Below are 288,358 nucleotides of genomic sequence, written 5' to 3' on the forward strand. Positions count from 1 at the left end.
CCATGTGGAGAAGTCTCTAGGGACAGTATTAGACTATATCATTTATTTTATGCCCTGACTTATGATTCCAAGACAGGAATTGGTTCTAGGCCAGCTGTACTCACATAGCACAGCCCCACTGAAGAATTCACCCTGTTGGCTACTTCAAGAGTCACACTCAAAAGAAATGGTCCCTTCACAGATGACTACTTTTTTCCAACAGGATAAAAATGGTTGCCTTTTAACTTGTTTTTAATGTGTACCATTTGTGCATAGCTTGAATGTAATAAATAAAAGAAAAAAAATTCTTTAATGTGTAAACACTATGACTGATTTGAGCTCAAACCAAAAGTGCCTTTAAAGACAACTGACCCTACCCTACCCAGTTTGGCTCAGTCGATAGAGCAGCAACCTGCCTGCGGACTGAAGAGTCCCAGGTTTAACGCACCTCAGTTGCAGGCTCAACCCCAGAGACAAGCAATCAATGTGCTGCTCTCACATCGATATTTCTTTCTCTGTGCCTCTCCCCCTCCCTTTCACTCTCCAAAAAATCAATGGAAAGATATCCTTGGGTGAGGATTAAAAAATATATAATAATAAAATAAATGAATAAATAAATAAAAATAAAAGCAACTGACCCTACTCCCTAATTATTTAAGTACTATAGATGAATTATTCTGAAGCAAAGTTAGTAATCATGGAAGTCTATCCCAATAGGTACCAATTTTAAAATAACAATCCTGCAACCGTAACCAGTTTGGATAGAGCGTCGGCCTGTGGACTGAAGAGTCCCAGGTTCGATTCTGGTCAAGGGCATGTACCTTGGTTGTGGGCACATCCCCAGTGCGGGGTGTGCAGGAGGCAGCTGATTGATGTTTCTCTCTCATTGATGTTTCTAACTCTCTTTCCCTCTCCCTTTCTCTCTGCAAAAAATCAATAAAAAATATATATTTTTTAAATCCTGCAAAAGTTAATATATTCAGTTACCTGGAAGTTCATTATACAAGTTTGACCTTGAAAAATTCACCCAAAAGTAACATAGCTTAAAGCTAGGTGTTCTTTCTGTATATTTTAAGGGATGAAAAAAACTTTTATTTTACTTTTTGGCTTATTTGTTTCATGACTAAAGCAGGTACCTGGTTTTACTGCCTTAAAAATATTCAGACTACTTTGGCCTGGTGGCTCAGTTGGTTGGAGCATCATCATATACACAAAAACATGGCTGGTTTGATTCCCAGTCAGGGCACAAACCCAGGTTGCAGGTTTGACCCCTGTTCTAAAATCAATTACAAAAAATAAAACACACACAGTAAAAATATTCAAATTAAATATATAGTAGCCATTAATAAATAATAAAACCTGGGACCAAAGATCACCCTTTTATCACTGTGTTAAAGAGACCCAAAACTCTATGTAAGCCAAAATTTAAACATATGAATAATCTATAGCCACATAATTCTCCACAGAAACAAATTTGTCAAAATTAGAAACAAAATCAGTTTATAACATTCACCATTATTATTTAACATTGAATTACAATTGTGGCAATGCAGACAGTACATAAAATGAGATCTAAATTTTGGAGAAGAGGAAACAATTATCATTACTTATAAATGATATTCTGCATGAGAAACACTATGATAATAAAAATGAAATTTCTGGAATTATTTAAAGCTCACTAAGGTAATAGACTGACATAAAATAGATATGCAACTGGCTCTGTTATTAGACAACATTTTTGCTTGTTCTTAATACAGCAGCAGTTACAAAACAATCAAATACAATGGAAAGATTCTATTTGCAATGGATTCTAACATCCTAGGGAACGTAAAGGGCTATATTACAAAACTGCTGAGACATAAAAGGAGAGGTATGTTCTTTGATGGAGAGACCAAATTTTGCAAATGTGTTAGTCTATCATTTTACATGTATAATTCAACGCCAAATAAAGACACCTTTTTTTTCCCCTAAAAATAATTATAAAGTTTGGGAAAATAAATGACTATGTTAATGGGGAGTAGACTTGCCTAAAGCCATAATAAATTAAGATATCCAGTACAGACATAGGAGTAGGTAAACACACGCAGAAAACAGATTCTACTTTATGCAAGAATTTAACGTGATCAATAGAACTTTGTAAGCTAATAACAAAAAGAAAGATTATTTAATAAATCGTTTGGAAAACACTCATTAGGTATGTTGAGAAAAATCAATTTAGATAATCACCTCATATTTTGGATGAACTAAAAGATATAAGTAAAATAGGTCAAACCATTTAAAAATATCTTGACAAAAATTGAAGTAAATATTTAATTTCTCAAGCAGGGAAAGGTATATACCTAAAAAAAAAGATTAAATAATTCAGATAAAAGTTCCCAGTACACTCAAGTTTTAAGTTGAAAATTAAAACTAAATTCGAATGAAAAGATAAACTATAAACTGGAGGCAACATTTGCAGGAATGCCACAAGTTAAAAAAAAAAAAAAAAGAAGAAGAAGAAGAAGAAGAAGAATGTTGTTCTTTATACTGAACTTGCAAATATTCTGTAAGTTTATGATTATTTTAGAATTTAAATACATTTATGAATACCCTTGACATATGAAGAATTATTACAACTTGCTCCTTCCCAACTGCCCTCCCTTGCTGGCCATCTTGTGTCCCATGGGGGTGGCCATCTTGTATATTGGAGTGATGGTCAATTTGCATATTACCTCTTTATTATATAGAATTCTTTTAAAATAATTTTTTTATGTTGAAAGTATTACATATGTTCCCCCTTTTCCCCTCATTGGCCCTTTCCTGCCCCCCACCCTATTGTCTGTGTCCATGGGTGACACATGTATGCAACCAAAGTCTTTGTTGATTACCTCCCACCCACCCACCCCCACCCTCTTAGTCAGATAAGATGTTTTCTTTTATAATATTAATATATTCAGCTTTATACCAATACAATTATAAAACATAATTCTTCACATTTGCTTATAAAGGGAGGGAAGGGCACACGGAAGTCATAACACAGCCTTGCCTGACCCTCAAAAGATGTCTTGCAAAGGGAACACTAAACATTTTAGATCTAACATCTTTATTGTCCTCCTGGAAATTCATAATTAAAGATTCATAGGAACCCTGCAACACACAAAAACAAAACAACAACAAACTATGAAACTTTGCTGCAGGTTCTCCAGGCTCACTTGATCCTGGAACATTTCCCCCCACATAATAGCCTCTGTCTTCCCTCAGAACTAGTGGTCCATGGAGGCATGTGGAAAATACTTAACTTTCTATTATATTGGGATTCATCATTGACCAAGAGAATCTAAGCTGAAATCTCTCAACCATCTTTTCTTTTTAGAAGAGCCTAAAGGATTAATCTTTGTTTTATGTAAAGGGAATTAAAATGCATCCCAGATGCTAGCCACACAGCCCTACCTATCCACTTAGCAGGCCACTGTTATCGAGGGCCAAGATTCAGATTCATGCAGCACAGCTCACTGAGACCCATTTCAATTCGGTTTTCTTGATAGGCTTGCTGCCACAGTGAGGAGGAAAGGAATTCCCCAGTGGTAAGGATGGGCAAAAAGCTGGTCTCCTGGATCCTAGAACATGTTATTCCTTCACCTCTCAGACCTTATTAAGAGTGACTTAAAATCTGTCAGCTCTCAAAAGGTTTCTCTAGTAATAGATTTCTTGGTTCCATCTCAGTTCCTGCTGTTCCCATAACCACAACCTATTCAATTCAGCAGTGCGCGGCTGCATGAATGCTGAAATTAAAATGTGCTTTCAAAAGTCAATCCGTAGCAAAACTCACCTAACTTAGAAGCATCTCTAGGGTCAGATTTAATTAAAAATAAAAAAGACATGAGTCAGAGGCAGAAGGCCGAAGGAGGATAAATTCCTCTGAGGAATAAAATGAAAGTGGACAGTTTTTCTTTTTAAAGTTTGTGCTGACTAATGTTTCTAAAAGTCAGTTTTCTGTTTAACAGAAAAAGCCAAAGACCCTAGGGCCCCTCTCGTCAGCTTTCAGCAGGCTTGTTCATTACAGAGATGATCTCTCTTATTTTTCAGGAAGCAGACACATTTGTCTGCCCGTAGCGCTTAAAAATATACATATTTCTCATCTAGGAGAAATTCACAAGCCTTTTGGTTAAAAGAAAATTATTGAATCTAGGTGATCATAATATATATATTATTTTACAATCAGGAAACAAAACTTAAGGAAAATGTCTGCTCATTTGCTCATTTAACTATAGACCTGACTTAAAGAAAGTAGAGAATTGACTTAATTCTCTGAACACATTGTACTTAGCAAAACAAACAACAACAGTAACAACCAAAACACCAGTTGTACACCTTTTATCACAGCTAATGCACTTCACTGAAAATACTTGTAGGTCTGTCTGCCTTTGTTAAAGCAGAAAAGACCTTGAAGATAGAGAAGTTGTGATATTTGACTCAGTCTTTCAACTGCCTACCACAGTGTCTAGCATACATTAGGAGATTAATGCAGATTGTGGAATGAAGATTTAAAAATGTAGTGCCTTTTTGACAGTGCAATTTATTGTAAATTTTCAATATGGCCATGACTTAGTTATATAGTTATTGCTCATCCTGAATAGCAATACTGAACAAGCATATATGGGGAAATCTCCCAAGAACTAGTGTTTAGGCAAAATTGAATTTTACAGGATCTCACTTCTGTGAGAGAGAGAGAGAGCAAGGGGAGAGAAGGGGAAGGGATGGAATGGGAGGAAAAGGAAGGGGAGGGGAGGAGAAGGGAAAAGAGACCCTTTTGGCTGGCAGAGGGGATAAAGGTCTGGTAAAACTGCTTACACTGATTTTATTTACTATTAAAGCCTTACCTGGGCTCCTTATTTTTGAATCAATAGAGATATCTATGACCTTTCCCCAAAGAATCTTTAATGCTAATAAAATAGTAACAAAAGCAAAAGTTATTTGAAAGGCAAATCGCTTTGATAATCTTTAACTTAACTGGAGTAATTGGAAGGATGGTTAATTTATATATCAACTAGCCAACAAATATTTAATGAGTGCTTCCTGGACACTCTTCTATATGCTAGGTGTTCGGTGGAGGGAGCACAAAGGTAATATAGTTGACATTTGGTCACTAATCTTAAAGGGCTCATGAACTGGTTGGGGATCTGATACTAACGGACCTAAAACAAAATATCTCACAGAAAACAGGAGCAGAGCAGTGATTTTCCCACAGTTCAGCGCTGTTCTAGAAACAGTGCTGTCCTCCTGACAGAAATGAATAATGGCAGCCTGTTTCTCGGTTTATGAACTGATAAAGAAAAAAAAATGGTTATTAGAAAAAAATCTCTGCTTTAGATTTTTATTCTATACATCTTCCTTACCCATTGGTGTTTACTACCATTCATCTCTTAAATAAGATGGTAAAAAATATCTAAAGCTGTACGAAACACATATGGAAGGAAACGTTTCTGAAGTTGCTGAGCACTCAATTTCCATAGCTTCTTATTTTCAAGGATATATACTCCTGGTTGTAAATGCTCCTGGTTGTAATGTTATGTTTTATAAGAAGCAGTGATTGTCTCTTCTGGGAAAACGGTTTCTAGTTTGTACAGTGAATGAAATATATCAGTATTTATGGTGTCCTTCCCTGATGACCATAATTTTCGATTCTTTCACTACTGAAATAAATTGGGAAAACAAGCAAGTGTATAAGCACATGTTAAACAGAATGAGCAAACAATTTTACCAATTCTGTCTAGTTATAGCCTGATGTTGCATAGAGGCTGTAAGGCTGCTAATGCTGCAAACAAACGCTCAGACAATAGGTACATCAATGAGAGCAACACGGTCTGAAAATGTTTTCTTGACGTATACGGTACCTGAAATAGTCTGGAAGGATAAGCCAAATCTGGGGAAAGTACTTTGAAAATGCAGTGGTGGTAATATTAAATGTACAGCCGTATTTTAAATAATTTTGTTTTTTTCAAGTTGGTAAGGTAATATATATGTACATTGCAAAAATGAATAAATAAACAAATAAACTACTAAGACATAGAAAGAGGAAAACAACCCTACTACTTGAGTGGAATATTACTAACATTTTGATGTATTTTTTTTCTGAGCATTTTTTAACAGCTATGATCAACTGCCTATATATAATTTCGTATCCAGATTTTTTCAGTTGAGAATTTAATTTTTTTTTCATGTTAATAAAATCTGTGGATGTGGTATCTTTAATGGCTGCATAATATACCACTGTAAAGATATAGCAATCTATATGCCAATTTCCTTATTACTGTACATTTAGGTACAAGTTTCTCATTTTTCACTATAATGAGCCTGAGGTAAACAGGGTAGTGGAACCACGTTTTTTTTTTTTTTTAAGTATATTTTTATTGATTTCAGAGAAGAAGGGAAAAGTAGAGAGCTAGAAACATCAATGATGAGAGATAACCATCATTGATTGGATGTGCCCTGACTGGGAATCAAACCGTGACCTCCTGGTTCATGGGTCAATGCTCAACCACTGAACCACACCAGCCAGGCTGAAACCACTCTTTGTGGCTCTTAGGTCTTGACCTCTCCTCGGTCAGTCATGTGGTTGGGGAGGCCTGACCCTGTGCCAGGAGTGGGAGCCATGCCACTGGCCATCCAGGTTGCTTCAGGGGTGGGCAAATAACCATTTAAAAAAGTTAGTATGACACTCCTCCCTAGGAAGTTTCCTTTCAGAGGTGGATTTTGCTATATGCGGCACCAGAATGCTTCCCAGTGTGTCAGGTAAACATAGCACGGTACAGTATTCTGGTTGGAATCATTCAAGGGCACAAGGAATGGGACTCAACAAAAAGAGAGAGAGAGAGCCTGATCTGTTCAGAGAATAGAAATGAAAAAGAAAGGATCTATCTGAAGCCAGGACAGAGTTTATGTCTGGAGAAAAAGCTGGTAAAATAAGAATCCGCAGAGAAAAATAAATGTATTTTAGGATAGGAACATTTCATAATTGTTTATTTTGTTGATACATTTTATATCCTGTGATAAAATGTATAGATTAGAAAGGTTGCTGGGTCACCCAATATTAGCTGAACCGAAATCCTCAAGAAAAAACCTCACTACCTGAAGGTTTTTGAGCGTTCTGCCTGCATACAACCTCCACTCACACGTCTAAATGCAAGGACCAAGAGGGAAAGAAGGCAACCAACCTCTAAGGAATTTGAAATCAAGGAAAAGTACTTACTGCTATCAGAAGAGACAAGCCCAGTTTGGGTTGTCCTGAATCCTGTGAAAGGCTGAAAAATATGGTCATACTCTCATGAAGTTTGAATGAATTTAGTGAATTCTGGAATCTTCGGTACTTTACTGACAAAGATAAGCCTAAACGAATAAAAGTTCATGGATCCCTGCTATCTTTCCAAGTGACCAACAGTGCTTGTACCAGTGAGATAAACTTGGAGGAAGGAGCCAAAACCGGTTTGGCTCAGTGAATAGAGCATCGGCCTGCGGACTGAAAGGTCCCGGGTTTGATTCCGGTCAAGGGCACGTACCTTGGTTGCGGTCACATGCCAGTAGGGGGTGTACAAGAGGCAGCTGATTGATGTTTCTCTCTCACCGATGTTTCTAACTCTCTATCCCTCTCTCTTCCTCTCTGTAAAAAATCAATAAAATATATTAATAAAAAAATAAAAAAACTTGGAGGAAGGAATTTGGAACTCAGAGATCACACTGAAGGAACTTCTCTCTGGGCCCATGGGAGACAGACTTGAGTCTGCCTGTCGTATGAGGCTCCTAACGGGACAGCACAGAGACATCTGATGCACACGCAGTGCTGAACCAGGCTTTAATTTAAAGCGAAGTCCCTGGGCACATCGCCTGTAGCATTGTTACCCGGTCCAATGGCTGGCAGGTTGCCGGTATTTTATATACCACTGCTGAAACACCAGAAAGTAGTTTGACTCTTCTTTAAAAAAGAAAAAAAGTGAGTGGATACAAATATTTTTAAAAAATATATTTTATTGATTTTTTACAGAGAGGGATAGAGAGTTAGAAACATCAATGAGAGAGAATCATTGATCAGCTGCCTCCTGCACACTCCCCACTGGGGATGTGCCCGAAACCAAGGTACATGCCCTTGACCAGAATCAAACCCGAGACCTTTCAGTCCGCAGGCTGATGCTCTATCCACTGAGCAAAACCAGTTTCGGCTTTGAAGTGGCTATAAGAATACCTGCAATAAAAAACAAACAAAAAAACAATAAAGCAGGCACAGGAAAATGAATGATAGAAGAACAAGGTCAAAGGAAGAGCTAAGATATAGAAATGAATGCCATGTGGACCCACCCACTTCCTACAATGATCTGCAAATGTGGCTTTGAGTTTCCTGTGGGCCAAGGCACTACTAGCAGCATGAGCTCTTACGACAACAATTCATACTGTTTATGAGGCAGAGGGATATCTGGGGGTTAGTGAGGAGGGTGGGGGAAGGAGGAAGGAGGGAATTTCCCAGATATGAATATTTAGTAACTAATTTCGTTTTGGATGTCTCTAAGCTGCTATTATAACAATTATTACTTTTCTTTATAAGGCACTTAATACTTTGCAGAGTAATTTCACATACTTTCTTTAATTGGCACAAAAATCCTATGCTGCAAGATTTGAGGGGAAGGTGTTATTAAAGCAGTAATGTAACTTTCATTCATGCATCAAGGAATGTTGCCACGCTGGAAGCACAGCGCAGAAGCAGAAAGCACGCAGGAAGATCTCTGAGACAAACAACTCCAAGTGCATACACAGGAAAGCACCTCTCTCAGAACCTATACTCCCTATGGAACCTGACATTCTAACGAGGTTAAGAGCCACAGCAGATGAAAACTAACAGAATAGGGGCCATTACAGAGAAACACTCTGAAAGCCCTCCAAAATGGTAAGTACGGAAGCAGAGGCAAGAACTAAAAAGAAAAGAAAAAAAAGCAAAGGAGCAGGTCATGTAGAAACTAAAAACGCTGAACCCTCACCAACTAGCACAGGCAGGGATGTGTCCTGGGCTCAGTCTCTCTGGTCTACACCCTGCCCTTCCTGATTTTTTTTTAAATTTATTTTTATTTTTATTTTTTTCTTATTTTTTTTTTAAATTTCTTTATTGATTATGGTATCACATAATTGTCCTCATCCCCTCATTCCCATCCCAAACCCCTCCCCACATATGCCCACCCCCGTTGTCCATGACCACCCGTTAGGCTTATATGCATGCACACAAGTCCTTTGGTTGATCTCTTCCCTTTGCCCCCACCCTCCCCTACCTTCCCTCTGAGGCCTGACAGTCTGATTGCTGCTTCTCTGTCTCCAGGTCTATTTCTGTTCATCAATTTGTGTTGTTCATTATTTCTCCTAGATGCATCAGATCGCTGTCCACAGGACTCTGAGAAGTTGTAGGAATATGCAGGCGCAGACTCAAGGCCCGACTTTCTCTCCAACGTTGTGGAAAGGGACTGTCCATCATGGGGCAGAGCCCTTTGCTCCCATACGCCACCTGGACAGAGCCCGGGGAGGGTGACCTCCCGGGGCATCCACGTTGGGCTTCCTGAGTTTCTTACATAGCCACCTCCCGGGCATTGCAGACACTGACGTGATCAGGACCACCCGCCAGCTCCCAGCTGCTATGGCCTTCAGTGACCTTCCAAGGCGTGTACTCTAAGAATTAAAAATCCTGACTTAAAACGGCCCACAGGGTCCTGCAAGCTCTGGCGGCTGCCCACTACCTCTCCCGCCCATCGCACACTTGCTGTCTTGAGCCCCACCTGGTGGGCTTCCGCACATTTTCTTCTCTCTCCTGAGCAGCCTGAAATGGCATTTCCTTGGAAAGCCTTACCTAACCCCCGAGTCCAGATTGGGTTTCCTGGGGAAGCCTTACCACCTTTGCAATGGAGAATTTATCGTGGCCGCACTTAGCCTGATTGGTTAATGCCTGCTTCCTCCAGGGCACTGTGGGCTCTGGGAGAGCAGGGACTGTCTCTGGAGTACATGCCTACTAAATATTTACTGAAAAAATGGATATCACAGGACAAGCATGATACATCTGCCTAAAATAGAATCGTTCAACTTTACCAAAAGATCTTTTGGGAGAAGGGGAAGCTGTTGTGTGTGTGTTTTTGTTTTTTCCTTATTGGAGAAGAAAAAAAGATTTATTATGGAGTACAATGCAAAATTCATACGAATTTTAAGGCTATATATATGACTTTGAGGATGCTTAAGTACAATGCCCCCGATTTTTCTGGAGGCATTGTGCTTAAAGTAATATGGAAAGACGGTCTGGTAAAAGATCCATTTCCAACGGAATCTGGATCATCAAGGCTCATCTTCATTTTACTAAGAGTATGTACATGAAGAGGGCTTTGCAAAGTATAAGGCTTTGTGCAAATATACTAGTAACTTTTTATTACTGAGAAACCTGTGTCCTGACGGGGAAGGGAGGAGGGGGTAGTGATTTGGCTCCCATTACCCCGCCAATGACAGGGGAGGCTGGCGCCAGAACCCAGGTCTCCCGTGGCCTGTCCAGCGCACTGCTCTTCATGAAGGCACAGACAGCACCTGCCACCTGCTCCCTGCTGCAAAGGTCCCCTCCCTCCCTCTCAGCTCCATCGAGGGCTGATGCCCTGAGCCAGGCTCACATGCACGTTAAGTCCTGATCTACCAGAACGGAGAAGTGGGCAGAAAAATCAAGCCGAGCTCCCCCTCCCCCCTCCCACCCCCGCCTCATCATCCAGAAGCTCTCCCTGCTTTGCCTGCAAAGACTGGGCAGTTCCCCACCCACCAAGGCTGAAAACGCTACCAGCGCGGCTCCGGGCCAAACCCGAGCGGCTCGCCCCCTAGCGGCGGAGGCGCGCACTGCAGCAGGGCCTCCCCGCGACCACGTCCACCCCCGGTTCGGAGGGTGCCCCCGGGGCCGCGGGCCGGGAGGTGCGGGCGGCGTGTGAGGAGCCCGGGAGCGGCGGGAAAGCTCCAAGTCACTGAGGGCTGAGAACACCCCCAGGAGCCCACGCGGCCGCCCTGCTCCGTGGTCCTGCAGCGCGCTCTGTCCCTGCGCTCAGAGGTTGGCCACCGCTGCTGCTGCTTCAGAAACCGGGGATCCCCCTTAGGCTGCGGCCGAGGAGGGTGGAGGTCCCCGTCCATCCCCTCGGGCGGGGGATGCGGCCGCCTTTCCCGCAGCGTGCTCCCCAGCCTGGGGCTGGAAGAGGGATTGGGGGGGAGCGCAGGCGACAGGCAGGGTGCGAGGGGGCGGCGAGAGGGACCCGCGCCCCACACGCCCACCCGCACCCGCACCGGGGCCGGGGCTCCGCGGGGGACCCCGCCCCGCCGCCTCGGGCTCGCGCCGCGCGCGCACGCGGGTGGGCGTGGGCGGCGGGGGCGCCGCGGGCCCCGGGCGTGTGCGCGCCCCCTCCCCCCCGCGCCTCCCCCCGGAGCCGGAGCGGGCGGGCCGGCTCGCCGGGTGCGCGTCACGCGCGGGGCGGGCGGGCGGGCGGGCGGGCTGGGAGCCGGGGGTGGGGCCCGGGACCGACCGGAGGGGCCGGCGCGGCGGCGGCGGCGGAGCCCGGGCCGGCGCGGGGCGAGGGCGGCGGCGGCAGGAGCGGCTTTGGCGGAAGATGGTGGCGCTGGAGGTAGGCGCTCCCGGAGCGGGGCTCCATTCCCGGTAGCGCCGCCTGCTCCCGCGGACCCAGCTGTCAGGCCAGGTACCACCGCCGCGGGGTGGGGTGGGGGGGAATGGGGGTGCCCGGCCGTGATGCCGCCGCCCCCGACGGAACCCGGATCCTCTCCGAAGCGCGCCCATGGGTGCAGAGAGGGGCCGCGTGGAACAATAGTGCCCGCGAGCGAGCGGGGGCAGCCGGCGGCGGCATCCAGGGGGCAGCGCTTTGGCCGTCGAGCCGGCGGGGGAAGGGGCAGCCGGAGGTGGGAACGCCTGGGGTTCCTGGAGACGCGGGGCTTTAGGGGCAACGGGCAGGCAGGCTGGCAGACAGACGTGGCAGGACTCTGTGTGCGTGTGTGTGTGTGTGTGTGTGTGTGTGTGTGTGTAAGGTGCAGCCAAAGGGATTGGGGAGGGGGGACCCAAGGTGCTGGAGGGCGGGCATGGCATGTCAGGCATCCCTGCTAGGACCCCGCATCCCTCCGCTGGCTCTCCGGGAGCCAGAGTGCGTGCTGGCAGGGATGGAGTGGGCAGGAGGCACTGGGCGTGTGAGTGCAGGGCGAGCCCGTCCGGCAGAGGCGGGTTTGTAAAACCCCGTGTGTGTGTGTGTGTGTGTGTGTGTGTGTGTGTGTGTGTATGTGTGTGTGTGCACGCACTCGTGTGGTTGCAGCCACGCTGCTCCGCGAACTGCGCTCCGAGCCCAGCGGGCGTGCGTGCTGGAGCCCCGGCTCGCGGTCCCCGCCGCCGGCTGTGGGACAGCGGTCTGTCATTCCGACCCTGCAACTCGGAGCTCCGGCTCTGCTCTGCTCCGGGCGTGTGCATGGCCGGGCGGAAAAGGATTCTCTCTTGCCTTTTCTCTGGCCTCTCGACTCGGGGATGTGGAAGTGTGCATGTGGCGTTGGGCGCATGGCAGGGAGACGGGATCGTGGTTACTCACCCCTGTCTGGGCTTGCAGGTGTCCCTGGTTTTGCAGGGACCCTCCATCCTGGGGCACGTCTCATCCTCAGCCCCTGCTCCGTGAGGGTCTCCGCCGCCCTGACTCTGCAGTTTCTATTGTTTATCTTGTGTCTGAGCTGGAGGAGAAGGGTCTGGAATGGCCACAGTCCTCTCTCTTCATCCCCACAACTTTCAATGTCAGCTAGACCTTCCCACTCCACATGCGAACGCTGGGAAACCCAATATCTGAAGCAGGGGTGGGTCTTTTTGTTGGTCCTTGTAGAATGAACTCTGGAGGAGAGAGATTTGGTCAGGGTGGAGGTGTTAAAAAGAATAAAAAGGTCGTACTGAGTAATGTGTGGTACCCCATCTGTCATCGTCACCTAGGCAGGGCATCTTCCTCAGGAAAGGGGATACTTTATTCCTATTGCTTGAGACACCCACGCTCCCAGCTTTCACGGTGCCACATATCATTCGGGAACTGAAATCCCCCAAGACCCAAGGTGATGGGGTCCCGGTTGAGTGAACCATCCGGGGAGCCTGTGAATAGGGGGATTTTGGCAAACGGCAGGCCAGCAATAAGTCACTCCGTGGGAACCAGGACCAAGTACGGAATCCAGATCCTGTAGCTGTTGGATGGTCTTTGCGTAATAAAGATAGGCTTGGGTGGGTTTGGGAGACAGGAAAGGAGAGAGCATATTCCTATGTGTGCCCCACTGCAGTTGGACTTCCCGGCGCCTGTAGGTCTCCTGTGGTGTCTGTGGGAATGGATGCAGCTCTAATTTAATATATCAATACTTCCTTATTAAAATGCGGTGTGACTAGATGAACCCGTGTGGCACCTATTTGAACTCCAACGTCGGAAATTCCACTGCATTGCTGTCAGAATCCAAAGTGGCGGCTGCCCGGGTCCTATTTGGTAGCACTCAGAGCCACACGGATAAATACCCAACACATTAGTATCAGAGGCTCCTTTCTTTTTCTTAGAAAAAAAAAATTTGTTTCATGTTAGCAAAAGTTACATGATATCATTGTTACCTTGAACATAATAAAAGTAGGTCTGCCCACATGTGTTTCATTCTTCCCCGTTATCTTCCCTTTATTAATGATGATCGATAGGCCAGGTGCTCTTGAAACCGTGAACATTAAACATCCCTCTGTCCTTCACGTCAAACCTTCTACAATTTTAATGTGAGATTGTTGGAGCTCCTCCAGGATTTAAGGATAGATTTATTTAAAAAATGAGTTTTGAATCTTAGTCCTTTACCTTATTTGTTCTGCCAATTTCTTTCTGAGAAAAGTACTTAAGGAATTTAAAAGGCATTCTAAGAGGTTGACGCTTTTTTTTTTTTTTTTAAGTTATTGTGTTTATATTTGCATGGAAAATCCAGCGATGTAAATGCTGGACAAGAAAGCTTAAGAATATTAGACATTGCCAAGGTAAATAAGCTGGATAGAAAAAGAATTATACAACAGCATAAAAACGGATGACTCAGGAATTAGTGATTTCCTTTCTCATGCAAATGTGATGATTGTCAAAGGCACTGCCTGGCTTTTCTAGAGGTTGCACTGGCGAGGTTATTGCGGCAGCCTGGATCCTGTAATTCAGTCTAGGACACAGGGGTACCTTGTGCTGTAGCCTGCAGCCAGCCATTTGCTTTAGATGGATGTGTTCTCTCTACCTACAGCAACACTAATGCTTTCCCTTTTCATTATTACATCTCTTAAAGAAGTTTGTTCTTCAGAAGACTTGGAAATAAAAGACATTAGGAAACTGTCCTGTGCGGCCAAAAGGAATAAACTATGGGGGGAGATGGGACTTGTATTCTAAGGGAAACGTGATTGTTGCTAAACTTGAGATAATTTCAAGCCTAAAAAATCCATAGTTAACCCTTTGGGTTACCATCATGAACTCACAAATATCTGTGAATTGCCTACTACATCTCAGGCACTGTGTACCTTTGGAAAGGGTTTGGGAGATGTTAGGAGAGCTGGGGATTTGAAGGATAACTTAGATCCTGCTCAGAGGGAGTTCATGGTCTGGAAGGGGAGAGAGGGCATGTTGCATATAACTATCTATAAAAATGTTAGAAAAAGCTTAAGAAGCCATATTTCTGCAGTGCTGTGGGAGTTCACAAGATACACCAATCACTTCAAATGGAAGAATCAGGGAAGCTTACGTGGAAGAGATAGAAGCTGAGCTGGATTTACACAAGTGGCGTTTGGGGTGGCAGGGAAGGACGGGGAGGCACCTGTAGCACAGCCTCGTGGTGGAAGGTGTGTGCCTGCACAGAGAACAAAGAATGGTGTGCTTGGGCTGAGCACAGGAAATATCCAGAGATGGAATGAGAGAGGTAATGAGGTGAGAAAGAGAGGTTCTTTCAAGATTGTGGAGCAACTTGCATGCAGATTTTATTCAGTAAGTACCAGGGAGCCATGGAAGGTTTATGAGGAGGAGAAGAAGGAGGGTTAACAGGATCAGATCTGTGCTTTAGAGCGATGAACTTACAGCATTGTGTTGGGTGTAATGAAATGGGAAAAGACTGGAAAGAGCGAGACCAGATAGACTGCAGTCAACTAGGTATAAGAGGAAAGCAGTGGGGGTAAAGGGAAAGAGACAAACAGACTCAAGAGACAGGGAGCAGGAATACTCTGAGCACTTAGCAGGGAAGTCAAAGGTCATTGTCAGGCTCAGTTGAGAGCATGATGGGGTCACTGTCAGCAGGTTCAAAGGAGGGTGAGAAAGAGAGGCAAAAAGAAATTTCATTTTAGGCATGGCAGGTTTGTCCAAGGGAAGGGACTAGAATACAGGTGTTGGTCTTTGGAGAGAGGTAGAGTTACAAAGAGAGGTTAGTAAGTCATCACTTAAGAGCAATTTTGATGTCTCAGGAATGGCCAGTAAAGGAAGGAAATGGAGTGAGAAGAAGCAAAGAGTAAAAGTGGGGTCCTTGGGGGATGTCTGCATGTTAGAGGGAAAGAGAGGAAGAGAGCAATATTAAACAAGGGGCAGCTGGGGGAAAATGGTGGGCGTAGTATGTTGTCATGGAAGCTAGGAAAGGTGAGGGGAGCTACTGATAGGAGCAGAAGGGAGGCCAGCATTATAGGCATTTCATTTGGGCAGCTTCAGCAGGAGGCTGCAGTTTTGCACTCCTCAGGGAACTACTGGCCCATTCCCCTAAGATCACTGGAGGAAAGGGTCCAACAAAGGGAAGGTATATGCAAGCACAGTGAAGTTGGGGTGACCAGGCAAGGTGCCTGTCAGTCAAATCTGGGAACAGAGCTCATTGGCCAGAGTAGGTGGAGCCACTGCAAGTGCATGAAAATTTGGGAATATGTAATCCCCTAAACAAAGGAGTTCGAATTCTTGTTCCACTTGACTCTTGGCTCATGGGGACCTTTTGTTCCTGCTTCCTTGCATTTTCCGATGTTTCCTCCATAGCCATGTGGCCCTGCGGACTGACATGCAAGGTGGACTGCAGTGGGGAACACAAACTATGCTAGCCTGATGCTAGACTGGACTCCAAATTGGAACGGAAGCTCTGGACACTAGCTTTTATTCTAGCTATTGAAGGCCCAGCTACACTTCTTCCTTGGCAGAACAAGGGGAAATGGGACCTTGGAAATGCAGGGACATAATTCCACAGGAATAAAACCATCTACAAAACCTCATCCTTTTGTGGGGTCCTTTGGAAATTCTTATTCCAGCGGTACACCAAGAACCTCACTCCCACCATCATTCATCACTCATACAGTGGGGGCAAGGCCACAACAAAGGAAAAACCATTGGCTCTGATCCCTGGCTTTCCCCCATTATCTTTGAGGGAGGTGGGAGTGGCAGCCAAGCCACAAGAGATGATGTACATGGACAACAGTAAAGACAAACATTTTTTTTAAAAAAAAATTAGTTAAATGGAGTGGGGGAAGGAGAGTTTGATGTGTCGAAGCAATGGCATATGGAGGGAAAGGAGCGTTTTTAGTATAGGAAGACTTGAGTCTACATTACAAGTAGAGGAGAAGAACCTATCGAAGGGAAGAGAGATTGAAAATGTAAGGGAGAAGCTCACCTGATGAAGTGGAATCTTCAAGAAGATGGGAGAAGCACAGTGGGTAAAGACAAAGGAAAGACTCTTGAGACAGAAGCATGGGATTTTTGAGGTGGAACTAAAGGAATGTGGCCATAGTATTCTAAGTATAATGTGGGCAAAAGAAAAGTGGGCAGATGAGGAGAATCTCAAAGACTGTGGAAGTGCAGCAGTGAGTCAGTCAAGGGTGAATTAAAGATTATCACCCAACAATGAGGACCTCCTGCACTTGGAGAGCATGAGTTTAATTAGAGTTTGTAATTAGAGTTTGTCTCCTTCTGATGTAATTGTTGTGATAGTGAGCATTAAGTGTTCAGTACATTTGTAGCTCCTCCTTCCCTTAAATTTAATGAAAAGAAAAATATTTACCTTTAAAATGAGCCGAATAAAAGACTTTTCGCTGTGGAGCATTCCCTGTGACTATTCTCTCTCCGGAGTTGCTGACCTAAATAAACGAAGCTTATGGTAAAATAATGGAGAAAGCATACGTGTGTTTAAAAAGATGAGCTTTCCCTATTTATAACAGCAGGATATAGCTTTACAGTGAAGTATAAAGTCAATTTTTCAAAAGAAAAATCAAATATAATGCCTCACCCAACAACATATCCATCAATAAATATTTGTCACATAAATACATAAATAAATTCATTTTTTAGTAAGGTAGGTATAGTAGCTAAGATCTAAAATTTCAGGATTTCTTATTAAAATATATTTTATTGATTTTTTACAGAGAGGAAGAGAGATAGAGAGTTAGAAACATTGATAAGAGAGAATCATCGATCAGTTGCCTCTTGCACGCCCCCCACCAAGGATGTGTCCGCAACCAAGGTACATGCCCCCTGACCGGAATCGAACCTGGGACCCTTCAGCCCCCAACCCAACACTCTATCCTCTGAGCCAAACCAGTTTCGGCAAATTTCAGGATTTCTTATTTACACCGTGGACAGAAAATGAATTCCATCCTATGGCCTACACATGGGATGATAGGATTACATGATTTTATTTTTTTCATACCCGCTACGTATGTTGTAGTTTTACCAAAACCATTTTTTCTCATAAAACAACCCTTGAGTTAGGGGCTGTGTCATGATTCCAGATGAGTTTTAGGAACTTCAGCTATGGTGAATGATGATTTTGAGGGTCTAAATGATGAAGTCATTTACTCATTCTTCCAACAAATGTCCACTCAACACCTTCTCTGGGCCAGATACCCTTTTAGGTGCAAGGGATGCAGTAAGGTGCAAAGGGCATGCAAGAGAGGGTAAGTCCCTGCTGTTGCCCATCTCTTAGTGGGAGGAGATTTGAAAATAAATAAGCAAATATATTAATATGTCAGGTGGTGGTAAGTGCTCTGAAGAATAAAGCAGGGAAGACAATAGAATGCAACAACGTAGGAGGTGATGCTACTTTACATGGGGCAATAAGGGAAGGCCCGGAGCAGAGAGCCGAAAGGTCCGAAGGGGTGAGCCATGCGGATAACGGGGGAAGGGCCTTCTAGACAGAATGTCAAGAGCCAAGGGCCTCGGGTGGGAATGTGCTTGCCATAATCCAGGAACAGCAGAGGAGCCTCAGCAGTCCCTTGTGTCACCTGGCTATGCACCTGACAGGTGGAGCGGTCCCTGAGGGACCCTGCAATGAGATGCTTTGCCCTTTGGTTCTGAATCAGCGGTCCACAAAGCTGTATCACCGTGTGCCATTTTGGGGCTGACCTGTGTGTGCTGGGCGTGAGTCAGTGCTGCCTTTATAAAAAGATGCTCTCCTCAATCAGACATTTAGATTAGAAAGCTTGAAGAGTGGCTCTGTCTGGGTGGTGATGGAATACCAGGCAGCTGGAAGTGCCACACCCTCTTCTGCTATCTGCGTCTCCTTTAGTTACAGGGCTCCTTCTCTTCCTCCATGTCTCATGTCCCATTCTAACGAGTCCCATTCTGAGGCACTGTTTTTTTGTTCATCTGGGTATACCCGACAACAGAAAGGCTTTTTGCATTCCTATGGGATCATCGAACACTCACTGAAAGGAATGCATGAGACATTTCCAAAGATCCATGTACTTCGGGTGTAAAGAATGTGTGTAAAGCTCTTTTACTTTGATTTCTATGGACAGTCGTTTTTCAAAGAGAACACAACAGAGCCACAGGATGCTGAAATAATAAATGCATGCAGCGCCCCAGACAAGTAGTTTACTAGTATTTGGGAGGTGATCCTAAGAAGCATAAGTGATAAGGTAGAAAAATTAAACACATTTTTGAAGGAAAGAAAGCCAATGATAGGTAGGCTTGCTCAGTTGACGTAGCTCAGTGGTTGAGCATTGACCAATGAACAAGGAGGTCACAGTTCTATTCCCAGTCAGGGCACTTGCCTGAGTTGTGGGGGGATGTGTAGGAGACAGTTTACCAATGATACTCTGTCATCATTGATGTTTCTATCTCTCTCTCTTCCTTCCTCTCTAAAATATATTGTATATTAGAGGCCCAGTGCACAAAATTTGTGCACTGAGAGGGGGGCCCTCAGCCCAGTCTGTGCCTTTTCTCAGTCCGGGACCCCTCCTGGGATGGGCCTAAACAGGCAGTTGGACATCCCCCTCACAGTCTGGGACTCCTTGCTCCTTACCGCCTGCCTGCTCGCTGCTCCTTACCACTCAGCTGGCTGCTCCTTAGTGCTGCCAGGGAGGCAGCAGAGGCTCCTGCCACTGCTGCTGCGCTTGCAGGCCATGAACTCGGCTTCTGGCTGAGCAGCACTCCCCCAATGGGAGCATACTGACCACCAGGGGCAGCTCCTGCATTGAGCTTCTGCCCCCTGGTAGTCAGGGCACATCATAGCAACCGGTTGTTCTGGTCATTTCACCATAACAGTCGCTTAGGCTTTTATTATATAGATATTTTAAAAAGAGGTAAGCTAATGAGCAGATTACCACTGTGGGCAAATGAGGCCTCCGTTCTGCTGGTCTTGTGTAGAATGAACTTATGATTGTGCACCAAGTTGTAGGCAACCTGGGATGTTTATCCACCCTTTAACATGGGGGCAGAAATTCCAAGCACTTGAAAGCTGCCATTAGGCCAGGCTCGTTCCAGGGGCATCAGAGAAAGCCCCTGGGCAGTTCAGCAGAGAGGCAGAGTGGGCTGGGGGCAGGGAGCTGTTGGTGTGTAGGGGAGCTGTCCACCAACTGTACTTAGAAGTGGGCTGAGGAGATATGAGGCAGGGCAGCACCAGCCTCTGTTTCACATGGCACAGAGAGAACAGAAGGAATTTTTGGATGGATGAGAATTGGCTCGATAGCAGCTATTGGTATTTTAATTTGGGAATTGTAATGTAGTGCAATAGAGACCTACAGTTCAGTTCACTCAAGCCAACTATCGACAATCCTCAGTGATCTAGGATACAGATGACCATGCATGTACATGTATAAAATACCCTCGGTTATAAAGTGGCCCCCACTTTTCCCAGGAGAAGGCTTTTAAAAAGATCTTATACCAACTAGGATAGACACATTTCCTCTTCAGCCTCCTCCTTGACTACTCCATGTGGACTGGTTAATGTGAAAAACACAGCAGTGGTTTATTTCATAAAGAAAATGGTTAGCCCATCATTCTGAACACTGTAATCATTTCTGTTTCTGACTTTTGGTAAATTTTGTAATTGGAGACCAATTCTGTATTAATGAACAGGGACACCTACTTTTAAAGAAGCGGTTCAGTCTCTGTTTTGGACACGGTTAGACTTCATGATCCCTAGGGAGAATACAATTTACACCATGTCCTAGCAATATGGGTAAGTGTATGCAAACAAACACACGTGCACATTTACGCATGCACAAATCACTGAAACAAAAGTTTTGAAAATACATGTCCTTCATTATATGTAATACACTCTGATATTTTCTATTCTCCTAGAGGCCCAGTGCATTAAAATCGTGCAAGAGTAGGCCTTCCTTTCCCCGGCTGCCGGCACTGGCTCCCCTCTGGCACCCAGGACCTGGGCTTCTCTCCAGCTGCCGGCAGGCACCTGGCACCTGGGCTTCCCTGGAAGCCTTGGCTTTGTCTGGAAGGTCACCCGGTCTAATTAGCATATTACACTTTTATTATTATAGATGTGGTTGTGGGTCCACTCAGCTGATTTCAGCATGAATGAACGAGTCCTGACACGCAGTTTAAAAGCACTGTTCTCTTGTGTCACATCCACCAGAAGAGGGCTTATTTCCATAAAGTGTGAAGTAATTTCATGTCAGAAGGGCTCCCCTCTCCCCCATTTGTCTCAGATTGTTAGCACACTTGGATATTCCGCAGTGTGGGTGTACAATGTCACAATAATCCTAAAGGGAAAAACGTTGTTTTTGAGTAAATATTTTCTTTCCAAAAGAAGAAATTATTAGTGTGGAAAGTGGGAAGTAGAGTAAGATGAATGGATCAGTTCTTGAATCTGGTGGCTTTGTTCCCAGAACCCGAATGTTTCCCCTTGGGTCTGCCTGCCTGCGCACACTGGCCCGAAGAAATGCACAGGAGGGAGTATGCAGTCAAATGGATTAACAGATCAATAACATTGGCCTCCTAAGCAGGGGTATATGTACAATATTCTTGTTGGATTTGGGACATGTGGTCTCCTGAATGTGGAGTGGAGGAGAGGAACCCCAACTTACCTTTGGTGACTTGCTCCATCCATCGCTCCCAGTCTGAGATGTTGAATATGTGTCTGACCCAAGGCATGCCTTCCGCACTAGACCCAGGCAATAGCCAATAGACCCCGCCGTCAGACTGGTTATGTATTTCTGCGAAGGCGGTGGCCCACGGCAGGGAGGCCTCGCCTGTAACAGGTGGAAATTGAAATGAGAAAGTTAGAGATTAGGAAAAAAAAAAAAATCAACTTGGATCGCAGCCAGAGGGTTTTCTTTACTTTGGTGAAGTCTAGCTCGGGTTTGCCGATGTTCACCTTCTGAAGAGCTTCCTACAGTCTGCAATGGGCTTGCAAGAACCCTCAGGTGGCTGAGCGGTGGTTTCTGATGATACGGTCACTTGGGTGGTAGGTGGTAAGTCTGGAGCCTGCTTAACTTGAGCTTGGTGAAGCCAGGGCGTGGCTCCTAGTTTCACAGAAGAATTAGGGGTTAGTAACATGTGATAAGGGCTCACCCACATGGGTTTAAGTTGGTCATTAGGACATTTGTTTTTCCAGGATTTTAAAGTTACTCCATCTCTGGGGTTGGAATGTTGTAATGGGACAACTGTGGGTACTTCATCCTGTTAAACAGCAGTTAAAGTTAATCCCAAGGATTACTTTAGAGTGTCTAATTCTTTCGTCTTTGGGTCATGAACATTTCAAAGATTTTTCTCTAAGACAGGAAGAGAATTCCATATGATATTTCATAAGGACTCCGTTGGGTCCTGCTCCTGGGGGCTACTCCAATCCTGAGCAGGGCAACAGCCAATGCCATTTTATGCGAGTTCTTGGCAAAGTCTAGCAAAGGCATAAAGTGTGGTGCACCTTCTCTGATTTTCCAGTACATTGTGGCCTCCAGGAGGCGTGAAATTTCTTTTGTATTCCTGAACTTTCTGTGTCACCATGGCAATAAAGGCACTTCCATTGTCACTTTGAATAGAAGAGGACAGTCCAAACTAGGAGTGATTTCTTTTAATACGGCTTTTACTGCGTCCGAGGTCTTCTCTGATACGCACATCATGGCTTTGCAACCACGCCGAAGTTAGGAACCCCGATCTTACAAAAGCCAGCCATTTCCTGGGAATCCCCTGAGCTGTTGGCAGAGGGTGGCATTGCCACCCTAGCTACGGCTTCCTGCCTGCCTGTCAGCAAATTTCTTTGTCCTGGAGATAATTCGAATCCAAAACCATCCCAGAGGGCTAGGATATGTAGGCTTTCTTTTGGGAACTGTCACCTCTGTCCAACCAGAGAGTAAAGGTATTTTTTTCAGGGGGTTCTTTTGCTGAGACCGGTGAAGGTCATCAACAGACTGGAGTGGCTTGTCATTATGCAGCTGAAGGGTAGGGGCATTCTGAGAAGTCTTCAGCAGTACTGTCTTTACCTTTAAAGTCTGGGTCCTCCCATTCAAGTGCAAACAGCTCCTGAGACTAGGGGCTCAGAGGTACTCAAAAGAATGCGTCTTTTAAATCCAGCATAGAAACCAACAGAATTCCCTAGACAAGGTGGTTAGCAAGGTGTAGGAGTTAGGGACCACCAGGTGGATGAGGTGATGATGTCCACCATTTGGTTAATGGCCCACAAGTCCTGGACAAATCATTATTTATTAGTGCCTGCTTCTGCACCAGTAAGATGGGAGCTAGAATTTAAAACTAAATATAATTAGTTGTATAGACCCTCGGTTTCAGCTTTGCTGGGGCCGTGTAAACTGTGCCCACTTGCAGGCCCTTACCTCATGGCTGGACTGATTACTCACTGGCCTGGCTAATCTTTCCTCACAATTCTTTCCTGTTCTTTTCCCTTCCTGCCTCTTTCCCAGGACGCCACCCCCCAAACCCTGCGAGTGTTAGACATTCCGTTCAGTTACTTAATTCTCCATTTTAACCTAATGTATTTCTCCCCAAATGTGAAAATAGTTTTTACACCCAATTAACAATTTTCATTCCAAATAACTTGAGCCTACAAGTATCTTTTTTTTCCTGAGCCTAATACGTAGGGGAATTTTGTGCTAAAGGAGTTAGAATTTGTTTCACAGATGGTATGTCTTCATAGCATTAGTATGACAGTCTAACGAATCTTGTGTTCAGGTATGTGTGCATCCTTTATGCCTTGCAGGTTGTCTAAGATAAATACATATATATATCAGTTCCTGTTTTAAAACCTCAGCAGGTTCCCAATCCAGTGAATGAAAAACAAGTTAACATCACAACCACAAAGCACCGGGCACTTTGCTAAGTACCATACACAGTTAACTCATTTGCTTCTCATAACGCCCCTACTTCCTCTTCAAACTCCTATCAGGAACAGATACTCTCAGAGACTAGAGGAAGCATAGGTGTGACTTACTTCAGGCCCAGAAATAGGAACAGGTCCCACAGTTCCAATCCTCGGTTTACTTTGTCCTGGGCCCCTACCCCACCTGCCCAGCTTGTTTGTGGTGCCCCTGTCCCATGGGGGACACGTGTGTGTGTGTGTGTGTGTGTGTTACTGTTGCACTGACATCTTTCTAATCTCTACCCCATCAGGTGCAGGCTCAGGACAGCTGTAATTGGGGGCTGCCATTGCTTAGCTGCCATCCTTGAGCAAGCATCTGGATTTGGCGGAGCCTCAGTTTCCCCAGCTATAAAAGGGGGGATGATGAAACCTGCTCTTTCTCTCTCTCTTCCCACAGAGAGCTGCTGGGAGGGCCGAACGCGCTATAAAGGGTTACAGAGAAGTGAGATAGACGTGTCACTTCTTCACCGTGAGCTTGGGCAGAGGCGACGTCTCCCTCCTCTCACCAGGGGTCAGCAAACTTGGTCTGTATCACAACTCTGAGCTCTGCCCTTGGGGCACAGAAATAGCCACAGACATTACGTAAGCCAGTGAAGGTGGCTGCGTTTCAATAAAACTTTATTTATGGACACCTATGTGTCCACTGACATTTGAATTTCATAGGACTTTCTTGTGTCACAAATTTTGATTCCTCTCTTGCTCTCCCCCCGCCAACCATCTATCTATAAAAGTAAAAGCAAGCCTCTCCAAACTTCCAGCTGCATAAAACCAGGTGGTGGGCCAGATTGTCTCACGGACCTGAGTTTGCGGACTCCAGGGTAAATGCTCACAGCACCCTGCACCACCGGTTAGCAAGCAACCGCAGTTCACTTTGGACTACAGCAGTGCTGCCCCCTTTATTCCATCTCTCTCTTCCAAAATATACACCCCACATACATACCTTTCAAAAATCTCCTTCAGCACTGGAAAGGATAGTAGCATAGAGCTAGAATCCACCTGCACACGTATGTATATATAGTATAACGGAATACATATTTATTAAATTAATGGAGATAATAAAATCTGTTGCTTTCTGTTATTTCTGTTATTTCTCCATCTTTAACATAAATTCTGCCTGTTCTTCAGTAAACCTTAGGGGATTATTTGAGTTAACTTTTTGTTATTAAATGTAAGGGCTTTCAGATTTATGCTTTCAAGTCCCCCATCACCTCATCAACCCAACCTCAGCCCCACCCACCTATTAACCAAAAAAGGAAAAGAATTGCATGGAAGGAAGAAGGGGAAAACAAAACCAACATTTCAGCATTAAAAAAAGTGATTAGAGAATAACGGAAGTGGGCAAACATTTAGCCTTGGCCCCTGGGGCTTTCCGTCGCTGTAGGAATGTTGAGGCTGAGTGCTTTTCAGCTGCCAGCAACCCCGCTATTTGCTGTGCTTTCCCAAAGATTGAACTTGGGGGCAGAACTCTGTGCATTTGGCTATAAAATAAAGAGGACCTGGAAAACTGAATTTCATCTTTGCACCGCATCTTTTTATATTGTTATTAATCCTCACTGGAGAGTATCTTTCCACTCATTTTTAGAGACAGTGTAAGATAGGGAGGGCAAGAGAGAGAGAAAAACACATCAGTGTGAGAGAGACACATTGATTGGTTGCCTCCTGCATATGCCCCGACCAAGGCTGGGGATCGAGCCTACAACTGAGGTATGTGCCCTTGACCGGAAGTGAACCCAGGACCCTTCAATCAGAGGGTTGACCCTCTACCCACTGAGCAAACCAGCTAGGGCTGCACCATCTCGTTACCTGTGGTGCACATATTTCCCCAACACGTGTCAAGAAATCACCTCCATCTCTGAAAAGCAAAGCCTCGATCACAGCTCCTGTTTTACTTCTGAATAAATATAAGCTGGGAATAGAATTATCAGGAAATACGTAAATTGAAAATGCTCTTCTCAAAACGAGGTGGACACAGTTGGATGGTGGAATCACAGCAGTGTGTGTACGTGTGTTATTTTTCTAAACATTCTGAGACAAATATGTTTCTCTGCACTCTATCATGTGGAAATTATATATGTGGATGCACATGTGTGTGTTTCTAAGGGGTGGGAGGAAAGGAATATGCTAAAAAAAAATGGAACCAAAAATCATTGTTAGTTTATAATCCTTATTAAAATTGTGAAGAAAGGGAGCAATTCAGTCAGCTTTCGAACAAGCGCTTGACTTTTTTAGTCTGCCAACATATATTCATTTGCTGCAACGTGGAAAACAAGATGCACAGCTGGTGTAAAATAAATTTATAAAGTGTGCTTTCAACTTGGCATAAATGGTTAGCGCTCTGGTAGATGCTGTCTAGCCTGGAAGATGGACTGCCAAGCCCGTTTAGAAGTGCGCTTTACATTTAAGTCCTGAGAGGTCTTTGAGGCCTGTCTGGGGAGGAGTGGAGGCGGAGGGGCTCAGGATTTCGTGCCTTATTATGTCTGAGCGGCTCCAGGTGAGACACAACGCATTAGCTGGGGATGAAAGACTGTTTCCAAAATTGCCCTTACGGGACGGAGGCAGAGGGAGCAGGATGGGGGTCAAGAATGGGGGGTGGGGAGAGGCAGGCTTCACCAAGAACTGCAAGGTGGTGGGAGGTAATGAACCATCTGTCTGCAGTTTCTCACGTGGGATGAGAAACTCCCCTGGAAGCTGAGAGGCTGAGCTTATGAAGAAGCAGGGTGAAAGTTCCGTTCACTATGTTAGCTGCATGGTGAGTCTGACCTTTGCTTCTTTCTGTTGTAACCTTCCCCTTTCTTACCCGCCCCCACCTGCTGTCTTGCCCCTGGGGGGTTACAGTGAAGCCCGGCTTGTCCCATCAGTGGCCAGGTGGATGGCTCTCTTCCACGCTGGAGCTTTGCAGCACACGCCTGGTCTCCGTTGGCTGTCCGTTGGCGTGTCGGGCTCTGACACCGGTGCCGCCCGGAGGTCTGCCTCTGTTGGCACGGCTCCTAGAGGTCTGGTTGGGCGCACCGAGCAGACGCTGCGAAGAGGGTTGGAGAGGAGGGCTCTGCTTTAGTGAAAAGCTGCTGCCGGGGCGTGTGGGAAGCCCTCAAACCTGGTGTGATCTCCAAGTCCCGAGTGGGAGCTCTGGGCTGTACGTGGGCCTCAGGGTTGTCCCCACCTGAGTCAGTGGGGTCGGTGTTTCATGCTTCCTGCCTGTCAGTTATTGGCTGAGGGCCTGGGGGTGAAAGGGATTGTGTGTGTGTGTGTGGGGGGGGGGGGGCGGCGGAGGGTGGGGTAAATTTGTAGGTGTCTGGCTCTTCCCATGAAAGGGCAAAGCTAGTGCTGCTGTTGGCTCAGTGAGGCTCTGGGCAGGACCCTGACATTGTCCACCAGCTACCCAGAGGCTTCTCTCTGGGGCGGACAGGCAGAGAGCCATCCATCAGCTTCACTGGGACTCCCCAGATGCCAGTCTTCTCTCCCCCTACCCCGCCTCCACCCCAGGAGGACTGCTGGCTCCTGGGGATGTGTGTGTTGCATGGAGCAGAGGGCTGGGATCCAATTTTCCAGTTACAATGAATCTCCTGTTTCCAGAGCCTTCTCCACCCATCGTTTGTTAGAGCTGCGTGCCTGGGGTTTCTCAGTCCAGTCAGTTCCAAAGAGATGTGTGGAAATCTGTAGTTGGTGGATCATCTCTGTGTGGATTTATACCCTAGCTATGCCTTTTTATGCACTTAAGTGGGGTCTTGAGAGTAAAAGGATACACATACATGTGGTCATTTTACCACCTTTAACCATGCAAAAGAAAAGCTAACGTAGAATCTTTGAAGGAATTCACACACACACACACACACACACACACACGCTTAAATAATTATATTCTTGCAACTTCATGGAAATAGGCTAATAGTTGAGAATTAGCTGATCTAAGTATTATCTAGCCGAAGTGTTATATTAGTTAAAAGCGTTCCCATGTTATCACACAAGAATTAATCTGGACAATTGACTAGTAAGCAGAAACCTAAGTAAAAACTTTGGCAAACTCCAAAACACTGTCTCCTTTAGGAATCTCAAAATAAAGAAACTGCCCTCAGTGTGTAGCAGGTTTATTGATGGATGAGGCTCAACCCTGGAAATAGCTCAGCAAATAGCACTCATCCCCAGTTCTTCTCATGTGCAGTCTTCCTAACACCTAGCAATCTTGTCTTCCCCATTAGAATAAAAAATTCTTGGGCAGGTCTCTTAGATTTTTTAGGTACTCTTAAATGGTGAAATGTTCAACCCAGTCTATTAATCACATAATGCAGTCCAGAGTAATATAAAAATTTCACATTTCCACCTAATTTTTGATTTTTCAAAATTATAATATCACTTGAGCATAGTGAAGAGCAGAAATCTCAAGTGTGCAGTTACTGGATTTTCACATATCTGATAAACCAGAGAGCTAGCACATGGATATAGAACATTTCCTGCCCCTGCCTGTCCTCCACCCCACCCCCCCCCCCCAGCACAAATTTCATGCATTGGGCCTCTAGTGTCCCTTCCCAGTCACTGTTAACCAGCAAGCACCCTGAGAGGTAACCACTACCCCGACCTCTGTCACCTTGCAGCAGTTTTGCTGTTGTTTAGCTTTATGAAGATGGGATCCATAGAGCATTTAACCTTCGTGTCAGACTTTTTTTGTTTAATATTATTTTTTAAAAGTTATCTTTATTGTCGAAAGTATTACAGATGTCGCCTTGACCGCCTCATCCCCATTCCCCCCTCCTCCACAGGCCTTCACTGCACTATTATCTGTGTCCATGGGTTTTGCATATATACTAGTACATATAAGTGCTTTGGTTATATCCTTCCTGCCCCCTACCCCTACTTCTTTCCTCTGAGAATCATTAGTCTTGTTGCATGCTCCCATGTCTCTGGATCTATTTTGTTTGTTCAATACTATTTCCAGAGATTTGTCCATATTGTATTTATCAGTCGTTCATTCCTTTGTATTGCTATTGAGGAATTCATGGCGTGACTATCCTGCATTTATTTATCCACCTTTCTGTTGAAAGACGTTTAGGTTGTTTCACTGTGAACATTCTCGTACATTTATTTTGGTGCACATAGGCACTCATTTCCGTAGGAATGGAATTGCTGAGTCATAGGACAGGTGCATGGTTAGGCTAGCAATACTGCCGAAGAGTTTAGTTTTTCAAAGTAGTTTTACCAATTTACACTCCCTACAGCAGGTTACCAAGTAGTGGTGCTTCTGCATCCATGTCAGTACTGGTATCATCCATTCAGCTCAAGTCATGTTGGTGAGTGTAGAATGGTGTTAAACACATCTAGTTTTAAATTTCCACTCCAGCAGGCTGCCTCTGTGGAACCCACATTATGACCACAGGAAACACCCCCGCCCCCATTCCATTGGCAATAGAAGTGCCTTTTGCTGCAAACACATTCCCCCCTGTCTTTGACTTGGTAGCACTGACTAGCTTTTATATTTTTCGCAACAAGATAGCAATACCTGGGTCCAATGAACTCCTGAGGACCTGTGTCAAGCTCCTGGAAAGTTGCTGAAGACTTCTTTATTTGGTGTATTAGTTTGCTAAGTCTACCGTCCAAAATACACCCAGACTGAGTGGCTTATCCAACAGAAATTTATATTTTCACAGTTCTGGAGGCTGGAAGGCCAGGATCAAGGTGTTGGCAGGTTTGATTTCTCCCGAGGCCTCTCTTGGCTTGCAGATGGCCACCTAATGGCTCTGTCCTCACATGGTCTTTTCTCATGGGTGCATGTTCTTGTTGTCTCTTCCTCTTCTTAAAAAGACATCAATCATATTGGATTTGAGTTCCATCTTTATGACCTCACTTCACCTGAATTACTTCATTAAAGACCCTGTCTTCAAATACAGTCATATTAGGGATTAGGGTTCAACATATGAATGGGGTGTGTGTATGTGGAAGGGTCGGGGGAAAATACACTATTCAGTCCATATACTTGGTTTGGTGTGTGTCCACTTTTCAACAACACATGAAGTACTCAAATGGCAATCAATTTTGTTATATAATATTCTTTCTTTTTCAATTATAGTTGACATACAATATTATATTGGTTTCAGGTGTGCAACATAGTGATTAGACATTTATATAACTTATAAAGTGATCACTCTAATAAGTCTAGTACCCATATAACATCATACATAGTTATTACAATATTACTGACTATATTTCCTGTTGTACTTCACATCTCTGTTATTGTTTTTATAACTGGCAATTTGCATATCTTTATCCCTTCTCCATTTTCACCGTTCCTCCAAAACCCCTCTCATCTGGAAACCATCAAAATGTTCTCTGTATCTATGAGTTCATTGCTGTTTAGTTTATTCATTTATTTTGAGTTTTAGATTTCACATTTAAGTGAGATAATATGATATTTATCTTCATATAACTTATTTCACTTCACATAATACCTTTTAGGTTCATCCATGTTATTGCAAATGGCAAGATTTCACTTTTTTTTATGGTTGAGTAATATTTCATCATATATATGTATGTGTGTATATATATATATACACACACACACTAGAGGCCCAATGCATGAAATTTGTGCATGGGTAGGGTCCCTAGGCCTGGCTGGAGATCAGGGTTGATCTGTGGGGCTACTGGCAGGGCAATTAGCCCCCACCCCCTGGCATCTGCCTTGGCCCATCCAGGGTCTATGGGCTGGGGGCAGCCCCTATGTTGATGGTCAGTGCACATCATAGTGACTGGTCATTCCACCATTCAGTCGATTTGCATATTAGGCTTTTATTATATAGGATATATATGCTTTTTTTCATTTCCATTTGCATGAAATATCTCTTCATCCCTTTATTTTCAGTCTGTGTGTGTCTTTTGATTTGAAGTGGGTCTTTTTTAGGCAACATATGTATGGTCTTGTTTTCTTATCCATCCAACCACCCTGTGTCTTCTGATTAGTGCATTTAATCCATTTACACTTAAAGTAATTATTGATAGGTATGTAGTTATTACCATTTTATTCTTGTTTTTTAAATCTTTCTTCTTCTTAAAGACTCTTTTAACATTTCTTGTAATACTGGTTTGTTTTTGATGAACTCCTTTAGCTTTTTCTTGTCTGAGACAGGTTTGATGATTCTTGAACTTAATATAAAGAGAATCGCATATGTATGTGATTTAAATAATTCTTTTATTTAAATGTATGATATATATCCATGTTATTGTAGAATTAGTAGATCTTCTCAATGCCGTGTAGTATTCAATTGTATACAGACATGATGATTTGTTTATCCAATCTTCTGTTGATGGACATCGAAGTCATTTTCAGTTCTTGGCTATATAAACAATGCTGCTATGAACATTCTTGTAGTATCTTTCTGTCTTCATTTATACTTCTTGGGTATATACTTAGGAGTGGAATTTCTTGGTCATGAGATAGTTTATGTCTAGTTGAAAACATTTTAATCAGTTTTGTAAGTACCTTTCTGTTTGATGTCATCTTAATGTATACCCTTGACAACTCAAGGGTGGATATGGGTAAACATGTATCACACAGAGGTATTTTTTTGTTGATTTTTTTCTGATTAATTTTATTGTCTAGGCCAGTTAATGGAATGTAATTTTGTTACTTTATATATCAAAAGTAAATGAGGCACATGCTTGTGAATTCACTGGGTGTGGAACAGATTATTCATGCATGTTTGAGGCCTGTTTTTGTCACACTCTGTTAAGAAGCCAACAACCGTCCAATAGTAGGCATTTTGTCTTATCCGAATCAACAAGGTTATGAATTCAGAATATTTTCATTAAAATAGTTTGATGTACAACAAAACAAGCCAGTGCATATTTTAACTTTGAAAGTCATCGTTTTAAACATTAATTTAGTCTTATTTGAACCAAAATTTATCAGTTAATATATTAGCTAGAATTTTATAAAGCAACTTTAAAAAACACCTAGTAACAATAAAATGACAAATATTTTTAAAATATATTTTATTGATTTTTTTTACAGAGAGGAAGGGAGAGGGATAGAGTCAGAAACATAAATGAGAGAGGAACATTGATCAGCTGCCTCCTGCACACCTCCCACTGGGGATGTGCCCGCAACCAAGGCACACACCCTTGACCGGAATCAAACCTGGGACCCTTCAGTTCGCAGGCTGACGCTCTATCCACTGAGCTAAACCGGTCAGGGCATGACAAATAATTTTATATTGTTCATTATAAGTAATATAAAACATGGCTCAAAGCACTTAACATACATTAATTCATTTAATCCTCACAACAACACTACAATGTATGCTAATAGCATCTTCATTTCACAGATGAGGACACTGAGGCACACAGAGAGGTCCAGTGACTTAACTAAGATCACAAAGTCAGCAGATAGCCAGGGTCCAAACTCTGTGCCCATCAAACTACTATATCACATGCCTTTTGCCCCTGTTTTTCATCTTTCTAATTTTTCATGGTGGGGAACTGTGGGAAGGTGCATGCCTGATTCTCAATTCCCAGACATTTTCTCAGTTTAGATTAGGGGTGTCGAACTCAATCAGAGAAGGGGCCAAAATCTAAAATCCAGCCTAAATCGCGGGCCGAATGGTTTACTGAACAGTCATAAACTGACAATATCATAAACTGACAGCGGAGTGCAGTGATGACAGCACAGTGTGGGCCACATTGCAAGGCCTGGCCGGCTGGATTTGGCCCGCGGGCTTTGTGTTTGACACATGTGGTTTAGATGGAAACTGTAGCAGTTAAAATCCTTTAACAGATTTCACTAATCAGATGCCTAAAGGATGCTAACCTGCTGTCACTGTCTTTAAAAAAAAAAAAAAAATCACATTAAAAGAATACCTCATGCCGAAACCGATTTGACTCAGTGGATAGAGCGTCGGCCTGCAGACTGAAAGGTCCCAGGTTCGATTCCAGTCAAGGGCATGTACATTGGTTGCAGGCATATCCCCAACTGGGATGGGGGGGCGTGCAGGAGGCAGTTGGTCAATGTTTCTCTCTCATCGACGTTTCTAGCTCTCTGTCCTTCTCCTTTCCTCTCTGTGGAAAATCAATAAAATATATTTAAAAAAAAATGAATACCTCGTTTCTCCCTTTTTAAGCCCCAAGGTCATACTGGGGAGATCTGTCGGGGACTGGGGGGTCCTGTATGTCCTTCCATGTCTTCTGAGGCCCTGAAACACTGACCCTTGTATGATAAGAGAATGATCCTAAGTGAGACCCACCTTCACCATTGTGATCTGAGCACTAACTCCTTTCTCAGGGTTCACCCTCGGTTGTGTTTATTTCTCCACACACGTGCTAGGCATGGACAGTGTGCCAATCCTGTGCAGGCCTGAGGGTGAATGGGGGGTGGAGCCCTTATAGCTCTTTCTTCAGGGACTCACACAAATGTCATTTCAACGGGTATGTGCTGTGCAGGAAGTGAGGGGGCATGCGTGTGAGGGGAAACCTGCTTCCCTCGGGCCCCTCAGGAGGGGCTTCTCCGTGTGAGGGAGTAATTGAGGTGAAATCACTCAGGGAAGAAGGGAGAGAGTGGGCCAAAGCCCTCTTGAGGGGAGGACTTGTCTGGAGGGGGCCGTGGGGGCCAGCTGGTTGACCACGGAGCCAGAGCCAGGCCGGACAGGAGCTCCAGGCTACTCTTTATTCTGAGGACAATAGGAAGCCATTTAGTGTTCCCAATAGAGGAAAGACATGATCAGATTTGTGGTTTTCTATGGCAGCGGATTGGAGAGGGAGCAGAGGGAAAGCACATTTGTAATCATTTTGCAAATTGGAAGGTGGTTCGCCCTCCAGGCCGCTGCAGAGCTCCCAGAGGGAGGTGGTGAGTTGGAATACCGCTGGCAGGAGACCTGGGAGAAGTGGATGGGCTGGGAACCTGTTTCGCAGGTAAAGCCATCAGTGGTTGGGGGTGGGTTGGGGGTGAGAGGTGCAGAAACAACAGGCATCATAGCTGACTCTCAGGGTTCATTTTGTGCTGCTGGAGGGATGGGGTTTCCAGTCACTGAAATAAGGGATGGAAATGGAAGATGACTTGGTCGGAGGTGACTGGGGCAGAGGGGTGGGCAGTGAGCGGTGGAATCACTGACTTCAGTGTGCCTGTGAGACCTGTGTGTGAGGTGGGCACTTGGACATAGGCATTCAGAACTCTAAGGGGAGGTGTGGACTGGAGGTGATGCTAACCAAGCACCACGGCTTCAGAACCCAGACTCACTAACCCACAGGGACGCCTTGAGTGTTGGTCCATCAAGAACTTCGGAAAGGCAGCATGGGTGAGGAATACACTGGTTGGCCAGATTATTATGATCTCTAAATACATAATAATCTGGCCACTCAGTGTATATCCTATATAATAAAAGGCTAATATACAAATTGTCTTCTCGACCAGGAGTTCGACCAGCAGGCTGGCCAGTCAACCACCCATGTCCTCTCCCCCTGGCCAGGCTGGCCGGACCCCACCCACAAATTCATGCACAGGGCCTCTAATATATCTATCTATATCTATATCTATATCTATATCTATATCTATATCTATATCTATATATCTATCGCTATAGCTATAGCTATAGCTATATCATCTATAGCTATATCTATATAATCTATATCTATATCTATATATACTGAGTGGACAGATTATTACTCATTCAGAGATCATAATAATCTGGCCCCTCAGTGTAGAACAGAGATCCTGGAGTTAGGCCAGTTGAGAAGCTTTCCCAAAGCTCCAGACCTCTCTGAACTGCCTCTGGAGCTCCTCTGCTGGGGTCCAAAAACCATATGGCTCGGTGCTCCTAAAAGGAAAACTTCTCTATGGCATTAAAAATAATTTTTACCACCGTTAAATGGACAAATCTGTCGAAAGAACAATGCCTCAGCAGATATGGCTTACAAATTCCGAAGTACTATTTGATCAGTCTTTGTCTTTACAACGGATGCATAGTCTGTGGAGAAATGTTTATAAATATGTCTGCATGTAAACTTGGCTAATTAGTAAAGGTGACAGTATCAACGGCTGATGAAATGGAAGAGTTACTTCCAGCTCCTGAGCTTTCAATGTATCAGGGCCGACTATGTACAGGCTTCTTGTAACTTCATTGTGAAGGGAAAGCCATTTCTATGTCCTGACCCAGGCCCTGGTTTAGCTTTGCTCCTGTCCTTGTTCTCACCTCCCTTTAGCGTTGCTCTTGGTGAGAAATGGTGAGGTCAGGGTTCTAATGGCCAGACCATGAGGAACCAGCACACAGAGGACTGTCACCCGAGCTCTTCACTTCCTGGCAGGTGACTAGCCTCTCACCTGTCCAGACACCCCAAACAAGGACCTCTGAGGTGACTTCCAGCTCTGACTCAGTGCGTAGAGACGCGTGCGCTGCAGGATTCAGGCCCACACGGCAGCCGGCAAGGCAGCCCAGCCTGGGCAGCAGCAGCCGAAACCCACTGGCCACACAGCCCTGACCTTCAGGCCTTATCATCTGCTTGTCCCAGCCCCTGAGAGGCCAGCCACCAAAACCGCACTCAGCAGCCTGCCCATTCTATGAAAAAGGACTGATAATGAGCCTCATTGGTTATCTAAGCACCTTTGGTTTGATCTCCTAGAAAATAATGCTGTCAGAAGCATTTTACCTGAAGATTTTTAGACACCCAGTAGCATTTCTCTACCTATTTTTGTTTATTTGTGTGTATTCAGATCTTTACATTTTGATAATGTATGTTCTGGTGCATTAAGGAAGCAACTCTTAAGGCAGGGTTAATGGAGGTTTGCTTTTCTGCGTATCCGAAATTGTTTCTTTCACGACCTTGAATGATAACGTAGCATAAATTTGAGGAAAAAATTGCCAGGAAACCTGAGAAGGGATAGATTTTGGCTGTTGTTTACCCTGAAAGCTGTCAGATAGAGATTACATGTAATATTTGGAAGTTGGCTGGCTACTTCACTGGGACTTTCCATGAAAATGCACTTGCCATATCCAGCACTTTGCAAAGTGCTGATAAACTCAGGGAAGATGGGCGTGTTTTTCTATGACTTGATTTTAAGAGTAATGACTTATGGAATTTAGACATTTTATCTGAGGGAGGCAAGGAATAATAAAATAGCCGAAGAAGAACTGCAGACTTGAGATTCCACGACTTGCTTCCTTTCACATACTTTGTGAAGGAAACGGTTAAGATCGGTGGATAAGTCTCCAACAGACCCAGCTTTCTGAGCACAAAGAGCTGTAATCCCATTAAATGTCTTGCTGCTAATGAAACCTCAGGACTCAGCTTCAGACATTTTATTTGATGACACGGGTTTTATCCTCCGTTACTAAGCCACTGAATCCTATCCGGGGTTCTGAATATTATTTAAGTAATGATGCATTTCCTGGCAAAGCAGCACAATGGGGGTTGGGGGTGGGCTGCAGGCCGGATTGGCACAGCATTAGGGGTGGGGTGTGTTCCCCCGGTTACAGGTGATTCAGAGGAGCTGGCCACCTCCCTGTGTCCCAGGATTGGGGCCTGGAAAGCACTGAGAAGCCTGGAGAAGTTCATCAAAGGTCCCTGGGTGCCTGGCTGTAGCTGCAGCCACTAAATCACAGCCCTGTGTTCCCCTCCCAACTTGGGAACCGGACACAGAAGCAAAAGGCAGGAGACAAACGGAACTCTGTTACTGATGAAGCTCATTGGAAACTGTGCCTTAGGTGTGCGGCTGCCAAGGACTGTCTGGAATCTGCCTCCCTCACTCCCAGCCCTGCCACAGGAGGGGCAGGGAGCCCGGTAAGCTCACCTGTGGGCAGAGAGCAGACCAAGATGCATCCCTTGTGGGCAAACAGAGGAGGGAGGGAGGAGTGGTGGGAGCTGGGCATGCTCAGGACTTCCTCCCAACTCTCTCCCACACTGGACACCCTCCCTCCCAGTCATTGTTGAGGAGTGAGGTGGGGAGAGAGGCCAGGAGAGTGAACTGCAAATCCCGAATCCAGGAATCCTTGTGGGAATATCAGACCAAAGGAAGGGAGTTGTTCCTAGGACATTCCAATGGAGGTGGAAGGTAAAGACCAGCATTCCTGCAGAAAGTAACCAGACACGTATATGTGTGTTTTAAATAACTTTTTATTGTGCAAGAATTACATGTGCCTGGGGAAGAACTTACAAACCGTATCTAAGAAAAATGAAGGAAATCAATAGCACCCAGTCCACGAGCCCAAGATAATGGCGGTTAGTATTTTGGTATAATCTTTTCTTGTGCGTGTAACAAAAACACAGCATCTGTACTATTTTATAGCCTGCCTCTTTTCACTTAACAATATCATAAACAAGTTTTAATAAATCTAGAAAATGATGCCTAGAAGCACATCAAATAAAACTTGTTCTGTTTTCAGCTTGCCGATAAGTTAGAGGACTTGCTTTCAATTGGTTGTAAGAGTGGCAAATGGGTAGTAAAGTAAAATAAAATATTTACAGTATCAATGTGCAACTGTCAGGATTCTTAGATTAAAGCAACAGAAAGCAACTCTGAGTGACCAAGCAGCAATGTGACCGGGTAGCTCCTGGAATTGTTGGGAGAACTGGGAAGCTGGGATGAAGGTTGAGCTTCCTGGAATGGTATCCAACACCAAGCCTCAGAGCTGGTCTGGCCAGAAAATGCCACCTCTCCTCAGCTCCAATGACACGTGACTTCTGGGCCAGAATCTTTTTATTTTATTTTTATTGATTTCAGGGAGGAAGGGAAAGGGAGAGAGAGATAAACATTAATGATGAGAAAGAATCACTGATTGGCTGCCTCCTGCACACCTCACACTGGTGATCGAGCCCACAATCTGGGCATGTACTCTGACTAGGAATCAAACCGTGACCTCCTGGTTCATAGGTTGATATTCAAACACTGAGCCATGCTGGCTGTGCCAGATCTTCTCTCTCCCCCAATTTTATTTTTTAATTGTAGTTTAGATTTAATATTATTTTGTATTAGTTTCAGGTATACAGTATAATGTTTAGACAACCATCTACTTTACAAAGTGTTCCCCCCTGATTTTCCAATACCCGCATGGCACATTCTACAGTTACGATATTTTGACTATATTCCCTATGCTGTTCTTTAAATCCCCATGACTATTTTGTGATTACTAATTTGTACTTCTTAATCCCTTCATCTTTTTCACCCAGTTCTCCAAACCCCCACCCTTCTGGCAACCATCAATTGTTTGTTCATTTATTTTGTTCTTTAGATTCCACATATAGGTTAAATCATATGATATTTGTCTTTCTCTGACTGACTTATTTTACTAAACATAATTTCCTCTGGGTTCATCTATGCTGTTTCAAATGGTCAGATTTCATTCTTTTTTAGGGCTGAGTAATATTCTGTTGTATATATGCACCACAGCTTTTTTATCTACTTGTCTCTTTGTTGTTTTTTGGGGGGATGGGCACTTGGGTTGCTTCCATTTCTTGGCTATTGTAAATAAGGCTGCAGTGAACACAGGGGTGTACATATTCTTTAAAATTACTGTTTGGGGGGGCGGGGTTTCTTTGGATATATTCCCAAAGTGGAATTGCTGGGACATAGGCAGTTCCATGTTTAATTTTTTGAGGACCCTCCTTGCTGTTAGTGGCTGCACCAACCTGCATTCCCACCAACAGTGCACCAGCGTTCCCTGTTTGGACCAGGATCTTACCTTTAATGTAACTGCGGGCCCTGTCATCACTGAAGCTCTCTCTGGGCCAGGTATTCCGCTTCCACCTCTCCTGCCACCACTGAGGAGAGAGTGAGCCTTCCTTCTTCCCCTTTTGCATCACGAGGGCCTGCGCCTGCAGGGTTGTGTGGTTGGCAGAGCCCAGGTCAGATGCCTTTTCTTGAGATACAAGAGGAACTGGCCAAGCAGGTCTCTAGTGTTTTCTCTGGTGCTATGGGAGGCAATCTTGCTTTCTCTAACCTGAGCTCAAAAAATAGCTAACTCATCAAACAACACAGAATGCAATTCAGGCAGGGTATAGCCAATGGAAAGAGAAATGTTTGGCTTCTGTCATGTTCCTGTGAGTCCTTGATTGAACTGGTGTTTTCAAATAATTAACCAACTTCCCATCCGGATCATGTTAGAGAAATTGACTTCCATACTGTTGGCTCATGTGGCTTGGGCAAGTTACAGTCTTTCTCGTCTGTTCATCCCACAGCTCAACGAGGATCAAATACAGTGAAAAATGCTTTGGAAACAATAAAGAACATAGAAACTATAGTTATCCCATCCCTTAACCAGTTTCTTTATATTTCCTTGGCAATCCAATCTCCATCGGAAACTGTTGTCTTGACCATTACCGTGCGTCTCCTAATACACAACCTAGTAACTTCTAGCTTGATTCTTTGGCAGCATCTGATGCCTTCCCCACCCCCACACCTAGTTCCATCCCATCACGTCTAATCACTTGCCAATCCACATAGATTCCACCCCCCACACTCTTTGCCATATTATTTTCTAGGGGTCCATTTTTAGAGCTTTATTTAGGTCTTCTCATCTTCCACCCAAAACAATCAGACATTATCATTCTACTTATTGCTACCAGATGTCTTCTTAAAGCACAGATTTCATTACTTACCCCTGCTCCCTACTACACACAGAAACATTTTATTTCCAAGAGACTTCCACATTAGGACCCTGACTCTCATTCAGCATTATTCCATAGTTCTCAACAGACATCCCCAATATCCTATACTCAGACCCATTACTTGTCTCCCAAACAAGCCTGCCACTAGGCTTCATTCAGTGTGCCTTCCCCTATCTCCATCTGTCAAAACATTGTCTACACTTTTATTTCTAAATCTCTGTTGTTTCTGTAGTAATTTCTCCTTTTTCATTTTTAAAAATGTCTTAATTTCCTGGTTAGTCTTAGCAGATGTCTGTGTTATCAAATCGTTTTAAAGAATCATCTTTTGGTTTTGTTACTTTTTTATTTTGTTTTTGTATCTTAATTATTTCCTTCTTTTTATTAATTGGAGTTTGATGTGGGTTTTCCCTCAACTTTTCAATTTGAATACTTTGTTCATTTATTTTTAAATTTTGTTTCCTAATAAATGTATTTAAACATATAAAATTTCCTTTAACTACTGTTTTAGCCACACCTCCATATATATATATATATATATATATATATATATATATATATATATATATATATTGCATATAATGTTTACATTGTAATTCAGTTTAAATATTTCTCCTCTCCATTCTTCAGGCCTTTTTTTTTTTTTTTTTTTTTTTTTTCATGCTACATCCTCCATCACACATCCAGAATCTGTTTTATTCTACTTTCCTTGAAGATTTTTTTCCCCCTCCTAGGTCCCTTCATATAATTTGCCTTATTAATTATCTGTGTGGATGTTTTAATCCCTACAATGAACAGTCTGTCCCTTGACAGTTCGTTTCTTCTGGCTTTAGCCCCAGTGCAGTGCAACAATAGTATGTATTTATTATTATTAAATTGTCTGGTACAAAGGCTCTTATTGTTAGCTCCCATGCACTGAATGATCATTCAGGAGTGCCAAGCCACACGTCACTGAAAAGTCCTATGGTGAGTTTAAACAAGGTGAAACTCTTGAGGTTCCATCTAAGACATATCCTAGGTGGAAAGAGAAGAACCGGATGTCTGGACCTCTAGAGACAGACCTCTGTAGTGACAGCAATATGATTAAATGGCTAAAGAGGAACTGAGCTGAGTCTCTGATTGAGACAGAATTTCTTTTTGTTGTTGTTGTTGCATTGGCTAGGACCATCAATACTGAATAAAAGTGGGGATAGAAGTGTCTTTCATCACTAATTGTAATGTTAGATGTAGGCTTTTCAGAAATGCCCTTTATCAAATCCCCTTCTCTTTCTAGTTTGCTGAGAGTTCTTTTTATTATGAATGGGAGTTTAATTTTGTGAAAAGCTTTTTCTACATATATTAAAATGATTATATAGCTTTGATTTGTTAGTCCATTGGTATGGTAAATTATGTCAATTGGTTTGTGAATTTTCAAACAGCCTTGCATTCTTGGAATAAACCCTATTTGGTCATGATGCATTATCCTTCTTTTATATTGCTAGTTTTGGGTTGATAATATTTTGTTTAGGATTTTTATATCTGTTGATGAGGGATATTGGTCTGTGATTTTGTAGGTTTTCCTGTTTTGGTATAATATCGTTGTCTTGTTAAATATCGGGATAATACTAGCTTCATATGAGTTCTACTCTTCTATGTTATGGAGGAGATTGTATAAAATCAATATTGCCTCTGCCTTAAAATGTTCAGTAAAATTAACCAGTGAAGCCACTTGGATCAAGAGTTTTCTTTGTAGGTAAGTTTTAAACTATGACTTCAATTTCTTTAATAGCCAGAGGGATGCTCAGGTTATCTATTTCTTCTTGAGTAAGTTTGGGCAGATTGTATGTCTTCCAAGTAATTTGTCTATTTTATTTACATTATCAAATTTATTGGCATAGAGTTGTTGACAATATTTCCTTATTACCTTTGTAATGTCTGCAGGATTTGTCTCATAATTTCTGACAGTGGTAATTTATGTTTTCTCTTTCTCTTTTTTGATCAGGTTAGCTAGAGGTTAATGAATTCTATTCATTTTAAAAAACCAAACAACACACAACCTTTTGGTTTAATTGATTTTTCTCCTGTTAAGCTTTAATGCTCTGTTTCATCACCTCTTAAAATCTATGCCCTAGCTCTAACCAGTTTGGCTCAGTGGATAGAGCATTGGCCTGCGAACTCAAGGGTCCCAAGTTTGATTCCGGTCTAGAGCATGTACCTTGATTTTGGGCACATCCCCAGTAGGGAGTATACAGGAGGCAGTTGATGGATGTTTCTCACTCATTGATATTTCTAACTCTCTCTCCCTCTCCTTTCCTCTCTGTAAAAAAAATATATATATATATATATATATATATATATATATATATATATATATATATATATTTTAAATCTATGCCCTAATATGAATAACATAAAATCTCATTTTCCCCAGGAGATTCCCAGAATGCTTCTAAATGACTTTTTTTTTTTCATCACCTAAACACTCTATACCAAATTCTGGGTAAATAGAATATGTATATTCTATTTACATGTATACCCAGAATCCAACATAAGTTGATCCAGCTTTTTCTTCGGGCAGAAGGTGATGTAGCTAGCTAAAAAAAATCACACAATTTTTGGAATCATATATTGAAGCTACCACTTACTAGCTATATAGCCATGGGCAAGTTACTGCCTCTCTTCTGAGAAATAGGGATAATAATTATTTTCTCATGGTTATTATGCAATACAATATATACAAAATGTTCAGCATGGAACCTGGCATTTGTTGAGAAATCAATAAATAGTGACTCTTTATAATATTATATGCATTAAGTATTTTCAATTTTTCAAATATAAAACTCACATTATTAATGTAATTTGCAAGCATCCATAGGGGTTTGTACCTCAGATACGGATTACTTAAATTTGTTGTAAGTTTTCCAAATTTGCTTTATTTCCCAAGTGTGAGGGCTCACACTTAGTTTTATGGTTACCCAATCAAAAATAGTATAGTCGCCAAAACAAGTTTGGCTCAGTGGTAGAGCATCGGTCTGCGGATTGGAAGTCCAGGTTCAATTCCGGTCAAGGGCATGTACCTTGGTTGTGGGCACATCCTCGGTGGAGGGTGTGCAAGAGGCAGCTGGTCGATGTTTCTCTCTCATCGATGTTTCTAGCTCTCTATCTATCTCCCTTCCTCTCTGTAAAAAATCAATAAAATATATTAAAAAAAAATAGTATAGTCTACAGTTATAATAATTTCCTAGAAATTTTTAAAGCAAATTTTTGTTTATGTATGCATATAGTATATGTGTGTGTATACATGTAATGGTTGTAGAAGTAGTACAAATATATACTGTACAAAATAGAGTGGCATCAAATCTGAAAAAAGTTTGCTATCATTAATATTTTCTGTTCTGTCTCTTTTCTCTTTGTTATTTTCTTGTTGAAAAAACAATCAGGTGAACTTTCCTGTAGGATGTCCAGAGTCTGAAATTTATTAACTGTTTCTTGTGGTGTCATTTAATATGCTCTAGTCAGAACTGGATGCTTCATTAAACTCAGTTTCAAATTATTTATTGCAAAGCTGTTTCATGAATGGCTTTCCTACATGTATTAATCTATTGGGCATTGTAAAACGCTGGCATTTTAATTTTACCATTCTCTCATTTATTAGGTGGATGTTCTCTATAAAGAGAAATTTCTCATCAACTGTCAGATAGCTTTGATTGTCTATACTGACAAGGCAAGATAATTGCTTGATACTTTTTCTTGTTTATCAGTTTTCAAACTAAGGAGTTGGTTTGTTAATACCTGTCAGGGATAACCAGTGAAGAGAAGTTTTTATTGTTCCTGTTGACTTTAGTGCCATGAATTTAAATACATTTGATGTGTTTTAATTCATTACAGCTTGGCTGATAGGAATGCATTTAAGTTGGCTCCTGAGTTCTTTTCATATAATCCTAGTGGCCTTTGATGGTTCCTTTGCTTCTGGTATAATAATATGTTCCAGGTTCATCTTTTACATTTTCTGCTCCAGATCTGAAATCATTATTTCTCCTAAGAATCCTGGCTTCTTTTAATGAGAAATGGGAAAGATCACAATCCACACTCATTACTACTGGGTGACTCAATTTTTTAGGCCAACTTAATGGACAGAGTTGGGAACATATTTTTTTAAAAGACAAAAAACATTATAAATTCATGCTGATCCTTCCCATTCAAATTCAGCACCACAGGATTACAACTCCCTTTTAAAAGAGAAACGGTTGCATAGAATCACACAATTTTAGTGAGCTCCAAACCTCATTTAAGGATAGACAGATGAAAATGCTATAAAAATGTCTTTTAATTACAGACTGTCAGTGCAAAGTAGAAGGTTTTTACGTTCATACGTAATAATTTAGTGCAAGTGATGGGAAAGAAGATTGGATTATCATAGAAATTAAAACCTCTATAAATTCTCTGAGAATGGGGCATGGACCCCCCTGCTTGAGAATGCCTATCCTATGCCTAACACAGAGAATATCTCTGTTATGCTCTATGGCTTCATTAAAGTTTACACGTTTTATCTTTTTTTTCCATTAACTTGAAGAGCACCGAGGCATCTGCAGTAAAAGATTTTTCATATCGTGACTTAGACTGATTCTAAGATTATTTTTTCTAAGTAAATGGGAGTTTTAATCATGTCAGAGTCTTTTGCTGACTTGAAACCGGGGATTTAAAAAAAATGATCTAAACAGAGAGGCACACATACCCACACAAGCACATACACAAACCAACTTTTAACCTGAGACACATAAATGAAGAGTCGGCCACGGGCGAGGGCTTGACTCGCTTTACCGTGTATTCATTTGAGAGTGTTGTCCCTACAGCTAGATCCCTGAGCTCATTGGAAAGCTGGTTCTCTGTGCAGAAGTCTGGGTCGGTATTCAGCTCCTTGAGTTCCTAGAACTGCAGCTCACCAGTTGTGTTGTGCTTTGGAAGAAACAACAGCATCTTCCGAGGTTGCTAATGCCGCTCGGCGGTGGGTTTTGCAGGAAGGCATTCGTGGCGATGTCCTGATTCCTGAAATACATGTCACGCTCAAACAGTACAGTCAGCCTGCTTTTCCTGAATTTTCTTCTTTCTCTGTGTCCTGTGTCCTGGCTCCCTTTCTCCTGTGTTGAATTCCTCTTCTCCGGCTCTGTTACCTATCTTTTTTTTTTCCTCCTGCCCCACGCCGCCTCTCACTCAGCAGCCAAACCACATAAAGTAAATACACAGGGGGAGAGGCTGCAGTGCTCAGTAATGACTAATGTGTGCTTTCAGTTGACTAATATTGGGTACAGGCTAACATTAACATCAGCTGTTTAATCATAATAGGTAGTCAAAGCTCAACCAATTACCAAATATTCCAAATATTTAGCCAGATAACCTTGTTATAAACCCAAATACTTGACATTGACAGTAAATAAGTGAAGGAGAGAAATCCTGAGGGAAGCCTGAACATATATTGGATATACCTAAGAGTGATGGGCACACAATGTAAATCATGTTCATAGAAATGTACACTTGAAACCTAAAATATCTTATAACCAATGTCACCCTATAAATTTAATTGAAAATTAAAATAAAATAAGTAAGAAAAGAGCTACACATGATTGGTTTCCATTCAGACTTTAGATGTACTTTTAGCATTTATGCTCCATATTCTGAAAATTACCTTGTATATAATTTTATATAAGCAACCTCATGTGGTTTGTTTTTTAAATTTTCATCCTATAAAAAAAAGGGGGAAGAGAGAAAAGCCAACACTAACTTGTCTGAGGTGGAGTCACTGCTAACGACCCACAAACGAATGAACTTTGCCTTATAAAGCCATGAAGAAATTACAAAAAGTCTAAGAAATGTAATTAAAATGAACATAGGTGGAGATTAACACGTGACGTTTTATGGCCCTGTAAACACAAAGTAGAAGAGGGCCACATTAGGCATTCTTTCCTTTTAATTCACTTTTATTCTAGAGCGGTGATGTGAGCTCACAGGTGTAGAGATCTAATGGAAACTTATTTGCAAAAACATGAGCTACAGGCAGATGTAGAAAAATGGACTACGTCTCCAGTTCTGCACTTCCAGGAATTTTAAGTAAAGCTCCTTAGAAGCTCCCTATATAGTATAATAAGATTTTAGAACTTGTCTCTGTACTCTTTTATTTTATTTTATTGTATGCTTAAGAAGCTTCTCTGCTTAATAAGCTTTGCATTGCAGACCGAGGACATCTAAGAAGCTAACAGGTACGCTTTGGAGTAGTTGACGTACCCTTGGCTAGCTCTCTCTGGCACTCAGTGTTTCTTCTGGTGATTGTCTGCAGAGAAGGTGCATTAGCAGAGAGCTCTGTAGCCAGACTTAGAATGAACCTTATTCCTTTTCAGGATTGGCAGAAGAGGACTTGTGACCCTCATTTCTTATCTCAGTGAATTACTTTTCTATTTCTGACTAACAGATTACCATACACTTAGCAACTGGAAACAATATACATTTCTTATCTCATGGTTTCCACGGGTCAGGAGTCTGGGAATAGCCTTGCTTGGTCCTTTGTTCATGGTCTCTCAAGACAGCAATCAAGGGTGTGTTCTCATCTGGAGGACTGAGTGGGGAAGAATGTGCTTCCCTGCCCCTGTTAAGTCTTGGTAGAATTGATTTCCTTGGTGCTGTATGACTGAGGGCCCAGCTTAGTTGCAGACTAGACATCTCCCCACAACTCTTTGCCATGAGGATTTCTCATCGAAGCTGCTTGCTTTATTAAGCCAACCAAGACAATCTCTCACTGTATAATAAAGTCATGGGTGTGACCTTGCTATGTTCTGTTGGTCAGGAGCAAGTCACAGGTCATGTCTGCCCTCAAAGGGAGGGAATTTCACAAAAGCATGAACAGGAGGAGGCAGGGTCACTGGGGTCACTGTAGGTAGGGTCTGTCCACCGAGCTCAGGTATCTCATTCTGACGTTGGTCCTTTTGCTTTTTAGCCATCATGGCATGTCTTTCGCTGAAGTGAGTGGTGGCATAAAATGAAGGGATTTAGACTTTATTTTTCCTAATTGTGGGGCTAATTTGTGTTCCTTTCTCAAGCATCTTCTGTGTTGTGGGATCTCTCTCAGTTACTTCGGGTGAGGGGCGAGTCCCTGAAGATAATGGAAAGAAAACAGAATTTGCCCCTGAGAAAGGGAACATTTGGTTCCAGAAGAGCATTGGTGCCTCTATCATCCATGTTTCACGAGGCACTAAGACGATCTTCACTTGGTTTTTCATTGCTTCACCCAGGAAAGTCCTCTGGGTTATAACAATGACTTAACACCCTGGTGGCACATGTACTGTCAAGGGAATTCTCATCAGGCTGGGAGCTGGTCCAGGTGAACTCAGGGAGCATGTCCCACCCACAAAGACTCTGTATTTGCTATAAAGTTAGAAAGTCTGCCCTTCCCATGCAGGCCAGTTAAGGAAGGGCATATTCCCCAGAGAGCTAGTTAGCAGAAGAAATGTTTTTTCAAAATCTGATGACTGAGAGAGAAAGGAACAATAAAAACCCCAGGGTGAGTCTGACTGCATTGAACTATAATGAACCTAAGGACAGTGTGATCTGATAACAACAACAACAACAACAACAAAGGCCCTTCAGTTTTTAAAAAAAAGGAGTAATTTTGAGATATTTAAAAAAATTCTCTCTCACATTGGAAGTGCCCATATTTTTGGTAATTATAATGTAGCTTATTTCTGTTTACATTTTTACTAATGACTTGGCGTTTGAAGTGCTTTAAGAAAGACCCACGGAGTGCATTAGCTGGATTCAGAATAAAGACCAGGTCAGCAGTGTGCAGCACTGCATGGAGGGTTTGGAACAGTGACTTCCAGGCACTTTTAAGTACTGACAGGCAGAATTACTGAGGGAGAAGTCTATAAAGCAAAAGCACTATTTAAAATAATAATTCTGAATTCATCCAAGGTTTTTTATTTTTCCATTTCCCGTAAGTGCTGTTTTTCTCCCACAATGCCCTCAGGGTTATAAACTTTGGGGACTTAATGGCTGACATTAGCAGGTAACAAAATATGAGACGAGAAGTCATTGGCTTTTATGGATATTGGTGTGCCTTAGGACATGAACAGAAAATCAGAATATTTCTTTATTTTCTTTCGTTTTTTTTAGGCTTTGAAAGCTTATGTTTCTATTCTGTTCTCTCATAGAGTTTTGCCACATCTTAAAGAGTAAGTTCGCCCAAACCAGTTTTGCTCAGTGGATAGAGCATCAGCCTTCGGACTGAAAAGTCCCAGGTTCGATTCCAGTTGGGGGCATGTGCCTTGGTTGCGGGCACATCTCCAGTGGGGGGTGTGGAGGAGGCGGCTGGTTGATGTTTCTCTCTCATCCGTGTTTCTGACTCTCTATCCCTCTCTCTTCCTCTAAAAATCAATAATATATCTATATATTTTTAAAAAAGAGTAAATTCATGTAAGTGGCCCAAAGTGCCAGGTACTTCTCAGAAATCAGGTGACAGAGAAAGAGGGCTGCAGGTGTCATCTTTCCCAGTCCACATATGTGAGGAGGTGCTTGTTTATGCAGTGTAGTGGACAGCACTTCCTTGCTCTCTTGTGTGTTATAATGACATCTGTGTCTCCAACATATTAGATCGTAGAAATAGTGACTTGAGTTTTACTTACTGGATCCCCACGGTTGCCTTTTACATCATCCTTTAAAAGTACTCACAGATCCTAAGGTACATTGGTCAAAGAACAGTTTCCATGCAACCGAAAAGCCTCCATGGCCAAAATCTGGGCCAGGACATCCGCTCTTCACCTTTTGGTAGACACTATGGCTGAAGCTCAGTTTGTCACCCACATAGCCACCTATATCACCAGTATGCTTGCTGCCCTTCACTGGCCTTACAAGCTTGGGAACTGTATTTAGAATCTACCAATTGGTTCTAGAAAAATAGGAACCCCATTGGAAGGCTTGAACAAAAATTCAGCATAGCCTGTACTTAGCAAATTGCTTCTTACCTAGAATCACACTTACATGGTAATGTTTGAATCCCCATCCCTTAGTATCCAAGTTAATCCCCTTACCAAATAACTCGGGTAAAACCTTTTCAGATGATCTAGGTATATGATTGGGTTATACTATCCCAATTATGTTCTTAAGAATGAATCTGCTGAATTTATTTACAGAGAGTAATTTAGGCTGTGATGAAATTCAAGCCTAGTGACATATGTTGCACTCTTGTGTAGTCAAGGTCATGGTTGTGCATTGAGTCAAAATCTCTTAGAGTTGTTGGGATATGCTTCAGACTTTCATAGCACATCTCTAATAATAATTATGGTTAATATTAAATTTAAAAAACAACAAAAAGTCTGAATTATGTTTTTTAAAAGTTTATTTTATTGTTTAAAGCATTACAAATAGTAATACATATGTCTCCTTTTTACATAGAAGCACAATTTTCAATAGCTAAAATTTGGAAACAGCCTAAATGCCCATCAGCAGATGAATTATGTTTTAACTAAATTAGTTCCAGCATAGGACAGCAATTTAAACTAATTTGGGTCTATGAGTGACACATCTCTAAGTCCAGTTAATATGCTGAGCCCTAAAGTCAGGCAGCCTCACCATTTGCCATATTTACTTATCCAAGAAATATTTGTGGGCCTACTCTGTGCCAGGAACAGTTCTAGGTATTGGGGATATCATAGTGGTCAATACAGACAAGATCTCTGCTCTTATAAAGTTTACAATCCATTGGAGGAAGAAGACAATAAGCAGAAATAGAAATGTTCTAGAAAAATATCAGCTGGAGAAAAGTACTATGCAAAGAATTAAGTAATGTATTATGAAAAAGAGTGATTAGACAGCTACATTACAATGGACGTTCATGGGCAGTCTCACTGAAAAATACAGACTTTAAAAGATGATCCCAGTGTTATAAAGGAGTGTCCTGGGAAAGATGAGGGGAGAAAGCATGAGAGAAGGAAGAGCTGGTGGGCTTAGGCTGGGTAAATGCCTTTGTGGCAGCCTGGTGGGCTTAGGCTGGGGAAAGGCTTTTGTGGCAATAGTACAGCATGGCCCGGTAGCAGAGGGTCCTGACTGGACTGAGCCCCATAAGGCAGAGAAAGGAATGTGAATTCATTTTAAGCACAGATAGAACCTAGAGATCCCTGGAATGTGACCTTCATAAAGGTTGTATGACGGCAAGAGACCCGCTAGGAGACAAGCGCTGTGATTTGGTTGTTAGCAATTACTTATCTGTAACAAGAGCTGGCCGTGACCTATTTTTCCTTTGAAAAATAGGAAGAGAATTTGGAAAAATATGTCCCAGTTTTACAGCCAAGAATTTGAAGCATTAAATTTATTGTTGATATCTATTTAAACTCAACTTCACATCGATATTTCTCTACATGTATGAAAACTTAAACTGTGTAGATTTTGCTTCATTTTAAAAATATATGTTTTTATTGATTTCAGAGAGGAAAGGAGAAGGAGAGAGGATTGAAACATCAATGATGAGAGAGAGTCATTGATTGGTTGCTTCCTGCAGGCCCCCCACTGGGGACTGAGCCCACAACCTAGGCATGTGCCCTGACTGGGAATCAAACCATGGCCTCCTTGTTCATAGGTCAACACTCAACCACTGAGCCATGCTGGCTGGGTGACTATGCTTCATTTTAAAACCCTTGCTCAAGAACCAAGTTTTGGTCACACCCTTTTAATTTTGTTGGGAAGATTAATGTAACTTCTTGGAAATCTGACGTCAGTGGGTCACTCTGTAGAATTTAGAACACATTTATCCTTCCACTGAGGCAGGTCTAGTTCAAGTGAGAATGTGAGACCAAGTCTTTTGACCTGCTGGGCACTTCCCCTGAGCTCTGTGGGGTGGGGGTGGGGTTCCACTTTCCATTCTAGTGAGAACATCAGCAGGACTGAAGAAGGACCCTCCAGCTCTCAAAGGAAAATGCTGTTCTGTGGGTATTTTCCTTAGTAATTTATAAGAGAAGAGAATTAAAGAAATTATTGGAACTATAAAAATTGTTTCAAAATTGACTGTGTCTTGACCCCGTCTGAGAAAATTGATCGGTTCAGTAAGAATGAGCATTATTTGCTCTGTAAGAACATGGGATGTTCCTCCCCATTCATACTTATGCAAAGCAGATGCTATTTAAAATTCATTGTCTTGTAAATCTATGTTGCTCTTTCTTATATTTAGAGACCATTTGATTTTTGCTGAAAACTGGCTCAGACTTCACAGCACCCTAATTTGGGTCCCCAGGAGCTTTCTGTTTCATATCTGGAATCCCTCAAAAGCAGTTCTGCCAGCATGTTCCAAATATGGACTATAAATGAGTGAGAATGAAAGAAATGGATTATGATGATTTATGTATTACATTTCTGTTGCTTTACATTTCTAAAAATACAATCACATCTACTTCATGTCATACACAGGATACCACATGGGAGAGTATTATAACACATGAAGGGAGAACCAGAAACATTAAGGGGACCAACCCAAGGTCACAAAGCTAGCAACAACAACACTGTCCACCATTTTGCTTTTCATATTGTGAAGGGGGTCAGGCTGTGCCACCCACCCCCCCCCAGTGTTGGCACCAATCACATGTATCTGGATGGCCAGGGAGCCTTGTAGTATGCAGGTACCAGGGCCCAAACCCAAATCTGAGTCTTATTCTTTAAGTTTGGAGTCTAGGAATCTGCATTTTTAAAGCACCCACCCCAGTTTAATTTCATATGCAATAAAGTTAAGAACAGTAGCAAATCTAGCCAGGGTCAGCCCTTGGCAAAATATGAGGTTGGGAAAATTATCTTTGACCCATCTACTTCCTGCTCTAAACCTTGGTCTTCCCTTCAGTACTTCAAACTTCCTATTTTCTTTGATCAAACCCCCTCTGAGAAGATGTGCAGGAGTTAGAAGCACCACTCCTTCATAGGATTTCTGCCTTTCAACAGATACCAAGTCTTAAGGGGATAGGAAAGAAAGAAAGGAAGAAAGAAAGAAAGGAAGGAAGGAAGGAAGGAAGGAAGGAAGGAAGGAAGGAAGGAAGGAAGGAAGGAAGGAAGGAAGGAAAAACAAAAAACACCCAAATCTATTGAAGAAGTAGAGGAAGCAGGTGAGAATAAAGGAAAATGAGGCCCTCCTGGCACCCATAGAACCACCTCTATGTCACCTCTTTCATTGCAGCCTCAGGACAGCTCTGAGTATAGCATGCACCTACAAGATGAACATTTCAAAACAACTACAAATTGAAAATGTAGGTTTTGGGTGGGGTGCCTGGGAGCCTCTCTTGAATTTGTTTTCTAACTCTTCAAGTACAGCTTGACTATGTGAGCCAAAGATCATGTCAGACATTGGCCCTTTAGTGTTAAAGCTTGGCATTCTCTTTCTAGGGGGACCCCCTTGGGGAGTCTTCAGAGAGACCCCTGGCTTTGCCAAGGGTGTAGACACTTGAGTCCTGAGGTCATTGTTTCCGATTCTGTTGCCATGTGCTGGGGTTGCCAGAATCACAGCTGACCATGAGCTACTTCCCAAACATTAGAGGGGTTGTCATGAGCAGTTAGGAAATAATGTCTTGAATCCCTTGTGAAGCTAACAGGGAGAAGTCTTTAGCTTGGCAGGCATTTAATTCCTGGGTTCTGGATAGGTTGTTCCCGGATGTAGAGAAGAACCTGTCTCAAGAGGATTCTGAAAGGCTGCATGGTATAAAAAAGGTATAAAAACAGGGTTTGATTTCATTTGCACTGGCCATAGATGCTACTGTTACTAAATGGCTTCACATGACCGAATCAACCGTTGCTTGTACTTCTCTCTGCACATGGAAGACTCGTGAAAACCTAGCCATACCTACCTCCCCTTGTAAAGAACTAGACACAGACATGCTTAACTGTGTTTAGAGATTAAGCCTTCAGTGTATGATTCATTTCCTTGTTTCATTTTCTAGAGGTGATTTGGCTGAGACACATGTAAGCCTTGCAATGCCTCTTACTCTGGGAGGTAGGAGTAATGGGCTAATTCAGCTGGGTCTTCGTTTCATCCTTGACAGGAAGGATACTGACTGATGTAGTGGATCCCCAAGTGGATGACATCCCTGATGTCTGAGACAGTCCCAGACTAATGGAACAGAGTCTCAGCATCTGGGCCATGGGAATGTGTGTTTTCTGAAAAGCTCCCCAGGTGGCTCCCTGCTCCTCAGGATGAGCAGTGACTGTACCAGGTGATATTTAAGGACCCTCTGGCTCTGATAGAGTAGGAGGAAGCATTTATCTTATTTGTGAGGTTGCCATTTGGGACAGAAGAATATGGTTTAGTGCTAATCATAGCCAACATTGGTGTTCCTATTGCTTTGTTTCTGCCAAACACCATGGTTTATTCATTAGTAGAAAGCAGATTAAAGATCATAAAACATTTGCCTGCAAAGCCTGCTGAGCCTAACTCACTAAAATTTCCTTATTATATTCATGAAGAATAGTTGTAATGATGGCCAATACTCATTTGTGTGCCAGGTATGCTTCCAAATACTTGAGATATGTAAACTCATTTGATCCTCACAATCACTCTCTACTGTGGGACTATTTTTATACCTTTGTGCAGATGTGGAAACTGAGATGCAGGAAGAATAACTTCCCATGGTCCTTCAGCTAATAAGCAGTGGGGCCAGGAATTGAACCTGAACAGTCTGACTCAATACACTGGGCCACTGTGCTACACAGCCTCCCCTTGGATGCGTGTTCATCACTGCTTATCTGCTTTTACTCAGGATGTCTAGGCTGGTTGGTCGGGCATTACTCTAGATAGGGCAGCAAAGGGGTCACTGGTTTCCTTTGAAAGTTCTGTTTGGCAAATTGAGTTTGAGGAATGTCATGAACATTAGGCAAATTTGGGTCTTATGCTCAAAAGAGGAGACATGGTTCAAAAAAACCAAGTGGGGAAATACCAGAATAGGCACGGATGCTACCGGCAAGGAGCAGGAGGCCAGGGAGACAGCTAAGGGCAGAGGAGCAGTCAGCGGTAACAGGAGAAACAGGAGGCTGTGGGTTCAGAGAACCAAGAGAACAGATTTTCTCAAATTAAGGATAAACAGGGCCAAGTGATGTAGTGTCAAATAAATGGAAACCTAGAGAGAAACAGTAGACTGGGCCACTAGGACCTCATTGGAACCTTTCAGAAAGAAATTTTAGTGGTGTTAAAGACCAGACAAGGTCATGTGATGTGAAGCAGTGTTAATGTGCTGTGTTTAATTGAACTAATTTGTGGAAATCTACACGAAGCTTTCCTTATCTGTAATTAAGCCCTCCTTGCTGGTCATGATGATAACTACCATTTGGTGAATGCTTATTCTGTGCCAAACACTGATCATTACCAAACATCCTACCCACCCCCATCTCACAGAGCAGCATGAGGGGTTATAGATACATCTCACAGTTAGTACCAGGCAGGGTTCACATACCCGTTACACCCCAGCAATCCAACCTCATTCTGCCACCTGTGCCCTCCTGCTCCTTCAGCCTGCCTCTTCCTTTCCGGAACCTCACTGCTGTTTGCCTGTGCAGCTCCTTGGTGTGGCCGGGCTGCCTGAGCCTGCACAGTTTCACCCCTCCCCTGGGCATTGCCCCGTGAAGACGGAGTGGGGATAAAGGACCGCACAGGGCCCCTCAGCCACTCTCTGACCCTGGCTTGTCTCCTGGCCAGCCCTGGAAGGAAGAGGTGGTGCGTGGTCTCGCTTACAGTCTCTAGGGACAGACTCTCAATCTCACCCATCTTCTCCACATTGCATGTACCTTACAGCCTCTCACTTTCTTCCTGAGGTCTGCTAATACCCATGTACAGGGGGAAAGGGAACTAGAATTTATGCCAGGCTTTGCCCTGGCTTACAGGATCATTTTTTTTTAAACCCAGGAGACCATCCTCAGGGGAAGTTGCAAGCCACCAGTGCTAATGGCCAGATCTAATTTGGGGAGATAGAGGAGGAGGCCATGCTAGTTATGAGGAGCTGGTTTTGCAGAAGACAGACAGGGCTTTGAGACCAAGAAGTCAAAGGAAGACTGTTTTCAGCTCAGTATTTAATTGCTTGTTTTTGAGTGTTTGGGTCTTTTTTATTTTTTTCCTAATGTTCTAGAGATTTCATGTCACTTTTGACACAGAAATCCAAAATAAGAATTTTTTATTTTTGCCACGGAATTCTGTGGGCTGTGCAAACAAGGAACAGAAACATTGCTATTTGTGTCATTAAGCAGAACAGTGTGGTGTGTGTGAGTGTGTGTGTGTGTGTGTGTGTGTCACACTGCAGGGCAGTCTGAGTACCTCTGTCAGTGTGAGTAATTAGGTCAGAACACATCCATAAAAGCCCAGAACTTAAGAGAGCAGTGTGTGTCAGGCTCAAACTTTCTCCCTAAAGCCAGTTTCTATTTCGTAAGCAGGTAAAATTTCCTCTTGGCTTTTCTGTTTGTCCTCATTTGAGCACAGGGGAGATGGGAGGAGGCCTGGGCTCTAATAGCTGAGAGATTGCATTGTGCTCTCCGAGATGATGGCAGGAAAGACGCCGTGCCTTTGTATGGCTCCTGACGGTCGACAGGGCTTGCCCATGTTCATTATTTTGTTTGAGCCTCATGACACCCAAGTGAGATAGGTAAGAGAGATATTCATCTGCCCTTCACGGTTGAGGGAGTAGGGATTCAGAGAGGTTAAGCAATTTGTGTAAGGTCACCCAGCTAGTAAGCCGTAGGGCTGACGTAGCAAATGTGTCTGCCATGTTTATGAGCCTCCGGTTTCCTTCCCTCACTTGTAGAGCGCTCTCCAGGTCCTTGGCTGGCCCTCTCAGCCTCCACACGCAACTCGGAGGGTTTGCTTCTGAAGTGATACATGGGTACCTTCATGAATGTCATTTCTTTTCTTCTGGCTCTTTAAGATATGCTTTTCCTTTTCTTTACCCCTAGAGTGGGGACCTTCAAGACTTCAATTTCTTTTGAATTGCCTCAAAGCAACAAATACTGTGTTTGTTTCTGTAAATGGCGACCCACACAGTTTTGAAGTCCAGTACGCTACCCAGGACCCTGAGGTACAAGGGAGCCAAATGCATCCACTACCAGCCACGTGCTGAATGCTTTGCCAGCTGCTCTACCAGCAGCATCTCAGTCCCAAGCCCATCATGAGAAACACTATTATCCTCATTTTGTAGATACGACAATCCAAGAAGCTTGAGGCCTCACCTAAGGTCCCCCAGCTAATTAGGATTTGAATCCAGATCTCCCTGGTACCAACGTGTTTGTACATAATTTCGTCTATCCTTATAAACAAAGGTTGAAAATATTTGCTAGAAACGTCTGATGACAAATCTTGAGCCTTCGCCTCTCTTTGTGTCAGTGGATCTGCCCTCAGCGTAGGCCTTTTTCTGCCCGGAGCCATGGGTCACATGTCTCCTTCCACCTGAGTCTATTCTGTCTCTCAGCCTGCCTGGTTCTACCTGCCCCAGATCAGCCTCAGTCAAATATAACTGGTGATCTTTTTTTTTTTTTAATTTTATTGTTTAAAATCTTATATATATTAGTACATATATCTTCTTTTCCCCCCCAATTGACCTTCCCCCAGCTCCCCTACTCCCTGTCGCATGCCCTCATCCCACCCCACCCCCAGTGTCTTGTGTCCATTGGTGTGTTTATATGCATGCATCCAAGTCCTTTGGTTGATCTACCGTGTTTCCCCGAAAATAAGACATCCTCCGAAAATAAGACCTGGTGCATGGAAAGATAAGACATCCCTTGAAAATAAGACCTAGCGCAACTTTGGGAGAAAAAAATTAATATAAGACACTGTCTTATTTTCAGGGAATCAGGGTATTTCCCTCCTTCCCCAACACTCCCCAGCCTTCCCACTGTAATTTGACAGTCTGTTTGGTGCTTTACTGCCTCTGTATCTATCTTTTTATTCATCAGGTTATAATGTTCTTTATTTGTCATAAATGAGTGAGATCATGTGATATTTTTCTTTCATTGCCTGGCTTATTTCACTTAACATAATGCTCTCCAGGTCCATCCATGCTGCTGCAAATGGTAAGAATTCCTTCTTTTTTATAGCAGCGTAGTATTCCATTGTGTAGATGTACCATAGTTTTCTAATCCACCCATCTGCTGATGGGCACTTAGGCTGTTTCCAAATCTTAGCTATGGTGAATTGTGCTGCTATGAACATAGGGAGCATATATCCTTTCTGATTGGTGTTTCTAGTTTCTTGGGATATATTCCTAGGAGTGGGATTACTGGATCAAATGGAAGCTCTATTTTTAGTTTTTTGAGGAAACTCCATACTGTTCTCCACAGTGGCTGCACCAGCCTGCATTCCCACCAGCAGTGCACTAGGGTTCCTTTTTCTCCGCATCCTCGCCAGCACTTGTCGTTTGTTGATTTGTTGATGATAGCCATTCTGACAGGTGTGAGGTGATATCTCATTGCCATTTTGATTTGCATCTCTCAGATGATTAGTGACTTTGAGCATGTTTTCATGTGCCTCTTGGCCTTCCTTCTGTCTTCTTCCTAAAAGATTCTATTTAGGTCCGTTGCCCATTTTTTTTTTTATTGGATTAACTGGTGATCTTGACCTCCTTCCTACCTCCATTTTTGTTTGTCTGTTTCCATGGAATGGTTCATATCCTTCCTCTCATAATAGTTATTCAAGTCCCTGCCTTAACCTCCTCCTACATTATAAGCTTCTAGAGGTTTGGAACATATCCCACTTACCATTCATCATTACAGCATCTGGAACTCTGCCTCTCACACACAGCGATATTATACTGTATCTTGAGAGAATTAAACTGAATCAAGAGAAGCTTGGTGGTTCCTGGAGAAGAAGCTGGTTCCAGGCCAGCTGCTTCTGCCGGCCGCCGTGGAAGAGAAGGGCTGGGGATGCTGCACCAAGCTCAGGGATGGGACTGTGTGCTGGTCAGAGAACTAAAATGGCCAGTCCGGGGATGATCAATATGCAGCACACACGCTGCCATTTCTGCCTCCCAGGCTTCCTGTAGACACTACCAAGCAATGGATAGCATTTAAGAAAATGAACTTGCTGCTTCTGTGCTGGTCTACATAGGTAAATGGGTGTGTGCCTCTATTAAGCTTGAGAGTAAAACATCAGGAGGTTAGAGCCCTAGTATTGCCTGTTTTAAGTATGTCAGTATGCACCCAGATACAATCTTCTAATTGGCAAGAAAGCAGGATTCAAAAGGAAGGATAGTTGCACAATAGTGTAAATGTACTTAATATCACTGAATCACATACCCCGAAGTGGTTGAAATGGTAAGTTTTATATTATATATTATACCAAAGTCAAGATAAAAAGACTGTAAGGCTCAAATATTTGGTGTTGACAGTTGAGTGGCTGAGTAATAGGAGTGGGTAGAGTTTTGGAGAGAGTAGAGGCATAATCCCATTTCTTCTCCATTATGCTCTCATAGTCTCAACAATTCCCTAAGCCTACAGCAAATATGTATCATAATCTGGGTTGAGTTGATTATTAAACCATATTGCTGACTTTTAAAGTGGGGCTGGGGTATAACCAACATGTATATGTTGATACTAAATATTTGAATCTAGGAGGGATATACTCGCTAGATTAGATCCCTTTCTTGGTTATCCAGTGTAAATATAGTTCTCAGCCGGTTTCTCCAGTATGGCCTATTGGTGGTATGTCTCCTCCTCTCCCTCAGCTTTAGGCTCTCTACAGTCAGGATATATCTGTTGCTAGAATAAGAACCTATGAGGCATGAATTATTGTTACTTTTTGTTACTTCATTCAACATCATTTTTTTCCCACTCCTCAGGACAGTGCCCAGCAAGAAATAAGCATAAACATTAAAAAAAACCCAAAAAACACCATACCAACAAAAAGATATTGTTGACTGAAGAAATAGAATTGTCAGCTGATTTGTTTTTATATTCATTATAGTGCCCGGCTTAGTCTATCACACATATAGTACATGTTTATAGGTTAAACTAATGCTTTGATTAAAAGCAGATTTCACCCTCATTGGTGTGGTTCACTGGTGGAGGGTTTCTGGTTTGATTTTCAGTCAAGGGCATGTATCTGGGTTTCAAGTTCATTACTTGACCCCAGTTGGAACATGTGCAGAAGGCAACCAATTGATGTGTCTTTCTCGCGTCAGTATCTCTCTCTCTCTCTCTCTCTCTCTCTCTCTCTCTCTCTCTCTCTCTCTCTTTCACTCTCTCTCTCTCTCTCTCCCCCTCCTCCTCTCCCTCTCTCCCTCCTTTTCACTGTCTAAAAATCAATGGAAAATATATCCTCAGGTGAGGAGTAATAACAAAAAAAAACACACAAAAAAACAAAAAAGCAGATTGCAAACCAGAGTGGGTGTCACCTATTCGCACACAAAAAGAGCTAAGTGAATATTAGTTATTAGATTATATTGAGAAAATATTAAAATGAACAAAGAGGCACACGGTACAGAAAAGCCACATCTATGGAGGAGGAACAAAAGAAGATGGAAACAATAGATAATTGGGGCGCAGAGGTGGGAAAGTGTATGTAATGGGAATATGACCCAAACCCAGTGTGGGTGCTCTTTCATTCAGTTTGCTCTGGGTAACTGCATGTAATTATCCTCTGGGTCTGCGTTACTGCTTCCGAGAAGGAAAAGACCTAACGGGCCTCTTGAGGATAATGTCATTTACATGTTCCTCTGTGCCTTCTTTTCCTGCGTATGATGAAGTAGCATGTTGGAAATACTATCGCTACGGAAACCAGTGCCTTAAATAAGACTCGCCCAAGTACTCGTCCACCTTCCCTTCTCAACCTGTCATTAGTCCTCACCTCTGAATTTTCCTTTTAGCCCTTTGAATATCTTGACGTTAGCTGTGAATATTGGTTGTAGTACTCTCTCTGATCCACCTTCCCTACCTTTCCTTTTGAGTAATTTGTTGGTGCTATAAATTCAACAAATTACTGACCTGGGGGAGGGGACATGGGCGGTTGGCCAACCTTGTGCTGGTCGAACTCCTAGTCGAGGGGAAAATTTGCATATTAGCCTTATATTGTATAGGATATACATTGAGTGGCCAGATTATTATGAGTTCAGAGATCATAATAATCTGGTTACTCAGTGTATATCATGAGTGCTTACTATGTACTTTGGTAAGTGCTGGGAACACCACAGTCCACAAAGAAGCCCCAAGTCCCCGATCTCATGGAGCTTGCAATTCTAGTGAAATTCATTTTGATTATAATTTCAAAAAAGGTAAGCATGTTCTACACTCTGTGGGCGACCACCTTGCAACTAAATGCTGATGAGCTGTCCCAGGGCCCACATAGGCGTGTGTGTTATTAGTGCCCTTGCACCCAGGGGTTTTCTTTAATAGAGGCACAAAGGATGGAGGTGAGTTAATTACAGATGCAGGCGCAGCAAGGCCAGTTGACAATGTGGGGCAGTGTTTGTGACAGTGAGAGCTGCATGAATAGGAAGCAGTGGTTGGAGAATTGAGTCATCATATAATTGACAAAAAAACGGGGAGGCCAAACGTGAAGGAACCAGACCACAGTAGAGAAATGTAATTTTAGTAATAAGTGTCAAGTTAATTAATGTGATTCATTTGGATTTTATTAGCCTTGTGCATTTGTTTGTATTATCGGTTATAAATTTGTTCTGATTTTATAGCTATGTAAGAGCTTAAAACATAAGGAATTTATAGCCTTATAATAATTTTTTTTTTTTTTACTTAGCCTGAGGGAGGCCTGAGATAATGCTTTTATTGTAAAGGAGGTCAGTTCCATTATTCAGGTGCAGAAACATTGTTATGGGAAAAGCTTCTCTGCAGGTGAAATTCTTCAGAAATATGAACAGTTTAGAAAAACTAGTTATACCCTTGATTTATTTAAAAAAAGAAAAAAAAGAAAAGGGCTGTGAAGAAAGGTTATTGTTTTTACCAAAAAACAAACAAAAACCAAAACACAAAACAACCCTTCTGTATTCTGTTTTGCAATTGTGAGCTATTGTTTTGTGTTAGTCATGACTGAGTTGTCATAGTTTAAAGTATTTCTCATTAATTCTTTTTGGAAAATACATTTTTATTGATTTCAGAGAGGAAGGAAGAGGGAGAGGAAGAGAAAGAGATAGAAACATCAATAATGAGAATCATTGATCAGCTGCCTCCTGCATGCCCCCTACTAGGGATCAAGCCTGCAGTCTGGGCACGTGGCCTGACCAGGAATGGAACTGTGACCTCTGGTTCATAGTTCGATGCTCAACCACTGAGCCACACCAGTTGGACTCGTTAATTCTTTAAAAAAAAAAAATTACACCAATGTCTTTCTTCCTCCCTGTGCACCACCACTTCATCTACTTACACACACAAATGGTGACCTGTAACACCTGACTAACCTACACTTACCACTTGTTTACTTCAGATCCCAAGGCAACTTGAGTCTCTCTGAGGAGCATTACGGAGCCATCATAAGAGATTATCTCTTTATATTCATTAGCACTTTCTGACATATAATACGATGTGTCCGACCTTTTCTTCCAGAGTCCAGGCTTGGGGACGGGGCTGGGAAGGTTCTCAATTAGGACCTGGCACGACGCCCACACATGGAGTGACTGCGTGTCGATCCCCATTTGTGTGGTACTGTCCAGACTCCCTCCCGCTGTCTCAGCTCGTTAAATGTGCCCCTTTTCACTCTCACAAGTGTTTCATTTGGATGATAAATTATGAGGTCACTCCAATTACACGAAACACTTTGGCCTCGTGGCCCAATTAGATCCAAACAAAAAGGCCATTTCATAGGCTCAATCTAGTCACTAACTCTCTTTCTTCACTTTCACTTAACTATGTTTGAGTTTACACAACTGGGGAATGTTTATGTATAAAGAAATGGCGATGTGTGTGTACCTGTGGGTAATGTCTCTTTCAGGAATTACAGCATGTTGATGATGGAAATGGCAGGGATCGGTCAGTTTGGAGCAGTGATTGAGCTTCAGCAAAACTTTTTGGAATGCGAGCTGGTCGGGACATTTCCCATCCAGGAGGTCCAATCCTGCAAATCCTGTGAGCTGTGAACTTCTGGGACCTAAGCACACCCTGCCTTCAAAAATTACAAGTGAAATGGCTTCATTGTGTTCTGCCTGACACAGAGCTCTCATCACGTGGGTGGGGTCCAGAAGTTCTGGTTGGAACCTGCCATTTTGGAGGCCGATTTTGCCTTTGTCAGAAGCTTATTATTTGGGGGTTAAAGCTGAGGTCTGACGCCAGTGATTAGGCTCAGATGGAGGATTGTGGAAGGAGGCACGTGAACTCAAGAGCAGGAAAGAAGCTAAGTCTAACCATGGCCCAGGCCGTGCTTCAAGTCCTGCCTCTGGCTCTTCAGCTCTGTGGTGTGATTCTTGCAACACTCCCAGAGGAGCAGGAGCAGGAAAGAAGGGGAATTCCTCACACATCAGTTTTCTAGAAAAAGTCATTTGATAAGGAAGATGGTTGAGTGGGTTTCGCGTATTTGATGGTGTGTGTGTCTGGGTTCTCCTATTTGCCAGGCTAAGCATATTGCATTTTCTGGCATGTGTTTCCTTCTCGCGGAATATACAAGTTGGGGCAAATGCAGGTTTACGGTTGTGAGTACGCGAAACACAGAGTTTATTCTTGTTTTATTCTTTATTAATGTTTGCATCAGTTTCCTTGTGAAGAACTGTTAATCTACTTTTGACCCACCCTGTATATTATTTTTATTTTTATTTATTTTAAATATATATATATATAATTGATTTTTTTTTTACAGAGAGAAAGGGGGAGAGATAGAGTTAGAAACATAGATGAGAGAGAATCATCAATCAGCTGCCTCCTGCACACCTCCTACTGGGGATGTGCCCACAACCCAGGTACCTGCCCTTGACTGAAATCACACCTGGGACCTTTCAGTCCACAGGCCAATGTTCTATCCACTGAGCCTAACTGGTCAGGGCTGTCTATTATTTTTAATTCAGTGAAGTGCGTAGTCACTAGAAGAAAAGCTCCATCGGGAGAGCCTGTTTTGTCCACCTGTCTGTCCCTTGTGCCTACAATGCCTGGTGCTGAGAAGGTGCCCCAAAAGAACAGAGTGAATGAATGCCACAGAGACAGAAAGTCGGTTAGTTTGTGTCAGGGGCTAGGGTGGGGGTGGTGGGGAGAGAAATGTGAGTGACTGCTAATGGGTACATGGTTTCTTCTGGGCACAATAAAAACGTACTGGAATTAGTGGTGATAGTTGTACAACTTTGTGAACATAAAAACCACAAAATTATTCACTAGAAAAGACTGATTTTATGGAACATTAACCACATTTCATTTGTTATTAAAAAATAAAAAATGAATAAATTATGTGTCTTGTGAATAGTCATAGTTGGTGCTTAATCAGTATAACTTTTGGATAAATGAATGATAGTTTTCAATGCCAAAATAGTCTAAGTATTTCACTTCAAGTGTGGTGTGGGTGTAGTCTCATGGCTTTGGTAATTACCAGCTAAAGTCATCTGAGCTTAGGAAGTTTGCAGCTGACTGTGGCACCTGGGAGTAGAGGGAAATGGAACAAAGTTTGGAAAATGTGGTCGACTCTCTCTGAAATGTAGTTTGGTTTGTGAGTCAGAGATCAAAGTAATTGCCTGTCTGGTGAGGTGTTTTCATTCAAGCACTGCCAAGGAAGACTGCCGGGTAATGGTTTTTTAATATTGTTTAATATCGGAGGAGAAAGACCTCTGTCAGAGGCACTTACAGTTCAAATCTTTCCAACTCTTGCATTCTTTGTTCTTGTTAAGTCCGTTTAAAGTTCCTATGACTCTGCGACTCCTCAGAGAGGGAAATTGTTCAAAACAGATTAATGCTTTCACCCCAAACGTGTGGCTCTACAGTGACAACTAATCTGGGAGGATTGACCAGAATTGGTGTAATTCAGCCCCTTACTAGTAGCCAGCAGGTGAGTTTTGGGTCATTCAAGCCAGCAAATGCAGGTATGGCGGTGGGATGGTTGCAGATCCCCCTTAGCACAAGGTCAGAGAGAATTCTAAAAATCACACCGGCCGTGTTTCAGGGGATGTCCTTGTATTATCTTTGCTCTGAGGCAATAGATATGAAATGTTAAAAGAGTGTTTACTGTTGCGTGAATATTAAGTAGTATCTTTTATTCCGTCTGAAAAACTATGTTCAGAGACTCTGATCTCCTTACAAAAAAAAAAAAAAAAAAAAAAAAAAAAAAAAAAGTCTGAGACGCTTTGGGTTTGGAATATATTAATGTTTTGCGTTTGAAACCTGTTCTGAAAGGTGAACATTCTCTCTTGTTCACATTAATGAGCTCAGTAGCTCGCATCTCTTTTGTTGTTAGAATATGTGATGCAGCTGCACGTAGTTATTAATTTTTCCTTTTCTTTGAGCTCTGAAATTATACTAAGGATACCTGATTAGCTATAAGCTTTCCTATTACTACTCTTATCCAACATTTATGATTTCTAAATAATTTTTAGGAAATGTGCTATGCCCTTTATTTATATTACCTCATTCAATCCTCCCAACTGCCTTCTGAGAAGGGAGATGGGTTGGCATCCCTATTTTAAAGTCACACGTAGCTGATACATATGTGGTAGAGCTGAATTCTGACTTTTCTCAGTACGGCTTTCACTCACCTCTCTTTGGATTCCAACAAGAACCCTGCCGCCCCCATGTTACAGGTGGGGGACCTGAGGCACACAGCTAGGAAGAGAACACCCAAACCAGGGTCTTCCACCCCTAGAACCTGGTGCTGTCTCTAGTAGGGGTGTCGAACTCAATCAGAGAAGGGGCCAAAATCTAAAATCCAGCCTAAATCGCGGGCCGAATGGTTTACTGAACAGTCATAAACTGACAATGTCATAAACTGACAGCGGAGTGCAGTGATGACAGCGCGGTGCGGGCCACATTGCAAGGCCTGGTGGGCTGGATTTGGCCCGCGGGCCTTGTGTTTGACACATGTGCTAGAGAGTCACTTTAACCACAGTCAGTGGCAATTCTAGGCAGCTACGGCTGCATCCTCCGGCCCAATGCGATTTCCCCGCCTCTCCTGCCAGGCGAATCTTGCTCTTTGCTCTTACAAGAATCCTGTAGCTTTGAAAGCCACCACCCCCCCCCCCCCCCCCCCCCCCCGGTAGAGCTGAGTCTCAGGCCCCCAAGCTGGTCCATTCATGCGTTCAGCACATACGGCGTGCCAGGCCCTGTTCAGGATTCAGGGACCTAGAGGGGAGCCAGTGCTCTCCGTTTCCCTGTCCCCACGCTTCCCCACTCTCAACACACACCACAGCTTCCCTCAGAGGCCTGTAATACTCAGAGAGTGAGAGAGCTGCACCAGGCAGATTTCCCCCGTCGCCAAGCTCATGACTTTAAATATCTTTAAAGACTTTTAACCATGTTGATGGGACTCTTTCCACAGTGTATCAGTCCTTCCGTGCCTTAGGTGGAATAGGCCAAACATAATTTCTCCTTTCCCCACAACCCAGGTCCTTGTTGGCCTGTAAATATTGATTCGCTCCCCTGGTAAATGGCTCTGAGCTGCTGCGTGTTCTTCAGCAGCCTCTGCTGTTTCAGCTGCCATTTTTCAAGCTGCCTTTATAGCCCTTTCTAATCTACTAGCTCTGGGGAGATCTAAGGAGAAAATCAGGTATTCTAAGCTTTGAACCCAGGCTAACTGTGCTGAAGATGGAGTGTCACAAGAGAGAAACGTTTGCCCTTCAGTCTCTCTCTCCTTCTAGATGTCTTGAAGTCCCCATAGTTAGCTGGGCCGCACGGCCACCAGAAAGGGGAAGCCCGCATTTTGCAGCCTCCCTTGCAGATATGAGTAGCCAGCATGACCGAGTGTTAGCCAATGAGATGCCAACAGAACACAACTTCTGGGGAGGGGTGTTCTGAAAGGGTGCAGCGTACCCTTCCTTGTAATACACTTGAGCACGGATGTGGCAGCCATAGCTCCAGCTTGAACCATGAGGAAAAGGAAAACAATTTGGGGGAGACGGAGCAGGATACTTGACACTGGGTCTCAAGTAACAGGTACAGTCATGCAGCCACATCTGGACTTGACGTGAAATAGAAATAAACTTCTGTTCTTGTTCATTCACCCTTAGCTGGTGTCTCTGTTACTGGTAGCTAAACTCCATTGTAACTCATATACAGACATATTTAATGAAGGGATCTGGATGCCTGGAAAATAAAAAAGTTTCACATTAATGGTTAGAAAATTGTTGGCAGAACCCCAACATATAAATAGATAAAAGGGAAGTGGTTCTGCTTGGGTGGAGATATCCACAGTCCCACTGGCTTGGTTTTCCTTCCTCTCTGCTGGGCTCTGAGGCAGTTCCAATCATGAGTTGCTGCAGAACACAGTTTGAAAACTGGTGTGCATGACATTCAGGTCCCTTCTCAAACTCAGATTCTGGGAGGAAACTAGAGCCATCCCCAAGACCACTCTCACTGTTGAATTCGACGTGGGATGTCTCCTTATGTGTCCTAGTATCGTTAGTTACCACCAGCCTGAGGATCCTGAGGGTCTCAACTCAGTGAGGATCTGGCTCGATTTAGCCACAGGCTGGTGAACTTTTAGCAACTTCAACCATCTGGAAATGATGTGGGAACCTATAAATAAACTACACGTACCCTTGCATATGAAGGGAAACCGTTATCATCCAGCCATACCCTTTATTGCGTAAGAGTCAGGGAGCTACCCTCAGACTGCTGGCAATGGACACAGAGTGGTGTTTGAATTGGAGAGCCACTGGAATAATTTATTTTATTTTTCTAAAGTATATTTTATTGATTTTTTTACAGAGAGAAAGGGAGAGGGATAGAAAGTTAGAAACATCTTTGAGAGAGAATCATCGATTAGCTGCCTTACAGAGAGGAAGAGAGAGGGATAGAGAGTTGGAAACATCGATGAGAGAGAAACATCCATCAGCTGCCTCCTATACACCCCTCACCGGGGATGTGCCCGCAACCAATGTACATGCCCTTGACCGGAACCGAACCTGGGACCCTTCAGTCTGCAGGCTGACGCTCCATCCACTGAGTCAAACCGGTTTCCATGAGCCACTGAAATATTTATTGAAAGAGCGACATCGCCCCATGCTCTAGGGAACAGGTTGGACTAGACAGTCTCAGAGGTCTCTGCCATTTTATCAAACCAAGATGTTATTAATAAGCAGAAGCTGGGACGAGGTGGATGTCCTTTAGCATGCTTCAAAGTTCCCCCTAGCACAGATTCCCATGGAAACCAAACCAGAAGGGAAGAGAAAGGAGAATTCAGATATTAAATATTTAACTATGAAAATATTCATGGAAAATATTTATTTAAATATGTCTTTAAACCTATTAAATATTGGATAAGCGTTCTCTTGACTTACTGCCTGCTCGGTGGATGTTAGACCTCAGGCCAAAGGCAACAGTACAGACCTTTCCTGGGCGCTCAGAGGCAGCTTTTGTACATAGATTATCTGAGCCTTAGTTTTTCATCTCGTTGCCCAGATTCTTACCTCAAGAGTGAACTGTAACAACATATGTACATAGAACTTATATTTTTATTATTAATGGTGTTTATAATAGTTGCCATGAATCGTGTTTAATTTATGCCTGCCTTTGTATTCAGCACTTCATACAATATTTCTCATTTAATTCTTACAATTAAATTATAGGTGTTAATAGCTTATTTGGCAGGTGAGGAAATTTATGTGAAGAAGGGTTAGGTCACTTGCCTGACTAGTAACAGCAAAACATGATTCTGGCTTGTCAGACTCCATGGCAGTGCTCTGAACCTTCGTGTCCCCGCTAGAAAGCATTACATGGTGGGTTTGGGTAACACCTGGCCATCAGAAAAGAGTCAAAAATGTCAGGTGGGAAGCATCTCAGAACTCTTTGGGCTGTCAGTTCGATGAGCCTGTCCTATTGGTGTTTTGCTCACCAACAATCCCCAACATATATATATATATTTATATATATATATATATTTATATATATATATATATTTATATATATATATATATATATATATTGATTTGAGGGAGAGACAGAAACATTGATTTGTTTCACTTATTTATGTATTCATTAATTGATTCTTATATGTGCCCTGACCCAGACATAATCTTAGGGTATTGGAGACAGTGCTATAACCAACTGAGCTACGCGACCAGAGCCTATTTTTATATGTTATTATAAGCCCCATTCATATCATAATACTATCCCAATGACATCATATTTACCACAATCACCCTCCCTTCATAATCTCATCCAGATAACTTTGTCATTCTTCTTCCCTCCTCTCACTCCTTAATTCCTCTGACATTCCTTGGTGTGTCTTCATCTGATTACCTCTTTCATGGAAAATAATTCATGGACATCAGGACTGTTCATTCAAGGGTTGGCTTGACACTGGCTCCCCAGGGGAGTTGGGGACTGGAGACCTTGACTGTGCCCAGGTTCCCGTGACTCAGTGTGGTTTGTGGATCAGCAGCAGCAACAGCAGCACCTGGGAACTTACTAGAAATGCAGGTTCTTGGGCCCCGCCCAAACCTACTGCATAAGAATGGGCATTTTATTCTTTAATATGTTTTTATTGGCTTGAAAGAGAGAGAGGAAGGGAGATGGATAGAGATATAGAAACATCAATCAACTCCTACACATTCCCTACTGGAGATCAAGTCAGCAACCTGGGCATGTGCCCTCATGGTGAACCGAACTGGTGATCTCTTGGTTTATGGGTTGAAACTCAACCACTGAGCCACACCAACCAGGCAGAATGGACATTTTTATGATAATTTTAGGCAAGTTGAAGTGTGAGAAGCACTTCCCTTATCCATTGCTGCAGCCATAATAGGACCTAGATAGTCCCAGAAGCTGTTTACAAGGGCAAAGAATAGGAAGAACCAATAGGAAAAAGACCCAAAGCCTGTGCCCCAGCTTAGGGCAGAAGAGAGCTGAGGCCTCCTCAGTATAAATAAGGAACATCAATGGATTTAATACCAGAAGAGCCAACACTTATATTTTGCATAAATGCACTAAAAACTTTCAGCCCAACTTGGAAACTACTGAGAGTTATGTAAGAGTTGAATGTTCAAGGTCATGGAAGTCATTCAAGAGAGCTTCACTGAACAAAATTTCTTTTCCTAAGTAATGAGTCCTTCAGGGATAAAAAGAGCTGATGAAACAAAATATTTCCATTTCGAAAAGAAAGTGTATACTTTGTTTACTTGCTTAATATGTTTTATTTTAATCCTTGCCCTCTTATCTACTTTGGCTTTTGTGGGAGCCAATAGGAGTGTGAAAGAATTGACCTCATTTGAAATTTCCTTTCAGCAAATGGCCAAAGCTTTGTTTTCTACGCCATTGTCTTCTAAACTGGTGCATCAAATAATGCTTGTGCTTCAGGCATGTGCTTAAAAGGTTAACTTCCTATAATTTCTCCAAACACATATTTCATCTATTCTCTGCTTACACTTGAAGAACCTCAGCTCATCACTGCTTCAGGGTCTCTTGCATGTTTGGTTTTTCACCCCCTTGTTGATGATTGTTGGATAACTCTTATGTTTATAATTCTTTAAATATTTTTTTTGGCGATAGTTGGATGAGATCTAAGCAAGAGACTTATCACACTCCATTTTTTTTTTCCTATCCAAGCAACTGCATGTCATATATGCATGAAAGTCTGTTTGCTGATTTAAAAACCAAGTCTAGAAGGAAAGATTAAAAATGACAAAACAAAGATAAGCACAGGTATGTTTACATCAACTTCCAAATGTTGTGATAAGGACTTTCAGTGGGTAAATTTAAAAAATGTAATAGAAATTCAGACTCTTGGCTTTGTATTGTAAATACTTTAACTTCACAAAATACTATGCTACTATGCGAAGTAGACACTGCAGGGCTAAAGGTTAGGGTCTTCTGACAGAGATAATTACTCTGCAGCATTTGAATGACTAGTAAGCTTCATGTATGGCATTTCATAACACTTCTGGGTTGCAGGTAAAATGATATAACATTCCCATGTATATAGAAACCTTCAGGCCCTACTAAGAACTATAGCCATATTTACAGTTTGGTTTTTTAGGTTCAAGACAACTATAGCCTTAACAGTAAAAAGAAAATCTTAATTTAAGAGACCACTTTCTTTGCCACAGAAATAGTCAGCTTTGTGGATTCCTATGAATGATTCTATCATAAAACACTGTAGGATATGGAGGGACTCTAGTTTCCTGTTCAGCATTCTAAAAAGGGGTAATTTAGGTAAATGGCTTTCTAATTATTGAAAATGACAAATGGACAAAAAAAAAATCACTCTTATAAGCAAGAAAATGTAAGCTAGTTAGAATTAATTCTGCAGTTAATTTCAGCATTGATTCAGTAAGGTGAGGACCGGTCACTAGCACTAAAATCCCCATCCCATCAAAGTCAGCTGGGAGACATGAACGCACATTACAGACCAGGCTTATTGGCACTGGGCGCGTAGTGTTGTTGGCAAGCATGGCCCTCAGCTTTGAGGAGCGCACTTAATTAAAGAGACTGGGCGTTTTACACATGAAGGCCTTTAAGAATGTGAGCCATCCACATTTGAAAGTATAAAATGTTATTTCACTGGAATATCTTTTTATTAATTGTGGATTCAGGAGAAGCACGAAAGCAGAAAGACGGTAATAAAGAAAAGGAAGACCCACAAGTGGAGGGAGGGGAGAGGCAGTCAACCAGGAGGCATCAGGACTTCAAATCAGAAGCATTCCCTCCTCACCCAGGCCTGCTTGGCCGCAGGAGGGAAGCATCACATGAAAGTTGTCACCTCCTCTCAGTTTGGGACAGAGGTACCTGGACCCTCCTGGAGCCCTGGTAATGATGGGAACGGATTTTCTTCAAGGGTGTGTTCAGATTTGGGTTTGGCCCTGGCATTCTTTAGGATTTTAGTCTTAATGAGGAGTTTAGAACCAGATTTGGAGATTAAAACGTGCAGAATATTCTCTGCGCTGTTTAGCTGTCTGCAGTGCATGCCAGGGAGCAGAACCCCACTTTCCCCAGTACCCAGGCATGTCCCCTGCCCACTGCACCTTGGAAAAGCGAGGGTGGGCGGGCAAGCCTGTGTATGCTCTTGGCTACGAAAGGACTGGCACAATTAGTAGACATTAGAACATGGTTCTCTGTCTGGAAATTGAGGGTGATTATTTCTCCTTCATTGTGTGCGGCATCCTTTCGCGATCGTTTGGGGAGGGATTTTGTCAAACTGGAGAATTGTGATTAATGGTGAAGGCCTTGCAGAGCCAGCTGTGTGAATGCATTATCCTCACTCGCTTTCCCATCTGTGCATACAACACCGCTCGGTTCCAGAGCTGCGAGGCCTTCAGAGCTGAGCCGGTTCAGCCCCATTGTTTTTCGCTGATGAACAAAGACCCGGAGAGGGTACAGAGCTTACTCAGCAGCACACGGGGAGCCAGGCCAAAGCCAGGGCTAGCACCACGTTTCCTGTGTCCACAGGTTCCAATTCTCCTGGCAACCCAATGCTAGTCTGTCCACCATTCAGAGCAACAGCTCTCCCTGGAACCTCACTGTATCTCACCGAACTGGGCTCATCCCAGGGTGATTCTAAGATGGGTGAGAAGTGAGCCTCTCCAGGAGGAGCTCATAGTCTGTGAGGGAGAGAGAAAGATTGATGGCATATCTCATCATTTAAAAAAAATAAAATAAAAAACAAGACAGGAATGAGCATAAGCTCAGAAACACAGCAGAGGAGCCCTTGAGCCATCCAACTGAGCTGAGGCTTAAGGGATTGGCAAGTCGGAGTCCCTGGAAGGAAGGAGAGAGGCCCATTCAGAAAGCGAGCAGCATGAGCCTCTCTGGGCCTCCCCGCCAAACCACTTTATGGGGAAGCAGTATGATCTTCGTTTTCGATTCTGGAACCTCATTTCTCTTAAAATTGAAGGGAGCATACGGGGAGTGTTTTTGAATTACACTTTCCCTAGTTCATCAAGTGGAAGATTGGCTTTAAGTGTTTGGCAGGAGAGAAATAGAAAAGCCAATCCCAGTTTGAATTGTTTGAGTCTGATCCAATTAGGATCTCAGATTTTCTTGCTTTTTTTTTTTTTTTTTAGTTCTTTTTGGAAACTATTTGAGTTTGGTGGGGATGGGCACAGGATGAGTTTTAATTTGAATGAACTAAAGACTGTCCCAGTAACCTGAAGGCCTGATTGAAAACCAGTAACCAAATGAGCTACAAAATGAAAGCTGTATGCTAAGGCCACCCCACTTCCTTTTCTGATGACTTTGTGCCCTGAATCGTATCATGATGTACTTTACATACCCGTCTGTAGTGTGTCCTAAATGCCCGAGAAAGAGGAGGGTGAGCCAGTGGGTTGGAATCCCCTTGTTACATTGAGCTAAGGAATGAGGAAGTGAAAGAGCAGAGACAAGCAAACTAGAGTGGGAACCTTCTTTGTTTGGATCTACTGAGCATTTTCTTAATATTGTACAAAGCATTGGGCTAAGTGCTTTGAGAATTTAAAAAGTGAAAAGATACTGCCCTTCCCTGAAGCATCTCATATTCTAGTTTAAGAGACATGACCCACTTTGCGACAAGATCTCATACCATATATACCGTGTTTCCCCGAAAATAAGACATCCTCCGAAAATAAGACCTAGCGCATGGAAAGATAAGAAATCCCCTGAAAATAAGACCTAGCGCAACTTTGGGAGAAAAAATTAATATAAGACACTGTCTTATTTTCAGGGAAAAAGGGTAGTAGAACTCTACTATTTATTTATTTAGTAGCCATGCTACTGTTAACAAGGTGCCTTACCAAATCTAAGCCTCATCTTCCTCATCTGTGAAAATGGGAGGGCTAGCTTAGAGGGATGTGGTGACATGACATGAGATGATCTTTGTAAAGCACCTCACACAATGCCTGGCAAATAATACATGCTCGGAAAACAGTAGCTGCCGTCATCATCACCATCTTCATGGTTTAGATGAACTAAGATCTGATGCCTACATTGACCTTTCCACATATATTTTTTTTAAATATGTTTTTATTGATTTTTAGAGAGAGAGGAATGAGTACAAACACAAAAATCAGTCTGCTGCTTCCTGCACACCCTCTACTTGGGATTGAGCCTGCAACTCAGGCATGTGCCCTGATGGGAATTGAACCAACAACCTTGTGGTGCATGGGTCAAGAGTCCACACTCAACTGTTGAGCCACACGGGCCAGGCTCCACATAGATCTTTAATAGGCAGGTCAAACTTAACATTTCAAAAAAAACACACACAATTTGGTTATTTTCTCATCTCACTATCTGATTAAATGGCATCACCATCTAACCAGTTGTTCAAGCCTCAAACTTAGGAGATATCATTGATTTTTCTCCCTTTTTGTCTTCCTTATTTCCAACCAACTGGCATGTTTTGTCTGTAATACTTCCAAAAGTATCATGAATTTGCCAACTTTTCCCCATCTCCTTTGCTACCACTTTGGTCCAAAGCATCATTATTTCTTGCTTCAACTACTGGCCCCTCCTAAACTACAGAATCCCTGCTGTCAATAAGCTCCAGTGCCACTGGCTGCCTTTCTGTCCCTCCAGTATGCCTAGTCTTTTCTTTGCACTAGTTTTTTTTTTTTTTTTTTTTTAATCTACTGGGAATGTCCTTTCTTCCTCCCTGTCCCCAGTAGCCTTTTCACTTGCTTACTTTTACAAATTAGGCCTGTCCCAATGTCATTTTCTCAGTGGTCTTCCTTGATAGTGTCTCCGACTTTACCCTTCACCCTGGTTCTTATATCACAATACTCTGTTTTGCACGTTCTGGGACATCTCCAAGAGTGCTATGGAAGCACAGGGGAAGGGTGTAAGGGGGAAGGCGAGAGGGCAGGGACGCCAGGGAGGAAGTACTAGATGAGCTAACAGGAAGTTTTTAGGAAATGGCTTGGAAGTGGCTTCTATCATTTCTGCACGTATTTCTTTAGCCTGAGTTTGGTCTCACAGACCCCACAAGGGAGGGTGAGAAATGTAGTCTTCTTGTGTGCTCAGGAAGAGGAAACAGTGTGGGGACCTATGTCACTGACTGTCACACCTCATGTAACTGAGTCCACGTGTGCAGTTGCATTTAGATACTCAACAACACCGGAGTCCCTTTGTCCTCTCTCCATCACTGGATTCTTCTTCAGTTTGGCCACATTCTCAGGCAGGCTCTCCCTTACTGAAGTAAGATGCATGCAGAAGCACCACATCTTGCCAACTACAGTGTTAAGCAGTGAGAGTCTTTCCTGCAAGCCCAACAGAAGTTGCACTGACTCTGACTGGGTCACCTTCCTATCATGTTACCAATTATGATGATGAAGGGAATGTGGCCTCAAAACAATGATGTGTTCTTGCCTGAATTTGGGGGATCAGGGAGGCAGTTGAACCCCAGTGAATCAGAGGAGAGATGGATATTGAAAGGTCTCTAATGGGACACAGGATGAATAGATGCCCTTGGCAAATAAAAATAAATAAATATCAAGCATCCACTATAGCAGCCAATACTTACAATTCTAAATACTCCTCAAATTAATCATAGGATCATACTCCTCAAATTAATCATAGGATCAATGGACCACATTTTTCATTTTTAAAAAGATGTTTCTTCTTAAATTACCTCTGGCAGCAATGGCCTCTACTAGAAGCATATTATACAGCCCAATACTTATGAAAGTACATGGAAACTCCTGGTTCTTTCATTTCTCTTACTTTAGCCTGAATTTTTTTGTTGACTACAGATAAACCTAAATGATTTCATTCTAATTAAATAAGTGTTCTTTAATTATTAGTTGAAATTGGCAGCGGGGACTTCCGTTAAATCACCCACCTCTTCTGAGTTCACAGACAATGCAGTTATAACTCATGACGAGGTTGAAGGTAATATTGAGTGGATGAAGTGAGGCAAGAACAGATCATCAGAGAACAGGAACTTGGAGTGACAGTGTTAGTAGGATTATCTACATATATACTGAAACCTTCCAGGATTATGATGACAAGGGAAGACCCAGAACCCAAGGAATGAAGCTAAGAGATTCTTGAATGATTGAAACAATGAGTTGTAGTGGACAATATATAGTTAATAATATGAGTTTCAAAGCTGAGAGAGTTTAGGGAGCAAGGAGAGAATGGTCTGGAAGCAACTTTGAGAAGTAAAGATATCTACTGCTCTTCCTTGTCCAGGCAAATGAGGCTGCAGTAAAGAAAGCTAGCCACATTTGAGAACCTTACAGGGACAGCAGTGCCCTCATCAGATGACCAGGTTGTGACTAGAAAAAGAAAATGAAAAAGAATATTCAGCAAGAGGTTGACATTGAGGTCCTCTGCCCTGAAGCCAGTTTATTATGATTTCAGCTCATGGATGGGCTGAATCAAGGCTGACCTTGGATCAGTCAACCAGAAACCCCCTTCTGTTGATGATCCAACTCTCCACTTGATTTAGTAGATACAGACTGAGCAAAGCAGATGTATCCCCTGCCTCATGGAGGTTGCAGTCAAGTAGAGGAGATAGACATTAGTCAAATAATCATATAAATATCAAAACGTAAGCTTTGATAATAGAGACGTGCAAATGTTTGGAGCATAATACAGGGAGATCTGATTCTCAGTGGATTCTATGCAGAGGGGACAGAAAGACTCTAGTTGTCAATCTTGATACAACACCTTGGTGCTTGGTGTTAACCACTGCAACAGAGCCCTAGAAGTGTACTGATCTGCCTCTTTAATGGTTGTAATATGCAGGTGAGGTGTTGAGTGGTGGTTCCCACTGCTTGCTCCAGGAGAGATCCTGTTGAGCAGACACAATGAGATTTCAGGAGCTCCATGGCAACAGAGCAAAACTCAAGGGCCAGGCAATCAGTCATTATGGCAGGGTTCCAACAGGAAGGCAGGCATATACCTCAGTAAGCCGTCCAGAAACTGGCCCAACTTGAAAAGGCGGGCAGCAGTTGCCTGTCAGTACCATGGTTTAACCCAAACTATGAAATGAGCAGGAGTCACATAGTCCCCTTTCCAAGGAGTACTAGAGTACCTAGCAGGTGACCAGAACGGGCTTCGGTACAGAGATTACTAATAAACCAGGAATCTTGTCGCCAGAAATGTGTCCTTGGTTGGGAACCAAGTCTCATGAACAGGGGTGAAGCCTGATTTTCAGAGCATGAGTTTATGTCAGAAATGGTCAAGAGGTCTGGGTACTGGGGTCTGGATGTCATATCAAAGCTCTAGAAATCCCACAACCATCAGGACAGGACTGAGCTGTAGGGATCTGGTTGGGCTGTGCCTGCTGTCGTAGGTCAGGTGGTGTCACTAGGGCCTGGGAAGAGATTCGGAGGAGGGGAACCAAAGCCAGGGCTGGTTCAGTCTCTGAAGTGCTTCCTCTCTCTCCAGGGTTCTTGGCTAAGGCCAGCCTCCTGCCCTGGCAGGGATGGAGAAAGCTGGCACACATTCCCTCCACTGTGCCCAAGGCCCTTCTCTTCACCTCTTCTGCTTTCATTCAGAGGATTCTGGCAGAGGACTGGGGTCAACTAGCTAAGTGAGCCGATCTAATGTGTTATTATGGTCCAGCAGCTGTTATAATCTTTCCCCTCTACTTTCAGTATTTTCTGGAGCAGGTAATTTTGCAAATGCAAATTTGCTAATTAGATTTGGTATTATCACTACCTGACCTGACATGTTGTGTGCTTTTCTGCTTGTTGCCTACCTCACCTGAAAGAGTGCACATTCCCAGGAGCAGGGACTTTGTTTTGTTCACCAGCGGGTCCTCCAGTGCCATGATCAATGTGTGTCACAGAGTAGATGCTCCACATGTTTGTGGAGTGAACAAATGTGAATACATTCCCTTCTAAGAGGCATGGCTAGCTCAATTCTATTCGTAGACACATTATACCCAAAGGAGATCATTCATAAGTTTGAGCTAGTTATCAAAGGGATCTCTGGATATCACAGTTGAATGACAACGAATTCATCCTAGACAATAAATGACCATTCCTTTGTTTTCCTGGCTACTCCAACAGTAATTCAGGTTTTTATGTCAATTCAAACTTTGACCCGTCCCCCCCCCCCCCCCCATTTTACTACAAGAAAAGTGAGCTTTCCTTATTTGTATTTATAACCAATGAAATGGATTTTACTTCATAGGAAGAGTATTTTTTTATTTTTAAATGGACTCATGATAAATATTGCTAAAATTTATTGAATGTGTACTGTGTGCTTGGCACTCTTCTTGCCATTTACATGTGCCAGTTAATCTTGATAGTAGTTGCACATGTTGTAGTTATTATTCCCATTTTGTATATGGAGAGTAACTTTTCTAAAGTCATATTCCTAATAAGGAGCCAGGAGTATTCTTACCCCCTAGACTATCCAACCATGATGGTACATCAATAAACATCACTTACTGAGTGAACAGAGGTTAAAAAGAAACACGTGTCGACTGGCTTCTTATGAAGATAAAATGAGTTAGTACATGCAAAGCACTTAGAACAGTGTCTGCCACATGGTAAGCACTCAGTGGATTTTTAGCTATTATCATCCATCACCACCCGCTAGGGCAGCGTTTTTCAACCGCTGTTCCGAGGCACACTAGTGTGCCGCGAGATGTTGCCTGGTGTGCCGTAGGTGCAGACAAGACAAGAATTTTATAATTTTTCACTATTTTGTTTACTTAATATTTCATAATAAAGTAATTATAAAATACTTTCTTTGTGTTTATTTGATTCCTATTCAAGAGAATTACTTTATATATAGTCAATGTAGGCACAGAGTTAAATTTTTTAACATTTTCTAATGGTGGTGTGCCTCGTGATTTTTTTCATGAAACAAGTGTGCCTTTGCCCAAAAAAGGTTGAAAAACACTGCGCTAGGGTCTCACAATATTGCATGAATATTTTTTTTATAAATATCTCTATGTGCACATTGTTTTACATATATAAGTATAAAGAAGTAGGTTTACATAATACAAAAAATAATACAATAATCAATAAATAATAATACAAGAATAAACTCTCATGTACTCATAACTGTAAACCTACTCATTTTATATATATATATATATATATATATATATATATATATATATATACTTTATAAACATATATCTATATCCCATCTAACAAAGAGGGAATATGCTAATTGCACATCATGCCCTTGCAAAGATGGTGGCACCCACAGCCAATAAGGAGGGAATATGCTAATTGACTGCCATGCCCTCAAATATGGCTGTGCTCATAGCCACAAGATGGTGGTACCCAGTCCCCTAAGCCCCACCAGGGCAGCAGGCATGTGGCACAGCTGAGCCCACCCCCAGGCTCTGCACCTGCCTCTGGAGTCCCCAGTCTCCTCAGCACCCCAGCCACCGAGGGCTGGCCTGAGGCACAGGCAAGCCCCAGATAGTGGCTGAACAGCCACCCAGGGATGGCCTGAGGCATAGGTAACCAGAGCCAGCTGAGGCTTGCGCTGCTGGCAGTGGCAGTAGCAGAGGTGTAATGGGGGCGTTGCCTTCCCCTGATCACGGGGTCGCCTCCTGCCCCTGAGGGCTCCCAAACTATGAGAGGGGGCAGGCCGGGTTGAGGAACGCCCCCCCCCCCTTCCAGTGCATGATTTTTTATGCACTGGGCCTCTAGTGTATATATAATAAATTTTCATTTGGGGTTGGTCAATATTTTCTTTCTCTGGCAGAAGTTGGGAGAGGAGAGCCAGTAACATTACATGACATTTATTTAGCAAACACTCAAGAAGGGAACATGACTCACTGCTGGAGAGATGACAAATCTTAGCCACTCTTCACGTGACCTGATAGAGAAGCATTTTACAGTGAAAAGAAAGTGGTTGACATTTATTCAATGCTCACTATGCGCTGGGCACTATGGATCCTCACCATGTCCCTTCGAATTAGCTATTATGCACATTTGGGAGATGAAGAGAGGGAAGCCTGGAGAGGCGAAGTACTTGCCTAACCCCCACTCTCACCCCCACACCCAGCTGATGAGCACAGACTATAGAGCCGGTGCTTTTAATGATTCTGCAACACCACACATTATAGCATTGGGAGAGAAGAGGTCAGTGGTCATGAAAGCTGCCGCTATCTGAGGCTTTTTATGAAACTCAGGGCGTAGGTGGGATGGAAACCCTGGTAATTTTTTTAAAACTGTGTAATTAGAAATCTCTTTAAAAATGATTTTTTTCCTTTTAAATCCCATTCATTTGCTGGGTAATTTTCTTGAGCTAGCTCTAATAACACCATTTTAGTATAATTACTTGAGATACAGGCGCTCAAGATAGAATTCTTCAGAACAGTGTCTGATTGATGAAGGGTAATTTTGTAGTGCAGTAATAGGTTTAAAATTAATCCCAGTTGTCAAAACCATTAACGCCCAAGATTTCTATACAGGCTGGTTGTATGCATGTGTCTTCAATGCGTTTGCTTCACTCTTTCATTCATTCATCCATTCACCCAGCTAATATATATTGTGAGCCTACGTAGGATCTGTTCTAAGTGAACATGAAAGATTCCCTTGCACAGACCTTAACTCTTATTGATAAAAGCTAAGGAAACAATCTAAGGCAGGAAATTTGAGTGTTGGAGGAGCTTAAGTCCCCAGTTACAAGAAGGAGCCCCTAGAGGTAGGGCTGGTGAAATGAGGTCAAATGGGAATAGCTAGAATAGGAAGAAAAAGCCGAGAGGGCAGAAATAGAGAGGGTTTCAGAGGAGAGAGTGGGATGCATCAGTCGTATTTGCCCCATTTTCCCGGGGGGGTGGGGGGTGGGGGTGGGGGACTGGGTTGAAGAGACTGGGGAGATGGGATGAGAAAGCAACATGATCCTGAGGAGAGTAACAGGTGGCTTCCTTGAAATCTGCAAAAAACCCCAGTTTACATATTTATCTCAAAGTCTGTGGTTCAGTTGATGGGCTGATGCTTTTACCAACTCATTGTCTGACTGTCCAGGATGGAGCACCACCAGTCCTGAGTGTGGGAGGGCTGTTTCAGTGCACTAGCAGCAGGTTGGGAAGTACAAGAATTCACTGCTATATCGTACACTTAAAACGTGCTGAAGAAGGTGGATGTCATGTTAAATGTTCTCACCACCATTAACAACCAAAACATGTGACTTCCCTTCTTTGTTTGGACCAAGCCGGTGGTATCTAAAAGCAGAGCCTCGTGATTGAAGAGCCTCGCACAGTTGGTTTGCCTTTCTTTGTATCTGATGCAGAGTGTGGTTTTCCTTGGTCTGTTAGGTGCTAGGTTTTATAGCTGCCCAAGATCACTTACAATATGCACATATCTGTTGCTAAAAATGTAGCTTCTTCATTTCCTCTTGTGCAAATAACTTGATAACCATGAAAGGAAGGGCCTCACACCTTTTATAAAGGTCACACAGAGAGGCAGCATGTTTTATCTGCAGTAAAGAATGCTTGTAGCTGAAACCGATTTGGCTCAGCGGTGGAGCGTCGGTCTGCGGACTGAAGGGTCCCAGGTTCGATTCCGGTCAAGGGCATGTACATTGGTTGCGGGCACATCCCCGGTAGGGGGTGTGCAAGAGGCAGCTGGTCGATGTTTCTCTCTCATCAACGTTTCTAGCTCTCTATATCTCTCCCTTCCTCTCTGTAAAAAAAAAAAAAAAAAAAAAAAAAAAAAAAAAAAAAAAAAAAAAATCAATAAAATATATTTTTTTTTTAAAGAAAAAGAATGCTTGTAGTCTATCTAATGAGGACACCTAACATAGACCCTGAAGCCAGGACTCCCTTTTTCAACCAACAAGACCCTACCTGGTACATCCCAATTTCACAGGTGATCCCCTGCATTTCTGAGAAGCCAGGCCCTGTCCTTACTCTCAAATTGCCCTCAAGGAAACAAAGTCGCAGTGAGTGAGGTGACTTGACTCCAGCGAGGCAGTAAGAGGTGGGGTTTGCATTCAGAGCTGCTGGTCCTCTCTCTACCCTGGTTATTTCCTAGGACACTGTCAGGAATATTCTTGTGCTAGAGGCCTTTCTCCATATATTTAATATTTATTGAGTGCCTACTGTTGTGGTGGTGCAAATTCGAGTAAAGACCACTGGAGTCCAGACCAAATTAAAGTTTAGGGAGCCTTTATTGCTGGCGGTGGCTGTTCTGCCTTCCAGACAGGGAGGTCAGAGAGCAGCCCTGACCCTTTGTGCGGGACCACCTTTTAAGCACATGAACTACATCCTGTGTTTGCAGGGTAAGCAACCCAAGACAAAACAGTTTTTTCCCAAATAATGTCAGGGCCATGCTATTGATGACCATGTTATTTACAGGGTCATCCTGTTCTTTGGAAAGCTGACAGTGTTCTATTTTGCAAGGCTATTTGGTAAGGTGCAAGGGGGAGGCGCCATGAGACCCTATCTCAAGGCCTGGCCTGGTGTCAGCACTGGCAACCCTGTCCGGGACATAGTCCACGGCCTCTCTGTGGTGTCAAAAATTCTTACTCTCTAATATTGCATGCTGGGAACTGTTCTAGCCAGTCACGCCTCTGCCTTCTTGTTCAGAAAGCAGACTCCAAAGGGTAAACTATGAGTCTCGAAGTATGGAAGTTCCATGCAGTCAGTCCTCGCCCTCACCCTCACCCCACACACACCTGAAGACAGTCTATTTTCCTAACAAAATGATTTTTCCCCTTGCCTCCTGTAACTTCTTTGAAGGAATCAGGACTCTTTTCTTTTTTTCTGCCCTCACGGAAGTGTGGCAAGCTAAGCTTTCTGGAAGCACGAAGGTAAATGTCAGGGATGTTTTCTCAGGGAATCTGACTGGCTGATCGTATTTTTACTTGCAAGAGAAATAATAACCATGGCCATGCTAACGTATAATCCCAAGGTGAGGAAATTGCAGGGCAGTGTGAGAGGGAAATGCATTTTGACACTCTTCCTTTGGCTGATGCCATTTATGTGGCCTGTTGTGAGCCTGGATTTGATTTAGGTCAGATGTACCAGGAAATTACAATGCCAGAACGGGGGTGGGGGATGGGAAGTTGGGGAGAGGAGGGCCTGGAGATGACGCCATTCACAGGGTAGTTCAGCTGTGTCACTGATGGGAGCCATCTTTGATCTCTGTCACCTGCTGCTCAGGAAATGGGTGACTATCAATTATGTAAGCTCTCAGAGGCTTGTAGAGGCATGTCAAAGAGGGATCCAGGTCAGAATACCCATCAGGAGACTAGAAAAGCAACTCAGCTTTCCAGTTTAAGGACAACTCGTCAGCTCCTAATGGGTCTTCATTCTCACTTAACTGTTTGAGAACAACCCCAGGATGCTGCCAAGGTGACAGGGAGAGGGAGGTCTATGCGAGGCATATGCAGTGGGAAGCGGAAGTACTTTATATAGCCCACAGGAGTCTGTAGGCTCAGTCAGGATGTGTCATGTGGATCCAGTTCCTGTGGAGTGAAAAGCATCTCACGCTTTTTGGTTTTGAAAGGAGGCCCGTCAGCAAGTTTCCTAAGGCAGAAAATAACTGCCATGTTGGACTTCACTGAGAGTCCTACCCAATCAGGGAGTGTCATACCACTATGAGGAGGAATTTAGAGCTTCGCTAGAATAATAGGATATTAATTGCTGCCAATAGGACTTGTTGCCTCAGGGTTGGTCTTGACCACTGGCTATCGATTTTCACCCACCAGGCAAAGTCCTTCTTTTATCAATGCCTGTTGTCTAGCCTCAGGTCTTTGTCTTTCCAGATAATGGTGTCATGTCATAATGGTGTCGTGAGGAAAACATTGAGCTTTGGTGCTCTAGTCAACATGAAGGTTGCTAGGGCTTAATTCACAGTAAAGGAAACAATACTTGTTGAATATACACCCAGTGTAGGCATTGAGCTAGAAGCTCCCCCACCAGGCACCCTTAGTTGACATTGGTGACGGACAACACTCGCCTATTATTCAGCCTGGATTCAGGCATAGAATCCATAGCAAAGGGCTCTGGCAGCCACATCAATCAATGGGGTTTGGGCAGGCAAGATAACTCCCTTGTGCCATCTGGGTATTAAAATTAATTTCTCAAGGTCAGAGACCCAAGCTTCCCATCTCCTTTCCTGTGCTGGCCTGTATCTGCTATCCAGTAAAGTTCTGTTGTTAAACTGGGACTTGCATTTTGAGACTAGTACCCACAGGTGGGGTTATGTGTGTTTTTTTATTTTATGGAAGTGAGGAAAAACTCCATGTAGGGCTACAGAAAGCCCAACTCTGGGTCACAGGCTGCTGATATAATTGGGCATACACAGCTATAAAAACCACTCTGGCTAATTGGCCTTTGAAAAATGGGTTAGAATGAGTAAGAATCAAATTAGATCTCCTCCAAAATTGTCCTTTTTCCGTGTGTTTTTTTTCTCCCTCCCTCCTTTCCTTCCTCCTTTCCTACCACTCACTTACCTCTTCCTTTCCATCTTATTCTGGTTATCTACAGGACTCGGGTAACATCATTGATAGAGATCTATAGCTCTGCCGTAAGCGCGGCAACAGGTTTGGGGAGATGCTTAAGAGCAGTGGCTTGAAAATCATATCTGAGTCCACCCTCTCCTCTCATTAGCGGCGTGACCTCAGCCAATTAACTTCTTAGAACCTCAACATCCTCAGCAGTAACATAGGACTCATAGCAGCATTGTTTTATTGTGAGGAAGAAAGGTTATTTTACTATTACGTAGATGATTATAAAATATAGCCCCTGCTTAGGGTCTAATATGGGAATTGTTCCAATTCCCAGAAGAACATGCTGCTGCAGGTGCAGCCAGTGGCACTCCTCATGCGGCTTTGTACATTATCGCCACAGCGTGGAGATGAAGCTGGGCTGACGTTGGTCCCAGCATCATGAGTGGGAGCCGGTGGTAGTAATATTGAGCTGCATGTTAACAAAACACTGAATTTTCTTAGTGAAGCTTGGGATTTCTTTTAGCTGTACCCTTTTCTCTACAAAAAGCACATTGAAGCAAATAAAATTCAGTTATTGCTAGAACTCGGTTCTCTAATTCTCTTTAAACCATTGAAAGTATGGCTTTCTGTAAAGTACTTTGACAGCCAATGTGTCTCATTCATTCATTGATTCATCCATCTATCCATGCATTCATTTACTCATCCAACAAATAGTTAGTGCCTATGATGTGCTAACCTGGTTCTAGGTGCTGGGTATAATCGTGTATACACAAACAGAGTCCCTGTCCTCATGGAGCTGTATGTATATATATATATATATATATATATATATATATATATATATATATATATATATATGTAAATATTGAAGTTCTGATAAAATTGCATTTGTTAACATGAAAATATCCCATGGTAGCAGACAGACCCTATGGGAAGCCTGGAAGGAAAAGATCAGAGAGGGTGCCAGTGGTGGCCAGGGCCGGGGGCTCCCTGCTCCCACAAAATCCATCACATCTTCCACATAATAACATGGACAGTTGTTAGAGACAATTATAGACAACTGATTTCTCAAGCTTTGTAAAGTTTTTTTTAGAAACTTTACAAAAATGTTTTTAAAGCATATAAACTAAAAAGAAAGAAAAGAAAAAAGAAATGAAAAATCAATGTGCTTCCTTTCCAGAAAGCCCCTTCTATCTAGAAATTCTGGGTAAAATTTTGATAACGGAGACATCAATGAAGGTGAGAAGATTCAGAAAACCTTGGGCAGGGGATGGTCTGTGAAATGGGCCTGAAGAGGTGATTAAAAACTTTCACCCTAGATGCCCTAAGCTTCTCAAGCATAATCAGCCCTAGCTCCAGAGAAAACCACTGTGTGGCTAGGTGTGCTCTGGCTTGGGCGGCAGTGTCTGTGAGGACCAAGGAAACGTTTCGGGGTTGGGCTCTGTGTTTCTGTGTACAGGGCCGACTCTGCTTCTCACGCTGTGCTGGGCCTTGCTGTGGGCTCCCTTGACGCTGCAGCTGGGATATTCTAATTTTGCTCGGTTGATTTAATTTCTCACTCTGGAGGAAGAAAGTGCAATCGATGTTTTATAATTTGCCTCTAGACTCCTTTAACAGTTACCTTCAGCACAGCAAATGGGAGGCACTTTACATCAGCTAAGAGTTGCAGGGAGAGTGTTTGCACAGTCACTTGAGAGAAAAGGATTTTTCCAGCTGGGCCAGTTTTGGTGATTGTCTGAGTTGTTGCCACACAGGGATGTCATGGTGAACAAGTTCAGAGATGTGGATTCCACTGTGTGACTATGGGCAAGTCACTTAACCTCTTTAGACATTTTTCTTAAGTTTTAATAATTTTTTAAATATATATATATATATATATATATATATATATATATATATATATATATTTAATTGAAGGGAGAGGGAGACAGGGAGATAGAAACATCAATGATGAGAGACAATCATTGATCGGTTGCCTCCTGCATGCTCTCCACTGGGGATGGAGCCTGCAACCCGGGCATGTGCCCTTAACCGGAATCGAACTTAGGACCCTTCACTCCGCAGGCCGACACTCTGCCCACTGAGCCAAACCAGCTAGAGAAAGACCTTATTTTGATAATCTAAAATATGAACAGCTTAAATTCAAATTTCCTTAGCTGTGATCATTCAAGTGGCAAAAGGATGATCATTGTTGAACTATTCAGACATGTTCATGGCCTATTCCATTTCTGTCAAGGGGTACTAAGTTTTCATAATTATGATAATCATGTCTTCAAAATAATTTTATTTAGGAAACATTTTCCTCATGTTGATCAAAGGGAATGAACTTCCAGCTGTAAGATGAGTGAGGTCTGGGGATCTTGTATGGTGACTCGAGTCAACAATATTATTACAGTGGTGCCTCGCATAACGAACGCCTCGCACAGCGAACTTTGGACAGGTTTTTCATGAAACCATCGGCCAAAAAGCAGAAAATGGATGAAGATGTGCAAGATTCGGTAGACTCTACTTAGTCTGTCTTAAAATTAAAAAAAATGTGTGTTTTTTTTTAAAAAAAAATTATGTTTTTAGATGTATCTAAATAAAAATATGTCATCTTAGCATATTTTTTTTTATGTCATCTTAGCATATTTTATGCTACAGAACGAATTATTTTTTTTAACATGTATTGTTATGGGAAAACACGTTTCACATAACGAACTTTTCGCATAACAAGCTTGCTCCTGGAACGAATTAAGTTCGTTGTGTGAGGCATCCTTGAAAGTTGCTGAGAGAGTAATGCTCTCATGTTCTCCCTGTAACAATAACAACAAAACCATGATGAAGAGAGGTAATGTTTTGAAGTTCTCCTCCTGCAGATAAAAGCTTACCATGTTGCCGAGGCCGGTTTGGCTCAATGGATAGAGCGTCGGCTTGAGGACTGAAAGGTCCCGGGTTCGATTCCGGTCAAGGGCATGTACCTTGGTTGCGGGCATATCCCCAGTAGGGGGTGTGCAAGAGGCAGCTGATCGATGACTCTCTCTCATCGATGTTTCTAACTCTCTATCTCTCTCCCTTCCTCTCTGTAAAAAATCAATAAAATATATTAAAAAAAAAAGCTTACCATGTTAAACATATTTGGTGAGGGAAGAATTGTGTTTTATCACTAGGACATTTATTTGGAGATATATATATATATATATATATATATATATATATATGTATATATATATATATATATATATATATTTACATGTATACACACACATATACAGGAATTGCTATTTTTTTGTAGGAAGAAATATTTGAATCTCACCAATTTTGTATTACAGAATAAAATAAAATTTGAAAGAAAGTGTCATAATCAGGGTCAGGGGAGAAAAGCCATCACTGAGCATAAACACAGTGATAGCAAAATGTTTCTGAGTCTTTGTGCTGAGCTGTAAGAACTCCAGGTCACAGTCACCTGTCACCTGGCTGTTCCTTTCCCCTTCCTCAGGCCTCGTGGCAGAGGGGGCCCCTCCAGGTGTCGTGTGTGTGTGTGTGTGTGTGTGTGTGTGTGTGTGTGTGTGTGTGAGAGAGAGAGAGAGAGAGAGAGAGAGAGAGAGAGAGAGAGAGAGAGGTGAAGGCCAAGGCTGGGCACACTGGAAATATTAGAAACGCTGAGCTTCTTCAGCAATAATGCCATTTACAGGCAAAAAGTTATCCCGAGCAATTGAGTTGATTCGTTCAGAGGACAGCATTATAGACACGTGGGACTGAGACTGGAGCCTAGAGATAGGAAGCCTCCACACACAATGATAATCAAAGCTTCGAGATGTCCAAAACCAATAATTCTCCACCTTAAATTTTATTCTTTTAAAAAATAAGATTTACATACTAGGATGTTTCCTGTCAATTATATACATTCCCAGATCAAAGGGCAACTATACAACAAAGGGAACAGTTAAATAGATTTTAGAACCTATATCACAATAAAATATTATATAACCATTAAAAGCATATTGTTGAAGACGGGTGACTGGGTAAGAAGCCACTCAGGCCACCACCATCCTGAAAATCTACTGTGTGTTCAACCCCGTGCTCAAGGCGTGGGATAGACATCTCAGCTCTGACCTGGAGACAGAAATAAGCAGGAAAACATGTGGCAAATGTTCACGTGGTGGTGGTACTTCTCGGGGCCTCTGGGACACCCTCCCCAAAGAGGGGCCACTAACCCAGACAAGGAGTCCCAGAAAGGTCACAAGAGTTTGGACTCTTGGACTGTGTGGGAATGAGTTGGCCCCAGTTAGAGATGAAGTTGAGAGGCTTTCTAGAATGAAACCAACACACACAAAGGGAGCAGAAGCTTGGGGGTGGTGTGTTCGGGCCAATTGGAATGATTCCTTCCAGCTGGAGCTAAATTTAGGGAAAGGATGGGAATGGGGGCAAAGGTAATAATCGCACCACCCTCCTCTGAGTGCCTTCAATCTGCCAGGAACTGCAGATCCATCATCGCACCTTATTGAATCTGTGACCATGCTATGAAGAAGTGGCAGAGAACGATTCTGCCCAGATCATCCCCCTGCATGCTGTGCTCTCAGCGCCGCCCTGAGGCTGCAGCAGTGGGCAGAGGTGAGAGCACCAAGGCCTTGGTTTCCACATAAAGTTGCTTGGCTGTGGGGCCAGGAGAAATTCAAAACTTGAGTCATAGCAGCCACAAATGGGAAATGACCTCCATGTCCTCACAAGAAAAGAATTAGGGAAAAAAACTATGTCCATTCAATGGAGTATTGTGTCAGCATCAGAAAGATAGTTGTCAACACTAGGAACATGGGAAAATTTTAATGTAATATTTATAACTTTTTCCAATGTAAAACTGACAGATGTTCATTGTAGAAACAGAATAATTTAGAACAGTGCTAAAACAAAACAACAACAAAAAACCACCACACTAATCTGCCATCCCCAAGTAACTTACCCCTGTGAACATTTTGGTACACTTCTTTCCATCTAGGTGTGTGAGTATGTATGCACCTATGCGGAGATTAGGGTTGTAAATTGTATTGTTTTTTATTTATTATTTAACATTTTCCCACGCATGGCATCAAGTATTCTCAGAAAAGCGTAGATTTTAATGCCCGTATAATTCATTTTATAGACAAGTAATTCTTTAAATGCATAAAAGATGAGAATAAAAATTAGTATGGACTTGTGCTTAGAGCTATATAAAATGGGCCTAGGAAAACAGATAAACAATGCTGGGTGTATGAGCTATTCCTCCTTTCATTTTCTCTAATGTGGTTATTTCTGTGACTTCGTTTTAAATTTTTTTTTTTTCAGTTCTTGGCATTAATGTACTCAACAGTGAAAATTTTTTCATCCTTTTATAGTTGAAAAAATTACCAATTAATAAAAAAAAAATGTGCTTCTGCTTGACATCCGGTCCTGGGATTGTGTGGGGGGGACAATGCCCTCGGTGGGCCGCTTGGGAAGGCACTGAGTGGCTGGCGCTGTGGCCCAAGAGCTGCCTGCAGCGCCCATGGTCTCACTCCCACCTGGGAGTCAGAGGATTACTCTCTCAGCACAAAAAAACAGTACAACCCTGAAGACACCTGTTTGATTAGGCTGCTTTTGTTCGTGTTGATTTATTGTCTAATGGGCTTTTTCCCTCAGAACACAGTCACAGACAAACCAAGAGGGAAAACTGCGATTCTAATCAGAGGCCCTGGCAAGCCGGAGCTCTGAGAGGGAAATGTTCCTTGATCGATCGCCTGATCGTGTCGGTAGATGGCCCTTACCACGCTGTGCAGGGAGAGAAATACAGACTCTGGCCCAAAGCACCACGGGTAAAGCTTGCTCCCTGGGTGAGAGGGGTTGGCACAGGGGGAACCGGGCTGCTCTCTCGGAGCCTCTCCGGAAGTACCCTGAGGCTGCACACTGATGGGAAGGTAGGTTCCTGCCTATTACAGAGGAATTTACGTACGCCCCTTCTGGAAGCCATTCTCCAACACGTTATATCTGCTTACACATCTCTAAATGCCAGAGAAACAGGTGTTTAAAGGGGGCCAAAAATATCTTTAGGAAGTCACTTCAACTTCAGAGGGCAGACTATAATATTATAAACTGCCTTAAAATCATCCCACATGACAGTGAGAAAGCTCTGTACCATCAAAATTATATGTATTTGTCAGACCCCACCCATATTTCCAGCAACAACCCCACAGTCTCTCCTCCCCTCAGACCAGTGCACTCTGCCAGCTCCAGAGCACACGGAGCCCCTGGACACTGAGTGCCTGGCGCAGCCATTGCCCCACGTGTGTGTCCTCCCCCCCACCCCCCCCTGCCCCGCCACCAAATACATCTGGAAAATAGTCTTCATCCTTCACAACCCAAGGAAGATCGCCACTCTTCCAGGACGCCTTCCTTTACCCCAGATAATCTTTTTTTTTTTTTTAATTATTGTTTAAGGTATTACAAATAGTAGCACATGTCTCTCTTTTTCCCCCCCACTGACCTCCCCCCTGCCTCCCCTACCCCCTGCACTTGCCCTCGTCTCCCCACCCCCAGTGTCTGGCCTATGTTGGTTGTGCTCATATGCATGCATGCAAGTTCTTTGGTTGATCTCTTACACCCGCCTAACCCTCCTACCTTCCTGCTGTGGTTTGACAGTCTGTTCGATGCTTCTTTGCCTCTATTTTTGTTCAACAGTTTATAATGTTCCTTATTATCCATAAATGAGTGAGATCATGTGGTATGATCATGTGGTAGGATCCTGACGGGCTTACTATGTCCTTTGCATTTCATCAGGGATTCTTTGAACTCTTGCCCTTGTGACATGACCTTGTTGTTCTTTTTGTTCTTCTGCTGTGCCCCTCTCCAGCAGGAGCCACCAGAGGTCAGGGCTTGGGTGTCCCTCTCATTTGTGTCCTCGCTGCCTGGCACAGAGTAGGTACTCAGCACATCTTATAGTAAATGCTTCCATCTCCTAAAGCAAGCAAGCACCTCTTATTAGAATGTGCTAAGGAGTCTTTCGGTCCTGAAACCTCGGCAGGTTCCCACTGGTCTGGATGCCTGCCCCACCCCCTTCTTGCTAGAAGGAGAGGCAGTGAGTTAAGTGCCTTCTCAGAACCCTGATTAATATTCGCCGATTCTCTGTCTGAGAATACATTTAAACCTCTCCCTCCGTTCTGACCTACCTGGCAGGGGGACAAGAATTTGGTGTCTCTCGCCCACAATGAAGATTGCACGGCTGGTAATGGGGCTTAATTATTTCTGGAGCTTGATCCAGGCTGTTCTTATCTGCCTCAGAAATAAAAAGGAGTCTGGTAGGTTTCTTGGGCGCCTTGGAATCAGTGTTATCCCGGAAGAAAGCAGGCTAATTGCGTCTCCATTGTCAGCCTGGCATTCACCTCTGAAGCAGAGTTTTACTTCACGAGAAGAATGTTAAGTCTGTGGGCCAAGCTTCCTGGTCCTCCATGTTAATAGGATTTCTAGTGTTGCCTCAGTGTCCCTCCATAAGATTAGAGATACATGTCAGTATTTGTTCAGCGTTTTTTAAATCTCGGCACTGTTGGGATTTGGGGGCTGGGTAATTCTTTCCATGGGGTCTGTCCTGTGCATTGTAGGATGTTTTATAGCCTCCCTGGCTTCTACCCACTAGATGCCAGTAATGCCCCAATGCACACACTTACAACAGTAAAACATGCCTCCATATATTGACAAATGTCACAAGAAACGAGTGAGGACAGAATCATCCCCAGTTGAGAACCGTGGACATACACACACACATACACACACAGAGATATGCCCATATAGCACACGTTCTCACACTCCCATATAGTCCTATCACTTGGCAAATTCTGTTTACCTTTCATTTCTTAGATGAAAGTCACCTTTTTAAGAAACGCTTCTCCGGTTTGGGGGTGTGATGTGGTGCCATGGTTGCAGGGTGGTGTGGTAAGCCCCATCGGGATGAAAAAGGTAGTCTCCATGGAAAGGTGACCCAGTCAAACTTCCTTTTCAGGGGCAAGCGCCACAGGAGGTAGACAGATGCGACAGGATGTCGGTTCCATCGCTGAGTAATAGAGGAGGGAGCGCTCCATGTTGGCTCTTTCCCGTTGGCTCTCCTTGGCTATGAGCGTTCTTTTCCGAGGCCAGACTTGGGGGACGGGCATGTCGTAGAGACGGAGCCTCCCTGGAAGCCCAGTTCTTGGTCTGCACCGGCTCCCACAACCCTCTCACCTGCTTCGCGGGAGGTGATAGAGCTCCTGGCGTTGCACTGCTGGCTGCACACCAGACTCCATCCTAAGCCCTCCGCCCATGTGATTAGTCCTTGCGATCATTCTGTGACTAATATCAGCGTTCGACTCTTGAGGAAACTGGCATAGAACGTCGAACACTCACAGCTGTTAAAGGTGTTCAATGGCAGATTTCACTCTTGACCACCACGCTGTGCTGCCTTCCAAAGGATTCGTGGGTTTGCTTGTCGAGAAGCTCAGCTGACCACATCATGAAGTATTTAGATACATGCCTTTTACATCCTCTATGTGACCTCTTCTATTTCTGGTGGGAAACAAGAGGGGCTGGAGAAAGCGAGGATGCACTTAAAATCCAGGTAGAAGTGACCAGAAACACGCTCAGAGAAGGCTGGTTCTCCTACTGACTGCATGTGGTACAGTGCGTGCGTCCTGGCTGCATTTTCATATTAACAAGTAGAACTTGTAATTGGTTTTCTTCCATTTTGAATAGCACAGTAAAGGTCTAAAGCTCAGCACACCCAGTAAGATTATTTCTCTCCCAATTTAACTTTGCAAAGGAGAGAGCGATTCCCCTGAGGCTCTGCTCCCCGTGAGGCGTTTCCCGCCCTCTGTGGAAGTGTCATCACAGGCTGCTCTGACATGAGGAATGAGCACTTTCTCTGGGGGCACGTGAGCCATTCTCGGGGAACCCCAGTGACCTGCTGCTCCGTGTCAGGGAGAAGCCTTCCTGTCTCTCCCACTCAGACAGTCTGTCCCCCACCCTGCACGCACATGTCATCTCTTACTTAGTGTGGTTGTTCAGCACTTTTGGCAAAAAGGTATAAAACTACTCTTATGGGGGCGAGGGGGATTTCTGAAGGAGATGAGGTGTGGAAGGAGCAGGAGGCCAGTCCTCCCCGGATTCTCCACACAAGCCCAAGGTCTCATGCCCTCTCTGGCCTCCCTTTGCTGAGCATGCATCTCCCCTGCAGGCTCCCGGGGCAGAGCGGCTCAGGGTGGAGGAGGTGGAGGTGGTGGAGGTGAGCAGCTCATTCTGACAAGCCCGCCTGTTAGGGATCCCTGCATTAGTCAGGCAGACACTGGGGGATGGAGTTCAAACCCAAATTCCAAGTTAAGGAGGAATGTTGAAAACTCAAAAGTTAGCAGCTTTAATTAAGTGAATGACTAAGTGGGGATGGAGGTGGGGGTGAGAGGGGGGAGGTGGCAGGAATTGCCTTAGTGTTGGAAGAGCGTGGCCTTCCCCTTTGCAGGTGCCAGTCTCTCTGGGGGGGCCCTTCTCTATCTGGCAGAGGTCTGCTCCTCCTTCCAGAGCCCACTCCAGTCATGTTTCTTCCGTGGCTGATCCCTCCTATGGGCTCGACTGCTGTGTATGGAATCCAATAAATACTTCCGTTGAATCAATGGATAATTCCATAAAGGGATTTACACCTTGTTAATATTATAGCAAATGATCATTATAAAAGAATTCAGAAAGTACTACTGCACATAAGCCCTTCAGTACTGAGATTTATCCATTCATCGTTCATTCAGCAAATATTTCTTGTGCTCCTACTAGGCGCCGGGCATTGATCAAGCAGCTGGCAATGCAGGCAGGAACCACATGGACCGTTTCAGCCCTCGCCAGCCTTACACTCCATACAGTGAGGCAGACAGAAAACGCAAAGCAAATGCCTGATGGCAGATAGTAACGCGCCATAAGAAGCAGTAAGGAGGGAAGGAAGGTTTCGAGTGATGGTGGGCGAGGGGGACCTGGTGGTGGTTGAGCCAGGCTGGGGCAGAAAAACATCTGAGCAGAGGCCTGAACGTAGCTGGGAGCCGGCCATGGAGTTCTACAGGTAATGGTCCAGGTAGGAAACAGCGGGGGCAAAGGCCCTGATGTTGGGAATGAGAGTGGCGTGTTTGAGAAACAGAAAGGACAGTTGTAGATGAGGTCAGACAGGTAGTAGGGACCAAAATCATGCAAAGCTTCATTGGCCATGAAGAGGACTGAAATTTCTTTCAAGAAAGACGTGTACAGCTAGTGGACAGGAAAGTGACATGATCAGATTTCTATTTCTAAGAATTGCCTTCAGAGCATGTTCATCATCCTTCATTCATGCAGCACTCTTGATGTGAATATAGCTAATTCACATTAGCTATATTTCCGGGGCAGGACGGGTGAAGGTGGTCAAAAGGTATAAAGTTTCAATCACCAATGTGTGCTAGGCACTGCCCCACATACTGGCGAGTGGCAGGTAAAGACACAGTATGTGCCTTCAAGGGTGTGTACTCTGCTGTGGAAGCCACTAGACAAACGGACAGTTGCATTGCACTGAGTTGATATGATGACCCAAAGGGTGGATGGCTGCAGACCCAGGATGATGAGAACTAGGACGAGGGCACAGGGCATCTCCCAGATGAGGTCATGTCAGTGACGTCCCTGCCCTGTGTTAGAGAAGCAGAAGTGTGTTGTGAGGAGGATAGATAACAGGAGGCCCACTGCATCTGGGGAAATAAGGGAAGAGTCTTTCTGGAAAGGATTTTTAGGTTGCATTCTGAAGGATGAGCAGTAGCTGGTCAGGCTAAGCGTGGGGTAGAGTCTAGATAAGTGCTCAGCACAGGGGCAGGGAGAGGGGAGCAGGAATGGAAGGAGGAGCATGATGAGAGATGGGGCTGGGCTGATTGGTAGAGGTCCACCTGTGCAGCCTTGAGGTCATGGCCAAGGCTTGGCTCTTTACTCAGGGAGCAATGGAGGAAGAAGCATTTTGAAGAAAGGAGGGACAGATCTGAGTTGTGTTTTAGAAAGATCAGGCTGGCTGCATGGTGGAAAACATTTTGGACCAGAATAAGGACAGGAGGAGAGCTAAGTAATTCGTAGCCTGGATGAGAGTGGGCATTGTGGGTACAGGACTCAGGGGTGGATTTGAATCCTCTGTAGAATATGGAGGGTGAGGGAAAACGATGAGCCATTGAGAAATGCCAGGGTGCTGCTTTGGAATGGCAGGTATCAGAGCTATTTGTCGAGATAAATAAGTAGTATAATATGGAAGAACTGCGATGGGAGAGAAAGGTGATGCGTTCATCTCTGAGCAGTTTGAGACAGCTGCAAGGAGATATCCAGCAGGCAGTTGGGTACCAGGATATGAAACTCCACTGAGAAATGTAAAGAGGGATATATCTTTGGCAGAATTAGCGTGCAGGTCATTAAGATCATGGGGCTGGATACCATCACCCAGGGAGAGTGTGCAGAGCGGGATAAGGGAGGAGCACCCATACTTCAGATGGCCTAAGATCTCTCCTGATGTGTATTTAAATCTCAGGCCCATCACAACTCTTGGAGTGACTGTGGGTGAAGTGGAGGCAGCCTGCTTACAGGTGGTCCCTGTAAAGGCGGCCTCCAGGATGACCTGTGAGCGTGGGCCTCTGCCTGCCAGGTATTTCTGGTCACCTTTGCCTTTCAGTTGTTTGGAGGCTTTTGCAAGCGAGGAATCAATCTTGTGTTCTGTTTCTTCCTTCGGGATTAGAAAGAGTGTTTTACAGAGTTTTCTTCTCTTGGCTTTATGCCCGTACTGTACAAGGAGCAACAAAGGAAGATGTGTGTTTTTTTCTTACCGACTTGGGCTGCAGTCTTTCCACTAAATTCACATTAGCTATATTTCCAGGGCAGGACGGGTGAAGGTGGTCAAAAGGTATAAAGTTATAGTTCCAAGGTGAACAGTTCTGGGAATGTAAGGTATAGCATGGTGACCCTAGTGAATAATACTGTATGTCTGAAAGTTGGGGAGAGTACATCTGAAAGGTTCTTACCACACATACACACAAACTGTAACTTTGTGAGATGATGGATGTGTTAACTAACCTGGTTACGGTGATCATTTTTGCAATATATACATATATCAAATTGCTATATTGTACACCTTAAACTTATACGACATTACCTGTCAGTTATGTCTCAATAAAGCTGGAGTTAAGAAGAAATATTTCATATGCCTGGGAGAAAAGCAGACATCTAGGGAATCAGACCTGGCCACAGCAGAATTGATCATTTTTCGAAAGACTTGATTGTGGTAATATTACCTATTCTGATTGCTCAGAATGAGAATCGACTTCGCTTTGCCTTCCTACCGCCACTGAAGTCCGTATGGACTGTCACAGTATCCCATACAGTGCCAGGCACATTATAGTAAATACTTACTAAATCGCATTCACCACTATTTTATTGTTTTTTGTTATTATTACTCTACTTGCATGTTTGGCCTAAGGAAAGGCTCTTTTTATGTCCTTGGGACCAGCAGAGTCCTTGGCACAGGGTAGAAATGAAGTATTTTATATTGGAGTCTAATCGATCCTGTCAGTACTCTCTTCACAATTTGAGTGCAAGCTCCTTGAAGACAGGAAGAATGTCTCCTACTCCCCCTGCGCCCCCCCCCCAAAAAAATAAATCTAGCCTTGTTCTGAATATGTGGTAGTTATTTACTTCTATTTGTTTAAAACCGGACAGATTGCAGTCATGACCTTAACTTTTGTCAGCTGGAGAAGAGTGTAGAGATGATACAAATCCATCCCAGCAGCCGAAGCAAAGTCAGACCCATCGTATTGAAATGCACATCCGTAATTGTTGAATCTGATGAGAAAATGGGCCTTTCAAATGTTGCTGTCGAACACAAAGGCATACTCTTTGTTTTTAAATATTAATCTTTGATCAGGGTATTCATATTCATAAAACATTCTTGAAAGGAGGTTGTCATTCGGCGTTAACATCATCTCAGTTGTTGGTGGGTTTCAAAGCGTTGCCACGGGGACAGAATTGTGCTTCCACTGCTCTTTTGATGAACTGCACTCGGGTATGAGTTCCATCGTTCTGCCGCAGGCCGTGCTCCTGGAGCTGAGAGGTGGCTGTTGGCAGTACAGAAGGCAGGAGCGGGTGCTTGGAAGGGAGACTCTGGAATCCAGAGCTTGGGGTGTTGCATCTGATGTGCACTTTGTGTGGATAATGTCACTAGGAATGGAACACCACCACCAGAAAACACTCCCTTGCTATCCAGCGAATGCCACCACACACACTTCATTGAGATTTGACTTTGAGGCAAGGCTGTACTATTTATTTCCAAAGTGGGTAGCTTGTGTTCCTGGACATTTTATCCCGGTGACTTTTACATTCACAAAAGTCAGTGGGTGCTATGGAGATAATCAGTCTCTGGCAGAGCTAGAGACCTACTGTTCTCTCATGTTGGAGAATGCTGTCCACCTGAGTGTCAGGAACCACAGGCCCCCACGCTGTGCATGTAGAAAGCCTTGATTTCTTCAGAATAGTCCAAAAGTTAATGGATGGATAGACAAAGTCTCTCTAGCAATTTTTTAAAAAATTAGAACCAAATAATCAGTGAACTCAAAATGATAGGAGCCAGTATATTTCTACCAATATTAGCCAAGCACAGTAGAAAAGGTTAATATATGGGTTGTTGGGTGTCATATTTGCTACCTTGCAACTCAAATATTGGCCAATATATTAACCTTTTCAATTTTTTGGATTTAAGAATGTTTTTTTAATTTCAGAAAGGAGAAAGTGGATCTTCAGTTGGCTCTTGATGAAAACTGTGCTAATACAGAGACAGCTTTTCATGTGGAATCATTTAAGAAAAGGACTTTTGATAACATCTCCTTTGTGGTGATAGTGAAAGAGAAATTTAATAGTAAAATCTTTTTAATTTCCAAGTCTATTTTGAATGCTTGGGGAAAACAAGTCATTTCTAACTGAAAAATCACAAGCTAGATAGAGATATACTTTTTCTTAAACGTATAAAAAAAAAGGTTTGTAGCCAAAGTGTAAGAATTTATAATCCAGATTTTAAGAATCTTGCAAATTTACATGACTCATGTGTACAGGATAAATAGGCTGGAGACTTGTGGGTGGAAGGGATTCAACTGACAAATAGACAGGCCCAGGCTATGGGCCCCACTGAAGCCCAGAGGGAAGAACAGCTGAAAACTTTAGTATAGCGAAGTGACTAAATCCTGCTTAAAATCTAAAAACAGTCACTTTCCAAGTAGCAAGGGAAACTTTGAATTTCAAAATAAATTTCTATGGTGTTCAAGTCTATTAAGACTCTTTTATCAGAGTAATTGCTTTTAACCTTATCATTTTTAATTTGGTGGTTTAAAAGATCATTATATTATACTATAGGCCCAGTGCATGAAAATTCATGCATTGGAAAGGGGGTCCCTCAGCCAGGCCTGTCCCCTCTCACAGTCTGGGAACCCTCAGGGCAGGAGGCAACCTGGCAATCAGGGGAAGGCAATGCCCCCATCACACCTCTGCTGCTGCCATTGCCATCAGCGCAAGCCTCTGCTGGCCCTGGTTACCTGAGCCTTGGGTGGCCCTGGATAGCTGGGCAGCTGCCATCTGAGGCTTGCCTGCACCTCAGGCCAGCCCTGGGTGGTTGGTGGGTTGAGGGGACTGGGGGATTCTGGAGGTAGGTGTGCCGCAGGGTTGAGGAGACTGTGCCCATCTTGTGGCTGTGGGTGCTGCCATCTTTGAGGGCGTGGCAGTCAATTAGCATATTCCCTCTATATTAGATAGGATTTTAAAGGCCAAAATTAAACTTTACTATTTGAGCAGATCTAGTGTATTCTCTTTGCAATAGGCCAGGCATACAAAATGGTGTTAGAGGTTTTTTGTTTTTGTTTTTTTGCAGTCCTTAAATTAATTTTCAAATGTTTTGGCTAAAATTCAAATAGAATCAACAAAATCTGGGATGTTTTTAGTGTCAGTAATATTTACACTCTTAGGTTTCATTTTCTCGCTGTACCATCTCAAGCCTTAAAAAATTGCTTCTGAATTAAATTTAATGCTCAATTTGACCTTACAGTAGCAAGCCAATTTCTTTTGACAATTCACAGAAAATACTATTAGATCTACTTTGGAAGTACAAGAAATTGGTCCAACCACTGTTTTTGGGGGAAATAATGGGAGGGGGGGGAACTAATTGAGAAAAATTATCACTTCCTACCAAAACAGTTGTTAGAGGCCAAATAGTATAAATAAAAATTGTGGTGATCATGGTCACCTTACCAGATCCTCTAGACCACAAATGATAAATGAGCAGATCCACCTACATCCCAAACTCAGCTATAGTAAAGACTCCAGTGTATCTCTGGACAACACAGCAAATGGTGATTGGTTCATTATAAACCAATAATAAACTTTATGTATTATGTAGCATAAGTAGCTTTGTTCTCTACGTGAGCTGATATTTAACTCAGGCCCCCAGCATCCTTTCATGAAGAAAAGGCACTTTCCTTTTTATGTAACAATAACCCTACTTTTAGGATAGTACTAAAATGTCCCTAACGCCGTGCTATTCAAAGTGTGATCCTCAGACCCAGTCAGTGGGCTGCTTCTTACTGGTCTGCAGCAAGTTAAAGGAGCTCACACATCTTCACTGTGTAAACCAGCCCCATCACTAAGCACGCTGCTCATCTGTTTGTCACGGCAGCTTACTCCACAAAGGAAGCCAGAGCTTGGACATACGTTCTGGGAGAAGCAAAATGACAGAATTCTCTCTCAATGTTCTCTCTCTGACTTCCCAGGATTTTCTCTAAACTTTGGAAAGTTCTGCTCAGAGTGTATAAAATGTGAGAATGTGGCATTTTTGCTGAGCACTATTTTTAAAGAATAACATTATATATCCCATCTATGCCAACCAAACGACTGCTCAACTGGTCGCTATAATGCACACTGACTACAAGGGGGTAGATGCTCAACACAAGAGTTGCCTCCTGGTGGTGAGTGCAATCCTACAGCCAATGTACCATGACCGGCCAACCTCCCGTGGCCCCTACATCCCCCCACCCCGGCCATCCCGATTGACCTGGATGAGGACTGGGTGAGATGGCCCCAATTGGCCCTGATCACTAGTCAGACTGAGGGACCCCACCCATGCACAAATTCATGGCACCAGGCCTCTAGTATTATCATATTTAGTTATTACTCAGTTTAATTCTTTCTCATGAAAGATACGTTCCTTTTTCTATGTAGCATCAAGGTATAGGCAAATTAATAAGTTTAATAACATCATTATGCAGTGCTTCATAATGTTAATGATTATTGATGAGTGCTTACTGAGGAACTGTGCCAAGTGCTTTATTCTTATTAGCATATTTTAACCTATTGCAGGAAGAATTTTTATCATCCTCTTTTTTGGAGATGAGGAAACTGAGGCTCAGGAAAGTTAGACAACCTACACCCAGTATCAAACAGTGAGCCAGTAGTTAAGGCAGTGATTCCAAATCAGATCCATTCCCTCCAGAGCTCTGGCTCTTAGCCACTCAAAAGCCCAAAAGGGCCAATCCGATAAATGATTAAAAAGTGAATTACCTTCAGATTCTGGCAACATGGTGAGCAAAACCCCTACAGAGTTACCTTTAACTATAGATAAATAGGAAGGTTGGCTAAAGTATATATATTTTTAAATGTCATCCTAATTGAAATAAAAAGAAACAGAATCACCAGCTTTGGGAAAGGAAGTGAAAGCTCAAAAGAATCAGATAAGACCCAGCTGGCATGGCTCAGTGGTTGAGCATTGACCTGGAACCAGGAAGTCACAGTTTGATTTCTGTGTGCCCAGACTGTGGGCTGATCCCCAGTGGGGAGCGGAAGGGGGTGGAAGGGAGGCAGCCCATCAGGGGTTCTCTCTCATCATTGATGTGTACACCTCTCTTTTCCTCTTTGAAATCAATAGATATATATATATATATATATATATATATATATATATATATATATATATATATATATATATTTTAAAGGAGCCAGGTAAAAAGCTGTGAGTAGGGCCCAAGCAGTTACTGGGTCTGGAAGGAGACCCCGAGCTAATTCTCATGCATGTAGAGACAGAGGATGGGATCAGTCAGACCTGTGCAAGCAGGAAGCTAAAACTTAAACCTCGTAGAAAGCTGAGATCCTCAAAAGCCACCCTTTTTTCAAAAAGGAGACTTGAAAACCTTCATCCATCTAACCCATTTCATGTCCCGGGGTGGGGTCCAGATCTAACCCGAAGCGTGACAGGCCCTCAGACCATGAGGCCTTTTGACTTTTGTCCATTCTCTTAGCATTGCCCAATGCAAATCCTCATCTCGATAAAAAACACATGGAAATTTTAGAACCAAGAGAAAAAGAGCATTTTAAATAAAACCGGAAGAGGGAAAAGTAAAAAACAGAGAAAAGGTCAAATGGGCAGCAAAGAAAATAACTACTCATCTGGCAGCAAACTTCTTTCTTGCAACATAAAGATGAAAAGACATTGAAATATCTTCAAAAGCGGAGAAAAAATAACTATCAACCTGGATTCTGTCCCCTGTAAACCATCACTTAAGGGTGATAATGGCGTAGAGTACACAGTGAGAGGAAAACTACTGATCAAAACAGTAATCTCACAAACATTACGCTGGGTGAAAAAAGCCAGGCACCAAAGAGCATAGCGCCTGCTGTACGATTTCCATTTGTGTGAAATTCAAAAAATAGGGTAAATTAATCAGGAGTGAAAATGTCTGAATAGTGGGGATGAGGGGGATGGGAGACACTCTGGTGAGATAGAAATATTACAGTTCTTGATCTTTAGGGGTGTCGAACTCAATCAGAGAAGGGGCCAAAATCTAAAATCCAGCCTAACTCGCGGGCCGAATGGTTTACTGAACAGTCATAAACTGACAATGTCATAAACTGACAGCAGAGTGCAGTGATGACAGCGCGGTGCGGGCCACATTGCAAGGCCTGGCGGGCTGGATTTGGCCCGCGGGCCTTGTGTTTGACACATGTGATCTAGGTGGTTATTTGCTTGGGTGTCTGCAAAAATTCATCAAGCTAAACCCTTTGCATGCATGCACATTGTGTACCTCACTGTATTATTTTGATCCCCCAGAAAATAATACTAATACAAAAACAACAACAACAACAAAACAAATCAGAGGGCATAGCTCTGGCTGGCGTGCTCAGTGGTTAGAGCGTTTGCCTGAACACTGAAGGATTTCAGGTTTGATTCCCTGTCAAGGGCACATACCTGGGTTGTGGTTTCTATCCCTGGCCCTCGTCAGGAATTGTGCAGGAGGCAACCAATTGATGTGTCATTCTCACATCAATGTTTCTTTCTCTCTTGTCCTCCCTCCCTTCCACTCTCTCTAAAAATCAATGGAAAAAGTATCCTTGGGTGAAGATTAACAACAAAAACCACACACACACACACACACACACACACACACACACACACACACGGGGGGGGGGACATAATACAGATTCTTCAAGTTTGCTTTTAATAAATATTCACTAGAGAATTGAGTTAGAACCCAGAGGATCAGAGTGGGTTATAATAATGAACAGTGTGAAAAGAAAGTGGTAAATAAGAGGTTTCATTTAAACAAACATTGACTAACAACAATAATCATGTCTCTGGGAGATGGGGGTTAAAAGCAAGATGGAATTAAAACACTAGATAACAACCAGTGAGTGTGGTAAGTGCGGTAGGTGGTAATTGAAGTTAAAACATTCTAAGATCCTTGCTTTTTTCTGAAGGAGGGTAGAAATGTTGATTATATTTGAGTGAATCTTAACAATTTAATGTAGTCACAAAAATCACAAAAACAGAACATCTAACTTTCATATTAGTTGATTGTAAAATAAGAATTAAGGCATTCAATCTAATAGTAAGCAAGAAAGAATAACACCAAAACAAGATAGAAAAAAATAATGGAAGAAATGGGTCCAATTAAATTAGTAATTTTATATAATAAAAGCCTAATATGCAAAGTGTCCCCTCAACTGGAAGTTCCACCTGGAATTCGACCAGGGCCCTCCCCCCTGCTGGCCCTGCCCAATAGTGATAGCAGGTGGCCCAGAGGAAGGGAGGCCCCAGCAGGCAGCTGGAAGCCAGTAGGGACCCTACCCATGCAGGAATTTTGTGCACTGAGCCTCTAGTTATAGTATAGTTGTAATTTGTTAACAGTGTACTTTAAAAAAAAAAAAATTTATTGCGTTCAGAGAGGAAGGGATAGGGAGAGAGAGATAGAAACATTAATGATGAGAGAGAATCATTGATCGGCTGCCTCCTGCACACCTCCCTACTGGGGGTCAAGCCAAAACCCAGGCATGTGTCTTTGACCAGAATCTAACCTGGGACCTTCAGTCCATAGGCTGACACTCTATCCACTGAGCCAAACCAGCAAGGGCAATGACATACTTTTAACTGTTAGAAGATAAAGATTCTACCTATTATTTATAAGAGGGACTCCCAAACCAATTTACAGAAAGCCAAGGGATATAAAATGATAAATCAGGAAGATATTTTTAAAATGAGAGTCAATGTAACCACATTAATATCATGCAAATCAGACTTTAAGGCAAAACTATATTTTTAGGAATAATTCATCAGGAAGATATAAAAATTCTGAGCCTGAACCCTCAAGGTAAATAAAGCCAAATTTGATTAAATGACAAGGAGAAATAGACAAATTCAGAATTACAATGGGAGTATTAACACACATCCCTCAGAAAAGTGATACCTTAGGAAAACAAAAAGACCAAAGATGTGGAAGAGTTGACCAATACTATCAATGAATTTGATATTTTGAGTACCAAAAAAACCCCAAAAAACAGGTTTCATTTAAACAAACATTGACTAACAATAATAGGCAATAGTTAGGCAATAGATAGTCTATGCACTTCATTTTCAAAATTGCAATGTATTAGGCCACACAAGGATGACCAATAAAGGGTAAACCAGACAAAGTATAAGACAATGGTTGGCAAACTCATTAGTCAACAGAGCCAAATATCAACAGTACAATGATTGAAATTTCTTTTGAGAGCCGAAAACCGACTTCTGCAAATGGGCCATGAAGTTTCAATCGCACTGTACATGCACACCTGCACATGATATTTTGTGGAAGAACCACACTCAAGGGGCCAAAGAGTCGCATGTGCCTCTTGAGCCGCAGTTTGTGAAGCACTGGTATAAGACAACTGGGAGTGTTGAGGCTTGTGGCAGAAAGAAGAAAATGTGCCTTCTTAGTAAAATAAAACAAATGTGCTCTTGCAGTACATAGCCTCTGGCCTGAAACTTCTAAGTGACTGAAACCATCCGAGACAAACATCTGCTGCTGCCTTTCGGCCTAGTTGCCCACCGACTGATCTCTGACGATTCACAGACAGTTGTACTCATGGAAGAAATAGCTGTTATCAGTGAAAAAGACTGTCCCCCCATCAGTCATTTTTAGAGTTGTAAACACTTCTCATCGGGGATGACAGGGCATGGGGGCACTGGGGTGGGGGGCAATTGTTTTAAATTAGGTTTAAGGATTCTGTGACGAATTTTGGGTTATTCATTGTTCCTTATCCTCAGACGTTCACCTCAAAGAGAGGCTAAATGAAGTCTTTCTCTGAAGATGTTGAAGAACAGACCAAATAATTCTCTTCCTGGATATAGTTAAGTCTTGACTTCTCTACTGAATGCATTTAGTAGCTCACACGTTGTGGCTGAGAGACTATGGGAGCCTGAGGAGACGTGGACATAGATTGTCCTAGTGACCTGGGTGAGCACAGGACTTATCAGGAACAGAATAGGACTCCGCTGGCACATCTAATTGTCTCACCTCATTTTTCCATGGTTTACCATCGATACTGCTCAATATCATGGACATAATGCCCCACGTTTTACGTATCCTGCTAATGTGTTAGCATGGTTAACGCTTCATAATTCTGTGGCGTTCTTATCCCTTCATAAATGATTCAGGATAGCCTCTCATTTTGTTAGAGTTTAGCATCGCCTCTGTATTATCCTGTGCTGACCTAGAAATGCTACAGGCAGCTCCATTTTTAGGCAGCGATCCCTGAAGCGATCTGTGCGGTCTCCCACAGGTAGCCTCCTTCAAGCTTGAAATGATTCCGTTTATTTCTGCAAATCCCTGCCCCTGAGAGCATTTTAGCTGAATGTTTGCTAATTTCCTTCTCTGCTCAGCCTTTGCACACTAGATATCAGTCTGTCTCCAAAAACCCCCTTCACTTTTTTAAGTTAAGGTGTTGATCACCGAATGTGCTTGGGGTTGCCACAAGAGGAATAAAACAACTAGTCACAGTTAACTTTACAGTGTAACTGGAGAACTAAGTCAACTATTGAGAGTGGCCATCACCCCTAGCTCTAAGGACTAAATAATACTCACGTTTGTATTTTTCTAAAAGTGCTAAGTATCGGCCCTTCTGCACAGAGTAATAACCTACAACTGCGCTTGGTCGCAGGTACATCAGAATTCTTACCACAGTGGAAATTGTTGTGATTGTATTTACATACAATCTGACAGGCCATCCACCACAGTCATGCCCACAAACCCCTCATCTTGCATCTGTGTCCAGCATCTCTCTGGTTTCCCATATTTCCCCTAAGATTTCAGGCTTCTGCATGTGGACTGAACAAAGATGTAAACAAGCTTTGGCTTGTTCTTGCCGACCAAAGAAGACCTGGTTTTGTTTCAGATCCAGATATATTTGAACCGATTTGGTATATTCCACTGGCAACAGACTTCTGTGGATTGTGTGCGTTAATGGCTGCGTTGTAGGGGTTCCTATAAAAGACTTCATTCACTTCATTCTTCCAAGTTGGAGAATTACGTATCTAAATGCTTTTCTGACTTAGACTCAAGTGGCAATTTATGTTGAGCTATAAATATGAAAGTATTTTGGCTTTTCTTCTTCTTCTTCTTTCTCTTTTTCTTTTTCCACTTGACTGCTTCCTTGTTTTGGTCTCCTCCTTTAATTTTAGATTGAAACAGGCACCCAAGTCATGAAGTTTGACAATTAAATGGGTAGTACCCTCATTACATAAATAATGTGTGTAATTTTAAAAAAATAACACTAAGAACACACTAGATAATTGGGCAGAGGGCATGAACAATTTCCTAAAGAGAAAATCCAGATGATCTGTATGCATTTTAAAAACTGGTCAGCTCATTAGTCATCACAGAAATGTCAATTAAAACAGCCATGAAGTATCCCTTCTCACCTTTGAAATTCTATTCTGGTAGGTTACTTAAACTGCTTCTCAAAATTTTAATTATAAAAAGGCATGAAGGACTTGGACGTTATCTTATTAAATTTCGACATATATTGCAAAGTGTTTACTGAATTGTTGCACCAACTATCTTCTCACACATGCCCACGTAGGGAGGAGATGCGGGTCTCTCTGCACTCCTGGTTACACAGACATGATCCCCTCCTAAAGTGTTGCCAGCGATTGAACAGATCACTGCACAGCTATACAATGTAACCTTCAGACATGAAATGTATGTTTTGAAAATGTCACATAATACAGAAGAGATGCTTATGAAAAGGACAAGTGGCATGGTGAGTCGCCCCAGTCCCCACACTTCATGTAATCAAATAGGGTGTCAGGGAGAATGAAGGGTGTGTATCTAGCACCCCTTAATAGCCAGAGCGATCATCCATTTCTTCTATTTCCATTTCATACAGCCTAAGGAATCTTTAAAACTTGGGTGAAACAGTGCAGGAGAATAGCTTGTTTTCTGTACACTGGAAAACAGTTGTGCAAATATTAAAACTTGCATCCTTGCCCTGGCCAGTTTGGCTCCTGGGTTTGATTCTGGCCAAGGGCATGTACCTTGGTTGCAGGCTTCATCTCTGGTCCCAGTTAGGGCGTGTGCGAGAGGCAACCAATCGATGTATCTCTCTCACATCAATGTTTCTCTGTGTGTGTGTCTCTCCCCCTCCTTTCCACTCTCTCTAAAAATCAATGGGAGAAATGTTCTCAGGTGAGGATTAATAGCCACAACAAAAAAACCACTGCTGCCTGGAAGAAACCTAGCTTGTCTCCACGCAGCATGAGTTTCTGATGTTGAAATGTTCTTGTTGGCAGTGGCTCCCTTAGTTGTGAATATGTATTTCGATGATGGAGGTGTCTCCTCAGGGCACGTGCAAAGCATCAGAGTCACCAGTCGTTCTTCAGATCTCTTGGTCACCCTCTGTCCTGGCATCTGTTTATGCCTGTGACGAATTCACAAGAAACTGCCTCGGGAAGAGAAATGATTTTTCTGCAGGTGTCCTTACTACTGAATCCAGATGACTACAGAAAGCTGTCTTTGGGATCAGATTATCCCCGTGTGTGTGTGTGTGTGTGTGTGTGTGTGTGTGTGTGTGTGTGTGTACCTAAAAATATCTGCTCTTCTCTGCTATTTTTAAAGGGTGTGCCTTATTTGAGAGGCAGTAGCGAAACCTCACAATTTTATTTTTAAGGTAGAAAAAATTAGACATGATGAAGTGTTTTGATGGCTGCACACGGAAGCACCGAGGGAAGCTGTTCCTATGAGCACAGCAGATCCGTCTCTGCTGTATGTTTACTAATAAGCTCCCGCAGGTGCTGGGTGCTGATGGGAGCTTTGGGTCAGTGTCTGTGCCAGTGCCTTTGATGAGATGTAAGAGGTTTAGATTCCTCCTAATCAAAAATTGTGGATGGATCACATGGAAGCCAGTTGCATCTATATCCAATTCCTTAAGTTTGAAAGTTATGGTGCCTACTAGTGTTATAAAGACGAGTGAGTGCAGAGATGACTGAGTGCAAAGAGGATGGATGGGCTTTTGAATGGGACACCCTGAGGTCAAGTTCTGGCTCTGTTAGATGCTCACCACATGGCCTGAATCTACTGAGTTTGTTTCTTCACCTGAAATGTGGGGAAAACAACAGCCACTCGGCGGAGTTGTGAGGATGAAAGGTGAGCAAAAGTAGGTTTACTGTTGTGAGTATGCAAAGCAGTTTATTCTTGTATTAGTACTTATCAATTATTCTATTATTTATTTGTATTACAACTGTTAACTTACTTTTGCCCACACCTGTATATGTCATATATATGGATCAACATGTGTTAATTTCCCTCAGCATTTTATCAATACTGGATAAGTAGGTACTTGAATAAGTTGTTTTTCAAAGGACTTTATAATTCACCCAAATTGATCATGATGCACTTGGGGCTGCACTGCTAGGTGGGATGAGCTTTTCCAGATGAACCTTCCCACTACCCCTGGGCTCCTCAGCACACACTGGTGAGCAGCTCGGGGGTCCTATTGTTTCCTGAGACCTGGGAACGGAGCTCTTTGCACCAGAAAAACTAACGACCTCACATAGGATCCATTCCACACTTTCGTATTCATTAGCACCACGATGAACCAAATATTTTTAATTGGAGGCTTAAAAAATCTGAGTCAGACACTTTATCGAGTATGAGAAAGATTTGTTCTTTTCTACCAGGAACTTGCAATGTACAGTATCCAAAACAATCTATATATTTTTTAAAAATCTGTGCTTATAACTTAGAATTCTCAGTCAATTTTTTATGCCTCTCTAGTCAAGTCTTAAACCCCAGGAAGATCTGGCAAAAACATTGTCTGAGATGGAAACAACCAAAATATTCATCATTAAGAGAATAGATGAACCGATGTGGTATATTCATATAATGGAATACTTCTCATCAATAAACAATTCTGAGTCCTTGAAAGGTACAACAATAGAGCCGAACTTTAAACAAATGATGTTGAACCAAGGAAGCCAGACACAAATGAATATATGCTGTGGGATTTCATTTTTGTGAAGTCCAAGAAGAGGACTAATCTAATCCATGATGGTAAAAGGCACAACAATGGTTAATTCTGGGGATATTGTCTGGGAAGGGGCAAATAAGAAATTTCTAGGGTGATGGAAATGTCCTGTATGTTATAGATACAAGATATGTATGTACACCCACACCCACACACACATACCTGGTCATCAGGCACTTAAAACCTGTACATATACAGTTTATAAGTTATACCTCCATTGAAAAAAACAAAGTGCCACGATCAGGCACCATTTAGTTTGGAAAGAGAAAGTAAGGTGAGAATAATAAGAGGTTAACTTTTAAAATATCAGTGTTTCTAGGGTTCCATTTTTATAAGCTCTATTTCTATAAAAATAAATTTACCATTGAACTTTGATTTTAAAACTAAATAAAATTGGTCAACTCCCAGTAGACAAATGAATTCGATCCCAACTTTTTTAAAGTTTTAGCTCTGAAGCTGTTTATTATTTACTTATCCAGTGTTAACAAAATGCTGAACATATTCATGGAATTGAACACATATTGATTCTTTTTAAATTTTTATTGTATTGTTTAAAGTATTACAAATATTAGTACATATGTCTCCTTTTCCTCCCCATTGACTCTTATATATTACATATCCTGGCATAAACAGCACTTGCTTTAATAGTGAGTTCTAGCTCTAACATGCTGGGAAGTTTTGAATGTAGAGGTGACATTGATTTTAAATGTCTTTTTGGATGTATCAATATCTCAGTTCAGATAAAAGACCAAGTTGTGTTGTAAATTCATCTCCCCACCTTGGTTTTTGTTAAACTCTTCCATGGGTGAAGCAGCAGGATCCGTTAGTCAGAGTTGAATATGAGTGTGTGTTTTAACTCAATGTAAATTAATTTTCCTGCAGGACCTTCTAATTTTAGGTATAAAGGATGAGACATTTGTTGTTTCTCTGTTTGCTCTGTGGTATAGTTCTTTGTCCAGGACTAGAAGAGAAAAACAGCGAATCAGGCAAAGTGGGGGTGAAGGTGGGGAATATCTAAGTGAGGTCTAAATAATATAATAAACATCCAACTTACAGAAATCACCTGAAAGGCAAACACCAATTCTATCACTTCACTTTTTTCCTTAAAAACCTTCATGAGGGTTGTGATATATGTAAACAATCTCCTCTGTTGTACTATTCACAACCTTTCATGATATTTTTTCCTTATTCTTTCTAGACATTTTCTCCCACATTTCTGCAGGAATCCCCATCCAGAGCTGTCTATCCACATGAGCTATGTGATCTTCCTTCCTTCTTTCCTTCACTCTTTCCTTCCTTCCCTCCTTCATTCCTTTCTTTTTTTACACTTTTAGATTTTTTTCAGTTACAGTTTATATTCAATATTATTTCATATCAGTTTCAGCTGTGGGTGGTGGAAATATCAGGGGAAAGACATTGCAAAGTGCATTTTTGTCTGAACTATGTGATATTTCTTAAAATCTTTCTTAACAGTTCCACTCTGGCCTCTCAGCATAGGTCATTTCTCCTCATGCCCTTGCCGCCCCATCTCTCTTCCACAAAGCCATGGCTTACACAGAGCAGGCATTCAAAGTTTAGAGAATTAAACAGGTGAAGAAAGAGAAAGCCGACACCTGTCTAAACAGCAAAGATTAAAAGAAAAATTGAAATATCTCAAATTTATCATTTCACTGTACATAGGTTTTGCACTAATAAAAATTTCATGGAATTTTTCAAAAGCCTTGTCTCTCCCTGCCTTAAAATTTTCATAATAGCACATAATTAAGATTTTTGTTCCAGGAACAAAAAGGTCACCCAGACTTATTTACATAACAAAATAGTTTGATAGTTGGAGGGGGGGAAAAAAAAACAGAAAAAAGATTGATTCTGAAACTCTATAAGCTAAAATAGAAAAGTACACAGATTATATTACATTATGTTTAAAATATTAATACTCAGTTTGAAAGTCCCAGGATCTGCTGGGAGCCACTGTGTGGCAGCGTTACAAGCAGCTGTAACCTTGTCCCCTAAAATCTGTCACCAAGATCTAATAGCTGATCATAGATCCAGCGGATTATTTTTCCAAACATACTTTCTTTTCTCACAAAGCTGTTTGTTTAATGAACATTATCTGAAGCCAGAATATGTCAACACTAATCTTCTCATAGCTGAGGATTTAACATTACTTGTGATCAGGTTTTAAGATAATCACGTCCGTAATTATATATATTTATACATATATGTGTATGTCATATCTATAGGATACGTGTATGTGCACATAAATATGCATCCACAGCAGTAGAGTATAGCCACACATCTGTGAGGTGTCCAATAAAGCATTGCCTCCTGGTGGGCGGCAGCAAAACCTTCCTCCTTCCTCCTGCCTCAGCACCTTTGAACTTGCTGTTGACTCTGTCTACAATGCTTTCCCCAGGTAACAGATGCTCACTTGCCTATCTCCTCTGTCTTCACTCTTGCTCCCTTTAACAGCCTTCACAGTACTCATCGTATTATTGGGGTCACTTGTCTTGTAAACTCCTCAGTGAGATCCACAAGGGCAAAGATTTTTCTCTTTTTTATATATAAAATATATTTTATTGATTCTTTTACGGAGAGGAAGGGCGAGGGATAGAGAGTTAGAAACATTGATTAGCTGCCTCCTGCACATACTGGGGATGTGCCCGCTACCAAGTTACATGCCCTGACCAGAATCAAACCTGGGACCCTTCAGTCCGTAGGCCAACATTCTATCCACTATCAAGATGTATGAACTTGAGCCAAACCAGGGAGGGAGACCTCATCTTTTTTATTCATGCTATTTCCCTAGTGCTTACCACAATGCCACACATATAACTGGAGTTCCATAAATATTTGCAAAATGAATGAATGAATGGAGAGTAACTTAAAGTTTATCCAATCTTCTGCCATAAACATGAATTCCCTTTGTATCATTTCTAATAGGAACCAACATTCGTGAATTAATTGAAGGGCACTTGTAGCACAATATAGGGACAAAGTGAGTACAGAAGAGCTAAGCAAATAAAATAAGGAAAAAAAATGATCCAAGGTGAATTGGAGGCAGAGGAGAAGGACAATTGCAGAGAACGATTGAAAGGAAGGGAAGAAGAAGAAATCAGTCTGACCTGTAGGAAAAAATGGCTGGTGTCTAGGTGCTGCACCATTTGTCACAGAACTTGTTATTTTTATTCCTTAGAAATTAATATTTGTGTATCACTCTTTTGTTTTAAATTATTTTTATTGATTTCAGAGAGGAAGGAAGAGGGAAAGATAGAAACATCAATGATGAGAGGGAATCATTGATCAGCTGCCTCATGCACACCCCACACTAGGGATGGAGCCTGCACTCCGGGCATGTGCCCTGACCTGGAATTGAACCATAACCTCCTGGTTCATAGGCCAACACTCAACCACTGGCCACATTGGCCGGGCTCTGTGCAGCACTTTTGGTTACAAGTACTGTGTATGACATTTTGAAATAACTAAATAAATGGTTAGATTCATCAAAGCAGACCAGGTGAGGACTGAGGACTGAGGACGAGCCTGTACCATAACCCAAAGATGATTTGGTCCAATATAGACAACACCATACACACCTCACCTAGTTTGTACCTTGTAAGAACCATATCAGCAGGAGAGGTTTAGTTATTATATTCCCATTTTTCAGATAAGAAGACTGAGTCTCAGAGCCTTTAAGTGGCATGCCTCAAGTTCATACATCTTATGTATACCAGATTCCAGATTTGGTGCCGGCTCTTTAGAATCCAAAGCCTATAATAATAATACATGGTGGGAAAACTCAGTTCCAATTTTTGCAGCAATCCTGGGAAGCAAGGCACACAAAAGAAATTAGAAAATATATCTTCTTTGTCCTAATGTAAGCCTCCTTTCCATGTTGATATCCTCATCAAAGTGTTTCCTTTAAAAAAAAAAAAATTACACACGTACGTATTTGAAACGTCCTCTTGGTCTCTCTTCTTCCCACAGATACTGTGCTTATTGGTTGGTTAGGATTCGAAAGGTACTTAGCCCTGCATTTACCCCCTTTTGAAAATAATATATTTTATTGATTTTTTTACAGAGAGGAAGGGAGAGAGATAGAGAGCTAGAAACATCGATAAGAGAGAGACATCGACCAGCTGCCTCCTGCACACCCCTTACCGGAGATGTGCCCACACTCAAGGTACATGCCCTTGACCGGAATCGAACTTGGGACCCTGCAGTCCGCAGGCCGACACTCTATCCACTGAGCAAAACCGGTTTCGGCTGCATTTACCCCCTTTTACCACACCATGAGAGCTCACTTACAGGCCAGGGAGGCCACGGCCACGGAGGGGTTTGAGAAGCTGTGGAAGAGCTCAGAAATTAAAACATACAGACCAGGTCCTGCTGCCTGACAAACGTGGAGGTGATGACTCACTGGACCACGGTGGCAGGGAGAGACTCTTTGTGGGGTTTAGACACCCTTGGACAAGAGAGGGGCAGAGTTCGAGAGGACAAACAGTGCAGAAGCCTGGCTGAGAGTCCGACTCTCCACAGGAGTGTGTACTTCAGCGAACACTGCCCTGCACACCGACAGGGCCCCTGGTCCTGTGCTGGGCGGTTGGACATTGACAGGAACGGCCTCGCCCCGTCTTCCCCAAAGCTGCCACCGTCTAGCAAGGCGGCGGACCGCTGCCTTCACGAATACTCTCTGTGCTCCTCCTTAACGACGAGATTGCAAGCAGCCTGCGATGGCCTGCAGTGGGTTGGGTAGGTGTCGGCCTACAGGTTACTCTGGAACTTAGAATTTGCTGTTTTTGTACACCTACCTGGGTAATGTAGACATTGGAGTCTTCTCCCTGTGATGCCCCTGTCTGCCCTCCTTCACCTTGCCCCTGTCAGTCTACCTCTGTGCTTCTGTTTTGAGAGCTCTGGCCACCCCTGCCCACACCCCCACCCCCTTGAGCGCTTCAGAGCTACAGACACCGCTGTCCTGCCTCACCAGCTCCTGTAACAAAGGAGATGACAGCTACTTCAACTACTTCTCCCGTGAGATCTGAAGTGGCCTTGTTTGCCCCAGAGAAAAGAGCCAGTGGGCTTTGAGGAGGTTGGGGGTGCCAGGGAGCAGGATGGTCGGAGCACCTCACACAAGGCTGGCCAAATGGTGGTGGTACCCACAGCCTCATCCGCACACACCCTGTCCTTTCTCTGCCAGGGCTTCATTTCTTCCTCATCCTTTCCTTCATCTTTCCTGGTTCATCCACTTTCCCCTTTTACCCATGTCTTCCCACATGTTCTTCTCACAGGTTTCTGCGCCCTCTGGTGGTCCTAACAGGAACTGGGGGTGATACAGGGGCAGAATTTGTACCTTAAGCAGGTGTTGCTTGACTAGTGCTTGTTTTAACTCAGATTGCATTCGAAGGTCTTTGAACCTGGCCTGCGCTGTCCTGTCCCATTCGTGCCGCGATCCCGCCGCTGAGCTGTCGCACCTACAGCCGCATTCATTCACTTAACTTGCCTGCCTGGCGACCCGGCTGAGCTATCTGATGATTAAAATGTGGCCCTGATAATCCTGGGAGCTCATGCATCCCGACTGCCTTTCACCCTTTCGTGGCTCCCACCTGTTAGTCCGTCAAATGCTGCTCCTGTGCAAGTAAGCAGACAGTCACTGATAAGCTTGCTTAAAACACGAAAAAACAGTAAGAAGGGCTTGCAACCTCTGTCAATCTGCTTGCAGCAGTTCGCTGCTGCTGATTCAATGGATGCATGCCCTTTCTTGCTCTCTGCCCTGCTCCCTCTGCTTGCCTGGAACACAGACATGATGGCAGGTGCTCAGGCTGCCGCTGGAAAGTGTGAAGATGAGGATCAAGCCCTCAGCACGGCAGAGTGGAAAGCTGGAAAGAGCCAGCCTTGTGGGTAGACATTCCAGCCCGGGACTCCCTGCTCCTGGGTTTCTTTTATGTGAGAGAAAAGCATGCCAAAGTGGGCTTGGAGAGGGGTGGAGGCAGGGGGTGCTCTGTTGCTAAGCATCTGAATTTAACTCCCCATGGGTTTCTGTGCTCTAACGACTGGTTCTTACCCCAGAGACTCTCACAGGATTCAGAAGTGTCTTCTGGGAAATGAATATAAAAAAATATATAACTTTTACTTGATAATGAATTTAACTCTATCAAGTGATTTAAAAAAAATAACTTCTAAATTGCAATCTCTTCCACATACTTCATATCATTTTTTTAATCAGAACAATCCTATGAAGCCAGGGGTCAGATAGTGGCACTGCCTTCATTCAGAGCTCAGGAAGCCGAGGCACCAATAGCTCTAGCAGCCTCTTACGGAGCCCAGGTTCTTATTGATGGCTTTTAAGTCTAAGCCATTTGCTCTCTCCTGATCCTCACTGTAATTCCTCAATGTTGTATTTTAAGAGAACCAATGGTTTCTGATGCTTATTTTTTTTTTCCTTTTGCCTATTACGATGTGAATTTAATATGGAAAAACTCTAAGGTTATTCTTCTCAAGGCTCCCTCTCCCCAGCCCACTGAAGCTCGTGCTCCTGAAGGAGGCCTTGGTCGTACCCACCGAGGATCCTCTCTCCGGGGAGGAGGCCCTGCCCTGGGAAAGGCTCTGTGAGCCTGGAAGCCACCACTGAGCTCTCCCTCTGGGTTCTCTCCCTCCCTTCTGCTCTCTCCCTCAGTCTCCTTCCCTGTCCCTTCAGCAGCATCCCTGGGTGGGAACAATTCCTAGAGAAACCGAAGTGAGGACAGAAAAGGCAACCCACCACCTGTCTCTGCAGCTGCTTCATGGCCCCGAGGTAGATGGAGCCCTGTCTAAGAATATCGCACTCTATCCTGCTGCTGCAGTGAACCAGCTGGTCAGAGAGGTTGCCGGGTCTACGTCTTGCGGGTTAACCTGAGACAAAGGCAAAATGGTGGTTTTTATGAGGATGACACGGAATCCAGGCCACGCACAAAAGACAGCTCAGCACAAAGGACACCCTCGCATTCAGATTGCTTTGTCTACCCAGAGGATTGAAGGAGTCTCCGTCCAGATTGTGAACTTAGAAAGGCTCACAGTTATCTTGTATAACTTCAAGGATCATAATACTTGAGAGAATGTGTAGACTGCTGAGGAGGGAGGGAGAGTGTGTCCCACCAGCCGGAGCAGGAGAGCGCTTCAAAGGCCTGCCTTTTCTCTGAAGCCGTGACAACTTTGACCCGCATCTTCAACATGTAGAGGCCTCTTTGTTGAAGGTCATTCATTGGTAAATTGACTTAAATATCCCATTTTCAAACTGGGTCTCTTTTAGCATTGAAGATAATGTCACATCTGAGTCCAAATGGTAAGATCCAGGACATTGAAAAATCTCCATCATGAATGCAAATTGGCAGAGGGCTTCCTATGTTATTCAAGGCACCCTGAGGATTACCAACTATAGTGGAAGCTCGGTTCCTGCCATGATTGTGTTTAGGATCTAAGGGGAGAAACAGAGTAAACACCTAATTTATACAATAAAAGGGTAGCATGTTATTAGACCAGATGTGTTCCAGACAACCATCCAGATGTCCTTATGGACAAAGCCACAATGGCTGCCTGAGTCTTAGGCAAGCCGCCGAAGGCAGCTGCCACTGCCCAGGACTGGCCTGAGGCTCAGGGAAGCCAGCCCAAGTGTCAGGCAAACAGAGCCAGCAAAGGCTTGTGCAGCCGGCAGTGGCAGCAGCAGAGGCATGTTGGGGGCATCACCTTCCCCTAATCACCAGATTGCCTCCCTCAGAGGGAGGCCAGAGGCAGCAGCAGCGAGGTGATAATGGGGGCAATGTCTTCCCTTGATGGGCCCATCACTTCCCACAGAGGGATGTCAGACTGTGGCTTAGGTCTGCTCCCCCTGAGTAGGCCTAAGCCATCAGTAGGACATTCCCCGAGGGCTCCCGGACTGTGAGAGGGGGCAGGCTGGGCTGAGGGACCCCCCCCCCACCCCCATCCCTAATAAATAATAATTATTTAAAAAAAAAAAAAAGGCTCATGCTCTATGGCTCTTTGCAAGCATGTTATTTGAGTTAGCAGATGTCTCCTGCCCAACATGGTCCTGTGTTCTTGTTTGGATTGGTTAGAATGATTGGTTGTAAGTAACTCAAGCTAGCTTAAGGAGGGAAGAAAGTGGAGGCAAGAAGTATTAACAGAATATGTAAGTGTCTTATGGATCTCAGGAACATGCATCCAGTCATAGAAGGAACGGGGAAGCTAGCAAGCATCCAGGCCAGTGATTGTTTATTTTTGCCGTACTCTCTATCATCCACCCTTTGTTTCTCTGTGTCAGCCGCCCTGTGCCAGTTAGCCCATCTCCCACCAAGCCCATTTGTGCAAGCTGGCGAGGGTGATTTTTGATTCTCCACATGAAGCCAACCCAAATTAGAATGGAAATCTTAGTCCGATTTCTACATTTCTGCGAAGAAAACTGTACCTTATCATGGGTCAGGGGGATAACCCGACGATCGTGTGGATGATAGAAAAGCAATTCCAGGGAAAGGAGAACTGTGAGAAGCCGCCCAGAGACCCCAAAGGTGTCTCCCAGTCTGACTGGAGAACAGACCATGGGTTTCACTGTGGGCCAAGGCCCTGGGTGGGCAGTGGCAGGTGGGAAAGCAGAGACTCCTCTCTATTGAGGGCCCATCCTTGAAACCATCCACACAGATAACAAGCATTCTCCACAGACTGAATACACAGTTTCTCCTGAGCATATGGCCTTTGGTGTTTCCCAGCTGTGTGTAGCTGCTCATATAATTAACACAATTTAATTTTTAAAATGTGTCTCTGAACTAATTCTATCTTTTAGTAATCCCATGTCTTTTGCCATCACTGGGCACTGATAGTAAAGCTACCCTGTGTGAGAGTTGCCTTCATGCACAGTAATGGGAGACCCTGTGTGTATGTGAGCTGTGGACTGGGAGCCCTGGTGAGCAGCTGGGAGTGTTGGCTGGGATGTTCAACAGGGAATTCTACACATGAATTTTACCTTATTAGTTCCCGCTCCGTTTTTTTTTTTTGTTTTTTTTTGTAATATCATCAATTTTTCCACAGCTGCCTTCCTGCATGGAAGTATATGTATAAGTGTAATAAATTGTTAGAGAGCCAACTTATTATATTTGTATTACTTTCAAATCCTTGTAATAACAGGAACTGAGCCAACAAAGAGTTGATAAGGTCCTGTGCAGTGTGCCATAAGGAATTTTAATGCATGACTTGTAATTTGCATGGTGATTATTGACACATGAACAAATGCTTTTAAAGTATTTGAAATATCCCTTAAAGGTGCCCTAAGTACGGAAAGTACTGTTTGCACCATTTTATAAATCCGTCATGGATACTGCCAAGGGCAAGTTCCATTCCAGCCTAATAATAGTCGTAGAAGCTAGTATGATGATGGCAGGTTCTTGACACAAAGGCTCCACACTTTATAACATTTTTTTTATTCTTGCAGCAGATGTCGATACTATACCCACCCCTGTTATAGGGAAGGAAATGGAGTTGGGGAGGCCTGCAATTTTTGTCAGGTTATTTAGATCCAAATTAATGTGCTTTAACTGTTTGCAAAATACTCCCTTAAGTGGGAGAAATGATGACAGAGCGATCCAATGAACCTGGGGAAAATTCAGACATTGCTGGCCCATTGAAGAGACCAGATCCATAGCTTCGTCATTAGGACCAGATCCTGGGGGGAAAACAAAACAAAACAAAACAACAACAACAAAAAAGGTTGCAAGTTCAAATCCCAGCCCCTCTGCTATCTGCTCTGTGACCCTGGGAAAGGCTCCCAGGTTTCCTCCACTTAAAGCTGAAGACGCCTACTTCCATAGCATTTGGTGTAGGGAATAAATAATATTTAAGTGAGTAGAAGAATCCCTGAAATATAGGAAATGCCTTCCGAGTGCTTTTGATTGGCCTGGGGCCTGGGTACTTGGTGTGTTAGCCATGGGATGTTGCCAGTGCTAATTCTGTGAGGCCGGCAGCTGCACCTGTGGGGCAGTCTGGAAAGGCAGCAGGCCACAGCCTCAAGCACTGCCTCAGCCCCATAATCATCACTTTCTAGTGGTTTCCAGACCTCTGTGTTCTGCCCTGAGTGGGGAACCAAAGCAACTGCTCTGGGAACCCAGGCACAGTGCAGGCTGCAGAGGGCAGGCCAGGCGAAGAACCCCGGCACAGCCCAGGCTGGGACAACTGTCAGGGGCGTCCCTCCAATTAGCGGCCACCGCCCCTCTCAGGACCGACGCTTCCATGTAAAACCCATCAAGGGCCATTCTTAGAAACTAAAGAACCCTAACTAATTGGGCAGTGCGAGAAGATTTTGGTCCAGGGACGATGGCACGTTCAATGGAGTTTGCAGAGATCTGATTGCACTCCTGCTGTGCAGAGGGCTGCCGGGCCTGCAGAGCCTCTTCACCTCCTTGTGCTGATTTCCCTGCAAGAACAAGGGAGCTGGTTCAATTGCCCTCTCCTTCTGCCCCAGCAGTCCTCACGAGCTCAGGACTATTTGTGATTCATTTTGATTTGGTTCAAAGAAACACAGCTACAGAATTGTGAGGGTGACATACTGTTTTTCTGTAATTCCAGGAGAGATTATCTGTCTTAAGTAGAGTGACCATTCAATTTGTCACCCAAACTGGAAATAATTTTGAGAATAAAAGGAGAATAAAAGGAAATAAAAGGAGAATTTTGAGAATAATTTTGAGAATAAAAGGAAATACAAAGCCTATTAAAATTGCATAAATTGCATGGCTCAGTGGTTGAGCGTTTGACCTATGAACCAAGAGGTCACAGTTCTATTCCTGGTTAGGGCACATGCCCAAATTACAAGCTTGGTCCCCAATGGGGATGTGGGGAGTGTGTGTGCAGGAGGCATACAATCGATGATTCTCTCTCATCATTGATGTTTCTGCCTCTCTCTCCCTCTCCCTGCCTCTCTGAAATTAGTAAAAATGTATTTTAAAATTATATAAATTTTCTTAGAAGTCGGTTCAGCAGTTTCTTAACAAAACTAAACATACTCTTTGCAAACATAGGATCCAGCAATTGTGTTTCTTGATATTTACTAAAAGGAGTTTAAAACTTGTGTCTACATAAAAACATGAACATGGATGTCTATAGCAACTTTATTCATAATTGCCAAAACCTTGAAGCAATGGATAAATAAACAGTGCTATATCCAGACAATGGAATATTTCTTAGCACTAAAAAAAGAAAGAGATATCTAACCATGAAAAGACTTGAAGGAAACTTAAATACATACCACTAAGTGAAAGAAGCCAATCATACTGTATGATTCCAATTCTATGCCATTCTACAAAAGGCAGAACTGTGGGGACGGTGATAAGATCAGTTATTGCTAAGAGTTAGGGGAGGGAGAGGATGAAAAGGTGGAACTCAGGGGGATTTTAGGGCAGTGAAACTATCCTGTATGGTTCTATAATGGAAGATACAGGTTGTTATACATTTATCAAAATAAGCACATCAAAATGTACAACACAAAAAATAAGCCCTAATGTAAACTATGGCCTTTGATGACAATGATGTCTCAAGGTAGATTCGTCTGCTGTAACAAAGTACCACTCTGGTGGGAGATGTCATAGTGTGGCAGGGGAGGAGGGAGGTTTATTTACTCTATCTACTTTCTGCTCAATTTTGCTGTGAACCTAAAACTGTTTTAAAAAGTAAAACCTACTTTTAAAAATTACATAATTTTCAGGCATATTTATTTATTAATTAGTTTTATCATGAATAGATATATTTTGTTACTATGTCAAAAATAAAGTTAGTTTTTATAAAAGTAAAAAAATAATTAAATATAAACTGGGATTGTCCCAGGAATCAGGTCTTACATTAGTCTCAAGCAACATATTCTGATTTGAAACGAAAAAGAAAAAGTTAGCATGTTTTTTTGTAAACTAGAGGCCCAGTGCATGAAATTCAGGCATGGGGGGGGTGTCTCTCAGCCCATCCTGCACCTTCTCATAATCTGGGACACTTCGGGGGCCTAAACTGGCAGTTGGATATCCCCTGAGGCATCCGGATTACAAGAGAGATGTCCAACTGCCGGTTTAGGCCCGGTGCCTGCAGGCCTGTGGGAGCACACTGACCACCAGGGAGCAGCTCCTGCCTTGAACGTCTGCCTCCCGGTGGTCAGTGCGCATCATAGTGATTGGTCAACTGGTCATTCTAGTCATTCTGTCAGAATGGTCACTTAGGCTTTTATATATATATTAATATATATATATATATATATATATATATATATATATATATATAGAGAGAGAGAGAGAGAGAGAGAGAGAGAGAGAGAGAGAGAGAGATTGCTTTTCTATCATATATTTCTCCTTCTTTGGGGCACATGTGCTATCAAGCTTTCCCCTTTTTTTCTAGGGTTTTATTGAGTAACTCATACTATACGCATACTCTACTAAGTGTTTTACAAACATCAGGTTAGTCCGTACTAAGTAGAGGCTTGCTCTTCCATTCACTCAAACACCTGTATAGGGCACTTGTTATTTGTCACACGCTATTCCAGACCCTGGGAACGCAGCAGTGGTGGGGGAGGAAGGCAATAAATAAGTAGGTAATATGTCAGGTGAAAAGTGCTATGAAGAAATTAGAAAAAGGTAAGAAATCTAGAAATATTAAAATGAAGAAAAAGAAAATAGAAAGGTAAACAGATGGTGATGGGGACTGCTATTTTAGATTGTCAGAGAGAACTGCTCTTCAAGGTGGCACTGAGGAGGAACATGAGGAAATGACAGGAATAAGCCATGTGACCATCTGGGGGAAGGTCATTCTAGACAGAGAGAACAGAAACTGCAAAGGCATTTTTGGAATAGCAAGGACACCAGTGTGGCTGAGCAAAGGTTAGCTGAGAGGGGCGTGGGATTCGAGGTCAGGGAGGCAGTGGTCAGGGTGACCCGATTGGATGAGGACCATAGATCATGGTAAGCATTTGGGATTTTGCTCAGTGGAAGACAGGAAACCACTGGAGGAGTTACATGATGTAATTTGCATTTTGGCGAGATTGTGGAGCCTGCAGACAGGCGAGGGAGCTGTTGAAATAGGCCAGGTAAGACTGGCAGGAGTTGCAGCGGAGAGTATGAGAAGTGCTTGGTTGATTCTTGATCTGTTTTGAAAGCAGAAAGGACAAGAATTGCTGACTGATCTGATATAGGATCTGAGAGAACGGATTTAGAAATGACACCAAGGTTTTGCCTAGGCAACTGCAGGAAGGGCAGTGAGGAGGACAGTGGAAGGAACAGGTTTAGAGGAAATGTCAGAAGTTCACTCTTAGGCATGATATTAAGGCGCTTGGCAGGCATCCAGGAGAAGAGGGCAAGGAGGCAGGTCGACAAGAGTTCAGGGGAAAGCCCTGAACTGGGACTATAAATGGGAGGACTGTCATTATGTAGGGCGTTTATAAGCTGAGAATCTGCCTGAGATCACCTGAGGGACAGGGTAGATGGTAAAAAGAAGGGTTGGAGGACTGAGCTCTTCAATGGGAAGAGGCCTGGGAGATAAAGAGGAGCAGCAGGTGGGGAACCAGAGAAATGGTGTCTTGATGCCAGGAGAGAGAGAGGGTGTGATCAGCGGCATCAAATCTGCCCACGGTCAAAGCCAATGACTGCCAAATTTTGCAAGATGGCACTAGGTGGTGATCTAGACAAAACCTGATTCAGTGGAGTGGTTGGGGGTGAAAGCCCAACTGGGATGGCCTTCAGGCATAACAGAAGAGAAAGGAGAAACCAAGAGATAGGGTGAGGCATGTTAATAACCTCGTGCGTGGGGGCCCATCTTGTATGTGGCAGAGCCCGGATTCTAACTCCGATCTTTCCTGTTCCAAATTTTGGTCATTTTATATAAGAGGAGAGAGAGTCCTGGGTCAGGAGACAAGGCATCTTTGACCCTAACTAGCTATGTAACCTTGAGAAATTCATCATTCAACAAATGTATGTGAGGTCCTACTGGGTGCCAGGCACCATGCTGGGTGTGAGGGACTACAAGGATGGATAACCCAGACCCCTGGGCTCCGGCTGCACCCAGAGGGGTGGGAAAGGAAGTTAAGGATGGCTCTGAGAAAGGTGAAACACTCTAGTTCTTCTCATAAAACAAATGGGCAGGTTGGGTCAGGAAAGCCCTAAGTTCTTTCTTTTTGTTATTTATTTATTTATTTATTTATTTATTTATTTATTTATTGTTGATGGTCTACATGCTTTTTTTAATCCTTGAATTCCATAGATGAGGGATATAAGTGAATCCTTTCACCTACAGATTAGGAAGGGGAAACCAGCCTAGAATTCCCAACTTCTCCAGGGTATACCGCCGAAGTATTTTAAAAATGCCATCTGCTAATTAGAATTTTTAATTGAGAGAAATGTGTGCAGGCACTTAGTGTGCCATTAGAGCAGCAGATTAAAATCATTGGAAGTGGCCTCATTCACTTCCCAAACTGTTCAAATTGATTTTATAATTTTCTGCCCATGTAAGTGACCAGATCCTATCCGGATAAGCTGGGGAATTACTGGTAGATTTTAAGGAGATTACCCTCGTCAACCAAGGAGAAAGGTAAAAAACCTTTCATAGGAAAAATATAGCCGTGGCTACATGTAGAGAAATAGAAATTCCTTGCAGTTGAAGGGAATTACCAAGATTGGTAAGGAGGCACCTGGAAGTAGCTGCTAAAATCTGAACTTAAAAAAATAAAAATAAAATAAAATCTGAACTTGTATTAATTCGGATGACAAGACTTGGGGTGTGGCATCTGCTTCAACATAATCTAAGAGGAGGGCGCAGTGGGTCAGGGCATGGAGGCTCAGGACTGGCCTTCAATCGCATGCATAAGGCTTGCAGCCTCTCTGTCAAATGAAGAGAATAATTATTCTATTCCCTTTTGCTCTCCATATGTTTGACATTTTCCATAATAAAAATCGTTATATCATGTGTATTTCTTTCAACCAGCCATCTCAACTTTTAGGAATTTATTCCACAGAAATAATTGTATCAGCCCATATGGGTATGTATCTCTGAGGGTGTTTATTGAAACACTGTATTGAAAAGCATGGAAATAACTTAATAATCGTTAATACGAAAATGGTTATGTAAACCATATATATGTTGACATCATTAAACAGAGTAAATTAGGGAAAACAATCTTATACAATATCAAGGAAAACTCACACCATCCACCTAATTCTTTATTCTTTTTTTTTTAAATATATTTTATTGATTTTGTACAGAGAGGAAGGGAGAGAGATAGAGAGTTAGAAACATCGATGAGAGAGAGTCATAATCGATCAGCTGCCTCTTGCACACCCCCTACTGGGGATATGCCCGCAACCAAGGTACATGCCCTTGACTGGAATCGAACCCGGGACCTTTCAGTCCCCAAGCCGACGCTCTATCCATTGAGCCAAACCAGTTTCGGCAATTCTTTATTCTTAAGTATGGATAAGAATCACCAAATACATGGATAAAACTTGCAGCACAGAACAGAAAAAGCCAGCCCAAAGGAAACGAAGACAATTGAGCAAACCACACAGACAGTAGTATGTTCAGAGAGATCCATGAACTCATAAGGTCCATGAAATCAGATAATAAAAAAAGAATGAGTTCTAACAGAGTAAAGATGAGCTACCCAAAAGTTCAACAGAAGGGCTTGGGGGAAATAAGCTGAGGATATTTAATAGAACATAAAGCAAGAAGAGAAAGAGGTGGAAATAGTAGAGAAAATATAAGAGAAGTAAAGGACCAGTTCAAAAGCTCTGATACAGTCACTAGGGAAAACAGAATAGAGGTTCCTCAAAAAAATTAAAAATAGAACTACCATGACCCAGCAATTCCACTTCTGGGTATTTACCCAAAGAAAATTACAACAGGGTCTCGAGGAGATAGCTGCACTCCCATGTTTATTGCAGTATTACTCACGGTAGCCAAAAGATGGGAATAGGCTACGTCAAGAAAATATTATAGATACATTGTGTGTGTTTTTTCAGCCATGAGAAAGAAGGAAATCTTGCCATTTGTGACAACATGGATGGATCTTGAGGGCATTATGCTAAGTGAAACAAGTCAGACAGAAAAGACATACTGTGTGTTATCACTTTCATGTAGAATCTAAAATACCTTAACTCCTAGAAACAGAGAATAGAATGGTGGTTACCAGCGGCTGGGGAGTGTGGAAAATGAAGAGATATTGGTCACAGGAAACAAACTTCTAGTTATAAGATGATTGAGTTCTGGGATCTAATGTGCAGCAGGGTGATTATAGTTAATAATCCTATCTAATAAAGAGGGAATATGCTCATTGACCATCTCACCCTCACAAAGATGGTGGCATCCACAGCCAATAAGGATGAAATATGCTAATTGATTGCCACGTCCTCGAAGATGGCGGCACCCACAGCCACAAGATGGCAGTGCCCAGTCCCCTCAGCCTCACCAGGGTGGCAGGCATGTGGCATGGCCAGGTGGCCATGTGAGTCTGGCTGCTCTGCACGCCTGCCTCCGGAGTCCCCCAGTTCCCCCAGCCCCCCAGCTGCCCAGGGCTGGCCTGTGGTACAGGCAAGCCTTGGATAGTGGCTGCCCAGCCACCCAGGGCTGCCCGAGGCTCAGGCAACCAGGGCCAGCCCAGGCTTGCACTGCCAGCAGTGGCAGCAGCAGAGGTGTGATGGAGGTGTTGCCCCCTGATTGCAGGATCACCTCTCGCCCCTGAGGGCTCTTGGACTGTGAGAGGGGGCAGCTGGGCTGAGGGATCCCCCCCCCCCCCAGGGTATGAATTTTCGTGCACCTGGCCTCTAGTACTGTATTATATACTTGAAACTTGCCAGAGAGTAAATCTTACATGTTCTTATCATCATATACACAAAAAGAAACAGTAATAATATGACATAATGGAGGTGTTAGCTAACACTAAGGCGGGAATCATTTTTGCAGTATATAACTGGGTCAAATCAACAGGTTGTATATCTTACACTTATACAAAGTTATATGTCAATTATGTCTCAGTAAAGCTGGGAAAAGAAAAGACTCCAACATATGAGCAACAGGAGGCTCGGGAAGTAAAGCCAAAGAAAATGGCAGGGGAAAAGGAAGGACATTATTGAGGAGATAATAGAATATTCCAAAAACTGAAGAGAGACACAAACCTTCAGATTGAAATGGGCTACCAAGTGCAGAAGACAATGACTAGTTAAAGAGTTAAAGTGTCATTCTCCTGAAATTTCCAAACATTAAGAACAGGAGCACTATGTTGAAAGATACCAGAGAAGAAAACTACAGGAGGATCTGAATTAGGCTAATAGCCGACTTCTGAGCAGCAGCCTTGGATGCTGGAAATGCGACGCCAGCATGGGCTTCAGACCAGCGGCAGGACCACCATCTGGGGGCTTCTTAGCCATGCAGAGTCTCAGGCCCCATCCCCGGCCCACCAGTGAGCATCTACCTTTTAGTAAGATGACTCATATGCACATAAACAGGCTAGAACACAAAGGATGATGACTTCATCATATAAAAAAAAATATTATGAATCTAGAATTCTATCCCCAAAGACCAATTGAGTATAAAGGCAGAATCAAAGCACTTTAAGGCAAAATGCAAAAAATGTACCATTCAGGTGAGCGATGTTGGTAATGGAGGAGGGATGCATGTGTGGGTCAGGGTATATAGGGGAAGTCTCTGTACCTCCCTCTCAATTTTATTATTAAGTTAAAAATCCTCAAAAGATGGTCTTCCTTCCTCCTCTTCTTCTTCTTCTTCTTCTTCTTCTTCTTCTTCTTCTTCTTCTTCTTCTTCTTCTTCTTTAAAGGCTAGTATTTAAAATTATAAATGTAACCAATAAAAAGTATAATTTTTAAACACTGGCAGACAGAAGGAAAGATTAAGTGAGCTAAATGCTACGTTTTCATCTTTCATCATCTTTCCTAGCAGGAGGTCAATAGATAATGCCGAAATTAACTCAGTAAACTGTGATGTATTATGTAGAGAAAGGGAGCTAAAAAGCAGAAACAGGATATGTTTTCTTCCAGTCCGCAGTGATTTTTTCCCCAAAGCTGAGCATTCTTGACTTGTTTGGAGGCCCCACTGAAAGGTTCCCCCGCGCGATTGATGAGAGTAACACAAACAAGTTCCCGTCTTTATTGTAGTAATACATTAGAGGTTCATTTACTGGCAGCAGCAGTCCAGGGCGGTTTATTTCTGGTCAGTGGGCAGCTTTCCTTCCCTTGGGTGAGTCAGAGATTCATGGGCCGTTGGTTTCCTTGCTGTGATTCTGGTATCCTGCAGGTCTCAGACCCTTACTCAGCTCGTGGAGGGGGCAGGAGAGCAGGGAAAAGGCAAACACGCTTGGTCACTGACCAGAAAGGACTGCTCACTTCCACTCTCATCCCGTGGAGAGAACTGGTCCTGGCCCCATCGGGTAAGGTGGGCTTGGAAATGTAGTTCTTGCTGACGGTCTTACCTTGCGGAGGGTGAGCTCAAATTTTTGGTGGCAACAAACCATTTCTGCCACATTCTATTCCACATCCAAATAGCTATGTAGAGATGTCATGCACCCCTTGTCCTCTCCTCAGAAAGGACATTGGATTCTGGACACCAGACAGTCTGGTGTCCTGTTGCTAGAAAGGATGGCATGTCGATCCGATTTGCCTGGAGTTGTTTGAATATTTTCAATTCCTTTCCCTTGCTCTAGTGTCTTTGAACCATCCGTCTTTTTGTGATTATTTCCTGTCATTTAGTAGATCTGTCCTTTGTACCATAATTAGATAGCATGTCCTCTTCGTAACGTAATACATTGGCGTTATGGTGGAAGGGGATGTGAAAAGAGAAGAGGCAGCATGCTGCTCCCCGCTGCTGGCTTCCTTGACATCCGGGTGGCTTAGGACAAGCCCTATAACCTCTCCACTCCCTGGTGTCCTTACCTGGGAGAGAAGGGACTTGTTGGGCTTTGCCAGCCCTTTCAGTTTCAAACTTTTGTTACTTTCCAGTTCCATCCATCTGTGATCTGATAACAGTTGAGTTTCTGGAATGCAAATGAGAGGCCACCGCCTGAGTTATAAGCATAGTGACTCTTCCAGCCCTGTCCCTCCCCTGCAGTCTGTTAACAGAGACCTCACTCCTGCATAGTGAGGCTCTCAGAGAAGCAGAGGCTGAGTAACAGTGTGATAGCTAGAAAGCCGGTGAGACATCTCCATCAGTGACAGAAGAGGAAGGCTGTGTGGGACTCAGCTTGTCAGTCCTAACACAAAGCTCTCCTCTGCAAGATAGAGTCCCAGGCACTACACAGTCCCAAAGCAGCCACCTCTCCATGAGGGAGGCAGAACTGGTTATTATTTTCATGGCTTACTTAGTTTTTTTTTGTTTTTTTTGTTTTTTTTTTAATAGGTTCATAGTTTAAACATCAAAAAGTACAAAAATGTAGAGGATGCAAAGCTTTCATCCCACCCTAGTCCCCCAAATGCCCAGTTCTCCTTCCTCAACCTCCCCCCAGAAGAAATAACTACTGGTATTGTGTCATTTCAGAGAGTTTTACACATGTACATTCTTTCCCCCCTCTTCTGCCTATGTGGTGATTCTTGTTACTTTCTGTTCTAACCACGTTTTGATTTACTATGCCAGGGAGTTCTCTCTATTGTCTGTACAGAAAGCTCACCCTTTTATGTCTCATAGAATCCTATGCATAGCATATTTTACCAATTTCCTAACCTGGACGTGTTAGTTGTTTCAGGTCTTTTGTGATCCCAAGCTACGCTTTAGTAATTTAAAGCTGTACGAAAGGCATTTCACAAACTGTGTATGAATATATATGTAAATTCTTCAGAGGGGCATATTCGATGCTTTCAAATTACCCTTCATCGGCCGATTTTCTACATGAGGACAGGTGCTGAGAATGTGCGATGGCAAATCCAGGGATGTAAACAGCTTGCCCGTGCCCAGGTGTGATTTTCCTGAGTTGGAGCTGGCTGGGTGTGGGTAACACCAGGTCAGACAGGTTGGCACTGAAGTGGGCACCCACACGGTGGGCAAGCGGAACAGCAGCTCGCCTGAGCACGAGCTGGGAGAGCGAGGCTCGTGTGCAGCAGGCTGGGCAGTCACAGCGGCAGATGTGATCCGGGCACCGCCAGGGTCTGTGCAGGCCCTTTGTGAGCCAAGCCCGGGGTGTGGGCACCAGCTTATCGGAGGCTCCGGAAACAGCAGTTACACATGCATCACAAAACAGCCTTTGAGCCAGACTCCCTGCGCCTGTGGGACTCCTGCCGCCCACACCTGCATTCACAGGGCCTTAGAACTGGGACAATGTCATTTAAGCTCTAGTGAGGGGAAGAGGGACAGTTTTTAAAAGTAGAACAGCCTTGCTTGCATATTTTAAATAAGGAAACATATATATATGTGTGTGTTTATGTTTATATATATATATGTGTGTGTATGTATGTGTGTGTGTGTGTGTGTATATATATATATATATATATATATATATATATATATATATATATATTGAGTATAATATATAATTTATTTACAGGGTGTCCTCTCAAAGATATATGTATACTTTAACAGCGGGTAGCTCAATTTTGAAAACAAAATGTATTTTAATAAACACCGCCTTTATAATTATTCAATGTGTGTGTATACATTTTTGGGGGGACACCCTATATTTATGTTATATAGAATATATTTAAATATAGTACATTTACATTATTATGTGTATGATACTTATATAATACTAGTGGCTCGGTGCACAAATTCATGCACATTGAAAGGGAATTAATTAGAGGAAATATTTTAATATTGCTATTTGCTCTTTCTCTATATAATAGAAGTGTCAGAGATGAAAAAAAATTAGTAAAATGTATATGAAAATATCGATCGCCTCAAAGAGGGCTACCTGACTGGGATTTCATGATCAATTGTCTCACAGAGGGAGGCCACGCCCACCTGCCACAGCACCACTGGCTGGGTAGCCTGGCCACCCTCTTTGGGGCAATCAATTGCGGGCTCGGCAATCAATCATGGAGCCTCCCCACCCCCAATTAATTGCCCCGCAGAGGGTGGCCTGGGCCTCCCTTTCTGGGGGCAATTGTGGGGCAATGATAGGGCCCCTGACCAATTGCATAGCACCCACCTTGGCTGGCCTGGCGCCAGTGAGTGTTATAGCGTGGTCTTCCTGATAGTCATCTGGACAGTCGTTCTGCTGTTCAGTTGTTTGGTCAATTTGCATATTACACTTTTATTATTATAGACATGCCTATATATCTCTACTTAACATATACATGGGAGTGGGCAAAAGTAGGCTTACAGTTATAGTACAAATAAACAAAATAAAATTTATAAATAATAATACAAGAATAAACTCTGGGTTTTGCATACTAACAACTAAACCTACTTTTGTCCACCCCTGTATATTATTATAACATGCATAATATAAAGTATATTTTAATATATATAAATATATATTTAAATAAGGACATATATATTTTATACACTTTATTTATTAGAGCAGTTTTAGATTCACAGCAAAACTGAGCTGAAACTACAGAGAATTCCCATACACCTCCATCCACATATGCGGTCTCCCCACTGTCAACATGCTGCAGCAGGTGGCGGATCTGTTTCAACTGATGAACTACATTGACACACCATCATCATCACCCAAAGTCCATATTATAGTTCACATTAGGGCTCATCCTCGGTGTTGTACATTCTAAGGGTTGACAAGTACATTCTTTATTCTTGTTCTTAGTGTTCTATTACCTCATTTAGCTCTTCAGTCACTCTATACAGTAGCTGCTATTGTCACCCCCGTTTAGAGAAGAGGAAACGGAGGCACGGTAAAATGAAGTGACTTGCCCGAGGTCCCATAGCTAGTGAGTGTTGGAACTGAATTGGAAGCCAGGCAGTCTGATGGTGTGTTTTTAACCACTGTGCTGCCTCTGACTCAATTCCCCTCTTACATTCTCTTTCCCCTCCCCACCCCTCCACCAGGTGGCAGTAGAGGGTGCTCTCTGCTCACTCCACAGGGCTTCCCCATAGCCTCATTGCCTGCTGGGGGAATCAGAGAGACTTGTGCTATTTTCTGCTACAGAAGCCTTGGGTGCTGAAGGACAGGAGCCTAGGTTAGTTGTAGCCATGAGCATGAGAGTTACTGGTGAGGGGGACAGACGGGGAAAGGGAGGATGAGGCTGGGAATAATTGAGAGGGGAAAGGAGCAGGCACAGTGACTCTAGACTCCAGGTCCAAAGACACCTCAGATTAAAGGACAATGGTGAAGATTGCTGGAGGGAGGAACATGGGACCAATCCCCTTGGGAAACGGCTGACCAGACAGTAGACTGCTTAGTTCTGGGTCACAGCAACCGTCGGCATTTTCACTCTTTCATTTCTTTGTTATTTATTATCTCCTATTATTTGGACAGAAAGTTCTGATAAATAAGAGAAGCCCTGTGGCTGATGACAGAAAAGGAAGACGGGAAAGTTAAACGAATTAGGTAATTGTGTGATGAGCAATGCAATCTCTTACCTCAGTCTTCACTATGAAATCATTAGTAAAATCAAGACTATTTTTGTTTGTTTGATTCTTGCTATCCTCACCCAAGGATATTTTGGGTGATCAATTGATTTTTAGAGAAAGTGGAAGGGAGGAAGGAGAGAGAGAGAAGGAGAGAGAGAGAGAGAGAAAGAGAGAGAGAGAGAGAGAGACATGGATTGGTTGCCTCCTACGGGTGCCCCAATAGGGGCTGGGAATAGGATCAGCAACCTAGGTGCGTGCCCTTGACCAGGAATTGAATCCATAACCCTTCATTGTGTAGGCCAGTATTCTACTGAGCCACACCAGCCAGGGCCACACTATTTTAAAAAATATAGAAAGTTTTTGTTTTTGTTTTTAATTTCAGAGAGAAAGAGAGAGATGGAAACATCAACGATGAGAGAGAATCATTGATTGGCTGCCTCCTGCATTTCCCACACTGGGGATCGAGCCCACAACCTGGGGGCATGGGCCCTGACAGGGAATCGAACCCTAAACTCCTGAATCGTAGGTCTGTGCTCAACCACTGAGCAACACTGGCCCATTTATGCTATTTTTTTTTTTTTAACAAAATTAAAAAGAATTTTCTTTGGAGAAGCTTGTGTCTTCCCTCAAGGTGACTGAGAAGTTCTGGGTCCTAGAAAATCAGTTTTGAATTTTACTGATGTGTACATTTCGGGGCCTAAATGAGATCAGTTAACTAGAAGAGTGTAGAGTGCAGATACCATATCTCTTTCAGGGGTCCTCAAACTTTTTAAAGTGGGGGCCAGATCACAGTCCCTCAGAGAGCTGGAGGGCCGGACTATATGAACTACTAATTCCTACTGTAACACCTCGGCTGCGCTCACTGCCCAAAAAACCTGGCGGGCCGGATCAGACTCCTCTGCGGGCCGCATGTGGCCCGCGGGCCGTAGTTTGAAGACCCCTGCTTTACATTCTAGTCATCAGGTCCAATGAACTCTTAAGAGAGTCCAGATGACCCATGAATAATTTTAAGAGAAAGTCATTTCCTTCTTTCCCCACATTGTGTTACTTTCCCTGATAACTTCCTGTAATGTGACTAAATTGAGAGAGTTGATTATTGTGGGAGGTTTTGAATCAACTTGGGGTTTCTGGCTCATCAAATTCAAATTTAAGTCATCACCAGCATTGCTACCTAATAGTTGCTTAATAGATTCGGGGAGTTATGAAGCCATATTGTCAGGGAGCAAATCTTTTGAGATTCAGCTGCTTTTAATCATCTATATATCAGATTTGGGGCATCACTGAAAAAAAAAAATATTTGAGGTCTATGCCATCCTACTGCTGCTTTCTTGACCTGTGAATAAAAAGGAAGCTTGGAAACAAGAATTTAATTTGAAGCTTCATAATTAGGATCGCGGCTGGCATTCTGGTGTGAATTTTAAAAGAAAATGCCAGGGAGAGCTATAGCAAACTTGAGGGAATAGAAAGAAGCAACTTAACTGACTTTCTAATGAGCCAAATAATTTGTAAAAGTAACAATAGCAGTAAATTTGAGGTGATGTGGTCTCAAAGGAAGGAGTGCACTTTAATGAATTACTGTTCAGTTCATCCTTGGCCTCCTATTCACGTTCCCATCTCCTTTTGCGGCGTGAGGCAATGAGCCTCTGACCATGAACAGCTGAACTGATTTTAGAGATTTACTGTCTTTACCGCTATACTGTAGTGTCTATGGCTCTCTGTATAATAACAGAAACATCAGAACAATGGCTGAAATGGATTATAACTGGTGATTTAATAGCCCTGAACTGAAGGTAATGTAGCAACAAAGATAATAAACGAGGTGGGGCGAGGAAAGAAAGTTGTGCGGGGGCATCAAGAAAAAGATTTAACAGGGGGGAAATGACAGAAAGAGAAAAAAATGCCAAGTTTCTGTAACCCTCAATAAATATGGGTTATGTAGATATGTTTGATTTATACCAGGGGCATTTCAGAGAAACTCATATAGACTTTTAATTGGTTTTGATTTCCAGAGACTACCCTTTGAGTTTTCCATGAAATTTGTAAGAGTTCCCCTCTGAGTTTCCTTGATTGCCTTAAGCTTATTTCATGCATTTTATTGGAATTAGAAGAATAAATGAGTGATTTGATTGTTAACGTGCTCAACAGAGGGCCAGACAATAAGAAGTCTGCATAAATTCAGAATTTTCTCTCTCATCAAAGGCTGGGTTGTGATCAGAGCTTTCGGGTTGGCCCGTCTGAATTAATCCAAGTGGAGGCATTAATTTTCCTGCCTGGTTAGGTGGTAGCCACAATGACACAGATTTCAAGGTGGATGAAAGTAACCAGCCTGAGTTTGTATTAATCACAGAAGAGGCATTCATCCTAACGGCCTCCTGTCCCTCTGTTTACTCCTCAAGAATCAAGGCCTATGTGAAAGAGGTGGCCATTGGCCAAAACCATTTTTAAAGCCCTTTTTTGGAACTGACTTCAGCGCTTGAACCGGAGTCTGTTCAGTAATCTTGGCTGCTGCTGCACATCTTCAACCTTTTAGGGGTGGGTGTGACATTGGGGAGCAGCAAACAGCATTCGCAGCAAAATCTTGTACACAAGATTTTGGGTGATAAAACTGGGTGGTACCCTTTGAGGTTAAAAATCAGATATGGCCGAAACAGGTTTGGCTCAATGGATAGAGTGTCGGCTTGGGGACTGAAAGGTCCCGGGTTCAATTCCGGTCAAGGGCATGTACCTTGGTTTCGGGCATATCCCCAGTAGGGGGTGTGCAAGAGGCGGCTGATCAATGACTCTCTCTCATCGATGTTTCTAACTCTCTATCTCTCTCCCTTCCTCTCTGTACAAAATCAATAAAATATATTTTTTAAAAATCAGATATGACTAAATATGACTATAGAATAGGAAAAATGATTTACCTGGCAGCTTCAAAGCCCTTAAATTAACTTGGAAATCAATTCCAATATAGGAGTGGCCAGAGTGTTTTGAGCAAAGGCAGTGTGCCCTTGGAACCTGTTAGTATAGAGTCTGCCAAGGTGACCAATCTAAAAGGGATTATACCAATGTAGATGTTTGTTTAAAAAAATCAATTAAATCACTTTATGGGCGTAGTGAAATGTAATAGGAAGAACATGAGCAATGCGAGCCAGATGAGTCTACCTCCCCCCCTTTCAGCTCTGAGTGACCTTGGGCCATTTATTCAAGCCGTCTGAGCTTCTGCTTCGAAATTAGCAAGTGGAGATCATAATTCCATTGGGTTAGGAATATAGCATGTAAAGCGCCGTTATATCCTGGCCTACTCATAGTATAGGGCAGTGTTTCCCAACCTTCTCTCATGATGAGAATCACCTGGTGGAGTTGTTAAAACACAGATTCCTGAATCCCAACTAAGAAGTGCTAAACTAGAACTTTTGGGAACATATAGGTAAAATTGTATACTTAACTATTGCTCTAAGACAGATTTTATATACAGAGCACTAAGTTAGGTATGCAATTTTACCTATATGTTCTCAAAAATTCTAGTTTAGCACTTCTTAGTTGGGATTCAGGAATCTGTGTTTTAACAACTCCACCAGGTGATTCTCATCATGAGAGAAGGTTGGGAAACACTAGGGGATGTGGTTATTATTTGATGGACTTATTTATATCCAATCTTATTTCAAAATGGATTAAAAGAAAGGTAAGTGCTTGTTTTCTGTCCCTACATGGCCTTATTCTGGAAAGGGTAGCATTAATAAATGGATCATATACTCACGTTATTTATATTAACATCATTTTAATTTTTTTATTTTTAAATACTATGTTAACTATATCTGTTAAGTGCTAATTATGATATGGGCAGAAAATGCACTAGTGACTGTTAAATAGCACATATACTAGTAAAGTATCAGATACTGTTCTAAGTATTTTATATATATTAATGTATCATCCAATAATCCTGTAATGTAGGTAATATTACTATCCCCATTTTAGAAATTATAAAATTGGAGCATTTGCTATGAGTAAGTTATCTAAAGTGAAAGAGCTAGTAAGTGATGAAACCAGGAAGTCTGCACCTGTCCCCTTAACCTATCATGCTTCACTAAGTATCACTGGATGATCCTTTAAGGATAAGGTGACCAGACATTCCCCTTTCGGCGGGACAGTCCCGATTTTTAACAATTTGTCCCGTGTCCCTCTGTTTTAAAATGCCGCGGGACGCGGGACAAATTGTTAAAAATCAGGACTGTCCCACCAAAAGCCGAACGTCTGCTCACCTTATTTAAGGATCAATTTGATATCTGAAGACTATCAAGCACCATTCATGGCTAAGGCTTGTAAATATGAATGGGGGCTAATCCTTTGAGGTAAAACATCAATATGACTAAATATGACTATAGAATATTGAGAATGATTCGCTGGTAACTTAAAATCCCACAAGTTAACTTTGGGAGCTGTTCCAATAAGGGAGTGGCCAATGTGTTTTGAGCAAAGGCCTTGAAACATGTGTAGAGTCTACCAAGCCTGTGAGAAGAATCAGGACCCACTCATCTGAGTTGACCAGGGCCAGAAGGCAAATTCAGTTGCATGAATGGACAAAAGTTCTGTTCAGCAAGCTATTCACCATCTTTAAGGGATATGGCCACCATCAACAAGTGGCCATTCAGCCGAAACCAGTTTGGCTCAGTGGTAGAGCGTCGGTCTGCGGACTGAAGGGTCCCAGGTTCGATTCTGGTCAGGGACATGTATGTTGGTTGCCGGCACATCCCTGGTGGGGGGTGTGCAAGAGGCAGCTGGTCGGTGTTCCTCTCTCATCGACATTTCTAGCTCTCTATCTCTCTCTCTTCCTCTCTGTAAAAAATCAACAAAAATATATTTAAAAAAACAAACAAACAAGTGGCCATTCAGATAAGCTGTTGGCATTCGTGATCCAGAAAATGGGGTATCCAAGGTGATGAGGCAGCTAACATTGGCGCTATCTGTCCACTGGGGACAACCCAAATCACAGGATAAAAGATCAGGGTCCAGACCCTAATTCTTGGAAGAGGAGCAAAGCTAGGTCTAACATTGGGATTGCATAGAGCCTGGGAGTGAGCTGAGCCTATAGCTGATGGACAGTAGAAGGTTAGTAGCCTCACTGTGGGAAGAAGAAAGGTGTAGAGCAAGCATGTCAAACTCGCGGCCAAAGGGCCACATGCCTCTTGGCCTGTAGAGGAGGCAACACAGAATCAGGCTGCTTTTCTGCCTGTTATGCTTCCTGTGTGGAGTTCCTCCATCAGTTCCCTGGATGCTGTGTGGCCTGGGGAGAGGCAGTGCAGTGGATCTGGGAAGACAGCAGAGTCTGGGCGCCACCTTCATGATTTTTACTATTGCTATACTATTTCTTGTTTTGCACTTTTATTTAATTGAAATAGTTATTGATTTATTTCTTTGTCGTATACTAACATGAATATTACACTCTTGGTATCAGCTAGGATTCCAGTAGGAAATAGATAGGGCACTCGAATTAGGTGATATGCAGGGAGACCAAGAGATGAATAGAAGGACTCTTTACAAAGGTGTGGACTTGTGGGATCCTGCCACCCCTACTACTCATAAGCCTGAAGTGGGAGGAAGGGGGAAGGGAGCTATCAAGTGAAACCATGTAGAGAGGGACCTTTTGACAGGAGCTATCCCTTCCAGATTAGGGACATTGCCAGCCTGAGACAATCTTTTTTTTATTGATTTTTTTACAGAGAGGAAAGGAGAGGGATAGAGAGTTAGAAACATCGATGAGAAAGAAGCATCAATCAGCTGCCTCCCACACACTCCCCGCACACATATCTATTGGGTATGTGCCCACAAGCATGATACATGCCCTTGACCAGAATCGAACCTGGGCCCCTTGAGTCTGCAGGCCAACGCTCTATCCATGGAGCCAAACCGGGTAAGGGCCTGAGATAATCCTGTAGGGAGGGAACTGGGAGAATAAATATCCCATCCTCAATCTCCTCCCTTTCTCGGATGTCCCATCAGAGCTCCCCATTGGGCCAAACCCATTCCGAAGCTCTGTGCCTCTTGAGGCAGCCCAAAGAGGCACAGAACAGAGTGGAGAAGGTTTCGAGTGGATCTGGAGGGGGAAACTGAAGATGGCCAGCTCACACATCTTCATCCAAGTGGGCTAGGGTCAAGGACAGAGGCCTCCGTCAGGCTGACATCTAGTCATTCAGCAACATTCCTTGGGTCCAGGTACTCAACTTACTCTGAAACTATCACCAATACTAGCATGGCTTGACAGTTTCAGGCACAAAGCATATTAGGGGAAATGAAATTCCATTTTGCTGAGGCAAGATGTTCTGTGTGAGGAGGGTTTTTCTGACTGTGTGAGCCAATTTAAATGGAAAATGATTTTAAGGAGGAGTAATGTGCGTTCTGTATCCACCTTGGGTCCCATCCAGTATCACTGAATTTAACTTCCAAATGAATCAAAGGAGGTTAAGCTGTAATGAACTGTGTTATTCTTTCTTGTTAATAAATGCTCTATGTTTAGAAGAACTGATGATTTAAGTGGGCCTCCTGATGTCCCCTGGATTCCCTGTAGATGTTTCTCAATTGATCTACCTCCTGGAAAGAAAACATGTTTATAGGGTAGGGAATATATAATAGATAAGAATATCTGGATGTTCTTATGCTGTAATCCTTTTTTTTTTTTTTTTTTTAAAAATAAAACGAGAACCATTAATATTCTAGCCTATGCAGATTGTGTGTGTGTGTGTGTGTGTGTGTGTGTGTGTGTGTGTACACTACATCCAGGGTATTATCTTATTTGGCAACCCCAACTGTTTATTGCTATGGAAATTAACATATCACCACAGTCTCTGTGTCATGGGCAGCCCCCTCCGATGGCTTGGTGGCAGACGTCCTGTTGCCTGGAACAGTATGTGTGCAGGTGGAATAGAATAGGCAGCAGTCTCAAGAAATAGGACTTTCCTTCCAACTCTACTGGGAGGAGATGAGGACCATTCATTAAGTCCATGGGAAGTAATTGTACTTCTTAAATATATGCAAAAGAATGAATACTTATATAAATGGAATTATGTTCATTCAAGTTTTTTTCAGGAGAGAGGAGAGCTGGGAGTCTTCTTCTCCCAGTTCTCCGCCCTCTACCTTCATGTTTTCCCCTATACCTGCATTACCTCCACCCCGCAACTCCCACACCCACCAACACAATACCCTTCGGCCTCACCACCTGGTATAATTCCTTTTGTTTTGTGATTTTTTTTTTTACATTGCATTTTGTCTTCAGTATGATCCTTCTAAAACTACTTCTCAATGTGTTAAAAGGGAGGATTTACTGGAAATTCTTATCAGTGACTACTTAAGGACAGACCAACCAAAGTCATTTACAGCCTTCCCTCCTACTAGCTCCAAACCAACACGAACCTCAGCTAACATTGTTAGACACCTGGATTCAACTGCTGAATCGTGGAATGTTTTATATCTAAATGGTACACTGCAGTGGCGTTCCCGCCCTTTGTCCCCCTTTTCCAGTCAGCTGTAGAACATTCCAGAACCAGGGGTCAGAAAGCCACCTGTGCTTCACTACTGGCAGCCTGGATTCCCTCTCTCCTGCAGCCAAGATGCCACCCCCTCTCCTTGTTGTGGAGGGACTCCTGCTGAGGGGGCTGCCTTGCCTGTGTACTTCAGGTCAGCCAGCATTGGTAGAGACAGAGGAATTTTCTTTGATCAGCTGCTCCTCCTCCTGCTCTCTCAGCCTCCAGAAGCACAGGGGTCATCATTTAGGACATTGATTGGGTAATGGCACTCCTCTCGTAAGCTTTAGGCCAGTGTTTCCCAAACTTCTCTCATGATGAGAATCACCTGGTGGAGTTGTTAAAACACAGATTCCTGAATCCCAACTAAGAAGTGCTAAACTAGAATTTTTGAGAACATATAGGTAAAATTGCATACCTAACTTAGTGCTCTGTATATAAAATCTGTCTTAGAGCACTAGTTAAGTATACAATTTTACCTATATGTTCCCAAAAATTCTAGTTTAGCACTTCTTAGTTGGGATTCAGGAATCTGTGTTTTAACAACTCCACCAGGTGATTCTCATCATGAGAGAAGTTTGGGAAACACTGCTTTAGGCCCTAGGATGCTTATGAACTCACAAAGTGCAGGACCTGTATGAACAGCAGCACTTATGTGACTCACAAAGGTGATGCAGTTGTTGTTGTTGTTTTAACTCTAGGCTCCTTTGGTAGCTTGAACCTATTTCTACTTTACACAAATCACCAGGTATTATAATTACTAAAGAGTCTGCCCTGGAGGGCTGGGACCACGAGTTAGATTTTAACTCATCTTGCCAAATTGTGACATCCCTCTCACAATCCAGGACTGCTGGCTCCCAACTGCTCACCTACCTGCCTTCCTGATTGTCCCTAACCACTTCTGCCTGCCAGCCTGATTGATGCCTAACTGCTCCCCTGCCAGCCTAATTGCCCTTAACTGCCCTCCCCTGCCAGCCTAGTCAGCCCTAATGGCCCTCCCCTGCAGGCCTGGTTCCTCCCAACTGCTCTCCCCTACAGGCTTGATCACCCCCAACTGCCCTCCCCTGCTGGCCTGATCATCCACAACTGCCCTCCCTTGCAGGCCTAATCCCTTCCAATTGCCTTCCCCTGCTGGCCATCTTGTGGCAGCCATCTTGTGCCCACATGGGGACAGCCATCTTGTGTGTTGGAGTGACAGTCATTTTGCATATTACTCTTTTATTAGATAGGATTCTCTAAATATTTTGGGATTCTTTAAAATCAGCTTTAGTATTCTTTTATAAATACCACCCAAAAAAATGCCAGGATGTGGGGAACAGTTCTCTTGTGTGCTACCTATGGACATGATCACCAATGTCAGCTCCGTCTTTAAACGTTTGTTCTAGGGAAGCTCCTCAAGTAAATACCTGTTATTAATTAAAATGTTGGCAATACCACAGCCCAAACTTTATTCTTGAAACCATGGCAATAAGTGAAATATAAGCGCTCTGTGCATAAATACTCCCCTGAGGCCTGGGAGGGAATATGAAGAAAATGTACTCGGTGAATATAAAAAAGCTCCCCATTACCAGACTGCCTTATTGTAACAGTATTCCTCCCCCCGCCCCCCCCAAAGGATGGGCTTCTTACAACTTTCCTTGCTATGATGTAGCGTGTGCACTTGCGTAGAAATTTCATTTCCTTTGAATCAATACATGTGCTAAGAGAGGGCACCATTCATTGGTCAAATAAAGTTATAATGTAGAATAAACTGAAATTTCTTTCTAATGCATATAAAATAGAAAAACCTATTTTCACTGAAGAGAGTGATTTGGTCAGTTCCATACGTTGAGTATCATGAATTGTTGGCCATCCAGGTGCTTCGGATGGTTGTTACTGTATTTCTAACACTAACCACCCAGCGCTGACCCACCACAGAGGAACAGTACCCAGGGGAGTGTTTGGTATGCTTAGTATCCCTCTGAGAACCCTTGTTTTGTGCCCATCAGACTTAGTTTGTACATGAGAGTTTTTAATCGGTTGTCTTTTTCAGAGAGTCCTTATAAAGGAAGCATGGGTAGTGTTCTTGTCCATGTGTTGTATTGAGTTGAATATCTGTTTTGTATTTTCCATGGCCCACTCACTGGAGGCCACTTAACCAGGGGGCCCCCAGCGCTAATACTTGCCTCTTCTGTTCAGAGCATTAACCATCCATCGAAGTCTGAATGGAGACTCACACTCGCTTTCGGAACGCGCTCTTATACCTAGTCCATAGTCCCTGTTCTCTGGTGGAAACGGGTAAAGAGATTGGCCATGTTACCCGGTTCTGGCTATCATAGTAACTCACGGAATTTTAGATCCAGAGTGTGTGGGGGAAGTGAGCTAGTCAGTGTCTCTTTAAGTGTATTTGTCAGAGCTCTGGCCTCTAGGGGGAGAAAATGTTTCCTAGTCGAATAAGACTGAGAAATGCTGAATCCTGTGTCTCCATCCCCTTGAAGATTCACAACGGCAACTCGACTAGTAAGTCAGCATTTCCCAAACGTTTTTGACCAGGGAGCCTCTGTTCCCTGTGTAACAGCCGTTCACATCCTGCTCTAGGAAACGAGTCCATTCTCCGAGTGGATGGAGGACCAGAGAATGAAGCCATTTGTGGGAGTGGCCGCTGGGAATAGCAGGAGGAGAACCCACGGTGGTGGACGGCCTCCCTCAGATGGGCTGCCTGTTTGCACTGATAGCCATGGCTTCAAAACATTCTGAGATTTTTTCCCCCCCTTTGACATTTATTTAAGGAATCGTTTCTAAGGTTACTTAGGATCCTAGGTTACAGAGGTTTAGCAGATAGAAAAATGTGTCAGTCGGCCCATTCAAGGTAGCAGCACTCCTCATTCATCTGCATCAGAAATGGCACCTGAAGTGTTAGCCTCCTGGAGAACAAAGGCGCAGAAGGCCCTCGGTGGTCGCAGGGGTGGGGGAGGGAGAGCGAGCAGCCAGGAAGCAATTAAACAAGTGGATATGTAATTAGAAATTACTGGAAACCCAGAAAACGAACTAGGTGCTGTCAGAATGAGCTTACATCTGCAATTTTTTTTTTTTTTTTTTTTTTTAATTAACCCAGATTCGGAAGGGATCGATTGCAGCTGTGTTTCTGGCCACCTTGGTGCTCCGCTAAGGACTTACAGCCCTCACCCCTTAACGCCCCCTCCTTTCCCCTCTTGTCTCTCCAGGCGGGCGAAGCACCATGAGCGCGCAGTGAGCCGGCCCAGCCTCTCTCGCAGCCGTCACCGACGACGCCCACCATGAACCCCTTGGAGGGGGCCGCGGAGGAGGTGGAGGTGACCGACGAGGCGGCAGGCGGGGAGGTGAACGAGTCGGTGGAGGCCGACCTGGAGCGCCCGGAGGTGGAGGAGGAGCAGCAGCCGCAGCAGCCGCAGCGGCAGCACCATGCGGGCCGGCCCCCGCGCGCGCTCGCCGCCGTCGAGGACCCCCGCGCCCAGCCCGGGGGGCCTCCTCCGCCTCCGGAGGAAGAGGAGCGCGGGGAGTGCCTGGCGCGCTCGGCCAGCACGGAGAGCGGCTTCCACAACCACACGGACACGGCCGAGGGCGACGTGATCGCAGCGGCCCGCGATGGCGAAGGCGATGGCGACGGTGGCGGCGATGGTGACCCGGAGCGCACGCCGGACCCCGAGGACGAGAGCGCCTACGCCGTGCAGTACCGGCCCGAGGCCGAGGAGTACACGGAGCAGGCGGAGGCCGAGCACGCCGAGGCCACGCACCGCCTGGCGCTGCTGCCCAACCACCTGCACTTCCACTCGCGGGAGCACGAGGAGGCGGTGAGCGCGGCCTACTCCGGCTACGTGTACGCGCACCGGCTGTTCCACCGCGGCGGCGGCGGCGGCGGCGGCGAGGACGAGCCCTACGCCGAGCCCTACGCAGACTATGGCGGCTTGCAGGAGCACGTGTACGAGGAGATCGGGGACGCCCCCGAGCTGGACGCGCGCGACGACGCGGAGGCCGCCGCGTACCGCCAGGAGGCCCTGGGCGCGCGGCTGCACCACTACGACGAGCGCTCGGACGGCGAGTCCGACAGCCCCGAGAAGGAGGCCGAGTTCGCCCCTTACCCGCGCATGGACAGCTACGAGCAGGAGGAGGACATCGACCAGATCGTGGCCGAGGTCAAGCAGAGCATGAGCTCGCAGAGCCTCGACAAGGCGGCCGAGGACATGCCGGAGGCCGAGCAGGACCTGGAGCGCGCCTCCACCCCCGGCGGCGGCGGCAGCCACCCCGACAGCCCCGGGCCGCCGGCTCCGCCTGGGCAGCAGCAGCAGCAGCAGCAGCAGCGGGCGGCGGCGGGCACCGTGGTGGTGGGCGAGGCCGTGCAGCGCTACAGCAAGGAGAAGAGGGATGCCATCTCGCTGGCCATCAAGGACATCAAGGAGGCCATCGAGGAGGTGAAAACCAGGACCATCCGTTCGCCTTACACCCCCGACGAGCCCAAAGAGCCCATCTGGGTCATGCGCCAGGACATTAGCCCCACCAGAGACTGCGATGACCAGAGGCTGGGGGATGGAGATGTAAGTACGCGCAGCCGCGGGAGGAGGCGAGTGTGGCCGTGTTTGTCGTTGGGGGAATGACTGGGGGGATAAATGGTCTGTGGGGATGCTAAAATGTGTCCACTGTAAGCCTCAAAACAGCTTGCACTTAAATGAGCGCCAGGGAAACACAGGTGGTTGGGAGTTCAAGTGTTAGATGAGCTTATCAGATCTCAGAGGGATTGCTGGCAACCAGTGGTTCTCAGACTGCTCCTGGAAGGAACCCTGGTTCAGAAATGGATTTCTAGGTGCACCCCGCCTTTCTTTCTCATTTAGAGGGTTTGGGGTGTGGCCTGAGAATTTATCCTCCTGATTGAATGAGGAAAGCCTGATTGAATGAGAAAGGTGTATTACAAAAGGGAGAAAGGTACTATTGTAATGGGGGATGTGGGAGGGACGACTAGAAGTAGGGTAATCTCTGACTCGGAGCTCTGCAGGAGTCCCTAGGGTTTGGGGAGAAAAGGGGGTTTCTTTGATTGGGAAGAGTAAGGAAAGGATGAGTATGAGGAAGTGGGCAAAAAGCATGGCAGATGAGAGGTTGTTGAGGGGTTGTTGACTAACCAACGTTCAAGGACCTGGAGAAAGGAGGGAAGCTTCACCAAAGATTGGTTTACAGGCATTTTGTTCTGATGAATCCAGAGTTCAGCCGATCTTCTGTCAGGTAAAGAGTGGGAGTTTGGAGAGCTGTGTCTGACTTTGTTACAGGTACCAGCAAACAGGGAGGCACCTGCGAGTGAGTCTTATCTAAGTCATAGAGGGGGTTCTTCGTAGTAAGCTGCTTCCAAAACACTTTGGTGGGGGAACCCTAACTTTTGCTGTTCACAGGGCTCAGGTGAAGTTCGACATGGTCACTAACAAGTTCCCAGGTGATGCTCATCTGCTGGTCCCAGAACCACAGTTTGGGAACCACTGATTTAAAACAACTTTGGGTGGTGCCGAAACCGGTTTGGCTCAGTGGTTAGAGCGTCGGAGCGTGGGCCTGAGGACTGAAGGGTCCCGTGTTCGATTTCCGTCAAGGGCATGTACCTTGGTTGCGGGCACATCCCCAGTAGGGGGTGTGCAAGAGGCAGCTGATTGATGTTTCTAACTCTATCCCTCTTCCTTCCTCTCTGTAAAAAAAATCAATAAAATATGTTTTAAAAAAATAAAAAATAAAACAACCTTGGGCGGGTTTGGGACAGAGAGCGCAGCCTCCTCAGAGGAGAGATTTTGGAGGCCGTTCCTGCCAGGAGTTTTCACCCACCTGCTCCTCACGGTGGCTTTCAGCAAGTGATTAATTTGAGGCACCAAGGTGCTCTTCTCACCCCACAAAAGACATGCTTTTAGTTTTAAAACGAATTGTGCTTCTTTGTGAACAGCTACCAACAGCTATTGCTGTCCATGTTGACATTTTACTTGCCATTTTTGAAATAACCTAAAAAATTTGATAGCATGGCAATCTTGGGTGTCACAATCTATTCAAAATAAAAAAAGAAGTCTAACCTTTGCCTTGACTACCTAGCTATAAAGATCCTCTTTCTGCTCCGGCTCTCACTTTCCATTCTCCCGAACATTTTTTAAGCAATTTCATTTAAAATGGGAGTTGGAGTAAAAAGAAGGGTCAGAAGGTTAAATTCAATTTCATTTAGTTCTTCGTGTTTTGAGTGCGCTAGGCTGTTTCTCAGGATACCTTTTGGAGTGAGAAACCATTATTGGAAGCTGTTCCTTTTACTTGTACGGAAAGGGCTGTGCAAGTCAGAGAGGTATGGCTCGCTACGCCACCTCTTTCAGTAACAGTCAACACTTGCTGTCGGCTGATTAAGTCTCCTGCGCCTTTAAGGGAAGGCTGGGAACCTGTAGGAAAAGATCTTTGTGCTCACCCCACAGCAAGGGGGCAGCATTGGGTCAGCTAGTTCCATGATGTCCTGTATCTCTCTACCATTTTCCAGACTTCACATCCGAAAAGGTTCAGAACAGGGGTGCTGACCTGTGTTTGACCTCCAGCATTTCCAGGTCTCTCTTGGCTACGAGGGAGGGGCTACAGCAAGCATTTTGCAGATGAAGTGGAAACAGAGCAGGTTTTCAAAAGTAGGGAGCTGGCAAGAAGCTGGGTTCTACCTTCTTTTAGAAACTTGGGAAGAGCTGCAGGAGCGTTAAGTCCAGGTGCTGGCCTCCTCCTCCAGCTCTCCCACATGCACCAGCTCCTGAAAATGACCAGCAAAACCGTGTTGTCCCTGCAGCCTGATGATGAACCCTCAGCACAGCCTGCACTCGGGTAGGGCCGGGGCTGTCTTCCTTCTGTTCACCTATAATATACTAAGACTAGAGGCCCGATGCATGAAATTCATGCAAGGCGCTAGGCCCCCGCTGCTGTGGTGGCCCCTCTGCCTCAGCTCCTAATGCTTCGGCTTCGCCCAAAAGGCCGTCCAGAAGGATGTCCTTCATCTGATCTAATTAGCATGTTATACTTTTATTATTGTAGATAACCACTTAATCCTCTCCTTCATTCCAAAGGTAGAATTAAATATGGAATATCAGGGGATGCTTTAGAAACCCATATTGTCAGAAATTAGGCTTGATGTTAAGAAGTTGGTAAGGCTTACTGGGTTATGAGTAGTTAATACCAAGCAAACCCCAAAACCTGAGCCTTAAAATATCCCACCAGTCAGTTGTAAGCCACTTAAATTTGTGTATTGTGCTTCATCTGTCATGTATTTTTTTTTATGGAAAATACCTTCATTTGCTACTTCTTTGATGATATTATTGGGGGGGGGGTGTTAGTAGATACATACATATCCTGTTGGTTTTCCCTCAGCATCAAGAAATATTTACTGCAATGGTAAAATATGTATACAGATAATAATTTAATAAAAAAGAAAGAAAGAAATATTTACTGCATACTCATTCCAGGTAGAAAATGGGGGCACTATTAAAAAGCAGTGTGGTCTGACGTCTGTCCAAGAGGTACTTGTTAAATCACTGCCTTTCCCTTCCAAACCAGATTACCTAAGTGGAGGCCAGTGAGCTGGGATTTGGGGTTTTTGTTTGTTTTCTGACTTGGTATTATATCGTTTTGTAAATTCTCCCTGCGGTTCTTACGCATATAAAAGATTAAGAATCATTTACTTAAATTTCAAGAAAAGTATTCTCTGGGCAGTTTCCCCATATAATAGCAGTGGCTTTGAGACTTGACTACCTTTCATTAGCACAGGTGCGGTTTTAACAGAAAGGGCCGCCCTGCTGTGGTTATGGCCAGCAGACCTGGGGAAGTGGCCTCGCAATTCTTATTCCAAAAGCAGTGCCTTCTCCAACTGGCATGACCAGAAGCTATACGGAAGCCCATGGAAAAACACCTGTATTACCACTTGTCCGAGATAACTGCTGATAGCTCAAGCTGCGTTTAACGGGACTTTTAATTCCCTCGGAACTTGAGCATTTTCCTCTTCACTTGGCACAAGCTGGCATGTGCTTGCCGATGACCTGTACAGATGCAAAGAGAGGATTGCTCATTAGTGAGAACTTACTGAACACATAGGAGATGCTCGGCACTGAGGGAAAATAATTGCTGAAAATTAAAAAAAATACATATTAATCCTTTGCTTCTGGTAAAGACTTTCTCTGTTCCAGCTATGTGTTTAAAAACTGCGTCCCAACGCCCTTCTTGAAAAATATCGTTAATGAATGCCCAGTTCTGAAAAGTTCCACCGCCTAGCCATCTCTTTCTAGGCAACAAAGGAGAGAACAGAGTCCTGGTAGGATCAGAGAGATGGGGGGTAGCAGTGCACAGTACTAATTGGATGGTGTTGGATACTTTGGTGTGTTCTGCAGCTTGAAATCGTGTTTAATTCCGCTCCCTCTTAAAGCTACACTAAAATGGTAGTAAAATAATAAAAATATGTAAAACCACAAGCACCATGAGGCAGAGGAAACAGCAGCAGCTGAGAACAACAAGATTTGGGAACATTGGTGCTCCCCAGTATTTCCAGTTGTGTCCTCTTCTGCTGAGCACAGGGAGGACTGTACCGTCCTTCCTTCTTTTATTTTTTATTTTTTTATTAAGGTATTATATGTGTACATTTGTTCCCTAGACGTTAGGCCTGGCCCATGAAATGGGAGCAGTGAGCAGAGCTCTACCCCTGAAGCCTCAGGTCACAAGACTCAGAGCCTCTATCAGCCTGGGTCCTGAGTGACCCTGACGAGCTGGGATCCCTGCTGACACTGCGGATGGGCAGTGTGAGAGAGGAATCAATGTGGGTGGAGGTGCGGGGGGGGGTCAGTGGTTTGTTACCAGAGCAGAGCTTGATCCATCCTGAGAAATAACTGATAGGTTTCTGTTTCCTCTGCTGAGTGGCCGTAGGGATTTTGCTATGGACCCTAAGAAAGGCTTGGGAATTCGAGACACCTCAGATGGCAGGAGTATGGCTGGGGAAACAGCTGTGTTTGAAAGTCTGTCATTAGGAGAGGTTAGACCCCTTGTCCAGCTCATGTGGGCAGGTTACCTCTCCTCCTCCTGTCCACAGAAGGTGGGAGGTACTGTGAGGAGAGGGTGAGGCAGAGAAGCACCGGAAGTGGGGTCACTAGTCGAAGCTGAAAATGGATGAAGAGCCTTAAAGAACACACGCCTGCTGAGCTGCGAGACTCAGACTGCCTCAGAGTTCTTAGCTGTCAAGCTTAGAACCCACCCGGCCCCACAGTCCAGCAGCAGACGAGAACACTCCTCTCTGAGGAAACAGACCCAGGAGAAGATACCTACAGACACTCATGTTTGGGGGTTCCCACACATAGCACCTGGCTCCCTACCAGACCATCCCACAGTGAAGGTTCCTGCGTGTGCTTTTTTTTGGACACACAGTGAAATAGACATGGACATCCAAGGATCACCAGACATTCGAAGAACATCTCTAACATGAAAAACAAAGATACAGAAAAAGCAAATGAAGAAAGGAACTTGGAGAAATAAAGGCAGTGCTCAGAGCAGAAGAAAACTATACTAGTAAAACACTTATCAATGTCTTCAGAAAGGAAAGGAAAGATAATGATTATCTAAATTAGATTGCCTTTTTTAAAAATAAAATTTTAACTAAAATATATGACAGCAGAAATTTAAAATTAACTTTAAAGAATCCTTTAGTAGGAAGGGTAGAAGACAAAATAGAGGAAATCTTCAAGAAAGTAGAACAATTAGGGCAAAAGGAATGAAAGTAGTAGGAACATCTATACTAATAAAAGGGTAATATGCAAATTGGTCAGGATGCCCTCACAGTAATGACTGAACAGCAGGCTGTGTTGGTCAACCAGGCTGGTGGGGGAAGTGGGGGAGAGGAGAGGGACAGTGAGGGGTGACCAGGCCGGCAGGGGAAGCAGTTGGGGGTGACCAAACTGGCAGGAGAGGCAGTTAGGGGAGATCAGGCAGGCAGGTGAGCAGTTAGAAGCCAGTGGTCCTATATTGTGAGAGGGATGTCCAACTGACGGTTTAGGTCCTGTCCCAGGGATTGGACCTAAACCGTCAGTTGGACATCCCCCAAGGGGTCCTGGTTTGGGTACAGGCTGGGCTGAAGGAACCCCCCCACCCTGTACACAAAATTTGTGCACTGGGCCTCTAGTAGATAAATAAAATTGAGACATTATGAAAGATTATTTCCTAGAACCAAATGACATGAGATTTCCCCAATTAAAAGGCTCGACTGGGTACCTAGAACAATGAAATAAAAAGACCCACAGACATTTCAGAAAACTGTGGAAAGAGAAGACCCTGCAAGCTTTCAGGAAAGTAAAAGCAGGTTTACAAATGATCAGGAATCACAATGTTGTTGGACTTCTCAAAAAACTGGGAGACCTACACGCAGTCTAATTTCCAATTAAGTGTGAAGTTGGAAAAAAGATGTTTTCAGATATGTCTCAGAAAATGTCCCTCCCTACGCCCTTTCTCAGGAAGCTCCTTGGCAATTGCTCCCTCCAAATGAGAGCGCAAATCAAGGCAGAAGATGCAAGATCTGAGAAATGGGATCCAGCATGGGAAATAGACAAAGGGACTTCCTGGGATGATGGGGTCAGAGATCCCACATGACCGCTGAAAGGCAGGCCAAGGCAGCAGCCAATCCAGTGTGGCCCAGAGCTCAGGGGGCTCCATGGAGGTTTCCCGAAAGGATGGAAATGAAAGATTTCCTAATATGATTATACTGAGGGGGACCTTAGATAGTTTGAGAGTTTGGCATGAATTATTGATTAATAAACAGAGAACCGAAGGAATTGAAAAACAATTCAGTTCGTTTTCTCACTAAAAACAATTGTTATACAGGCAAGAAATGTAATAAAAGAAGGTACGTGTCTCCGCAGGGAAGAGCATATACATAGTCTTCAGAGTACAAACACTGAATATTGACTAACCAAGAATTGTAATATTGAGAGGGTAAGGAAAGATGCATTAGAAACGCGGTAAATCCTAGTCTTTTATAGTAGAAGCCAAGTCTAAGATGGAAAAAATCGAGGTGAGTCAGTGTAAACACAATGTTTATGAGTATCATACATAGTAAATACTGGAAGAAATGCTCAAAGACTAAGGTGGAAAGAAATAGGGAAAAGGTCCTCCATGTTTGCCCTAAACTAGACAGTATTATTTGACTTTTGAAACCATATTCATGTACTAGAGACCTGGTGCTTGGATTTGTGCACCACTGGGGCCCCTCAGGGGGGCCTGCAGGATGGGGCTGAAACTGGCCCTCTGACATCCCCCAAGGGGTTCCTGATTGCAAGAGGGCACAGGCCAGGCCAAGGGACCCCACCGGTGCAAGATAGGGGTGAAGGAGGGCTCCAAGGCATGTCCCACCTATCTCGCTCAGTCCCGGTTGGCTGGACCCCAGCAGCAAGCTAACTTACCAGTGGGACTGTCTGACCCCTGGTGGTCAGTGCACATCATAGTGAGTGGTTGAGTGGCCTTAGCATATCATTAGCGTATTACACTTTGATTGGTTGAACAGCCTACCTGTCGACCAGACACTTGGCATATTTGGCTTTTATAGGATTTCTTTGCCTTAAATTAAAAATATAAAAGAGTTGGGAATCATTATTCAGAGATCACTCATTCAACAGAGGGATCCTTTTATTGTCACTGTCTGTTTTCTTTAAAAAAAAAAAAAAAAAAAAAAAAGGCAAACACTTCTGTATATTATATGTGCTCTTTTTAGAAAATGACTGTTTTAGTAACTGTTATATGGTAAGGTAAATGTTCCGAGTTTTCCATTTTCATTTCATGGCTTACATTCCACACACCAGAGTAAAGAAGTAAAAACTAGGTCAAGGGCTGTGGCTGTTCTACTTAAGGTGACGAACCCTAATTGGAAAGTGGGTTTGCACTTTGACAATGCACAGCCTCATGCTTTTGGGAGCTGTGGGCTTGAAAATGAGCTGGAGTTTGGAAACCACTGAACACAGGTGGGAAGGTAGCAGGAAGAATACCGACAACTGCAGAGGTCACATGTGGGTGCATTCACTGCTCCTCAAGTTTGTGATATGCATTTAGGTTCATGGTTTTTACTTTTAAAATGAAATGTTTTGAGATTTGAATGAAAAGGAATGTTCGACGGAAGAGAATTTCGTTGTAACAAAAACAAAATGAGCCGTTTTCCCATGAACTGCGAGGACCTGATGTGACCAGGGGGGTAACTTTTTGAGGATGTAATGATCTTCCTGTGACAACTTCAGAAGGAGAAAGCTTGACCTTGAAATCACTCTTGGCGAGCAACTAATTCATTGCAATCACTAGAAAACAAGAGGAAGTTGGAGGATGAGTGCTTTTGCTCTCTCCTCCTGGGTATGAAGTATTGGCTCCGATTCTTCTAACTCGCCTTGAGAGTTTCCCCTGTGGGTTCAGCTCCAGGCAGGCCCTTGTTCCCAGGGCTGGGCAGGTGCCTCCCCCACTGACAGCCGGCCATGTTGGAATCAGCAGAGCAGCCTGTCCGATGATCGGCAGGCACAGCAGAAGGCCAGGGTGCAAATTACTCTGTGCACCGTGGCATGATAGTATATGATGGGAAAGATTGTTTTTTTTAAACCCCCAAGCTCCAATCTTTTTCGCTTCACCTGACTCTACTCCCAAAAGGAATCTTTCTCAACTTCGTAATGGATCATCTCTCTAGTCAGTGTCTATGTGAAACTGTGCCAAGAACGTGGCAGGGAAGAGAATGGACAATTTCGCCGGAGAGAATTCTGCTATCACTTTCCAGATAGAAATGCAGCCCACAGGGCCGCAGTTCGGGTGTCTGGCATGCTCTCTTAATAAGTTGGGGCTCAAGAAACTTCCCAGGAGTTTTGAGAAGAATTATGTCAGCTCCCCCCACTGTGCTCTCAGGACGTTTCCTCTGCTAAGTGCACTGGGACAACGGGAGGAAGGGAAGGGGCAGGGAGAGGAACTGAGATGTCAGAGATAATTGAATTCCATATGTAGCCCAATTAAATCCCGGGCCTGTGTAGTCCTGGGAAAATCTGAAGTGTGATTTATCCATGCGCGTGATTATCTTCAAAATTAGGAGAAATGCTCCCACTGCAAGTGCCGCTGGCAACATGTTTCTTACTACAAAGAAATGTCGTTCCTCTGTCCGCTTCCTCTGAAACACTGTTCACTGACCAGGTTCCTGAGAGCAGCCACAGAGAGGGTGTTGTTTTAAAGTCCACCTCACCCTCCCGAAGGGTCCCGCTGGCAGTTTCTCTCTCAGGCTCTTACTGCCTGCTGGGCCAGCCTGGCAGACCTCTTGAGTTGACCAGACTCTGCCAGCGGGACACCAGAAACAAACTGAACAAGGCTCAGAATGCATCAAACCAGATTTGAGGCCCACCTGGGCATTTTGACCTCCATTCCCCAGATGGAATGGCTAAAAGTAGCTGGGTCCTGTGACCTAGTCGCCTTGGCCTGCCAGTCACTGGCTTGGACACATTTCACCGAGCTTTAGAGGGCGTATCATCCTGGGTGTCTAATGCCCTTTGTCTCAGGCAAACTTAAGGAGATTCCCCCGGGAAGTAATTTCCTAGTGTCAATTCCCAGTAGAACTAGGCAGATCCCACTGGACTGAGACCGTACGGCTCCTTTGGCTTGTAAGGATCACACACCCATACTTACTCACTAACCTTGTACTTACAGACTCAAAATCTACTTCTGCTTATCCACACTTGCCTCCATACCACACTCTTACCACCCTGGCTCTCACCTCCAACCAGATCACATTTCCCCATTCAATATATATAGTCACGGCCCCGATGAGCATTTTTGGAAGTTGGATCTTGACCTCAGAGTTTCTGAGGCCCAGTCAGAATTGGTAACCACCAGCTTAAACTGTGGGCTACAGTTGAACGCTTGTGCCAAGAAGTGTTCTTTACTATATTATCTACTTGTCTTATATGCATTAGCCTGTTGCCTCTGGAATTCACTGTCAGGCTTTGAAAGCATAGTGTCATAGCCTCCTCTTGTATTCGAGTAAGTCACACAGCGTTGATTGTATGCTATTACAGCGTTTTTCAACCGCTGTTCCGCGGCACACTAGTGTGCCGCGAGATGTTGCCTGGTGTGCCGTAGGTGCAGACAAGACAAGAATTTTATAATTTTTCACTATTTTGTTTACTTAATATTTCATAATAAAGTAATTATAAAATACTTTCTTTGTGTTTATTTGATTCCTATTCAAGAGAATTACTTTATATATAGTCAATATAGGCACAGAGTTAAATTTTTTAACATTTTCTAATGGTGGTGTGCCTCGTGATTTTTTTCATGAAACAAGTGTGCCTTTGCCCAAAAAAGGTTGAAAAACACTGTGCTATTATATATAAAGATTTGCCCTTCAGTTGACCTGTTGCAGTTACCTTGAGTTGATCACCTGCTTTCTTCCTTGGCTTCAGTTTCCTCATCAGTAAAATGAGTTATTTGATTTATCTTCCAGGATGACTATGGGAGAAAAGGGTTTTGCAGAAATTAACTTCTCTATGGAAATGTGAAATAAGCATCACAAGTTTGATGCATTAGTTGCCAGACTTCCCCAAGTGGATCAGTCCCTAGCTGGAATGAAATGTTTTCTTCGCATGAAGGGGTAAGGGTGAGGGGAGAGGTTTAGGATAGTTAGCTCCATTCTGTGTCCACCTGTGGCCTGAAAAGGACTAGACTCCATGCATCCTTATGGTCAAAGCTCACGTCACATGTAGGGTTGGTCAGTGGCAAGCTAAGTTAGGAGGAGTTGGTTGTTAGCACCCCTTCCTCACCGTCTCCAGGCTGGTGTTGCTTTCTGCTTTCTCTGAAGCTCAGATCCCTCCCAGGCCTTTACTGTCCTGCCAGTCCTGGTTATGTACTCCCAATGACCTGTACTCGCCACTTACCTCTTAAGCACTAACATATCGTCAGCATCTTCTTCCAGAGCTGGAAAACTAAACTGCTAATTAGTGATAATGGCAACATGCATGACCCCCTTCAGATAACATTTACCTTTTATTGGCGTCTTCAATTTTAAAGCCCAATTGGAGAAAGTACTTTGAGGCAGGAAACCAGTACAGCACTAACACTTCTTACTCAGAAACCGGCCACTCTCTTACTGAGAAGAAGATATTGTCAGAACTCTGGTAAGTGAGGGCCTGATGTTAACACCTGCCTCACTGAGCATGGGCACTTTTGTGCCCACCTTCTTTAATTTTGAGAAAGGTGATGTGAAGAGGGTGGAGGAACATCCTGGCTTCTTCTGAGCCTTGATTTCCCTGTCCTCTCTCCCCTCCCCTCTGCCCTGAAGTCAGCATCAGCCCACATGGATTTTTTTCTTCTTACTGTTGCTAAGAAACTATTGACCAAGGTCAAGTGCACATGCTGATTCATTAAGGCTTGTTAGCAACATCTTATCCTGTTAACCTTGCGGTTGTGTTGTCAGGCTTACAAGGGCGAGTGAAAAGAACTGCTTTACCGCTGGAGGATTCTGTACTCCTGAAGGATTCTTGTTAAGCTCTTCTGAATTGAGAAATTTCTTCTTGCAAATCCACACCTCCTCAGGGAGCTCCAGCTGGCCAGTTTTCTTAGGGTCTGGATAGCAAGGGGTGGAGCTGAAATGGGATCTGAAGTCAAGCAGATAGACTTTAGGATGGATTTATATTGTGTTGGAGCCTGCCTTCCCTAGGTGGTTCATTTCCTAGCTGGAATATAATGTTTTATTCGCATGTAGGGGCGAAGGTGAGGGGAGAGGTCCAGGATAGTTAGCTCCATTCTGTGTCCACCTGTGGCCTGAAAAGGACTAGACTCCATGCATCCTTATCTCAGACGGCTCTCTTGGCTTCCTATGGAAGAATAAACATCCCAGGGTTGGCTCTAAAACCAACTTTGTTCTTTTATATGGTTCAGATTTTTTGGAAAAAAGTTCGCTGCCCTAACTGGTGTGGCTTAGTAGGTTAAGCATCATCCCATGCACCAAAAGGTTGTGGGTTTAATTCTCAGTCAGAGCATATGCCCAGGTTGTGGGTTTGATTCCCAGTTGAGGGTGTGCAGGAGGCAGCAAATCAATGTTGCACTCTCTCATCGATGTTTCTCTCTCCCTCTCCTGCCCCCTTCTCTAAAAATCAATAAAACTATAAATTAAAAAAGTTGACTGGCAGGCCTTTCAGGTCAGCATCCCAAAAACATAACCTTAGAACCAAAGGATCTGCTCTCAGGACAGCAGCAGTGGGCCCCAGTGTGGTCTACCCAGTAGACCTCAGAAACCGGTAGGACACTCCCCTTAGACAGGTGAATGGTATCAAAGGAATACCATGCTGTTCTCAACCACCCACCATGCAAAGTGCCATAAAGTCATTGGGTTATTATAATTGTTATAGTTGCTCCCTGCCAACACTTTGGGGGTTAATCAAGCACTGCTTACATATAGGACATTGTGAATAAGAAATAGGGTCTGGCCACAAAGCTCTGCTGCTTGTCATTTGTCAGTGAGCCAGAGGGAATTGTGACTACAGTCCCTACTCACAAGCTGAGAATCTGTCTCACAATTTGTCATCCAACTCATTCAACAAACATTTTCAAGTTCACCCTATAACTCAGGCACTGTGCGGGACACCAGGATGCCGCAGCGACTGAGATTCAGGCTCTGGCTAGCATAGACACAGCCCTGGCTGTGCAGAGCCTGTGATCTACTTTAGGTGAGCCCTCAGCCAGGCCTCCAAGCTTCCTCTGCTCTTGAGGCTTTCATCGGAAGCCTTATTTGGTGTTTTGGCTCTAGTTCTCTACTGCTGGGTAACACATTGCCCAGAACTTGGTGGCCTATAGCAAGCCACATTGATTTTTCTCACAGTTCGTATGGCCCAGAATCTGGCATGGCCTAGCTGGCTCTCTGCTTGTGCTTCTCTCAGAAGCTGCAATCAAGGTGTCAGTGGCCTGTGGTCCTCTTACGGCTCTCCTGGGCAAAGACCTGCTCCCAAGCTCATGTGCTTGTTCAGATCCTCATGGGCTATTGGATCGAGGGTCTCAGTTCCCCATGGACTAAGAGCCAGAGGCATCCCTGGTTCTTTGCTCTGTGAGCCCTCTCCCACACGGCAGCTCACTTTAAAAAGTACGCAAGACAAGATGACCATAGTGTCTCAGAGCAAGATGGAAGCCACAGTCTTTTGCACAGGGTGTGGCTCCCTGGAGGGGTGGGGGTCATTGGAGACCATCGAGAAGCCTGCCTAACGGGTTTGGTACCTGTCATTACCTTTTGCCAGCAAAGAGCTGCTGAGCTTAAAACCTGAGGACACAGCAGCTGCTGGCCTTGTTCGCCATTCCCAACTCCAGGCCTGTATTTATTTGTCTGGCTGAGAATGGGCAGATCTGCAGATTCTGAAATGACAGAACAAAGCTCAGGTGGTGAAAACGGGAACAATAGTGTGCGCCAGCACAGAGCTGAGGCAGGTGGCCATGCCAGGGAAAGTTGAGGCTCAGGAGTGCCTGTGGGAATGGGAGAGAGGAGGGATTGTCCTGAAGGAATAAGCTTTCCAGGTGGATTCCTCATAAGGATATGGATTTTAACTTTACTCTCAAGGGACTGCCAGGGTCAAAGGAATTTGCTGTCAAGACTCATTTGAAAGTTAAGGCGGAGGTTTTCAAAGTAAAGGTGTGCTGACGATCCCCTGACTTTTGGGGATGGTGTGAACTGGGTCACCAGGTACATTGCCTTCACCCCCAGCAGCTTCATCTGGGGTCCAGCGCTTCTCTAGTTGACGTGTGTCATGATGCAAAACAAGTCGAGAGGCAGAGTTAAGGGGTCTTGATGATGCAGAGAGAACAGAAGAGGACAGACCTGAGGGCTGGCTGTCATCCTGGTGCCTTGGTTTCTCCCTCGGGTGTGGCGTGTGGATCCTATTCTTTATGATCCCATCTCAACCACCTCCTTGTGGCAGATGAAGTTTTCCATCCCGGGTGTGATCCATTATTGATGAGGCATGGAGAAGGCAGTGGTGAATAATTAAGCAGGTTTCAGGTGCAGATTGAACATTAAAGGGAAGGAAAGAATAAAAGTAAGAGAGCCAGGGAAGAAAAATCCTGAATTCTGTCACACCAATAGGACACTGTATGTAGACGCTTTCTATAACGTTCCAGAAGGCCTTGCAGTCTGTCTAGTGATTTTAATCTTGTGTGTAATTGTAGCTCTCTAGTTAATAACTGGAAAAAAAAATTGCATGCTTTCCACAGCAACAGTGAAGATTATAACAGCTTCAGCCTCTCTTGAGTGGCTCATGAATCCAAACCACATTTTAAGTGATAGGGGGCGAAATGGCTTCACCTATGAGCTGGGGAGAAATAAGTGATAGGGATGTTCAGTCTGGGAATCAAGACATTTTTTTTACCATTTAGATAATAAATGGAAAGATGAAAGTGTTTTTGAGAAATTCACGCCAAGTACTGTGAATTAGGAAGGAATACCCCCTGCCCTGCTCACCCTTCTTGAATGGGGCATCACACTGACCTGGATTATAGTGGGTACAGTCCCACTGCCAGCAAGTGTGGTCAGAAACAGTAGATCAGGTCAGGAGGGAGGGTGAAGGGTCCGAGGACGCCCTTCCTCCGATCCTGTTTCCCTCTCTGGCCTGCAGAGCTGTCCACAGCACAGGACCCCCCTGTCCACCAGCACCGGTGGGTTGTCCAGCTGTCAGTTGTTCAAGTCCTTTGCTTCTCTTTACCTTATGACCCTATCACAACTCGTTAACTAAACAGGTAGACTCAGAGAGACTTGTCAAACATGCTTAAGAGTCTGGTGAGCCAGAAGGCAGAATCCATGGATTAGGACAAGTCTCTTGGATGCTCTGGGCCTTTCCTCTTTCACGCATCCACACACTTCCCCATCGACAAGGATCTTTGTTCCTGAAGCAGATTCGCTCTGGGAGATCTCTCTGTCTGCCCCCTGTCTGCTGCCTCCAGAACAACCCTGCCCACCTCTGTTGCCATGAGCTCCCTCCAGCCCAGCTTCGCCCTTATTTCTTGACCTTCCTCTGGTCGGCTGAGGAACGGCAGATATGGTCCAGCTCTTGAACCCAACTTGGCCTTACTCATTGGTTTGGGTCACACCATGCTTGCCTGGGGGCAGCGTTCTTGTCTGTGTTTGCCACAGCCCGTCTTTGAGACTGCAATGCAAGGATGCTGAAGGCACTCGGCACACAGGAAGAGGCAGTGAGAGGCTACTCCCGGCATCCCACGTCCCCGGAAGCCCAGGCCCTGGGTGGCCACAGTGTTCCCTTAGAATCCCCAGGTGCATTCTAACGCATGTTCGGAGAGATGCTTTTTCTCAGCTCCCGCCCCTTCCTTCCACAGGAGCGGGGTGCTTTTTTTTTCGCAAGTCCTATCAACTTCACAAGTTTAAAGTGTGTGAAAGTTTCTGGTAGCACCTTGGAACCTATTTTACTTCCCCCAGAAATAGTAGGTGTCGCTGCCAGAAGGGGTGGGCCAGCCCCTCCAGAGAAACATCAGGTGATGATGCTCGACCAGTAACGCATGCCTGCCCGCGCCGCTTGGGCGGGGAGGGGTTCACGTGCGTGGGTCAGACACCCCGGGAGGTGGTCACGGCTCCTGTTACAAGCTGCATTATTGACGGGGGCATCTAACACCACTGGAAACAATCCACCCGACTGGCACTGAGGTCAGGAGTCGGTCTCAGCTCCCAAGTGGATGCACCGGAGCTGTCCCCGCTGCCCAAAAAGCACCCGTGAAGATGGAGAATTTTTGGATGTACCAGCTTGAGTGTTACGAAGATGAGGTAGGTGGATCCTCAGGCTTCGGAATGATGTTTATTGCTTTGCTTTTTTCCTCCTAGTCCTGAGGATGAAAAATTCTGGATTTCTTCACCAGTTCTCTCTGTTTCTCTCAGTAGTAGCAGTACATGGACAGAGCAGGAATAGATCAGGAGAGTGGGCAGTGTCCAGGACCGGAGAAACGTAATCAGGTTTGCCTGTTGCCTGGAAGTCCCTGATAACCTGCAGAGGGGGAAGGTGTCTGATCACTTAGAAAGATGCTGTACGTTTGCTTTCCCTGTCAGCGTTGGGTGGTTCCTCTCCGTGTTCTAATAGATGACTGACTCTGGGCACTGTAGCTCTGTGTTGTGTCTTTTGCTTCCATGAGGCTAATGAAAATGCATGGAGATCAGTGCCTTGCACACTAGGAACTGCTTTGTTAGTGAATGAGGTGTTGGGCATAATGTACCTGGTACAGTGCCTGGCACACAGAAAGGCCCTCCTTGGTTGTCCTTAATTAGCTGGTGATGCGTTATGACAGCACATCGTTTGCATCTCTTAATACACACTAAGTGACGTGGGCCTTTCCTTTGGTCTCAGGTCAGGTGGCCCGGGAATGAACGTGCAGGCAGACCATCAGGAACTGAGTGGGCTTAGAGGGGGAAATGAATAACAGGCTCCCTCATTTGTTCATCCTGAGTTGTGAGGCATTCCAAATAAATACTGTGAGGCAGCCGGGACCGGTTTGGCTCAGTGGATAGAGCGTCGGCCTGCGGACTGAAAGGTCCCGGGTTTGATTCCGGGCAAGGGCATGTACCTTGGTTGCGGGCACATCCCCAGTAGGGGGTGTGCAAGAGGCAGCTGGTCAATGTTTCTCTCTCATCAACGTTTCTAACTCTCTGTCCCTCTCAATTCCTCTCTGTGTAAAATCAATAAAATATATTTTAAAAAAAATACTGTGAGGCTGTTTCAAAGGGGACAAGATAACCTCTGTTTATAGAATCAGCTTTATCAAATGGTAAGCTACCTTGCTTTACAGTGATGGCTCTGGTTCATCGTTAGCTGGCCAGTTTTGTTTGGTTTTGCCTCTGAGAACATGGCTTCAGAAGCCAGGAGCCCCTGCGATGGTTATAAAGTGGATTATTTGTGTGGTACCCCAACAGGGAAAGCACCATCTATTTGAGGACATTGTTGCAGTGCAAGGCTCTCTGTGAGACTCACAGTGGCCCAGGTCTTCACCTGACAGCCCTTCAATGGGCATATGGGACATGGGTCTGGGAACGGGACCACTCTCCCTATAGGAAGGAGAGAATGGAAATAGCTAGCACATTTTAACTGACAGTGGCCTCAAAATATTCTGTTGATATTAATTGAATTCATTATGAATGTGTATATAAAACAGTTCATTAGGCCCAGGCCATTATCATTTTAATGACATAATTATGCCCCTAGAATGCCTGTGCTCACAACCTTCAGGAAATACAAATGTGCATTGATAATATAGTTTGAACTGAGGATGAAAAATTATGGATTTCTTCACCAGTTTCAATTCTCAGAAGCACAAACATATCTTGGAACAAGGAAAAAAACCAATCATATATTTTTAATAATTCTAAGATGGACTAAAGCTAATTTAAAAACAACGTAGATCAGTGAGAAAAACAATGCATATTTAATTGAGAAAAGGGATAAAGCTGGATAACCCAATACTCACAGTGGAAACACTATCTGAAGACACGGGAACTAGAGAAGCCCTGTGTGTTCCCTGAAATGGAAGTTCCCAGAAGGACGAAAGCGTGTGCCATGGGCTGGCCTTGCTGACTCACCTGCCCTGTGTAGAAGGGAATAGAGCCAGAATGGTAGGCAGGAAGGAACCGAACTACAGTCCGTATGAAATGCCACCTTTCAGAACACCTGTTCCGGCTACGTCTGCAGTACGTTGCAATCACAGGCGGATGCATGATTTGTAAGCAGGGTCTGCCAGAGGAGGGAGACAGACCACGATCAGGAACCAGTGAAGTGATCCATGCTGTCACCATGGACCAAGAGGGTGCTGTGTTCAGTGAAATAAATCAATCCGAAAAAGAAAATACCACATGACTTCACCTATGTGTGGAATCTAAGGAACAATAAACAAACAAGCAGAGTTCAAACAGACTCATAGATACAGAGAGAGAGAGAGCTAAGGACTGCCAGAGGGGAGAGGGGTTGGAATCTGGGTGAAAGAGGTGAAGGGACTGAGAAGCACAAATTGGGCCCTGGCCAGTGTGGCTCGGTTGGTTGGGTGTCATCCTGTGTATTGAAAGGTTGCTGGTTCGATCCCTGGTAGGGGGTGTGCAGGAGGCAGCCGATCAATGTCCACTCTCACATCAATGTTTCCCTCTTTCTCTCCTCTCTTGCTCTGTTTTTAAAAATCAATTCAAAAATCTTAAATAAAAAAAAGCACAAATTGACAAATTGGTAGTTACAAAATAGTCATTGGTTTCTAAAGTGGAGTGCAGGGAACATAATCAATAATGTTGTGATAACCATGTACAGTGCCAGTTGGGGTACCGGACACATCAGGGTGTGGGCCACTATGTAAAGCAGGGGTCTTCAAACTACGGCCCGCGGGCCACATGCGGCCCGCAGAGGAGTCTGATCCTGCCCGCCAGGTTTTTTGGGCAGTGAGCGCAGCCGAGGTGTTACAGTAGGAATTAGTAGTTCATATAGTCCAGCCCTCCAGCTCTCTGAGGGACCGTGATCTGGCCCCCACTTTAAAAAGTTTGAGGACCCCTGAATTGTAAAGTATATGCTTGTTTAACCACTATGCTGCACACCTGAAACCAATATAAAATTTAAATGAAAATGCATCAATACCTAAAAAAATAAAATAAAATAATGCTGTTATTGAACTTTCACATTAAAAATAAAAACCAGCCAAAACCAGTTTGGCTCAGTGGATAGAGCATCAGCCTGCAGACTGAAAGGTCCCAGGTTCGATTCCGGTCAAGGGCATGTATCTTGGTTGCGGGCACATCCCCAGTGGGGTGTGTGCAGGAGGCAGCTGATTGATGTTTCTCTCTCATTGGCGTTTCTAACTCACTCTCTCCCTTCCTCTCTGTAAAAAAAATCAATAAAATATATTTAAAATAAAATAAAAATAAAAACCAGTGAAGAGAACTCTGAGCTGCACGTGGGTACAAATATCCAGTGAGCAGATAACGGCAACGTGCTCAGAACCTTCTCTGTCCAGAAGCCTGCTCTGTGTTTCCTTTTCCTGCAGTGCAAAAGGATTGGTGCCGTGCATCCTCCCATGTCTTCAGCACGCTGATTGAACTCCTGTTGCATATTTTATGGGAAATCCTGCATAAAGCACTTGGAGAAGAAAGCACGTACATTATTCATAACCCTTGCCTTTAATGGTGCTTATTACAATATTTGTAATTAAAATATGTTATAAATATTATATTTTTGTAAAATACAAAGGAAAACACGATGCTTCGTAAGAATGGCACAGATAAAAGACAAGCAATTCTCATCGGAGATGGCTTGCTTTCACTTGAGAATTGGGACGACTTCATGAAAGAGGTAACATTTGAAATAGGCTCTAGGAGGCTCCTGGGCCTGTGGAGTTCAAAGGAGTGTAAACGCAGGCATTGAGCGGAAACTCACAGGTGGGTGCAGGGAACAGGAAGTAGTTTATCCCTTTTCTCAATTAAATATGCATTGTTTTCCTCACTGATCTAAGTTGTTTTAAATTAACTTTATTCCATCTTAGAATTATTAAAAATATATGATTGGTTTTTCCTTGCTCCAAGATATGTTTGTGCTTCTGAAAATTGAAACTGGTGAAGAAATCCATAATTTTTCATCAGTTCTATTGGCTTGACGATAGACAGTAAGAACTAGAGGGGGGAAATGGTCAAGAAACTAAGGTCACACCCTGGAATGTCTTTAGTGCCAAGGTAAAGAGCCTACGATTTATTCTGTAAGCAAATCAGAACCACCATCGTCATTGTTAAATGGAGGAATGCCTTGCTCAGAGCTGTTAAAACTGTGTTTAAGATGAGAGTAATTAGGTACTGAATGTGATGTCCGTGGTTGTCAGTTTGGGCTGCTGTAATAAGATACTATAGAGTGGATGGCTTAAACAACAGAAGTTTCTTTCTTACAGTTCTGGTGCCTGAGAGGTCCGAGATCAGGGTCCAGTGTGGTCCCTGGGGGAGGACACTCTTCCTGGTTTGCAGATGGCCATCTTCCTGCTGTGTCCTCACATGGCAGAGAGAGGGGAAGCAAGCTCTCTTGTGTCTCTTCTTTTAAGGGCACTAATCCTATCACAAGAGCCCCACCCTCTTACTCCAGTTACCTTTCAAGGCCCCAACTCCAAACACCATCCCATTGAGGGCTAGGGTTTCAACCTACTAATCTGAAGGGGACACAAACATGCAGTTGATAACACTGGTGAAGCAAGTTCGGAGTTCTTGGTTCCTTAGGTCTCATTTAGTATGTTGGGGCAGTTTGGTGACCTAAAAACAAATAAACAAAAAAACAAAGCCCCTTATCAGGTTCTGCGTACCACATAGGTGAAATTACTACAAGTCATGTAGTCCCAGATAGACTTGGTTAAAATGGTGTAATTTTTAAAGAAGTATTTTCTCCTCGCCTTTATTGCAGTGAAAGTTTTGTCACTAAGTTTCCTTGGAGAAAAGGGACCAACATGTACAGGAACTGGTTCTGTGGAGAATCTTGGTGTGTCGCAGCCATACACCATGTTATAAGTCAACACGAGGACAATGCATAGGCACAGGATTCTCTTTTGTAAATGGATCACCGTAACAGCATCACTCTCACCACCCATATTCCAGAATGCTGTCTCGAATGGCAGACAGTGGACATGCCAGCAATTGCCTACAGTCATTGTCCAGTCTTAGCCAGTGATGAGCTGCTCTTACCAATATTCCAGTAAGGGTATGGGGACTTATAACTTAATTTAGAGTCTTTGTGGTATGATTTTTAGAGAGCCTTTTGTGTGCTTTTTAATTTTACCCATGAATAAAATTTTAATAAGAAAGGAAACAAGAAGATGAGATAAAGAAAACATCCCCATGGGTGAGAATTTTCCTTGTAAGCATTCTCCCAAAGGGGTAAAATAATTGTTGTAACCATTGGGAACCTTAAAACACTTACCGAATATTGGTTGAGGGCTTGGTACGTGCTCAGGCACTGAGCTGATCCCATGTGCATGTTGTCACCAACGATTCCTCCTGTCAGCCCCAGGAGGTAGGTAATAACTGTTTTTCCCAGTTCTCAGCAACCAACGCCTCGATTATCTGTCACTGCTCTGAACCATTCTTCAGCTTTATCAGATTCTGTTTTATATTTATTTTTGCAGTATTTGCACTTCTCTGCAATAAGTGTGCTGTTTAGGGGAGTATTTTTGGTTTTGCCTTGTAATGCCAGATGGTCCCAACAGTCAACAGAGACCAGCTGACGAAGACATGCACCAGGTAGTTGCCAGTGTTTGGGGAGGAGGACTGTGGCGATGGGCATTGACATTGTGAGCAGCTGGGTCTGTGGCAGCTGTTTTTGTGCTCTAGTGACTTCTGCTTTCCTCAAAAACTCAGACAGTGACTACAGAGGACAACCTGCACGTGTTTCTAGGTCTTTCTCCTCTGTTGGACCAGGAGATCTGGGGCGCAGGCAGGGATCTGGGCTCCCTAGATGCTGTCAGCACTTCTGTGTCAAAGAAATAAATGAATGGGCCCTGTAGAACTCATATTTTTTTGTGTGTGTGTCTTTTGACTAGAATTCCTCCAAAAGGCTTCCAAGCTCTCTGCACGCCTTTCTAGATCACAGCTTTGACCTCAGTCCTGCCTCAGGCCTTCAGTCTTCCTGACAAGAACACTGTCCACGTGGGAGGAGCCAGGGCACCCCCGCCTCTCCTTTTGAGATAATTCTCATTATCATCCCATCGACTTTTCCAGATTGCACTCTTCTCTTCAGCAGATGTCCAAGGGTGAATTAGGATTCAGGGAGAGGAAAGCCTCAAAGGGACCACTCCGTCCCTCAATCCTTTATCTCTTCCAACGCAGCAGGAATAGCTGGGGAGTAGCAGATTGTGCTTCTTCAGGCCAAAGACTCACCCAGAAAACACCCTCTGGGCAGAGCGGGCGCTGCTTGTCACCAAGCGGGCTCCAGTCCCTGGTCCCTGCCCTGCTTTGTAGCGCCTTTCTCACTTCCCTGCAGAGCTGTGCTCCTGCCTCCCTGTTTCTGTTTCCAGTACCGTCCCACCCTGCTTCTTGAAGACTGCAGTTTTCAGCATTCGGCTGAAACCATTCCCTTTCGAAGGAAATGTTGCCTGATACACACCCATTCCCTCCTGCAGGATTGCTCCCTCCCAGCCCCATGGACAGATTGCTATCCTAGCATGTGCCACCCCCCTGCCTTCCCGTGTCTGACTCATCCCGTTGTCCTGGAAGGGGTCGAGGAAAGGACCACCCCTGGTTGTTTCCCGCCCCGTGTTAGGAACACAGATAGGATCTGAAATCCTGTGGAAGGAATAAGTGAATAACAGTTACTTGCGTGATGCCCTTCCCCCACTAAGGATAGCCTGAAAGTTCCTTCAGCTGCTGGTCTCACGCCTACCACCCCGTCACAGAGGATTGGGCGCCAGGAGGTGTTCAGTCAGAATTTAAATGAATAATCACCTTTCCCTTTGGATGCCTTCACACCCTTAGGCTACCTCTGACGGAAGAACTATCCATCTCTCGTCCTGGCATAGAAAATCCCAAGTCGTAAGGGAAGGAGCTAAGCTTGGGGAGACCCTGTGAATGTAGACCATGGTTGTGGAGAATCCCCTGGCACACAATCTGCAGAAGGAAAGCAGCTGAGCTCCAGGAGGCCTCCTGTCATTACTTAAAACAGGGAGCGGTTGAGTTGTCTCTGAACACTACCTCCTGGAGTTGTCCATGTGGCACACTTCTTTGTGAATTGCTGAGCCCACGTTTGCTTCTTACAACTGGCCCCATTTGCCTAAAATTGAATATCGATAACGTAACCCAGAAGGCCTGAGGCTCCAGACAGAGCAACGTGTAGTAACCATGTTTACTTTTGTAGCGTAGTTCAGTGGTTAAAATTATCCTCTAATACATTCTTTGGTAGGAAAGAGCATTACCCAATTTCTGGTTTTCTCTCCACCTTTGAGAGCAGCGAGGCAGAGGTTGGAGGTAAGGGGCAAAGGGCTTTTCAAGCAGACGTTGGAGCTGCGTTGATACTAGCATCTTTGTTCCGGCTCCATGGAGGCTGTGTCTCTCCAAAGCATCTGTCCACCGTGGCTTTGTCGGCAGTGGGGGGTGAGCCGTAGGCTGCCCCTCGGTGGGGTCCCCTCTCGTGTCGGGCCCACTTTCTGCTTCAGAAGAGCTATGCTGGCATTGAGGTCAGGGTCTAATCAGGCAAAGAGTATTTCTCTCATTCAAAATGGAGAATAACATGCTATACAGAACAGCATGGGGGTGCTGTCGCAGGAGAGGGCTTGCCATTGACCATTTACAAAGAAGGGAAGGGTAGTGGCTGATGTGCATTCTGTACCAGTCGGAAAACATGGCAGGGCTGCAGACTACATGGAAGTCGTTTATTCTGTAAATGTTGGCTGAGCGCCTACTGTTTATGCGACGGAGGCGAGGTGCTTGGATTACAACAATGGATGAGACCCCTGGATGGGCGGGTGTGTGGGGAGGCGGGAGGGATGGCGCGGGAAGAGACACACATTACAAACCCCCGGTGCATGCCATCAGGAGAGAACACACCGTGAACAGAGTGGGACAGTTTCAGCGAGATGAGTGCTTTTAAATTGCTCCTGGAACACAGGAGAGCAGGAGGGAGGACTCTCTGGATGGAGGTAATTAACTGCCCTTGTAAGTAGGAGACGTGAATGAGCTCATCTCTGTGCCGTAGGCTGGAGCAGTGAGTGTCTGAGGGGTGTGGGTGCTGTGAGAACTTCAGTGAGGGTGCCTTTGTGCCTCTCCTCCAGGTGCTGTGATGGGTGCCCAGCGCTGGTCTTTCAGCCGTGCTGTGGGTTCTGATCTGCTCTCCCCCACCCCAGCGCCCTGTTTGGATGTGCTGTCCGCTCACATCACCCTGAGATGATCTAGTGCAGTGTTTTTCAACCTTTTTTGGGCAAAGGCACACTTGTTTCATGAAAAAAATCACGAGGCACACCACCATTAGAAAATGTTAAAAAATTTAACTCTGTGCCTACATTGACTATATATAAAGTAATTCTCTTGAATAGGAATCAAATAAACACAAAGAAAGTATTTTATAATTACTTTATTATGAAATATTAAGTAAACAAAATAGTGAAAAATTATAAAATTCTTGTCTTGTCTGCACCTACGGCACACCAGGCAACATCTCGCGGCACACTAGTGTGCCGTGGAACAGCGGTTGAAAAACGCTGATCTAGTGCCACGACGTGGCAGAGAACCCATTTGTAGAAGATTTGCAGCAGAAAACCGTTAACGTGATAGGAACGATGCGGCTCTCTGGGAGGGTTGCTGTGTTTTTAATGAAGGTGACACCCTGCCTCTCAAACCAAGTCATGAAAGAAAAACCAGCTGCACCAGCTTTCCCAGGGACCAGACCCTTAAAATCCTTGTGGCAGAGGAAAGCGCTTAGGGGGAAATAGAGACACATAAATATCTAAGGAGGCCCTTCAAACCTGAGAAATCGGGGAATTTTAAAGGCATTAAATTCTCATGAAGACGTTACTACATTAATTTTGAGTAGGGCCAAACAGAGAGCTAACTCAGCAAGTACCCACCAGCTCTCCTGGGCGCCGAGTGAAAAACGCCGTGTTCCTTCTTAAAGGCACGCAAGGCTGTTTCCTCGCACCCCGTGCCTCAGGGCCTGGCGTGCTTTATGTCTGCTGTTACCCTGGGCTTTACTGCCCGGCGGCTGCTTCCTGCCCGTGGACGTCTTAGAGATTCAGTGACCCTCACCTCCCTGCTCAGAATCAGGAGCACAGGCTCATGGGAAATAAATCCAGGCCTTGTAGCCATAGTCTGGGACCACACAACCTCTCAGTGTGAAGAATTCTGCATTTCACCGCATCCTCTTTCAACCCATTTGATGCCTCTGTGTTTCCTGTAATTCAGACTTTTGGGAAAAGATCTCGTATTTTTTGTGATTTCCCATACTGCTTGCTCACTGAGGTCCCTCTTTTTAATGTGCCCCCTTCCCTCCTCAGCACCCCTGTTTTATGGAACATTCTCGCTTTTCACACAGCGGTATTTTACTGCTCTCTGTGCCTCGGCCTCCCCGGGGGAGCCAGTGCCACGATATCAGATGAGATTTACGCAGCCATTGCTTCCTTTTCCCGGGACTTACCTCCCCTGTCCACATCCCCATGGTTCCTGGGAGGATAGATCCTCGTGTGGGTTCCGTTTTATGTCCTCCATCAAACATCACCAACGAACTGTGAAGCAGAGCATTCTTGCTCTCAGAGGACCATCGCTACAGAATCCACAAGCATCTTGTGGCTCACCTGAAGATCCCCTTCTTCCAAGGTTTCAGGAGCGTGCAGAAAGGCCAGGGGCTGGCTAGGGAGGGACTTCAGAGCCCGGGTTAGTCCCGTTCCTGCTTGCTTGCTTTGGTCGTTTACTCAGCATGCATGTATGGAGCATGTGCTGTGTGTCAGGCACTGGCCTGGAGCTTCATGCTTCTGAGGCATTCACACACTGATGGGGGCCGTACTCCCTGACTCTATTTTCAAGCCTTATTTTACTCATTAAAGATTTTTTACGTTTTTGAATCATTGTCGATATAGAATATTATCTTAGCTTCGGTGTCCAACGTAACGGTGCAACATTTGTGTACTTTCCTAAGTGATCACCACCATAAGTCTAGTAACCATCTGCAATCATACACAGTTCTTACGATGTTAATGACGACACTCCCTGTGCCTTACACTCTATCCCAGGGACTGACTTTAGGAATGAAAGTTTGTATTTCTTTCTTTCTTTTTTTTTTTTTTTAAATTTTTTTTTACATATTTTCTTGATTTTTTTTTTTATTGCCCCCCTCCCTCCCTCCCATACATCCCCTCCCTCCCCATAGTTTTATGTCCATTGGTTGTACTCATATGCATTTATACAAGTCCTTCGGTTGATCTATTATCTCCCCCTGATATCCCTACCCTCCCCACTGTAATTTGACAGTCTGCCTGTTGCTTTACTTTCTCTATATCTGTCTCTTGGTTCATCAGTTTATAAAGATCTTTATCATCCACCGATGTGTGAGGTCATGTGGTGTTTCTCTTTCGTTGATTGGCTTATTTCACTCAGCATGATGCTCTCCAATTCCATCCAGGTTGCTGCAAATGATGAGATTTCCTTCTTCTTTATGGCAGCATAGTATTCCATTGTGTAGATGTACCATAGTTTTTGGATCCAATCATCTGCTGACGGGCACCTAGGCTGTTTCCAAACATGCAAAAGAATGAAACTAGATCACCAACTTACACCATTCACAAGGATAAACTCAAAATGGATACAGGACTTAAACATCAGACGGGAAACCATAAAAATACTAGAAGCATCCACAGGTAGCAAAATCTCAGACGTATGCCAAAATAACTTCTTCACTGATACTGCCCCTAGGGCAATGGAAGCTAAAGAGAAAATAAACAAATGGGACTACTTCAAAATAAAAAGCTTTTTTACAGCAAAAGAAACCATCAATAAAACAACAAGAAAGCCCACGGTGTGGGAGATCATATTTGCAAATATTACCACTGATAAAGGTTTAATCTCCAACATTTACAGACAGCTTATACAACTAAATAAAAGGAAGATGAATGATCCAATTAAAAAATGGGCAATGGACCTAAACAGAATATTTTCAAAAGAAGACAGAAGGAAGGCCAAAAGGCACATGAAAACATGCTCAAAGTCACTAATTATCCGAGAGGTGCAAATCAAAACAACAATGCGGTACCATCTCACACCTGTCAGAATGGCCAACATCAACAAATCAACAAACGACAAGTGTTGGCGAGGTTTCGGAGAAAAAGGAACCCTCGTGCACTGCTGGTGGGAATGCAGACTGGTGCAACCACTGTGGAGAACAGTGTGGAGTTTCCTCAAAAAACTGAAAATGGAACTCCCATTTGACCCAGTAATCCCACTTCTAGGAATATATCCCAAGAAACTAGAAACACCAATCAGAAAGGATATATGCACCCCTATGTTCATAGCAGCACAATCTACAATAGCCAGAAAGTTTGTATTTCTTAATCCCCTTTCCCTTTTCCACCCGTCACCCTACTTTCCTCCCCTCCGGCAGCCATCTGTTTGTTCTCTATCTGTGAGTTTGTTTCTGTTTTGTTTTGTTCGTTCCATTTGTTCTGTTTTTCAGACTTCATATATAAGTGAAATCATGTCGTATTTGACTTTCTCTGACATTTCATTTAGTCTCATATCCTCTAGGCATATTCGTTTTGTCACAAATGCCAATATTTCATTCGTTTTAAAACAGTTTTCTATTTTTATTGATTTCAGAGAGAAAGCTGGGGGTGGGGAGAGAGATAGAAACATCAACAATGAGAGAGAACCACAATCCCCAGTGGGGGCTGCCTCCTGCACGCCCCCCACTGGGGATCAAGCCGGCAACCCAGGCATGTGCCCTTGATTAGAATCGAACCCAGGACCCTTTAGTCCACAGGCCGACGCTCTAGTCACTGAGCCAAACCGGCCAGGGCTATTTCTTTCTTTTTTATGGCTATTATATCATTGTGTGTGTGTATGTATATATGTATGTGTATATATATCACATCTTCTCAAGCCACTCGTCTATGGACACTTAGTTGCTGCCATACCTGGGCTACTATAAACAGTGTGGCAGCGAGCATGGGGATAGAGATATCTTTTTGAATTCTTATTGTTTTTATTCTTTCGGATAAATACTAGAAGTGGAATTGCTTTAAATATATCACTTAACAGAACGTTTGGACTTTTCTAAGGATAGGCATGAAAATGCTGAAATTTCTCTGAATTTTCAGTGGTGTAAGTCAGAATACATTATATCTGAACCGACTAGGAAAATACAGGTGGTGCAGTTTCTAATTATCAAAGTCCATCCACCAGCTACCTCTTTAAAAATACATGCTGTAATTTTTCCCCCCAACTCAAATCTTCTTGAGCAGGTGATCTTAATTGACATTTAGTACCCAAAATCTTTGTCCTGCAGTAAGAAAATATTTTAAAGCATAGACATGTGTGTATTTGTTACCTTTTTCACCTAGAACTTTAAGTTTGACTTTCAAAACTTGCTATTTAGTTAACACTTGGCCTTAAGGTAAGGTGACCAGACATCCCGCTTTTGGTGGGACAGTCCCGATTTTGGACAATTTGTCCCGAGGTGTTTTAAAAAAGTCCTGATTTTTCAAAAATCGGGACTTTTTTTTAAAACGCCGGACGAGGGACAAATTGTCCAAAATCCGGACTGTCCCGCCCAAAGCGGGATGTCTGGTCACCTTACCTTAAGCGGCTCGGGGAGCTGAGCTCAAAGGGCCCCTTCCCTTTGAAAACACGGCAGGAATTTAAAGGGAAGCTGGGCCAACCCAGGCCCGTTACATACAGAGCTTTCTCCCCACCGAATGCTGGGGGGTTGTGCTCCGCTGTCTCCCCCGCCCCTCCCTGCAGGCCGGGCTCCCAGCCCCTCGGTTCTCACTGTTGTTCCCTTGCTTCTTCCAGTCTCCCTCTCCGGGCAGCTCCTCGCCCCTGGGCGCAGAGTCTTCCAGCACACCCCTTCATCCCGGCGACCCCGCGGAAGGCTCCACCAACAAAGAGGTAGGGAGCCACTTCCTTCCAAAAGCCTCGGGCCCTTCATCCTCATCCCGATTCTGGCCTGTGCCTTCCTTCCCCAGCCTCCCACGGCGCTTCTGACCCCAAGCATCCGGGGGAGAAATTGTTTTCTTCTCTCCACTGTGGAATGGGGCGAGGAAGGGGTGACATCCACGGCTGTCTGTTTTCGTCGGGAAATGAAATAAACTCGCTCCTCAGGCACACTAGCCATAGTTCAGGTGCTCAGTGGCCACACGTGACCAGTATTGGACCAGGGAGACTGGAACGTTCCCACCAGTGGACAGTGCTGGGCATCCACGCGTCTCTGGCAGCATCCTTCCTCGTGGCGCACGGGCCTCGGGGACCGTGGACTGACAGCTACTCTGTAGCTTAAGAATTGGGTTGATTTTTAAAATATATATATATTTTATTGATTTTTTTTACAGAGAGGAAGGGAGAAGGGTAGAGAGTTAGAAACAACAGTGAGAGAAAGACATTGATCAGCTGCCTCCTGCATCCACACACACACACACACACACACACACACCCCGGCACTGGGGATGTGCCCGCAACAAAGGTACATGCCCTTGACCGGAATCGAACCTGGGACCTTCTAGTCTGCAGGCCGACGTTCTATCCACTGAGCCAAACTGGTTTCGGCAATCGGTTGATTTTTTTAAAAAATATCCAGTGATTCCCGGCCCAAGTGAAATACCTTTCCTGGCGACAGGGTGACCACTTGTCCTGGTTTAGCCGCGGTGGTTGCAGTTCACACCTGCTGTCCCACTGCTCACTGGTGAGCACCCTTCTCACTCCTGAAAGCAGTCTGTTCAGAGACCCGGCGGCAGCCCCGGGAGGGCTCCACTCGTCCTGTCCTCTGGGGGAGTCACCAGCCACGTGTGACTAGCAAGCCCTTGGCACGTGACTAGCGGGCCTGAGGCCCACTGTTCCGTTTCAGTGGCCTTCCACGGCCACGTGCGGCGAGGGGCTCCTGGACACTGCAGCCCTGTAGTGTCCCTTTGGACAATGAATTGTATCATCCTGTCGCCTCCTGAGGGAGGCCAAACTGAGCTCTGGTGGGGAACATGTAAGCAAGAAGATGCTGCTTGCTCCCGCTGAGGTTCCTAGGGCTAAAAAGGGCAGGTGCTTTTCCCTGAGGGGCGCCACCGCCACCCCACCGCCTTGGCAGCCAGCGTCAGGTGGACACTGGCCTGCGGCACAGTCTGTGTGGGCCTCGCTGGCTCTGACTACAGAGGCCGCCTCGTCCCTGCCAAGGGATGCATGAGGGCGGCCTCACCACAGGACGAAGGATTCTTTCCCTTTCCCTCCTCTTGCTATAATTTTATGTTAAATTTTAACGTGAGTGGCAGGTCACTTCCGAAGGGAACCTTAGTTGAAATTTACCTTTAAAGTATCATCAAATACATATACGTTTTCCATTAAATATTCATTCAGGGGAGAAGTGTGTTTTTTTATTAATCTGTTTATACAAACAGGGGTGGGGAACCGGTTTTTTTCTGCCCGGGGCCATTTGGGTATTTATAACATCATTCACGGGCCATACAAAATTATCAACTTAAAAATGAGCCTGCTGTATTTGGTCAGACACTTAATTAACTCACCCCTAATGCCCTGGTAGGGCCGGCCCAAATGATTTCACCGGCCTTCTACGGCCCTCGGGCTGGACGCTCCCCACCCCTGATATATTTTATTGATTTTTAACCGAGAGGAAGAGAGAGGGATAGAGAGTTAGAAACATCAGTGAGAGAGAATCATCAATCAGCTGCCTCTTGCACACCTCCTACTGGGGATGTGCCCACAACCCAGGTACAAGCCCTTGACCAGAATCGAACCTGGGACCTTTAAGTCCGCAGGCTGATGCTCTATCCACTGAGCCAAACCGGTTTCAGCTCCACCCCTGACATAAATCAAACATTAGAATTTAGATTTGAAATATCCTTTGTCCTCCTCTGGTCTTGATCCTTAGCCCATAAGGCCTGAGGACTAAAGGAACAGGACTAATGGGGTCACAGTTTCTGCTGCCCCTTTATCCCATCGCTTTGCCTCATATTTTATTCAGAGCACACGGAGAGGAGAGAACAAATGGCAGGAAGGAAAGAGTGACAGCCACAATGATCATAAAAACAGCATGGACATTTATAGTGTTCAGGTCCCAGGCCAAGCCATCACAGATAGTATCTCATTTAATCCTTAAAATTACTCTGTGAGGCAAGAGTTGTTGTCCTTTGTGTTAGTTAAGGAAGCGGAGAGGCTGGATAATTTACCTGAGGCCCCAGGGCTCACAGCTGGTGGGGCCAGGATTTGAACCCAGGGTGCCTGTGGGCTCCTAACACCAGAATCAGCCATCCTGGGGGTGAAGAGTGCTTGCAGGTCGCACACGGCGTGAAAGGTGGCTCGCCTGCCATGATCCAGTCGTCAGGCCTCCAGGCTCTGCACGTGGTTAGTGTGGCCTGGAAAACCCCAGAGCGTTTGGCCTTTGCCTTCTTGGATGTTGGTTTTATTAATTTCTGCATGTGAAGGATTAACTAATGCTCATCTCTGCCCCCATCTGAGAAAATAAATGGCTAATCAGACTTCTGAATACTCAGTATTTGATTATTCATCAGCTATAATGAGCAAGGCAAATTTGTTAGTTTCTCGGTTCCTCTAGGACTTGGCACATGCTTCTACAGATCCATAGGAATAATGATGAAAATGCTCTTTGTGTGCAATAATTAGCAATTCTTTCATTTCAGAAAATCTTTTTAAAAAATTACTACCCCCGAGACTAAAGAAAGCCAGTCACGAGCTCATGAATAGAGAATAGGCAAATGTACCAAATGCCCTCCATTGTAGCTCTGAATAAAACGGCAGTTTTTAGAGCTTTAGACTGAAGTCATTCTCCCGTAGTTTCTACTAAAATCTGGACACTGTCCTAGAGATTGGCATTCAGTAAAGTGCCCTGAATAGCCCAAGAAAATCTGCTTGGGCTTCTTGGAGCTACCTGGAGGCTTGAGCATTTTGATTAAACAAAGTAAACCCAGTTTACCCCAAACCCTTAGCGGCTGCAGACAAGGACAGGGGGATGGTTGGGGAATAATCATTTGGGAATCTTTGGCCCTTATGAAGACACTAACTTCCTTCTGCATGCCCCGAAGTTAAGGATTATTTTTCTTGAAGCCGCGGAAATAGACAGACTTGGCTGTCGGCACTCACCTGGGCCTGCTGTCTCACGTGGATAAGTGGAAAGTAAAAGTAACGTAAAGCACTATTGAACTTGGATTTCTCTTTCCGCCTGTCCCGATTCCTTGGCTTTCACTTGATGTGCATTTTTCCATTAATGTGTCAACCTTTGATTCCTGCTGGACTTGTGGCTTTAGTGTCTTTAAAGGTGATCCTTTCTGAAACCAGAAACCCACCCTCCTGGGTGGGAGGAAGCACTTCATCCCAGTGGGCACGTCACAGCAGGCCGCTCTGCGCATTGTATTGCGTGATTAGTGTTAAATGCTTGTCATTGTCCTGAATCGAGTTAGATCCCTAAAATTAAGTGTCTTCCATTGCCTGCAGTTTTTGACATAACAATTAACACTACTACTACTTAGAATTTTGTGCAAATCAACTAACCATTCCTTTGCTGTTCCTGAAGTCTTCCAAGTGAAGATCACTGTACAGAGTCCTATGATCTGGAATTGTTTCCCATGACATCCCAGTCCCCAGGCCCTTCACCCCTCCAGCTCACCTGACATCCCATGGCTACACCCTCAGTTAAGTCAACCTGTTGAGCAACTATGCTCCACTAGACATCCTTTTCCTAAAATGCAGGTCTTTAAAAGGTTACCTAACAACTGGTGGAGTCTTAGCAATGAAAATTTTTAGGCTCTCTGAGCTTACCCCAAACCCTACTTTTTGCCTGTTTTAGGGACTCGTGCCTTTGACATTAGCTCTCCGCTCTCCTGCTCACCTCACCCTGTCCCAGACAGATCAGGGACCAGTTTCCTACTCTCGTGCCACTCAGAGTTCCCTCTAGGCATCCACTTACTCAAGGAGCCGAAGGGTCAGGAGCGCTCCCCTGGAGCCAGCGTTTACCCTGCTGTGCAGTCAGGTTCTGGAAGGTTTCCTGTTGGAACAAGGGTGCTGCTGGGAAATGGACTTTTGATCCGAGTTGTCACTTAATACACAAATTCCAGGGCCTTTAATTTATTCCTTTGTTTGTTGTATGCTTATTTTAAAGTAACACATGATAATGGCAAACTGTATATAGTGAAGTTTTCAGACTAAAACAAGTCACTAAGAGATGAAAGGAAGAGATAAAACTCCAGCAAATGTTTTTAGCACAGGGAGCGATCCCTGCAGCAAAGACCTGATATGAAATAAAATTCTCCAAGAACATTTTTAATTTCGGCATATAATGATGTTGGTGCTTTCATTAATCAGCAGTTCTTACTTAGAAGCTGAGATTCTTAAGAATACAAATTAAGCCCTTTTTATTGCGATTGTGGATAATGGATGTTGGTTTGTGGGGTATTTTTTTAAGCTGACAGACATCTGATTTGGAATGTAGGATTTTCAAATGACCTAACTAATATATGAGTGGATGGCTCTGGGCTCTGGGTAACGTTTAATAAGAAACGTGTGTTTATCTACACTTTACTTTCTGCAACCAAGAATGGTTGACAACTGGTTAATATCTGACACTGATGATGTATTTGTATTTTATGCTACATGGATGGTTGTATTAATGCATTTTTCATCATGCTTTGCCCTTTTTGAAACTTCTTTGTCTTAATTACAGTCAAGAAAAAGCTTGGCTTCATTCCCAACCTACGTTGAAGGTAAGAGCTAAAAGGAGATATTGAGCACTGCGTCATTAATGAATCTTTTAGCACTGAGGGCATTGGAAGCACTGGGTTGGGAGATGACAGTAGAGAAGAAAGGCCGTCGAGCTAGTTAATTCACAGTCTTCACAGTCTTAGAGTCTTAGCCTAAAAGAACGGTAGCTGTGAGCCTCCCTGCCCTTGCTGATTCTGTCCCCGGAACCTGAGCCCGGGGGGTAGGGCCTTTGTCCAGCTTAGTAACGATCACATTGGATCTGAAACCCAAGTCTTCCCACTTCTATTCCACCGCAGGCTATTCAAGTGGGGATAAGCTTTAACTAACTGGGAGACATTTTGGTCCTCTTCACTTAAGAAAAATTTCTATTTATCTATCTATCAATCATCTATAGATAGATATATGTGTGTGTTTGTATGTATCCACACCTCATGTTAATGCTAAGCCTATAGTGTGTGTGTGCTTGCTCATCTTCAAAAGTAACACAAGGGCATCACCGAAAAGAAAAACACATTCCAAAAGACCAAAATGAACCCTGTGATTCTTAGACTTAACATATAACTTTTGTTTTTGTAATAACACATTAAGCCTAAAATGCACTTAAGAAATTAGGGTGCTTTTTTTTTTTTTTGCTGAGTATGATCAAGTGACAGTGACATTTGATTATAATCAGTTTCCCTGGAGGATAAAAGGGATGAGATTATATCTTGAATGTATAATTTGTTTAGACCCAATATTTCTGTCTCCTGCCTGCTTGACATTTACACAGTCATTTAAATATTGTTTGGATTGCTCTTAAACACATCTGCATATTCACACTTAGGAGGCCTCAAGAGGGAGCCTTTTCAGTGAGGAGAGCTAAATCAGAAATGACTATAAAATGGTATTGGAAGTCCCAGCAAGAGGTGGTTAATTTTTCTTTTTCTTTGGCATTCGTTATTTTCACAAGTGAATATTTTAAAAGTGACTCTCCCCGGTGAGATCTTCTTTCTCAGTGCCTCGTTGGCAAAAGTGACTGTGGTTCGGAAGCATCACAGCAGTTTGTAATGGAAGACTGGTCATCCTCCACATTTCACAAAACTCAGGTGGCTCCAAGCTTGTCCTTGTGTTATTTTAATTGGACTCCTGCTTCCCTGCTGTACCACTCCACTGTATATTATCAGTAACCTGGATTCATCCCACATCCATCGAAGTTTCAGGGTGAGGAGCATGTGGTTATTGAGAAGAATGGAAATTACAAGTATGGCAGTGTACCTCCCAGTGTTTGTCTAGAAGTCTTTCCCAGAAAGACCGAGAATGAGACAAATAACAGGCTTCCTTATTTAATTACTACACAGGCACTTGGTGAAGGCATTTCCTGCAACATCGTTAATTTCTTTGTTTCAATTACCACCTAGGTTTTAGAAAAAAATGAACAGATTATTTAAATCTGCCCCCTGATAAGTAGCTTATCATGGGAGGTGGCTGTTTAAGCTCAAGATGCGCTTCATCTTGAAGGATAAAAATGAAAACCATTTCAGATTAGCTCTCCAAACGGAAAGAGCAAATTGTTTCCATTTCAAGGAATCTAATTTAAGACCTGGAGGTTTTAACTGTGGGTTAAGATGTGTATTTTAGTCTCCCCCAATACAGCCTTCAAGCCAAAGAAAATACATGTTTTCATTGCAGAATTAGAATGCCTTTGTTAGTGCATCTGTTATAGAGTTAGTTATATATTAATCCCAGACGTGTTTTAACTTCAAATAACATTTACAGCAGATTATGGTTAGAGTCAGATACCTCCATCTTAATTATTTAAAACTAAGGTTGGATTTTTTTTCCCCCTGAAACATATTTTTATTGATTCTAGAGAGGGTATGGGAAAGGAAGAGAGAGAAACATCAATGATGAGAAAGAACCATTGATTGGCTGCCTTCTGCACACCCCCTACTGGGAATTGAGCCCACAACCCAGGCAATGTGCCCTGACTGGGACCCGAACCCTGAGCTTCTAGTTTATGAGCCAACGCTTAACCACTGAGCAACACTGGCCAGACTCAAGTTTGATTTAAAAGGTTGATCAATGAAACAAATTCCCATTTTTCCCGGGAACTGATCTGTATGCAGAAGCAGGCCAGGAACTTAGGGTCTCTAAATCAGCAGCATCAACAGCATGAGACGGCAGCTTCCGAGTAATGTTAGCTGTCTCCCAAAATTGGGGTCCGAGGCTATTATGGAAACCAAACATTCTGGCACAAATATCTCCATTTTTTATTTATAAAATTTACTTCCCCCATCATAGATAAAATGGAGAGAGGAGATAGGAATCAGGAGCAAGTCAAGGAACTGCTTATTTATTTGATATCCACTGGGTGACAGGTGCTGACCAGACACGAGAGCCAAAGACGGCATTGTCCTTGTCCCCAGAGCTCACCGTGTGACAGGAGGAACAGTAGCTTCACGAGACATGTCATGTTCTGTGTTTACATAAATCTACACACCATTTCTCACAGTAAATGGTCTGGCTGTGAGAAATATAAGTGACTATAAGAAAAATTATTGTTCCTATTATTTGAAGATGAGGGGTGAGTGGAGGCAGATACGGGTACCTCAGACTGCTCAGGGCCAGAGGTGAGCAGAGGGGAGGGGTGCAGGCGGGGGTTGGGCAGGCCCACCCCAGAGTAGCCTCACTCACCAATGTGCCTCTGTGTGTTACAGTTCCCGGACCTTGTGACCCCGAAGACTTAATCGATGGGATCATTTTTGCTGCCAATTACCTTGGCTCCACCCAGCTGCTCTCCGACAAGACTCCCTCCAAAAACGTGCGCATGATGCAGGCCCAGGAGGCGGTGAGCAGGATCAAGGTGAGGGGGGCCGTGTGCTCCGTGGGGGCGGGGGGCGGCGGTGGGTACCCCCACACCTCACTGTCCAGTCCTGAGGGGAGAGGAGAGTGGATTGGGGGGACGTTGAGGCAGGGCTTATGCACGTTCCTGCCACAGTTCAGAAGAGAAAGGACGATCTCTGAAGTGGACTGGGGTCCTGCACTGTATGTGTTGGCTGTTGTTAGGGGGCACTCTGAGCAAAAGAACACATGTGATCCTGAACTTCCTGAAGTTGACCTGACGAGGACAGATCTCGTGTTGAGGAGCATTTCTAACGTGAGAGTTGCAGTCCTGTATTTCCACTGGCAGCGTGGTTCACACTAGGTCCTTTGCTTTTGAACCTGCTGGTCCTGCTCATGCTAAGCTGAACTGGTTTGCTTCAAGGAAGATGATCCCTTTGATCAGATCTGGCCTGGCTCGTCTGGACAAGTCTGAGCAAGGCCAGCTCCGTTTACACTAGTCTGAGTCCATCATAACCCGTTTGAGTCTGTTCCACCAAGATGGGCAAGGAGCAGGCCTGTGTTGCTCAGGAAGAACCACCTTCATCCAGTTTAAATCGTTCACAACCAGTTTGAACCAGCCAGACAGGTGTGAGCCCATGAGAACACAGAGCACTAGAATCTCCACCTGAAGCCAGACATACCTCAGGTCTACAGAGACCCACACAGTGTCATCCTGTCACTCCCGTGTCCTTAGGGGCCACCAGCACCCAGAACCGCTGGGCAGCCACACGGGAGCCACAGGGAGAGCATCCCTGTTGACACCAGCACCAGGTATTTCAAGTAAGACGGGATAGGGGAGGGCGCTCCAAGGTTGGCTGTATCCAGTTTCAGCTGGCCAAAACCAGTTCTCACCTCTAGAAGCCATTCGCATTTTTATATCTTCTTGCTCACACACTCACAAGTCTCGCCCTGGTGTTTGTGTGTCAGCATGGAATGAGAATGGAGCACGGGGAGAAGGCAGGCGCTGAGAGTCCTTGATTCTCACTTACGGACAAAATATTTCTTGAGCATTCATGTGTTCAAGGTTGTGGGGGGTCTCTGGAGGAAGGGAAAACTGCGAGAGCCTGACCCTCAAACTCAGCAGCACAAATGAGAAATGAATTGAGTGGCGAGGTGGCCCTGCCCTTAAGTACCCATCATTGTAGAGCAAACCCTCGCTGCAGCTTTGGGTGATATTACTCAAGTTTTGGGAGTTGGGATGTATAAACAAGAGAGTAATTTATAATTGCATCGTAGGTAGCCCAATGCCAAAATTACTGACTCGGTCCTGCCAGTTTCACCCGTGTGTCAGGGACCCACTTCACCCCTCCGTCTGGGCAGCCCAGACCTTGTCTGCGTCTTAGAGACACTGCGCCCACCAGGCCCACTTCCGAGGGTTTCATGTTTTCTCCCATCATCAGCCTCTCCCAGGATGAGTGACAGTAGGAAGGTCCACTCCCTTCAAAGGAAGTCCCACCTCCTACCCACAGAGGGGCCTCTTGCCTCAGGATTCCCAGCAGGACAGCTCCATGAAAACATACCTGCCTGACCTTCAGACCTTCGTGCTCTTTCAGACTCAGTAATTCTATCAGGAGAACATCGGGTTCCTGTTGAGCTTCCCAGCCAAGCCTGGCCTCATTTCTTTTCCACTGTCACCCCTTCTCATAGAGGGGGGGACATGGACACTGCCAGATCCTCCCACTGTTCTTAATCTGGGATCTCCCAGGCACAGCCTTCAAAGTGAGACCACAAAGCTCTCTGAGAGAGCATGCTGCGTCTCAGTCTTATTTCACCCAGAGCAGTGAACTCGGAAAACTAAATCGTCAGGGTCATAGTTCTGACACTTGTGTTCCACAGTCACCAAGCACGGCATGTTATGATTTTGTTGAATTAAAACTTGTTAAGTAGAACCCTGGGGTGCCAGATGGTGAGCAAAAGGCCACAAGAGAAATTAAAATCTATAAGTTATTGCTCACAGGTCCTGGAGGAAGGCCTAGAGGGGCTGTGTGGGGAAGTCACGGCAAGGCGAGGCGGAGAGGGAGAGAGTAGCGTGCGTGGGGCAGGACCTACCTGGGAACTTGCCTTTATTAGGATCCGTGGATGTGGTGCTTGGGGTTCCTGAGCTAGGACGAGATTGGTCAATTCACACCGAAGGAGTCAGAATTTGGTAAGCTCCTCAGGGTCTCACCTAAGAGGACAGAGGGTGAGGCCTGGAGGAGGGGAAGACTGTTGACCAAGGGCTGTTGAGGGAGTCATAGGAGCTTACTTTGCTCGTGCCTCTCTGGGCTGTTATCTAGGGAATGTGCCTGTATGAGGGGCCTAGTGTCCGTTCAAGGTCACTGCAGACCACTTGGCCAAACAAAAAAGATGCTGAGGCAGCAGGACCACCGAGTAGCTTAGCTAAGCTCTCAACACAACACTTAGTTTCCGGGCCTATCAGTGCTGTCAGCTTCCGGGGGCCGATGTGGGGGGCAGAGGCCTGGTGCGCCTCGCTCAGTGGTTCCAGGCAGACAAGGATCACCTCCCACAGGGGCGTTTGGAGATGGGCGGGGGCACTTGGATTGTCACTGTGTCGGGGCATTTCTATTGGCTCTCGTGGGTCAGAGCAGAGATGCTGAGGCCTGCAGTGTTCAGGATGGGGCCGCACGCCAAAGGTGTATCTCCTCCAGAATGCCTATCGGGGAACATGCCCAGGGCCCACTTGTCTTCCAGAACAAAGCAGCAGTCCATCCTGAACGAGTACTGAAGACCCCAAAACTAAGCAGTGTGTTGCTTTGAGATTAGTTCTTTCCTGGGTTCTGTCCATCAAGGTTTAAAACACATTAAGGGTCAGGTTTCATTCTGGGCATGTTGATTGGCCTCCTAGATTGACCATCCTTGACTCCTACAGATAGAGTTTCTGACTTTCCACTGTGAGACAGACATCATACTCAATGACCTGGGGGGGGAGGAGGGAAGAAGAGGGGGAAGAGAGCAGGCACAGGCACATCTCCCAGACATAAAGCAGGGCTCAGCACCACACCTACGAGGACCCACAGACGCACCTCGTTTTACTGCACTTCGCTTCAAGTCTCACTGTTCCTTTGCACAAAAAATTAGGTAGCTTTGTCCATCAGAGCAAGCAGGATAGAGGCCGATTATAAATCCATTTTAGACCTGCCTAGGGTAGCGTAGGCATCTAAAGAACATTTATTTCTCCAGCAAGTGACTCTAGTGTGGAGGAATTCGTTCCAGAGGGGTGAGGTTACATGTTTACATGTCACGTATAGATGTCACTCCCCAGAGTGCTGCTGTGCCTCTGCAGGAGCTGTTGCCTCTCACTTACATCGTCTGCCTTGTGTTCCTTCTACATCCATTCAAATGTCCGTCGGGTTGCGTGCCTTTGCACCAAGCCTGACTCTTTCTCAGATTGTAAGTGGAGACAGTGGCGTTCAGACCCATAGTTTATTTCTGCTCCCTGCAGGAAGTTACTCTTTGGGGGGCACGCAGAGACTTGATCTGCTGCAGAGGGGGGCCAAGAGAACTTGTCTAAATCAGTCAGGATGGTCTCTGCGCTGCTCACACATGCCCAGATGACACTTTGTCTAAGGGCAGTGGTGCCATGTTCTCTCCTAAAGAGAGGCTGACCTGTGGGGGACGAGTTTTGCTAGGCTGCGTCTAGAGAAAGATAGAGCAGAGTAAGGCTGCAGGTTTTACAGTGTCCATCCATCCAGGACACTGTTCAGCAATACCCTCACCATAGACAGATGAGTGATTTTGGCCTTGGTGCTCTCCCCTAAACAGAGGCAGAGGAATTCCGTCCTCTGGTGTCCAGTTCCTCCCTCCTCCCAGGGAGACCCTCTTGCCCCCTCTCTTCCCTCCGCGCATGCTCTCTCTCTGCCCTGATGGGTGTTTGTGGCGCTGTGTTGAGCAAATACTAGATCTGAAGCATAGGCTCCCATTTTGAAACAGTTTTAAATTTCTGACTGTTCATCGATGGTGGTATCTGTCACTCACCTAGCACCGACTGTACCAGTATACCAGCATTGAATATCAGTACTGGATTTACACCTGGAGGCATAAGAATTACGGTTTTCTCAATTTAACAAAGAATTTACAGATGTATTTGGCAAACGGGGAGAGAATTTGGAGTTGTGGTTTAGACAGGGATTTTCTACTTAATGTAAAGAAAAAACAGAGGAATTTGGCTCAAAAAGCAAACTGTTCCAATGCAGGCCCCTGTGGTAGACTCGTAGGACATAAAGTCAACCAAGACCCAGTCCTTGACCTGGGGAAGCGTGCAGCCTAACAGGGCGTGAAGACAAGCATCACAGTAACACTGATGCCGGACGGGCTGAGGAGTGGAGAACTGAAAGGCTTTTCCCACCAAAATATGCGAAGTAAAATGCACCTAATGTAACAGCTGGACCAGAATACACCTGCCATTCTTTTTACTTTTTTTTAACCATCTTTAGAATCTCCCTAATGTATCCTTTCTGTCTTTGTTGTTCATTAACTTCTAGAGAAAATAATATCTTGGCAAGAAGCCCCCATATAACTTAGGAATGCATTACAGCACTGGTTCTCAAAGTGGGATCCCTGGCCCAGCAGTACTTGTAAATGCAGATTCCCAGGCTCTGCCTTAGTCAGAAGCAGGTGAGGGCAGGGTCCAGGAATCTGTGTTTCCATAAGCCCGTCAGGAGATGCTGATGTCCACATCGGAGAAGGGTAGACAGTCCAGGTTCCAGAGAGTTTACGTGTCCAACTGAGCTCTGTGGTGTCCCAGTCAAGCCGAGTGCCTCTCATGGACACGGTTCTGTTGGCACATAAGCTCAAGAAATGCTGCACAGTAGATTCTGTGGGATGTTTGCCCCTTTGAAGGCTCTGAGAAGTCCTGTGCCAGGGGATTTAGTTTGCCTTCTTGAACCAGAAGCTCCCGTAGTTATTTGAGCAGAGATGCAGTATCACTGTGTGGTGCCTGTTAAATTAGTCTTGTTGCTAGGATTCTCTGCAACACATTTTGGGAGAAACTTCTGGAAAGAACTTTGCTCCTCATGCTGTCTGTATCACACACACACACACACACACACACACACATGCACGCACAAACACACAGACACACACACACACACACAGTGTGGGAATCAGGCCTGAACCCTATCCAGTGTAGCCAGCTCCCTTGTCTTCCTCTCTCTCCACTCCATCTCCATGCCTCATTCCACTCTCACGCCCACTTTATTCTCTGCTCCTCAACCAGAAGATGGGTGGGCAGGGTGGGGGCGGTGCGCTATGACCCCTGCTGAGCCTTGATAACTGCTTCATGTCCACGAAGAGCATGGTGTGTGTTTTCAGTCTTTCTACCTTTGTGAAGCTCATGTGATTAGGTCACAAATGGTGTTTTGACTTTTTTTTTTTTTTTTTTTTTTTGGTCCATGCATTTTTGTAAGGATCATTCATTATCAATTATCCCTATACCTGTAAAGACTAGCCTTCCCCAAAGATCCGATTTTTCTATTCTTTTATAAAAAGATTTTCTTGAAATGTCAAAAATCGTGATTTAATTATATAATTAAAATTTCTGTCCATCTAGCTTTGTCCCAGCCATGTGGTTTCCCACCTAACTTAAAGAAGTCTATGCATACATTATTTCATTTACTCCTCACAATAGAGGGGGTGGGGAATTCTGTGAGGTTGGTATTATTTAATCCCCATTTTTGTTTTCAGACAAACAGAGGAGTTGGTAAATGAAAAACTTGCCCAGATCACACAACTAGCAATTTGGAGTGTATAGTGAGACTTCCAGTGTGTAGTGAATCTGTGTCCTGCCACTTAACAGCTCTGTGACCTTAGGCAGGTTAATTAGCCTCTCTGTGCCTCTGTTTCCTCTTCTGGAAGATGAGGATAATGTTGTGCCTACCTCACAAGGCTGCTGTCAGCTTTTACATTGATGGTCCTACAGCACTTAGAAGGATACTGTCAGCAGGGAGAAAGCTTCAATAGTTGGGAGGAGCCCTGGTGTGAATAAGCTAGAGGGTCTTAACAGTTAACAAGCCATACACATTATGGACTGAGTGACTGAATGGACGGTGCCACCGTTTATGTCCTTGCACACACCCTGCTGGGTGGTAAGCCATAATCAATCCCAGGAAACATGGGATTTAAATGGATGTTGTCATTCTTGCTTTAGGATGCATGCTGGCCTTGTGGTTCTCTCAGACTTCTCTCTGCTACTCCAGTTCCTCATCCTGGCTCCGACCCCCTCTGTCATTCCCAATGTTATGACTAAATTTTACATTATAATTTGTTCCAGGGCACTTGACTGTCATAAGTGATTGAAAGATGGCATTCCTCTAAGAAGTGCATAAAATATTTTTTAACTTCATAAACATTACTTCAGAGTGCCTTTCATGAAACTCAGTCTGCCATTTGGATCCTCTTCCTTATCACCAGTTCTAGCAAAACAACAACAAAATAAAACAGAATGTGGGCATTCCATTGGCGGCAGACTTGCTTTCCTTTGAAAAGGCCCTTTCAGATCACTGTTCCCTAGAGTGAAGCAGTTTGACCAATAACGGTTAGGTTTTTGTATCAAAAAATAAGGGAAATTCTTACTGCCATTTCATTCCACTTCACATCCTATTATCTCAGGGGAAGTGGTAGAAAACAAACATTAGGATCTCACAGCAGTTGTTTATCATCGCATTATAACTGGTGCCGGTCAGAACTTCCCGATTCCACAAAAGAACCTGTGGTGGTGGGCGTAGCATCGGTACCTCTGCACTTCTCCTGAGCGTCAGTCAGGGTGACACCGCAGGTGCTGCCTGCTGCCTTCCCATCGCAGGCTCTTCACCAGCACCACCGGGAGGAGCTTGGGTGGCCCTGCAGCCTGGGCCGTCCTGGGCTCCTGGGGGTAGCACAGATGAGCTCTTTGGTGCTGGGGTGGCTTACTCATCCAGTTTTTCCACAATGAGGTAGTACAGAAAGATACCTTAGTCATTAATGAAATAAGGTTGTGCTGCTGAGAGCAAAAGAGCTTTCTACCAGGTGAGTACCGAGACTGTAAGAGAGCAGACCTTCTCCCACCCCATCACCACAGCAGCCTTCTGGTTTGACCATAGACTCACCATTACTCGTACAAGATCTTCGTGTGTATAGCAAAGAAATTGCATCCTGATATACGTGAATTATAATCATTTGACAGCAAACACAAATATAGTGCTTAATATACCAGGCATTGTTCTAAGAGCTTTGCATGTATGTATCCTCAGAACAGCCCTACAAGGTCAATATTATGTTTATTCTCATTTGAAGATGAGTAAACTGAGGCACAGAGATGTTAAGTTGCTCACTCCAAGTCACACGACTAGTTAGGTAGCTCAGCCAAGATTTATCTTCAAGCAATTCAACCCCAGAGTCTGCTTTTATCAACTAGGCTTTTGTTTATGAGAAAAGAGGGGAATATTACATTCATTTCTAGTTAGGTGTAGGCTACAAAATATCACACAAATTTATGGCAAGAAGTATTACTAAGGAGGGAAAACAATAAAAGATCGAGTCAGTAGGAAGACAAACATCTTAAATATGTATGCACCTTATAGCTATGAACTGGATAAAGCAAAGATTGACAGAAGTAGTCATGGACAAATTCACAGTAACAGCTGGAGAGATAAACACACTTCTCTTAATAAATATTAGAATAAGCAGACAAAAAATCAGCAAATATAAGAGTCGAACAATACTCTTGGTCAACATATTTAACCTAATTGACATCCATAGAATACTATCCTCAACAACTGCAGAATGCGTCTTTTGAAGTCCCCATGGCACATTCACCAAAGTCAGGGCCATACAGGCTAAGATTCAACAGATTTCAAAGGATTGAAATCAGGTATATTCTCTGTCCCAGTGGAAATTCAGACATGAATAACAAAAAGATAACTAGGAAAATCTCCAAACATATTATTAATAACACAGTTTTAAGTGACTCAAGTTCAAAAGAGAAATCATAGTGGAAATTAGAAAATGTTTTAAATTATTAAATTGCAGCAAATCAAAATATGTGGGACACAGCTAAAGCACTGCGTGGAGGGAGAGCCATAGCTCTAAATAAGTATATCAGGGGGGAAATGTTTGAAAATCCACCATTTACGTTTTCATCTCAATAAGCTGAAAAAAAGTCAGCAAATTCAGCTCAGAGAAAGTAAGAGAAAATAAAGATGTAGGCTGAAATCAATGAAATAGAGAACAGGCATATAATAAAACCAACAGAAACAGAAGTTGATTCTTTGAAGACATTGATTGCAGTTTAAATATAAGATTGCAACTCAATAAATTTCTTTCCTCCTACTTCCCCTGCCATCTACTAAATTCCAAGTGAGGAAATCCATTGTCTACAGAGTGGAACTTTTTTTTTTTTTTTTTAAGTCAATCTTCCCACAGCGATACTTTATACCACTATCCGTATTAGTTTGTCAATTTCCTTTTCAACTTTTGAGTCTTTGCGAATTCTTTTCTAACTGTTCTCCTGTCTCTGTTTGTTCCATGCTAAGCAGATGGCCCAGAAATTAGCCAAAAGCAGGAAGAAGGTGCAGTACAAACAACTTCATCAGCTTGGTGTTATGCCTGTTCTTTCCATTTGTTTATGTTTTCCCTTTTTTATTATTTCGTGTTTTTGTTTTCTGCATCCAGCAAGTTTTTGTTCCGATTTCTTTTTGAACCGCCCCATAAGCCAACGTTTCTCAAAACTCAGTTGCCTAAAATGGCTGTTTTCTGTTGCTCATGAGTCATTTCACGTGAGAGGAACGGCAGGGAGCAGATTGGAGACGCTAAACGAGTCCTACGCTCGTGTGAGAGTTCCCACCATTCAGGCATCGATGTGGCAGGGACGTGGGTCTGTCCGATGATAGTCACGTTTGATTTGCGGATTTGTCAGATTGCTGGATGCAAAAAAGAAAACTCGCTAATAAACCCCCGTGTGCGGAGTTAAGCCTTAAATGAGCCGGATGGATACGCTTTCTGTGGTTGTGCAGCTTCTAGATGCTTCTGAGCTACCCGTGGGACATGGGCGCACTGGGCTCTTTCTGAACGGGGCGGGCGCAGGGTGCTGCTTCTGTGTTGCTGTGTCGGTGTGTGCACACAAAGACCCTCTGACCAGAACTGCATTCAGATGCCTTTCTCTGCACCTGCTGGAAGCATGGTCCCCGCCCCGGGCACAGGGGCAGGCTGGTTTTGCCAAGTTCCTCAGGTGTCAGCTCAGTTGCCCTTCTTCCTTTGATACGTTGGGCTCCAACAGCCTTGCAGAAAGGGCCACTGGCAACCCTCGGTCCCAGAGCCAAATCTGCCACAGCACGTTACTGCTTCTGGAGCGGAAGCAGCAAAGGGGGGTCTGTTTTTCCTTGGGACCTGCACATGCTAACTCTCATTCATGTGCCCACCTTCAGCTCTGACAACCTCATTCTGGAGTCTGCACTGCTGTTCTGGTGACTGTGTCTCGATGCCTGTGTATGAGCTCACCTTGCTTCCCTCTTCTGGGCCAGAGGAACGGACTAAGCTCTCTCTTGGTGCATTTTTTCTTCTCAGGCTCCTGAAGGCGAATCTCAGCCAATGACCGAAGTGGACCTCTTCATTTCTACGCAGAGAATCAAAGTATTGAACGCTGACACACAGGTATTAGCGGGCCCCCGCCTTTCCCGGGGGTCAAGCTTAGCAGCGTGGCAACGCAGAGACCGTACCCGTGTCTGCAGAGCAGCTGTCCCCAGATGCTGGCCTCTGTACACGCTACAAGGTTGTGTCTGCAATGCTGCTCGGGGTGGGGTGTGAGGGAGCCCTGGGGCTGTTTTCTTAAAGACAAAGGGAAAAAAGAAACTGTGAATGTTGTTTGATAATCTCATACGTTTTTATCAGGAGATTTGTGACCTTGAACAGATGAGCCATTTAAAAATCTTTGTTTAAAATCACACACACACACACACACACAGTGCAACCATCACATGCAGATTTAAAATATATATATTTTATTGATTTTTTTACAGAGAGGAAGGGAGAGAGATAGAGAGTTAGAAACATTGATGAGAGAAACATCGATCAGCTGCCTCCTGCAAACCCCCTCTGGGGACATGCCCATAACCAAGGTACATGCCCTTGACTAGAATCAAACCCGGAACCTTTCAGTCCACGGCTGACACTCTATCCACTGAGCCAAACCGGTTTTGGCCACATGCAGATTTTTATCTTTTTTTATTTTACCTTCCCCACCAGCGAGTCTAGTGGTTGTAAAATGATGGACATTTCTCTTCACCTGCCACAGGCCTCCTAGGTCACTATGAGCCCAGGGAGCTGGCCCCAGGTGGGGAGGGCGGGGGCTGGGGGGTGCACACACATCTGCCCGCAGGGTCTCTGCTGTGAGCACCGGAGCCCCTGCATGTGGAGCCCACGTGGCTGGGTTGTGGGGAGACAGACTTTCCCAGGGGGCACTGGACGGTGCCCCAAGTGACCGCCCTCTCCCTTCCCCACCCAGGAGACCATGATGGACCACCCTCTGAGGACCATCTCCTACATCGCCGACATCGGGAACATCGTCGTGCTGATGGCCCGCCGGCGGATGCCGCGCTCCAACTCCCAGGAGAACGTGGAGGCCTCGCACCCGTCCCAGGACGGGAAAAGGCAGTACAAGATGATCTGCCACGTCTTCGAGTCTGAGGACGTAAGGGCACTCCCCCCCCCCCCCCCCCCCCCCCCCGTCTTCCTCCGGGCCCTGGACTGCCTTTGGGTGGCCAGGTTCTCTCTCTCTCTCTCTCTCTCTCTCTCTCTCTCTCTCTCTCTCTCTCTCTCTCTCTCTCTCTCTCTCTCTTCTCAGGACCTAAGTCACATGTGTAAACAAATACTAATTGAGTACCTACTGTGTGTTACTCAGCCTCCTATCCCTGTTCTAGCGCTAGGCACATAAGGCTGGGTAAAACAGACAAGGTACTCCTGAGGGCCGCAGGGAGACAGAAGATAAATAGATAGATATACTTAATACAAAGGTAGGTAACGGGACGTTTGATAAAGAAAAATTAAAACTAGGTCGGGATAGAGGGCCAGAGGTGGTTTCAGGGAGAATGATCAACCAAGTTCTCCCTGAGGGGCGAGATCTGACAGAGATCTGAGCAAAGAGGAGTGAGGAGAGAGCGTGTGCAAAGGCCCTGAGGCAGGGGCCTGCCGAGGCAGCTTGAAGAAATGCAAGGAGCCCGAATTGCCAGAGTTTAAATGAGAGGCGGGGGTGGGGGGTGGGGGTGTTCAGCCCGGCCCCTGGAGGCCTGAGCGGGTCTCACCGGGGCAATAGGGCATTTGGGAATAAAGTCCTTGGCTATGTGGGCTACCCTGGAGGCTACTGGAACATTAGGATCCCTGCTCACCTTCAGTCCTGGTGACAACCTGCTGCTCCTCCTGTCAAAAGCCGCCTGACCCCATCTCTCCAACTGATGCAGTGAACAGAGAAAAGGAATGTTAACAGAGATGGGGCCCATCCTGCCATTCAGTCCTCTTCCCCGGGTGGGACTGGAAGCGCTGGTGAGGCCACCAGCTTCCAGCTGCATCGGCATCCAAGTGTCTCCAAAGCTGTGCAGGCCTTGGGAGCCCCCCAACCCCGGGCCGGCCACAGCCCCCCGTGGTTTGGAACTGCAGAGACCTAAGCCGGCCAGGATGCTGATGTTTTACCTCCTACCTCAGTGAAACAAGCTCTGAGTCTCCTGTTGAGCAGAGAGCGCCCTTTCTACTTAGAGAAAACCTGTGGCAACCTTGGCTCCTTACAGAAGCCGTTTTTCCTCCATGAGCATGCTCATCCAGCTGCAGGCGTTTGCCGTCCTCCAACGAGCTGGGCAGAAGCAAGTGCTTTCCCCCTGAGAGTGGGAGCTGCCCCACTGCAGCCCGGGAGGAGGCGCCCTCACACTTCCCGCACCATCGTCACCGCCTGGATCTCTGCACACGTCGTCCACAGGGCAGCGAGATTGCAGTACGTGTCCCCGCCATTCTCCCTGCTGTTCCTTTAACACCGAGGCCGGACATGCACACGGGGAGAAAGGGAGCCTCAGCAGGTCCTCAGAAAGTCCCCAAAGAGTCCGGTTTAGAACCGTAAGCCTCATGTGTCCTGCAGGCCAGTGAAAAGGGGGGTTATATCTGCTCACCGGGCCCAAGGCCCCCGGTACCCACATGTGTATGAATGAGGAGCCCTCTGCCACCTCCATCTGGCTTGGAGCCCCAAGGCTTTCTTTCCCTTGGGCTTCCTGCCAGGGAAGATGATGACGGGGAGAATGCGAGCAGCAGGAGTTAGGACAGCGCGGACCTGGGAATCATACCCACGGCTTTCTAAGCATGGGACCTGGGAGAGCTCGAGGGTGAATCCTGCCTGCAGGTGCTGACTGTGTGGCCGCTGAGCTTCTGCAGGAGACTGTCCCCTCGCCGGGCCCCTGTGTGGCCGTGGTCGGTGTGGAGAAACACGCCGGCCGCTGTGTGTCCGCACGTGCGCCCACGCGTGGAGGTCAGCCAGCCTGCTGGCCGCGTTCCCAGGCGCACACTGTCCAGTTCTCTGTCCGGGGCCTCGGAGCCTGAGGCGGCCCCTGCCTCCCGCCTCACAGCAGGGTGCAGGGCGGTGGCCTGGATGGCCGGCCGTGGCACGAAGCCGCCAGATTCTCAGAGCGAGAAAAGCGAGCATTTCTTTTCCACAGCCCGCCACGCAGAAGCACTGCCGTCTCCGTTAATTAGCTGCTTTTAAGCAAAAACAGGGGAAGGTAGGGAAAGGAGTAGAGGTTAGAATTGTGTGTGTGTGTGTGTGTGTGTGTGTTTAAAAAAACATCACTCTAAAGACTTGCTGGTGGTTTTCTACCCATTCACATTTCACTGGGGCAGTCCCATGTGGTGGGCGGAGGGAGGGTGGACCCTGAAATCAGTCTGCCAGGACCCAGCACCCCTCCCCCAGGCCTCCCCGCCCCCACTGCACCTCCTTCCCAGGCCGTGGACAACTTAACCAACCGCCCAGCCTCCGCCTCCTGACCTGTCTGAGGGGACAGGAACACAGAGCCACAGTTCCAGAGTCCAAAGAGCGCTGACAAACTGAGGGACTTGGGGAGTCCCTTTGCTGATAAACCTGCCCTGACCCGCCAGGAAGTCACTGATGGGGTTTGTCTCGCTTACTGTGACTCTTGTACGTTTCGCTGCAGGAATATTCCTGTGTTCGTTCACAGGACGCTTCCCCAGGCCCTAAAAGGGTTGTCATGCAATGCATGATAGATCGTCCTGTTACTTTTCTAAAATCCCCGGTTTTCTAACTCTGAAGCGCAGAGCGGAGGAGGAGGGCCTGTGGACCAGTCATACTCCCACCAGCCATGGGCTTGCTGTGAGGGTCTCTGTAATGATCCTTGAAAAGACCTGCGTGCACGGCAGGCACGTAGGAAGTGCTCGGTTGCTACTGGCTACCCTGCGTCAGAATGCGGATGGATGGGTGCAGGGAAGGCTGTCACAGCGCGGCGCAGGAGGAAGCGCAGAGGAAGCAGAGTTCCCGGCTGTGAGCCGTGTGGCCTGGAGCAGGGGGGGTCCTTTGTGTCCCTGAGTCTCAAGTCTCCTGGCCTGGGAAAGGCAGGGCTGGACTAGACCAGGGTTCTCCACACACATCTCGATGCCCAGATGCTATCCATCCTGGAATGAAACGCACAGATGATGGAACCTCTTCTTTTGAAAACATTTTTACAAAACAAAGTATCGCTATCAATGGGACGCCAAGGAGAAGCGGAAGGACCCAGGCTCCATTCGCATTTTACTCACGACAACATGGGAGTGCCCGGCTCCAGCCCTTCCAGGAGGAATAGTGGGGTGAGGAGGTGCTTGCACCTACATGACCAGTAAGTGCGGGTGTGAGAACACAGTCCTCGGCCGAGTATTGTAAACACTCTGTGCCTGACGTTTTGAATGAAGGTAACTAAGAAAATAGGTAAGTGGACAAGACACAGGCACACAGGCAGGCAGAGTCACCCACAGGCCAGCAGATGTGCAGCCGACAGTGATGTGATTTGCTGGCAACCCAGGTACAGAGCAGTGTTCATGCTGTGACGCCGACTCTTGGTAAAGTGCTGGCCAGAACAGAGTGTCGCTCTCCGTATACAGAGTGGTTGTGTTCTTGGAACATTCAGTGTGCATAAAGAAGGTCTTTTGTGTTTTTATATAAAGTTGAGGAGTCCTGAAGTCAGATGATTAGACACAGGGTTACATGAAATGAACATCCAGTGGAATATTTGAAAATTATGTAAGAAATCGAATGACTCATCTGTGTGTAGGACTGTCCTCTCCACGGCTGTAAGCCCAGTGTCTCTGACTCCTGTCTCCCAATTGCCTGTGGCTCCCTTGGGACTGTTGTAAAAACCAAAAATGGCCCCACTGGCCTAGCGGATGCCTTGGGCTCCGTGGTCCTGAGGGGGCCCAGGCCGTCCCCCAACAGGGCTGCCCTCCTGACCTTCGCCTCCCCTCTCTGGCTGCCCTCTAGGCCCAGCTGATCGCACAGTCCATCGGGCAGGCCTTCAGCGTGGCTTACCAGGAATTCCTCAGGGCCAACGGGATTAACCCCGAGGACCTCAGCCAGAAGGAGTACAGCGACCTGCTCAACACCCAGGACATGTACAACGACGACTTGATCCACTTCTCCAAGTCGGAAAACTGCAAAGATGTAGGTACTTTCCTGGCCGAAGCTCCAGGGAGCCCGCCCGGGGATGGGGTGGGGGCAGGGTAGAGAGAGCGTGCTGTCAGCAGGACATTGCGTGGGGCTCTGTGACTGAAGATAGCAGAGGGCTGTCACTAGTGAGCCAGGGCCTCCAGCAATCCTGAGCTAAATCTGGGGTGGGCTCCGGGGGCAGACAGGACCTGCACTCCATCTTCCCCAGCCCTCAGGTCATATTCCGAAGCACTGGGTGTTGGGACACAATTCAGCCCCTGTGAGGGGTGACTCCCATTTGGCTGAGGGCAGCTCTCCAGGGAAGGGGCCAGCCGTGAGCTTCAGCTGAGGGGGAAGGGAGTGCCAGCCTGTGAAGGAGGCTCTGTCAGGCCCCAACAGCCACCACTGCTGGGCAGGTTTGAGCATATGGGCGTCTGTGGATAGGAACGAATAAGCGCACACACTCTGGTGCGTCTTCCACCAAGTATCTGTCCCTTTGTGTGTGTCTGCAAACCTCGCCAGCCAGCACATCTCCCAAACGGACTGCCTCCTCCGCCCTGCCAAGGAAAGCCACAGAAAATGACACACACCTACAGCACGGTCTCCTGTGTGCATTCCCAGCCTTTTGGTGGTGATAACTTTAGCATATTTTTCTCTCTCTCCAGCTTTCTCCTTGGAGAGAAGTGTTTCTGTGATGTATATGTATTTACTTTTAACTCAAGAATCTTCAATGTTGGAGGGAATCTGTGAAGCATTGTGGAACAGGGGAACCGGTGCATAGAATCCAAAAGCTATTTCTGGAAGCCATAACTCACCACCAAAGCTCTCACCTACACACTCTCTCCCCCTCCCGCCCTCCCCAGGGACTATAGGAAAAAACAACTCCGTGCCCCCGGGGTTGTATTGCCAGGCAGAGATTGCTGATGCGGAATGAGAATAACAAAGAACCTGTGGGCCCTATTGAGTTGTTCTTGCACATGCCAATGCCATGGAATCCGGAGAAGACGGGACCCCTAGGGTTGACGTCTCAGGGAAATGTCTTTCTGCTTTAGCCACGGCAGGAAGAGGACAAATGCTTTGGTTTCTGTCACTGCCCTGGAGGGTTGCTGATTCAGGCTTTCTGTCTCTCTCCTTTCAGGTCTTCATAGAGAAGCAGAAAGGTGAGATCCTGGGCGTGGTGATCGTGGAGTCCGGCTGGGGCTCCATCCTGCCGACCGTGATCATAGCCAACATGATGCATGGCGGGCCCGCCGAGAAGTCGGGGAAGCTGAATATCGGGGACCAGATCATGTCCATCAATGGCACCAGCCTGGTGGGCCTGCCTCTGTCCACCTGCCAGAGCATCATTAAGGTACCTGGGGATGGGATGGGATGGGGTGGGATGGGATGGGATGGGGTGGGATGGGATGGGATGGGATGGGATGGGGGAAGTCCGCTTCGGGGGCAGGCCTGGAGCGTGCCGGCAACTCAGTCATTAATATTTATGAGCAGAGTCCAAGTGTCAGGCGCTGAGGACACACAAATACCAAAGGCCCGGGCTTGCACTCGGCTGTTTACATCAAGTTACTATTTATAGACTCCTCTTGAAATTGTTTTTACATCAAAGATGGGCTCCTTGGCTCAGACACCACCAGTGTCTGGTACTGTGCCCATCAGTGGGCATCACTAATCAGTCACAGCGCTCTCTGTTGTCTCAACGGGATTGTCCTCAGCTCCGTCACCCAGTCACCCACCCAGGAAAGTGGTTCTCCGTGGGGGGCTCTCCCTGGGAGACATACGCGAGGTCTAGAGATAGTCTGTCATAACTAGGGAGGAGGACATGCTGCTGGCCCCTGGTGGGCAGAGGCCAGGGTTTCTGCGAGCACCCTTCAATGCCGGGGACAGCCCACAGCAAAGGAGCATCACCCACGTGCCCACAGCGCCGAGGTGGAGCGGGCTGGCTTAGGCGGCTGGAAGTTCAGATGGGGAGAGAGAAGGCAGGAGAGAGGGAGGTCGGTGGAGGGCGGGGGGAGGTTTGTGGGGACTTGATCTGGGTCTAGAAGGTTTGGGGAGGAGGAGCAGGAAGTGGGGGTAACCTGAGTGAGGGTTGGGCTGGGGCCTGGGTGGGAATAAGCAGGACCTCGTGAGGACTGGTGGGGCTGCATGCCAGTGCCCGTGATGCACCTGCCAGACAGTGCCAGGCCCTTCGGAGTCATCCCCTCCCCTCCCTCCTAATGACAGACAGCCCATTAGGGAGGGGACAGCAAACACCTGGTTTGCAGATGGGTCATCAGAGACTCTGAAGGTGACTTGCCCTGGACACCCCCCCCCCCCAAGTCCAGATCCTCTTCCACCCCTCCCTGTCCCTGCAAGAAGGAGACAGGCGAGATGGGGCAAGCTGAGGCCCCTGCGGGCAGGGGGACTTCCTCTGGCACCACACGCGGACTCACCCTCTGTCCAGTGGATCACACAGCGAGGTGGAAAGGAAGCTCGCTCAGAGTAGTCAGTACTGTCTAAGCAGTTTCCTCCGGGAAAGGGTTTGTTTGCGTGAATAGCTGACCTTTGATGTCTGTACGTGAAGCGTTTGTGAAATCGGCAAATTAAAAGGCCGTGTGGTGATGAAAGAGGTGTCACTGGTGAAGATGGAGAGTGAGGACACCAGTGCCTCCATGCCGCCCTCAGCGGAGAAGTACCCAGTGGGCAGCCCCATTAGGACACAGCTGCCCTCCCAGGCGCCCCACGCACAGCTTTGTGGGAGGGAAAAGTGTGTCGGCTCCGCCACAGCGCCCCCTGGCTGGGAAAATGTTGTCGCTGATTCCAGCTGGATTGCCAGAGCCGAATGAAAACGTTTAGTGGATTGTTATATTGTTTTTGAATTCTAGACAACACACCCTTTTGCCTGCACCTGAGTAGATGCTCGCTCTCCCTCCCCCACCCCCTGGGGGCACTGCAGGGAAAGCTCTGGGCCTCTTGGGGGCTTCCTGTTAGCATTGCTTATTTCTCTGTGTGTCAGTGCTCCCTGGACGGATTTAACAAGCTGCTCTCATTCACACACTTTGATTAGAATCACTTGGGATCTCGTTTAAAATGCAGGTCCTGGTTCAGCAGGTCGGGGTGGGATTCTGGCTCCCGGATGGTGATCACCAATCCCAGGCTGTGCTTTGAGGAAAAAGCGTTGTACTCGGTGTCTGGCCACTTTCATGCATGCTGACCTTTCTCCCCCAATTATAGGAAATAGAATACGTTTCTAGAATGGAGTTATAGGTATTGAATTTTTTAATTGCTTTCTTCCCTGGCTCTTATTTTTCCTGTCGTGGTTCCCGGAGCATAATTGGTAGGCTAAGCATGTTCCAGCGGGCCTGCTCATTGCCTCCCCGGTCCTGCCCTTCTGGCTGTGTTTTCCTTTCTTAAACTAGAGCGCCGCTCCCCTTCCTTCCACGGGATCACCTGGTTCTGCTTGCCTGTTTCCATAGAGACCACACTGGCTTCTCTCTTCTCCCCTCCCCACTTCCCTACCCCTTCCCTCCCACCAGATTTCTTAATGTGCCGTACCATTCCACCGTTGTCATGGGGACGAAATGGCCATTTATTTCCTCGGCACCTCTAGTAAAACGGCAGCTCAGAAACGCAAGCGAATGGGACCCCCCCACGTGAAGCGTTGATTAGGAGCAGCCAAGCAAACGCGTGGTCCGGCGGCTTCCAATTGCCACTTCGCTAAGCCTCACCGTCAGCACCCGTCCCCACCTAGAAATCCATACACTGGGCGACAAGTCGGGCCTGTTACGTAGGTTCACCCCGAAGGGGGTGCACCGCAGCGCTGTGCACCCCTCAGGTGGCTTTGGAGGGACAGTCCTTCTCTTGCTTCCCGTATGCTCTGCGAGGCGCTCCTGCCCGCCACAGACACACCTACACAGCAGGTGAAAACATTCAGGCAGGTGGCTTCGTCTGAAGGCTGTGGTTCTACCGCGCTCCTCTGTTTCACCATTCTTTGCTCTTGCTTCCCACAAATTCCTGGTGTCATGGGGCGTGATTGTGGGGAGAGAGGGAGAGGGAAAGAGAGAGAGGAGTGAAGGGACTCCAGCCCTCTAGCTGCTCGGCCATGTGCCCCGAAGCCCTCTCCTGAGTTCCTAAGGCCCCGCTCCACCCACTCCCAGCGCCTAACGCATTTCTCGGCACATTGCAAAGGATCTATAAATACTATCGATTAAGTGAAGGAGAAAACGGAAGCACTCAAAGGGAAAAGAAACACACGCATGAATGATGTCTGAGCAAAACCCTCCACCTACCTGTTTTTAATTTTAGAAATAGGTGTTGCTAAGCAAAGGGTGATGTCGGCGAACATATTTTGGAAAGAAAAAAAAAAAAAAAAACACGAGAAGGGGTGAAATCAGAAATGAGAACTGGAGGAGACCGTAGTGGGTGGCACCGGCTGTTCTGCCGATGAGGCGGCGGAGGGGAGCAAGGGGCACAGGGTGTCCGCGGCCCCGCGCCCAGGGCAGCAGACACAGGGCTTGAGCCCAGGTCTCGGGCACAGCAGAGTCCTCTGCACCGAGCCCTGCCGTCGGCCGCAGAAGCCAGAGAGCTCAGCGTGGACGGCGGGCCGGCTGACCTGCAAAAGGCCAGGGAGACGCCTGCTCAGCTCATCGCCGCTGCACTTCGAAATGATCGTTTCTCGAACCAGAGGGGTCTCCCAGAGATGTCCCAGAAGCCCCGGGTCTGAGACGCTGGGAACTGCTGCCCGCGTGAACACCAAGTCACCGGGAGCCAAGTTACAGCCAACGGGCGGCTCAAGTCCCACAGAAAACAGAGCAGTTCAGGGCACCGAGACGCCGGAGGTGGGAACCGGAACGGAGCCCCTCGGCATGCACGCGTGGAGGGGACAGACTGGAATTGGTGGAAGGCCGTGGAAGCCTCAGCGGGGCCTTGAAGAACCCCCGCCAGGCAGGAGAGGCAGCCGAAAACACGGCCCACGCGAGGCTGGAACAAAAGGCGCGGGGCACACGCTCCATACTCCGCCGCTCTCCCTGGCTCCTGTGGGGAGCAAGCCTGACTCGTGGATGACACGGCCCCTCCCGTGGTCCATGGAGGACCGGGTTGGGGGAGAAAACGCCGTGGGTTTGAACCCAGACAGACCTGGGGTTGAACGTTGACATGGGTGAACTTGGGGGTGTGGTTAGTATCTCTGAGCCTCAGTTTCTTCTTTTATAAAATAGGCCTAGCGATAGCTGCCGTTTTATCAAGGACGGGAGAGGGGACAGCTCTGCAGACCTCCAGGTCAGGCCTGGCAGGCGCCGGGGTTCGGGGATAGGTGGCTTGGCTGCTTTCAAGGTCAGCGTGGGTGCTGAAGGACAGCAGTCTCGGGGGCACTCACACGTGGTACACACATACAGATGGCCGACCAGGCATCTGGCCAGCCAACTCGCCCACAAGCCTCACCCGCACCAGACGCTGCAAGCCCCTGTTCACACAGAGCCGCTGGCCACAGGCGGCAGGAGTAGACATCGTTGGTCCTGCGCTCCTGGACAGTGAGTTCATGGTCCGCGGCGGAGTCTGCACCAGCTGCTCTCAATGTTGAGTCTCACTGGGAAGACTCACCAGCACAGAGATGGTCGGGTCCCACCCCTGTAGTATCTGATTCAGACCCCAGACTCTGCATTTCTCACTAAAGTGGAATTCCAGGTCTTGCAGCTGCTGGTGTGGGGTCCCCTTTTTGAAGACCATGGGTCTAGAGCAGCGGTCGGCAAACTCATTAGTCAACAGAGCCAAATATCAACAGCGCACGATTGAAATTTCTTTGGAGAGCCAAATTTTTTAAAAACATCTAACGCCACTTCTTCAAAATATCTGTGGGCTTTGATTGATTGATCCCTGGGCTCCCGGACTGGCGTCATCCCATGGCAGTCCAGTGGGGCAGGCGCTCTGAGATCTGTCCGCCTCAGCCCTTGGAGCAAAGACTGGGTGGGCAGGGCAGGCGGTCTCAAGATCTGGGAGGTGGGCCCTGATTCCAGGGCTTCCCTAGCTGTGTCTGGCGCCTCCTTTCAAGAGGAAGCTCACCGTTGGTGGTAGGACCTGGAGGAGCACAGGTGACTTCCTGAGCAGAACAGGCCATTGCCGCCACGGCCAGGGGACAGGAGCGTGGGCAGAGACCCCTGCCTGCCCTGCTTTCCCAGCACCTGTGGGGAGGCTGATGAACTAATAGGCAGGGGGTGGGGAAGCAGGAACATGCTAGAGGGAGGGAAGACAAGCCTGACGCATCGGGCCAGGGGCTGGAATTAGACTCCTTTGCTTGAGTTTGCGTCTCGGAGAAAAGGTGTTTCCCGCTGTCTGTCTCCTGGCCAGGGCAGTTGGCCTCTGTGTGGCACAGACCACCCTTTCTTCAGGTCTCTGCACAGCCCGCCCCCGATGTGAGGACCGTGCCCTGGTCGCCGGTCTCTGCACAGGCCCCGCAAGGGCTCCGTGTAAGGCAGGGGTTTCTCCGAGCCGAGGCACTGCGGGAGCTTGGGGAGCCCATGGAGTGATAGGTCCTCCCTGGGCTCCTGTGCCTCCGGTGCTGCCTGCTGCCTGCTGCCTGCGTGGCCGCCACACCCACGGTGCTCTGCTCCCTTTCAGGGCCTGAAGAACCAGGCCCGGGTGAAGCTGAACATTGTGAGGTGCCCCCCGGTGACCACCGTGCTGATCCGGAGGCCGGACCTTCGCTACCAGCTGGGTTTCAGCGTCCAGAACGGAATTGTAAGTACAGCTCCACGCCCTTTCCCAAAAGCCAGACGCCAGTGTGACACAGTTTGGTATTTTCGTTTTAATTTTTAAAGGTGGTCCGTTCCCTGAAAGAATCCAGCAAGGAAGGGGGTGAATGGGTGAAGGCAGGCTCGGCTTCCTCTTTGAGTGGAGAATCTGTGCTTCTCTACCTGAGAGAGAGGGGCCTGCTCAGAGCCCTGGCCTCGGAGCCAGGTGGCCAGGCAGGATGGCCTCCCAGCTGCTAACTCGAGGGAGCTTAGGATGTGCCAGCTCGGGCTTCCTTCCCCTCTAGCCTTGGGGGCTGCCCCTGTCCCCACCCTTGGCTGATGCTGTCCCCGTGCCAGGGTGTGGAGCGCTGAGTGGGGGGAGCATTTCAAAGCTGCTGTTGATTCCAGCTCATGGCTCAGGCTGAGAACCCCGCCCCATCTGGAGGACTGTTGATTTCAGGGAGGGAGGGAGAGAAATAATAATGAGAGAGCCCACAACCCGGGCATATGCCCTGACCAGGAATCCAGCTGTGACCTCTTAGTTCATAGGGCGACGCTCAACCACTGAGCCAGGCCAGCCGGGCTGTGCTTTGCCTTTTTAACCTCAGTTGGCACTTTGGGAATATAGAGTATTTGTATCCGTTGGTTGTCGACCGTAAAATACTTCCTTTTCTCCTCGTGATAAAACGTACACCTGAACTTGACCATTTAAACTATTTTGAAGCATAAAATTCAAGGGCATTCAGTACCTTCAGTACGTGATAGGCCATCATGCTTTCTAGAACTTCTCATCGCAGACAGAAACTCCCTACGCAGTGCCCCTTCCTCTTGCCCAGCTGGCCTTTCTGCTCTCATCGGCATTCTGGGTTTGGGTGGCCAATCTGTCCTCTGTAACCTCTTGATTTTCATCCTTCCAGATTTAAAAAAAAAAAAAAATTTTCCCCTCAAATTTCAGCTAAGCGTTGTAGGTAACCAAAATGTTATTTCAAGTAGTTTTAAGGTTTGGAAATACCCACGTGAAGATCCCCGCTGGAGGTGAAGCACCCAGCCCACGTTTTCTGACCTCTGTCCCTGGGTGGCGCTATTTCCTTTTCGGAGAGGAGCACCGGTGACTCCTTGTTGGTTTAGTCTGGCATCCTGTTTCTGTCTATGCTCCCCACTTGCTTCGTTCCTATTTGAGTAATATGAAAAGTTCAAATAGGATCAGAAGGTTCTCACTCAGTAGACGAGGGTCTGCCGGGCCTCATTCTCAGTTACAGAGGGGCCTGCACCTGAGGAACCTCTGGCCAGGGGGCCTGGTGGGCTGCAGGTCTCCCCGGGCTCACAGGGCAGGAGGTGCAGAGGCTTTTATTTTCTTAAAATATATTTTATTAATTTCCGAGAAGAAGGAAGAAGGAAAGCGAGATAGAAACATCAGTGATGAGAGAGAATCACTGATCAGCTGCCTCCTTCACACCCCCTCCTGGGGATCGAACCGGGGACCTCAGGCCGTCACTCTGTCCACTGAGCCAAACCAGCTAGGGCTGCGTGGGCTTTTAAATAGCGGCTCACCGTCTCGGTGACAAGTCAGCTTTATAAATTCAGAGCATATTCTTCTGGGGAGATTCCGAGTATTCTGGGTGCGAAGTGGAGGTGGCTCTCCCCTGCAGGGCCGGGCCCGGGCCCCTCCCATCGAGGAAGCGCAGGCTCACTCCCGCCAGCCCGCAGGCTCCGCCCTCCCGGTCACAGCCCCGCACCGCTGCCCTTTCTGGGAGAAGGGAGTCCGGTCCGGGCACTGATCTGGGAAGGCGGCAGGAGCAGCTCCCCTCCCGCTGGCCACACTCTGGGACATGGAGTGGGGTTCCAGTCCCAGTTTGGCTCATGTCACTGTGACCCTAAAAAGTGGCTGCCAGCAGCCGAAACCGGTTTGGCTCAGTGGATAGAGTGTAGGCCTGCGGACTGAAAGGTCCCGGGTTCGATTCCGGTCAAGGGCATGTACCTTGGTTGCGGGCACATCCCCAGTAGGGGATATGCAAGAGGCAGCTGATAGATGATTCTCTATCATCAATGTTTCTAACTCTCTGTTCTCCTCTCTGTAAAAAAATCAATAAAATATATTTTTAAAATAAAAAAAGTGGCTGCCAGCATTATACGTTTTGGCATCTGAGCCCCTGGCGATGGTGGGAAGTAAAACTCACCCGAGGCACACAGGCTGGCAGTTTGAAAACTTTGGCGGCTCAGGGACAGCCCCCGCCCGCTCTCTTCACGGAGACCCAGCGGGATGAGGAGTGGGCAGGATTCCGCGTGCGTGAAGCCCAGTGACGTGCCACGTCCCCTGTCCCGCGTGCACGAAGGCGCTGGCCGCACGGGCGCACAGGACCCCGTTTCCTGTGAAAAGCAGCGAGGCGATGGAGATGTGGGAAGCCTCCCGTGGCAGCTTCGCGGAGATGGGAGGCGAGGAGCAGGGCCTCCAGAAGGGACAGGCTCTGTCCCCACCCAGCTCCCCGCCCATTGGGGTAACCCGGGCCTGTGACTCCCGCAGATCTGCAGCCTCATGCGAGGGGGCATCGCCGAGAGGGGAGGCGTCCGCGTGGGGCATCGGATCATCGAGATCAACGGGCAGAGCGTGGTGGCCACCCCGCACGAGAAGATCGTCCACATCCTCTCCAACGCTGTGGGGGAGGTAGGTGTGGGGCCGGGGCTGGGGTCCTCTGCTGCCCGGAGCCTCGGGCCGGCCTGACCGAGCCCGAGTGCTCAGCAGCCAGAGCAGTCAGTCTGTCTGTCTGTCGAGAACAGACTGGAGAGTCAGTAATGAAAGAGGTCCAAGAACATCCCTCTGAGACAAGATCAAGTCCCCTAGAGAGTGATTTGCTCACTTTCTCTCTTTTTTTTTTTTTTTATAAAGTTCTGTCCAGTATCCTAGCTGAACATCTGTATGCATGACAAACTGATCACCCCTAAAAGTCTAGTCACCATCCATCGCCAAAAAAGGAGAGAATTCTTAAAATGGAAGGAAGCGCCTGCAGGTGCTGACCGCTCCCGCCGCTGCCCTCCCCGCCAGCTGGGGTGGGGCAGGCGATGCCGGGAACAGCCCTCTGTCCCCGATGAGAACAAAGGCACTTGACTGGGAAAATAAACCTGACCTGGTCTTCCCGGCTACCCTGTCCCTCCCCCCTCCTTCCTCTCCCCCCCCTCACCCCCAGTTTTTTAGAAAGCCTGTGGACGCTACTCTTCCCGGAGGCAGGCCCCTGCTAGCAGTGGGTTTGGGAGGTATCTTCACACCCACCCCTGGCGGGAGGCCCCCCTCTCCCCCAACCCTGGGCCCCGAGCCTCCACGCCTGCTAGCGTCAGCCTCTGCCCGCAGATTCACATGAAGACGATGCCGGCTGCCATGTACAGACTGCTGACAGCCCAGGAGCAGCCCGTGTACATCTGAGGCCGCGCCGCCGCCCAGCGCATGCATGGAGGACTCTCCTCGCTTGTGGTTGTGTTTCTCGTGCTGCATCTGTGTGCCCTCTGAGCCTCCCCCCCCCCCCCCCCCGTGCCCTCCCTCGGTCTCACACAGGAAGGGGGGCCTCCGGAAAGACTGTGCTCTCTCTCGGCCTCTCCTGTTTACGTTTTGGCACCAGGGAGGATCTGTGTGCACTCCTCTGAGGCTGGAGAGCGGCCCGTATCCACCTGGTGTCTGCCCAGGACTGGACTGTCCCGAGGGCCCTCGGGGCCCAGGAGGGCCGGCACCGCCCGAGGGGGAATGCTCCCTTCCCAGGAGGGGCCAGCCTCTTCCGGGCGCCCGGAGGGGCGGCAGGAAGCTGACTCTGCAGTGCCTGCGAGCCCCTCACTGGTCTCGGCTCTCCCCCAGTGCCTGTGTGGGCATCGGCGGTCACAGACGGGCCCACCGCGGACCTGGGGCGCCATCCATCCTTTCTGCCCAGGGTTTCTCAGCCACCTAAGGCCCCTTGTGCAGGTCTAACGTCAGCACAGCTGTTTCCTAACGGGAGCCCCACCCCCAAGGATGGCACCCCGGGTTGGCAGTTCCTGGGACATCATTGCGTCCAGGTGGTCCTGAGGTGACACAGGAAGATGAACGTGGGCAGGTGCTGCCTGCCTTCATCATGTCACCCACGGGTATGTACACACAGTCTCGCTGGCATTTATGTCCTCCTCCTCCTCTTCCCCTCCACCCGGGAGGCACCCAGAGCCCCTGGAGACCCCCCATACCTCTGTGTGCGACCCCTGGGCTGGTCAGCTCTGTCCTGGGAGAGACGCCCTTCGTTGGCTCAGGCCCGGCCCTGCCAACACCACCTTGGCTCAGTATTCTGGTGGCTCCCCTCTCGCCCCTCCCTCCCCCCCCCACGCCCCCCCTCCCCCCCCACACACACAGGGAGCCTGGGGAGGTGGGACTGCTCACCTGGAAGATGGGGACGCACATGTGTCCGTGTGACATTCCTCCTCCGCTCAGGGCCACTAGGCAGGCTGGGACCTGGGAACGGCCGGAGAGCACACAAACCAGAGAACTAAGGGGACATCCGTGACCTCAAGCTACGCCCGAGTCCCCAGCGTGTTCCCCTCACTGCCCCGTGGGCCTGAGCGTGTCATCGCTGTGGAGGGTGACATTTTTTTTTTTTTAAATCCGGTGCCTCCTGTGTATGAGTCCCGTCTCAGTTCGGTGAAAATATTTTAATTTTATTCTGAGCCAGTGTTTACTTATTCTTTGGTCCAAAGAGCATTTTGTTTTCACGTGGACGGGGCGTGGCTTGTCTTTTGTTGTTGTTGTTGTTGTGTTGTGTTCTTGACCTCCGCAGAGACGGGGAAGAGAGAAACTAATATATTTTATAATGTTGTTAATATAGTCCCTGTTCTCTGCACACGCGATATTTACGTTGTGCTTGTGGACGTAGGAATGCGGTGAGCACACGTTGGGTAGCATGTATTTATAGGTCGAGTGGGGAGGGGTCGCAGGGAGGGAGAAGAGCGAACATAAAGAGATGAGGACCAGGAGACACGGACCAGACAGACAGCTGTGTTCCCTCTGTTCCCTGGGGATCTCTGTACCTTCCGAGTTTCCTGCCTCAGGTCAGGAAGGCCGAACGTTTCAAAGCCGCCGGCGGCCGGGCGCTGGGTGTGTGTCAGCGAGCGCTGGGAGGAGGGGCTGCGCTGTCCTCCGGGGAGCCGGTGGGCAGTCAGGAACCACGGGTCCAGTTCCCACTTTCCCACTGTCCGGTGTGTGGTACTGTAATGAAGTACTACAGAGTCGATAAGCTCGGCGTCCTCTGCCAGAGGGAGAGAGAGGTAAGACATGGATGCAGCGGTATTGGTGTGTCTCAGGCCTCGGGAGCCTGGGAAAGCCCCCAGGGTGGCCGTGGGCCGCCTGCCCGTTCAGAAGCCGCCCAGATGGGCCGGGCCGGGAACTCGCTAGCTCGTCCCTGTGAGCCTCCCCGTAATCACAGTGACATGTCTCCCCCCAAAGAGGGAGGAGAATCCTCTCTATGCTGCTGCACGGGAAACCTCGGCAGTTGGCCAGGGGCTGGGAAAGCCAACTCGATAAGCTGGCCTAGCGGAGGATCACAATATTCCCCAGCACCCTCCTTCCTGCTAGGAGCGGCCCCGCACGCACAGCGAGCACACGTTTACGGAGCTCGGTACACGGTCACCCGCTGGAGAGAGGAAGGGCAGTCCCTGTGGTGAACCAGGAGGCAGGGCCTTACGTGTTAGAAGCTCCGATTTTGAAAGCCCCCCCGGGAAGTGGTGGTCGGTGTCCCCTGACGTTCCAGGATGAGTAGCTGTACATGTGACATCCGGACTCCGTGTGCTGGGCAAGACCGTGTACCGAGCATCCCAAACACGGCCTGGGCACAGAGCTGCTCCGTGAGGCACGCTGATGGTTCCCAACTCCCCCACTCCTGTGCGCCCTCCTGGTCCAGCCAGGGTGCACTGGAACCCACCCCACCCGCCTTCTCAGATGCGACCATTTTAGGGAGCCACCCTCAGCCTCGGGTTCCCAGGTGGAGACCCCTCCCCTCACCGTAGCGGGCTCTGCGGAGTCCATCCTCAAGGGGCTGGACTCCGAGGCCCTGCAGACGGCTCTGCTTCGTGAACACGGCCCATGCACACCAGCCTCTGAGGGTCCCAGAGTAACCTACTACCTCCCCCGTCGCTCCTGTCACCCCCACGCCCCGTCCGCACGCTGAGGACACCAACCACGAGCCACAGAGCCAGGGGGTGGCTGTCACCAATGTTTACAACCAAGGGCCACCTCCCCGCACACCTGTTCACTCTCCCACTCACACGCCCCTTGTTTTGAGATGATCTGCTCCTTCCCTGGTTTGGCTGACCTACACACACACACACACACATACACACACACACCCTGAAGGCAGCGCGGAGGGATGGTGTGGGAAGGAGGTTTTGTGGACGCACCCAGCACAGCCCCTCCAGGACGAACCTGTACTATTTGTTCTGTAAAGAGGATAGAGCAGGGCTTATTGTAAAGCAGTGGGAGAATATAGTATTGTTATTTGTACCGATATCGTTCTTTGTATACACAGAACTCGATGATCTCTATATATAGATATAAATAAATATATAAATAAAGTATATATACACGTGAGCCCGGAATGTGGACGCCGCACCCACTGAATGTACTTCCCCCCACAGTCCGGTCACTGGCCCCACCCGCCCGCCCGCCCTCCTCTCCTCCGTGGTGTGCTGGGGGTTGTGATGTATTTAATGTGTTCTCTTCCTTTATTTAACGGAACGCTAATGTCTGTAAGAGTTGCTGCAACAATAAACAGGAACTTCACCTCTTGACCGGCTGAGTGTCATACTGCTTGGGGGGAGAAGAGGGGGAAGGTGGGGCGCAGGTAGCAGGCAGATTTTGTCTTTTCCCCAACAGGCCACCTCCCGCCCATCCTGTGGCACCTGCTGGATGCCCCAGGCCTGGGCATTTTACCAAATGGGCGCATTCTGTGAAACCCACTTGGTTGTACACACGGTTTGTCACCTGATACCGCTGCTGTCTCCTCAGCAACTCCTCACGGGAGAGAGGGACCTCGGGTCCCAGGAGGAAGGGAAGCAGCGGTAGTGCCCTCCCCCAGGAAGTGGCCAGCGAGGGGAGGCAGCCGTGGGGAAGGGGCAGTTGCAGGGAACTGTGCCCGGAGGCTCGGAGGCACTGGGGATGGTGCGGATGCTCCTCAGGCCGGGTGGGATCTCGCGGTCATGACCCGGTGCTGCTGGGGACAACAACACAGTGTCCAGCCTTGTTCCAAAGGCAAAACGCCCCGGGAGCTTTCTCCCCGGCTCCCCCGGGAAGCCCAGGCAGCCCCGAGGGCCCCGAACTGGGGCTGCTGCCGTGAAACGTTCCCCCGGGCTCCCCATTGTCGTCGGCACACCTGAACGCTAAGTCCGCAGGCCTATGGAGGCGGCCTGAAGATGAGTTAAAGCTGCTGCATCCGCCCAGCCAAGAAGACCTGAGAAAGGGGCTGGCCACTCCAGAGCTCCTTAGGAGTTTGTTAGGGAGCTGAGAGACAGAGCGGAGTTTGGGGGAAGCAGACATCGGGCTTCTGCAGGAAAGGGCACGGAGGCCGGGTATACACCGCATGTGGCCCAGGCTGCCATGGGCTGGCAGCCATGTGGTGCGGGCTTGTTGAGAGCTGTGTGATCCAAGGCAGTAGCAGTGGGCCCACTACCCTATACAGGAACATTCCTTTCAAATGATACGCCCTCCCCATCCTAGCCCCCTGGTGGTCAGCCTGCTTTATAAGAGGGCAGCTGTCACATGAAGTATAATACTAGGAATCCTTTCTCCTAACTCCGCCCCTCCTGGCTCACTTAGAATCGAAAGTGACCCCCTTTTCGACAATGCTCTCTGGGATGGAGGAACAGAGATGTCCCGTTTGTGACATTGTTATGCCCAGATTTCGTGATCCCCAAAGACCACCAGGGAGCCGAGTCTGATGCAATAGCAAAAAGCCTGTATTCGGACTAGTCCAAGCTCTGTCCCACTGACACTGACAGCGGCGTGGCAGAAGAGAGCGAGCTTCAACAAATCAAAGGGTTTTATAGGGGTCAGCTTTGGCTGACCCCGATTGGTTGGGTGAGGGCTAGGGTCCAGTTACACAATGACATACAAAATGGAAGATCCGGAGTTAGCCCCACCCTGCCCTTTCAACATCAGCTGCCCACACGACAGACCAGGGGTGGGGAACGTCCAGCCTGGGGCCATATGAGGCCTGAAAAATCATTTGGTCTGGCCCTGCAAGGCATGAGGGGTGAGTCAATTAAATGTTTGCCCAAACACAACAGGCTGACTTTCAGGCTGATAATTTTGTGTAGCCCGAGAGAGAGCGATGTTATAAATCCCAATGGCCCCTGGCAGGAAAAGGCTCCCGCCCCTGGGAAGGCCGCACAGGAACATAAGCACACGTGAGGGGGGCAGTCATCGCAAGGACGGCAAAAGGAACGGAGGGGCCGGTTCCAGCAGGACGCCCAAGGGCCAGCCCAACGAGAAAGCAGGACAAAGCGAGGTACTCAGCCGCTCACCCAGCAGGAGGGAATCAGCACATGAATGAGCCGTTACAGGAGCAGGCTGCCTTAAGTAGGTCACCTGAAGGCAACGCATGAACATCAAGAAGCTAGGAGAGAGACACAGAAGCATGGAACAGACTGCCAGCCCTCAGAGGCAAGGGAGGGGAGGGTGGGGGTGAAGGGGGAGAGATCAACCAAAGGACATGAATGCATTCACATAAGCATAACCCATGGACACAGACACGAGGGGGGTGAGGGTATGTGCTGAGAGCAGCTGGGGAGAGGTCAGTGAGCCGAGGGGGGGGAGTGGGGAAGAGGAAGGAGACACATGCAATACTTTAAACCAGGGGTCCTCAAACTTTTTAAAGTGGGGGCCAGATCACGGTCCCTCAGAGAGCTGGAGGGCCGGACTATATGAACTACTAATTCCTACTGTAACACCTCGGCTGCGCTCACTGCCCAAAAAACCTGGCGGGCAGGATCAGACTCCCCTGGGGGCTGCATGTGGCCCTCGGGCCGTAGTTTGAAGACCCCTGCTTTAAACAATAAAGAATAAAAAGCTGCAGCAGCTAGGAGCAAACCAAAAGGCGTTCGGTTGGAACCTGTAGGGAAGTCTTCTAACATGATGCTGGTGGCTCACCTCTGGGCAGCTGCTGCTAATGCAGGCGTCTGAAAGGGCGGGGCTACAGAGAGACAGGGCACCTGAGCCGACGGAAGGGTCCCTGTGGGGGTACTGTGCCAGGTGAGGGTTGGTACCGGTACCTCTAGGTATCTCCCTTACCACCTGGGATGCACCTGTGTCTTTAGAGGGCAGGCTCCCGGGATAACAGGAGACTGAAGAGGGCTGAGGATGCCTCGCTCGTGGCAAAAAGTACCCCAGCCAGCCGGCTGGCACCTTCCGGAGTAAAGCAATCATGCCGTGTCCTGTCCGGGCATCAGTGACAATGGAGTCCGACATGGTGGGGCTCACTGACCTGCCAGTACCTCGGGCCTGATGGCATCATTACAAAGAGGCGCCTCTTCCCCTCCCCAGGTGTGCCCATTGTCAGCGGCACCGGCACCGCAGGCCTGAGAAGTTATTATAGCATTGAGAGGCGTTAAAGTGCCTCAAGCCCCTCACTACCCAGCCAGGGGGCCTTTTCCTAAGTCGTGTCTGCTGTTTCAGCGAAGTCATTTTCCCTCTCTGTTCCTCCTGCGGCCTGAGGGTCACATGGCAAACAGAACCTCCGCCCGGCGCCATTATTGGGTACCCATTGTTGGATGTCACGTCCCTGAAAGGAGGTCCTGGATCTGCGTGGCACAGGGTCCACCCGGTACTCAATGTCAATAACCCTTTGGTGATTGCCTTGTGATCTGCCCGTCTCCCAGGAGAAGCCTGTCACAGACAGCAGCTGTAGCTGCACCGGTGAGAGCACATTCTGGGCCTTCCTAGTTGGCTAGGGGCCAATATATTAAATCTATTTGCCAGTCCTTTTCTGGGCTGTTGGCTTTATGCACATGCCCAGGTGGACGAGGCAGCTTTCTTAGTGAGCTGTAAACAGGAGCCTAGCTGGCCATCTTTACTGCTGCTAAAACAACGTCATACTTTCTAGGCACAGCTGCTCGCTTTGCAATAGTCCACCCTACTTCCGCCCCTCGACCCACTTTTCTGACAGGCCCAGGGGGCTAAGTCTGCAGCTTGTGTGGGCACCCACGATTTGATCTGGGCCAAAGCACCCGCTTCCAGGTGACTGGGGGCGACACTTCAGAATGGTCAGGGACCCGACACCCAGTGAGATCCATTCTGGGACCTGCGGTCCGTCCCAGATCTCTTCCTGGAGTTGCTGGCCCCATGAGGTTTTTCCCAGTGGAGTCCACTCTTTTCATGTTTGGGACTAAAAGCTGCTGGCATTTTACCCGCCACAACCCCAGCACCAGGCACATCTCCCCCACCAAACCTCCGCAGGAGTGTTTACAGAACCTGGGCCTGTATCTTTGTGGACTCATTGTCCATCCTCCGTCTCAGAGGTGATGGCATAAGGAACGAGTTTCCTGTGAAAGGAACTCGTCACCTGTCCACGTGATGTTATCAACATAGAGCTGCTTTCAGAGGTCAGGAAGGGGGAGTGATCCCCCTCTACCCCCCCAGCCGCCATCAGCAGCACCCGGAGGCGCTATGGAAACAGCCTGGAGGGAGCACCAGGAAGTGCCCTCTAGCCTCCCCCGGTTCCAGGTTAATCTATTTGCCAGTCTTTCACTGGGCTGTTGGCTTTATGCATCCCAGCTCCGTGGCTCCTCCCTGTGTCTGTGGCTGTTGTTAACTTTCTTCCTCCCAGTTTTACAAAGCGGCAGGGCAGGCTTCGGTTTCTATTTTGGCATCTTGTTCCTCAACTCTCTCAGCTAAGTTAGTAGTCGAGAGGGAGGTGAAAAAAGTACATCCCTTCCCCTTCCAGTTTCCTGACTTCCACCTTGAAAAGGCGCTGGTTACCAGCCCAACTGCCCTTAAAGCGCCGGCCTCCTGGAGTGGCCATCCCGGCCCTTCCTAGCACAGAGGGCCAGGGGGACCAGCAAACAAGCTCCAGCCGGCAGTGCTTTCCAAGGCCCCACTCACACAGTGGGACAGCCTAGGGGCACTTTCCAAGGCCCCACTCACACAGTGGGACAGCACTTTCCAAGGCCCCACACTCACACAGTGGGACAGTCCGGCGGCAATTTCCAAGGCCCCACACTCACACAGTGGGACAGCCCAGCGGTGATTTCCAAGGCCCCACACTCACACAGTGGGACAGCCCAGCGGTGATTTCCAAGGCCCCACACTCACACAGTGGGACAGCCTGGCGGCGATTTCCAAGGCCCCACTCACACAGTGGGACAGCACTTTCCAAGGTCCCACTCACACAATGGGACAGCCCGGCGGCGATTTCCAAGGCCCCACACTCACATAGTGGGACAGCACTTTCCAAGGCCCCACACTCACACAGTGGGACAGCCCGGGGGCGCTCTCCAAGGCCCCACACTCACACAGTGGGACGCAGGCATCCAGCACACAGGCCGCCAGTCCCCACACGGAATCTCCTGCTCAGAGGCTTTTTTTCCCTTTCCCGTGTCTCCAGCCTCCTGGCTGGCTCCCCACCTGTGAACATTTCCAGGGCCGGCCAGACACCCCAAAAGGAGGCTGACAACTCCAGAATCACATCAAGAAATTAAGGAAACTTACCGACAGAAGCAGCGCCTGAGGAGCTAGGAGCTGGCGGGTTTCGGAGGGAGAGGAAGGCGCGGGGAGGTAGCCAGGTGCTTGTTAAACTCAGCGCGATCCAGGCAGTCCGCAGCTTAATGGCCACTCACCTGGGCCAGAACTTTCCTTCTGGGTGGCAGGCCCCTCCTCGGGCGAGCGAAGGCCTGCGGCTTCATCATATGGTGACAGTAACATCAAACACAGGAAACCATCCCCCCAACAGATCCTAAAGGCCCAGGAAGCAGAGCTTGTACCTCGAACCCCGGGCCCCGTCCTTCCTTTGCCCCCTCTCACAGGAAGACCCAGCACACAGGTGTCTGCTGTTGAGTGAAATGGGAGGAAAACATGTTTCGCTGATGGAGGGAGAAGTCCCGACGTGGAGGCTGATAGCCGGTCTCCACAGCACCTACAACTGCAGGGCACTGTTCCCGGATTAACTGGATTAACCCCAGAGCAGCTCGAAGAGGCGGATGCCGCTGTTAGGCCCATTTTATAGACGAGGAACTGAGGCACCGAGCGTGTAAGGACTTACACTGATGTTTCCAGTGCCCTGTTCCATCACGGATGGACTCAGCATCAGACCCCCCTTTCTTGGCTCTTACAGTGCTTTCCCCCCAATTCCTACCTTTGCAAACTGCAACCTCCTATTCACCCAAAGCCGCCCACCCCCAGGCGACACCGGCAGGACTCTGCTTTCCCACCCTCTCTGCACATGACCTTTGGGGAGGCCACAGACCTCTCTTCATCTGGGTCCTTCAGCCAATCCAGTGCCTTCATTAGGGGCTCAATATTGACAGTGAGTGACGACCCCCAGACACTGGGTTTCCTCAAACCCTCGGGCCCATCCTCCCAATCATCTACAGACCTCAGGACACAGCTCTCTGAAAAGCCTCCTTCTTCAACCTCTCCTGCTGTCCCCAGCAGGTCTCACCAGCCAGCAAGCTCCTGAGGGGTCCACCCTCCTGGCCCCTCAGAGGGAAAGGCGAGGTGCCCTTGCCCCTCTTTCAGCAGTGCCATGAGCCATTCGTTTCCACCCACCCGGCCAGGCCCTCAGCCACGTTTGCATAAGACGGCTTACCAGTGACAAATGAATTTCATACAGGGGAGGGCTCGGGCTCCCCCACTTCACAAGTGGTTCTCTTGGGGTTCCTCTCCCTTGGCTTGCAGTAAGAGAACGGCTTCTCTTTCGTACCCCATGGGGAGGAGCGGGAGGGAAGGGCTCCTTTCCTGAGGCCTACACTCCCCCAAAGGGCAGCACCCCTCTGTGGTCCTCACATGTCACCAGGATGAAGTGGGATCGGCGGCTGGTGACACCTCTCAGCAGGCTCCCTGGAGGTTCTTCGCCCCTGTGGGAGATGACTGTCCCCTGTAGGTGGTGTCTGCCCCTTTGGGTGAAACCGCCCTCACCTCGGGGTGGCGGTGAGGTGAAAGATGTGGGGATAATGATAAGAACTCTGAGGCTGTGTTCGTGTGTGCTTACACACACACACAGGAATTCATCACTCTCAGCTCGTACTCATCACCTCCTCTGAGCACCCATTGCTGAATCACTCGTTTTCAATGAGGAACCAGTTTGGCAGGCGCTAGGATTTGGCGCCCTCTGCTGAAGCGACATAAGAAATGGCAAATGCGGATAGATAACCACCTAGAATCCCAGAAGGTGAGGCAGTGAGGCAGGAATTTTAGCCACCAATCTAGGGTCCTTTGTTTTCCAGATAAGAAAAAGGAAGTCCTAACAATGGCAGGACTTGCCCAAAGCCACATAGTATCACTCCTCAAAGACAAACAGAGAAGGAAATGGAAGTAGCACTGGTGCTCAGTCCAGGCCTGATCACAAAACGCTTTGGAGAGCCTGCCCTGCAGCTTATCCACAGCGGGTGAGGAGGGGGGTGCAAGAAAGCCTTCCCTTCCTGCTGCTTGGCTCAGATATATATTTTTTTAAATCTAAGGGGAAGAATCCATAAAAAAATAAGGTAGGACACCTCAGCCGGGAGCCAGGAGGGGAGAGATGGGTCTCCACTGACCCCACCCTGAGTTCCTGACCCTTCCATCCAGGGGCTCTCCCTGAGTTCCAGGGTTAGAGGGTCACAACCAATCCGGCTCAGAGCTGGCCTGTTTCTGGGCTGGGATTCTATACCTTGGACACCGGAAGCAAGGGGATGCACCAGGAGCCACAGCTCACCTGGTGATATGTTCACATCACCAGGGATTGCCTTTTTCATGGATGTTAGATATTGATGCCAAAACCCCCTAAGCAGAAATGCCAATGCTGCCCTTGGACTGGCGCTTCCCCAGCCAGAACCAGACCTGCAAGTCTACGAGTGTCCCACGTTGGAGCCAGCACATCGGGGGCCGGGCGGGGGCGGGGGGGGGGTGCTTTCATGCACCCCCAGAGGAATCAGCACCAGTGACCCCATCCTCTCTTCTCCCGAAGGCCCAGCCTCAGTGGTCCACTGCCACCCCCAATCTCTGAGCCACAAATAGAGTTAAGTTGATCCTGAAAATGAAGAAACTAACAAAATATTGTATAGAAATAGAATTCTTAAAAATGGACTCTAAATCTGCCAAGAGAACCAGCTCCCTATTTTTTTTTAAATATATTTTATTGATTTTGTACAGAGAAGAAGGGAGAGAGATAGAGAGCTAGAAACATCGATGAGAGAGAGTCATCGATCAACTGCCTCTTGCACACCCCCTACCGGGGATATGCCCGCAACCAAGGTACATGCCCTTGACCGGAATTGAACCCGGGATCCTTCAGTCCCCAAGCCGACGCTCTATCCATTGAGCCAAATCGGTCTCGGCGAACCAGCTCCCTATTGAGAGAGAAGTCTAGCCATCAGATGCCTTTTATTAACCAAAGGCAAATTCAATGGTCTTTGGTAGCAAGTGGAACATTCACTTTCTGTAGATTATGGTCATTTGGTCAGACAACAAGCATTTATTTAGCCTTAATTCTGTGCCAGGAGCTGGGAATACTACAATGAACAATACAAAGTCCTGCCCTCCTGCAATTTCTATTCTAACAGGAGAGACAAAAAGCAAATAAGTAAATGGCAAGTTTCTATTAAGTCGTGACGCATGCTGGGGAGAAAAATTAAACAGAGAATATCAACAAACAGAACAAATCTAGCATTGCATTAAGAAAATATCGCACCATGAATAAATAAGATTTATTCAATAGTGCAAGGCTGGTTCACTGTTAGAAATCCATTAATAGCATAGTTGACTTTTAAAATCTAAGGGGGAAAATCATGATTATCTCTATTAATGCTGAGAAAAATTCAACATCTCTTCACACACACACACACACACACACATACACACACACAATAAACACACTCAAGAACTCAGGAACACAGGTATATTTTTTAACATGCTAGAATATACAGTATATATCATTTCATTCTAAAGAAGCAGCATCAAAGGCATTTCTTCTATGTTTAAGAATAAGGCAAGGATGCCCACTAATTCTACTAATTCTTCAACATTGTTCTAGAGCACATGTGTCAAACACAAGGCCCGCGGGCCAAATCCAGCCTGCCAGGCCTTGCAATGTGGCCCGCACCGCGCTGTCATCACTGCACTCCACTGTCAGTTTATGACATTGTCAGTTTATGACTGTTCAGTAAACCATTCGGCCCGCGATTTAGGCTGGATTTTAGATTTTGGCCCCTTCTCTGATTGAGTTCGACACCCCTATTCTAGAGATATCAGCCAATGCAATTGACAAGAGAAATCATGTCAAGTCATAAGAACTGGTGAGTTACAGTTCTGGAAGGACTCACAATAAATGTTAGTCGTTATTATAATTTTTAAGCGACACATTGGTGGTAATGTCCCCATTCCTTAGGAGTCCCTATGGTGGGTTTCCTTTACCTTCCCATAGCGCCATGCTGCCACAGAAAACTGTGTTACAGAAAACTGAAGAAGAACAAAGCAATACTTAGAGAGATGGAGTTACATTTATTACATGCGGGTCCAGAGGAAAATGTATCTCAAATTTTGGGCCCAAACATGCAGGAATTCTCCCTATTTATATGGTTCTACCCTCTTTGTCTCCCAAATATGGAGTGTTTCCAGCCCCCTTTTGCAAGTTCTTAAAGAGCCTGTATGTGCTGGGGCCTTGAGACCTCAACCAGAGGCCTGGCCTGGCGCCAGCACTGATGACCTTGTCTGGGGAAGGTTAAATCCACAGAAGCCAAATAGCAGGGTTAAAATTTCAAACAGCAGTTTTCATATAAGATGGATGCTTCACTGGAAAGAGATTATGTTATGACTGAAGGCAGAAGACATAGGTAAAGTCCCAGCATTCTGACATCTGCAGGCTGGGCGATCTTAGGCAAGTTGGGCTACCTCTCTGGACACTGAGCTCCTCACCTACAAAACCAGGAGACGGGCCGCTGTGCCTTATGATTACTGCACCGAGCAGATACGATGCAGCAGGAGAGAGAGCTCCTTCCTGCCAGCGCAAACGAATTCCAGCAACTCTCTTTGCTGGAGCCTTTCCTGCCTGGAATGTCTCCCGCCCCCATCGTGAAATGCTCCTTCTGGATCAGAATGTGTGCCCAGTATCTAAAGATGCCACAAAAGCCTGCCTACCCCTGGGACCCACAGCCACTCTGCAAGAGAGGAACGATGATTCATTCTGAATTTTGGCCCTCGCTCTTTTGTTAGGGCAAAACATGGGACATCCTGCCCGCTGTTGCGATAAAGAGCATTCCTGCTGAGAGGGTGACACGCCTGAGGCCCGGGACACAGTGCGGCAAGGGGTTCGCATTCAGAAGAGGAGACCTTGCTCAGATTCTGACAAAGACGCTCTCCTTAAACAAACTTGAGACTGGCTCTCTGAGTCCCTTTCTGACCGCGCCCTGTCCTTGGTCTGCTCAGCCCGATTTTAGCAGGATACCTACGGGGTCAGCTTAGTGAAGATCCTCCTCCCTTGGTATCTGGTCACTTTTGTTAAGGAGCAAAATCCAACCAGATAAATGTGAAGATCTGATTGACTTTATTAAGTGACTCACGAATCGGACAGCACCCCATCTTAAAATTCATATGTGAAAGCTTTAATCCCCATCAATCAACAGAAGTGTGCTCCGAGGGTTGTACAAAACGAAAGGTTTCGATAGGCAGGAGGGGGATGGGACAAGAAACCGAAGAGTGGTAAGATTGCCTCACCTTATGGCAGTGGTCGGCAAACTCATTAGTCTACAGAGCCAAATATCAACAGCACGACGATTGAAATTTCTTTGGAGAGCCAAATTTTGTAAACTTAAACTTCTTCTAACGCCACTTCTTCAAAATAGACTCGCCCGGGCCGTGGTATTTTGTGGAAGAGCCACACACTCAAGAAACCAAAGAGCCTCATGTGGCTCGACACGGCCTTAGGGGAAGGCAGAGTCCGTCTATCAGGCAGATACCTCCCTGGAGCTGACCAGAAAATGTCACTCACTGGTCGAAAACCCCACCCCTGGGAGAGGCTGAAAGCACAGTTAGGTTAGTTGCTAAGTTTTGGTTTGGCGACATTGTTTAGCAAGTGACTGCATTTCGGCCTGTTGTTGCTTTTTTTAATACCTTCAATAACCGAGCAAATTCTTCATCCCCCGACCCTTAGCCTCCCTTCAGCAAGAGTCTTGTTGAGTCGGTGAAGCAAGAATCCCGCTAGCCCTGAGGTCTCCTCTTAATTATTTGCCACTCACGGACCCCAGACCATGCTGCTTGGCTCTAAATCTTCACTTGACCTTGTTGCACTGGGACTTGGCTTTTAATGTTTGTGCGGTTTTTGTCTGCTCCCCTCTCCCCGCTCAGCATTCCCTCCTCAGCTTCTGGCCCTCTGCCTATGACTCTGTAGTCAATCAATAGCTGCTGAATGAGAGGATGAGGGTTCCTGCAGAGACGGAGATGGAAGAATTGCGGTGCCTTTGGCCCCAGACCTGGCTTCCCTTGGGGAGGCCCTGGGGAGGAGAACCTGGTGAACAAAGATGCCCTTGTCCAGGCCCCTGGCCTCCCTGTTCCCCTCATTGTTCTGTCCTGCATCCTGCGGCCTGGGGGAGGTGGCCGTGTACTCCTTTGTCCTGCTTCCTGGTTTCCTCCCCGCTGGGTGGAGGTGCAGCTGCCTCCTCCCCCTGCCCTTTTCCCAACCTCCAGGGACTCACCAGAAAAACCTGGACCCTCGGGGTGCGCGCTTCTCCGAGAGGGGAGCCTCGGGTGCAGAGGAAAGGGTGTCTGTCCGTCTGTCCCTGCCCCCTCTCCCAGTCCTCTTTTCAATGCCGCCAGGACTAGCACACACAACGGGCTCTAGGGAACCTGGGACACTCAGGCTGGAGTAGGTCCACGACCATCGGCAGGGAGTATGGGGCCCAGACCTGGCCAAGACCAAGTTCAGATTAGGACGGGGCTCTGTGATATTAACTGGATAGAGTACCGTTACGCCTGTGGGATCTAATGATTTTTGAAGGGGGTTGAATGAATGATCAAGTCACGAAAAGACCTGGAGGAAACTTACATGCATACGCATTACTAAGTGAAAGAAGCCACCTGGAAAGGGTCCATACTCCATGATGCTCACTGCTACACGGCATTCTGGTAAGTGCAGACCTGTGGAGGCAGCAACAAGTTCAGTGGCTGCCAAGAGCAAGGGGGGAGAGAGGGAGGAGTAGGTGGAGCACAGAGGATTTGGGGGGTAGAGAACTACAGTGATGGATACATATTACATATTTGTCCAAACCACTAGAATGTGCGGTACCCAGAGTGAACCCCAATGTAAACTTTGAGTGATAATGGCGCCAATGCAGTTTACCAATTGTAACTAATGTACCACTCTGGTGGGGATGTTGATAGTTGGAGAGACCATGCATGTGTGTGTGTGTGTGTGTGGGGGGGGGGTTAATATGGGAAATCTCTATGCTTTGTTTTGCTGTGAACTTAAAACTGATCTAAAAATAAAATCTCCTTAATAAAAGGGGGTTGCATTTTACATTTTTTAATTACTAATATATCATTTTCCTGGTAAATCAGTGCTATGCACTGAATGCTTATGTCCCCTTAAAATTTACCGAATGTTGCCGAAACCGGTTTGGCTCAGTGGATAGAGCATCAGCCTGCGGACTGAAGGGTCCCAGGTTCGATTCCGGTCAAGGGCATGTACCTTGGTTGCGGGCATATCCCCACTGTGGGGTGTGCAGGAAGCAGCTAATCGATTACTCTCTCTCATCGATTTTTCTAACTCTCTATCTCTATCCCTTCCACTCTGTAAAAATCAATAAAATATATTTTTTTAAAATTTACATGTTAAAGCCTTAATCCCCAATGTGATGGTGTCTGGCCTACTTGCCAGTAGCCATGACACATACTGACCATCAGGGGGCAGATGCTCAATGCAGGAGCAGAAACCACAGGCATGGGTGAAACATGGAACTGACTGATGAATCTCAGAGAAAGGGGGAGGCAGATGGGGGAAAGATGGGAAGAGATTAGCCAAAAATCTTATATGCATACCAGAGGCCTGGTGCTCAGATTGGTACACTGGTGGGGTTCCTCGGCCTAGCCTGCAGGGATGGGCTGAAACCGGTTCTCCAATGTCCCCCAAGGGGTCCCGGATTGCGAAAGGCCACAGGCCAGACTGAGGGACCCCACCAGTGCACAAATCCATGCATCAGGCCTCTAGTTTCAATATATTATCATATATATATTTTTTAATTTTAATATTCCTTAAAGTCTGAGAAGCAAGACAGAAGTCAGTTTTCTGACTTCACCAATACCTTCAGAGGCTGGAATTACATGGACCATTTCCTTGGCTGTGAGGACAAATCTTCAAATCCTCCCGCCCTGGCTCAGCCTTTATGTTCTTTCCTCTTCTGGTTGTTGCTGGAAACTTCCCTTTCCTCGGGATGGCTGAGACCACCTCCATGGCAGGCACCCACCTGTCTCCCCTGAACCTTCCACAGCAGGTGGTGAGGTCTGTGTGGCAGCTGGAGGTGAGCTAGAGGAGTTTGGAGGGAAGGTGGAAAGAGATGCAGCTGGGGAAATGTCCTCCTGCAGTAAGGAAAAAACAGAAGCCTGGAAAGACCCAGTCTGGGTGGAGGAAAGCCAGTCCTTGTCTCTCAGCCCCAGAGGAGGAATGAATTGGTGGGCTGAGAACCCTGGCTTGACCCTGAGACACTAGGTCGGGGGTAACTAAGCAACCATAATGGAAAAAAGCAACCAGGCTGGCTACGTGGGTGGTCTCTGGGTGTCAGAGAGCCTGGGCTTGTCACCCTGTAGACCCTCAGGAAGGACGGGGCTTACCTCAGGGAGTGGGCCAGCCCCAGTGGGCAGCCATGTGCCGACAGTGGGGACTTCTAAAGAAATGGAGAAAGTGTTCACTAACGTGGGGAGTTCGGTATGTGAGGGTGAGGGGATGAGAACAGAGAGACTGTTTTTCGGGGGCCTCCACAAACACATTCAGCCAGGGAGGTGGGCCGACCCCAGTCCCCTCATCTGCACACCTGCCTCCACAATCCAACCTGCACCCCAACTCAGTGCCTCCCAATGGTCCTTCCCTTCCCACGTCTCAGTCCCCTGACCTCATGCCAGTTCCCACTCTGCGAAGTCCGTGGGCTTGAAGCCCAGGAAGTCTCTGCTTCCATGAGCCAAGCGCGAAGTCTTAGCAACTACTTCTCAGAGACACAAGAAATGGCAAACAGCTACTATTTGGGAGGCTGAAAATCAGAGCGGTTTCTGGAGATGGGCTTCTGGCTATGAAAGGCATTACTACCACAGACCTAAGGGACCTTGGGCAAGTTACTGAGCCTTGTTTTCGTCTGTGAAATGGGGACACTCACAGCTCCCCGCTCAGGCTGTTGTGAGGGTGAAATGAGACTGTAAAACCCCCAGCACAGGACTGGGAGCACAGGCATCCTTGTCCAACTCCTCACCTCCTGGACCCCATATCCTGACCTAAACTGGCCTCCGCTATGCCTGGTGATCTCTTGAGATGTAAATTAAATCTGTTACTCCTTTGAAAGCTCTCCCATGGAACCTCATGTTAGCATAAAGCCCAGCCTGAGCTCCTCCTACCTCTCCCCTCACTCAGGGCTGCTTCCACAGCAGCCGCTAGTGCCGGAGGCCTTTGCTTGGGCTGTTCCCTCTGCCTGGAACACCCTTCCCTGCTCCTCATAGTCAAGTCCAGTTTAAATGCCATTTCTGCAAAGACGCCTTCTCCAACTGCCTCTTTCCTTCTTAGCACTAATGCCCGATCTGTAATCACTTTACTGATTTATTGCCCTCAGTCCCACCACAAGGCAATGCCATGAAGCCGTTCTGCCAGGCGCCCGCTGAATGCATAAAGGACATGTTGTCATGAATGGGGATCAGGTGCGTTGGAGACAAAACTGGCCTGGTGGCCTGCCCAATCCTGACCACCACTGCCCCAGCATCTCCGTAAGGTTGGGTGTGGCCCCGTCCGCACACACAAACGTGGTACACCGAGTCCAGAGGTCCAAAGTAAACGTTTTATTCTCAGTTCTGCCTTAGCCATCTCTAGTTCTGCAAGCATGAATGAATGGAATCAACATTTAGGAATACCCCCCCCTAAATGTCTGTCATTACGATTTGTCACTGAAAAAGTTCCCTGTTTTTCCTAAGGGGAGTGACTGCAGGGCGATCTACGCAGGGACTTGATGATGGGAGCATGGGGGCTGATCATCCGTGCTTCATGCCAGCCCGGCTGGCGTGGCTCCGTGGTTGAGCGTCGGCCTAGGAACCAGGAGGTCACGGTTCGCTTCCCGGTCAGGGCACATGGCTGGGTTGCAGGCGATCCCCAGTGGGTGCGTGCCGATTCCTCTCTCACGGAGCAGTGTGTGGCCGCAGAGTCTATCGACAGCAGCCCAGCAGACCTGCCCCCAGGGACAGGGCTGGACGAGCAAGAGAGCCACCAGGTGGTGTGTGGGCGAGGACTCATTAACCTACTCCAGGGCGGGGCCGGCAGGGGGGGGAGGGTTGCTACCTTCACAGCCTCCAATCTGATGCACCCAACCCCCAATAGGCCTGAAGAACCCTCGGCCAGCAGCCAGGTGAGCCGCCATAGAGCGAGGACGGGTGTCCTCTGAAGGGCCCCCCTTTTAGAGCAGTTCCCAGAGGGGGGACCCCAACCCCCACCCTGGACGCTGCACGGTGAGGAGGGGATCCCTCCTTCCTTCCTGCTCCCGAGGTTCACAGGACGGTCTCGCGAATGACGCCGATGAGGCTGTGTGGCCGCTCGGCCGCCCGCCGCGGCCTCCGCTCCACTCGGGGCCTCCCGGCCGCCACGAAAGTGCTCAGGTCCCCGCAGCTCCGCAGGTGCAGCACGCCGGGCTGTCTCCGCGAGGGCGGCAGCTGGGCCCGGAGCGGGCTGGGCTGCAGGGGGGCCATGATCTTTGGGAGAAGGAAGAGGGTGGGGAGAGGTTACACTTCACCAGAGGCCCTGGGTCTGCCTCCTACGTCCGTCCATGTGACGTTTAGTTGCCTTGAGAAAGAAAAGAGGGCGTTCTCCCAAAGTGGAACCCATGTGGAATTCCAGAGAGGCTTACCATAGTGCCTCTTCCCTAAAGTTTCTAGCACATTCCCCAGATGTCCTATGGTTTCAAAGGTAGCCCTGCCTCACTTCGCTGACTCAGCTATTGCAATGTCTTGCTTTATACCCGGGGTCGGCAAACTGCGGCTCTCGAGCCACATGCGGCTCTTTGGCCCCTTGAGTGTGGCTCTTCCACAAAATACCAGGGCTTGGGCCAGTCCATTTTGAAGAAATGGCTTTAGAAGAAGTTTAAAACATTGACTCTCCAAAGAAACTTCAATCATTGTACTGTTGATATTTGGCTCTGTTGACTAATGAGTTTGCCGACCACTGCTTTATAATGAACACTGGTCATCACTTTCCCCAATTTCGCTGTGGCCTCCCGGGGGCCTGCACATCACAGGAAGGGGCGGGGGCCTGTCAGAGACGTGGGTTCCCAGCTCCCTGCACACGTGAGTGAGGAGTGCGGCTCAAGCATCTGCACTTGCAACAAGAACCCAGGCGACACTAAGGGACTCACACATTTGGTGACTATGATTTGGCCTTGCAGCCAGGTGATGAGCTTACAAAATGTCAACCAAAACCAATGATGCTTCTAACTGATCAAAAATAGCCCCTCAATAAACAGCATAACAACCAATCCAGTTTATTTGTAAAAACTCTCAAGAACGTTTCTACTTTTGACATCATAATATGACTATTTTGTAAAAATGACAAAAACATGATAAATTCCTCACCCAACTGGGATGGATGAGGGGAGAGCTGTCCAGTACATGAAAAGTCTGTGACACTGCACAGTCCGTCTATGACCCACAATACTGTCAGTGCCCTGGGAGAAGCCGGTGCTTTGTTACCATCCATGTCATAGACAGGGGTCTTCAAACTACGGCCCGTGGGCCACATGCGGCCCGCAGAGGAGTCTGATCCTGCCCGCCAGGTTTTTTGGGCAGTGAGCGCAGCCGAGGTGTTACAGTAGGAATTAGTAGTTCATATAGTCCGGCCCTCCAGCTCTCTGAGGGACCGTGATCTGGCCCCCACTTTAAAAAGTTTGAGGACCCCTGTTGACATAGAACAATCATTGGGATGACATTTTGTTTAGTTTGTACCTTTCAGAACTGTTTTTTACTCTTAGCCAAGGACAAGATTTTTAAAACTAATTTCGAGAGAGACAGGTGAGAGAGAACATCGATTGGTTGCCTTCCATACAGGGATTGAACCCACAACCTAGTTATATGCCCTAACTGGGAATCAAACCCACAGCCTTCTGGTGCACAGGACAGCGCTCCAACCGAGCCATCCGGCCAGGGCCCATTGTGAGACTTTAAGGTCATTAAAAAGTTAACCCCCCAAAGAGTTATCAGATTTGCTAACATTCTATGATTCTGTATTTAAGGCCTTTCCTTGTTTCCTGAGAAAGAAGAAAATTCCAACAATCATAACTATTGTTACGTGTAAGTTAGGAGAAGTGGTTTTGAATTGGTGAAACTTACAGTGGATCTAAAAATGCATTCTAATAACGTAGAGAAAGTGAAAATGTGCAAAAGCTGGGACGGCTCCAGTAGATGGCCCAGGTCTACTCCAATAGCCCCAGCGCCTGAACTTTGACCCAGGCCCAGTGAATGTTGTGGCGACAGCACCTGCTGTCCTTCCCCCCTCAGTGATGTCCCAGAGAGCAAGCCTGTGCGGAAGGTCCAGACCACCTGCGTGGCGGATGCTCTGGCTCTTGCCTCATCAGAGCTCGGCAGCCTTCCAGGGATCCAAATGCTTGCTCCTGCTTAGTGGGCCACTGAAGCCGCACAGAGGAAAGGAGGCAGGGACTCCGGGACGGAAATGTCTCCCCAACGTGGGATACTGCCTAGAGCCTGACCCAGGGCCACAGGCCAACCACTCTTTCAGAAAGCAGACAAGAGGGTCCCTGGCTCATGCACCTCTTCCTGCGAGGAATCAAATTGCTCCTGTGCTCCTAAGGGACTGCAGAGACTTTGCCTGTGGCTTCTGTTAGAAGCGACCAGGAAGTAGAATAGGGGAACAGAAAGGACAGTGAGAAGGGGACTGGGACAAACTGCCTTGGAATTTTACCCGGGATCCTGGTGCTGGTAATGACCTGAGCTCTGTGACCAGGAAGTATCTGCTGGCACTGGATGCACGCAGCCAGGTAACAGGGCTGCCTTCGCCGCCACCCCATGTACCGGGAGCAGTGCAGAAAACGCCCCCAAGGTGACCGCTTTTAAAAGGAGGTGGGTAATGGAAGATGTGGCCCAGCCCCAGTTCTCATCAGAAGGCAAGGCCCCTCCTTCAGGAACAAAGGTGCAGGGCTGCCTCGTGAGAGCCCTGACACCGAAGAGGATGGTGCACACGCCCACCTGTATCTTCTCCCTGTGGCTTCCCCTCGGGGGATTGCCTTGTAGGTTTTAACCTCTGGAAAGAAGGGTGTGTGTTCCATTCGGTCCTATCAGCTTGGGTATCTTGCCAAACCTTTCACAGGAATGGGAACGGCTCTCAGAATCTTGCCCGTATTAAAATTCAGGCATGTCCGTCATGGTCAATGGGCTGAGAAAACATGCCGCATTTAGGGACACTTTCAACACAGGGAGCCAACTGCTGCATGTGCCCCCCACTGCCCACGCCCCCTGCTTTTGGCCCCAAGCTGCAGCCTTGGCTTTTTCCAGGCGCCCAATCCCAGAAAAACGGTTCCTCTTCCTTGGGGCCAAGAAGGCTGGGGAGAGTCACCCCGCCTGAAAAGAAAGTGCTCCGGCTTCCTCTCCACTCACCCTACCCCCAATCCACCACCTCCGGACCACATTGCCCCTGACACAGCGACCGTGAACTTGCGGTGCCTGGGGCGGGAACTCGGAGAGGCCGTTTAGGCTGCTGTGGAAACAAGTGATGTGACTCAGACCGGATCACAGCGTTAAAACTACCTGCTCCAGGAAGCTGGCACTCGTGATGGCCTCCTCCATGTGCTCCTCGTCGGACTTCAGGACCGACTTGATGTTCTCCACGAGCTCGTGGATGTCGGGCGCCATGGCGCAGGAGGACTGCTCCAGGAACTGGGCCACCAGCAGCTTGGTGTCCATGTAGGACTTGTAGTCGATCAGGGACTGCGGCCTACACCTGGCCGCCCTGGGCTGCACGCCCCTCCGCAGGGTCACCGCGGCCAGCTCCGGCCTCCCCTCCGTCTGGGTGGCGGCTTCGCAGCTGAGCACGGGAGCAGCTGTGGGCAGACAAACACAGGGGCCCGTTGGGAGACAGCACGGGCCGCTGGACTCGGCGCGGAAAGCACATGATGGATGCCAACAGCCATGCGCGTCTTGCTTTTCATTTTGCAAAAGAAAAAAAGAAAACACACACACACACAAAACCAACAGCTATGACATGAGCTTATTTCCTGATGTCGTTCCAACAGGATGTGTCCCCGACCCGTTTCATTGTGCCACGGGAAACACTGCCCCCGCGGTAAAGACAGGCGATCGAGATGGGCACCCCGAGTACACACCACAGCGGAGCAGCGGGGTCATGGGGTGATGGCCGATGTCTGGGATGGGTGGGCAAGCGGACAAAGCGTGGCTGGCTGATGGAGGAACGTTCAAGGGGCAGGATGAAGGAGCCGCTGAGAGGCAGGGGCTGAGGGGAGACAAGACTCGTGGGATGAGGGGAAGGCTCTGTGCACGGGGACTGTACCTTTGTCCTAACCATCCGCCAGGGCACTGCACGGACACGGTATCAGTGCTCGCACCGGGGCTGAGGGCAGCACTTTACGGCTCACGGTTACAGAAAGAGAGCTATAAGTGCAGGAAAACCAGGTCGTTCCAGATGTCAGCAGTGGGCCTGGAAAACCCACCGCAGGCTCTCACTTCCACAACTACCTGCTTCAGCGAGAAGGAAGGGTGCAGGGCACAGTGGCACCTCAGGCGGGTGAAGGGGGATGCAGGCCTGGCTCCCGCGTGCTCAGAAGCCGGCCAGCAGCCTTCGGTGCACGCGGCCCTGGAGGTTCCAGTCTGCAAAGGCCTGCTAAGCAGGATCTGAGAGTCAGTGAGGAAAGGAAGCAGAGGGTGGGAGAGCAGGTGGAGGGCGGGGAGCACCCTCGTCCTCTGGAGAACGCAGGCACGAGGATCTGCAAACGGTAGTGAACAGAGAGCGGTCCTCCTGGGCCGTCACAGGCATGTCACGGAACCGGGACCTCCCAGGAGCACTCCCTACGGACACTCAGGTGTGAGGACCGGGACCACACCAGCCCCCTGAAGGCAACAGGTAAACACAGGTCCTCCTCGCCCGGCAGCGCTGCAGCATGGGAAGGGATTCTGGAAAGACCTCTCTGAGCTGCGCAGACAGCAATGTTCCCGTTGAAGCCGGCGGGTGACCAGCTCGAGTCCTCAGCTTGCCCGGGAGGGCAGCGATGGCAGTGAAGTGGGGCCTAGGAGCGAAGGGCCAGCTGCCCGCCTGTTGGGGTGGCAGCGGCACTCAGGAGCGTGGGGGAGGGCGGGGCGGTGGCGGGCCTCTTGGTGAGAGGAGAGGAGAGGAGTGCTTTCTGGTTCCCACACAGTCAGTGGAGACTGGGGCCCACAGCACAGGCCGTCAGAGGGACAGGAGTGGGATGAAGGGGCGGTCCAGGCCCGGAGAAGGCAAGGTGAGAGCAGGAAAGCGAAGGCACTGGTGAGAACAGGTCACCGAGAAGAGCCGGTGCGCACAGGATTACAGTTTTTCATTTTCTTCCTTTCGTCCCTTTATTTATTTATTTATTTATTTTACAATTTTCTACACTGAAGACATATTTGGAGATGTTCAGGCATTCATATATTCAAATAATATCTGGACACAAACAGACTCAAAACAGAGAGGGAGGGGATGAAGTGTTTCACTCTAATCCAAAGTTCTTAAAACAAGGTGGGATTTAAATAATACAGTCATTCGTACTCAGCAAAAAGATAACTAACATTAAATTACAGAAAAGGGAATGCAAATAAGACCTCCCTCTGACTTCTCCTGAGAGAGAATACGTATTCCCACATGATCGCGAGTACGCAGAGATCAGAGAGAGGCTGGCGTTATTTCCTTCGTGTAGTACCTACCACAGTGTCGTCTGCAACCAAATGCTTTTGATGACAATGATTTAAAAAGAAAAACACCCTTGCCCGCCAGTGTGGCTCAGTGGTTGAGCATCAACTTAGGAACCAGGAGGTCAGGGTTCCATTCCCAGTCAGGGCACATGCCCCGATTTTGAGCTCGATCCCCAGTAGGGGCCATGCAGGAGGTCATGGATCAATGATTCTCATCATTGATATTTCCATCTCTCTCCCCATCTCCCTTCCTCTCTGAAATCAATAAAAATATATTTTTTAAAAAAATAAAATAGCTGAAACCGGTTTGGCTCAGTGGATAGAGCATTGGACTGCAGACTGAAAGGTCCCAGGTTCGATTCCAGTCAAGGGCATGTATCTTGGTTGTGGGCACATCCCCAGTAGGGGGTGTGCAAGAGGCAGCTGATGGATGATTCTCTCATCGATGTTTCTAACTCTCTATCCCTCTCTCTTCCTCTCTGTAAAAAAAATCAATAAAATATATTAAAAATATAAAATAAAATAAAAACACCCCACCAGCTTAAAAGATGGGGGCAGACGTATCCTAATGTGCTTGTAAAATATCTTACTTTCTCAAGGCATCTCTTGAACTGCAGGGCCCAGGGTGGCCGGAGCCACCTGCCTGCACGTGGCCCCTGGAGGTAAGCACGGGCTCTGCGGGAGCCTGGGGGGCAGCCTCACCTCGCTCTGCGGAAGGATGGAACACAGGGTCGCTCTTTGACCTTCTCATCGTGGGCTGGTGGGCACTCGGGCTCCTCCCGGGACATGGCGGGTCTGTGTTGGCAACGGAAGTGGATGCGCCTTCTTCTCCAGGTGTGCTAGGAATGTTCCCACCTAAGTATTTTTTTTTTTAAAAGAGAAACAAAAATTATTTTTCCAGCTGCAGCCCTCAGAAATTTGGACAGGAAACACCTGTGAGCCCAAACCTGCTGGGGCAAGAGCCACACGGTTAACAACATTTGCTTAGGCGGCCGGCCCGAGAAGTTTGCTTCCCGGCACTGTGGGAAACGCTGCCTCTCCGAGCCCCCATGCCAGGCCTCAGACAAACAGAACCTTCACCTCCAAACAGTGAAGCCATGCCAGAGTGTCAGCTTTTCCTAAAGGGGCTCAGTATCTTCTCCGGTGACACATCCCGGTGAGAGAGAGGGTGTGCATTACCGCACGATCGCCTTGGCATGGGAGAGCTCCGAGCCCTCTCATACCGTTCGGGACGGGCTTGTTGGTGGAAAATAATGCCTGCACAGGTGAGGGGCTGCCCTGTGGGCTGCAGACCAAGTGCAGGCAGAGGGCTATCTGCAGGGTGGGCCATGGAACTTCTGTTGAGCCAAGTTAAAGAGCCAGTAGCCACTAAATGCATCAGTGAAACCACTCTGGAATTGGGTGACTTCTGCTCGGGGAAATAAAAATCACATTATTTGTGAGCCTAAGCTGGGGCTGGGGAACATTTTTTTTTTATATAATATATTTTATTGAGTTTTTACAGAGAGGAGGAGAGAGGGATAGAGAGCTAGAAACATCGATTAGAGAGAAACATCGACCAGCTGCCTCTTGCACACCCCCTACCGGGGGTGTGCCCGCAACCCAATGTACATGCCCCTGACCGGAATCGAACGTGGGACTTTTCAGTCCGCAGACCAACGCTCTATCCACTGAGCCAAACCGGTTTCGGCTGGGGAACATTTTTAAGAAGTGAAATAATGGGGGAACATATTTGACAATGATAGATCTGATAAGGGTTGTATGTATAAGGAACTCATACAACTTAACACAAGGAAGACAGCAATCTAATTAAAAAATGGGCAAAGGACCTAAATAGACACTTCTCCAAAGGGGACATACAGATGGCCAAGAAACATATGAAAACACGCTAAAAGTCACTGATCATCAGCGAAACACAAATTAAAACGACAATGAGATATCACCTCACACCTGTCAGAATGGCTACCATCAACAAATCAACAAAGGACAAGTCGATGAGGATGCGGAGAAAAAGGAATCCTCATGCACTGCTGGTGGGAATGCAGACTGGGGCAGCCACTGTGGAGAACAGTATGGAGTTTCCTCAAAAAATTAAATATGGAACTGCCATTTGAACCCATGATCCTACTTCTAGGAATATATCCTAAGAAACCCAAAATACCAATCAGAAAGAATGTATGCACCTCTATATGCATAGCAGCACAATTTACAATAGCTAAGATCTGGAAACAGTCCAAGGACCCATTAGTACATGAGTGGATAAAAAAGCTGTGGTATATTTACACCATGGAACACTATGCAACAGTAAAATAGAAGGGCCTCTTACTCTCTGAGACAGCATGGAGGGACCTGGAGAGTACTATGCTAAGCGAAATAAGCCAGTCAGAGGAAGACAAGAATCACATGGTCTCAATAATAGGTGGAATCTAATGAACAAAATAAATTGAAGTACAAAATAGATCCAGAGAAATAGAACCATGGAACAGACTGTGGGATCTCAGAGGGAAGACGGAGGTGGATGGGAAGAGATCAACCAAAGAAGTTGTATGCATATATCATAACCCTTGGACACAGACAACAGGGAGGTAAATGCCTGGGGCAGGGGGCAAGGGTGAGCTAGAAGAGGTCAATGAAGGAAATGCGGGGGACATATGTAATACTTTCAACAATAAAGATTTTTAAAGAGAAACAAGAAATGGATGAATTACAAACATACTCAGGAAACATGAGACAGAAGGTGAACAGGTCAGAAACCCAACTCCAAATGGCACTGCTGAAAAACCACCTCTGTCTATAAGAGCTAAAAGCTGATCCATTATTTATCACCGTGTGCAATTTTGTCCTGGTGGACAATTTTCTGGGACACTTAAACCCCCCCCCCCCCCCCCCCAAAGAGAGAAAGCTGCAGCAATGTCCCCTTAAATTACAAAGATAAATACAAACCGACTACTACTTAATGGAGGACTGGGGATCAAAAATCTCTGCCTATGACGGCAGCATGACCTGAGCATGATCTCACAGCAAATCGCCCTGGCAAGAAATGAAACGCTCCTTTTCTCTTCAAAACATCTCATTTTAACAGAAGAAAATAAAAGTCTTAGGTTGGAAAACACAGGAATGCCAAATTAAACTCTAATGTATTTCACAGGTCCCTGAGAATAGTCTGACAACTCCTAACAGATTCTAGGGATATCTGTATTTCCAGTCAATGTTATCCCCCACTTGCAAAGGCCATATCTCCAAGAATATCTGACCTCCAACAAATACCAGAGAGATCATTATTTTATCATGTTTTAACTTACTGCCTCACGGGTGTGGGCAGTGACCGTGTGTGCATTACCTTGAGTCACTGGCACGCCGATCGGTTCCAACGGGCTGGTGGCGGCCTCTGATCCCTCTGATATTTGGAATGAAGACGTCTGCATCACAGGAAAAAGAGAGGAATATTGGTTGATACTCAGCTCAAGCATCATCTGGGCCCAGGGAGCTTAAAAAGAATCTGCCGAGCAAAAGATCTTCAATTGCTCTCTGTACCCAATGCGGCTTTTCCTACTTGCCGTCAACACGCCAAAGCGAACCTGCATGGACAGTACCTGCTCCCGGTCCGTCTCGTTCACCACGGCTTCGTACGGAGGCGGGGGGTCCAGGGGACAGAACACCTCCACGCCTTTGATTCTTGCTCCATATATGTGCGGCAGCGGGATCACGTCAGGACCGACCATCCTGGGAAAAGCATGTTGGCATCAGGAAGCACGTTCTGCACACAGGCCAGCTGACCCGGCGGCTCCCGCACGCTGGCCTTCGCCCCTGGATGCTTACCCCTTAGGCAAGCAGCAATGCATCGTGTGCGATACCATTGCTCCTTTAAAACCCACGAGGCAAAAAGCAAACAGCAATCCCTGAGACAGAAAGCAGATGAGCGGTGGCCAGGGGCTGGGGGGAGAACGGAGTGGGGAGTGGTCGATGGATGGATATAGAACTCCTTGGAGGTGAAAAATAAAAAGCTTTAGAACTAGATGGAGGTGATGGTTGCATGTGAATGTACTAAGTGCCACTGAATTGTACATTTCCAACTGGTTAATGTCACCTCAATTAAAGACAAAATTAGAAACACGGAGAAACTCAATTATTTCTGACACGGCACCATTCTTACCTGGGTTTCCCTAATGTCTGATTCGTGGGAGACACTCATGACTTGTTAAATATATTTGAAAGGACACATTTTTAAAATAAAGCACACCACATCAGAGCTCAGAGACAAAGCAGCACACAGCGGAGGGAGCAGAGCGCCCCCTCCTGAAGGTGGCCGTGCACCAAGCACTGATGGGGCGCCTGCTGCATGCTGGGCACTGTGCATAGTGTCCTGTGGGTGAGGGATCTTTGACAGCAGAAAACAAACGCAAACACCCCACAAGCTTTCCTGCCAGTGTGCACAGAACATCACACACACACACACACACACACACACACACACACCCCTACGTAACAAAGAACCTACATTTTAAAATAACACTTAAAAAACTTAGCTACCAAGCAAAATAGAGGCAGACTCATAGACAGAGAACAGGCAGACAGCTCTTGTTGGCAGTGGCGGGCGGAAGGGAGAGAGGATTGAGCAGAAAATAATAAAAAGAGAGAACTCGGGACATGGACAACACTGTGGTGAGGGCAGGGGTAATGGGTAGAGGTGGAAGAGGGGATAAAGAATGATGGGGAAAATATTAAAAAGAAAAAAATTATCAAATTAAATAATAGTTAAAAATATGTGGAATTTTGTACCTTTTAAAAAATATCTCTAAGTTGATTTCAAAGAGGAAGAGAGAAAGAGAGAGAGAAACATCAATGATGAGAGAGAATCATTGGTTGGCTGCCTCCTGCACGCCCCACACTGGGGATCAAGCCCGCAACCCAGGCCTGTTCCCTGACTGGGAATCAAACCTTGACTTCTTGGTTCATAAGTCAACGCTCAATCACTGAGCCATGCCAGCCGAGCAGAAGTTTGTACCTTTGAATGAAACTCCCAGTTATAAAATAAGTCCTGGGGATGTAATGTACAGCATGGCGATTATAGTTAATAGTACTGAATTGTATTTGAAAGTTGCTAAGACAGTAGGTCTTAAAAATTCTCAAGGATGCATCAGCTAACCAAACCTATTGTGGAGATCATTTGCCATATATATAAATGGCAAATCACTATGTCTCACACCTGAAATTGTATCCAATTTCATTGTACCTCACTTTTTAAAAACACACAGAAGACCCCAAAAACCTATATTCAACCCATGGAGTTTTGGAGGATGAAAAAAAAAATAGGTAACAGCAAAGTTTAACGTCTGTTCTTGAAATGCAAACACGGACACACGCTGAGGAGACGAAGGAGAAGACCGGCTCTGGAGCCATGAGCGCGGCACTGCTGCCGGGAAAGGTGCTCTCTGGAGGTCACACCTGGAGCCCATTTTCAAAAATGCAACGGGTAGAGGAAAAGAAGTTGAAAAAGATGTAATGTCCTTTATCCCTAACAGTTAAACTTCTGGAATCCTGGGATGTAGAAGAATGAGACTTCTGCAACCTAAATAAAAATTAAAATAAAATAAAATAAAATAAAGCAGAAATCTCTCCCCTTTTCCCCTTGATCTTTGTTCGGAAGGAAGACTGCCATCCCTGCTTGACACCCGATTGCATGGATAGTGCAGCTCAGTATGTAGCACATGCTGTGTCTAAAGAGAGGCACCAGCCTGGAGGGTCTCTCCGAGGGGCATTGTGGGTGGGGGAGAGGTTCCTGGGAAAGTTACCAAGAAAGGGAGATCAGATTCTCCCTCCAAGCAGGACCTGCCACAATTCCTTCCCAACGCTCCAACGCAGCTGAAGCTGTTCGACAGCTACAAACGCCAAGCAGGGCCTGACTGCAGATGCTCTCCGGACCGATGCACATGGTGACCTGTTTACTCCACGGACCCGGGCACCCCCTCCTGTCCTCTCCTCACGCCCTAACCCCAACCTCATGAGCTGTCTTCTAGTCCTTACAAACGTCTCCCCTCAGCCAGCTCTGCACGTGTCCTCACTGCTGGGCCCCCGCCTGGAAAGTGAAGCCCTGTCTGTCTGCCTGTCTGTCTGTCAGCGCTGGTGGTCCTTGTTTTATATTCCCAGCCCAGTGGCTACCACTATAGACATTCACAGAGAAGAAAGGGCTTCCATTTTAGACCCTAAATTACAGAAATTTCTACAAGAAGAAAACTGACAGAGAAGAAGGGGCGTACTTTATCTAAACTGACAAAAACGAAAGCAGGAATGGCCTCTCTGGTTGTGATGAAAAGGGCCAGGAAAGCCTCGTTTCGATGGGAGATGCTGCTACAGCGGATGCAGAAGGAAAGTCCCCTTCCTCGCAGGCGGCTTTTCCGCATTGATTCCCATTTCCCTCTGTGGGTAACTAGGATCTGTGTGGGGGGAACGGGTCTGCTCTCTCCTGACAGGTTTCTTCCTGATCCTTCCTGGCTTTCACTGGGAGAGGTTTCCAACCATGGCTGGCCCCGGCCTTCCCTCTGGGAGTTCTGCTCTAATGGGGGGGCGGGGGGGGGGGGCGGGGAGTATAGAGGGGGGGAGAGTTCTGCTCTAATGGGGGGCGGGGAGTAGAGGGGGGGTGTTCTGCTCTATTTGGGGGAGGGGCACGAGGCAGCTGCAGGCTGTCAGTGCCCACCCACCCACCCACACACACACACACACACACCCGCGATCCAGTGCACAGCGGGACTGAGGACTCCGCCAAAGGAACCGGTGCCTGGTGGCTGAAAGGAAACCCTGTTATATCTGGGAAAGATGATCAGATTTTCACTAAGAATGAGTGTCTTTAGAAAACTGCTGCCTGATAAGGCAGAGGCAAAATGAAGGGCTAAATGTTCCTTAAGAACAAGGGACATGCCAAAAACATTCTAAACAGAGCGACTAACAGGGATAGAGCGCAATGGAAGCTTCTCACTTCTGGAAGCTTTTTCATGGCCACGTTCTTGTTACAAGCATCTCAGCGGCCCATGACCACGCAGGCAGAGGAAGAGACTGGAGCTCGGAAATGGCAGAGGAGCCACCCAGGGTCACCCCTTTAGGAGCCTCCGGAGCCTGGGCTCTTCCAAGTTCATCCCAGAGTCTCCAGGAAACCTTCTCTGCTTCGTGCTCCTGAGCCCTGAAGGTGAACAGGGAACCCAAGCAGAGCGTGCAGAACATGATCCTACCAACAGGCCTCGAGAACTCATCCGAGGGGGACACAGCAACTGATATGCCCTTGACCAAAGCCTGACCGTCCTCTGTGCCCGGGGCAAGCTGCGTGCGCCTTTTCCTGGGCACACGGTGGAGCGGGGAGCCAGGCAAGGGTACCTGCCCAGCAGCCGAGCCCTGGGTCAGCCTGAGGGTGGGTTTGGAATCTCGTTAAGCGAATGGCCCAGCTGGTGTAGCACAGTGGTTACGTGTCAACCTATGAACCAGGAAGTCACCGTTCGATTCCCCATCAGGCCACATACCCGGGTTGCAGATTCAATGCCCAGTAGGGGGTGTACAGGAGGCAGCCAATCGATGATTTTCATCATTGATGTTTCTCTCTCTCTCCCTCTCCCTTCCTCTCTCTGAAGTCAATAAAAACATATATATATATATATATATATATATATATATATATATATATATATATATATGTTTTATTTTAAAGAAAACAAATAGGTGGGCTTTGTCTTCGCTTTTAAGAAATGCCCAGGTCCACCCACCTGTCTCTCCCCCACTTCTTTAATGTTCTCCAGCAGGTGACATCCAGGTCCATGTTCACAAAATACAGGGTGTCACAAAAACATATATGTGCACTTTGAGTAATTATAAAGTCAGTGTTAAACTACATCTCTTTTTCAAAACTGAGCCATCGCTGCAAATGAGTACACATTTTTGGGGGACAGCCTGTAGTTTAGAGTCTCCTTTCTGACCCCTAGCTCCAGCCCGTTTCTGAGAACGGGGACTCCCCCGGGTAGTGGCGCTGGGGCCCAGCCCCCTCCCGGGCGGCACATCGATTCACTAGGTAGATGGCCGGCGCTTGGACGGCAGCCGGGACTGCAGTGGGGCCTCTGTTTATGACAGTAACCTGAGAAGCCCTTTCTCAAGGAGACACCAATGCATGTTGTATTTATAGAAGTTAAATAAATAAGCCTCTTCGGAGAGGTCACAACACCTAACAGGAAATGGGGAGCCTCGATTGTGTGAAAACACTTAACACAACTGGTCATGGAAATTTTTAAATAACATTCATCAATATTTTGCCTGCCTGCTTACAAGAAAGGTTACCAATTGGGGTTAAACATCTAGCATCTACAAAGTTGATTTATACTGAGAATCTAGCAAAGTTGATCAAACTTAAAAATATCTCGGAGAGCATATGTATAGAGAGGTGAATAAATTTAGCCATTTAAAAAAAAAAAAAGGAAGTGGGCTGACCGCTGAGATGGCGGGATTTCGGAAATGGGAGCGTCTGCCCGTGGAGATGTGCTCTAGGCTCCAGGTACATGGTTCAGGCCCAGGAGCGTCTTCTTCCTCACCAGCCTGTTTTGCTTGAACCTCCTCCCCCTACGTTCCTTCCAGAAAGTTCTGAATAGCAATGCCCTTGATGTGAAGTGTGCCTGTCTTTTTCCAACCTACGTTTGGCCGGGGGCTGTCTCGGGACTCAAAGGGACAGATCCAGAGATGCATGTATACCCTCCTCCAAGAGTGGCAATGCCCACCCTGCTCACCGTGACTGTGGAGGAGCAGGGGGGAGGACAGAAAGAAAGGGAGGAGAAGGGAGGGGAAGGGAGGGGAGGGGAGGAGCGGGGCTGCCCCACAGGCACACCTCCAAACCCAAGCCCACATGAGTCACTCTCCCCTTTCTGCTGCTACAGGAAACTAAATCTGTCTGTGGCCTCTTCTTGGGTCAACCCAGTGCTCACCCACAGCCTCAAGGGCCACGGAAATCTTCTGAAGAGGGCTTTTCTCGCCCGCACCATGAAACGCCAGGCAGCTTACCCTCCCATGAGCCCTCTGCAAGCAACCTGAGATTGGACTCAGGTTTTAGCAAATGTGACCTAACGTGCACAAAGAATTCGGGTTTTGTGGCTGTCTCTATGGCCCCTATAATTCTGGGCTCATTTCCTAAGAGACTAAGGAGGCTGTCTTAACCCTTGAAGCTTCAAGGGTTCAGTTCCTGGAGCCACCCCAGCCCATCCGACCCGCCAGCAGCTTCCTGCTCTGGTTCAGTGGTCATCTCTACCTCCACCTAGGTGGGTGGCCAGGCGGGGGTGTGCGGGGGCGTGTGTGTGTGTGTGTGTGTGTGCGTGTGTGTGTGTGTGTGTGTGTGTGTGGAGGGGGTGTTTAGGGTAACTCTAACACAGGAAGAGAGCATGAACAGCATCTGGAGTTAGCTCCCCCTGGCGGCCTGTTCCAGGGTCATGTTTGGCTGCCTCAAGCACTAGAAAATGGATTTTCAAAAACCATGCCTGGCACCAAATGTGACAACCTTCCACCTGTACCTCAGAGATTAAAAATTAAAAATTCCTGGGCCTCTGACTATCAAGCTAAAGATACTCATCTTTCTGTAGAATTCAGAGCTTCTCTTTGGAAGCTCAAATATATTTTGTTTATCCTCTAAGTTCAGCTTAAAATCACCTTGTCCAGGACGCCAACCCTGACCCGCTGACTCTTCAAGCTCCCTGCGGCCCACCAGGGCAGGGTCCTCCTCGGGCATGTAAATCCTCTCCTCTGAGCGCCACTTCCTGGGTCCTAAGCATACGCACTCGGCAGGGCCTGGGCTGTGAGCTCCTCCGTATGCAGAGGGGGTGGGTCTCACTCAGTTTGGACCTCAATAACTCAGCACAGTGATTAGTTAGTAAGCCACAGAATGGATTAAATGTTTGTTGAATGAATAAAGTCATTTCTTAGAGAGTTACAATTCTAGCACCTGATAACAATCAGAGGAAGGGTTACAGCATTTCATTCTTTAAATAATAATTCCTGAGAGTTAAGAAACAGATAATCAGCCCTAGCTGGTTTGGCTCAGTGGGTACAACAGGGTCGGTCTGTGGACCAAAGTTTCCCAGGTCAAGGGCACATACCTGGGTTGCAGGCTCCTCCCCAGCCTGGGCCTCAGTCGGGTTGTGTGCAAGAGGCAACCAACGTGTTTCTCTCACATTGATATTTCTCTCTGACTTTCCCTCTCTCTTCCATTATCTAAAAATCAATGGAAAAATATCCTGGGGTGAGGATTTAAATATATATATATATATATATATATATATATATATATATATGAAAAGAAAAAGGAAACAATCAAATTTGGAGCTAGAATTTGAAAACGACAGTAAGCCTAGTGTCTATTTTTTTTTCTAGACCAGAGAGAATTGATTAATAATTCATCACTTTTTAATGGCTGGGAAGAACTGCATGATTTGGGGACCTGCTGATGGTGTTATAATGAACATCAATTTGGCCTAACTGAGCGCGTTTCCAGGGCAACGCAGCTCTCAATCATGTCAAATTACAGCCGTTATCTCCCTGGGTGTCAGTTTTCCTGGGAAGCTAATTGAAATTTAAAAAGTATATCCTTAGGTCAAGGTCTGACTTTTCTTTGGTTTCATGCAGTTTATCAGAGAGGGGGGGGGGGGGGAGGGAGAAAGAGAGAGGGAGAAAGAGAGAAGGGGAGAGGGGGAGAGGGAGAGAGAGAAAGAGGGGAAGAGAGGGAGAGAGGGAGAAGGGGAAAGAGGGAGAGGGAGAAAGGGAGAGGGAAAGGGAGAGAGAGAGAAATTTTTAAATTCCCCAAATAGCACAGCCTGTCCAGATTTAGGAGAAAAGTCCAGAGCTCCAGTCCTCAAAACTAAGAGCACCCCCCAGAGAGCTGGGTGAGGTGGGGCTTAGAGACGGACCTGCGGTTCATCCGGGGCGTGCAGGAGTAAAACGTGGCGAAATAGGAGGGGGGAGGCACCGGCGGCACGAAGTCATCGGGGTCTGGGATGCGTCCCTGCTCTTCCACCTCCTCGGCGGAAATCTGGGATTCATCCTAACGAAACAACACCGCATTAGTCAGCAGCCTGCACCCCGAGAGGAGGTTCAGGGAGAGAAGCAATCGGCCCAGGGAAGTTCCGCAGAACCACAGCGGAGGTGCCACCTCGCAGGGACTTACACTGCAGGACCTCCTGGCCGCAAAGATCTGGACGTAGCGAAGGGCGGCGGCCACCAAGCAGACGGTGGTGGTCAGGGCGTTCAAGGCACACAGCGCAAAGAGGACTTTCTAGGACAAGGAAACAGAGACGCCACTGAGTCCTTGAAAGCAGCTGACCAGGTGCAATATAAGCACGTGTACAAAGAACGAATAACACTGTCCCTGTAGGAGAATTCTCATTAGAAAATTCATGGAAAGAAATTACACGGTAAAGGCCCCCCAAAATGCTGGTGATGCCCAGCCAGGTGGCCCAGTGGGTTGGAACATCCTACACCCAGAACGTTCTGGGTTCGATTTCCCAGTCGGGGCACATACCTAGGTTGCGGGTTTTATCCAGTAGGGATGGGTACAGAGGAAACCAATTGATGTTCTCTCTCTCTCTAAAATCAGTGAACATATCCTTGGGTGAGGATTTTTTAATGCTGTAATTATTATGATTCACACAATGATTAAAATAATTTTAAAATGTATCTCAGAAGCTTCCTGTCCCAGAAAGACCAGATACTACACGATTTCCCTCTGCAAGCACCAGGACCCTGTCTGGAAACACTCCCTCCAGGAAAGCAGTGAGTTTCTCTTCTGAAGTTGGAGTTTCCAGCCTCCCCCTCCCACAGCCTTGCCCCCGGACAGCTTGCCGCTGCATCTGTGGCCGCTGCTTCTATTTCAGGAGCTGCTGGCAGCGCTGCCCAGGGCACACAACTAGGACAAGGGAGGGGGCAGGCCGCCCGGGTGTAAATAGGGCTTCTCTCCTCCGAGCACGCGTCTCAGAATAGCAGCAAAGGCGATCCCAAGTGTTTGTTGCCACAGTCCTGGCTCCTCAGTGGGGCTTTCCCTACGCTAAGTCCTGGCTCGGGAAGTTTGGGGGTGACTCAGCCACCAAAACTCCAGAAGCCAAAGAAAGAAGCCGTTTTTACATCCTGCATTATCCAGAGAGCTGGCAGCTTCTTCCTCTGCTCAGAGATTCCTCCTCCCCCCAACACAAACTCCAAACAAAGGTCTAAGAAAGGAAAACCATGAGTGGTAGCCAAACGCTAGTGCCTCCCAGCTCACCAACTAATCTTGTCACTCCCTGGGCTGATGGGCCTTAAGGCAGGACATCATTTTTTTTTTTTTTAATTGATTTTTTACAGAGAGGAAGGGAGAGAGATAGAGAGCTAGAAACATCGATGAGAGAGAAACATCGACCAGCTGCCTCTTGCACACCCCCTACTGGGGATGTGCCCGCAACCAAGGTACATGCCCCTGACTGGAATTGAACCTGGGACCTTTCAGTCCGCAGACCGACGCTCTACCACTGAGCCAAACCGGTTTGGGCAGGACATCATTTTTATCCAATTCCCTTATTAGGTTAATAACCTTTATTAAGATTAATTTTGTATTCGTCTTCAACTGGGATGATTTGGTTTTAATCTCTTTTGCTTATTATAGTTGTTCCCTATTAAACAAGAGGTAAAGTGCTTGAATTTCTCCTGTGTCTTCTGGCCAATATCTCTCCTAAGTGTGTGTCCCAGAACAATAGCATTCAACAGCCCACAAGACTCACACCTAGCTAGGAGCATCAGAACAATGGCAAATGGGCAAGCAATTTAAAGGGTTTGCTAAAAGCTACCTCATGTGTGTGTACGTGTGGGTGTGTAAACTCCTTTACATTTTTTTTACTATTTTATAATTCTTGAACACAAAGAAAGCCGTCCACACACAATGCAAGAGACACACAATAATATGTGACTCTTTCTGTGTTCCAGTCTCTGAGTCATCCATGAGGGGTTGTTCACATCTGCTTTCAGCAGCACAACTATTTGAGGGCAGTGACAAGTAACTTTGCTTTTTCGGGGCTCTATCGTGTTTTTATTGCTGGGATATGGAATTCATCCAGAATACCTTAAGTAGAAGGTGCACTGCGCTACAAGGCTGAACCGGGAAGAGCTTCAAGACATTTTCTTTGTCTGTGCATTTGGCTGGTTGAAATTCTTCACAACAGAAGCAAATCTTGCCTTCACCTAAGTCCACCTTAAGGGGAAAAAGGCAGAATAATAATTTCATCATTAATTTAAAAAAATGCACAGGCTACATCAAGGAGCACCAATCCTACAGAATGAGATAAGGCAGGGTTTCGGGTCAGGCAGAGTCTGTATCAGTCAGGACAGGCTCTGGTATGCTGTGCTAACAACCAGCCCCCAATTTCCAGTGGCTTAACCAAACAAGGTTATTTCTTGAACATGCCACATGTCCATTTAGGTCAGCAGGGGGCTCTGCTCATCAAATTAACTTAGAGACCCAGGTTGATAGAGTATCTACCATCTCAGGATTAATCATTGCTGTGCCAGAGAAATGGAGAACACAAGATAAATTGCACATTGGCACTTAAAGTAGGGTTGTCAGATAAAATTGGAAGACACCCAGTTAAATCTGAAAAAAATAATAGACCATTTTTTAGTATAAGTATGTCCCAAATATTGCATGAGACATGTTTATAGTATAAGCTATTAGCTGTTTATTTTACATACAAATTTAATTAATGTCCTGTCCGGTATTTTCATTTGCTAAATCTGGTAACCCTAGCATAAATCTTTCTCTTGGCGATGACACTCAACACTTTACCTAATTTGTCCCCACCTAACTCCAAGAGGGAAAGGAAGCTCAGTTTACCGTGTGCCTGTAACAAGCAGATGGTACATTTTGGTGAACAGCAGCCCTAAACCCTGTGTACTCAAAGAGATCTCTTAGTTTACATCTTCAATGTTTTAATTATTTGAAGTGATAACTTCACTGATCAGAAAAAAAAAGTTTCTTATTGAATGAAGATTTTTACTCTCTAGCCACAGTAATAAATTTCATGATAGTTTTGAAAATTAGGAAAATTTTGACTAGTAAACTAAAGGAAAAATTCTACTACTGGATTACACTTTTTATTTTAGTTTGGTTATAGTTTTTCTTTTTTTGCAAATTTATATACACACAAAATTTTCATACACAAATGTTAGGCATACCATTTGAGGAATTTTGAGCCATGCATTTACCTGTGTAACTCAAACCCTATCAACACAGACAGCATGACCATGAGAGTACGCCCCTTCCCCATCAATCCCCACCCACACCCTTCTAAAGGCAACCAAGGGTTTGATTTTTTTCTACACAGATTAGTTTTGCCTCCTCCAAAACTCCATGGATTCCTTGTCCTGAAACCACATTGAAAGGGATGCATTATTATATCAAACACTGATGCCCGGGTTTTAACGTAAATGCTGCCTGTGATACAAATAATTACAGCCAAAGTTACCTTGATGGACTCTATCATCTGTCCATTCATTCCCATTTGGTTTCTTTCCTTTCCTAGTTTGTCCACAGAGACGATCTCAGCAGTGTCCTCACACCCAAGTCCACACCCCACCACACACACACACACACACAGGCACTGAGCTGTCTGTATGTGAATTCTTCTTCCATTCTCACAATGTTGAAGATGCATCCTACATTCCTGCCTTCGAAGGGAAAACCACGGTGGCTATTCAGACAGGATTTCTCCAGGCTGGGTCTAGGCGGGTTGGAACTTTCCTTTCCTCTTGGGATCAGTGGCTGTCTCTTGGTCCCACTCCCATAATTAAATTCTGCAGGGAAATATTACTCTCAAAGGTCTTCCTCCTTTAAAGTCTCCATCTGGGAGCTTCCTGTTTCAGTGCAGGCAGCACTGTTTAGTAGTAACAAACAGGCAGCAAACAGAGATGATACATTCTGTGCGTGTCTCCATTCTGCCCACGTACACAAGGCCCTCTCCTCCCCACGCAGGACCCCAGCTCACTGTTTCCAACACCACACAGTATTTCTTGTGCTTCTGTAATTCTTAAGATCTTATCGAAGGATTATACCTCCCTCAGGTAAGACGTCATTTTTATAAAGTCCTCCCTTCCCACAAGTCCATTCTTGATACAAGGCATTCCGCTAAGAGAGAAGCCAGGCCTATATGGGCTACACACACGGCTGCATTATTCACACAACGCCCGACATTCAAATATACAGAAACCTTTGGGGTGAGCTAGTGTGGACGGCAAAATTTTCCAGATGTATGAAGGTTAATCCCTTTAAACAAGACTATTTGAAAGTTTAATCATTCTGCAAATAATAATGAATAGCAATGACTGTGCCCAGCTGGAGAAACCCGAAGGCTCTGTGCAAAATGATTCTAGACGGCCATGTTCTCCTGGTCCTGATCCTTCACCTCTCCTCTGCCCAAGGTTTCTAAAAAACGTACTAGCTTCTCCTCAATTTCTTTAACCTACCTACCTACCTCTCCCCAAGCCTAAGTGAACAACATCCATTCTTCAACCTTGACATTGGCTGTTAGATCTACTCCTTCCTCCCGCCATCAACCAGCACTGTGGTTCTCAACCCTTGCTGCACATCAGAATCTTCTGGGAACTGCCTAAAGAGTGGAGATGCATCTTTAGCAGCTAAGGAACTGCCAACTAAAGTAAGAAGGAGCTCTCACTTCAGTCCCAGGAGACTGGCAAAAAATGACAGACACTTGTTGCTGGAGGAGGGTCACTGGAGAAATGTGAGCGGAAGCCCTTTATTACAGGAACTGCTATATATTTTAAATTAAAGGTATTTATTTAGGAAGTTTTTTTAAGAACTTAGACATACATTTATTTCATAACCTGTGTGAGTGTGTGTGTGTGTGTGTGTGTGTGTGTGTGTGTGTTTGTGTATTTACTCAAGAGAAATAAAACCAGACCCACAAAAAAATAACTATACAAAAATATTTTTGAAAAGTTCAGAGATGGTACAGGTCCACAACCTCTTATACTCAATTCTGAAACCTTGAAAGTTTCTCTTACAGCCGCTGTCCCAGATTGCACGAGGGTACTACAGAATAAATAGTCTATATATCACATTTATCTTCTAAAAGTTGGGGGAAACTCTGAAATCTGAAACACCTTTGGCCTCCAAAGGTTGTAGGTGGAGGCCTGCTGACTTGTATTCTGATAATACCCATTTTTCCTCTTTAGATGAGAGCAGATAGATACTGACAGTCAATACCCAATCTACCAGTTAACTAATGATGCACTGAATTACTGGGGTTTGGGATCCTGCTGGCTGGCTCCTGCCTAGAACAAAATAACTGACAGCCTGAGTGAAATAATTAGCAGACAGCTTCCTTTTACCAACGTCAGGTTTCACTTTAGGAGCTGCCTGGTGGATCCATGCTGCCAGCTACACACCGGCACCCAATGGGAGCTGGACAGGCAGGGTCAGCCCGGTGCACGGTGGCGTTTCGGGACTGCTTACCAAGTCACACCTGGGCACGCTGGACACAAACTGGGCCCCTTGGCAGCCCAGGATGAACCCGGCTAGGTTTAAGAGGACACACACCACGGAGAGCAGCACGAAGAGGTTGACCTGAAATGGCAAGGAAATAGGCAGTTAGAAAAAGATAGCAGCTAGATTCAGAGAGGGTTTTATCTGAATAAAACAAACTCACCTTCTCTTCCTAGAGGAAGCATTATTTTTTAGAAGTCAGACCATGGTTTTAGTTTTAAAAACTTCCCCCTACTTTTTAGAATGCTTAAAATATGCTCAGGAATGCCAGTGCCTTTCAAATGTTCTCAATAATGTCATGTCCCTATTTCCTCCCCGCTCCCCTTTTCAGATAAGGGAGTTCTGCCCCTGTCTTTTATCTGTGCGAGGCAATAAGCAATAGTGATGTTCTCCTTGAGCCGTTGTTATTTTTCCTGAGGTTTGCAGAACCAATGATAAGTAGACAAATGGAGAATTCTAGAATATAAATGGAACCTAGGGAAATCAAGAAGCTCAGAGCCATTATTAGCCAGAAACTGTAGTAGACACGTGAAAATAGAGATGAGCTCTTGCCCAGTTCTGTGTGACTCAGGCTTCGCCTCTCTTGATAAGACTGGAATTTCGCTCTGTTGCCCCTCAATCCCTTCTCCCAATCAGCGGTCAGACAAAGCGGCACCAGTAACCACTGCTGTATCTACCACATCATCAGAGGCTTTGAAAAGAAAGCACACCACTAATCTTCATGACTAAGGCTTAGCAGCAGCAGATATAGAATGGGTGAGAGTCCATCACCCAATGCTAGACCCCAAACTGCATCATTAAAATCTTAAGTCCAGCTCATCAAATGACTCCATTTAAAGAGTCAACAGGCAAGCCCCAGACTGGGAGAAAATATATCATGCCTATGTTGAACAAAGAACCTTTTCCAGAATATACACATTACTCCTCAGCTCAAAACAGAAACCCAAAGTAAAAATTGGGCAGATGCTTTCTCCTTCCCCTACCCCTCCCTGCCCTAGGCATGTTGCCATTAGCTAAAACAAATAAACAAACAAACAAACAAACAAACAAACAAACAAAATTGGGCAAAAGGCTGGAATATGTATTTAACAAAAGAAGATAAACTGGCCAATAAGCGCATGAAAAGGTGTCAACATCATTAATGATCATAAATGCAAATTAAAACTATAATGAGATACCACTTTACACCAACAAGAATGGTTAAAATAAAAAAGGTGGACAACAGTTAAGTGTTGGTGAGAATGAGGAGCACACGGACACTCAGACATCTCCTGTCCGGGTATAAAACGTACCACTGCTTTAGAAAACTGTATTTCAATTGCTTAGAAATTAAATATAAATCTCCCATGCAGAGGAATTCCAAATAATTGATGGGGATACTCTACTCTCAACTCCCTACACCATAAATGTGGGCTGAAAAGGATCAAGGAGAAGTAACTTCCAGGGGAGAAACCTGACAAACACAGTATTGACCAGGTGACCAAGGTTAACATCACTAATACGTCCTGTTGGTGGTATGCACCCTTCACATGATACCATGAAAATGGTGTTCTACCTCTGTGGTCTTCCTCCCCAGCATTCATGATAACCTCTGTCTGTTCATGAGAAAAACAGCCAAAAATCTCAACTGAGGCACATTCTACCGAGTGCCTGACAAGGACTCCTCAAAACAGTGGAGAACATGGAAATCAAGGAAAGTCTAAGAAACTTTCTCAGACATGACAATGAATGTAACAAGGTGTCCTGAGTGGGATCCTGGACAGAGGAAGGACATTAGGTATAAGCTAAGAAAACCTGGAGAGCATACATTTTAGTAGATAATGATGTACCAATATTGGCTCATTAATTGGGACTCATGAACCTTTAGTTCATTCATTGTGTCAATAATAGGGAAAACTGAAAAAGGTAATACTCTCAACCGTAAAGATTTAAAAAATAATAGGGGATACTGGGTATTGACCTGCAATTTCACTCCTAGAAATAGACCCAGAGAAATAAGTGCAAATATGACCTGCAATTTCACTCCTAGAAATAGACCCAGAGAAATAAGTGCAACTGCCCACAAAAGGACTTACAGAAGCTATTTACAACACCTTTATTCATATTAGACCAAAAAAATAAAAAGTCAAATATCCAACAACAGGAGAATAGACAGTGGGATACTTCGAGCAATAACTTGAACCATAAACAAAGATGTGGAATCCTGAGCAAAGTTATCTGAACACAACACAATGACACTGGGGAGGTGGGTGAGGACAGGACACCATGCTTTTCTGAAGTAGTTGAGCGAAAATGAATGTTTCTGATTGACCCCCCAGCACCATGGAAACCACAAAACATAATAAATCACAGTCACTCAAAAGCCCAGACTCTGGCTGCTTAGAACCTGTTTGGGAGCTCACTCAGGCACTGACTTGGTTTGTCTGTGTGGCTTTAATCCTCAGATCCGAAGAGAACTTACTCCCGTGACACCTTACTCCCAGAAACTTGGCAGGCGTATCACTAACATTCAGACTGCTTCTGGCCGGCAAGCCAAGCACAGGCCCACTGCTGCGCACAGAACCAGCTGTCTCCCTTTCCTCTCAGAGACGCTAAGTGTCGGATTTACTCAGGTTGTGCCTGTCCTGGAGTTAAAGTGTTTAAAATATGGGAACATTTATTTCCAATCATTTTTTCAATGGGAAAGGCTTCTTCCTCTCTCCACCAAAGTAAGACACAAATCTTCAGTTGGAGAACAGTTTCAAAATGAGTCATTAATTCTGGTGAAAATGTACAGGTCTCAGAGGTTACTTCCCGTCTCCGTACGAGTGTGTGTGTGTGTGTGTGTGTGTGTGTGTGTGTGTGTGTGTATGTGTGTGTGTGAGAGAGAGGGGGGGGGGGAGAGAGAGAGAGAGAGAGAGAGAGAGAGAGAGAGAGAGAGAGAGAGGAATTCTGTCCTACCAGGGCTCTTCGCCCTGATCTCTTGCAACTCCTCTCCCCCATCTCCCCCATCTTTCATCTCCCAGGGCTCCCTTTCGGCTCATCACCCCTCATTTCTTGGGGAAAGTGACTTTTCTCATGAGCTAAGCAATCGGGCGTAAGAAAAAAGGGGAGGTCCTTCACGTGTCTGGCTCTATAATTCCCCAACACAGCTTAGCTCTGCCATCCCTAAATTAACATGTTCTTGTCAGGAATGCGACTGTGACCAGGAGACTAACATCTGAATGGGAATCTTGAAGTAATCAGAGGATGACATGACACACCAGATCTGCTATACAAATCAGGTGGAAGGGTCAGGACTGTGGTCCGGTATAACCCTCAGGAATCGGCTGGCAGAAGGAAAGTTGGATTTGAAGATAAGGAAGAAAACAGAAAGTTAGGTTTAAACAAAACTGCTGATATATGCTTCTTGATACTCTCTTTACTCCATTATTCCTTTTCTCCTTTTCTTTGTACTTCTCTAATTTGTGTTCTGGTCTTGCTTCTGGCCTCTTCTCTGCTGTTTACTCAGCAGGTTAAAGAGTCAGACCTTAGGATTCCCCAACAATGAAGATCACAGCTCTTGAGAACAATCTCCGAACATGTCTGCCATGAAGTCCTTCCCTCTCTGTATTCACAAGCTGTTCACACTGTATGTGAAGTCCAATACATACAATGGAATATTTTCCAGTCTTAAAAAGGAAGCACTGACTCATACTACAATGGGAATGCACCTTGGGAACAGTATGCTAAATGAAATAAGCCAGACACAGAGGAGGATTATACTTATACTAGAGGCCCAGTGTACGAAATTCATGCACTCTGGGGATGGAGGGTCCCTCAGCCCAGATTGTGAGAGGGCACAGGCCAGGCCAAGGGACCCCACCAATGCACAATTGGGACTGGAGAGAGATGCGGGAGGTTAGCCCAAGGGAAGGGATTACAGAAGGGCTCCAGGGTGTGTCCGGCCTGCTCACTCATTCCTGATCGGCTGGACCCCAGCAGCAAGTTAACCTTCCTGTCGGAGCGTCTGCCCCCTGGTGGTCAGTGCACATCATAGTGACTGGTCGACCAGTCAACTGCCCCCCTGGTGGTCAGTTCACGTCATAGTTAGCGGTTGAGCGGCCTTAGCATATCATTGGCTTATTATACTTTGATTGGTTGAATGGATGACTGGATACTTAGCATATTAGACTTTTATTATATAGGATGAGGTCAAATTCATAGAGACAGACAGTAGAATGGTAGTCAGTTGGGGATGGGGGAAGGGAGTTATTGCTGAATGGGTACAGAGATTTTATTGGGGATTATTTAAAAAATGAATAGTGGTGATGGCTATACAGCATTGTGAATACACGTAATGCCACTGAACTGTACACTCAAAATGGCAAAAATGGTCATTTTTATTTTATGTGTATTTTATCAAAAATTTTAAAAATCACACATAAAATTAAAAAAAATGAAAAGAAAGGAAGGAAAAGAGATGAAGTCCAATTTCTATTTCCCTTCCCCTTGATTCTAAGCTGGCCGTAGGAACTTGTCTGATCAACAGAAAGTGGTGCAGGTGACATTCTGGGACACACAAAGCTACACTGTAAGAAGCCTGGGCCTCGTGGGCCACCTGGGTCCCTGGGCCACTTAGGTCCCTGGGCCACGTGGGCCTCCTGGAACACTCTTCTGGAAATGGAAGAGAAGAAGGAAAGAAATGAGGAGGAAGAGGAGAAAGAGAAGAGGAAAAGGAAAGGAGAGAGGGGAGAAGAAGAAATAAACTGATGTGACTTATCTCTTCATAAAAAAGAGTACTTTAGAACACTAAAGACACAATAATCAAAGGAAATTACTGAACCTTGACTGGACCCTACGTTGTGTTTTTTTAATGGAACTAGGTTACACAGGTGTATTCACTTTTTGATGATACATCAATCTGTACACATTTGCATACAGAAATACACACAATTCATACTTTAGTTAAAAAGCTTTTTGACTGCCGAAACTGGTTTGGATCAGTGGATAGAGCGTCCGTGTGAGGACTGAAAGGTCCCAGGTTCGAATCCGGTCAAGGGCATGTATTTCAGTTGCAGGCACATCCCCAGTAGGAGATGTGTAGGAGGCAGCTGATTGATAATTCTCTCTCATCGATGTTTCTAACTCTCTATCTCTCTCTCTTCCTCTCAGTAAAAAATCAATAAAATATATATTTTTAAGAAAATCTTTTTGATTAAGAAAAAGTTATACAATATTTTGGAGTGACTAGGGAAATTTAAATAAGAGCCGTATATTAAATGACATTAGGGAAATTAGTGATCATTTTCTTAGCTGTCATAATGTTATTATGGTGAGATAGAAGGTCTTATTTTTAGGAGAGAATGCCTCCTTAAGAATATATACCCTAGCCAGCCGGTTTGGCTCAGTGGATAGAGTGTCGATCTGAGATCTGAAGGGTCCCAGGTTCAAGTCCAGTCAAGGGCATGTACCTTGGTTTCGGGCACATCCCCAGTAGAAGGCGTGCAGGAGGCAGCTGATTGATGTTTCTCTCTCATTGATGTTTCTAACTCTCTATCCCTCTCCCTTCTTCTCTGTAAAAAGAATTGATAAAATATATTTTAAAAATAAAAATTAATAAAGTTTCAAAAAAAGAAAAAAAAGAATATAGAGGTAATGGTGGTTAAATGGAACTGTTGAAGACATTTTTATAGTTGTGATGCACAATGTAACTTAAATAAGTGTTTCTATCAAAGTATTCCTTCAATAAAATGTGTACAGTTTACTGCCAATGATGAGCAAAAAATGAATACTTATCATTGGGCTTATTTGAATGATTAGAATGAGATTCAATGCCCATATCATAAGAATTCAGTTATTTCTAGTGCCAGCTTCACCCTGTTAGAGTGAGTCACATGCAGGGAGTGTGAGCATCAGGGGGTGGCTTATTATCCAGTCTGCCTTATCCTTAATCTGTTCACAGATATTTATTTATTAATGATTTTTTCATAAGAGTTATTGGATAGGAAAATGAAGTGTTTGCTCTTCATTTACTAAATATTTGTAAACTCGAGTTTTTCAACAAAATAAAATTCCATTGTTTTAATGTTTCGGGGGGGGGGAGAGGAAGAATATAGGGGTAAAGTACCATGAAACCTAAAACTTTGAAATACTTCAAATTAAAATCCCTTATTTACGTGCAGACATAGCAAATATAGCAAAATGTTAACAGCTACAAAATCCAAGTAGAAGATATATGAGAATTCGCTGGGTTATTTGCTCAATAGTCCTGTAGGTTTTAGACTTTTCCTGATAAAACATTGAAAAAATATTGAAGAGACCATTTTCAGGTGCACAAGAAACAGAGTAGAGGCATTTGCCTACAAGCTCCTACTACTAGTGAACGTCTTTCTAAAATAGCCGGATAATCTGCCTGGAGGTGCAAAGTTCCCAGTGGAGTATTCATTACAGAATCAAATCTTCTTTTTGGCAAAGCAGAGTCATCTGTCTGTTCCTCTCAAGCACACCCCGAGATAAAGCCTCGCCATCGCTAAGGCCCACTTGGTGGCACAGAGCTCCAGGCAGCCCTCCCCCAGAGGAGCCTGCTGTGGAAGAGACCCACACAAGCAAGGCAGTGATGAAGAGCGTGCACTCTAGAGGCAGATCAACTGACTCTGCACCCAACTCTTCCACTTCTAACTATGCAGCCTTGGGCAAATGACTTAACCTCTCTGTGCCTCCGTTTCTTCAGAATGAGGACACTAGTAACACTTCATAGTTTATTGGGCTAGTACTTGCATCTCAGTTATGTATTTTTTATTACAGACTACAAATATTACCAATCTAGTTCTTAAATCGTAATTAGAATGGACAATCACAGATCCACAGACATTAAAAAACCAAACAGCACAGAAACACAAGGACCAAAGTATCACAAGGACCAAAGTATGACGCCCTCCCCACCACCAGGGAGAAAACATAGATTACTCAGAAAGTACAAAAGGAAAAATGTAAATGTATTTAACCTGTGTCTTCAAAGAGATAAGGGAAATCACAGCATGCATAAAACAAGAATAGCTGCTATGTAAAAGATAATCAGAGATCCAAAAATAGTTTCTGAACATCAAAAGACAAAATTATCAAACTCTCCAATGGAATGGCAGAAGAAAAATTAAGAAATTACCTAGAATATACATATAAAAGACAAGGAAATAGAAAATGTGAGACTTTGAAAAGTTAAGAACCAAAGAGCCTCAGTTCATGAGGTCAGACATCTGATTAGATGTTCTAGGGAAAAAAAGAGCCGAGCAAATTGAGGGAAGGAATTAATCAAACAATTTTAAAAATTGCTCAGTGTGAAGATGTCTTCAAAATAAAAGAAATCCAATAATGGATCAGAGACCTAGATGTAAACTAATACAATAAAACTCTTAGAAGAAAATATAAGGAAATTCTTCATGACCTTGGCTTAGACCAGCCTTCTTAAAGATGGTAGTACAGCCACAACAAATAAATAAATTGGGTTTCAAATAAATAAACTGGGGCAGATGACGGTGGCAGCACACCACAGCAGCTTGCAGGAATCTTCCTGCAACGGGTTCCTAGTGTTATATAATTTCATTTATTTGAAATAACCAGAATAGGCACATTTGTAAAGACAGAGACTGCATTAGTGGTTTCCTAGGACTGGGAGTACTGGGGGGAAATCAAGAGTGACTGCCAATGGGCACAGGGTTTCTCCAGGAGGAGATGGAAAGGTCCTACCATTGTTGGTGGTGACTTGGCACTTGTCTGTGAAATACTAACAGCAACAGAACTGTACACTTTAATTGGGTGCATGGTATGTGTGGTATGTCAATGTTATCTCACTAGAACTGTTTAAAAAATTAGCAGCTAGATGATCTCTGGGATCTTTTTTGTCAGTAAAAAAAAGAAGAGAGTCGTTTAGAAACTCCAGGGGAAAATAAATAAATCTGTATGTCAGAGACATGGTCTGAAGCTGAGCCAAATTAAATGTGACATAATACTGAGCAGACGATAGAGAATCAGAAAAAAACAATAGATTTGACCGGGCTGCTCAAACTGTCCTTCGAGCGACAGGGCTTACGGTTCTTTCTCTCTAGGCCCGATCACTCTTCCTGGTGCTGCAATAACTAATCCAGCTCATCCTCTGAACAGCAGGACCCAAGGGATCAACAGAAAACCACTTTGCTCTCTTCACCAACGTTCATCAAGCCCACTTTGCAGGGCTAGTTCTTCCTGAACCCTTCGATGAAACTGGGGTTTGGGCCTGTGACTTCTCTGGTCAGTATCTGATACAAAGAGTCCTTCCTCACTGCAAGCAACAGAAAGCCTCATGTCAGCAATATCAATGGCCAGACCTGTGTCCTGGTCAAAACTTGCAACCTCAATTTAAATTTCAGCTCTTCTTCTCGTCAGGGGCCAAGTACGCCTGAATGGGGAAAGGCAAGGGAGCACTGCAGTCTTCTTGATTTTCCTGCTTTTTGTGTCCACTTCTGAGCCTGCTAGCCACAGCCCTGTCATTCAGGACTGGAGGGGATGGGGGGAGGCCAGGGCACGATGGTAAACAAGGCAAGGGGCAGTGAGAGTTCACTTGAGAGTTCACTTCTAGCCTCAGCAAGTGTTAGGCCAACCTTTTGGACCGCAGGATTAAAGGACTGCTCCCAAATGGGGCTTCCCGTGGCTCCTCTGAGACACCCGCTGTTGAGCCTGCAGTTCCCTTGGCTTTGGCATGGAGCTGAGCAGGCTGCTGTCTCCTCACTCCTCTAAGAGGCTCTCGGGAGCAGGATCTTAGCTTATGCAGGTCTGCTCTCTCTTGCATCTGTCAGTTGGAAGTGTACATCTTGGGCTTGGTCTGGGAAAGTACATTTATTTCCCAACTGCAGTCTTTAACTCTGAGGCCATAGGGCACTCCAGTCAGACCTCTCAATCCCCCCAAGCCTGACCCCAGTCCAGTCAGACACCAAGGGACCCGTATCAGGTCAACAAGTGCCTCTCTTCAAGCACCTCTCGCCTGGGGGAGATAGAACTCCAACGCCCCAGCAGGTCAGTAACTTCCTCCAACACATTTGTCTCTTTAATCCCTAATGTGTTTATAGGCTGGGGGAAGAGATAAACGAAGGGTTGCAAAACTGGTTTTTTTACCCAGAAGCTTTGTGCCTGGACAGTCTAACACACGCTAAAATGTGGGAGCTACTGACATCTGTTATGTGGCAGCCTCAGGTGAATCTGGAAATAAAGAACCCATTGCTAACTTCCTAGTACAAGTGATGCTATTATTCATTTTTTACTATTTTAGAAACAATTTATGGATGACGTTGGAAAGGTATAACATAGTTTAAGAGCAAAGTGTAAGCATTAAAACACTGCCAATATAAGGTAATAGTGTTACTGTGAAAAATTGGGAAGTGGAAAGGGGGAAAGAAATAGAGATAAGCGCTGATTCCTTCATCTAATAAAAGAGAGAGTCAAGATATACTTTACAAAGTTGATTTAAGAAAGAGAAGTTTAGTCCTGGCCAGTGTTTCTCCATGGTTAGAGCATCAGACCTCACACCAAAGGGTTGTGGTTCAATTCCTGGTTAAGGGCATGTACCTGATATGCAGGTTTTATCCCCAACCTGGTCAGGGTGTATGGGGGAGGCAACCAGTCGATGTGTCTCTCCCACATCAATGTTTTTCTCTCTTTCTTTCTCCCTCCCTTCCTCCCTCCATCCGTCCCTCCCTTCCATTCTCTCTTAAAAAAAAAAAAAAATCAATGGAAAAAATATCCTGGGTGAGAATTAACAACAAAAGGAAAAAAAAAAACATAAAAAAATAAATAGGAGTTTATAGTATTATTTAAAATTATAAAGTCATCAATAGGGGAAATCAAAATAATTTCCAAAAACAGGAGAGGAAGATAGGCAGGAATGCTAAGTGTTATAGATCCCTCACTTTAGCAAGATGGGGACAGCCACCAGGAGCACTAAAACTAGCAATGAGTTTAAATGGTTAACCTGGAGAGTGTAATCAGGTTTGGATGCTAGAAGAAATGCACTAAGGTCTAGTTATTATTTTTTTAATATGTTTGTATTATTTATTTGAGAGAGAGAGAAAGGGAGAAGGAGACAGAAATATTGATGAGAGAGAAACACTGATGAGCTGCCTCTCAGGATTAAGCACACAACCTGGGCATGTACCCTGACCAGGAATCGAACCAGTGACCTCTTGGTGCATGAGCATGATGCTCAATCCACTGAGCCACACTAGCAGGGCTAATTGTTCTTCTTAATAAAAGTAAAAAGGCTTATGAGTTTTCCTTTCTAAATAAAAAGGTAATTTCCTCTTAAAAGGCATTAAGGAAATTATAAAATGTCACAATGTTACTATGATGTGTACATACTAGTATATGTATGCGCCATATATATATATATATATGTTTAAAATATATACACAGTGTGCATTATATAAAAAATATTTTATATATATATAGACATAAAACAAGTGGTGACTTATTTATTATGCCCCAAATCACACAACTAATAAGGGGACCCCAATCAGATGCAGGTATTATTAAATCTATATTCTTTCCCCTCAACATGTATAATACCTGCTAATACCCAATGTCCATTTTTAAACTATTCCTTTCTCTTCAATAAAGAGCACTACAAGGCAACCTTCTGGTGTCCTCATGGAGAAATCACAGCTAGTAAGACCCAGTTCCACCCCTACCCCAGCCTCTTCCACCCAACACTTTCCACCCAGTCAAGCACTCACAATGAATGAATCTAACTTGAGAACCCACTGGATTTTTCATTCTTCAACTGAGTTGCCATAAATAACCAAATGTTTAAAATGAATTTCCTTATTTTTTTAAGTAGGTTTTTTTTTTTTTTTTTACCTGTTATAAAAGTAACTCCTGGAGGAAAAAATATCACAGTCCGATAGCAGTCACATTCTTGATTATATTGTGAACAACAGAAACTAAGTTGTGCTACGTAAGCAGAAAAGGAATTTCTTGTGAGGCTATTTGGTAGCTCACAGAATCCACAGGAACCAGGATCCGAAGCCCAGGAAGGAGCCAAGGGAAGCTGGGTGCTGGGACCTCTACCAAGGTCACTCACTGGTGGCCAGCCTCGGACACCGGTTGCCTCTTTTCCTTAATGAATTCTCAGCTGCCTGGCTATTGTGCATCAGTGGCTCCAGCTTCAGAGTCCCGGACAGGAATTCCGTGGTGGGAGGTCACGAGCACTCTGGCCGCGGGCATTTAGAAGTGTAAGCATGTGGGTGTTCCCCGACTCTTCCCTTCAAGGAACAGTAAGATGAAAAGCACCCGAGTGGCTCAGGAGTTAACTGGATCCCCAATGGCTTTGCGCAGCAGCCCACCTTGCCAGTCTAGCTCACGTGGACTGTTAGATGAGGGGTAGGGGCCATTTTTTAGTCTCTTTGGATAATGAAGCTCTACCCTAAATACTATATATAATCTTGACGTTATGGGAGAAACTGATACATAATATTTTTAAATAGTTCATTTACCTCTTCCATTCTCAGGCCAGAGTGCAAACCAACAGGGCCCCCAGCTGATAGTAAACCACATATGCCACCCAAAAACATCACCAGGCAAGAGCCTTCATTCTTGGTGCTATAGAATATAGGTGTCCTTGTATCAGCTTAAAAGTCCTATTCTTCCCATTGTTCCAAACGACAAGAAAAAAGTAACAATAGCTCAAATGACTACTTCCTAAGCAACCGAAATCATAGGCAGAATGTCTGGCTGGGCTTTCACAGTGGCAATGTTTACCAAATGTGCCGCCAAAGAAAAATATTTTATCAAGACAATTTCATTTTCTAACCGAGGTGCCTAGACAATATAAACATTGAGGTCTTTTCTTGAACCGAGTCTGTGATTTCTAAACATTTTATTAGAATAAAAAGGGAATAATATCTAGAAGAAATAAAAACATCCTTTTGAAAATGGAAAATGTGCGGAAACCGGTTTGGCTCAGTGGTAGAGCGTCAGTCTGCGGACTGAAAGGTCCCAGGTTCAATTCCGGTCAAGAGCATGTACCTTGGTTGCCGGCAAATCCCCGGTGGGGGGTGTGCAGGAGGCAGCTGGTCGATGTTTCTCTCTCATCGACATTTCTACCATAGCTCTCTATCTTTCTCCCTTCCTCTCTGGAAAAAGTCATTAAAATATATATATTTTTTTAAAATGGAAAATGTCGCTGAAACCGTTTTTGGTTCAGTGGATAGAGCATCGGCCTGCAGACTGAAGGGTCCCAGGTTTGATTTCGGTCAAGGGCATGTACATTGGTTGCGGGCACATCCCCGGTAGGGGGTGTGCAGGAGGTAGTTGGTTGATGTTTCTCTCTCATCAATGTTTCTGGCTCTCTATTCCTCTCCCTTCCTCTCTGTAAAAAAAGGTCATATATATATATATATATATATATATATATATATATATATATATATATATATATATATATATATATATATATATCTTTATCTTTTTAAAAAATGGAAAACGTTTGCTCTTGATGGAAAATCCACAACCTGGAATACTCTGCATGCATGCACACGCTAAGCATGCATAAATGTATGCACACCCTAGCTCAATCCCAATCATATTAAGAAATAGCTGCCAACATTTGCAGACTATTCTCCAACATTCTTATTTTTGTTCTGGGCACATGAGTATTTTATCATTATAAGCAAGAGAACCCAATGAATGAGAGCCACCAATTCTGCACTTGAGTTTGAAGGAACTAGGTCAAACTGACCTGACCCTCGTTAATTCAAAGGAGTATGAAACCTGAGGAACCACTGAGACAATTACCAAAGAGGGAGCACAAAGGTAAGTGGTTCTCAAAAGGAAGTAAGGATTCAAGTGTCCCCGACTGGTGTGCACCCAGCAGCTCACACCCAGCACAGCATGCCTCCCAAAGGGGCCTGAAAACACCAGCCAGCCCCCTCCGAACCTCCACCGCCAGCGTGCTCCCCCTAGCCACCCTGCAGTTAAAACGGGAGGAATACAAAGCGCCAGAGAACAAAAGCAAGTGAGAGAAATGTAAGACAAAAGAAAAAGAGAAACTGAGAACTCACCTAGGACCTACATTTCTCATTGACTCCCAAATTAACTCCAAGGCCAACAATACCGAGTACGGAGCACATTGATCCTGTGGATACAGGATGAAGAAGACAGACAACACCTTCACCCTCAGGGAGCTGACTATGTCTGGGGGAGACACACGGTCACTAGCGGTCCATAGGCACACAGACTAATGACAGGCGGGTGAGGCCAACAGTCAGGGCTGGGGCCTGGTAAGGGGCAGGGTGGTCAGGGAAGGTCTCTTCCCAGAAGTGAGGCTGAGCTGAGCCCCAAACAAAAGAAGCCAGCCAGGCACACGGCTCGAGGAAGAAGGTCCCAGGCTTACGTAAGGCAGTCTGGCTGCGTTAGAATCAGAAGGTGCTCCCCTGGGCAAAGGGTGGGACACCAAGGGAAGAAGGGCTGACCTCTGACCAGCCATGCCTGGGTCTATGAGAACACAGACGAGGTGCCCACTGGCTTTTCTCACGGAGCCCAGCCTCTCACACAAAAACAACAACAACAAACAAACAAAACACCATCCATTGGTGCATTCTCTAACTCAGGGATAGGTGGGGATGGACAAGAAGTATAGTATCGACAAAGGGTGGTGGTGGTGGTAGAGCCACCCCTTGGTGTCACAAGATTATCCCATCTGTTCAGAACAAGACTTACACTCTGGAAAAATAAGTGATTTGCACAGAGTTATACAGCCTTTGGGGGATGAGCTAGGACTCAAATGAGGCATGTGTGACTGACATGTCTAGTTTCTTTCATTCTATCACACAATCTTTCATCTTTCAACATAACAAAAACATTTGGCACAGGTTATATGATATACTGTTAAGATTCAAGTGGACTGAGGATTTCTCCATTTATGATATTAACTAAGGCTCAGATGATCTGTTGAAATCCTCAGAAAGTTTTCCTGGATAGAATTCCTGTCAATTAATTTATCTTCTTTATAAATGTATGCTGATTATCATTTCAAAACAATCTCTGCATGACCAATAGGCTCCTAACTGATGGTAATACAGAAATATGACAGAATGCTACTTAGCAATTTTAATTGATAGGTATTATAGACTCTTCATATGTGAAAACAGTATTTACTGATATTAACTAAATTAACTTACTACCTATCTATATATATAAGCCTAAGAGACCAAATGACTGGTCGACCAGTTGCACTGACCACCAGGGCTGCTCTGGTGATCAGTGTGCTCCCACAGCCAACCTCCCACAGCCAGCCACCTCCTGCAGTGCCCCTGCCCCACTCCCACCCAGCGACCCGCCAACCTCCGCAGCCCTTCCCCCTGGCTGGCCGGTGCCCCCTTAGGCCTTGTTCGCTGCCCAGGCTGAGGGACCCACCCGTGCATGAAATTTGTGCACTGGGCTTCTAGTTAAACAGAAAAAGCAGAGCACAACATAGGATGTACAAACTGGTTACAACTTTGTGACCAAGTACATACACTTGCCAACAAAAATGAGAAATAATGTTTTAAAATGTAATAAAGAGTCCTAGCTGGTTTGGCTCAGTGGATAGAGCCAATGGACTGAAAGATCACAGCTTTGATTCCAATCAAGGGCACGTACTTCTGTGGGAGGCAACTAATCAATATGTTTCTTTCACACTGATGTTTCTCTCTCTCTCTCTTTGCCCCTGTCCATTCTCTCTAAAAATCAATGGAAAAATATTCTTGAGTGAGGATAAATTAATTAATAAAATGTAATACATGAGTATAAAGGTCATTTTTATTGTATTTAAAGTTGCTTGAGCCCATATAATAAATGTATAGGGCATCTTTCCAAAAGAAAACAATGTTTAAAAATTAATGTATTAAAGGAGAGCTTTCTTGTTTTGTTTATTTACTCATTCTTTATTGTTGAAAGTATTAATGTCCCCTTTTCCCCCCATTGATCCCCTCCAGCCCATTCCCCATCCCAGCCCTCAGTGCCCCATTGTCTTTGTCCATGGGCCATGACTATATGCACACCAGGTCTTTGGTTGATTACCTCCCACCCACCCACCCAGCCTCCCCTGGACCTTCCCTCCAAGATTCTGTTCTCTGTTCTATGCTTCCATGTCTCTGGATCCACTCTGTTCATCAGATTATTATCATTACTTAGATAAAAGGAGGGCTTTCTTAATATCTAGAGTACATACTCATATTCTCTTCACCGGGTGGAATTTTTAAAGTATAAATAGCATTAGAGATTTTCTGATTTTAATTTAATTTAAATACCCAAGGTTTCTATTACTGAGTATTTCAATACTGACCTCATAGAAAAAATTATTCTAAAACCAAATATTTTTATAAACACTGAACACCATCCAAAATTCTTCTGCAGAAATTGTAAACGTAGGGAGTTGTTGCAAAACAAGCCTCAGGCACTGGTAACATCTGCCACAGAACTCATCCAAAGCCTTGTTTCTGCCTATCCTGATGACATATTAAAATGCTGCCTTAGTAATTTACTCCTTCCAGAAATAGTACAATAGTTTCACTAAATGCAATAATAGATGGGCTGGTAAAATGTCACTTAAATTGTCTTGTGGGCCTGAAAACTTTTTTTTTTTTTTTTTAAGAGAGAGTGGAAGGTAAGGGGAAAGACAGAGAAAAAGATCCATGTGAAAAAGACACATTGATTGGTTGCCTCCTGAACACGCCCCAAACAGGCGTGGGGATTGAGCCTGCACTAGAGGTATGTGCCCTTGACTAGAATCAAACCCATGACCTTTCAGTCCAAGGGCCAATGTTCTCACCATTGAGACAAACCAGCTAGTGTGGCCTGAAAACTAATTTTTCAGGACCATCAACACAATACAGGACTCCATTTTTCTTTTTTGCTTTTTTAAAAATTTTATTAATTTGAGAGAGAGAGAGAGAGAGAGAAGGAGAGAACATTGATCTACTATTTCACTTATTCATACATTCATCAGTTGACCCTTTCATGCATCCTGAATGGGAATCAAACTGAAAACTTTGGTATATTGTCACAAGGCTCTACCAATTGAGTCACCAGCCAGGGTACAATCTACTTTTCTGATTTTATTTTATATTGTGCTTCTTCTCCTTGTAGTATTTAAGAATCTAATTAGTTTTGTATTTATTATCCACACCTAGCAAGCACTCGTCTGTTCAAGATAAACTGTTAAGTATATACGTAAAATGATGAGAAAATTATTTAACCCTATTTTAAACTGGATGGGAGGAAATTCTAAAATGAAATGTTATATAAAAAAATTTTTTAAGTATACTTCAAATTGAATTTCCTAGACCTTGTACTTCATCCTTGAATGTTGGCAACTTCATTAGCAATAAAGTTAAAACTCAGCAATATATGTCTATCTATTATATAAAAGCCTAAGCAACCGTTATGACCAGATGACCAGTCAGTAGTTATGACATACACTGACCACTAGGGGGCAGATGTTCAATGCAGGAACTTCACCCTGGTAGTCAGTGCATACCCACAGCCAACCTCCCAAAGTCCCTCTCCCTGGCTGGCCAACCTCCTGCGGTCCCTTCTCTCCGCCAGTCAGTTCCAATCAGCCCTGATAGCTGGCCAGGCCAAGTGACCACACCCATGTACGAATTCGTGCACTGGGCCTCTAGTCCTCTATAATAAAACCCTAATATGCAAATCGACCAACTGGCAGAACGACCGGTCACTATGACACACATTGACCACCAGGGAGCAGATATTCAATACAGAAGCTGCCCCCTGGTGGTCAGTGTGCTCCCACAGGGGAAGCACCGCTCAACCAGAAGCTAGGCTTATGGCTGGTGAGCACAGTGGCGGTGGCGGGAGACTCTCCTGCCTCCGCTGCAGGCGGGCAGTAAGGAGAGAGGAATCCTGGACTGCGAGAACCTTGGGCTGTGAGAAGGATGTCTGATTGCTGGCCTAGACCTGATTGCTCCATCGGGCTTAAGCTGGCAAGTAGGTATCTCCCAAGGGGTCCCAGACTACAAGAGGGTACAGGCCAGACTGAGAAACCACCCCCCTCTCCCAGGGCATGAATTTTGTGCACTGGACCTCTAGTATTATCGTAAAAATATATTTGTGTGATAAAGAGAGAATATAGAAAATCTAAGCAAAGAAATTTTGAGATTGTCCAAGCAGAGCATTATAACAATAAAAAAATTATGTATTTATGATTAATATTGAGTTTTGCTTCAAAATAATATGGAGGGTTGGGGAATGGGTAAAGCTGAACAAGACTATCTAGAAGTTAATATGCAATTATTAAAGCTGGCTTATTGGTACAGAGAGTTTATTATATTATTCCCTCCACTTTTATATCTGTTAAAAAATTCATATTAAATGATTTTTTTTAATTATATCCTTACAATAGATCTAATTCTGAAACAAGAAACACTTATTTAGCATTGGATACATAAGAAACTTAGAGTCAATCAGAAAACTGGCAAAATACGTTACTGTTATGAGAATATCTGAGTTCTAATATTGTCCATCATTAACTTATTTTTTGTTATTGCTAATCCTTACTGGATGATATTTTTCCATTGCTTTTTAGGAATGGGAGAAGGGAGGGAGAAGGGGCAGGGGAGAGAGAGAGAGAGAGAAAGCGAGAGAGAGAGAAACATTGATGTGAGTGACACACAGATGGGTTGTCTCCTGCATACGCCTAGACAGACCGGAGCAAGAGATCAACCTGCAACCCAGGTACATGCCCTTGACTGGGAATCAAACCTGAGACCCTCTGGTGTGTAAGCAGAAACTAGGGCATCATTAACTTCTTTTATAATACATAAGGGAGCTTTAGCATTTAATGGCTTATTTAATAAACTTCATAAATAGCACCTTTTACAAAGGGTAAACATTTATAAGAACAGTACATACCAGAAGTATCATAGGCCGTTTCCAAGTTGTTAATCCTATGATTCCAGAGAGTATCACCTACAAAGATAAACAGTATCATAAATCTGGAAAAGGGACCAATTCCAATAAACTAATACGCAGTCTCTAAAAGTGTATATATTTTTAAATACTGACATTTCAAAGCCTCCTAACTCAAATATTTAATATTCCTGCTGATTATATGAGCCCTCATAGATCTCTTTGGACTATCCTTTCAAATTCAAGGCCCTGAAGCTTTTTTATTGATGGTGTATTCTTTTCTTAAGGTCAATGAAGAACACAAACAGAAATTGGTCTGTCCTCTGGTTAGTGAAGGGATTAGTATTTCTGATCCAAGCTCCCTGCCCACAGTGGCACCTAATCAGTTGCCAGAGTCAGCCTCAAACGATGCCCATCTCACTGTAACCCTCTGCTCAGGTGGGTGCCCATCTTTACAGAACAAGCCAACTCCCCTACAGAGTCAACCAGGCCTTCAGGATCTTCCCCGGCCTACCTCTCAAACATGGTTTCCATGTATCGTTGCCCCTTCCACCACACACCTTCCTTCCAGGCACAGCTATCATTCCTCAGACTGGCTCGGCTCTAGTCATTCCTGGGCTTTGTGCTGCTTTTTGCTGCAATGCCCTCTCCTCCCAACTCCCCTTCAAGCTGCCTGAGAGCTCCTATGCATCCTGCAAAACCCCAACTAACAGTTACTTCCTCTGAGAAGCTTTCACTAATCCCACCACCCCACACCTGGAAGCCCTCTACATATAATTTTAATTTCTCCACAAAAATCTCTGTATTGCATCTCTGTCTTGCCTACTAACTGTGAATTCCTATCTTGTCTCTCTGAATCCCCTGCTCCTAGCACAGTGCCTGGCACATGACTGGTGACTAATAAATGTTCCTGAGCATTTATTGCACAAAGAGGGGGGGACTACAGTGAGAAAGAATCTCGTGTTATAAAATGACACTTCAATAAGTAAAATAAAATGCTCAGTAAAGAGGAGCCAACATTTTTGCAAAAATGTAAACTGAAAACCAACATCAGCCCTTTGAATAACACAGTTCACTAAACAGTTAGAAAAGAATAGTCAAAGTAATTATTCACCAGGGACATTCTGATGCCATTTGAACACATCTCCCTGTGTGCAATAAGGTGCATCGGCTGAATGCAGTCATGAGAGAATTTTCTTTCAAGTGCATTTTATACCCAAATCACTCAAATGCACCATTTCACAATTACTGCAAGTCAGGAAGGATTTGGCTATGTTGCTTCAAATTCAAAGCTTACAGTACTGCTTGAAATACTCTCTAGTCTCCATTTACTGACTGGGAGCAATTCATTCCACAATATCAAACCAGCACAGGTAAAGTCTACCCACTAGACTCAAGGACCAAAAACCAAACATGGGCAGATAAGCAACAATTTCTTTTTATCCTATCGATGTTCAAAGCTACTACCAGCTGTCTGCCCACCAAGCACTATATCCTTGTAATCATCTTAAATCAAATAGCATATTTTCTCATTCAAAATTTTTTAAAGTATTTTTTTATTGATTTTAGAGAGAGGAGGAATGGGGGAAAGATAAAAACATCAGTGATGAGAGAGAATCATTGATCAGATGCCTTCTGCACACCCCTTACTGGGGATCGAGCCTGCCACCTGGGCATGTGCCCATGACCAGAATTGAACCTGAGACTCTTCAGTCCACAGCTGACGCTTTATCCACTGAGCCAAGCCAGCTTGGGCCTCTAAATTCTTAACTAGACACATATGGGTAATGTGTATATATACAAATGCACAGGGGTATAATTTTTACCATAAAGAAATGGGTCATGAAAGATACTTTTCCTCCTCTTCTTTTTCCCTCTCAATAAATATTTCATGGAAATTCTTCATGTTTATAGGAATAGCTCTCATTTATTTCCATTTAATGGCTACATAATATTCCTTTGTATGGCTGAAGCTAATGTATTCAATAATTTCCATATTCATGAGTATCTACTCTATTTCCAGTGTTTTGGCCTCACAAACAATGCTGTAGCCAACATCCATGAACATATATCCTAAAAAACAGTGTTTTTTATTTCTGCTGGATTAAGTCCCAGGAGTAGGCTGCTAAGCTGGAAGGGAAATTATATATATAATAGCTCATGACAGATACAATTGTCATTTCAAATGAAGGATCTCTGGGACAAAAGAACTAAGCTAATTTTTATTTCTTCTCAACCCCCCGCCCCCTTTTTTTTTTATATATTTTGGAAGGGGAAGGTTGCATATACGAGTAACAAACTAACTTTAAAACACAATTTTAAAAATATGTACTTGACAAACAAATATCAATCATCTAAAGATACTTAAGGGAGACATTTATAAGCTTATTAAACAATAAAAAGAACTTAAATCAGTGGTTCTCAACCTTTCTAATGCCTCGACCCTTTAATATATTCCTCATATTGTGGTGACCCCCAACCATAACATTATTTTCGATGCTACTTCATAACTGTAATTTTGCTATTGTTATGAATGATAATGTAAATATCTTTTTTTTCCCGATGGTCTTAGGCGACCCTGCTGGCGACTGCTGCCATAGAGCCTAAGACCATCGGAAAACACAGATATTTACATTACAATTCATAACAGTAGCAAAATTACAGTTATGAAGTAGCAACAAAAATAATGTTATGGTTGGGGGTCACCACAACATGAGGAACTGTATTAAAGGGTCTCGGCATTAGAAAGGTTGAGAACCACTGCTCTAGAGGGAATTAAGCTAAGTGATATAAGTCAGATAGAGAAAGACGAACACCCTATGCCTTCATTTATGTGTGGAATCTTAAAAAAAAAACAAAAAAAAAAAACACTAAACAAATAACAAGTAAAACAAAACAAAAACAGATTCATAGAAACGCAGACCAACGGGGTAGTTACCAGAGGGGAGGTGGCTGCGGAATGGGTGGAAAGGGGAAGGAAAATACAGTAGACATATTGTGGTAAGTTTGCAGAGTGAGAGATGATTTACTAGAATTAGTGGCATGATTACAAGGTAACAGATAAAAATGTTGAATCACAATATTGTACACCTAAAACTAATATAATTAATATAATATTGTACACCAACTATAATTAAATATTTTTAAAGACTGGAAAGAAACACATTCAGAGATGTTTCAACTGGGAATATGGGTGTTTTAGATTCTGTCTGAATTTCCCAACATTTCTACAATAAACATATTTCACTTTAATTTTTAAAAAAAGCAGGCAGAGTATGATTTACCTCTACCTCCCTCAGCAGCAGTAGAAACTGGAGCTCCAGAAGGGAGTCAAGAAAATCCCTTAACAATGACCATCTATAGCGCCCATCTATAATAATAAAATTATAATATGCTAATTAGACCGGATGACCTTCCCGATGACCTTCCGGACAAAAGCTGGGGCTGTGAGGGAAGCCCAGGTCCTGGGTACCAGAGGGAAGCTGGTGCCAGCAGCCGGAGGGAAGAAAGGCCTTCTCTTGCACAAATTTTGAGCATCAGACCTCTAGTTACACAATAATACTATTACTTGTTTAATTGTGTTTTATGCTCACTGCAATCTCATGAGGTCTTAGATCTGTGAATAGTCATTCAGATACGTAAAGGGTCCTCAAGGCACTCAGTTATGGCAAGAGTCATGAGTAAATGAATGGATGATGAACAAATAAATAAATAAAGGTCAAAAATAGGAGACAAGCTTACTCAAAAATGACCATGGAAGCCTAAACACATTATTCACTTCTGTGCTTCCTAAAAGAGTAAATCAACAGCAAAAGGCAACTCCATCAGCATTCTTTCCATGCAACACAAGATGCAACTTGCTCTGAATGAACAGGCAAGAACCTATTTTCTGACATCAGATTATCTCTTTATTATTAGAGTGAGGTTTATTATAATTTTGGTTTTATTCACTTGCAACCCATTCCTTTGAGCTTCTAGAAAAAAGCAGATACCTACCTCTCTCTCTCTCTCTCTCTCTCTCTCTCTCTCTCTCTCTCTCTCTCTCTCTCTCTCTCTCTGCAAAGAAGGATTCTGAGATGCTCCAGACAGGAATCACTATTACCTGATACATATGGTTAATGTGTCTTAGTTTTTCAACTTAAAAATTAAATCATTAATATAAAAAGCATACAATTCTACTTTCCTATTATTTATTTATTTATTTATTTATTTATTTATTTATTTATTTTTGTTAACCCACTATCATACCGTAGGACAAAAATGTTCTGGATTTTTTATCAAAATTGTATATAAACACAGAGATAAAAAGAGCCATGTTGATAATGTCCCATGCTTACCTTATAAATGAGCACATATAATCAAACCTCTCATAACCTAACTTGTTATGACTTTTACCCTGGCAATTAAAAAAAAAAAAAATGTGTATGTGTCATTCTTCCTTACCTGTCCAGCATGATTCATTAAAAAAAACTAAGGAAGCCCGGCCACAGTGGCTCAGTGGTTGAGTGTCGACCTATGAACCAGGAGGTCTCAGTTCGATTCCTGGTAGGTCACATGCCCAGGTTGTGGGCTTGATCCCCAGTGGGGGGCTTGCAGGAGGCAGCCCACCAATGATTCTCTCTCATCATTGATGTGTCTATCTCTCCCTCTCCCTTTCTCTCTGAAATCAATAAAAATATATTTTTTAAAAGAAAAAATTAAGGAAGTATGCAACTGGATATTTTAATGTATACATGATGGTTACCAGAATGCCCCACAAAAACTAGCCTGTTCATCTTACTTTAATTGCCTTGATGTTTAAAAAACATTGATAGAAATTCTAATATGTGCCAGGCTGGTGCCATGCCCAAAAGGGAACCACTGTCCTAAATGTTTTCTACAATAATTACACACTTACATAATCAATTTTGAGGTAAAAAAAAATCATCCCATTTTATACATGAGTAACTGGAGCTAAGAGGCACAATAACTTTCTCAAAAACTTACAGTATTTTCCGGCGTATAAGATAACTTTTGAAATGAAAAAAAGCCTGCTCAGATTGGCCAGAGTCAGAGAGGCAGTCTATTAAAAAAAGAACTGGTGTTGCCTCGGAAGTGAGGGGTAGTCTTATACAGCAAATATAGGCCTAAACCTATGTTTTAACTGTAAAATTAGGGGGTCGTCTTATACGCCGGAAAATACGTATTTTTCTTCTTTGCTCAAAAACGTATAAATGTAACTCTGCTGTCTTGTAAAATAAAGGACTAAAGAAAAATAAAAACCGCATCAAAAATTATATTTAAAACTAGAGGCCCGGTGCACGAAATTCATGCATGGGGGGGATGTCCCTCAGCCCAGCCTGCACCCTCTCCAATTAGGACCCCTTGAGGGATGTCCAACTGCCCGGGTAGGCCCGATCCCAGGCAGTGGGACATCTCTCTCACAATCCAGGACTATTGGCTCCCAACTGCTCGCCTACCTGCCTACCTGATCACCCCTAACTGCTTCTGACTGCCAGCCTGATCACCCCCTAACCACTCCCCTGCCAGCCTGTTTGTCCCTAACTGCCCTCCCAGCAGGCCTGGTCATCTCTAACTGCCCTCCCCTGCAGATCTGGTCATCCCTAACTGCCCACCCCTGCAGGCCTGGTCCCCCCCAACTGCTCTCCCCTGGAGGCTTGGGTTCCCCCCAACTGCCCTTCCCTGCAGGCCCAGTCACCCCCAACTTCCCTCCTCTGCCAGCCTGGTCACCCCTAACTGCCCTCTCGTATAGGCTTGATTGTCCCCAACTGCCCTCCTCTGCTGGCCTGGTCCCTTCCAAATGCCCTTCCCTGATGGACATCTTGTGGTGGCCATCTTGTGTCCACGTGGGGGCAGGATCTTTGACCACTTGGGAGCAGCCATCTTATGTGTTGGAGTTATGGTCAATCTCCATATTACTCTTTGATTAGATAGGATATAGGTGTGGAGCATGGGCGGGGGCCAGCTGGTTTGCCCTGAAGGGTATCCCGGGTCAGGATAGGGGTTCCCTTGGAGCATGGGGCAGCCTGGGCAAGGGGCCTGTGGTGGTTTTCAGGCTAGTTATGCCCCCCAGACGACAAAAGAGGAAGCCCTGATACCTGGGATTTATTTATCTTCTACAATTAAAACTTTGTAGCTTGGAGTGAAGCCAAGCCTTCTGCTTGCTCTGTGTTGGCAGCCATTTCTGTTGGGATTTATTTACCTTCTATAATTGAAACTTTGTAGCCTGGAGTGGAGGCCTAAGCCGGCCAGAGCTGCCTCCATTGCCGGGGGTAACCCTAGTATCCTGCTCTTCTAGCTCCGTAGCTGCTGCCATTTCTGTTGGGATTTATTTACCTTCTACAATTGAAACTTTGTAGCACTGAGTGGAAGCTTAGGCCAGCAAGGGCTGTGGCTGCAGCCATCTTGGTTGGGTTTATTTGCATATTTGCTCCTGATTGGCTGGTGGGCATGGCTTATGGGTATAGCGGAGGTACAGTCAATTTGCATATTACTCTTTTATCAGATAGTATGCTTCTTAACTATTAAAGTAGTATTTGATAGTTTTGATTGAAAAAATGTATTTATCATTGTCTAACCATTAGAAACTTTAGAACTTTTGCATTAATTTCTCCTTTGGATCATTCATTCATTTTATGTTTTGTCATTTCAATTTTTTTTTAAAGAAAAGGTTAACCTTAAGATTCACCAATGACTTTCTTTGTAAAGAACTGGAATCTCACCCAAGAATCACAGACTCATGGAATGGGTGACCATGAGTACAGGTCAGTGACTCCAAGCAGGGAGACATGAATGTAGGCAGACAGGAAAGGAAATTAGGGCTCCCAGAGAAGAATCAGAAACAATAACCAACTCCTCACCACTTTCTAAAACACCTCCCAAGGATCAAATATGTCATCAGAGTCCAAAATCCTGTGTTTTGAAGTAGGAGATATAAACCAATGCAAATCTCTCCTCTTTCATTAAATCTAACACAGTGCGGCAGGCTGTGTCTCCACTAATCCCAGTGGGATCTAAAGTTAACTACATGTTCCCCCAAATCAGGTGCCTGGACGGTGTGGCCTGAGCATGGACATCAAGATTGTTTCTCTGCCACCCACATGGAGTCAAACTTGGGGTTGTTTTTAAAGTGGCTAATCTCTGAGCTTCATGAACTTTGGTAATAATAATAGATTGAGTCATTAACCAAGAATACCAGGAAGAAATAAAATGATCACAGGATGTTCAAAAACAATGAGTACATGAAAAACACTCCATCCAACCTGCTGAAATTTTGAAAAAGAGTCTTTATAGGAACTGTTCATTCTTTTTTTGAAGAAGAAGAAAAAAATTTTTTAATCCTCATTCAAGGATATGCTTAAAGAGAGAAAGGGGGGGAGGAAGAGAGAGGGGGGGAAGGGGGAAGAGAGAGAGAGAGAGAGAGAGAGAGAGAGAGAGAGAGAGAGAGAGAGAGAGAGAGAGAAACATCCATCAGTTGCAGCTATACCTGCCCCAGTTCTGCATGTGCTTGGACTATGGATCAAACCCATGTGCCCTGACCAGAAAGAGAACTGGCAACCCTTTGGTGCATAGGACAACACTCAACCTACTGAGCCACTCTATCAGGCTAATTCTTAAGTATATATTAAAATAGATAAAATATACCTTCAAGGTTCAGACAAGTGAAGGACACCTCAAAATCTCAAGCTCAATGTGAGAACCCTTACAGAGGTGTACATGGAGCAAATACTCTTGAACTATGCCATGTTTAACAAAATAGATCTTTTAAATAAATATATTTAATTTTGTATCAAGCATACAAGCAAAATTTTTACTGAAGCCAAGAGATTTTCCCATTGAATTTGCTACAGCAGATTATGGCACGTAATGGTCATCCACAGGTTGAAATATGAGGATATCCTTCTACTGTGTTCCCACGTGGGCTTGAAGTAACCTTAGACTTAAGTTGGCACTGCTACTCAACTACCAAGTTTCACAGACCAACACAACTTCTGAGTGACAAACAAAATGTGGCATATCCAAATAATAGAATCTCATTTGGCAAGAAACAGGAATGAAGTCCCGATACATGTCACAACATGGGTGGAATCTTGAAAACATTATGCTAAGTGAAAGAAGCCAGTCACAAAGGTTGTATGATTCCCTTTATATTAAATGTCCAGAATAAGAAATCCAGAGAGACAGAACATGATTAGTCCGCGGTTCTCTAGGAATAATGGTGTCAGAGGACAATGGGGGATGACTACTAATAGGTTCCAGTTTTTTTTTTTTTAATTACTAATTTGAGAGAGAGAGAGAGACCAGTTCATTTGGTTCACTTATTTATGCATTCATTAGTTGCTTCTTGAATGTGCCCTGACCAGAAATTGAACTGGCAACCTTGGCATATCGGGACGACACTCTAATCAACTGAGCTGCCAGGGCAGGGTTTATTTTTGGGGTGATGAACATTTTCTAAAATTGTGATGATGGTTGTACAATTCTGTGAATTTACTAAAAGTCACTGGATTGCATCCATTAAGTGGGTGAATCATATGGAATGTGAATTGTATCCCAATGAAGTTGTTAGTTTAAAAAAAACCAAAAAACTTCTACAGTCTTTACGTCATAATTTTTAAGCTTTCTACCATAAAAACTTTAAATTAGTTACACTGTACTATTAAGTCCCTTTCTTTTGGAAATATGTACAGAGGTATTTAATGGTTAAAATTATACCTGGGATTTGCCTTAAAGTAACCCAGGGGGTGTTAAGAAGAAGAGGAAAGGGGTGTGGCCCTATGTGGACAGCTACGGAAGCTGTGGGTGATGGGTAAATGGAGGCTCATTATACTATTTTCTCTATATTTGTTGAGATTTTAAAATTTCATAATAGCTGGGACCGGTTTGGCTCAATGGATAGAGCGTCGGCTTGGGGACTGAAAGGTCCTGGGTTCGATTCCGGTCAAGGGCATGTACCTTGGTTGCGGGCATATCCCCAGTAGGGGGTGTGCAAGAGGCAGCTGATCGATGACTCTCTCTCATCGATGTTTCTAACTCTCTATCTCTCTCCCTTCCTCTCTGTACAAAATCAATAAAATATATTTAAAAAAATTCATAATAAAAGATTAAAACTGAGAGAGGTTCTTAAGATTTCCTGGCCACTTCTAGGCCCTCTCTCTCTCTCTCTCTCTCTCTCTCTCTCTCTCTCTCTCTCTCTCTCTCTCTCTCTCTTTTGTTTATGTTTTCTATTTTAAAATAAATGCCTCTTAAAAATATTTACAGTTGAAACAATGCAATGTCTGAGATTTGCTTCAAAACAATATAGATAGGTAATCTGATAAAGGGACTAGGAAGTCCGATGGAGATAATTCCTCCCCCGCTTGGAAGACCCATCCCCCGGAGTTACCGGCACACACAGACCCAGCAGCAGGGCCAGGAAGAGGCGCCGAGCAAACAAGTGCTGGACCTGGGGGAGGATGTATGCGGTGGCTCACTGTGTACTGCTTGGATAACCATAACATTGTCCGTAATGCAGAGTTTAAAAACCACCACCACCTCTCTCACATACACACATTCAAAAGGTATGCTACCGGTGAGGGTGAGACTTCTTTCCTAAAACTCCCAGAGAGTCACGGTACCCAACACGGACCTCAGCATGCTGTTCCAGAGATGCAGTATCTGTTGGTTCTGATGTCATTTTGCAAATTCTGAGGTCACACTCAGAAACAAGCCACACAAAATAAGAATAACGAGTAGTTACAAGTTTGCATGCAGAGTTCGGAGACAGGGGGTAGGAAACGTCCCTATAGAAGAGAATTTAGTTCCAAATAACTGATGCTTTCCCTGATCTGGTTTCCTGGGTCGTGGGGTCGTGGAGGCAAGGACATACCCAGCCAGCAGGCCCAGGGAAGAGCCTTCATCTTCAGGCTGATGGCCATATATATATATAATTTTTTTTCTTTATCAAGATATTACATATGTTTCCTTATTGTCTCATTGCTCCCCCACTCATGCCCTCATGCCCCTGTTGTCTGTGTTTGGGCTTATGTACATGCATACAAGTCCTTTGGTTGATTTCTCCCCCTTACCCCCACCCTCCCCTACTTTCTCTCTGAGGTTTGATGGTCTGATCGATGCTTCTCTGTCTCTGGATCTGTTTTTGTTCATCGTTTTATGTTGTTCATTATATTCCATAAATAAGTGAGATCATGGACTTTTCTTTTCTTTTGTCTTTTTTTTTCAAATACTTCATGAACTCCAACTGTGGTTTGGGTGATATCTAAGTACATTTACCTCTAGAATAATTCACAATAGCACACCTGATTTCAGTTTTTAATTTTAGAAGGGAATAAAAATAGTTTCCGATAATCCTAAACTAGCTATCTTTGAGAGGACAAGCGATTATGATTTTACTAAGAGCAAATCCCTAAAGAAATGGATGCAAGTTTCATTTCTGGCCTGTGGCAATTAGGGAAATGAAATGCACCCACCATTTGGCTGAATTCAGTCTGGCACACGGACTAAAACCCATAATGGGCCTCATGCCTCCTCCTGGAGTTTAAAGAGCACTCAGCAGGCGTGGGATCCTTTGTACCTGATGCTCAGACTGACCTCGTTACCACCGCATGGGCCGTGCCACGGAAGATCGCCCAGCATCAAAGTATTTCAAAGGAGAGCAAACTGGCATCGGTTTAAGTATGAAATGTCAGGCCAGGCTCCAGGTACGCAAGGTTCTTAATGTGCTTTTCAAACAATTACTTTGGGTTTAATGAGTTTCCTTGTATTCTCAGAATTTGGTCTTGAATCTGAGTATGTGTGGACCTGCCAAAGGAGCACACATTCATGGCGGAGCTTAGGCAAAACAACAGGCCCTGCCAGACTTTCCCATTTAGTTTGCTCCTAAAAGGGTCATTTACTTTAAAACACCCATCTTCCACAATCTTCCCATGAAGACCTGTTTCTAAGTCTCTCAACCCCAAGCAAAGCTCAAGAGGTCAGATGCGCTGTGAAATTGCTGTGAGGCAGGGAGAGTAGCCACCCGGTGTCCACAGACGATGGAGGCAGCACCTTTGCCCCAGATCAGCCTTTCCCGAGAGGCAGGGCCAAGCCCCTGAGGGGGGGCAGACATCTCCAACCCCTAGGCCAGCTCTGGGCTTTGACGAGCTCATGCATCATGATGGCTCGGGTTCTGGAGAATTAAATTCTGCACAGCAGCCTGTGTGGCTCCGGGAACCGCGTGGGGGCTTAGGGCCCTCCTTTAATGAGCAGGTACACAAGCTCGAGGTTACACACCTTGTCATTACTTTTGCACTCATCCCCCAGACACGTTTCACATCTATCCGTGTCTTAAAGGGGAACAAAATAAGTGACCTGACTCAGTCACCCTGTTACTTCATCCACCATACAAACACACCTACTATGTGCCAGGCAGGCGCTCTGGATACATCAGTGAACAAAATGTCAAAAATCCCTGCCCTCCTGGCACAGATGTTGTCCTCAAAGTTAACACTGGGTAGCCAAAGGAGTTTAACCATTTTCCTCCCACCTTCCTACCACCCGCTCCCATCCTTCCAATTTCCCAAAGAGCCGGGAGTCCTTCAGCCTGCAGGGAATAGACACTGCCCTGGTACAACCCAATTCATCCCAGAACTCCACGCTCTTGCAGGCTTTCCCCCCCCCCCCCAAAAAAAACTTCCAACTCGCCAGCAAGAGGGCTGTGCTCTCCTACCTGCAGACCTGGGCAGGAACCATACAATTTCACTCATGTGTGGAATATAAAACAGAAAGCAAGCGACAAACAATCCCGGGCGGTGGAGGGTACCGGGCAGAGCCCCTGCGTCCCTGGGTGGACCCTGCGGAGGGAGGGAAGGAGGGAGGGAGAGGGGCGCGCGGCACTCACCGAGGAGCCGGCCCAGAACGGGCAGGAGTTCTTCACCTGCGGGGAGCTGCTCAGTGACAGCGCCCCGAAGCTGAGCGCCACCATGCAGCACCCCAGGATCAGCTGCAGCAGCCCGAGCGACAGCAGCGGCCGGCCGGGCAGCAGCGCGGAGCTCGGGGCCACGGCGGCGGCGGCGGCCCGGCGGGAGGAGAGCGCGGGCGGCACGGCCAGCACCCCGGCGGCCGCGGCCGAGCAGCGGGGCCGCCCCGGGGGCTGCAGTGCGGCCCGGGGCCAGCGTGGCCGCAGGGGAGGCAGCGGCGGCTCCTGGGCAGCGGCGGCCGTGGCGCCCGGGCCCCCGGCCTGCGGCCCGCCCGAGAGCCCGGCCACCGGGCAGCAGGAGCCGGGGAGCACCACGGGCAGGGACATGGGCGGGCGGGCAGGGAAGGGAGCGCCCGGGGCTGCAGGGAGGCGCGCAGGACCCGGGAGCCGCGCACTGGGCACCGCGGGCCGGGCCGGGCCGGGCAGGGGCCGGGCCGGGCCGGGCCGGGCCGGGCCGGGCCCGGGGGAAGGGAAGGAAATGCGCAGCCCAACCACTTGCTGCTGCCGCTCCGCTGCTGTGGCTGCCCTGCCGCTGCCGGGCACCCGCCGGCCGCACCCACCTGCCACCCAGCGGGTCCGCCTCGGGCCGGCCCGGCAGTGCGCGCTCCCCGCTCACTGGCGCCCACACACACCCGGCGCGCCCGCACTGGGGCCGCGGGGCGGCTGCAAGGCTGCAACCTTGGGTCGCAGCCTCACTCTGGGCGCCTGCTCTCTGGTCCCTGGGGCTAGGAGAGGGCCACCGGGCAGCAGCTCTGGACAGCGTGCACTGGAGCCAGCAGCCCACAGACAACCTAAGAGTCCGTCCCCGCCCGCCCGCCCGCAGAAGCGCAGGGGATCCTCGCCCTGTTCCAGTGCGGACCCTGGCAACCTTTAATGGGAAGGAAGGCTCTGAACTCCCCCGCCCCCCCAGGAGGTGGATGCCCCGGTGGACGGGGCTGTGGGTGACCAGGTGAGGAAGGACTAAGTAAGCAGAGCGAAGTCACCGCTGGCGTGGCTTCAACAGAACAGGGCAGGAAACATGCAATTTCACTCGCGTGTGGAATCGAAAGCAGAAAGCAACAAACAAGCAAACAAACAAACAGCAGGAACCGGTTTGGCCCAATGGATAGAGCATCGGTCTGCGGACTGAAGGGTCCCCAGGTTCGATTCCTGTCAAGGGCACAACCTTGGTTGTGGGCACATCCCCAGTAGGGGGTGTGCAGGAGGCAGCTGGTTGATGTTTCTCTCTCATCGAGGTTTCTAGCTCTCTATCCCTCTCCCTTCCTCTCTGTAAAAAATCAATAAGATATATATTATTAAAAACAAAACAAAACAAAAAAAAAACTCATAGACACAGACAACTGTAGGGTGGTGACCAGGAAGGGGGTTGAGGGGCGGATGAAGAGACTCAGGGGAGTCAAATGCATGGCGATGGAAGGAGACCAGACTGTGTGGTGAAGCACACACCGCACTGTACAGATGATGTAGAATGGCGTTGTTCACTTGAAACGTACCTACTGTAATTAACCAATGTCACCCCAGTAAATTTAATTTAAAAAACATTATGCTAAGTAAAAGAAGCCAATCACAAACGACGACATATTATATAATTCCACCTATAAGAAACCTCCAGAACAAACACATCAATAGAGACAGAGTATAGATTAATGACTGCTTATGGTTGGGAGGATGGGGAGATTAAATGGGGGAAGGTGATTGCTAAAGAGTGTAGGGTGCTTTTTTTGAGGTGATAAAATGTCCTAAAATTGACGGTGATGGTTGCACAGCTCTGTGAATAAGTTAACCACCACTGAGCCCTAGATGGTTTGCTCAGTGGATAGCGCATTGCATGCAGACTGAAGGGTCCGGGGTCCAGTTCCCGTCAAGGGCACATACCTGGGTTGCAGGCTTCATGCGGTCCTGGCCAGGGTGTGTGTGGGAGGCAATCAATCGGCTCACATCAATGTTCCTCTCTGTCTCTCCCCTTCCCTTCCACACTCTGTAAAAGTCAATGGAAAAATAGCTTGGTGAGGATTAACAAAAATAAAAAATAAATAAAAACCACTGAATTGGACACTGTAAATGAGTGAATTATATCTCAATAAAGATACATGTGGCTTGCTGAAACCTGTTTGGCTCAATGGATAAAGCATCGGTCTGCAGACTGAAAGGTCCCAGGTTCGATTCCGGTCAGGGGCATGTACATTGGTTGCAGGCACATCCCCGGTATGGCATGTGCAGGAGGCAGCTGACCGATGTTTCTCTCTCATCAATGTTTCTAGCTCTCTGTCCCTCTCCCTTCCTCTCTGTAAAAATTCAATAATATATATATATTTATTATTTTATATATATATATATAAATTATATATATATTTATATATTTAATATATATATTCAATAATATATATATATATTTATTAAAATATATATATATTTTTTAAAGATACATGTGGTTTATACCTCCATAAAGCCCTTAAAATAAAGTGAGGGAGAATGTGTGGGAGAACTGACCCACCCTTCATGAATGTAGGTGAAAGTCCAGGGAAATAATTGTTGTTAATGGATTGTTTCGTGGGACCCAGCTGCCAGCTTTCCTCAAGATCAAAGCCAGACTTCAAGGAAAAATGCCCACCAACTCTTCCCTTCCCTGTACTTCCTTTTCTGTGCTTCGCGCACAAAGCCCTCACTGCTCAGGAGTCCCGGCTTTTTCGCTCAGGTTCCCCTGTCCCCCTCAAACAAGCTCCTGAGTTCCTCCCACGCTTCCTCAGAAACCCAGCCTGTCCGCAGATGCAGGAGGGTAATTCAGTGGGAGCTGCTGCTGAATCGCATTAAAGCCTGCTCCCTGACAACCTGCCTTCAGTTCTCCCTGTTTGGAAAGAAAAGAATGTCTCCAGTAAGGCACAGTGGGCTCATTTAGCATGGAGGCTTTGGAGCAGCTTTTCAAAGGGTGGCCCACGGGCCACAGAACCACTAGGGGAGAGTGTCAGAATGCAGGTTCGCTAACTTCCCCCACACCCACCCTGACACTCTGGACGAGGGGCCTGGGAACCTGCATGTTAACGGATTGTCCAAAAATATTAATGGGTGGAACCATTCAGACTCCAGAATTTTTATGTGGGACTGTGTATGTGCGAGACAACTAAGGGCAGCAAGTTAGCTGGAAGGGGAAGGCAGAGGATTTGGCTCAAAACCACATTTGGATGTAAATATGCTGGGGGTAGGGGCTCCGCTGGTCCCCAGCCAGGCACTGCTGTCCAGGTGAGTTTTATGCACAGGAAGGATTTAGACCCCTGGATTCTAATGGAAAGGGCGCCATATAGGAGCCAGACATCCTGGACTGTAGCCCTTCTCTGTGAGCTTGAGCCAGTTCCAAGAGTCTCTAGCCTCCAGCTTCCTCTGTCAGGCGCCAGTTTATGATGCTTCATCTGCTTGAGGCTGGGCCCTGTGGCCAGCTGGAGTCCCCGAGGCCGGCAATGTTGAAGTTCAGCTATTCTCACTGCCATGGCTTCTCAGATGACCAGCAAGAGAGCAGGATCCAAGAAAAGTAGGTGAATTTGGGTGTGGAATCGTTAAACATGCGGAACCAAAATACCCAGGAAAAACCCCAAAACTGAGGCTGCAGGTTCCATGGTCTCATGGTTTCCCCTGAGGGGCTGCTTTGTATGAGGACTGTGTTGGGGATATGCAGTGGCAGCTTCAATTCAAACATCACATTTCATTTTGCAGAGAAAGGACTGTGGAACTTTTTTTGTTTAATTAAGATAGAGAATGGAAGAAAGCAAGCAACCACACACTCCATTTTTCTGAAATAACAGTGCAGAGTGATTGGTAAGGATATTTAAAGCAACTGGTCCCAAGACAGACTTATTTGTTAAACAGAAGGGCTGTAGCCCATACTCCCCCCCCCCCCCCCGCCCCCACTGTTGAAATTATATACTTACAATGTCTTATAATTCAAATCCCACAAAACACAATTCAAGTCAACTGCCCTGAAAATTACTTCTGGCTTATGACTCTCTGGGAGCTGTATATCTTATAAGTAGGCGAGTGTGTGTGTGTGTGTGTGTGTGTGTGTGTGTGTGTAACTTGTAATATCAGAGCTCCCTGCAGGTTCAAGTTTCTGCAGAAGTCAAAGCTGTAATTCACCTTAGAGCAGAGACCATTCCTTTGTTCTGGGGCAATCGCTGGAACAGCCTTTTAGTTATGCAAATGTGAAGCCTAGACCCTTCGGAAACAATTATGTTTAGGAGAAAGTTGTACGATAAGAGGCTGCCTGCCTGGAGCAGGGGACTCAATAAGGGGCTCTTGGTCTGGGGTGCTTGTCAGTCTTTCCAGATTTATTTAATAAAAACTCCCCATAAGTTGGTGATGTCCTGGGAAGCTATGTCTCAGAGACCAATATACCTCTCTCTCTCTTCTCTCTCTCTCTCCCTCTCTCCCTCTCTCCCTCTCTCCCTCTCTCCCTCTCTCCCTCTCTCCCTCTCTCCCTCTCTCCCTCTCTCTCTCTCTCTCTCTCTCTCTCTCTCTCTCTCTCTCTCTCTCTCTCTCTCTCTCTCTCTCTCTCTCTCTCTCTTTCCAGCAACTTTTCATGGAGAAGAGGTCCTCAAGCCCCCAAAGGCAGTCAGAGGATGGGCAGTCCTGTCTATCAAGCTGAAGGAGAAGCAATAAGAAGGAACTTGGCCTGGGCTGGGGACAGCCTCATAGACTGAGTTGTAGATGTCCCCATAGATTGGGTCTTTCAAGACTGACAAATCCTGTGGAAAATGTACAGTTCACTGAATTTAAAAATGTCTTAGCCATTGATGTACTGAAGGCCACAAAGCCACTGAGGGAAAGACATTGGATTCCGCTTGCCCCCACACCTCCCAGACAAATAAATAAATAAATAAATAAATAAATAAATAAATAAATAAATAAGACGTCACAACTGCTGTCCTGTGACAGGTGCAGGTCCTTCCCGGGACAGGAAATGACAAGTGAGGAAAGGGGAGTTTAGGATGCAGGGAGTGGAGCCCCGTCCTTCCTCTGAGCCTCCTGCTGATACCAGCCGCTGGTTTTGACAGGCTGCTGTCAGGCTCTCTGAGCGTTATTTCTAATGCAACATCTCTATCAAGTGGATCCTTGACTTAAATGGGCCAGAAAGGAAGAGAAAGCAATGGGAGGGAAGTATTCATCTTTGTGCCTCGTGCCCTCATAGTTCCTATTTGCCTTTCGACAGCCCATCAGGATAAAAGAAAAATAAGGTTGATCTCCAGGAGATGGAATGATACTAAATCACCCCCTCGGCTTTGTGATGCCCCCAGATGGCTGCCCTTGGTAGCAGCTGTGAGTTCTGTGTGTTTGAAAGCCTTTTATATAGTCCTGTTCCCACTTCCTGGAATAATAAATTGGCATTCTGATATATATATAGGTCTTGTGTGCCAGGTTCATCTTTACTTTGGGGCTTTTCAACATGCTGTTCCCTCTGTCAAGGACACTGTTCCATGTTTACTCTCTTGGTCCCCAATTCACATACAAATGCTTTCTTCTATTCTCTATCTTAATTAAACACTTTACTCAACCCCAAGTGAGGACTGGAGCTCCTTCCCTACAGAGAGTCACCTTCAGCATGCCCACCAGCGGCCCCAGAGATCAATGAGGTATCGTGCTTTGTCCTGCACATCAGTCTCTGCTTCCCATCATAGTTTTTGTCACACCATATTGTTATGATTTCTCAACTAGACGTCTAGATTCCTATCTAGACTCTGCATGCAGGAGACACTCCATAAATGGTTAGCTAGTGTTTTCTGTGGTGTGATCAAGACAGGATTTCTTTTGACACACTGAAGGCCTCCTGTTTCTGTTCACCCCTGGAAGTGACTGCTGCTGAGAGCATGTACTTTGTTCTATCAAATAAAGAGCTGGCCACACATGCCCTCCTTGCCAGTTTGAATGAATGAATGAATGAATGAATGAATTTATCACTTGCTGTGTAATCTTAGACAAGTCACATCCCTTCAATGAGCTTCCATATTACCCATTAACAAGGGGAGGGACGGGTGTTTAGGGAGGGCTTTAGACTAGCTTATGTGCATGGTCATTTCCAGTTCTAACATCAAATCTAAATGCCAGCATTTAGAAGTACTCTTCTCAAGGTGCCGGGATCTCCTTTCAATAGGAATATCCTGATTATGAATCATCTCAATGGGGAAGCACAAAGGTGTGTGTGTGTATGTGTGTGTGTGTGAGTGTGTGTGTGTGTGTGTGTGTGTGTGTGTGTGTGTGTGTGTAAATGAAGCTGAAAGAGAACCCAGGGCCCCAAAACCCTGGTGTCAGGCTACCTGCCACCCGAATATCAGGTATCCCGCTCACGGTGGCTACCTTATCTGTCAGCCTTGGGACTTAGCCCCAGAGACCAGGAGCTGTGCCCCTCTACAGCCCATGGGCTTTGCAGCTTAGGATGTGACTAAGGATGCACTTTCCATGACACACCACCAAGGGGACTGATGTAACTAACAGCCAAGCCATCTTTGCTGGAAGTGGGTGGGTGTGTGGAAAATGGGGGGGGGCGGGGGGGTAAGGCAGTGTGTGTGGTTCTCAGTGTTCTTGGAAGTGGTGGATGGATGCAGTCTGGGAAAAACTTCTGAGGACCCTGGAGGCCACTAACCATGAGCCTTGTAAACAGAAACCCCAAGGTCAACATGAAGTGGAGGATTAGGCAGTGAAAAATGCTGAGTGCACTTGACCGGAGTTCAATCTGAACCAGCGCCAAAAACCAGTGGGCTAGGGAGCAACCAGCCATGCAGAATATCCAGAACCAGAGAGACTGAGAAGACAGATACTAGACACTTATATGTTTCAAAATGTTTGTATTCATCCTTCAGGCACACTATCTCATATAATACCACCAACAACCATGCCAAGTAGTTAATATTTTACTAATTTAAAGAGGAAGAACACAAGGTTCAGATGTATAGAGCAACTTCCTCAAGGTTAAACTGCAAAGCCAAAGAAAAAACCTAGGGCTTCTGACTTCTAATTCGGTTTCTTCCCCAGCACACCACAGCAACATTTTGCACAATGTTACTCATCATTCGGGAACACACGGGAAAGGGTCCTCGGATGGCTGAAATAAAAAAGACATCTTCAATTTTGTCTGTCTGTCCCCATTTCTAGGAACTAACTACTCTCTGCCTTCTCCCAGCCATGTGGTCCCAGTGTTCTTCCCTACTCCACCCTCTGTCTGGAGACTGAGCTTGAGGCAGGTGTCTGACCTTGGGGCCCTCCCAGACCTCTTCTCTGGACCACAATTGTTTAGTCCATGTCAACAGAATGACTTCATAATTGTGACTGCAAGTCAAACAAATTCATGTGAGATGTCCACATCAAAAATTAGGATACTTTCTAAAAAGATGTTTGATCATTTCCAGCATCTATTTCTCCAAGTGAGAGAAGCCAGTAGAAAAAGACCACAGAGCCTATGATTCCATTTATAGTAAATGTCCAGAAAAGGTCAATTGATCGAGACAGAATGCAGACTAGTGATTGTTTAGAATTGGGGGAAATAGGAGTACAGCTAAAGGGTATGGGGTTTCTTTTTGAGGTGATGAAAATATTCTAAAACTGACCACAGTGATGGTTGCACATAGCTGTGAATATACTAAAAATTATTGAATAGTATGCTTTAAATCGGTACATTTTATAGTATGTGAACTATTTCTCAATAAAGCTGCTAGAAATTCATTTCTGACTTTTAAAACCTCTTACTAAAACAAATGACAATTTCTTAAGATTATATCTATCTCAAACCATTATCAAGTGCATAGAAAATAACTTCATTACATTTAGGAATAAATTAAGAATATATGTGTTCCCATTTGAAATGTCATTCTAGGCTTCCTAGCTAAGAAAAGATAACTATTTTAAAAGAGAAAAATTATTATAGTTTCAAATACATTACATAACTGGGGAGAGGGAGTACAATAACCTTAAATATCCAGAACATGAAAGAAAAAAAAGATTCTAATTCAAATCTTTTTTAAAGTTAAATAATAATAAAAAACATATTTAAATAGCACAGGCTCCCATGTTTCAAAATTGTAGGAAAAAAAGATAATTATGAGCACTAAAATCAGACAAGTGCAATCCAATCAAGTGACCAGCTCCAGCGGACTTCTAGGTTTCAGAAGCAGGTAGAGACTCAACTTTTTTGATATATTGAATGCAGCCATGGAAAGTGAAGCTTATGGGCAAAGAGAAAAGGAGGCAAGACCCAGAGAAGAGAGAGAGAGATAGAGAGAGGGGGAGAATGTGTCCTGGTGGCCTTCAAGTCCTAGGTGCAGCTGTTCCTCACGTCCAGCTATACCTCAAGCTTCCTGCCATCAGGCTATTCAGCTCTCCCCTAATTACACGAAACCCTAAACCCATTTTTCTGACTACTTTGATTTGGGTTTCTGACTCTGTCAACACAAAGTTTTCCATAGTCTCAGGTAAGACCTGTAGAGTGGGGAAACCCCATCTTACAGAGGAAGAGTTGTGTCATACTCAATATCACCAAGTTGTTAATAATGAACAGCCTTGGGAAATTCTATGATAAGATTATATCTTATCTATGATAAGAAAACGTATGTTTAAACTGCTTGACATCTGTGGGATATTAAACTTACACAATACACAAAAATTAATTCATGAATATATAAAAACTAAAATGATAAAATCCCTAAAAGAAAAAATAGGAGTAAATCTTCATGAACTTGAGTTAGGTGACGGTTTCTTAGATAAAAGTACATGCAACAAAAGAAAAATAAATGAATTAGACTTCATCAAAATTAAAAACTTTTGTGCTTCAAAGGACACCATGTAGAAAATTTAAAAATTCACAGAATGGGAGAAAATTTTTGCAAATAATATGTCTGATAAAGAACTTATATGCTAAAGAACTCTTACAGATGAATAATAAAAATATAACTAATCCAATTTAAAAATGGGCAAAGAAACAAAATGGACATTTCTCCAAAGAAGATAAATAAATGGCCAATCAGTACCTGAAAAGATGTTCAACCTCATTAGTCACACGGAGGAAATACCACAATGAGATATCACTTCACGCCCACCAGGATGTCTAGAATGAAAAAGGCAGACAATCAGTGTTGGAGGGAATGTGGGGAAATTAGTGCTCTCACACATGGCTGGTGGAAATATAGAATGGTGCAGCTCATGGAGCATTCTTCAGGAAAGATCGTACGTTGTCCCACAAAACAAATCCTAACAAATTTAAGAAGACTGAAATCATATTAAGTATCTTTTCAACCAAAATGATATGAACCGGGAATCAAAAACAGGAGGAAATTCGCAAATACGTGGAAATTAAACACACCCCTGAACAACCAACGAATCTAAGACGAAGTCAATGGGGAAATAAAAAAGTAGTTGTGACAAACGAAAACAGAAAACTAGATATGCACATGCAAAGAATGAAACTGGACCCTTATCTTATACCCATACAAAAAAAATAATGCAAAATGGATTGAAGACTTAAACATAAGACCTGAAACCATAAACCTACTAGAAGAAAACCTAAGGGAAAAGCTACTTGACATTGGTCTGGACAATGACTTTTTTTTTAATATGTCACCAAGCGCAGATGTAACAAATTCAAGAATAGACAAATAGGATTACATCTATCTAAAAAGCTTCTGCACAACAAAGGAAACAACAGAACAAAAAGGCTACCTAAGAAATGAGATAAAATATTTGCAAACCAAATATCTGACAGGGGATTAATATCCAAAACATGTAAGGAATTCAGATAACACAATAGTAAATAAACAAATAACCTGATTTTTAAGGGAGCAAAGGACTTGAATAGACATTTTTCAAAAAAAGATATACAAATGGCCAAGAGATATATGAAAATGTGCTCATCATAACTACTCACCAGAGAAATGCAAATCAAAACCACAACTAGTATCATCTTATACTCCTTAGGATAGCTATTATCAAAAAGAAGAAAGATACCAGTGTTGGCAAGGATTCGGAGAAAAAGGAACTCTTACACACTGCTGGTAGGAATGGAAATTAGTACAGCCTTCACAGGAAAACAGTATGGAGGTTCCTAAAAAAAAAAAATTAGGAATAGTGCTACCATAGTCTCTTCTGGGTATCTACCAGAAAATTTTGAAAACATTTCTTTGTAAAGATATACAATATATGAACCCCTATGTTCATTGCAGCATTATTTATGGTAGCCAAGACATGGAAACAACCTAAGTGTCCTTCAATAGTTGATTGAATAAAGAAGATGTGATATACAGGTTAAGATATATATCACATCTATATATAGATATATTATAGATATAGATATAGATATAGGTATAGATATAGATATAGATATATAGGTATTGATATATACAATGGAATACTACTCAACCATAAGAATGGATGAGATACTGCCAATTGTGACAACATGAATGAATCTTGAGAGTATTATACTAAGTGAAATAAATCAGATGGAAAAGAATAAGAGCAATACAATTTCATTCATATGTGGATATAAAACAGAAAATAACAAACAAACAAAACTAGCAAACAAACTCACAGACACAGATAACAGCATGGTGGTTACCAGAGGGGAGAAGGGAGGATGAAGAAGGTAAGGGGGTTAACTACCATATTTTTCGGACCATAAGACGCACTTTTTTTCCCCCAGAAGTGGGGGGGAAAAGTTCCTGCGTCTTATGGTCCAAATATAGCCTACACATATACTGTAAAAAAAAAGTTTTTTACGTGCCCGGCTCTGTGTGGTCTCTGTGTGCTTGCCCGGCTCTAAAATGGTTCTAAATGCTGCTGTTTACTTTACAGGGTTGATTACATGTGTCTATGACTGTGATGTTGGGTTTTAATGCACATAAAATATTTTAGGACACTATTTGTTTCAGAACCTTTTTTTCTTCATTTCCCTTCTCTAAAAACTGGTGCATCTTATGGTCCGGTGCGTCTTATGGTCCGAAAAATACGGTATATGGTGACAGAAGACAGGACTTTGGGTTGTGGGCACACAACGCACAGACGATGTTTATGGAACTGTATGCCTGAAACTTATATAGTGCTACTACCCAATATCACCCAAATAAATTTAAGTTAAAAAAAAAAAAAAAGAAAAGCTGTGAAAGAGGCACATGGATGGAATGTATGTTACAGGTGCCACCCGATCTGGCATATACAGAATGCAGAAAATAAATCATCCTCATCACCATCTAAATAATCCCATCCTCCTCTCTTTTATGTTAGCGGCTTGCCCTGGAAGAATCCAAGAGCTAATCAGTTAGCCAGGTTGCTCGTTCTTTTTTCTTTTTCTTTTTTTTATTAATATTTTTTTTTTTTTTTTTTTTTTTTTACAGAGAGGAAAGAAGAGAGATAGAGAGGTAGAAACATCAATCAGCTGCCTCCTGCACATCCCCTACTGGGGATGTGCCTGCAACCAAGGTACATGCCATTGATTGGAATCGAACCTGGGACCCTTCAATCTGCAGGCTGATGCTCTATACACTGAGCTAAACCAGCCAAGGCATTTTTCTTCAAAAAAAAAAAATTCAAAGTGGGTTGTATTTCCCATCCTAATGTTTGCTCCTTCCATAGAAATGAAAAAACATTTAATCCCAGCCTGCTCTAAATTCTACCACCACCACTAACAAAATGCACACACAGAATTCACTGTCAAAATATCCCCTTCCTTACAGCCTCCCTCTTCTTGAATTCTAAATGTCTATTTCAGAGAATTATGCAGAACACCTATTTGCTGAAAACGAGCTAACGAGCAATCACCTTGCTTATCCAAAGAAGCCATGCCCTGTTTGGTTTCGCCATTCCAAAAATAACATAGAAATTTTTAGAGACAGTCTCGTGGCAGGGAACCAAGAGTTGGAATGCGAAGCCTCCCTGTCTCTTGTGGAAGGCCTCTTGATCCTGAAGTAGTTACATTCCAACATCACAAGGAAGCTTAAGGGGAAAACACAGTGAAGAGTGCGTTAGAAGCAGCCCCGGCATTCCTCCCCTGGGAGATACCAAGTTTGGTCATGCCCTAGAGAAGTTAGGGCGCCCTGTGAGGTGTGGCCACCACTGTAGTCTGTGAGGCGACCTGGAGAAAAATTATGTCTTCCTCAAATTCTTATTCTCCTCAAACACCCACCTGGATGCCACCCATTTTCTCCTCACTTCTTAGAATTCATGACAGTCCACTGTTGTTACTTCACCTAGTGGCAAAGATGGGGATCAATTTCTTCCATTCTCTTCCCCATCAGTCCTAGTTCCCCTTAAAAATGGAAAATGCACAGGTGGAAGGCCTCCCTATTTTCTAACAGCACTTAACTAATTCCTCCTTGGGCAATCCTTCCCTCTTACCAAATCAACATTTTTCTTTCACAGCATATGTCCAATTATGTCATTAAAATCTCTCTCTCTCTCCCCACCTCACCCCCATTTGTGAATAAAAAATAAATAAAAGTAAAATCGCTTTCAATAAATGGTGATGGAGCAATTGGATATCACGGGGGTGGGGTGGGAGGGTGGAAAGAAGAGATCATTGACCTAAACTTCACACCTTATACAAAAATTAATTCAAAATGTACTATTGAAATTATAAATTTTTTTTAGAAAATCTTTGGACTCTAAGGCTAGGCAAAGTGTTCTTAATTTTGACACCAATCACATACTATATATAAGGAGAAATAGAATCTCATCAATATTAAACTTTTGCTCTGTCAAAGTCCTGTGGAGAGGAGAAGACAGCTATGGACTGAGAAAAAAATAGTAAATAATATGTTTGACAGAAGATTAGTACCTAGAATATATAAAGAACCCTCGAAACTCAAAAATAAGAAGACAACAATCCAATTAGAAAAAGGGCAAAAGTGACACTTGACTGAGGAGGACATATATGTGACCAATAAACACACAAAAAGTTCATCCTAATTACCCCTCAGGGAAATGCAAATAGCACTTCACAAATATCAGAATGACTAACAAATAATAGTAACAAACACCAAATCCTAGCAGTTAACTGGATCATTTATCTATGACTGGTAAAAATGTGGAACAGTATGGCCACTTTGGAAAACAGTGTGATAGTTTCTGGAAAAACTACACATGCAACTATTGTGCAATCTAAGCACCCTCCCTGCCCTCCTCCCCCAACCACCCAACAGAAATGAAAGCATTTCTTCACACAAAATCCTACACATGGATGTTGTAGCAGTTTGTTATCTCCAAACTGGAAACAATCTGAATTTCCTTTAAATCAGGGGTCCTCAAACTTTTTAAAGTGGGGGCCAGATCACGGTCCCTCAGAGAGCTGGAGGGCCGGACTATATGAACTACTAATTCCTACTGTAACACCTCGGCTGCGCTCACTGCCCAAAAAACCTGGCGGCCAGGATCAGACTCCTCTGCGGGCCGCATGTGGCCCGCGGGCCGTAGTTTGAAGACCCCTGCATTGAACCAACGGTGGTACATTAATATCAGAGATGTAAAATCAGCAATTAAAAAGGAATGAACTAATGATACACACAACTTGAATGGCTGCCCAGGAAATGATAGTGAGTGAAACAAGTTAATCTTTATGATTCTATTTATGTAGCATTCTTAAAATGATGAAAAAATAGGAACAGAGGGAAGATTCAGAGGGAAGATTCATGGTTGCCAGAGTTTAGGGGTGGGGAAGAGAGTAAGTGCAGTTTCAAAAGGGTAACAAGAGACCCCTGTAGTAATTGGATCTATTTTGTATCTTGGCTGTGGTGTTGGTCACCAGAGTCTACACATGGGGATAAAACTACATAGAATAAAATACACACACACAGTGTGCACGTAAAATAGTGGGATAAAATCTCAAGAAGGTATATCGATTGTATCAATGTCAATTTCTTAGTTGCGATCATGTACTATAGATACGCACGATGTTAGTATTGGGAGAATCCACCTAAAGGGTATATGAATTCTCTGTGTTATATTTCTTATAACTGCATATAAATTTTAATGATCTCAAATGTAATGGTAAAAAAAAAAAACCACGAGCCTAATTATAGCTGATAATCATAGTTCAGGGATAAGGAAACACCTAGATCAGTGGTTCTCAACCTTTCTAATGCTGTGGCCCTTTAATACAGTTCCTCATGTTGTGGTGACCCCCAACCATAAAATTATTTTGGTTGCTACTTCATAATCGTAATTTTGCTACTGCTATGAATCGTAATATAAATATCTGTCTTTTCCGATGGTCTTAGGCGACCCTGCTAGTGGTTCACAACTGTCCTAGATTAATGAAAGGCCCTAAATTTCTGAGGAAAATCCAGCCTCACTGGATGGAAGCAGCGTGGGAAGACATGTCCAGAATGACCTTTGCCCCATGGAGCAGAGCCCAGAGTTATCTTATCTGAAAGCCCTTAGATTTTCACTTACAGATTACCTGCTTGAGAACAGGTCTAACGGTTGGTAACTCATTCTGTCCTACCCACAGGAAGAGGAAATGGAGAAAACTGCTCTGAAAGAACAGGTGTCACCCCCACAAAGCCCAGGAGCTGAGGCTGCCTCTCCTTCCTTGGATGGGTGGTTCTGTTCCGCCTTACCCGGGTTTCCTTAGCTCTGTCCCCTCACTTAGCTCCTCCAGCTCTGAGAACCTGCACAGTTCCACAGGCATCCCTCTACACTGGAAGGAGGACTATCCCCAAGCCGGGCAGCTGGCTCATATGCTCCCTCTGCCTCCCCGTCTTCCACCCCAGAGGAATCAAGGCATCCACTGCTGATTTGAGAAGGAAAAGGTGGTTCATTACCTGTTTCTTACCATCAGCCAGAGAAGCAACCTCCGCACAACTTCAAAGAATGTCCTATCACTTACTTCATCCAGGCTCAGGCAATATAATTCAACCCATGTGAGCTTCAAGGTAATGATGACCCTTTCTATGCTTTAACCTTCAGAAGTGCCAGGCTCAAGGAATGGGATGGAAAGTGGTGGAAGGATAGACAAAATGACCACAAAATAAATTACTAGGAGGTGTTTTTGCATCAGGGGAATGGATGGATTGGGAAGAAAGTGTCACACTATCTTAGGAAATTTAGTCCCATATCAAAGAGGTGATACCAACAAGATGGCAGATGAAGAGGTCTCAGTCCCCATTTCCCCAGCAAACAATGATTTAGCAGTTTTTGTATGTGATTTAAGTTGTCAATTTGGTAGTAACTATAGATATTTTATGGAGGCTTTAGGATAACCACAAAGAAAAAAAATTATAACAGATACATGCATAAAAGATAAAGATGAAATAACCAAAGCAAATCACTGCAAAAAATAACCAAATATAATAATAAAGGAAGACAGCAGAAGAGGAAGGGGGGGAGGGGGGAAAACTATAAAACAGATAGAAAACAATGAATAAAATAACATTAGTAAACCTTCATTTGTTAATAATTACTTTTTATATTAATCCTCAGCTGAGAATATATTTTTATTGATTTTTAGAGAGAGAAAGAGAGAGAGAAATATCAATCAGTTGCTTCCCATATGCACACCTACTGGGTTCAAACCTGCAACCTAGGTATATTCCCTGACCGGGAATGCAGCCCATAGCCTTTTGGTGTACAAGAAGCCACTCAGCCAGGGCTATTAGTAATTACTTTTTTTTAATATATATTTTATTGATTTTGTACAGAGAGGAAGGGAGAGAGATAGCGAGTTAGAAAC

The 288,358-nt window shown here is 45.4% G+C and overlaps 2 protein-coding genes across 6 annotated transcripts; one reads left to right on the plus strand and one right to left on the minus strand.

Moving 5' to 3' along the window:
- The first annotated feature begins 10,907 nt into the window (after positions 1-10,907).
- Positions 10,908-205,773, plus strand: APBA1 (amyloid beta precursor protein binding family A member 1). 5 transcript variants are annotated; one of them, XM_084899503.1, is made up of 13 exons: positions 10,908-11,056; positions 140,582-141,928; positions 169,870-169,965; positions 174,752-174,791; positions 177,486-177,631; positions 186,162-186,194; positions 187,189-187,275; positions 188,126-188,311; positions 192,122-192,301; positions 193,425-193,637; positions 198,875-198,994; positions 201,509-201,649; positions 202,331-205,773. In XM_084899503.1, exons 2-13 carry the CDS (start codon positions 140,654-140,656, stop codon positions 202,400-202,402), a joined length of 2,589 nt encoding a protein of 862 aa, XP_084755629.1. In that variant the 5' UTR covers positions 10,908-11,056; positions 140,582-140,653; the 3' UTR covers positions 202,403-205,773. The 5 variants fall into 5 exon arrangements, with proteins under 5 accessions (XP_084755629.1, XP_084755627.1, XP_084755631.1 ...); XM_084899501.1 differs by lacking the exon at positions 10,908-11,056 and adding an exon at positions 11,513-11,693; XM_084899502.1 differs by lacking the exon at positions 10,908-11,056 and adding an exon at positions 11,514-11,621.
- A 14,399-nt stretch (positions 205,774-220,172) lies between these two features.
- Positions 220,173-273,098, minus strand: ENTREP1 (endosomal transmembrane epsin interactor 1). The gene is made up of 11 exons (XM_084899517.1): positions 272,593-273,098; positions 260,718-260,774; positions 242,793-242,903; positions 239,388-239,516; positions 237,468-237,575; positions 237,211-237,344; positions 229,885-230,014; positions 229,632-229,710; positions 226,994-227,146; positions 224,156-224,448; positions 220,173-221,095 (listed from the first exon to the last, which is right to left on the minus strand). Exons 1-11 carry the CDS (start codon positions 272,995-272,997, stop codon positions 220,895-220,897), a joined length of 1,800 nt encoding a protein of 599 aa, XP_084755643.1. The 5' UTR covers positions 272,998-273,098; the 3' UTR covers positions 220,173-220,894.
- Between the last annotated feature and the right edge of the window lie 15,260 nt (positions 273,099-288,358).

The sequence above is a fragment of the Pipistrellus hanaki genome (genome assembly GCF_964339955.1).
Source record: "Pipistrellus hanaki genome assembly, chromosome: 11".
Taxonomy (NCBI): domain Eukaryota; kingdom Metazoa; phylum Chordata; class Mammalia; order Chiroptera; family Vespertilionidae; genus Pipistrellus; species Pipistrellus hanaki.

Coding starts and splice junctions, on each gene's coding strand:
- APBA1 (XM_084899503.1), top strand. CDS start 140,654: ATGAACCCCTTGGAGGGGGCCGCGGAGGAGGTGGAGGTGACCGACGAG. Junction 141,929..169,869: donor AGAGGCTGGGGGATGGAGAT/GTAAGTACGCGC, acceptor TGCTTCTTCCAG/TCTCCCTCTCCGGGCAGCTC. Junction 188,312..192,121: donor ACGTCTTCGAGTCTGAGGAC/GTAAGGGCACTC, acceptor GCTGCCCTCTAG/GCCCAGCTGATCGCACAGTC.
- ENTREP1 (XM_084899517.1), bottom strand. CDS start 272,997: ATGTCCCTGCCCGTGGTGCTCCCCGGCTCCTGCTGCCCGGTGGCCGGG. Junction 237,576..239,387: donor CAGTGCACCTTCTACTTAAG/GTATTCTGGATG, acceptor TCCTTGTCCTAG/AAAGTCCTCTTTGCGCTGTG. Junction 224,449..226,993: donor CCATCCTTCCGCAGAGCGAG/GTGAGGCTGCCC, acceptor GTCTGCCCACAG/CTGCTCCCGTGCTCAGCTGC.